The sequence below is a fragment of the Equus przewalskii genome, chromosome 5 (assembly GCF_037783145.1).
Source record: "Equus przewalskii isolate Varuska chromosome 5, EquPr2, whole genome shotgun sequence".
Classification (NCBI taxonomy): Eukaryota; Metazoa; Chordata; class Mammalia; order Perissodactyla; family Equidae; genus Equus; species Equus przewalskii.
This window is the reverse complement of record NC_091835.1, coordinates 66325721-66587903: the sequence shown is the minus strand read 5'-3', so window position 1 is coordinate 66587903 and position 262183 is coordinate 66325721. Positions and strand designations below refer to the sequence as shown.

Here is a 262183-nt window from a genome sequence, read left to right as displayed (position 1 = left end):
TTAATTTTAGAATCCCTTTGTCACCGTGGATCTCAGGTTTTCTCCAGGCAGCTCAGCACTAACCCAGATCTTTTGATTGACTCTGTGCAGACGTCACCCCTGCGTCACCCACTAGCTCAGCTGAGACAGACTCAGATTTGTCTGTAGCATCTCGGGGCTGAGGAAGTTCTCCCTGTCCCCTTTGACTTGCCTCAGGTCCTGTCTCCTCTCGTAGGGGTGAGGAGGGGAGTTGCCGGGATCAGTGGGTACACTGAGTTCCCGGAGAGCACCCAGGTGTCAGCCCCACTCAGAGCTCTGGAAGAAAGTAGCTCAGCAGTGGGTGTGTGAGTGGGTCCCTTCCTCCCCAGCACCGGCAGTTAAAGTAATTGGCTCGATTACTGATTACTGCCATGGCAAGTGAGGTGTGTAATTGTGCTAGGGTGGGTGTGTGCTGAGGGAGGCCACTCCTGAACCTAACAAAGAGTTTAGGAAGTTGAAAGCTGGCTTGTTGACGGGGAGGGCACTGCTGCACCTGGTTCCTCCAGGAGGAAGAATCTGCTCCAGCGGGCCTTGGGCCATGCAGTTGGAGGGTAGCAGGAGGATGGAGGTACTGGTGGTACCCAGAGGCCCCAGCTTTGGGTCACTTGCTTACAGTGGGTTTATCTTGCTTATAGTGAAGCTGATAAACTCTAAGTCATGTCTGGCCCTTAGTTCGCCTTTGGACATCAAACCAGGGAGGATCTGATGATGACTGCCATCTCTGCCCAGCCCGCATCACCACACTCAGCTTTCCAGCCTGCACTTCATGGGTACAAAGTCTGGCTGAGGGCTTCATGCCAAGCTCATGGGCTCCAGGAGTCCCTGGGGAGCCGTAGAAGGCCTGGACAGCAGGAACTCTGACGCCTCTGTGTGTGTCTCGCCTGTGGTCTCAGGCAGGCTGCAGATACCACAGGACAGCGTGGTCTTGGGCTCAGCTTCCACCCTCCCCAGAGGCCACACTGACCCGGGTCTCCCACCTCCACCTTGGCTTGGTCTCCCTATGTCTGGGGACACAAGAAAGAGGTCCTGACTGTGCAAGTGTGGGGACAGATCTCTGCTGTGGGGGCTTTCTCTGGGCTCAAGAGGGAATTTGGACCACGGGGTAGAGTAAATAGGCTGTGTTCCTGGGAAGAATTGCCCGGACCAGCCGCTTGAGGTTGAGGGAGAGGGCCCAGCGTCCAGACCCAGAGAATCTGTGTCTAGGCCACACAGAATCATCTGGAGTGAGGAGAGACTGCACTCAGCCAAAGGGTGAGTCTTCTCCTGTGCCTCACATTTGAGACTTCAGTCTGTCTTATCTTTGCCCAAAATCGCTGACCTGGTCCTTAAAGTCCCATAGGGCTGCAGAAACTGACAACAGTGAGGTCAGGGACTGGGCCGGCTGTGGGGTTAGGCCGGAGGTGAGAGATAACACTTAACCTTTCTGAGCCAAACATGGAGAGGGATCAGGGGGTTGCCCAAACTGGGCAAGGAAGCCTGGTGGTGCGTGTGGTAGGATTTGGGTGGTGCAAGGGCTCCATCTGTCCTAATAGTACTGACTTTGACTCTTCACCAGAATTAATTTTTAAGTCTCTGGTTGGTCAGAAACTTTCCTAGGACCGTTCTAAGCCTAAGGAGGGTATTTTGGGAAAGGAACGTCCTTATTTAAAGCTGAAAAAACCAGTGTAATTCTTGCTGTTCTAGTAAATTTATCAATCCCCTATAATTTTCTTGACCCAAAAGATAACAAACTGTGCTCTTAAAGAAGGACTTAACCACATCCTTCCTCTGTGCAATCTCTTTGCTGCCCCTCTCCCTTCAAAACACAGCCTTACAGCCTGGCAGAAATGGTCAGTCCATCCCACAACTCTAAGCATGGTTTCTCACCACTCTGAGTATATCAATCCTAAATAGTTCAGGCTCCCATCTCTGGGAAGCCCCTAATGTCCTTTTGCTAGAAGCTCCCACAATGACATATGATACCCCTGTGTTTTTCCCCCCAGACTCTCTCCTGCTCTGGGAGGTGATTGCCCTCATAGAAGGTCCCAGAACTGGAGGGCCAAGAGGTGAGCTTTGCTGTCATGTGGTCTTTCCCCCTTTCAGATTGTCCCTCCTCTGGGCCCCATCAGCAAGAGTATAGCCATAACAAGAGTCCCAGGGTTAAGAGCGGGTATGGTCGAGCCCATACATGGCCCAGGTCATGGCCCAAGTCAACATCATGGCAAGGCCAATGAGCCTCTTGGTTCCCTTATGTGCTGATCATTCTCTGTTCCTCACTCTACCTCTCCCCTAGACCCATTCTCCACCTTTCTCTGCTCTGTTCTGTGCTGACCCTTCTGGACTCCGTTTTCCTGCACTCCTGTGCCAACTGGCTTATGATTGAGTCCTACAAGGGGAGGCACTTTCAGGAGATCAGAGGGAGGAGAGAGAGGTTGGGTATTTCTCCCTGCTCCTCCTCGTTTCAAAGTAATTCTTTGGCAATAGTTTCACACCTCCATGACTACAGTTCCTGCCACGTGGCCCATTCTCCATGGTTCTAGCTCTCATGGAGATCTGCCTACTATTTCTTCCCTCATTTCTCAGGCCATCGAAGTCAAGGTGGTAATGATTTCCTGCCATTCCTACACTCCATTTTCATTCCCCTAACCTTGCAAACACATCTGCCAATTGACTTTTCTTCAAAATCACTTCATTTGAAGCCTCTGGGATAAATTGTGTTTCCTGATATGCCCCTGACTGATACATCTCACCTCCTCCATTTCCTAAATAGACAATGCTTATCTGACTAATAGGATACTTGGGTCAGTGCTCCACAGCCTTGTTCCCCACACTTCTTCCAAAACTGCCTAAATGAGACACAGGATCTGGTCTACTCTGTTCTTTGCATCTGGAGAAGCTGATTCTGCTCCCTCTCACCATCAGCCAGTCCCTTTGGAAGGGCCCAGTGGTGGACTTTGATGGACATTGTCAAGGCTACAGCCACACAGCTATTCTTCTTTTCGCATCCTCAGACAGAACTCCTGGGCATCCTCCTACCTGAAGGGGACAGTGCCAAGAGTGAAGAGCAGGAATGATGTAGGTGGATATTGAACAGAACAGAAAAGAAAAACAGAAGCATAAAAAACTGTACGGACATTCCAGACATTAGTCAAATAAGAGAAGTAGTTCCATGCTGGGCAGGAGATGACGTAGCTGCTGAGGGGAAGGGGAAGGGAAAACCTGGTCCTCGAGAATAAAGCCCAAACTCCTTGACATGCATGAAATTCGTGACTTTCCCAGGCTGGCTCAAACTCAACTTTGTAGACTTTCCATGCCACTCCTTCACCTTCATGCACCCCAAGTTTTCCAGTTATTTGCTTTCCCCTGAAGTCTCTGAGCACTCTAACATCGTTGTGCTCATGCTCTCCCCTCTGAATAGAAACCTCCTCTGCGTTATTTTTCTATTGCTGTGTCTTAAGTATCACATACATAATGGCTTAAAACAACACCATTTATGATCTCACTATTCTGTAGGTCAGAGTCCACATGGGCTCCACTGGGTTCTCTATTTAGGGTCTCAGGAGGCCAAAATCAATGTGTCCTTCAGGGTGGGCTCCTATCTGGAGGCTCTGGAGAAGAATCTGCTTCCAGGCTCATTCAGGCTGTTGGCAGAATTCATTTCCTTGTGGCTACAGGACTGAGGCCCCTGTTTCCTTGCTGGCTGTGCACGTCAGGTCTCTCTCAATCTCACCCACGTCCCTTCTCATGCGGTCCCTCCATATGCAAAGCTGCAGTGGCCCATTGGGCCCTTGTCATGCTTCAGATCTCTGACTTAGCCTTCTGCCATCAGCTAGATAAAAGCTTCCACTTTTAAAGGGCTTGTGTGATTAGATTAGGCCCACATAGATTATTTCCCTTTTGCCATATAATTATAAGAGTAACGGGGGGTGAGGGTGGGGGTGGAGGGTGAAGGTCATGGGGCTATCTTAAAATTCTGCTCACCACACCTTCTCTCCTTGGTTCAAATGTTACCACCACAGTAAAGCCTTCTTGATCGCTTCACTCAGCATTAACCACTCTCCTGGTACTTCACTAACATTCCATTCAACCTCTTATCACATTGTATTATTGACCAATTTGAGAATAGGAACCATGCCTTACTCATCTTTGTATCTTCTATTGCTCCAATGCCTACCCCTTAGGGGCTCCATAAACATTTGCTGAAAGGCAAGCAGACAGGAAGGAAGGAAGGGAGGGAGGGAGGGAGGGAGGGAGGGAGGATGAGGTAGAGGCTATAAGGACATAATGACAAGCACCTGAAAAGTCACGTGGTTTCTATGAAGATACTGAGGATACTAGGATCACTTCATTTTTTTTTTAAAGTTTCCTCTTCCTCTTTCTCCTTCTTCTCTTTCTTCTTCTTCCTTCTCCTCCTTCTCTTTCCAAACTTCGTTTGGAAAAGTTTCAGACTCAGCAATTACTTACTACCCGTGGGAGGCAAGAACTAATGTTTTATTCCTTTATTTCCTACCAAAGTCTATAATCTGTTCATCAAAAGAACAATTAAAGAAATTCATCCTAAATCGTATAAGCCCAGTGGTCATTCCCTCTCTCACAGGACAGGAACCAAGAGGACAGGCCACAGAGGAGAAAAATCTGGAAAGTGTGAGGATTTTTCCAGTTCAAACAGATTTGAATGAGGTGAGGTCTCTGGGTTTAGCACCAAGGTTTTGAGGCGAGTGAGAAAAATCCAATCCTTTCTATTTGGAGAATCATACATTTCAATAATACGGTATTAGATTTCTTGCTTGTATTCCACCAGTTGAGGTGTGGGGGCAACAATCCCATTAATGTGGTCCTTCTCTTTCTTTAATAAGAAGGCGTGGCCTGCCAGGTACTTCAGATAAGGCAAGTAGCACCAAACTCAAGGGTTTAGCCAAGCCCCAATTCCGCCTGCAGGAGTCCAAGTCGGCCCTTTCTGGCTCTTCCCACATGTTTCCAGTTTCTTCTTCTTGCTACCCCAGACCCAGGTACCAAAATGGAGAGAGGTGACCCAATTAAGGAAATGCATCCTTTTCATGCATTGACATGAAAAAAATAATAAATGTAATACATGTATATGGCAAAAACCCAAGCTAAACAAAAAGATTAGATGAAAAGTAAAAATCTCCCTCCACACATTGCTCACCCACCCCAAGTTCCTCTCTCCAAAGGCTGTCATTGTTGACAGCTTCTTATAACTCTTTCCAGAAAAAATTTTTATGAACCTGCATTTTAAGGTCGATCGTAATACTTCTGCAGCAAGTACACAGTTTAATTGGGGCCCGATTTCCGTAAAGATCATTTTCTCTCCTCTGAACTATTAAGCCAATTTACAAGCATTTAGCAAAACCATTTTTCAAGCAAATTAAAGTATTGAACCTGTTTGCAGTTCACATAAGATGAAGATGAGGTGTTATTTTTATTCCCCCAATGGCAGCTTCCTCTCTTCCTGCTCACCACCATGCCCTTCTCATTTCTCAGTTCATCTGTCTGCTACCCGGATGAAGGCGGTCAACAAGTTCAGAAAGACATTTTCAAAGACGTTTCAATATTTTCTCTCCAAAAGACAGAGAGTGGACAAAACCATCTCCCTGATGTTTTCCCTGTCTGCCCTGACTTCAGCTGTTGATGGATGCAGCAAGACGGCAATTACCGAGATATTCAAACAAGGAACAGCGATAATGTCGGAGAGGCAGGAATCCTCGCTAGTTACAAAACAACATCCTTGCTAGTTACAGTCTAATTTACCTGTTAGGATGTAATTTGGAGCATTTATTGAAGTTGTGTATGTTGTATGTTTCTAGCTGTTTGAACTGAAGGTGGCAACGTTTCTGTTTATAAATAAAGATTCAGCAGAAGCAAGTGAGTCCAACGCTAGGACTAGCTGAGCTGGGGTGAGCAAGACTTTAATTCAAAGAAATATCCTAAGAGAGATCTAAGGATCTAGATGTTGGGGTCAACCGGGGGCAAAGGTGTCCATCTGCTACTTCTGGGATCTTTTCCATACCCACTCCCATTATCTGTGTACCTTCACTCTGTTTATGGCTTCACAGATCGTCTTGACTCTCCAGCCCTCTAAACCAGCATTCAGACAGAATCTAAAATTCCTTTAGGTATAGAGTCATTTACAAAACCTAAAGCAGTATCTCCAAAAGGATGAACAATGAAAAAGTTTTCAGTAGATGCTCCAGGGAACACGCAGGTTTGGAAAACCCTGCATGCTGTGTCTCCTGCTTGAAGAGTTCCAACACAGACTCACACATGGAAGGCCCTGAGAAGTCCTATGTTGAACAAATCTGTTTGACGTTGGTTCATTCATTCATTCAAATATTTGTTGACTTTCTACCATGTTCCAGGCATTATTCTAGACACCAGAGCTATGGCAATGAGTAGGATAGATATGGTTTTTCATTTTAATTGGGGGAGCAGAAAACATACAAGCAAAAATGTTAAAGATTGTTATGAAGAGTGAGGTGGTGGGGGTGGCGGGGTATCTACATTAAATGGGAAGACCCTGTCAGGGGACGTGACATTTGAACTGAGACCTGAACAACCAGAAGATTTGATGTGAAGATCTGGGAAGAGCATCCTTGAGAGAGGGACTAACAAATGCAAAGATGCTCAGGCTGTGGTGAGTTTTGCATGTTTGGGATCAGAAAGATGGGAAGCAGGTGCACCTGGACTAAAGAGAACAGAGTGGTACAAGGTGTGATCTGAGAGGTGCGAAGGAACCAGATGGATCCGGATCTTGTCGTCTACAGCACGGGATTTAACTTACCCAGCATTTCCCAGCCTTATTTGATCAAAGAACTTTTTTTTTCCTGATATAAAACTATCTGTTAACATCACATAGAACTACGGTGCTGTGCATCACGGTTTGCAAAACCTAGCCTAAAGCATTATCCCTCTCAGAATGTTCGCATCCTCCTGGAGGAATTGTATTCTAACAGGGATTTATTGTAACAGAATAAAGCTCTAAAAGTGTTTTAGATTCCAGCAGCACACTCCCATTAGCAAATGGGATAGTATTTTCTCTTCTTTCCTCTTTCGATTTTATTTTAATGATAATACATCTCCTGTTATTTAAAAAGTTTATAAAAGGTTATTTACATAAATTATTGTTTTGGCAAGTTTTAAATATTTTAATACCAATGCTCCTTGAATGTTGGCTTTTTTATTACATCCTAAAAATGTTTTGAAATCAGTATGATTGAACAACAGAAAGGGGGCGGGGGGGACAAATAAGTTAAGATTCTTCTGTGTGGAAAAGAAAAGAGCAAGCAGGACGTAGAGTTTTCAGCTATTATCATAGAGTTCAAGATAGAGGTCAGTTATTCCTTATCCTCACTGAGGGGTGAACAAGCAGATGGATATGAGCCCAGTAAAAGGAATTGAAATCAGAAATGAGGAAGAGCCTCAAGAGCAGCAGCAGAACGTGGCACTGTGAGGAATTACTGAGAAAGAGCATAGAATGTTCTGGCCACTCAAGAGCCTGTCAGGGCCTGGACAGGCTCCCCATCTGCCTGGGGAGATTTTAGTTTAACTTCCTGGATTCTCATTTTGATGCCAAGACAGTGGAATTGACAGTAGGGGGGTAAGAAATTTGGAGAGAGGACTGTTTTAGGGTCTAATAAAGTTAACAAGAAATAGTTTCACCATGAGGAAGAACTCAGCTTTCAAAGCAAATCAATAATATTAAGACAAAAAGCAAAGGAATAATATCTGATATTTATTGAGCACGTGCTGCATTTCAGACAACCTGCTAAATGCTTTGTATGCATTATTGAATTTAATGTTCATGATACCTCTGTGAAGTAGGAAAAAAAATTATATAAACTAAGAAGCTAGGGCTTTGAACAGTTAAGTAACTAGCTCAGGGTCATGCAGTTCCTAAATGTCAGGTCTGAGATTCAGACTTAGCGTGAGTCTGGAATCATAATCCTTAATCCCTACTCTATACTGCTAAAACATAGAGGCAAAACATTGATCATTAACTTCTTGAATTTGAAGGTAAGTTGGGGAAAAGAAACCTTTTTATCCTAGGTTGGGATACAGACCTCTAAACTAAATTTCTTTTCTTGTCTTCAGAGGAAAAAAACCATGAACAGCAGAACAATTAGAAGAAAACTGGGATGCTGTGGGTGGGCAAGATTCCCACCAGAAGTTCACATGAAACATGGAGACCTTCAGCCTCAGGTAACAGGATGGATTTGGAAAGTAGAGCCTGAGGCCTGGGAATGAGGGTAGAGGTCCAGGCCTTAACAAACCCGGTCCCGATGGGAATGGAGTCAAGCAGATCTGACCATGCAGCCTCAGCAGGATGCATGTGCCCAGGAATGACAGGGAAGGTCAGAGAGTGCTGATGAAGGAGACATTCTGACAATTGCCTGGAATGACCAGATGGAAAATGAGAAGACTAAACACAAATTTAAAATGAGAAATTGAGTGGACTGGATAATGGAGTCAGCCTTAGTGAGGAGAAGCTGGAAAGGGATTCTATCCACTGAATGCTCCCAGCTCACTCCCACCACCAACAATATGACCACATAGCTTCTGCATCAGCACACCTTTCATTGAGTGAGTTAGTATTATTGGCTAATGTGAATACATATAATACACAAAGAGCATATTATGATTACACTCACAGGTAAATACTAATATTACAGTGAAGACCCATATACCTAGAGTAAGAAAGAGAACAATATCAGCTCATCAGAAGCCCCTGTATGCTCCTCCCCCTACAGATCACCATTATCCTAAACATTGTGTTAATCATTTGCTTGTCTTTCTTTATAGTTTTGCCACCTGTGTATGTATCCCTAACTATTAGATGATCTACTTTTGCTTGTTTGAGCATTAAATAAATGAAACGATTCTGTATATATTCTTCTGTCACTTTCCTCTTTTGCTCAATATCATATTTTTGAGATTCACCCACGTGGATGTGTTGTTGTAGTGACTTCATTTTTCACTGCTGTATGGTATTCCATTTTGGAACATACTACAAGTTACCTATTCATTATAGCATTGATATATATCTGTTTTCCTCCAAGATTTTTTTTTAACTTTAGCTACTATAAATAATTTTTAAGTGAAAATTTTTAACCTATCTCCTGGTGCACACAAACAGGAGTTTTTCTAGAGTACCTATCTAGGAGTGGATTTGTTGGGTTGTAAGTTCTGAGCATATTAAACGTCATTAGGTAGTGGTAAACTGTTCTCTATGGTGGTTCCAGTTTACCTTGCCTTCAGCAGTGGATGAGAGTTCTGATTGCCCCACATCTTTGCTAAAAGTTGAGTTGACTGACTTTTTAATCTAGGAGATGGGGAGTGATTTGGTTTTAATTTGCATTTCCCTGATTACTAATGAGGTTGGTCTTTTTCCCTCATATGTTTATGGACCGCTTGTGTTTCCTCTACTGTGAAATGCTTATTCAAGGCTTCTGTTTATCTTTTTACATGATATTTTTTGGGGTTTTTTACATTGACTCATGGCTGTTCTTTATGTATCCTTGATACTGATCGCTGGTTGGTTATCCGTGTAGCAAACATCTTGTTCTACTCTTCGGCTTGTCTTGTCTCTTTTGACAATGTCTTTTCAAAAATAGAAGTTCTCCATTCCAATGCAGTCAAATTGGTTAGTCTCTTCCTTTTAGTTTACCCTTTTTTTTTCTGATTTAAGAAATATCTCTTTCTAAACATTCAATAGACTTTTAATTTTAGAATAGTTTTAGATTTATAGAAAAGTTGCAAGAATATTACAGACAGTTCTCATATAACCCATACCCAGTTTCCTGTATCGTTAACATCTTGCATTACTATAGAACATTTGTCACAACTGATGAACCGATATTAATACTTCATTATTATCTGAAGTCCATATTTTATTCAGGTTTCCTTAGTTTTGCTGTTCCAGGATCCCATCAAGGATACCACATTACATTTAGTAATCATATCTCTTTAGGCTCCTCTAGACTATGACCGTTTCTTAGACTTCCCTTGTTTTTTATGATTTTGACAGTTTTGAAGAGTACTGGTCAAACATTTTGTAGAATGTCCTTCAATTTAGGTTTGTCTGATGTTTTCTCATGATTAGACAGGAGTGATGGTTTTTCAGGAAGAAGGCCACAGAAGTAAAGTGCTATTTTCATCATATTAAGCCAAGGGTATATGCTATTAACATGGCTTATCACTGACGGTGTTGACCTTGATCACCTGGCTGAGGTAGTGTTTGTCAGGTTTCTCCACCGTAAAGTTACTCCTTTCTGAACTGTACTGTTTAGAAGGAAGTGATAATGTGCACACCATGCTTAATGAGGAGGGAGTTATGCTCCACCTCCTAGAGAGGAGAGTATCTAGACATTATTTGGAATTCTTCTGCGTGGGAGAGTTGTCTATTCTCCATTATTTTCTTACTCAATCACTAATTAACATTTGTTTATTTATCATGGATATTCATTTATGAAATGTGGGGGGTGGAAGCCAAATTTCTCACTATTGGAGAGTGAGTTACAGATAAGCAAGGGACAAGGCTGGAATAAACCTTGTGGTTCTGGATTGAGATTTGGAGACATTAATATGAACTCATGTTTAGCTTAATATAGATCCTGATAGATATAGAAATAATTATAGATGTGGGTATGCACATGTGTAGTGTACACATAGATGTTTCCTAGCTCTGTCTGTTGAGAGGGTCTACATGGCCCAATAGCAATGAGCACACTCAGCACCCAGATCTTGATTTATAATACCATTCTCTAGAAAAAAACGAACCCGAGCTCTTTGGAGAAATGGTGGATTCTAGGACTGAGCAGGAAATATATAAAATGAGCATGGAGCATCTTATAGAGCCAGAAAGTAAGGAAGTGCTCAAAAACCCCATAATGATGAGAGTATGTCAAAAGGACACAGAAGCCTTCAGAGCTCCCTATGGCCAAAGCTGGAATAATTTGAGCACAAAATAAAAGACAAAGTATTCGATTATAACCCAAAGTATAAAAGAAATCCTTTTTTAATATCAATATTCTCCTATAATATCTGTTGAGAATTTTCTAGGTTTACATTTTCCCTATTTAAACCCCTAATCAACTTAGAAGGGGTTTGTGTGTATTGTTTGAGATAGAGATCCAATCTTATCTTTCTCCAAATGATGACCTACTGTTCCAGCCTCATAAATTGAGTAGACCATCCTTGCCCCACTAATATGCAATACCCACTCTGTTACAAATAAGTGTCCAAACATGGGTGAATCTGTGTTTCAATTCTGATTCACTAGTCTAGTTGTATTTCTCTTGCCCCATATCCCATGATATTAATTAACAAAGTTTTATACTATGACTTGGTATTGAGTAGAGTGAGCAAACCATCTTGTTCTTTTTTTAAATCAGGAGTGTTTTCTCTGCATTTGGCACTTGATTTTCCAAATACATTTTAGAACTAGTTTACCCAGTTCCAAGAATAACTCTGTTGGAGTTCTTATTGGAATTGCATTGAATTCATAATTCAATTTGTAAATAATTGACGTCTTTATTATATTAAGTTGCCTTGGCCAAGAACATGGTGTATCTCTCCATCTATTTGATCTTCCCTAATATATTTCTATAGAGTTTTATATTTTTCTCCTTGAAGAATTTGAACATCTTTTGTTAGATTTTATTCCTAAGAACTTTATATGTTTGTTATTATTGCAAATTGCTTCTTTTCACTCTTTTAATTTTTCCATCAGATAATTGATGGTACATAGAAATGTAATTGATTTTATATATTAATTTTGTATCCAGCAATCATACTAAACTGTTATTAATTCTAATATTTACTTGTAAATGATTTTCAGTTTTCTACACAGATAATCATGATCCCTACAAATAATGACAGTTCAGCTTCTTCCTTTCTAATCCTCATAGCTTTTCTTTCTATTTCTTGACGTACATAAACCGGCTAGTACTCCCAGTATAGTGTTCAATAGAACTGGTAATAACGGGCATTCTTATCTTGTTCTAGATCTTAGAAATATTTCAAAGCATCGTTGTTAAGTATTCTGTTTTCTATGTGTCATCAGGTAGTTCTCATCTATTCCAAGTTTGCAAATATTTTTTAAAAAATCAAGAATGAATGTTGCATTTTATTGAACTTTTTTTTGCATCTATTTAGATAATCATGTGGTTCTTTCCCCTTTAATCTGTTAGTATTTCACACATTGCTGGATTAGGTTTGCTAATATTTGTGTAGGATTTTTCCATCTGTGTTAATGGGTGAGATTAGCTTGTAATTTTCCTTTCTTAGACTGTTCTTGTCTGGTTTTAGTATCATGGTTATACTGGTCTCATAAAATAAATTGAGGAACAAATTTTCTTTATTGTCTGCGAGTGTTTGTATAAGATTGAAACGATAGGGTCCTTGAATGGTTGCTAGAACTTACTATATGCATCAACTTTTGTGCCCCACCTCACATCCTTCTGTCCCCCCGTTTACTCCAACTATTGCAGCGACAACCAGCTACGTGTAACCTGATGGCACTTGCCTCAGCTGCCCACCCTCATCTCTCACTTTCTGTCCTAGGGCTTCTCTACTACTGCTTTGAGGGGAGCCTGAAGAAACCCCTAGCACTCAAGAGTTTGCAAATCTGGAAGTTCAAGAGTGTTAACGCCCCATGGGGCAACCCATGACCAATGAAGGATGGAAACAGCAGATAAATGCTTTCCTCTTCCATCCCTCCAGCAAACAATTCTAAGGTATGTTCCACCTGGCAAGACTGAGCCCGCGCTGCCCATAGTGGGCAACTTTTGGGTTGGCTGTCCCTCTTTCCCTGTTTCATTTTTCTCACTCCGTACCCACTCCCAAAATAAAACACTTCCCTTCCCAAAATAAACTGTCTGCACCCAAACCCTTGACTCAGGCTCTGCTTTCTGGGGGAACCCAACCTGCAACACTCACATGTGACTAGGCAGTTTGGCCTGCTGTTTTCTTTGTAGGAACATTTTCAACTGCCAATTCAATTCTTTTTCTCTAATGCTTATACAAATATTCAGGTTTCTAGTTCTTCTTTAGTCAGTTTTGGTAAACTTTATTTTTCCAGGAATTTATCCACGTCTTTAAAACTTCAAATTTATTGGCATAAAGTTGTTTATACTAGTTTCTCAACTATTTAATTTCCACAGCATCTCTAGGTAGACCCCCTGGCCTCCCTTTTAATCCCTAATATTGTTTATTTGCACCTCCTTTCTTTTTGTCTCAATTTTAATCTTGCCATGGGTTTGTCTACGTTATTAGCTGTTTTGAAGAACCAACTTTTGACTTTGTTGATTTTCTCTATTATATATCTTTTTTTATTTAATTTCTACTCTGTTTATTTTTTTCTTTTCTTACACTTTTTTTGGGTCATTTTGCTTTTTTCTCCCTAACTTCTTAAACAAGACGCTTAGCACATTAATTTTGAGCCTTTAAAATTTTCTCTTGCAAGCATTTGCAACTGTAACACGTGGACTCTGGAGCCAGACTGGCTGAGTCCAATTCCTGGCTCTGCTCCTTGCTAGCTGGGTGGCTTCAGTTCACCTCCCCATGCTTCAGTTTCCTTATTTACACCTGCCTCAAGTGTTGTTATGAGAATTAAATGAATAAAGTATGTAGAGCACATTATACAATGCCTGCTATATAGTAAATACCAAGTAAAGGTTAGTAGTATATATTTCTCTCTAAGTGCTATTTTAGGTACATCCCTAAGTTTGGATACATAGTATTGTTATTATTAAGATTTTGGTATTTTTTCTTTTATAATTAATTTATTTTTCAGAAGTATCTTTTCAAATTTCCAGTTGTAAAGGTTTTTTTCCTGAACTTTTTGTTATTAACAACTGTGATGTTCATCATATTTCCAGTTCTCCTCCAGCCCCAGACCTGTAGGAGGATCACACTTCACCGACCCCTGATGTTAGTTACAGCCAAGCGACTTGTTTTGATCAATGAAATGAGAGTAGGAGCATCTGAGAAAGCAGCGTGCAATTCTCCATGCTCTTCCTTTTCCGCAAGGATTGGGGAGACACGTGTTGAGATGCAGGTGCCCCCAGATCAAAGCAGTCTGAAATACTGATCCACATAGCGTGGGCAGCTGCCCTGGAATGCTGTCTGCTTGTGTGAAGCTACTCGAGTTTTGATGTTGCTATCACACCATAATTTAGCCTATTCTATTTGATATTATTTCTATTTGAATTGAACGATGATTCAAGAATGCAATCTGTTTGAAACCAATCCTTTCAAGTTGTTGAAACTAGCTTTATGACCTCCCATGTGTCCAATTTCCATAAACATTCCATGTAGGGCTTAAAAAGAATATTTATTCTCTAATTGTTGTGTGCAGCGTTCCTTTGATAAATATTAGGTCAAGCTTGTTAACTGTCTTCTCAATCCTCACTGATTTTTTGTTTCCTTGATTTTTATCACTTCCTGAGAGAGATAAATTAAAACCTGGCATTGTGATAGTGGATTTATCATTTTCTGATCATCCTGTCACTTTGTTCCATATTTTTGAGGCTATGTTATTATTGCATACAAGTTTAGAATTATTTTAGCTTCTTGATTAATTGACTCTTCAAAAATGCGATCTATCTTCATCCTTTACTGGAACATTTATTTAATTACAATTTATTGTGGTTATTGATATATTTAGATTTACTGCTGTCCCCTTATTAAGTGCTTTGTCTTGATTTTTGTACTCGTTTCTTTAAATATACCTTTCTTGAGTTCTTTTATTCCCCTTTACTTGGTTTGAAGGTATCTATTTTTGATGGTTATCCTAGTTATTTCTTTTATTCATTCTTACCTTAGTAAAGTCTGCAGTTAATCAGTTCCTGCATCTTCCTCCTGAACCATACAAAGATCTTAGAACACATTAACTCTAATCATCCTTGCCCAACCCAGATGCTTCCATTACTCATTCTGTTAGGTCTAGCCTTCCCCCACCACTTCGAAATTAGACATTGTAATTACTATTTCAAATGGTTACTATTCATTAAGATTTACCTAGATATTCACCAATCTTTATATTCACCATTCCTTCTTGTATGTCAGATGGCCGATCTAAGACCATTTACCTTCTGCTTGAAATAACTCCTTGAGAATTTCCTTTAGTGAGGATTTGCTGGTTGTAAACGCTCTCAATTTTTATTGGAAAATATCTTTGTTTTCCCTCATTACTGAAAGACAGCTGCACTTGATACAGAATTCTAGGTCCACCGCCATTGTCTTTCAGCACCTTGAAGATACTGCTATGTCCCTTTTTTCAGCCCCATTTTTGCTGTTGAGAAGTCAGCCATATGTCTAATGACCATTCCTCAGTAGGTGATCTTTCTCCTTGGCAATTTTCACAGTCTTCTCCCTTTTTTGGGTGTTTAGTTTCCTATGACATTCCTAGACGTGAATTATTTTTTTACTCATCTTCTTGGCATCCATTGGGCTTCCAGAAGTTCTCCACAGTTCTGGAAACATCTCAGCCCTTGTCTCTTTGAATATTACCTCTTCCCTGCTCTTCTATTTTATTCTAGAACACAATTTGATTTTCTCTCTCCTTTATGTCCCTTAATCTCTCATGTTTTCCATGTCTCTGTCTTTTGGGTCTACAATCTAGATAGCTTTTTCAGCTCTAGCTTCCAGCTTACTAATTTTTTCCTTAACCATGTCTAATCAGCTATTTATCTGAGTTTTAAGATTTAACAGTTATTTTTTATTTCTAGAAATTCTTTTTGATTCTTTTCCAAGTCTAATTAGTTATTTATAGTCTCTTATTCCCTGCTCACTTTTTTTGAGCTTCTTTTTTGTTTCCTTAAACCTATTAAACTTAATTATCTTATATTCTGTGTCTAAAAATGTAAACATCTGAGACCTTTGTGGGTGTATTTCAGCTGATTCTCACTCAATGTGCTTTATGTCCACGTGTGTTTTGTGACTTTGACTATGAGCTGTAATTTTCCTTGAAATTTCACCTGTGGCAAGTCTTTGAGTACTGGGATGAGGCTGAGTTCCTGCCAAGAGGATTTCTATTTGATTCAGCCAAGTTACCTCAGCAGTTCCAACCTAGGATCACTTTAAATTTTCTGCTTGAGTTTTTTGGATCACACAGCCTATGAACTTGGACCACAAACCCAGATGAGCACTGGCTTGTGGTTGTGAATTATGAGGGGATATTTATTATTTTTCCTACCATCAGAATGACCCAGGCCAGTTTCCTTCCTTTCCACTTTTACGAGGAAGTTTATTTATCATTCTCCTTACACAGAGAGTTCTGGGGTGTACCCTTTGAGGTCCTGACTTTATACAGAATAATCCCTTGGCCATATCACCTGCCCCCAGGCCCTGTGAAGCCATCAAAGGGAAAGCTCATGGTTCCCAGAGTTCTAAAGATACTCTGCTTTGGTCCTTGCTTGTCAACCTGTGTTCCTACTTTCACTTCATTTTGAGTTCTGTCGATTTCTTTCTTTTGTGCCTGCTTGGTGAAACATTTAAGATTAAATGTTGTTTAAGTAAAATTGTTGTTAAAATTGTTATTTCTATTGAGAGTGTCATTCAGGGTATCCAAGCCGTTGTCCTATTAGAAATGAAACATCTTTTTCAAGGCTGGAGTTGAGATGAAGGTAATTCAAACTTGACACATAAAATTCTTTGTCAATTGTTCTGATTCCAACACCACTTGTCCTCAAATGCCCTCTACTTAAAAAGTGTTTTGCTGTTTGGCAGAAAGAAACATGGCAATAAATCCTTAATTACTGCAGATCAAATGTCAATGGATAGTCTAACACAGTAAGATAACAAGTGATCAGAGGGGAGACTTTTATTAATAACAAAGCAGGAATTGTGTCTCCTCATATTCAGACCTTTGATGAGGAAGTAAACCAGCTGTAGGTTCCAAATTAGCCTCTCTATTGGGCCAGATTGCATTATCACACTGACAGGTATAACATATCAGTCCAAAGTTTAAGACTCATGAAATGAGGGAAAGGATAGGGGAGGGGAAGGTGATGTAGAGATGGGTGTTTCTGTAGAGGTTCAGCTCCCAACATGGTGGAAGTGGTTGAAACACTTCAATCACCTCTAGAAAACAACAATGGAGATTTTGACATTTGCCTTTGAGATTTACTTCAAATCCCTGTCAAGATCAAGCATAACGTTCCTGGGAGGAGGGAAAGAGGACAGGGGATGTCAGCATGATGGTGGAGTGAGTTGTACCTTAGTCTATCCCCTCTAAGTTACAACTAAACAGACATTCATTAACCAAAGGAGGATTGCCTAAACAGCACAAGGAGATGCCTGAGAGATCCATGCACCCATACATCTTAAGGTGGGTGGACTGGATCCCCAGGAAGCAGCAGAACTGGGTAAGCTGACCTCACCACTACCCCTGGTGGCAGAAATCCAGGTCATGGGTCCTCATACAGTGGCCATTGTGACTGTAAGAGGAGGAGGGGCAGCCCAGACAGTGCGTAAATTTTTTCAGGACAGTGGTCCAGCCAGCAGGAATGCCCACCATGTAGCAGCAGACCTGCCCATGGGAATGCTCCCCACCAAGTGGTAGTGGGTCGGCCCTGGATGAGGAGCCCCAGCCACTGGTGCAACAGCTCAGCTGAGCCACCTGGGAGCACAGAGCTTGCCAACGAGCAAAATAAAGTGCCCATGCCCTCCCATAGTGCAGCAGTTTGGCCGGTCCCCTGCCCAGCAAAGTGGTCCAACCCACAGGAGAGTGAACCTCTGGGAGAGCACAGAGGCCCCACCTACACATGCATGCATGACCCACCAAGTGGCTGAGGCCAGCCCCCACAAACACTGAGCAGCCCTACCAGCAACTTCCAGCAGATAGGGTGGGATCAGAAAACACAGCTCCTGCCTCCACCTCCAGTGGTGGTAGGTGAAATCTGTGAGCTTATACCACCACAAATGCACTGGCAAAGGATAAATTCATCAAAGGCCATGAACCGTAACACTTCAGAGTAGATGGAAAATGACAAGTCTCCAGAACCCATCCTGAAGTCACAGAAGTTTACAATCTAAATGACAGAGAATTCAAAACAGTTGCCGTAAAGAAACTCAGTGAGTTACAAGAAAACTCAAAAACACAGTTCAATGAGCTCAGGAATAAAACTAATGAGCAAAAAGAATTCTTCACCAAAGAGATTGAAGCTAAAAAGAAAACCAAACAGAAATTCTGAATATAAAGAACACAACTAAAAATAAAAAATAAAAATAAAAAATTATGTTTTAAAATATAAAAGATAAAAGAAAGGAAAATATCAAAAATAACTATAAACACTTTAATTTAGTCATAAATTCACAATCCGAAAAGAATAATTTGTGATAACAATAACTCAGAAAGAGAAGAGGAAAGGGATGGAAACTGCTTAGACTAATTGAGATAAGAGGCTGTCAGAAAATGGACTATCTCATCTATGAGATCTTTCATAAAAACCTCATGGTAACCAATTTAAAAAGTCAGATCAGAGCCACAAATCATAAATAAAGAGAAAACTAAGAAAACCATCACAGAAAACCACCAAACTGAGAAGGCAGTCAGAAATACAAGCAAAAAGAAACAAGGGAAATATAGAACAACCAGAAAACAAGAGATAAAATAGCAGTATTAAGCCCTCATATATCAATAATCACTCTAAATGTAAATGGATTGGATTTTACAATCAAAAGACACAGACTGGCTGGATGGATAAAAAACAAGACCCGATAACATGCTACCTCCGGGAAACACTTCTCAGCCCTAAAGACAAACATAGGCTCAGAGTGACGGGATGGAATATGACACGTCAAGCAAATGGCAGTCAAAAGAAAGCAGGTGTTGCCATACTCATATAAGACAAAGCAGATTTCAAGATAAAAAAGACAATGAGAGTCAAAAGGGGCAGTATAGGGCCTGGCCCAATGGCCGAGTGGTTAACTTCATGTGCTCCACTTTGGCAGCCCAGGGTTTCACAGGTTTGGATCCTGGGCATGGACATGATACCACTTGTCAGGCCATGCTGAGGTGGCATCCCACATGCCACAACTAGAAGGACCCACAACTAAAAATATATACAACTATGTACTGGGGACTTTGGGGAGAAGAAGGAAAAATTTTTTTAAAAATCTTTAAAAAAAGAAAAAGGGGTCAGTATATAATGATAAAAGGGACATTCCACCAAAAAGACGTAACACTTATGAATATATATGCACCTAACACAGGATCACCAAAGTATATAAACAGACTACTAACAGGCTTAAAGATGTAACACTTATGAATATATATGCACCTAACACAGGAGCACCAAAGTATATAAAGTGACTACTAACAGACTTAAAGAGAAAAACTGACAACAGCACAATAATCGTAGGGGACCTCAACACCCCACCTACACCAATGGAGAGATCATCCAGACAGAAAGTCAACAAGGAAACAGTGGCATTAAATTAAATACTAGACAAGATGGACTTAATTGATATCTATAGAACATTCCATCCAAAACCAGCAGAATATACATTCTTCTTAAGTGCACTTGGAACATTCTCAAAGATAGACCCTATGTGGGGAAACAAGGCAAATTTAAGAAGACTGAAATCATATCAAATATCTTTTCTGACCACAATGCTATGAAACTAGAAATCAACTATGAGAAAAAAGCTGGGAAACGCACAAATAGGTGGAGATTAAACAAACTGCTGCTGAACAACCACTGGATCAATGAACGAATCAAAGGAGAAATTAAAAAATACATGGAGACAAATGAAAATGAGAACATAACATACCGACTATTATGGGATGCAGCAAAATCAATACTAAGAGGGAAATTTATAGCAATACAGTCCTCCCTCAACAAACAAGAAAAATCTCAAATAAGTAATCCTAAACTACACCTAACAGAACTAGAAAAAGAAGAACAAACAAAGCCCAAAGTCAGCAGAAGGAGGAAAATAACAATAAGAGGAGAAATAAATGAAATAAAGACTAAAAAGAAAAATAGAAAGGATCAATGAAAATAAGAGCAGCTTCTTTGAGAAGATAAACAAAATTGACAAACCCTTAGCAAGACTCACTACAAAAAAAGAGAGAAGGCACAAAAAAATAAAATTAAAGATGAAAGAGGATAAATCACAATGGATACCACAGAAATACAAAGGATTATAAAAGAATACTATGAAAAACCATATGCGAACAAAGTGGATAACCTAGAAGAAATGGATAAATTCCTAGACTCATACCACCTCCCAAAACCCAATCAAGAAGAAACAGAGACTCTGAATAGACCAATCACAAATAAAGAGATTGGAACAGCAATAAAAAACCTTGCAACAAAAGTCCAGGACCACATGGCTTCTCTGGAGAATTCTACCAAACACTCAAAGAAGAGTTAATACCCATACTTCTCAAACTATTCCAAAAAATTGTAGAAGATGGAATGCTTCTTAACTCATCCTATGAGGCCAACACTACCCTGATACCAAAACCAGACAAGGATAACACAAGGAAGAAAAATTACAGGCCGATATCGCTGATGAGCATAGTTGCAAAAATTCTCAACGAAATAATGGCAAATCAAAGACAGAAGCATATTAAAAGGATCTGACGCCATGATCAACTAGGATTTATACCAGGGACACAAGGATGGTTCAACATCTGCAAGTCAATCAATGTGATACACCATATCAATAAAATGAGGAACAAAAATCACACGATCATCTCAATAGATGCAGAGAAAGCATTTGACAAGATCCAACAGCCATTTATAATAAAAACTCTCAATAAAATGGGTATATAAGGAAAATACCTCAATATAATAAAGGCTGTATATGACAAACCCACAGCCAACATCATACTTAACAGTGAAAAACTGAAAGTCATCCCTCTGAGAACAGGAATATGACAAGGGTTCCCACTCTCACCGCTCCTGTTCAACACAGTACTGGAAGTTTTGGCCAGAGCAATTAGGCAAGAAAAAGAAATAAAAGGTATCTAAACTGTAAGGGAAGAAGTAAAACTCTTGCTGTTCAGAGAAGACATGATTCTCTATATAGAAAACCCTAAAGAATTCACCAGAAAACTATTAGAAAGAATCAACCACTACAGTAAAGTTTCAGGCTACAAAATCAACTTAGAAAAATCAGTTGCATTTCTATACACTAATAACAAACTAGCTGAAAGAGAACTCAAGAATACAATCCCATTTACAATCACAATGAAGAGAATAAAATATCTGGAAATAAGGGGCTGGCCCGCTGGCGCAGCAGTTAAGTTCCCACATTCTGCTTCAGTGGCCTGGGGTTCGCCAGTTCTGATCCCGGGTGCGGACATGGCACTGCTTGGCAAGCCATGCTGTGGTAGGCATCCCACACATAAATTGGAGGAAGATGGGCATGGATGTTAGCTCAGGGCCAGTCTTCCTCAACAAAAAGAGGAGGATTGGTGGCAGACGTTAGCTCAGGGCTAATCTTCCTCAAAAGAAAAACCCAAAATCTGGAAATAAATTTAACCAAGGAGATGAAGACCTATACACTGAAAACTGTAAGATATTATTGAAAGAAATCGAAGAAAACATAAATAAATGGAAAGATTTTCCATGCTCATGGATTGAAAGAATAAACATAGTTAAAATGTCCATATGGCCTAAAGCAATCTACAAAGTCAATGCAATCCTAGTCAGAATCCTAATGACATTCTTCATGGAAACAGAACAAAGAATCCTAAAATTTATATGGAACAACAAAGGACCCCAAATACCCAAAGCAACCCTGAGAAAAAAGAACAAAGATGGAGGCATCACAATCCATGACTTCAAAATATACTACAAAGTTATAGTCATCAAAACAGCATGGTCCTGGCACAAAAACAGACACACAGATCAATGGAACAGAAATGAGAGCCCAGAAATAAAACCACACATCTATGGATAGCTAATCATCCACAAAGGAGCCAAGAACGTACAATGGAGAAAGGAAAGTGTCTTCAATAAATGGTGCTGGGAAAACTGGACAGCCATATGCAAAAGAATGAAAGTAGACCATTACCTTATACCATGCACAAAAATCAACTCAAAATGGGTCAAAGACTTGAACGTAAGACCTGAAACCATAAAATTCCTAGAAGAAAATATAGGCAGTATACTCTTTGACATTGGTCTTAGTAGCATCTTTTCAAATACCATGTCTACTCAGGCAGGGGAAACAAAAGAAAAAATAAATAAATGAGACTACATGAGACTGAAAGTCTTCCGCAAGGCAAAGGAAACCATGAACAAAATGAAAACACAACGCACCAACTGGGAGAAAATATTTACAAATCATATACCAAATAAGGGGTTAATTTCCAAATATATAAAGAACTCATACAACTAAAAAAAACAAAAAACAGCCCAATCCAAAAATGGGCAGAGGATATGAACAGACATTTCTTCAAAGAAGATACACAGATGGCCAACAGGCACATGAAAACATGTTTAACATCTCTAATTATTAGGGAAATGCAAATCAAAACTACAATCAGATATCACCTTACACCTGTCAGTATGGTTATAATTAACAAGACAAAAAATAACAAATGTTGGTGAGGATGTCGAGAAAAGGAAGCCTTCATACACTGCTGGTAGGAATGCAAACTAGTGCAGCCACTGTGGAAAATAGTATAGAGATTTATTTCTCAACAAATTAAAATAGAAATATCATATGATCCAGCTATCCCACTACTGGGTATTTATCCAAAGAACATGAAATCAACAGTACAAAGAGATCTATGCACCCCTACGATCATAGCAGCATTATTTATAATAGCCAAGAGATGGAAACAACCCAAGTGCACATCAACTGATGAATGGATAAAGAAGATGTTGTGTATATATACAATGGAATACTACTCAGCCATAAAACTCTGAATAAAATGGGCATAGAAGGAAACTACCTCAACATAATAAAGGCCATATATGACAAACCCATAGCCAACATCATACTCAATGGGCAAAAACTGAACCCCATCCCCCTGAAAACAGGAACGAGACAAGGATGCCCTCTATCACCACTCTTATTTAACATAGTACTGGAGGTCCTGGCCAGAGAAATCAGGCAAGAAAAAGGAATAAAAGGAATCCAAATAGGGAGGGAAGAAGTGAAACTCTCGCTGTTTGCAGACGACATGATCTTATATATAGAAAACCCCAAAGAATCCATTGGAAAACTGTTAGAAGTAATCAACAACTACAGCAAAGTTGCAGGGTATAAAATCAATTTGCATAAATCAGTAGCATTTCTATACTCCAGTAATGAACCAACAGAAAAAGAACTTAAGAATACAATACCATTCACAATCGCAACAGAAAGAATAAAATACCTTGGGGTAAATTTAACTAAGGAAGTGAAGGACCTATATAATGAAAATTACAAGGCCTTCCTGAGAGAATTGGATGACGACATAAGGAGATGGAAAGACATTCCATGTACATGGATTGGAAGAATAAACATAGTTAAAATGTCCATTCTACCTAAAGCAATCTACAGATTCAACGCCATCCCAATCAGAATCCCAATGACATTCTTTACAGAATTAGAACAAAGAATCCTAAAATTCATATGGGGCAACAAAAGACCCCGAATTGCTAAAGCAATCCTGAGAAAAAAGAACAAAACGGGAGGCATCACAATCCCTGACTTCAAAACATACTACAAAGCTACAGTAATCAAAACAGCATGGTACTGGTACAAAAACAGGTGCACAGATCAATGGAACAGAATTGAAAGCCCAGAAATAAAACCACACATCTATGGACAGCTTATCTTTGACAAAGGAGCTGAGGGCATACAATGGAGAAAAGAAAGTCTTTTCAACAAATGGTGCTGGGAAAACTGGAAAGCCACATGTAAAAGAATGAAAATTGACCATTCTTTCTCACCATTCACCAAAATAAACTCAAAATGGATCAAAGACCTAAAGGTGAGACCTGAAACCATAAGGCTTCTGGAAGAAAACGTAGGCAGTACACTCTTTGACATGAGTATTAAAAGGATCTTTTCGGACACCATGCCTTCTCAGAGAAGGGAAACAATAGAAAGAATAAACAAATGGGACTTCATCAGATTAAAGAGCTTCTTCAAGGCAAATGAAAACAGGATTGAAACAAAAAAACAACCCACTAACTGGGAAAAAATATTTGCAAGTCATATATCGGACAAAGGCTTAATATCCTTAATATATAAAGAACTCTCACAACTCAATCACAAAACATCAAACAACCCAATCAAAAAATGGGCTGGAGACATGAACAGACATTTCTCCAAAGAAGATATACCGATGGCCAATAGGCACATGAAAAGATGCTCATCATCGCTGATCATCAGGGAAATGCAAATCAAAACTACACTAAGATATCACCTTACACCCGTTAGAATGACAAAAATATCTAAAACTAATAGCAACAAATGTTGGAGAGGTTGCGGAGAAAAAGGAACCCTCATACACTGCTGGTGGGAATGCAAACTGGTGCAGCCACTATGGAAAACAGTATGGAGATTCCTCAAAAAACTAAAAATAGAACTACCATACGATCCAGCCATCCCACTACTGGGTATTTATCCAAAGAGCCTGAAGTCAGCAATCCCAAAAGTCCTGTGCACCCCAATGTTTATTGCAGCACTGTTTACAATAGCCAAGACGTGGAAGCAACCTAAGTGCCCATCAACAGACAAATGGATAAAGAAGATGTGGTACATATATACAATGGAATACTACTCAGCTGCAAAACAGAACAAGATCATTCCATTTGCAATAACATGGATGGACCTTGAGAGAATTATGTTAAGTGAAATAAGCCAGGGAGAGAAAGATAATCTGTGTATGACTCCACTCATATGAGGAATTTAAAACTATGGACCAAGAACAGTTTAGTGGATACCAGGGGAAAGGTGGGGTGGGGGGTGGGCACAAAGGGTGAAGTGGTGCACCTACAATATGACTGACAAACATTAATGTACAATTGAAATTTCACAAGATTGTAACCTATCAATAACTCAATAAAAAAAAGAAAGAAATATCATATGATCCAGCTATCCCACTACTGGGTATTTATCCAAAGAACATGAAATCAACAGTACAAAGAGATCTATGCACCCCTACGATCATAGCAGCATTATTTATAATAGCCAAGAGATGGAAACAACCCAAGTGCACATCAACTGATGAATGGATAAAGAAGATGTGGTGTATATATACAATGGAATACTACTCAGCCATAAAAAAGGCAAAAGTCATTCCATTTGCAACAACATGGATCAACCTTGAGTATATTATGTTAAGTGAAATAAGCCAGACAGAGAAAGATAAACACTGTATGATTTCATTCATATGTGGAAGATAAACGAACACATGGATAAAGAGAACAAATTAGTGGTTGCCAGAAGGTGGGTGTTGGAGGGTGGGCGAAAGGGGTAAAGGGGCACATATGTATGGTGACTGATTAAAACTAGACTATTGGTGGTGAGCACAAAGCAGTCTATACAAAAACTGATATATAATAAAGTATAACTGAAATTATACACTGTTATAAACCAATATGACCTCAATAAAATAATTTCAAAAAAAAAAAAGAGGACAGGAAAGTGGGATATTGAGATTACTTCAAGGACAGCACCTTGCTCAACTCTCCATCCCAACGCTGCAAGGAGCCGACAGCTGGCGTTTTCATGACTGGGCATCTGAACTACTTGCTTAAATGTTCTCCCTAGTCCCATCCCCATCCATGTTTTGGGTTTCACCAGAGGGAAAAGCAGGCAGAATGCGGGGGAGTGTTGGCAGCTGGGATATTGTTCTCCTATCTGGGCATGTCCAAGTCGTAGACTCACTGGCCATCAGCTCTGGATGGCCCCTAAACTTCCCACAACTTGACAGATGAGGAGCCTGGTGATGAATAAGGTGCAGAGGTATGTGAGGTAAACCGGGGAGCAGAGGGAGGGCAGGAAAGAAAGTTCGAGCGGGTACTTGGCTTGTCCAGACAGAGTAGAGTTGGGAGAAGACTGAAAGGTTAAAACATTCCACTGAGGCAAGGCCTGTAAAAAGGGGTAAGGGCCTCTTCACCATACTCTTTCTGGGCTTGGCAGCTGCCTCTCAGAAGTCAGTCAAGCTGGACGCCCCTCTTTCCCAGGTTTCAGGAACCCCAACTGAGCGATAACTCTCCTCGAGAATGTGGGTTGAAGGAAAGTCCTTGGTGGTGGCCAAGCTAAGAATAACAGACTACTCTCTTACTCCTAATTACCCTCAAGTGGCCACCACCCCTTTTCCTGCTGGTAGCCACTGCTCAGAGAGCCTGTCCTGTTTGCCTCACTTGTTTAATCTGGTTGGGGGCCTGTGGCATCAGACTAATGGCAGCTGTGGTCTCAGACACAGACCGTAGTGAATTCTACCCGGATCTTGCCTCAGGCTCTGCTTAAATAAGCCAAGTGGGCCAAAGAATTTAGCTGTGCAACCTTCAAGAGATTTTCACCCACACATGATATGCTTCCATTTCTCCATGAAGCAGGGGGAAGAGGAGGTGCAGGGTGATGGAAAGAGTGAGACCTAGATGTCAAGGCAGTAGATATGGCTTCTAGTCCCTGCTTTGCAGCTCACCAATCATAAGTGTTGATGGGTCACCTAAACTTGCTGAACCCTCTGGGTCTAAATTCCACCAACGTCTGCAAGGGAGGATGCGTAACATGATCCACTGGGTACAGGAGAACAGTATCAATGGTTTCCTTTTTTCCTTTTTTTTTTAAGGAAGATTAGCCCTGAGCTAACATCCACCGCCAATCCTCCTCTTTGTGCTGAGGAAGACTGGCCCTGAGCTAACATCTGTGCCCATCTTCCTCCATTTTATATGTGGGAGGCCTGCCACAGCAGGACTTGATAAGTGGTGCATAGGTCCACACCTGGAATCTGAACCCGTGAACCCTGGGCTGCCGAGGCAGAGCATGCAAACTCAACTGCTACACCACTGGGCCAGCCCCTTGATTTGCTTTCTATCTTTAAGAAATTAAGCTTTTATATGTTAAATATACACATGGACACTGGCACCCTCACTTGGTCCTCTTAACAGAAAGTCACGGTCAGGTGTGCTGGATGAGGTCTCTGCGTGTGAAGAAGGAGTGTCAGGGAAGTCAGTAAAAAGTTTCAAAAGTATCAAGAACACCATCTGAAATATGAATTTACACTCATTAATGTTGAGGAGGAATCTCCCCTAACTGTGTAGTACGAATGGAGATATGAGCCAATGATAGAACTTTTAAAATCACATTCAATGTTTTTTTTGTCAATAGGGTTTTACAATCAAAAACATTTAGAGACCACCTCTTGGCCATAGGACATGAGAGGATACAAAGCAACACAACACCACTGTCATCTAGTCCTGAGTAAACCCTGTTGGAAGTGGAGGTGGACACCTGAAACAACAGTTTTGACAATGATGACATGTTTCACGATATAGGAAAATGGAGGCAAACACGACAGAGAGGGGCATCCATGCTTTGTAGTATGTTTGTCTCAGGTTCGAGGCCAAGGGCAAAGGAGGAGAGCTGTCAACAACCACATCTTTCTGGAGCTGGGCCCCAGGGGAGAGTTTAACGCATTCTTGGGCTGCTGACGGAATGTCCGTCCTGTTCTTCTGGAGAAAGACGCAGGCATGCCAGGATGAGGCTTGCGGGCCTTCTGCTCATTGGTATGAAGAAAGGAGATCATTGCCCAATCGTCTTCCCTGGAGACTTTCCTGTGGGGCAAGGGGGCTTCTTTAGACAACAGTCAGTTTTTCCCTACTGATCTCTTCAGCAGCGATGGGACATTAACTGCGCTGTCATCAGCGCCCAGGGTACCTACCCCCATGCCACAGAGCCTCTCCACTTACCTCCCTCCCTAGGCTCTCCCACAAGACACTCTTGCCCAGAAGAGCAAAATAACAATTCCCCAAGGGCTAGGGGCTAGGGGTCACTTCACCTCCTGCTCGAGTCATCATAGCTGTTGCAAAACTTACAGCCACAGGCAGTTGTAGATGGGAAAGGACCCCAAGCCTCTAGTTTATTCTGCTGGTCTCTGTGGTTGGGGTTGGGGCCTGAAGAGTCATCATCGTCTGCTGGGGTTTGGATGGGAGCCCAGCAAATACCTGGGAGCCGGGGAGAGCTCTGGAGCTGCCCCTGCTTGGAGGTGGAGGTGGGAGTCTACACCTTCCTTTGTCCGGCCCCTAGGCTCTGCTTTACCATGCCAGCAGACGCTGTGTGTGGGCCAGGAGGCTGGCAGCCTAAGGCTCGAGGATTTGGGAGCAGGTGGGAAAGACAAGTGCCAAAAGCCCCGAGGATGGAGACATGAGCTGGGCTCCTGGGAATGGAGGCCTGGAGCCAGGCGGGTTTGGACTGAATAACTGGCCGTGCCCTATTCTTTCCAGGGCAGGCTGAGTCTGTGGACACTCACTTCTCATGGCCTTGCACACAACTCTTCCAGAGCTGTCTCGTTCTGGAGAAGTCAGGATTTCTGAGATGCCAGGAAGCATCCTGAGGCCGAGAGAACTCCCCAGAGCTGATGAATGCAAGAGCATGGTAAGATAACAGCTGAGTTAAGGCCACATAGGCAAACACTGGGTGGACACATGCTGCCTCAGTGACCAACCCTGACCACGTGGCCTTGGAGGTAGAATTTTCAAAAGCCCTGGAGACCCCATAGAGCCAGTATGGGGTTCTGAGGGTGCTCTGTGCAAACAAGGCTGGTCTCTCAAAGGCCTTTCTGGGAATCTCATGTTGCAGGTTCTAAATGAGGGGATCCCATGCTAAGAGGGACTTTTTCAAACTTCGGGTCACAACACATTGTGAGTTGTGAAATCAACTTGGTGGATCCCCAAAAGAAAGAGGAAGGAAGGAAGGAAGGGAGGGAGGAAGGAAACAGAAGATAATAAAAACCATTGCAGGACATTTCTTGTTTCATAAAACTTATATATATGCATGGAATACTAGGTCATGATAACAACTTATTTCTTACTATGGGTTGCAGTTAAAAAGTTGAAAAACACTACCCTAGGAAGAGCCTTTCGTTTGAGTTTATTTCATTGCTTACAGTTTCTTCCACTTATTCATCCCATTTTCACCATCTGGAACATAATCAGAGAGAACAGTCCTAACATGAGTTAGCAAAGATAAATGAGTTCACCTTTCCGAACTTAATATTTTTTTAATCTCTAAAAGGGAACCGACTGAGAGGATGGCCTGGTGGTTTCCGCCTCTAGGAAGCCATGACTCTGTGTCTTCAGAATGTTCTTTGGGAGTTTGCTGAATTAGAGTCTTCGCTTTATTCTCCAAAGGCCCATAACCATAAAATATTCAAGGAGAAAAAAAGGGCCCTAAAAAAGGGAAAAGCAAACAGTTAGATGGGAGTGCTCCAGAGAGAGCTCAAAGGGCACATTTTTACCTGGAGAGCAGCCTCTGGGCAGCTTATAAACCTCTGTCCATGGGGACAGAGTCTCTGGGACCCTCACAGAACAAGGTGATCCACTGCAGCTCTGGCACCACGGCAAGAGGTTCTGAGAGTGCCAGCCAGCCTTGAGGACGGCAACTAGGCTGCAGGAAAGGGGAGCCCATCAGCTGAGGATAGGCTGCAGCCCCGTGGCTGGACTGCAGCCTGCTCAGGCTGCCCAGACCACCCGCAGGCACCACCCAGAGTCTGGCAGAGAGGCTGAGAAGCCAGACTCTGCCTTTCCCCAGATTTTGTGAAATGAAGTGCACAGGGGTGGCCTCAGCTCTGGCACCTCTGGAATCTCTCCTCCCAGGTAGCTCACACCCGGGAGGGCTCTTCATTTCTATTCCGACTGTTGAGTGTATGGCATGATATCTTGTACATCGCGAGTGCTTAGCAATTACTCCTTGGTGTAATTTTTCAGAGATGAATACGGACAAAAACACGATCCAAACATCTGATAAGGAGCGCCACCCCTCCCAGGGACAAGTGAGAATACAAGAAATGTTAACTTCAGGGAGAAGAAAGAGAAGATTAGTGCTTCCTGCAGCGGTTCTGCTACATGTGTCATATAGAAGTCAAGCTGGAGGAGTTGAAAGCTGTTAATTCTGTAGCACAGGAATGCGGCCTGTCATCAAAATCTTCGAGAGAAGAGAGTATGGATAGCAACCTCCCTTCCCAGTCCTTGGCTAGGGAGAAACGGGATCAGGAGACAGTGAGTAATAAGAACAAAACCAGGAGAAGTGAATCTCCTCTCTTCTTGCTTTTCTACTTTCACAAAACAACGTTCTTCCTAAGAATAAAGCTGAAGGGAGAAATCCATCTTTGTTCAATATAAATACAAGATCGTTCATTATCAGGTGATAAACCATGCAATATAGACAACATATGCCACAAAGACGAGAGATTTGACAGGTCATTTTGGCCTGGAGATGTAGTGAGAAGTTGATGTGATAGACAGGACCTGAAAGAGGACAGGGTCTGGAGAGACAGATGACAGCAACCAGTTCAGGGACAGGGGGAAAATGAAAACAACTCGGGTAAGGACAAAGGGATGGGGCTGACGAGAGCATTTGCTAGGGACTGTAATAACACCTATAATCCTGCAAATCTGCCAAACCCAGCACCTCTGAGTTCTCCAAAGCTGGCTTAGCTAGATTGTGGCCCAACAGGTGACAAGCCCAAGGAAATATTTTAATTTTTGGAGGCAGCATGGAACTGTGGAAAGTGGAGAGAGAAGTCTTGGGCTCAAGTGGCTCTGTCACTCCCCAGCTGTAAGAACTTTGACAACTCTGCACATCAGTTGTACAACGAGGAAAGTATTTTCTACTCTGCCTGACTCAAAAGCTCGTGATGGACAGCAAATGGAGAGCTGTGAAAAGACACTCACAGCCAATTACTATGGAATACTTAGTACTCATCTTCTACCACTTTTGATAAAGTTTATTTTCAAGATGCCAGGGTCACCTGTCTGGCCAATTAAGTACCACAAAAGTGGCTTCTGAGTGATCAACCTCTTCCAGAGGCTCATGGAACTTCCTGAGGCTGTCCCTAGGTGTTGATTATTAGAGATTCCCTCTTACACTTTTTTCCCCATGAGAATCACTGCTAGCTTTTCCACGATGCTTTAGGCAAGGGGATTTTTTTCTTTTACTTTCATTCCAAGCAGAGAATCCATCCATCAGATAGACAGGACCTCCAAAGGGGTACTTCCTTCCTTCTGTTTCTCAGAATAGATCTTCCATTCCCGAGTTCAAACAATCTGTGTCTCTCATTTTTTTTTAAACCTTTCCAGAGAGAAACTTCCCATGCTACTTTCTTAATGAACTGTTTCAGTGCTGAACAAACTTCACTGTTGGACGGTTCTTCCCTTTGTTTAGCCTCAGTCCATCCCTCTTGGTCCAGATACTGAGGGTTTGAGAGGGGGTGCTTGTCAGACAGTCTAGCATAACTGTTTCAGAGGCCATGGCATCAGCTGACATGCTGGGTTCTAGCACTGTCCTTCCGCGAATAGCTGTGTAACCTTGGGCAAATCACTTAACCTCTCTATGCATCAACTTCCCAGCTATTCAGCTTGCCCCTCTGAGCCATGGTTTCCTCTTCCATAAAAAGTAAATGGCAATATCTTCCCTGCCCAAAGGAGGTCATCAGTGCGGGAAGACCTTGTGGGCATTTCTATTATAGAACATTATGTTGCAGTTACTATTACTATTTACTTATACATTCTCTCACTGGAGAGTGAGGTGTAAGAAGGAGGAAACCACGTCTTTTTCACCTCTCCTGTAGCATCTAGAGCGATGCCTAGCACACGGCCAAGGAAGCAGAGGAATTTTTAGCCAAAATTTTCTACGGCGTTTTCCCCATCCACTAACAATTCCGGGTCTCAGGATGTACTCTTTACCCCCTCTCTTCTCTTCATATCATATCAATGTCGGGTGAGGGGATGGAGGGGGATGGGGACCAGGGCCCGGGGAAGCTGAGACTCTGTTTGCTTGGATGAGGTTCGCGACGCATTGGGAACGTGGTCAGCCGCGTTCGTGGCAGAAGGGACATCAGATGGGGACGATGACGCAACTTCAGACTCCGTTTTCCGTTTACTCTTTTATCCTAGCGTGTGGGGTCGGGCTGAGCTCCCTGGCGCTCTGCAGAATTAACGCGATGGCGAGCGGCGCCCAGAATTTCCCAGGAGCGCAGAAAGAACTGTTGGCGCCCGCGGCAAGCGCCCCTCCAGCGCCCAGGAGACGATGGAGAAGTCCTGGCCGGGTCAGCCCAGGTGGGAATGACGCACCTAGAAGAGGCGTCCGCACCAGGCTGGGTAAAACCACAGGCAGCCTGGTGGGGGGAGGGGGTGTGCATCCCAGATCATCGCAGGCAGAAGCGTGGATCTGGACACATAACCATGGAAAATTCTCATGCACGGAGGGCAGAAGCCTGCCGTGCGCTACGAACGGCAGCCGTGGAGGACCACACTGGGCACAGACTCCAGGCGACGGTGGGGTGGTTGATTCCAAGTCAAGGTGGTAGCAGCGCGGAGGGAGCTTCGGGCAAGCGAGGACTGGACCTGGGGGCGGGGCCCGGGGGCGGGTCGGGTCCAGGGGCGGGTCCTTGCGAGGGGCGGGGCCAGGTGCTGGGCTGTCTCTGCTTGTCAAAAGGCAGCAGCCGAGCCAGAGGCGCCGGGAGCGCGGAGCAGCGTGCCCACTTGCCGGACCAGGTGCGGACCCCGGAGCGGCGGGGAAGGGGGTCCCAGGCTCGGGATTAGGCCCGGGGTGGGGGCATCGGGGCTAGTGGGCCTGAGAGCCCGGTGCAAGCGCTAGCGTCTAAGTCGCAGGAGCGAACTTGGCGACTGAGATCCGGGCTGTCGCGCCATGGCACCGAGGGGACACTGAGGTCTGAGAAAAAGCTGAAGTTCGAGCCAGGCTAGCGAGGGGAGCAGCGACCTCCTCGATGCTCAGGCTGCCTAACGCAGAAGTGCTCCACTAGCACAGTTCTCAGCACTTGGGCAACAAGAAGCATTTATTTCCTTCCTCTGTCGGGTCGCCCTGGCATGGAGCGGAGGAAGAGAAAGGAAGGAATTGGCTGTCGATGGTGCTAAGATCTCCTTGGGGATGGAGTGTGTGTAGCCCTATTATTTCGTAGGACCCACAGGTGGTCACCCGAGATGGTGGAGTTGGATCTTTTAAGTAGAGTTTTTTTCTTTTCTTGACTTTTTTTTTTCTTAATCACCAGTGATTTTAGACCTAGTTGGCCCTAGTGCACTGGATTGATTTTTTTCAAGAGAGCCTGTCCCTAGATGTCCAGGGGAACTCGGGGACAAGCACCTGAGTGAGGAGGGGGCTCAGGGAGTAGTTTCTGTTTGGGGGATGAGGGGCCCTGCCTTTGTGGGTGGTGGGTGAGGAGGATTCAGTTGAAGTATCTAGGAGGGAACAGCGTGTGGTCTTGAGGGAGCAGTGGACACTGCCCCCCTCCCCCCATGGACCACTGAGGTTGAGACCCAGGCTGCCTGGCCAGGGACAGCCCTGGGTCTCTGAGCCCAGGCCCTTCCCGAATCTCCTCCTCCTCCTTCTCCTCCTCCTCTTCCTCCTCCTCCATGTGGTGAGTGAGTCAGCCTCCTGTCTGGGCTCAGTTGCAGCCAGAGGGGCCAGAGCCCAGGCAAGCACTTGGGCAGGCATTTTCTGAGCATTGCAGAAGCTCTCCTGGGCAGAGTTCAGCTCTGCTTCAGCTCCCTGCTGGAAGACTGTCTTCCTTGTGGCCAGTAGTGGCCACTCCTGAAGGGGATACCCAACACAGCAATGATTATGGGATGGCTGTGGTATGATTCCAGAAGGGGTTGAGTGTGAAGAGACCGTGGCTTTGTGGTAAATCCACATCTCTTATCCTTCCCCAGGATCAGGAGGTGTATCCCAGCGCTGCAGACTTTTCCAGCCCCTCGTTCCATTTCTGCCTAGTGATCTTGTTAGCCGCCCGTGTCTGTTAGTGAGGTAGGTGTGCACAAGAAATCGGGAGGGTCCTGGGACTAGGGAAGCCATGGTGTTGGCAAAGAAGGTTTTAACCCAGGCTAGGAAGTGGGGGTGGTTTGCTAAGGTGAAAATGGATTATCTGGACCCTGGATCCTCAACTCTGTGAACTGAGAGTGTTGTGTGATGTGTTGGGGGACCTTCCTCAACCAGTCCCTGTCCAAGTGCTGGAGGGGATTGTGGATCCTTCTGGAATGGTGTCAGGACTGAAATGCAGCCAGACCAGGGGGTAGTAAGACTGCAGATTTCTCTCTGGCCTTTGTTTTGGGGGCTTTAGATCCTTGAGCAGCAATGGGGGCCCTCGAGCTGATTGCCCTCCATTCAGTGGCCTCTCTAGACCCATTTGTGAAGAATCCACAACAGGCTGTGGGGCTGACTCAAATTGTAAAAAGCTGGGGAATTCTCAGTCTGTGCCCTGGCTGGGTCCCATGGCTTCGGTTTGGCTGGACCCTGATCAGCCACAACTTGGACCTTTTCCAGGGTAAAGGAAGAGCTGGAGAGTGGGATAAGGAAGTGGGAGTTAGGAAGCTTTCCCGACCCTCACGGCTCTTCAGCCAAGGCCATCACTCTTTATTTGTACAATATTGTGGAAAGTCTGGTGCTGTTTGGGGTGCCCTGGTGATTTGCGTTTATGGTTTCTCAATCTTCTCCCCCTACTCAACCTCAGAACTGATCCTCTTTTTGAAACTAAGGCCCAGAGGAAGCACCAAGAGGACTTCCTGGACCCCCACCCTCCACTCCCAGAACAAATAGCCAGTGTCCAAAGCCACTGTCCTCCATGTTTGGAGGAAGTCCTGGGGCCCAGTGGGCCAGACCAACTGGCTATCCAAGACAGGGGAGGAAGTCCCGGTTGTTCAGATTTACCCCACATCCTCTGGGGGCAGTGACCTCCTGGCCGAGCTCTGCCTCTGGAACCTCTGCTAGACACCTGCTGTTGCTTCGCTGGGTTCTAGTGGCCAGAAAGCCAGAGTCAGGAGCACCTGGAAGTCTCCCGGTTTGTTGCTGGACAGGATGATTCTAGGACTCTAGCTTTCCATTGACACTGCTTCAAGTCTGTTTTGGATGCAGGGAGAGGGAGGTCAGGAAACAACAGGATTCGATTAGGAGCCTCTTGTGTGCCCAGCTTGGTGCAAGGCCCTCTGAGGCTGACAGGAAGCAGAACCCACCAGACCATGCCTCTTCCCCGAGACGGTCTGAGCCCCAGAATGGGCAGCACTCTCGGGCTCTCTCTCCACTGCTGTCCAGTTCTGAGAGGATCCAGCTGGGCAGCAGCCGCTGGCTGTTGCTCTGAACCTCTGTGGCCTTGTTTCTAGTTATGCTTTCCTCTGGTTCCTTTGTGTCCCTCTCCTGTGTCACTGCCCTCCTGGATGGGCTAGAGAGTGACCATCTAATTTATTGTCCAAACTGGGATACTTTTAAGAGTGATAGGAGGTGCTATTTATAGTTATGTTAGGACGTTAGAAATAAACCAAAACTGTCCAGGGCAAGCTGGAACATTCAGTCATTCTACTGAACACCACTCCAAACCCAGGGGAAGTCACAGCGATGAGGGGAAGATGGGTGGGTGTGGGTTTAATGAGAAAAAGACGGGTAAGTGCTTAAGGATGAGGGGAAGATGGCGGTAGCTTAATTCTGAGGGCGGCCTCGATGCCCGAGCCTACTCCCTGGCCTTGTCAGCTAATTCCAGTCTTTTCCCTGAGGGCAGCACTGCTTCCAGCCACCTCTCCCAGAACCCAGCCTACTGTTCGGGTGACTTCCCTTCACCTTTGACTTGTGACTGGCCTCGCCTTTGGTTTTTCTGCCCCACCCCTACCTCCAACAGGGACAGGAAGGCCTGCCAGCTCCCCTTCAGCTGCCCCTGGGGGAATTGGGGTTCATATCCGAGCCAAGCTGTAGCCTTGTGCTTCCTCTTCCCTCTTCCCCATGTCTGCAGCCTCTTCATTTTGTCCATCCAGCTTCCCAGACGTCTGGAGGCCACCCCACCCCACAGGAAAGTCCAGCTCTAAAGCGGGTAAACAACCAGGAAGGGCAAGGTAGTCAAATCTTGCCATGTGGAAAAAGGGCACAGGTCACTTGTAATCAGGTTCCTGGAAAATGGTAAGCAAAGTGGAGATCAGAGCCAGAGAGAAGCTTCTTAGCAGCAGATGTGGTCAGTTCCCTTGGACACTGGAGTCTGACTCTCCAGTCTGGTCGGACTGTTGGGGAAATGGTCCAGGGTGGGGACAGACTGTTCTTGCTCAACTCAAGCTACAGGCATTGGTGGCAGCAACTGCATCCTGCCGTGGTGACATGTGGAAGAGAAACTACCCCCCCTGTTCTGAATCGTTGGTCCTCTTGGTCCAGATGCTCAGGGCCGGCTCCCTACAGCGTCCCCAGAGGTCTGGTGTGAGTGATGGGCATTGGGCGTGGGGCCTGGAGTCTCCTTAATGACTGCATAGTGACTCTGTCTGCTCTGGCAGGAAGGAAGTCATTCTCATCACCAACAAATGAAAAGGGCAGGTGAAGACCCCTTAGGAAGTCTCACCTTTTGAAGAGACTTGTGGTGAGGGGGAAGGGGAAAGACCCCCTGGGCTGGCAGAGGAAGGAGGGGCTGGCTGGTCGGTAAATGGCAGGAGCCATAGGCAGAAGCAGCAGGCGCTTGGAGTTGGAGTGTGTGTCATGCTTTTGCAAACCTGCCCTGCAGGTCCCGTGCCAAGGAATAGACCAAGCAGTGTTCCCAGAACCAGATGCCACACAAAGTCCCCATTCTGCGCAGGGGAGAGTCTGGTCCTGAGCAGGGCGTGGGCAGCTGCACCAGTGGGAAAGTGGAGTCTGGGCAGGACCCGGCAGCTGGTTCCTGGGAAGCTGCTGCCTCTGACTGGCCTTCTGATGACAGGTTGAAGCTTTGAGATGTTATGCAAGGTGTGACATTCCAGGCACTGTGGGGCACCCAGGAGGCCCAAGGCTTTGCTGGTGACACATCCTGTGTGTGCCACCTGCTGGCACTGGAGTTGTAGCTCCAGGAACAGCTACTCACTGAGTGCACAGCTCAGTTGTACCAGGTGCCATGCTAGGTACATGGCATGCACGGCCTCCCAGACCTGCCACAACCTTGTGAGACAGGAGCGACTGTTATGTTCCTTTTACACATGGGAAACTGAGGTTCAGTGAGGTTGAGCAATGTGCCAAGGTGACACAGCTGGTGAGTGGGAGAGTCAGGACTCACACTTGGGTCTGTCTTAACCTCTGTGGAACCCTACCACCTCTGCGTGTATGGGCAGCCACAGGGCATTCAGGGCCATGCCTGGCACATAATTTTTGTTGTCGTTGTTAGTGCTGTCTAGTTGATTCTGACTCCCAGAGCCCCTGAGTACAGCAGAGCGGAACCCTGCCCAGTCTTTTTGCACCATCCTCTCACCTTCCGGCGCTATATCAGACAATGCTCGGCTGCTATTCATAAGGTGTCCATGGCCAGTTTTTCCAGAAGTGCATGGCTAGGTCCTTCTTCCTAGTCTTTCTAGTCTGGAAGCTCTGCTGAAACCTGTCCACCATGGGTGAACCTGATGGTATTTGAAATACTGGTGACATAGCTTTCAGCATCACAGCAACACCCAGCTGCCACAGGATGACAACCGACAGGCAGGTGTTGTAGTTCCCTGACCAGGAAAGAAACCCAGGCCGCAGCAGTGAGAGCACGGAATCTTAACCACTAGACCATCAGTGCATATAATAGGACTGCAGTAAATGTTTGTGAGCTTTAGGGTTAGATGTACTAACTAGTTTGAACAAGTTGACCTGGGAGCAAGCTCAGTTTGCCACAGATTACTCTGGGCACAGTGGCATCTCAGAAGGAGGCTCCCTCTGCCACCACCCTCAGGCCTTGGTGCCTCTCCGGCAGTCTTGGGTACCTTACTTGGGTAAAAATAGACAAGAACCCGAGAGAGGTAGCTCTGTGCAGAGAGATGGCATGGCATCAAAGAAGGCTTGAATGGTCTGGAAGGCAAATAAGAAACACTCTTTCAGTTTCAAACAAGCCACTTTATTGATAACCTGCTATGTGCAAAGTGCACCAAGAAAGAAAAGGCCACGATCTCATTGGCCAGCTGGAGCTCTTCTCACCGTGCTTACATTTTCCCCTCCTGGCTACTCCTTATGGAACCCTCCTGAGCCCAGTCCACCTGGAAGAAGAAACAGACTCTAGCCTCTACTGGGAGCCTCTGCCAGGCGCTGTGCTCATCAATTGTCTTCATAATCTTCCCAGCCTCTCTTTGGAGTAAGTTACTGGGATTCTCTCCAGCATGTATAGAGGAAATCAAGGGTTAACGAGATGTAGTGACCTGCCCGTGGCAGTAAGGTCAGCCCGTGACCACTGCTCTACCCTGCTTGCTGGTGTTGGACTTGGCCATACAAGCCACTCCAAGTGCCAGAGCTCTGAGACAGAGGTAGGAGGAGGAGAAAATGCTCAGCCTGTCCCTCGGCTGACTTGTCCCTCAGCTGTGGTTTCCAGGGTTCCTTGGGATAGGACTTGAATCTTAGGTAGTGCCGTTGGAAGCTGTGCTAGCAGCCTGGTGGAATAGGAGAAACACAGGGTTTGAGTTAGACACAGTTGGGTTCAAATCGTGGCTTTGTCACTTTTTAGCTTGTGGCCTTGGGCAAGTTTCTTCATCTGTCTGAATCTCAGCTTCCCTATGTGTAAACTGGGGGCAATAATAACTCCCTTGCAGAGCTGTCTGAGGATTAGAGATGATGTAAGTCAAAGGCCTGGCACGAAGGAGGCCCTTGAAAAGCATATGCAGACAGTCGTTCAGTAGATCTAGGCTTCATTTCTAAAATGAGCAAGTTGTACCAGATGAGTTTCTAAAGTCACTTTCTGCTCTAACAACTGCACATCCTCCACGTAAGGACCTGGTTTCTGGCTTATGTGTGCACCTGTCTGATGTGTTCTGTATAGGTGGCCCCGCACACACCACAGCCTGACTCTGAGACTCTGTGCAGGGTCTCCTGGGGCAGTTGACGCCCTTCCTCACTGGATTTCCACCAGCAGTGGGTGAGGGAGCCCCTGGCAACACGTCTTCCCCCACCCGTGGCTTTCTGTTCAGTTCAGCCACAAGCCTGGTGTCAGCACTGAGCATGTTCTAGATGCTCAATCAATACCCACTGAATTGTATTTTTGCCCAGTGGATTGGAAGGGATGTATATTTTCCCTGGGTATTGATTTTGAGGAAAGGACTTGAAAGTCCCAGAACCATGTGTGTGCCAGCTAGTCAAAGCACATGGGGCCACGGCCAGTGATGGGATGTACGTCTGTCCAGGGCTTCTTGATTGTTTAAAGGCTCCAAGGGAGGTGAATCGAAGTTTAACAGTCTCCATTGACCAATCGTTCAGAGCCTGGCGTTGTTCTTTGACCCTCTGACTTGTCCAGTCTGAGAAGCAGGGGATGGCTGGAGGATTGGGGTGGAGAGAACAGAGGAGGCACCGTGTGGAAAGGAACAGGATGCCCACAGAGAATCCCTTTCCCTTCCGAGGGTTGAACACTCTGCCTGGGGCTGCTAGGGAAAAGAAGTGTTAGATATAGCCCATGTCCTGGCAGCCACATAAACAGCCAGCTGCCCACCCACCCAGCCACCCACAGGACAAAAGAATGTGGCTGGCTGAGCAGCTGCATGGGCCACCCCAGCCCGCAATCCTATAATTACCCATCTAGTCTGTGCCTCCTAGCTCCAGGGACAGGCGAGCGCCTCTGCCCTGGGCCTCATCTTGGTCACCATGACCATGCTGAGCTCCGTGGCAGGGCCCCACCTACCCCTCACACCCAACTCTGCCCCAATGTCTTTCTCTACACCAAACTTTGACCCTTGCCAGGCTAACGTATCATATAATAGCTGACAATCATAATAAACCAATGGTTATTATAACTTCTACATTCCAGGAGCTGAGTTAAATGTTTTCCATGCATTTTCTCATGTATGCCTCTCAATAATCTTATGAGGTAGGTAGTATCGTTATTTCCATCTTATTGAAGAGGAAACTGAGATTGAAAGAGGTTAAGAGGCTAAATTTCTTGCCCAAAGCCATCAAGTTCCTAAGCCAGAACCAGAACTTAAATCCAGGTCTTTCTAAGTCCAGAATATACGTTCCATCTTCACCTGCGCCCAGCTCAGGCTTCCTCCCCTCCCCTTCCTGTCTGAGGAGGGCTGGAAAAGAGGCAGCAGGTGGTGTCGGTGGAGGGTGAATGGGACAGTTCCAGGCTGGCCAGGACGATGCTGGAAAACACCTTCGGGGCAGAGTTCTTTGTTCCAAATGGCTCTGAATTTCCGGACTTCTGCCAGGGGCGGGAAGATACTTCTGCCCAGCCTATTTGGCAAGCACATTGACATCTTGGGTGCCATGCTGTTAAGAAGTGGGGGCATGGTCTGCCTCAGGTAAAATTCCATTATAATGGACTCCATTTGCGATCTGATGGGCTTTGTTGAAATGGAATTATGTTAACCTGTGTGCGGTGGAAGAATCAAGTATGCAGCCTGAGAAACTGGAGGTGAAAAGGAGCTAACTCACCAGTGGATGTCTCTTAGTAAAGCTCTAGAAAGGTTTGGAGCCTAGAAGAAGAGTCAGACAGACTCCTGGTTCCTCCTTGAATGCCAGGCTCCTGGATGGCTGGGATGGGCCCAGGAGGGGAGGTCTTCGTCCTTATCTCCAGCTGACAGTGTTGTGACTCTTCAGTTGTCCTTTCACCCACTGTATGGTGAGCCCCTGAGAACAGGTCTGAATCACTTCTGTGAAGTGTCACCACTCAACATGATACCTAACACATCACAGATGTGCTCAATAGATGTTATTGGATAGAAATATGTCTGTAGGCAGGCTGGGTCCCTGAGCTAGAAAGGAAAGTTGAAGGGTAATTTCCTTGTGTGGCTAAAACATCTCTTAAAAAGCTGAGCTGGGGGCTGGCCTGGTGGCATAGTGGTTAAGTTCACGTGCTCTGCTTTGGCGGCCGGGGGTTCACGGGTTCAGATCCTGGGTGTGGACCTATACGCCGCTCATCAAACCATGCTGTGGTGGTGTCCCTCATACAAAATAGAGGAAGATTGGCACAGATGTTAGCTCAGCAACAATCTTCCTCAAGCAAAAAGAGGAAGATTGGCAACAGATGTTAGCTCAGGGCCAATCTTCCTCACCAAAAAACAAAAAAAAGCTGAGCTGCAACTCAGATGAATTCTTCCCAGTTGTTGAACCAACGGTGCACAAAAACAAGCAGTAATGTTTCCTGAGCAGATGCCACAAGCCCAGCACCATGCTAAGCACTTCGTATGCATTATCTTATTTAATCCTCATGGGCCTTTAGGGTAGGTATTGTTATTTTTCTCATTTTACAGGCAAGGAAACAGAAGCATAGAGAGCTCAGGTCATTGGTTCTGGTCCCACAGCTGGCAGGGAGGGAAGCCAGGGTTGGCACCCAGGCAGGCTGCCTACAGAGCCCATTCTCTTAACCACGTCTCCCTGGCCACAGGGCTCTGCTGTCGCTGGGCTGCTTCCGGGAACCAGGGCTGGGTGGGTAATGAGTGAGGCTGGAGGGATGCAGACCCTGGTGGGATGGACCAGAGGGCACAGGCTTGGCATAGAGGGGCAGCCCTGCCTCAGACCGGCAGGGTTGCCACTGGCACTGCAGCCCACTGTGGTCAGATGATCCACTTCCTTTTTATAGGAAGCTGGACGTCCAGAGTTTTTTCAAAAGTGAAATCTCTATTTTTTTTTAAACATTGACAACTAATTAAAAAATTTATAATCACTGGGGAGGGTGGGATGGCAAACAGAACACATCTGTGGTTAGGTGGGGCCACAGGCTTCCAGTGTGTCTTCTGGCAGTTTCTTTCCTTTAACAGGTGACTGTTATGTTTATGTAGAATTCCTTACTAAAGGCAGGAAGGATCACTCTCCACGGGTACCCCTCCCAGCAAGTGATAATACTTTACCATGCAGGGTGTTTCTTTCTGGAGAGCTATAATGAAATCTTTCAGTCTAACCATATTCCATGAATATCATTATCCCCCTCTCTCCTCCTTCCGGCCCTCCCTTCCTCGCTCCCTCCTTCCTCCCTCACTCTGTCTTCCCCGTCAGATAATTTCCCATAGATATTAGTAAGTTCTGGGTAGAGAAATCAAAAGGAAGCTAACAGTCCAGGAAAGGGTCTCTAGGCAAAGAAAGAGTGGAATTTGGGGACTGGACTTAGTCAGTGATGAATGATGCTTATCACGCATGAAATGAAACCCGCCCGGTGCCCTGGGCTCTCCCGGGCTGTGAGGACCTCGTGCTGCCAGAGGGAGGACCACGCTGCACGTAATACTTCAAAACGCTTTCTCGCAGCCTTGTACTTGATGCCTGCGTTTAGTCCTCCTCCTCCTCTTAAATACCCAGGGAATAATAGTAAACTAATAACTAACACTTTGATGGACGGTGACAATTTTTATGACACACTTTATTTTATCTCAGCTGCTACAACAGTCTTGGGAGACAGGCAAACGTGTGTAGAACCCCCTCTTTGAGGCTTTATAAAGTAGCAGTGTTCTCTTCCTCTTCTTTCCTCCATTCCACAAGAGAGCAGTGGCCATGGAGCGTTGAAACCCAGGGTGCAGGGAGCCCCCAGCTCCCCCAGGCCTTCCCTTACGTGCTGCCCTCACTCTGCACCTGGCGGCTGCAGAGCCCCCGACTGAGGTGCCCACCTCCCTGAAAATCCTGCTCCTGGGGGATGCAGAGTGGGCATGGGAAAGGCCCTCAAGTGATGGGTGGACAGCCTCCTCCCCATGCCTACCCCCGCCGCCTGCCACCCTGAGCTATTGTTCCCAAAGCTGGGCAGAAAATAGCTCCCTAGAGGGAATTATTTCGTGTCTGTTAAACTTCAATCCTGGGCTCCTGAAGAGCCTGGCTGCAGAGCTGTTCTTCAGGTCATGGGGAGTTCTGGGAGAAGTTGGGATGGGGAGCAGCAGGGGGAGGGGCTGCCACCTCCCCCCAGGGGCAGTGATGGGCCACAGCCACCAGCCTCCTCCGCTAGAATGCTGCCCACTGGGCCACCTGACTGACTGGCAGCCACTCCAGCAGACAGAGGGGAGCCTGCCCAGCCAGCTGGAGCAGTTTCACTCACAGCTCATTTAACTGAGCACAGGCTCTGAGCTGGGCCATCAGATTCCTTCTCTGGGGATGTTTGCCTCTGCTGGGAAGAGTGTTGAGTGAAGGGAGGAGAAATTCTGTTGCCTGGTGCGCATGCCCAGGTGGGCAGCAGGCCTGGCTCACGGCAGCCCTGGGAAGAGCCTCAGCTGACTGCTGGGGAGGGAAAGAGGTGGTTCCTCTGGAGACTCTGGTGTGGCTCCTCCTGTGCTCTGAGGCAGCACTGAAAGCTGCTCTGTGCATCAAATCTGTTCCTCCTTTGCCCCTGGATACCAAGGAAAAACCAGGAGGAGGAAGGTGGCCAAAGGGTGGGGCTGAAGGAGGAGGCTTGGAGTTTGGAGAAGGCTCATGGGTTGGGACAAAGGCAGCTATTTCCTACCACTTTGTGGCCCTAAGGAAGAATCTTCCAGACGGATTAGGACGTTTTGGCCTGAAATGTTGAAACAAGAAGATTATCTTCAATTATAGCTCCAAGGGGAAGGCTGGGCTTGTGTTACGACAGCCAGCTGTGAGTGTGACGTCCATACTCAGGGTTTGGGCTGGCATGTGCCCACACGTGTAGGGGACTTCCCACACATGTCCACAGTGCAGGTTGTTTGTGACCATTGTTTCACAAACGACACGTTTGTGGTTGATACCCTTCCTTAGAGCGATTCCTGGCAACAAGGAAGTGACCTTGTTGACTGGGAAAGAGCAGAGAGCCGAGTGGACAGTGGAGGCAGGTCTAGGGATCTGTTGGCTGCGTGGTAACTCAGCTCTCCCCGTGCCCAGCAACCATATCTGGCTGCCCTGGAAAGACTGATACCCCAAACAGGTCTTTGAAATGAGTACGATCCTTTGGCTCATCTCTTCCTGGTGCCCCTCTCTCTCCAGCCATTGGGACTAGTTTCTCTGCCTCCGACATGCCCTTTCCCTTTTGCGTTGTAGCCTTTGCACACATGCTGTTATCTGCTTGGAATCCTCATCACCCTTCTTACCACTGTCATATTAAATTACCATCCTTCTTGTCTCAGTTGAAAGGGTGAGAAGTGCCCTCCTCTGAAGGGCCTGCTCTGGCTCACTGACACAGGCCGGTTGCCTGCCCTCCCATGCGCTCCCGTCACACCTGTGCTTACTTGCATCATAGCACAGATTGTACCCAGCTGTACATTCCTCTCTGTCTTCCCCAGTAGACTGTAAGCTTCAAGAGGGCAGGGTCTATGTCTTGCTCACCATTGTGTCTCTGACATCTAGTACAGGGCTTGCCATGTAGTAGAAAGTGCTTAAAACCAGGCAAGGATAACCATGAAAGATAAGGTATCAGAGGCCAGAACGAATGCCCACCACAGTGTGAGGCCAAGAAGAAATGCTGCAGCCTCCCGGGCACTCCAAGGGAGTCCCCGAGAAGAAATCTATACAGAAGGATGGCTGGAACCCTGACCAAACAGAATCTCTGGAAAAGCTCTTGGGGGGAAATCATTCTAATCAGGAACAGAGGTGCAGCCGGTGTCACCTTGGGGTGACTGCTCTGCCCTCCAAGGAGAATGGAACCTGCCCTCTTGGCCAGGCCCTGAGAACTTCATGAATATGTGAGAAGTGTCCACCTCCTCACTGATTACCCAGAAGATTGAGAGGATGTCTTTGCGTCAGTCAGCTCCTTTTGGGACTGGAACTGCCTGGTAGAGACTTATCCTAGCCCTGCCCATCTCAGAGGACCTGGGGATCCTTCACTGATTCTGACACAGGCCTCAGAGTCTATCCTAGGATAAGTGAATGGCCTTCCAAGGCCTCCAAGAGGTGGGAGCAACCAGAAATCCAGGCCCACTGAGTCAGAGCCAGCCCAGTATTGGGGTTAGGGGCCACAGCAGGCCACCCTCCTGCCAGGGCAGCCCTCACTGCTACTCCTAGCTCCAATCCCCAGGCCCCCCACCTCAGCCTTTCCCAGCTCTCTGCCTTCTGCTGCATGTGCTGGTGGGCGGGAGTGGGGTGAGGTTGCCCTGATAACGGACAGGGGGTATCACGGGGCTGCTGAGTTTCAGGTCCCGCTACGGGAAGAACAGATGCGTGACAGATGGGTGACAAGCACTAGATGACAGAGGAGGTAGGAGAGAGATGGTGCTAGGTTAGAGGGGAAAGGAAGGATGATGAGCAGAAGGGGTTAGTAATCAGTGTCTCCTTGGGAGCCGCGGCCCTTATCTTCCTTGCAGACGAAATGTCCAGATGTGTGACTCAGCTTCTTTGCTGTTGGGGAGAGATTCGACTGACCCATTCCTCCCCATCTGGAGCAGCTAGTTTTTGGAAGCCACAGCCAATGAGTGGGGTTGTCAGTTTTTCCCCAGTTCAGCAGAAATGTGGGTTTCTGGACAATGTTTGTTTGGGGTGGAGCATTTGGGACAGAAGGCAGGCTTCCTGCCCTCCACGGCTCCTCTCTGGGACCTGCCAGTCTTCTCGTCTACCAGGCCTCGAACTCTCCGAGAGTTGTACTAACAACAGTTACAACCCTTACAATGAGAGGTAACTTCTATAAAGCTACCGTGTGCAGGGCACCGAGCTGAGTGCTACGCAGAGATCTTGGTCCCCAAGCAGCCCTGTGACCCAGGCACCATCATGTTCCTCTTTGTAGATGAGGACGCAGGTGGGCTTTGGAGGAAGCTGGATGGTAGTTAGGTAGCCAAGGGTGTGAGTCTGGCCAAGGTGGTTGTGGAGGTCAGCAAGGGATCTGATGCCAATGATCCCCAATATCTTGGAGGTGGCAGGACCTGGGTGGGGTACGACCTTTCAGTACAGGAAGAGTCTGAGTGATTCAGAGATCATGTTGGTCCCAGAAGGAAAATAAGGTAAGGAAGGCTGGCCATGGTGGCCTGGGGTGAGGTGGGCCTCAAAGCCATGTGTCTGAGCAGAGATGGACTCGGGCCTCTGTGGACTTGGGCTGGGGGCTCAGCCCTAAGAAAGACGCTTAGCCTGAGAGAGGCCCCCAGGGGCAGTGAAAACTGGGCTTGGCAGACACTTGGGAGAAAGAAGGAGCTCTCTCCTGTCGTCCTGAGGCCATCGGGTTTTTTTGAAAATCCCACTTAGAAACTGGCTGCAACAGCAATAGCAGGAGCTCAGGTCTCCCCAGAGTTGGGCTATACCCGCTCTCTCTGTATTCTTGGTGCTGTCCCTTTGGGCTGCCTCAGTTTCTATTCCTTGGTCTCCAAGTCACTGGACAAGGAACCTCCATGTCCCATCAACTGTGGGCTGTAGCAGATACCCTAGGGAAGCACCCCTATCCTCGTATCCCAGGAAAGCCACCCAGAGGAGGGAGAGAGAGCAGGCCAGGCGTATCCCACTTCCCTCCAAAATACTCCCTGATGGTCTTGAGACCTTGTCCATCTCTTTAGGCCATGGAGTCTGGAGCCGGGAGCTGGAGTGGGTCAGGCAGGAGTGAGTCAGTAACCCTCACCCACCTCTTTGTTTCTCTGAATTGCTTGTAAGGATGAAGTCACTGTTGGGTGATCCCACTGTAATCTACATCAGAGCCTCCTGCGTGGCCTCGCCACAACTCCCCTCCTCTGAAGAAGGAAATTCCCCCCTCCTCCCATGGCCCGTTTTCTCTCCAGCTCTGTCCCCCTGGAAGCTGTGCAAGCTGGTGAGGAGAAGTCTTGGGACTGGGCCAGGGTGGCGGTGGAGAAGCGTTCTCCCTTGTTGTGTGCCCTTGGACGAGTCACTTCCTCTCTGATGGCCTCGATTTCTTCAGCTGTAAAACCAGAGAGATTGGGCTGCAGCTTGTGAATGGGCGGGTTCCCTCTGCTTCATCAGCCACTGTCGCTGCCCACGCTTTCTGGCAGTGACAGGGCATGGCCTGCCTGTTACCTGGAGAGCAGTAATCAACCCAGAAATCTTGTCGACAAAGCTGAGGGCAGAGTTTCCACTGGAAAAAAAAGCAGCTTGCAGGAATAATTGTTGTCGATAAGAAGTGGAAATATATCTAAGTAAGCTGTGTATCTCCTGCCCCACTGCCTGGGGCCTTGTGGGTTCCTGCCTCTGGGTTCTGCTCAGCTCCAAGAAGCTGCCCGTGCTCCCTAGAGTGACAGGACAGTCAACCAAGAAAGAATCTTGGTGAATGGCCCGTAGAGTGGGAGTTTGTAGCCTGGTTTCAATGGAGTGACCCACTAACTTTGACATTGTATGCGGTGTCAGTCCATGACCTTTATCAGGTTCTCAAAGGTGATGTCCAGTCACCGAAGGGTTAATTAAGAGGCACCTTCAGGGGTAAACTCCCTCCTGCAACTGTTGGGTCATCTGCTACTTAATTTCCCATGGTTCGGTCGGTAGTTAAATAGTTGGGTACACCTCACGGGTGTTCTTAGAGCTGCAGTGCTGGGGGCCAGCCTCCCCTGGAAACAACTGAACTGAACACGGAGGAGGCAGGCAGCCTTGGTGGAGCTCATACAGCCACCCAGTGCTCTTCCACAGAGCCCTTTTCAGGGGCTGGAAACTGCTCTTTCCAGGAGAAAGCCACAGAGGCAGATGCTGTCTGCACTCACCACCTGCCTTAGTGCCCTTGTGGGAATCATGACCATTCCTGGCAAGTTTACCAGGTCTAAATGAAAATCCAATGTCGCCCAGGCTGAGCTTCCTCTGCTTCTCCCCTGCAACCTCATTCACATCACAGACATCGTAGATTTTTATATTTTTAATGGCAATTTTCTGGCAGATAAGGAATGGGCCCTTTTTTCTCATTTATGTGTTGCCTCCATGCTGTGGCCTCACCAACCTCTCCTCCACAGACCTTATGGGAATGGCCTAGAAGATTTATCTTAGCTTTGTCTTAGATGGCTGCAAAGAGCTGGTCTAGGACCAGTGATTGAAAGCTACAGGGGCTATTTCATCTGTGCATAATGAAGAACTTTCTAAGCATAGATCCATCCAAAGAAAATGGATTGCCGTGAGAGAGAGCTCTCCAACAAGAAAAATATTCAAGGACAGGCTGGAAAACTGGCTAGAATCTTATTGTAGGGATTTAAGATGATTGGACTAGGTGGTGGTAAGTTTCCTTCCAATCCTGAGATATTCTGAGATCACTGGTATCTGTTGGTTTGACTTCGGACATTGTAGTCTGCAGGAGATCTTGTCCAACACTCTCACCCATATTTGAAATATGTGTGTGTGGAGGAGCTGAGGAGACGATGAGGGCAAGAACAAACTACTTGCCCTTACAAGTTCTATTTATACAGTGCACTTTCCTCTTCCCTTTCCCTCTTTTCCATTCTATTCGTCCTCAGCTTCTTCGGGGAGGTAGTGCTGAGACTGTTCTGGAAAAAGAATGTGGATATATGTTGGGGATGGCAGAGAAGGAAGAGAGGGCATCACCTTAGCTGCCCATGATATTGCTGTGCCGAAGTTACACTAGAATAAAGAGATGACAAATAAAAAGTAAGGTAGGTCATACAGTGTTTTAAAACTCTGGGCAGAGTTGAAAGGATGATGAAGTGAAAACAGCAAGAAAAAGAAGCTCGTATGCAAGCCGATGTGCAGTTGTGGCTGGCGTACACATGCGCCTATCTGCTCCACGGAGAGCCCCACATGTGGCTGACTCTGTGTGTGCCAATTTTAGGAAGAAGAATTTTCTCCTTCTCTGCTGGGAAATCACTTGGCTTTCTGTTTCTCTCTAGAAGGAGGAGGAGCTTTGAGCCAATGTCAACAGTTTGAAAGCCCAGTTTTGATCACTCTAGTCCCAACCTGGCTGAGTGAGGTCCCCTCTCCTGGGCTCCCATTCTCCGTGGGGCCCATTAGGGGCCGCAATCACTCATCCCCTTCCTGGTCCTTAGCATCTGGGGGTGAGTGGGCCTCACCTGCACCAGCCTTATGTTGGGGCTCATCCGGTTACTGAGGGGGTCAGGAAGAAAGCTCAGTGAGGGAATCTCACTTTCTGAATGGTCTTAAGGCCTCACCATGATGGGGATTCTGGCCTTGCAGTTGCACACTTTCAGAGTTAGAAAAGACCTTAGAGGTCAGACGTCTTGTCCACTGTGTGTCCTCCCATAGTCACTGCCTTACCACCCTCAGGACTCCGAGGAGGGTCCAGTGAATGTGACGGAGTTAAACTGAGGCCAGCAGCACTTTGATCCTTGTCTTGCCAGGGCTCTGCCCAGGACCTGCCACAGCCACCACCCCACCAGACTGTCTTAGCCGAGACTCTGCCTGAGGATGCTCATTTCGTGGAAGCCCCTGGAAGATGGCATGCTTGTTATGTGAGCTCACAGGCAGACGTGTAGGAGAAGCAGTGGTTGTGGCTTCAATGACTGGAAGGAAACACATTACATCCTCATTTCTTGCTGAGGCAAGGTCAGGACTGGGGTCAGGCTCAGCCAGGGGTTTTGATGTGGGCTGCAGACCCCAGAGAAATGGATGCCAGGGGCTTTCTGGAGAGTTGAGCTCCTCCTCTGCTTCTTCAAGGCTCAGTGCTGGGGGTTTGGGAATTTCTAAAGCCGGGGCAAGAGGGGGTTGCTCTGGGGACAGCCCCAGCAAAAGCAGTGGGATGTTCTATGTACTCAGAACATGAATTGGGGGTGGGGTGGAGGATTGTATGACGTGGCAAAGGAGGGTGATATTAATCTTTTTTTTCCACTTGTCCTTTTGTTGCTCTGTTATCTTTGCCCCACTTTTCATGCCCTTGGACCCAAAGGCTCGATGGAGGATGATCTCTCCTAAAAGGACCACCGCATAGCACAGTGACATGGGGAGGAGAGGCCTGCCTGTTGAATGGGATTCTCCCTGATAGGAGGGGCTGGCTGGCAGAAAGGGGATCCTGGCTGAGGCCTGCCCTCCCTTGATCTTGGGAGCCTTGAAAGGGGAAGTGCCATAACGTTCTTCCGTCATGAGCTGGGGATGGTTTTCTCCGTTGCTCCCTGACTTCGTGGAAGTGAAGGGTGTCCAGGGCTTAGGGTGGGGAAATGACTGAGGTAGTTCACTTAGGAAAGGCAGTGGAGCAGAGACTCTAAGCTCCCTTGGTTTAAATCCAGACCCCCAAAACAATCAACTTCTCTGTGCCTCAGTTTCCCCATGCCTAAATATGGATAATAACAGTACCCGCCTGTGAGGTTGTTGAGAGGATTAAGTGAGTGAGCGCACTGAAGAACTTGGAGCAGGGCCCAGCACAGAGCAATAGCATCTGCGTTGATGATTATCACCTGAAAGGGAGGAGTCAGGAGGCAAGGGAAGCACTTGGACATTGCAGTCAGCCTGTCCTCCTTTGGCCCCAGCACCATCATGGGACCCTGCGCAAGTCATTCAAAGTGCTCTGGACCTCGGTTTTGCCCTCTGTGAAGTGGGACTGCTCCTTGCCTCACAGGACTGTTGTGAGATGCTGTATGTGGAGCTCAGCAGGCTGCACACAGTCAGTGCTCCATACACCATTTTTGAAGCTCACAGGTGGTGGTCTACCTGGATCTCAAGTCTGACTTCCGAAGATCTTAGGGGTTGAGGACAGGAAAGCAGTGGTCCTTTCTGTACCCACTTGGCCCTCACCTTAGTCTTCCTGAGGAACAAGCAGGGAGTCTGGGAAATTGATAAGGCCATGGGGTAGAATCCAGAAGAGCATGGTCAGCTGGAGGCCCTGGGCAGTACAAGCAGAGTGAGCAAAGGCCAGCCTGGCTTGGGGGTAAGTGGCAACATGTCTGTCCCCTGCAGGTACACCTGCTCCAACCATGGTCCTGGGGAGTGGGCCAGCATAGCTCAGATTGTCTCAGCTCATCGTCCACCAGCATTTTCCTCAGCTGTTCCTCGCAGGCTGCCAGTGTCCAAGAGGGTGGCAAATGGGCTCACTGGGCTGGCAGTCCTAGGTCTGGGCCCAGGTCTTAGAAACCCATTGGTCTCTCCCCTTCCCTGCCTAGTCAAGCCACTGGGAGGCAGAGAAACAAAGGCTGGGGGTCAGGACCTTCCCCATCTGCAGTTTGGCTTAAAGGCGTTTGCCAGGGTTCAAGGTCAGACACCTGCATATCTATTATCTTCCCAGCCACCTCCTGTTGGCATCCGTGAAGGGAGGAAGGGTGTGTATGGGTGTCTGTCTGTCTGTCTCTATGGATAGACAAGAAGGGCTAGCTGTGGGTAGAAGTGAGGAGGGTGGAATTCTTGGTGATCCATCATGCCACTAAGACTCAGAGTCTGGGCACCAGAGTCAGCCCACCTTCAGCCTTCGCTGAGGCCAGGGGTGTTGAGCATGTCTGGGGAAGAGCTAAAAGTGGCAGAAAACATCCTGTTTGAAAGCTGTGCATTGCTGTATTTAACCCCTGCAGCACTTGCTCCGCCTACACTCAGTCTCCACCGACGGGAGATCCCAGACACCTTGTCTTTGAAGCCAGCCCAAGAGGCCAGGCCCTGGGCTGCCATCCCAGCCTGCGCCAGCCCCAGCTCCTCTGCAGTCCTGCTTGGGGCGCTGGTCTCCTTCCCCTCCTCAGCAGCATGCCAGGCTGCCTTCTGGGTCTGCTTCTCCGAGCATCCCTAAAATGTAGGGTGGGGGCCGTGGAAGCAGCAGAGCTCCCTCAGAAAGAAGCCCTTCCTCCCTCCTCACACCCTCCGCTGTGGAAGGAGAAGGGGAACCCACAGCAGGGAGGCTGTTTCCTTTTGCCATGTGCTGGTGGCTGCGCTCACCCCTTCCCATTGCTTCTTGCTACTCCCTGCCTTAAGGGTGGGCTGTTCCTGGCTGCAGCGAGGCTCCCGCCCCTCACCCCTGCCAGCGATGACATGGCACACCTGCCCCCAACAAGCCACTTCTGTCACGTTTTCAGTCCCTGATCTGAGGATTAAAGTCCCTAGAAGGAGCTGCTTGTACCTGCTTGTCGAGCTCATAGAGGACTGGCTATGGGGTTGGTGCTAATCTGTAGATAAAATGTTTTTCCCTTTCCATTTCAGAGTCTTTTGGGTTGGACGTGTCTGTGAGACCTCACCGAAGGGCACCCCTGGACTCGACTTACCTGCCCCCTGCTCCTTCAGGTGCCTGTTCCCTCATCACCACAACCTCCCCGGCTTTCTGTTTTCCTGGGGCAGGGGTGGGCCTAGGAAGGTGATCCTACCCGGGCTCTGCAAAGGCAGGTCCTGTGTCAGCAGAATCCGCAGCAGCCTGGCAGCCCGCAGCTGAGACCCAGAGCCCTGCTGGAGTTGGGGTGGGAGCTCCGAGAAGAGCTCCAAGGGGAGGGCCTTGCTGACTCCCAGCCTGGGACCCCAGGGCACTGTCCAGCATCTTGATGTTTCCCGTCCACCACTCACCTCCCCTTTCTCTCTCCTGTTCTCCACAGTCTCTGCCTGTCATTCCTGGGACAGCCAACTCTCAGGCCACAGATGCCTGGGCCTCTTCTCCACCTCTGGACTCTAGTCTTGGGCCCTAGCTCCTTGGGAGCAGCAGATAACCCCATGTAGGGCTGAGTTTTCTCTCAGTTCCCCTGAAATGGTCCTGTTCACTGTGGACCTCTGGCTGCCGGGTCCAGCCTTCTGTTTGGCCTAAGCCCGTGCTCGGGCCCCCACTCCCGACCCCAAGAGCCTTCCTGACATCAAGGCAGAACCTCACCCCATTGCAGGAAGGCGCTGTTGCCTCGCTATGGTGTCGTGTTTTTCCAACACCGTTGTCTCAAAACATCTCCAATGAGCCCATGTGATGCTGAACACCCACTGGACTGATTTGACTGACATTCCCCCCACCCCCACATCTGATTTCTCTTTTTTCCACCAAATCCACCAGATGTTTGGTCGCACAGATGATACAGACTCTGTGGCAACATCATGATGACTAGGAGTTGCAACATCCCAGCCGACCTGGGGTTAAGCCACAGCCTCCCAGACAGTTTCTCCTATGGCCCCACAATAGTATTGGGCCTCTGGGATCCCTGCCCGCGTCTTGGATGTGTGCACCGCTCTAGAAGCCTGGCAGTCAGATGGGACTTGAGATAGGCCACGGGGACAATGCTGGCAAACCCACAGGCACTTTTTCTTTTCTTTTTAACTGTTTGAAAATTATAAAACGTTTTATATATACAGACAGGCAGATAAAACATAAAATAGTGTTTTAATAATGATAATGAGACTCCATATATCTACCACTCAAAGAAATAGAATATGGCTCTATGTTATGCCTCTGCACACCCCTGCCAATCTCATTCCCTGGAAGGTTTCTGTTCATTGTTCCTTTGTTCTTTTTTTTTCCCCAGGTGTTTCTCTCTCTGTGCATATGTGTACATATAAACATTATAGTTTAGCAAGTATCAGTCTGGCTATGATTGGGATGGACCCTAGTGCCACTATTGTTACATTAAAGTTCCCAGGAAAAGAAAAGCTGAGAGAGAAAGTCTGTCTGTGAGCAGAGTCCCCTCTACCCCTTTGGGACTGACAATATCTGTCCTAATCTGTCCCACCTCCTTCCTTTGGCTTGAAGCTCTGTGTGGGATTTTTTTTTAATTATTTGTTTTGTGCATTTTGGGATCGTGGTTGCTAGAAGTACCTCAGTGTTTGGGCTTCTTTGGCCTGGTTTGTAAAGAGAGTGATGATAACAGGACTCACCTCATTGGGGTGATAGGAAGATGAACTGAGATGAGATTCTACTCTGCTTTGATATGCAAAACCCTGGCTTCGAGGTCTTGGGGCTACTCATTGAAGAGAAGCTCAGAACATCCCCAAATCTATCTCTCTTGCTATGGGGTGGGAGGACATGGTGCCCCGGGATGGGCAGGAGTGGGTGCTCGTCCCTCATAACTGGCTTTCTTCTTTTTCTTCTGACCTGACGGACCTTCCTGTCCTGGGGCCAAGGAGCCCCTTAAACTTGTAATGACCCTTGTGAGGACTCAGATAAAACTGCGAGGCAGCAAGTTCTGACACTATTTGAGCGGCCCTGAGGAACCCCAGAAGCAGCTCTGAGCCTGACGGCGGTCGGGATCAGCGGTGGCGACTGAGGGCCCGATGGGCCTGATGGGAGGGTAAAGTCAGCTGCTCCCTGAGAAGGACTTCCTGAAGCTGTTACATTTTGTTCTCTCTCTGCTTCCCTTTCCTTAAGCGTGAAATCTATCTCTAGGTGATGATTGTGCCCGTTGACAAAACCACCTCTGAAAACAAAATCAGTTAATTGTGTATGACTCACATTACTCAGAAGGATGTGCAGGACAATGTGTTAAATTTGTATTGCAAAAAAAGAAGAGGGAAAATATTTTGATGAGCTTGATACCATGACAGCAGGGCCCAAAGCCTGTCAGTCCTGAGCCACGTGGCTGCGAGGAGCCACAACTGCAATGACAGATCTCATTCGGGCCTGTGATCTGTTCTTTTCCCCTTGCCCTCAAGAAAAGAGGGGCTGAGGGTTTCACTCTGCATGTGAGGCTATTGGAGGGCTCCCCCTTTTCTCTTGGGGGTGTTGCTGGACAAGATAGGGGTGTCTGAGCTGCTGCAGATCTGCTCCTGAGTGGTGTGTGAATGGTCTTTCGTGTAATCCTTCCTCACACCCAAGAAAGTAAAACGCCGTTGGTTCTTCAGTGGGGTACAGAGAGGCTGAACCTCACCTGAAGGAGCCGGCTCGTCTGCGGCAGATGCAGCCTTTGAACCCAGGCAGTTTGATTCCAAGCCAGGCTAAGAGCAGCTTCACCATAGTGCGCCCCACAGAGTCCCTTCAGCTGTGGGTAAGGGAGCTCTGCTTCTGCTCAGGGCCAGTGGAGTGTCAGGAGGGTGAGCTGGGGTACAGAGAGCCATGAAGTGAGGGCACCAAAGAAATCCTGCTCGGGCCTGGGCCCTGGGGAGCTGCCCAGCTTCACTGAACTCCCGGGAGATGCGGGTGGAGATGTGCAAAGGATGCCAGATGGCCCTGGCACTGACTCCAGCTCTGGCCATGACCTGCCTGCTGTCCTTGCAGGGATGGAGGCGATGGCAGCCAGCACTTCCCTGCCTGACCCTGGTGACTTTGACCGGAATGTGCCCCGGATCTGTGGGGTGTGCGGAGACCGAGCCACAGGCTTTCATTTCAACGCTATGACCTGCGAAGGCTGCAAAGGCTTCTTCAGGTGAGTCCTCCCCAAGGGCGAGGGGAAGGAGAGGAAACAAGGTTTTCCATAAAGAGGAGCCCTGCATTTTCCATGTCTCCTTCTTCACCATGCCCATGGAACATGCCAGCATGCTCACAGCCACTGGGAGCGACAGCGTCTTGGTGAGGGGTATCTTCTTTCTCCTCTCCCCTCAGCTCCAGCTGTGTCCTCTGACCTTCTCAGAAATTGCTTTTCTGACCTTGCTAGGTAGGTCCCCATCTTTCCATTACCCGTTTACCCACCGCCCCCTGCACGAACCCATGTGTCTGCCCTTCCGGAATAAACCTCCTAACCGGTTGATGATCGCAGCTTCCTGATCTAAGAGACAAGCATGTCCTTGGAGAAGCCCAAGAATTTGGCCTCAGAGCTTGCCCTCCCCTCCAGATCAAACCATTCCTTGGAACAAGGAAACCTGCATCCCTGGTTGGGCCTCCATCCTTGATCTGTGTGCGTGTCCTCACGCAGATTAGAAAGCCGACCTCAGAATCCTCAGGTGTGTCAGTAATGCACCAGCTTTCTGGTTGGTCAGGGCCAGTTTCTCTACCAGCTGCCTCTTCTCTTCTCCTGTGAGCCCAGCATTGCAAGTGCAAAGAGTATGGGAAAGAACTGGAAAGGCCAAATGAAGGATGTTCCCATCCAGAGTCAGGGAGGGAGGATGGGAAAGTGATAGATTGCAGGTTGGGATGGGAACCATGAGAAATTAGCATTTGGCATATATTGAAGAGACAGAGAAAGAGAGAAAGAGAAGCCTAGAAGAAGGCAGCCAAAAGAGAGCTTCTGTGTAATAGTCTTGATTGGAGGTGAGGAAAGGGAAGGACAGAACGTTAGCCATTAGAGACGAGAGAGAGAATCAAGTCCAGAACAAGGACACAAAGATGGGCCTGGTTCCCTGAACTGAAGGGCTCACCAGCTTTGAGGACAGAGCGAATCAGAGGCCTCAGGACTACCTCCCAGCTCAGGAACTCCCGGGTTCTATAAGGCAGGCTCCTGACGCACCTGCCCTCTGCCCCTGATGAGCAGGCCGGGGAGTTTCATTGCCCTGAGCGATCACTGAGTAGCAGGGCATCTGTGGATGCTGAATGCACATTTGGCCAGGCCCCAACTGCTTGCTTGGCTTCCTGGCAGACTGCTCCCCAGCTTGGGGAACCAGACCAGCAGCATCGCTGACTCTAGGTCCTGTTGCCACATCTCTCATTCCTCTGGCCTGAAGCCCACAGTTCCTTCAGGGTGGGCCTTCCAGAGCCCAAGCCCACCTTGGCCCTCTTCTGCCAGGGTCTGGGAATGGAGGAGCTGCCTTCTGAGTGATCATGGAGAAGGAGTCTGAGTGCACACATCAGGGCCTGCTTCCTCTCATCAAACCAATCCGAAAGGTGTGGGCTGTAGTGCTGGCTGTGTCATTAATTAACTGTATGTCGTTGCTCAAATCTCTTGACTTCTCTATGTTTCAGTTACCTCAACTAACCACATGGGTGTATTAATATATGGCCCTTCTAGAGTAGAGAGCTAATGTGAAGATTAATGAGATGACATATATAAAAGTGCTTTGAAAAACATAAAGCACAATGTAAATACATATTTTTGAGCTGAGCCTAATGGGTCAATACTGATGTCCTTAGTGGAACCCTGCCCTAATAAAATAAAGTCTCTCCGACCATTAACCCTCCTTTTGTTTTTTCTTTCACACGCACTCCCTCACCTGATTTTAATGAGCATCAATGATCCAGGCATTGGGCTAGGAGCTGACAATATGGAGACTCTCACCAAAGGTCGAGTCTCACCAATCTGCAACCCAAAGGTCTCCAACAGCTCTTGGGACTGGTTGGCTAGTTGATGGACCCCCATCCCTACATTCCCTCTCTTCCCAGGCATCTACCCCTGGGTTCAGCTCTGGGAGATGGGACCCTTATGTGGCTGCTTGTTCGATTAGGACGTATTGGAGGTCAGTTCCACATGAGAATAGCCTCAACACCTATGCACCTGTGCCTGCTGCCCTCGGACAAACCACTCGGCTCTGAATCCTTGGGAAGGGCATGTTAGGTATCTGGGTGGCAGGAATGGCATAGTTGCCATCTCTCACACTAGGTTTCCTCATGCTGTTGCTGGCTGATGGCCACAACCCTGCCTGCAAGGCCTCCCATTATGGGCACAGGTGCTTTTGTCTTGTTACCTTGTCCTCAGCCTGCCTTATGTCTTTACTGTCCCTGTCTTGATGACTGGGCCAGGCTGCACTTTCTGAAGAGCCAACATCCCTGTTGTTTTGGGGCTAGAATTTTGTCTGACACACACACAGTCGATCCTCATTATTCATGGATTCCATATTTGCAAATTTGCCCACTTGCTAAAATTTACTGTAATCCCCAAATCAATACTTGCAGCACTTTCATGATCATTCGTGGACATATGCAGAGTGGTGAAAAGTTGAGTCTCCTGATGCTCAAGCTGAGATCCAACCAGGTGACGTTCTGCCTTCTGTTTTAGCTCTCGTGCTATAAACAAGTGTCCTTTTTGCAGTCTATTTATAGCCACATTTTTTGCACTTTTATACTTTTTGATGAAGATCTCACTAAGATATCCCCACTCATAGTGCTGAAGTGCTGTCAAGTGTTCTTACAGGCAAGAAAGCTGCAATGTGCCCTCAGAGATAATATGTGTGTTAGGTAAGCTTTGTTCAGACGTGATCTGCAGTGCTCTTGGCCATGAATTCAGTGCTAGTGAATCAACACTATATATTAAGTAAGCTGTCTTTAAACAGAAAGCACACATGAAATAAGGTTATGTATTGATCACTTGATGAAAATGTGCCCAGAGGTTCACAGGAACCTGTGTATTTCCGCTGGGAGCAGTGGTTCAGAATTCACTAACTCAGTGTTCACAGTGACTTTCCAGAACATAACTCCCACAGATAACAAGAATGGACTGTATATATGTAATTTCTTTTCTCCTTTTACCCCCTCACCCTACTTCTCCTCTTTTGCTTCATCCAAATCTATTTGCTGTTTTTCCATTTTAGTTTAGTTCAAATAGTTGTTTGAGAATCCTGTTGTCACTACTATCTGTCTGTGAAATTCTGATCCCAAGAAGGAGGGTCTATGTTAGTGGTGGGTACCTTCTCTGTGTCAGGCACTGCATCCTTGGGAATGCAAAGATAAATGCAGCCAAGTCCTTGTTCTCAAGGAGTTCACTCAGCCCTTTCAGGCAGTTCTCAAGGAAAGAGCACCACTGTAGTGTTGGGTCACTGGTAATTTTCTAAGCCCTAGGGGCCAGTAATCCCATTTGACCATTTAGTGTTTGGTTGACTTCTAAGATAGTCAAATTAAACTGCTCTGGGAGCTAGTTGTGGTCATTCCTGGGGGGTCCAAGCCTCATAACCAAACCAAAGTGTGATTATGAAGGTTGGGCAGTGACCACAGTTCCATTGGCCTATGGTCAGGAATCAGAGACCACTGCTGACCAGTTCCTCCTGTAAGCTGTTTCATGTTGTTTCTGCTTCCTGCTCCTCTGGAATACTGGACATCCTCAGAGAAAGATGGTATTTCCAGTGTGAGTCAAAGGTGTCACGGGCAGGATTATAGATGGTATATGTCTTGGTTGTATGTTAATAACCATAGTGTAAGTAAGGCCAGAGGGGGCAAAGACGTAGGTCCACTACAACGTGTATGTATATATATCCACTATATATATCTGTAGTGGATGATCTATGGATGGGATAGATCTGTGGTCATGGATGGCTTTGTCCAGGCTCTCATACAAAAGGAAAGAAGTAAAGGACAGAGAAGAAATTCAGAGGGACCCTTTTGATGAAGAGAATGAAGCTTGTGGTGAAGTTTAAGAGGAGGTCCTGGAAGGCAGGGTTGAGAAACAGACCATTGTTGGCCTCTCCATCTTGTCTTCTCCCTCCCTGTTGATACCTCTTTAGTCAGGACACTGTGAAGCTCTGTGCTGCAAACACCAAGCTAACAAAGACAGTGTGGAGAAATGCTCTCTTGTCTGCTAGCCCCGAGGTTCTCAGGGACCTTGTTAATTATGGGTCTGGTGGAGTGTAGCAGGCAAAAAGCAGGCTGGTGAGGATCCAGGAACCTGAGGAATATTCTGCCTTTCAGGAAGTTCACCCAGCTGATATTTGTAGGAGCCATGATGTGAAGGGAAGCAGAGAAATGGGGCAGATGTCCAGCCACTGAAAACTCAAAATGCTTAAAGGCAATGGAGTAAATAGAGAGGAGGGAGGGAAGAGAGAGCGGCCACATGGGGCATTCTATGGGCACAAGTGAATGACTCACCAAGAAGTCAGCGTTGCCTGAGAGAACTTTGTCCAGGTCAGCTTGGCAGCTGGCCTCCCTCCACAACTGCTCAAGGATGTGAATGGAAGAGAATGAGGGAAGTTATCTGTGGATAGGCCAAGAGTAATGTTCGGAAGCTTGAGTAACAGAGGCCAGACTATTTGGAGAAGGAAGGCCACTGGAGTTGTCAAGAAAGGCAGCTGCAAGGATATGAGATCTTACATTTCTTGTTGGTCAGAGCTTTATTTCTTTGGGAACTCAGCACTCCCACAGGGCTCATTGGCATGAATTTACCCCCAGAACATCTTGGGGATCCTCCCTGTGCTTAGGCAGCATAGGGCCAGCAGAGAGGACGGCCAGCTGTTAGCCCACACTTCCAAACCACCCGTCTCAGAGACTGCCTCCTGCCCAGTGGCTTCTTTGTCCTACAGGAGCCCTTCAAACAGCTTTTGCTTCACGCTCTTGGACTTTTGGGGGCGTATTTTTGACTACTGCTCTGGCTCGGATTGAGATACAGTAGGTTCATGATGAGAACCATATGATGTGAGAATAACAGAGGCTTTGGAATCGAGCAGATCGTGCTTCTGATCCCAGCTTTCACACTTACGAGCTGTGTGACATGAAGCAAGTTATTTAACCTTCCTGTGCCTTTTCACATCACCTATGAAATAGGGATAATACCTATCCTGGAAGGTCGTTGAGAGCCTTGGAGATAGTATGTGAAGTACTAGTGTCGAAGGCTGTCAGTAAGTGGTAGCTATTATCATCATCACTTTGTTCTGTCTTCATTTCTGAGAACAGACAACGCTTTCCTCTCCTCTGTTGTGGAACCTGGAATGTGTGTGACTGTGATATGCCAGCAGGGGTCTCTGAGAAAAGGCCCCTGAGCAGAATGAGTTCAATATCAGATGTGAGAAAGGACGGGCCACACCAGGGGCTCTAATTGACCTTCACGTGGGTCAAGGGCTCCATGGGAACTGGCTGGAACTGAGCAATGGTCCCTGTAACTTGCGCAGGGGCTGTGGGTCTAGACCTCAGGAGCAACAATATGTGAAATAACAATGTTTGAGTCTCTTCTGCCCGCAGAGCCCTGTGCTGGGCACACAGTGGGCGGTGTAAGATGTGGTGTCTGCACCAGGGTCTCAGACTCTCCCTGGGAAGGTTAAATACTGCCTTCTCCAGCCGCCCTTTCTTTGCTCCCGCCCACGGCCTCTCCCTGCTAGCCTCTCTCCCTTCCTTTTATTTAGTGCTTACTTTGCGTCAAGTGCTGCCTTCTTTTTTTTAATCCTTACAACAACCCCCCTCTGTAGGGTTGCTTCCATTTCACAGATGTGGAAACTGATGGCATAAGGAGATGAAGTAACTGGCCCAACGTTGTGCGCTAGGATTTAAACCCAAACAGATCAATCAAACTAACTAAAGCCTGTATTTCATTTTTAATTTTTAAATAGTGTATAGTGGGTGGTGGATTTTTTTGTAAGTAATGCCTGTGTATGGTTTTTAAAAAGATGCAAACAGTTCAAAAGGGCATAGAAGTGAAAAGTAAGTCCCCTGCTCAAACCAAATCTCGGGGCCCTACCCCCTCCCCAGAAGCTGCCCCTGTTGCCAGCTCATTGTGTTTGCTTCTGGATTCTTTGTGTAAATTGTGGACGAGCGTTTGTGTGTATGTGCGCATGTGTGTACGTATACTGTCCACTCTGTCCTGCCTCTTGCTTCTGTCAACTAAAGAACATTTCTTCAAGTTTGTTCCCAGTTCAGCATTCTTGCTCTGTCCTTCTCACAGTAGCAGCGTTTGTTTGGGGGTCCTTACTGTGAATTAGCCAATAGCCTTCTGTTGACGGGGTTTAGGCTCCATCCTCTGCTTCTCCAGACGGTGCTGCAGGCACCACCCTGGTGCATGTGTCTGGGGGCCCATGGACTGGTCTACCCACAGGATGACTTCCTGGAAGTGGATTTACTGTGTTGAAGGCTCTGTACATTTTACACATTGATAGGTATTGCCAAGTTGCCCTCCAATAAAGAGGCCTGGGCTCCTTACCAGTGTTAACCTACCTTCCTTTAAAGTTGTTTTTTTTTCACCCCACCTGCTGAGATCCCCTTGATGCTGCCACGTACAAATGTGCTGCGTAGGTCCCACCCATCAGACCACATTGGTCTTTCACATCAGGGGTTGTGTCAGGCTCCTGCATCCGGACCAGACTCCGGGATTGCTGTGACACTCAGTGCTGCAGTGGAGACAAAGCCCAGAGCCGGTGCTTGGCCCCAGGCTTGGGTTTTATCCCATGTGTCTCTGCTGAAAGGGGTCACCTACTTAGAAGGACCCTGCTGTCCCAGGCGCTTGATGCTTTGTGAGCTGCTTGTCTCTCATGTTTTGATGAATTGGTCTCTGGCACGAGAATTGGTCAGTGTCCTCTCTCACCCCTGGCTTTCTAGAAACTGCGTCTATATTTAGCCTGGTTGCACCACCCCTACCCCCCTTCCTGAGCTGGAGTATAATTGCCAGCCCTCAGGCAATTGCCGTCAGGCAATGACAGGGCCCAGGCTCAGAGAGCAGCTGAGGCAACGGGCTGCCATGGAAACCCAAGGCTCTGGTTTCTCAAAACCAAACCAGCTCACAGGCAGTTGGTGTTGGGAAGAAGGCAGGACAGGATGCAGATCTTCAAGACAGAGCACGGAGCCAGAGCTGGCTAGTCTGGCTGCCCTGACTCCTTGTGGGCAGAAGCTGGATGACAGCCACACGTGTGGAAGTCTTAGAAGGCAGGGGAATGGGGAAGAACTGGGGCTCAGAGCCCACGGGACCTGTGGCCCAGCAAACAACTGTGCTGGGCTGTTCACACCTGAAAGGCAGCTGGGTCCGTCTCTTGGAGCTGACGAGGGAGCTTTCCATCCCCCAAATGCTGACCCCACAATCCAGAGCGTGACGACGCTGTCTGTGATGTGTGGTCTCCATCTTCACAGCTACAATTCCAGTGCCTTTCCTCTCCTTCTGTATTTAGTGGAGCCAGGGAAGAGCTAGCTCTCATATACATATGTATATATTTTTTTGCTGAGGAAGATTCACCCTGAGCTAACACCTGTGCCAATCTTCCTCTATTTGTATGTGGGTTGTTATCACAGCATGGCTGCTGACAAACGGTGTAGGTCTCCATCTGGGAACCTAACCCTGGGCTGCCAAAGTGGAGCATGCAGAAATTAACCATTAGGCCATGGGGCTGGCCCCTAATATTTTTTAATAATAATAATGTATTTAAGTTTATAGGCTGCTTTCTGCTTTGCTCAAATAGTGTGCGGACACGCCACGAGGTTGGCGGGCTTCCTTCCTTCTTTCCCTCCCTGCCTCCTCTTCCTTCCTTCCCTCTTTCTCCTCCTCCTCCGCCTTCCTCTCCATCTCTCCCCGCTCCTTGTCATCGTCTTGATCCTCCCTCTGCTCCTCCTCCTTTTTTCTCAATGCTCTTGGCCTTCATTCTACAGTTATAAAGCTGGACGCACAGACCCTGCCTCTCCCCCGCCCCCCCGGTATTTTCATTAACTCGGCTCTGCGTTCTTCTGGATTCCCACCCCAGCCTCATTAGAGTCCACTCCTGTTGTCAGGCGAAGTTGGGCTGAGCGACTGTCTCCAACTCTGCTGTGTGGGGAAGCCTGGGATTGGGCTTCAGATTTACAAATGAGAAAAATAAAAGAAAGATGGTGAAGTTCCAAAATCTCTTTCCAAGTAAGCTTGCCATTGGGCGAGGAGCCCACTGGTGAGAGTCAGTGGCAGCCCCCCCAGAGCCTGAGGAAGGAGAGGCGGCCTCAGAAGGATGCGGGCTGCCTCCCTTTGGGGACTGGGGAAGCTGTCAGCCTCCAGCACACAGCTGGCAAGAGGCTTTGGCTCATTGGTCTTGGGGGCCCCCCATTTGTCCTCCTCTTGGTGCCCATGGCCCTGGAGAATAGGTAGGTAGAGCTCTGAGCCAGACAAGACAGTGGTGGGAGAATAGAGCAGCCCCTCAGCCCCTGGGCAAGATGCCTGGTTGTAAAAAGAAAAAAAAAAAACAAAAAACTGGGAAATGAGAGTTTGCTCTGAATTAGAAACTTCTGGTCCTTGAGTCGGTTTAGAGAATTGTGGGCATTCTGGGGCACGAGCATTGGTGGTAATAGGTGGCGCCTCACGACGCACAAAGTGGAAAGGAGTGAAGAGGGAAACGAATCTCATGTCCTGGAATAGATAGATATGTCCCTTGGTGATGCTGGTATCTCATTTCTGGGTGGCCCTCAAAGTTCCCAAGGTACTTCCATATTCTCCTGTCCCTCCAGAAAGCTGCAATAGAGGTATAGAGGCTCAAGGAGAAAGGCTTCCTCTTTCCATAAAGGAAGGCAACAGCCTGATGTACAGTCTCTCCCTGGGGAGTCACTGCAGGGATGGGATGCAGCCCTCGGTGGACTGGACTTGGGGCTAGACCACCCCCCATAGCCCAGCACTACTCCATCCCGCACATGACCCCAGTCTGCTGGTGGATGCCCTTGGATGATGAGGTTGTAACAGGAGGGTACCAGAGCCAAGGTCCAAAGCCAACAGCAGCTACTTCCTGGACCACTGGGTCATCCTCTGCCTTGAGCTGTGCTCAAGGGCCAGCTGCCTGAAGCTGTTTGCCTGTGGGCTCAGCTTCACTGAGCATCTTGAGTTTCTGAGGATGGAACAGTCTGTTCAATCCAGGAAGCTAAAAGCTGAGCCTCAGATCCTTAACGATCCCAACCTGGGAGCCTTTACTTCTTGCTAAATCAACTCACTGATAAGTCTCTTCACTCAGCAGTCCCCTCTATAAAATGGGGGGCTGGGGGGTACACTAACAGTCTCTTAGGTCCCCTAAGAATCTTAGAGTCTGATTATCTGTGACTGCCAGCAGAGCCATTCCTCTGGTCTCTTCTTCCCTGTTCCCTGGGTTAAGTTGGTTTGGTCCCCGTCTGTCCATGTTGACTGGTGGGTGTGATTGTCCTAAACCAGTGTATGTTCTAGTGAATGTGAACAGGGAGTCATTTTTCAAGAAACAGAACTAATGTGTGACCTCTGGAGATGATATTACCAGCTCATCTCCAGGAAAGGGAAAGGGCTGGACCTGGGCCTTTGCTTCGAAGGCTTGGGCATCTCCACAGCTCCTGGAAGATGCTGCTGCTCATGGAGGATGTGATTCCGCTACCATCTTTCCCTGCTAAGTCCTGTCACCCTGGGGCAAAAAAGTAGAGCCTGCCCCTGCTGGGGCTGGGAAGAGTCAGAGGAACCTTTAGAACACGGATGATGGGGAGACTGCAGGGAGGGGTCTTTTCTGCAGCCTCCCAAAAGTCCCATGTGGTCTGGATGAGGAGAGAGAGCTGAAATTAGGAAAATGAGCCCTCAAGCTTGCACACGCACGCATGGGCTCACATACACACTTTTTTTACACAGGATTCCAGGGAAGTCCTGGCTTCCAAGTCAAGAACCTTTGGTAGTTTTCTGTTCTTAGAGAACCCTTGCTTCCTCTGCCTTTCAGAAAACCAAGGCCAGACCTCAGAGCTCCCACTGCGCCTCTGGCCTTGTCTCTCTCTGGGCAGGTTATCTGAATGTCTGAAGCTACGGTTTGGGCCTTTTCTCCCTTCTCCATGCATCTGTGCACATGTCTGTCCCTGGATCGGTGATGCTCTCGTCATAGATCTCTGGACTCTAGAATCCCTAAAGCTGAGTCTCACATCCTCGCCTTTCATATCGGCTCACTAAAAGCAGTGAGGGCTACTCTGCAGATTTCAGTATTTTAAAAAATTTTTCCTAGGCAAACTCACTCATATATTTCCTGTTTGACAAAAAAAGGGGGGGAGCAGAGTGCTGTAAAAGGAAATAAAAACGATGGGAGCAAATAGGCAGTGAAGGAGAATGAGGGCGTGGCAGTGCACACAGCCACAGATGGGTGGGGGAGTGGTGGTCACTGAGAGTGGCCCGGGGGCTGGGACGGGCCCCAGTGCTCTGTGGGAGAAATGGAGATCTGGAAGCCCCGTGGGCAGGTCTCGGTGGTCACAGGCCCCAGGGCCTGTTCTCCTGCAGCCAGGGCTGAGAGGCTGGAAGATGGGTGACCCAGGGAAGGATGTGTGCTCTCTCGGCAGGCGAAGCATGAAGCGGAAGGCGCTGTTCACCTGTCCCTTCAACGGGGACTGCCGCATCACCAAGGACAACCGCCGCCACTGCCAGGCCTGCCGCCTCAAACGCTGTGTGGACATCGGCATGATGAAGGAGTGTGAGTGCTCAGGGCCAGGCCGGGGGGCTGGGGCTGGACTGGAGTCAAGGGAAAGTTCTGGCTCCTGCTTATGCAGATTTGGACAGAGGGGTCTGCCTGCCCTTCCTGTTTAGCTACTGGTATCCAGGGCCCCACGCTGGGGTGTGAGTAGGACCAGCAGCCTGGGGCTGGATGGCTGGACCTCCAGGGTCAAAGGAGGCACCGAGGGGTCCCCCTAGCCTCTCTGGGATCCACACATGTGTCTTGGAGGCCTGGGAAGGGCCCCTCCAGTGTGAGGACTGTGAGGAGGGAGGCAGCACGCTGCCTTTGTGAGTGCCCCAGGTCCGTCTTCCTCCAAGACCTCATCACTGTTCTCACAGCTCCCTATTCCTTGGACCTGTGGGGAAAGGATGAGGCTCTAGGACCCCAGGGTTCTTTGGACTTTGGGAGAGAGGGTTGCTGTGGGTAGCGAGGGGCAGGATTGACGGAGAATAAATATTCAGAGTCCAGCTGGTGTCGGGTTCCACCCTCCCCAGCCTTCCAGCCACTCTGGCCCCATGAACAGATCTGGGGGCTGACGCCCAAGGGAAACTAGGTGGAAAGATTTGGCGAAAGGGAGCACTGGACTCTAGGATGACCCTCTAGATCCAGATGGAGAAACAGGAGCGATCCGATAGGACTTCCAGGCCGGCTCTGGGGTTGGAGGAGAGGTCCAATGGGGCAGATGCACATGTTCTGACTCACGTTATAAACAACCCCTGGACTTTGCATCTGAGCTCTAGTACCAGTTACTTGGTAACCAGAGTAGCCATTGAATTCAGCAGATACCGGAGGGGCTGCCAGGCCCTCCTCAAGCTGGAGGCAAAGGCACTGGGCCGGCCTGGGCATGGGCGCTCTCTGCACATGCAGCCCCCACCCTGCCTCTCACTCACTCCTGCCTGCAGTCTGCACCCCAACCTCCTCCCCGGTGGTGGGCAGGGCCTACACCCTGCTGAGCTGTGGGCCTGGGGAGGCTCAGGAGGGGTGCTCAGATGCAGGCACCCTGGAACCCCTTCTGGCTATGGGGCTGTTTTCTGGGGTGGGGGGGCAGGTATAGGGAAAATGAGTCTGGGACAAGGGAAAAGTCACTGAACGGGGCTTAAGGGATGGGAAATGTCTTCCTTGATGGGAAAAAAAATTCTCTGAAGTTGGTAAACAGAGCAGAGTGGGGGCCTTCACCTGGGGTCTCCCCCTTGGGCCTTGACAGGCTCCCCTCTGGTGGGTCACAGCACCTTACTCCTGATTCCAGATCCTCAGCCAATGCTGGCAGCCCTGGAAGAAGTTTCCAGGCTGTCGTTCCTCCTCGCCCCCACAGGAGCATGCAGGCCTGGACACGCTGATGGCTCCTAGCCCAGTCCCCTGCCCCACCCCAACTCCTGTGTTTGTCCTGGAGCAGTAGAGGCTCAAGGCCTGGGTGCCTCATGGGGCTTCTCACTTGCCGGCTTAGTGGGGCCTGCTCTGTGCAAGGGGCTAGAGCAGACTAAGATGCAGCCCGCAGCCCCTGCCCCCGAGAAGGGCACAGGCTCCACTGGGCAGGGAACCTGGGTCTAAGGCTCCAGCCAACCGAGACTGGCACAGAGTCACACCACTGGGATTCAGTAAGGCTTGGCCACAGGAGTTCTGGTCAGGGCCACCCTCACTGATGTCCCAGAGGCCCCTCTCCTGTCTCAGGAGGAAGGAGATGTCCTATCAACTTAGAATAGGAAGAACACTTAGAAATCATCTGAGAGCCAGAAAGGTAAAAATAGGAAGATTTGAGTCAGAAAGCAAGTTGGGACTAGAGTCCAACTCCATGTCCCCTGCTAGATCCTTCCTGGTCCCCACAAAGAGCACTGTGTCTATGGTAAAGAGCAGGCCTTGAGTGTATCAGGGTGCCTCTGCCCCCTGTGGTGGGGGTGCAAACCAGAAGTAGATGCCCACCACTGCCTTTAATCAGCCTTATGCCTCAGCCACCTCAACCCCAGCCTCATTCCTCCCCTATGGAGCCCTGGGGCCCCCATCCTGCTATACACCCAGTGCATCCCTGTGCCCCCATCCTGCTATACACCCACTGCAGCCTGGTACCCCCATCCTGCTATACACCCAGTGCATCCCTGTGCACCCATCCTGCTATATGCCCAGTGCATCCCAGGACCCCCGTCCTGCCATACGCCCAGTGCAGCCTGGTGCCCCCATCCTGCTCTGCACACACTGCATCCCAGTACCCCGGTCCTGCTGTATGCCCAGTGCAGCCTGGTGCACCCATCCTGCTGTATGCCCAGTGCAGTCTGGTGCCCCGGTCCTGCTCTATGCCCAGTGCAGTCCAGTGCCTACCACTCTCGTGATGCCAGTGCAGGGAGCTATAATGAGTTAAGGATGGGCTGATGGAGCTGAGCTCTTGGGATCTGGAGCCCCAGAGCCCCAGTTAAAGTAGAAACCTTGGGCCAGGACTAGGCTCATTCCTTCCACTGACCTGCAGGGCAGGTCCTCCAAGGGGAGCTGTACTTCCCTGCCAAGTTAGCCCAGCTGTGGGACGCCTGTCAGTGCGTCTGGGCCTGGAGCTCCCGGCTCAGAACCCTGGGAGAGCTGCTCATTTGTCACCTGAGCTGGCTGTTGTCCCCAAGGCATAGCCTCCCAGAGACAATTGAGTGTCAACATGGGTAAAACCACAGCACACCCCAGGGCTCCCATGAAGGGAGCTTCCAACCAGGCTCCTTTCTGGCTGGGGAGCCAGGTGCCCTTCCCTAGAAGAGGCTTAAGAAGGGGGAGGGGAGGAGCCTGGGACAAGGGTTTCTTGACTACCTGCTAAGTGCCAGATACAGCATCAGACACAGGCACTTTCTTGTTTAACTCTCACCACAATCCCTAAATATGTAAATACTGCTGTTGTTGGTTTTAATAGATGAGGAGACTCAGAGGAATTAAAATGTCGCACCTCTAAGCTAATAAGAGGATGGTCTGTCTGCTTCCAAAGGCCAGTTGGCTCCATCCACCCCAGTGCAGCCTCAGGCACCTGCAGGGCCAGAACTCCTCTACCATGGGCTTCCAGGCACTGCCCGGGGCCCTCAGGGATGGACTGAGGGGAGCTTTGTCCCTCTGAAGTCTCCCTTTATCTCTCTTCAAGTCCTAGGGGACTTTAAATCCTTGAGCCCAAGAAATTGCATATTTGAGCTCTTGCTTCCTGTAGACTTGTCCTGTGCAGAACCCCAGTTCATGTTAGGTTGTGTCATGCTGTTCCAGATGTGCGTCTCTTCTGCCCAGCGTCAGCACAGCACCTGGCAGGTAGCAGGTGCTCAATAACTGTGTGCTGAGTGACCGAACAGTAGCTCCTCATCACGCCTCTCTGTATCTCTGCATCTCCCACGGGTCTAGAGATCAGGAACTTCTCCCAAACCTGACACTGTCTGTATCATTCACTTGGAGAAACTTGATGCCTGCTTCCCCAACACTGTCCTTAGGCCACCAGGGACAACTGGAAATGTGCTCTCAGATCTTGACTCTCTAACAGTTCTAGTCTTCATGGAGCAGGGAACGTCTTGCATGGGAATAAGCCATTTATGTGCTCAGCAGGGAGCTAGAAGGAAGACAGAAGAGCTGCTGGGCAGCCACACGGATTTCACAAAGTCATGGTCACAGCTCACGCTCTTCATTTGTGGGAGAGCCCAGCAAGTGTCCTTTCAGAACCTATAAGCTCTTATTCTAGCTCAATGGCTTTAACTTCAAAACAGGTGTCCTCCTGCATGACAGTCATGGGACTTTTTAATAACAATCCATTGAGGAAATGATAAAAATAATTTCTTATGAAATTAATAACTCCTTTAAAGAAATGATTTATTTCGTAATCACAACAGCATCTGCGTAGGCGAGACTTACGTCTTCTTTAGTCCCCAGACCATGTTGCCTGGTGGGAGGTCCATGGATTGGCGGCCCCTGTTTGAAACTAGCAGATCTCAGGATTTTTTCCTCTAGTGCTGCACACAGGATGGTGGTCGCTGTGGATACAAGCGATGGAGAGGAACAATGTCATCAGGTCAACCTTGAACTTTGTCCTTCTAAAGTAAATCATTTATAAACTTTGCTACTTTATTTATTTTTCCACACTCTCCAGGTGGACTGGAACACGTTGTGCGTTCCATGGCTGAGACCAGAGTCCTGCTGAGCAGTCATAGCCAATTATAATCAGAGGCGGTGTGGAGTAGTGGTTATGACCACGGACTCCAGAACCCAGGCCTGAATACCAGCTCCACCCCTGTTCCCTGTATGACTTTGAGCAACATATATAGCCCCTGGGTCTCCCATTTCCTCATCTGCAAAATAGGCATAATAGCACCTGCCTTAAGAGGTTGCTACGAGGACTAAATATATGTGAGTTAATATGAAAGAAACACTTGGAATAGTGCCTGGTACATAAAAAGCTCTCTATATTTTATCCATTCTTATTAACACTATTTTTTATTACATAAAACTTGGTCACCAGGATGTCCAGATCCTGACAGATTAGAAGTAACTCTCGAGGGGGATAAAGGCACACTTCTAGAGGTAGACATCAACAAGAAGAGGCGACATATAGCTTCACAGAGCGGGGAGACCGAAAGCTATGAAAAGTAGCACAGGAACTCAAAATCATAGCAGGCTGAGTCATCTAGTGCGGGGAAACAGCCCTAAACAATTCTGAGGTCATAACCTTGTTCCTGCAAGGTAGAGTAATTGTTCAGAATGATACCTCTGAATCATCAAGAAAAGGTTACATGATGTTACAGGTGTCCCGTTACAAGGTATTCCGTCTTGAAAATATTTAAATCACAAGTATTTAAATTAAAAATGTAAGCTTTGTTCAGTCAGCCAGTGGACTGGCCTATGCTGTTCCCGACATTGTAGGGTACATGCAGCATTAGTGTACTGTCCTTTCCTGAGCCAGGACAATGAGTAGCACACAGTAGGTACAATCAGTGTTGAGGTGTTAGGTATCTGATCTGTCAGACTACTGAGCAAGCACCATGGCCAGGAAGCCCTACTAGGGTAGCTTTTGTCGGGGAACACAGGAATTCTAAGATGTGGCCCTTGCCCTCAAGCAGCCTACAGGATAGCAAAGGAGATCTTGACCTTCTTAGGCTCTCTCTATACAGGCATTTGTTGGAATGGGTACTAACCATCAGTATTACAGAGTGGAAGACAGCTGGGCGCCAATGTGTGTAGGAAAAACTAGACATTCTGCAGAAATAAGAAATGAGAGCTCAGTGCAGATGAGGGCAATCATGAAAGGCTTCATGGTGGAAGAGGGCTATAGGCTGGGAGCTGAAGAGACAATAGAACTTGCACAGCTTTTGGGGAGAAAAGACACAGCTGGACAGGCATGTGGTACAAGTGGCAATGTGGTGACAAGAGTGAGCGTGTCGTGTTCACAGGTCAGCAAATTCAACAGGACTAGAGCAGAAGCAGCCGTGTCCGCAGGCACTGGGAAATGAGCTTGGAAATTAGGAAGGAGCAAAATCACGGAGAATCTTGACTTTAGTTTGGACCCGGTAAGCAGGAAGGATCCAGGAAAAGTTTCTGAGCAGGGGAGTGACACTGAGGAATCACAAGGGGTGGCTTAAGCCCGTGGACACCCATGGGGTGACTGGCAGAGCCAGCCCCTCTAGCTCTGGTCTCATCTCCTCCTCCGCCCACCCCTCAGGTGAGCAGGAAAGACCAGACACCTAACCTTGGCATCCTCAGGCTAGGGCCTCGCACCCTGCCTTGAATGGGGTGCTCCCTGTGCCTTCCCCTCCACCCGACTTGACCTCTTCAGGTCTGAGCAGACACCCTCTGTGGGAGGAGGGTTGGCAGGTCTTTGGACAGGTGAGTCAGTCCCCTGGGCATGGCCTCTTCCCAGTCCTCCTCCTGGTGTGTCCTACCTCAGCTGTGGAGGGCACGTGCCATCTTTTCCCGCAGGCTTCCCTTTCCTGCTGTGCCCGAGGTTCTGGTGGCCCACTCCAACCCCTGTTAGCCTGTCCCTCACCCCCCACCAATTTCTCTCATCCTCCCTCAACTGAGGAGCCTAGGCCAATGAGTCTGTCTCGAAGCCCGGAACCCACCCACTCTGGTGTTCTTGTTCCTTTGCCTGCTCTTGTGAAACTCCCCAGTTCTGTGGGCAGAGGCCCGGGCAGCACCAGCACAGAGCAAGTAGCTACAGGCCGAGGGCCCCAGTGCCCACTCCTGCCGTCAGAGCTCTACAAGCCCCAGCCAGGAGGTTCTGTTTGCCTGGCTGCTGTGCCAGGCATCCCTGCTCCCAGCCCCACCCTCCTGGGCAGCTGCCCCAGCACAGTGAGGCAGGCACCACCTCCAAAGCCCCTTCATGGCCTGAAAGTGGGGTAGGGTCTGACATCCTGACTAGCAGCTGGAGAGAACTTCCCAGATTAGAGCTGGTGGGGTGTTATCTTCAGGGACTTCTAGAGGTCTCAAAAACTTCCTTGGGAAGAAATTTCAAGACTGGACAGGCTGGAGGAGGCAGGAAACCAAAGAAGCAAAGTCTTTCTAAGTTGTTTGGAATAGATCAGATACCCGAGTTCCATGTCTGGAAACTTGGACGTGGGAATGGCCATGTCGAGGGGTCTTCTCCGCATCTCCTAGCTTCCAGCACTGTGGAGGCCACACAGTGCCTCTTTCACCGTCTCTGCACCCTCAGGTCTTCCTCAGGATCACAGACCATGGGGAAGGGGAGAAGAAACTAGAACTAAGGTTTAATGAGCATCTGTCCTACGTTAGGCATGCATTTAGTTCTCAAAACAGTCGATCCTTTGGGGTAGATGTTGTTGCTCTGCCACCCCACATACACGCACTTTATGACAGAAGGAACAAAAAAGGGACCTCAGAAGAAATTGTGTGGTCCAAACTTTTCATTTGATAAACAAGAGAACAAAAGTCCAGAGAGTTCAAACAGTTTGCCCAGAGTCATACAGCTTGTTCTCGAGAATCCAGACTCCCTCATGCCCAGACCATCCCACCTCTCAAATCCCCTTTCGTCTCCTTCCTCGTGCACCTGCTTTTTCAACATAGAAAAACCCATTTTCCATCCACTCTGTGGGCTTGGAATCCCCCATGGCAGGAAGGCCCCAGTGAGCGCCCAGTGTGAGGGGAGCAGCCCTCCCGCCTGGCTCGTGCCTTTGGTGCCTAGAGGAAGGCTCCTTGGAGGAGCTGCCGGCCCAGCCCGCCTGCCTCCCCCCTTCCTGCCCCACAGTCATCCTGACAGATGAGGAGGTGCAGCGGAAGCGGGAGATGATCTTGAAACGGAAGGAGGAGGAGGCCTTGAAGGACAGTCTGCGGCCCAAGCTGTCCGAGGAGCAGCAGAGCATCATCACTATCCTGCTGGACGCCCACCACAAGACCTACGACCCCACCTACGCTGACTTTGGCCAGTTCCGGGTATGTCCGCCTGCTGGGACGGAGAGAGTGGGGTGGAGGGCAAGGGGCATCCTGGCACAGAACCTGGGGAGGGACGGAGGCTGCTCTGTCCCTCTGGCCTTGGGGAGGCCTCCCCTTCCCATAGGCCTTCCTTGAAGCTGCTCCTATCAGAGATCAGGGACAAGGTTAGAAGGTTGCCTGGAAATGCGAGCTTCTGACACTCCATCTTTCCCTTCCAGCCTCCAGTTCGCAGGGGTGAGGGTGAAGGGAGCTGTTCCTGGGGGCTTTCCTCAAGACACATGCCCAGCGTCTCCGGAGACTCATCTTCATCCTGCTCAGATCCCTGCCTTGTCTCTCCAGGTAAGCAGGACTGCACCCCCAGGGGGCCGAGAGGTGAGGGTGAGGGGTGAGGATCCAGAGCTTCCCACCCCACCTGTCCCTTTTTTTTTTTTTTTTCAGAAGAGGTGTAACTAGCCCAAGGGCCCATGCTGGGGAAGCAGCCAAGCTAGGGTGTCTGTAGGGCAGGGTCTGCCCGCAGAGCATCTGCTCTTTCCTCTGAGCCAAGCTTCTGCTCCTGGCTTCCTCCCTGGGGGTGACCTGGTTCCTTTATATGGTATTTTGAGCCTGGACCCTTTGGGGTTTTGTTTTCTGTTTTTGTTTTTGTTTTTCCTCAGTTTTGTGGAGATATAGTTGACATAGAACACTGTATAAGTTTAAGGTGTACAGCATCATGACTTGATATATGTATCTATTGCAAAAAGATCACCGCAGTAGGCTAGTTAACATCCATCACCTCACATAGTCACAAAGATCTTTTCTTCACTAGTGATGAGAGTTTTAAGATCTACCCTCTTAGTAACTTTCAAATATACCAAACAGTATTGCTAACTATGGTCTTCAGAGCCTGGGCCTTGTGGAAGGTGAAATTCAGTCTGGAAGGAGAACATGTGGGTCCCACTGCAGCCCACCTTACTCCTGAGCCCTTGGGTACCACTAAGGCCCTAGAGGACCTGTGCCCTCAGCTCATTCTTGCTTTTCTTCTTATGGTCTTTTCTACCTTCTTCCTCATCTTCCTGTCTCATCCTCCTCTGCCCTCGTCCTTCATCCCTCTACCTCTCACCCAACCCTGCTGCCCTCTGCTTGAGGCCTGCAGGAGGGCAGGGATGGAAAAGCCCCCTCCACTCTGGTAACTGGAACCCTCCAGTATGGTTCTTCCAGACTCACGGATCTGGGCCCGATCCAGAATAGGTGGGAGGGGCCCCTGTGCCAACTGGACAGAGGCAGCAGTGGAGCTGGACACCGTGTCTACCCACCTGAGAGTGACATGAGGGAGGTGGTCAGGGGATTGACTGACCCACTGAGCCTCTTACCTTGGAGAGATCCCTCCCATGTGTTAATTTTCTCTACTCACCTCCCTGCTTTTTCCCTTGATGACATTTGTATCAACGAGGGTCAATCTGAATGTTATACATTGGTCTGTATTTTAGGAGTTTTGATAGCCTCTCAGAGGTTAATTGAGTTGAGGTGCTCACCCCAACTAATGGTATGTTCAGTATAGCAAATATTTATTTAAAAATTCAAACTGGTTAACATTCTAATTTTTAAAAAACTATTATACAGAAGTAATACATGTTCATTGTAGGCAGTCAGAAAATATAAACTAAATTATATGTGTGTGTGTGTGTGTAGATGTATATAATCTTTAATCTTACTATCCAAAGATAATCATTGCTAACACTGTGATGTGTCTCTTTTCCATCTTTTTTTTTAACATATATGTATATTCAGAAATGGAATTGTGCTATACACAGTCTGGTAATTTGCTTTTTTCTCTTAATAAAATGTCGTATCATATTTTCATCTCATTGATCTCATTTCAACTTATCTTATTTCATCTCATCTCATTTTTAAAGGCTGCATGGTATTCTCGGGTATGAATGTACAATAACGTATCTAAATTCCCTATTGTTGGGTATCTAGATTGTTTCCCAGCTTTTCATTAAGATAACAGTATGCTTGTGGCTGAATATTTGCCCTTATTCAGAATTTTTTCCTTATGGTGAATTCATGGAAGTTGGATCACTGGTCAAAGAGTATACCTAAGTGTAGGCTTCTGACCCCGTTGTCAAATGGTGTCAGCATTTAAACATATTTATTTCCAGTTCATAGGTGAAAAGTGTAGATGTTCTACTTTGCAGTTCTTTGATCACTAGTGAGGTTGAACATTGTTTTCCAAAAGTTTATTGGTTCCAAATGCATTTTTGATTTGAGATCATGAAGAACAACACATGGTCTGTGAACTCATGGCTTGAGGAGGTCTCGTTTCTCAGAGTGTCTCTGATCTTTGATTTTCCTGCCACACTCTGCTGAAGGAAGAGCAGGGGCATCCTAGAGGGAAGCCTGGGCTGAGGAGAGGGGGTCACCATGGGATTCCCAGCTGGCCCTGCTGCCAGGATACAGGAGGTCCTCCCAGGACCAAGCAGGAGGAGGCCTGGCTCTATATCCTTAAGTTGTTCCTTCTCTTTCCTCATCTTTCTCCAGATGTGGTGGAACCGACCGGCTTCTCCAACCTAGATCTGAATGAAGAAGACTCAGATGACCCTTCTGTGACCCTGGACCTGTCCCAGCTCTCCATGCTGCCCCACCTGGCTGACCTGGTCAGTTACAGCATCCAAAAGGTGGTCGGCTTTGCCAAGATGATCCCAGGGTTCAGGTAAGAAGCTTCTGGGTTACCTGGGGAACAGAGTCAGAATCCTGGACTGAGCCAGAAGAAGGCTTGGATATCACCAATCCACTGCTTCCCACAATAGTAAATCTGAAGTAATCTGCTTCCCAAAATAGTAAAACCTCATAAATCAGAGTCTCTGGGCTAGGTCCAGGAATCTATATTTTAGGAAGTGTGGCACATCCAGCATTACTTGGCAGGCCAGCACTGGAGAGCTATCCATCCCCTTTGGATGATGGAACAGAAGCCCAGAGAGGTTCAATGGCTAACACCAGGATTTCTAGCGTTGGAGCCATTGTGTCAGAGCCAGGTCTAGAGCTCTTAGTTCGCTGCTGTGTCCGCTCCAGCTGGCTTGGGTCTAATTTTTGTGTTATCCCTTTAAATTAAACCTACATTAATCCTCCACACCCAATTCTGAAACCAGGGTGAAGGAGAGGAGAAAGGATTGGGCATGAAGACTTGTGAAATAATTTCAGAATCCTAGAGGGAGACAGACTTATGGCCGTATGTGACCTAAGCATCCTTTACCCAACTTACCCTTCATCCAAGGCCATTTCCTAAACGTACTGAGACCTTTTTGCCCAAATCCATAAGCATAAGGAGTACCACTGCAATGGAGAGCCTCCATTATGGATTCACTTATACAAATTTCATTCATTCATCCAAATGTTTCATTGTTTTGGTAATAGTAGCATGTATAGTACGTACATTTATATAGTCGTGCAGTGTTAAATATTCTTAAAATGATAGAGTGTTGATGCTTTTAGTAGATATGTTGGGAGGTAGTTATATCTATATTTATGTGTATTTTTATCTTCATTCTTTTTAAAAGTTCATTTGGGACATGCCATAAAATACATATTCTATGTGATTGAGAGATAGCAAGAAAGAAATCAATATCAGGCAATATTATCATCATTTCAAGTAGTGCCAAGAGTTGCAGGTGTAGCAGAATGGGCAGAATGCTTCCTATATCTGAATGCTTAGATGCAGGCCTGGAATACTGGGAGCCAGAGAATGATTTGACATTGGCCAGCTCTGGATGGAAACTAATATGAGATGCCATTTATTGTTTCATGAATCTCTCTGCTGCTTAGGGAAGCCATCAGTTACTGTCTAAATTACCACATTGCCAGCTAGCTGATAGTAATTCGCAGAGCTAACCCCAGCACTTCCCAGTTTCTTTCTGCCCTAGACAGCTGGCTCTGTGTTATTTTATGCCTCTCACCAACCCAAATACCAAGAATTCTCCAATGCTCTTCTCCTGGAGTTAATGTGGAAATTGTAAAAAAAAGAGAAAAAGGTCAAATGACATCGAGACACTCTTACTGCATTGCACATCTTGGTTGCAGCAAAAGGAGTCAGGGCCAGTCCGGCAGGCAGGCAGGAGCCAGCTAGTGTCACCTGTGAGCCAGCATCGCGCTGAGCCTGGGATTCACCCTCCAGAGCCTTTCCTTGGAATTGACAACGCATTCTGCTTAGCTCAAGTTCCAGCTCCCTCCTCCACTCTTCACATTACTGTTGGCAAACTCCATGTGTTCCAAAGTCTTGTTTTGTGTAAACAGCTAGAGAAAAAGCACTTCAAGGTGCCGGTGGACACACTGCAGCACCTGAGCTGCCATCCTAATTCCAAGGAGCAGACCTCATCTATGCAGGGCTCGTCCTTCCTTGAAGAGTCGGGGGTTGGAGGAGAGGGCCCCTGAAGCCCCGTCCAGATGCTAAGGTTCTAAATGATTCTAAGTGGTGACAAATTGTACACATGGGAAAACTGTTTCCAGAAAGAAAGTTACTCACTTAACCAGATTACCCCAAAGCAGCCCCCTCTACTAAGTAACCTGAGCCCCTGTTTTTCACCCACGCCCTTGGCCCCATCCCTTACCCTCACCTCATAAACCTTGACACAAATTACCACCTGCCCCTCAATTTCTCTCCCCAGTGACAAGCTGAAGTCTACCCCCTTCCTTCCCTTTCAAGTCTCATTTTCCAGAGTTCCCTAGTCTAGTGTTCCTATCATGGCCAGAGTGAGGTGTATGGGAGCAGGTACTGGAGCTGCCCAGCTATTAATGCAAAATTGGTTAAATTGATCCTGAACATACTAGGGTTGGCTTCTCTCTCTTCAGCATGACTTGAGAAGTCCCAAAGTGGAATGTTCTCTAATAAAAATGAAGCAGACCTTAGCCAGAGCTCTTGGGGGGACACTGATGTGGATACTCTATGACCAGGCAGACATGATGCTGAGACTGGCCTGGGGCTAGAGCCCAGGTTCCAGTGGAACCCAGGCGGGGCCAGCACAACGGCTCTCTGGTTTTACCAGCTTCTGTACTTAGGGGTTCTGTTTTTCCAAGAAGTGAGAGAACAGTGGCTGAGTCCCTGGTGGCTTTGATCTTGCTGCCTGTAGGCAGGGGTGGAGGGTGTGGGGAAGGCAGGGTGAGTCTTCTGTGTGGGTGAGTGTGGGGGGGACAGGATGAGACTCCAGCGTAGGCATGGGACCAAAGTGGGGCGGGACTGGATGGGTTGCACTGGGTGTGAACTTTTGTACCACGGTGTGGCCCCGGCCCTGCTCCCACCTCCCACCTCCCCTCCCTCAGTCTCTCATTTCTGTGCCTCATAAATCTCCCTCCCTCAGCACTGCAAAAGAAGTACATGGAGGAAGTGATGTCAGGAGCAGGATCTAAATGGTCAGGAGCAATCTTGGATCTGAGAACCAAGGACCCCCGGGTTTCACTGCCAAGAGAGGTGTTCCAAGGCAGAGGCCAAATTGGCTGAAGCCCAGCCCAATGGGCTACATGCCTTCAATCTCACTGCCATTTCCATTCCCAGGAGCTCCTTCCTGAGTCTAAGGCCTGGGGTCCCAAGGCTTCCCTTGCCCTCTGCCCTTCCCTCTATAATCACTTGTTCATCCATCCAGCAAACAGCTTTCTTAGATAAACTGTGAGGGATCAAAGTTGACTAGGACGCAGTCCCTGGCCTCCAGGGGTTTAGTGTCTGATGGAAGAGATAGACATATAAACAGTTTCTGTGATGAGATAGAGGCGAAGAGAGACCTGCTAGAGGAACCGTGGGAATGCAGGTCGGGAGGGGTTGGTCTTTGCCTGAGGGGTGGGAAGATGAGACAGCAACACATTTCCAGAGCACATGGCAGGTGTCCAGAAGCAGTCACAGGTGTGAAAACTGATCAGGGTGTGATCACCCAGGTTTATTACCCTGGTTTAGAGAGGAGGCACAGAGCCTGAGCTGGCACCTATCGCAGCCGCAACGAGCTCTCTTACTGGTTTCTCCTTTATCTCCACCTCTCCCCCCACCCACCACCATCCCCTGTTCTGGCTGTAAGCTGCACTTAGAAAGTCCCTGTATTTCCAGGCTGAGGGTGGTGTTTGAGGTCATTCTAGGTTTGCTTATGGAAGTGGCATGTCTGGATCACAATAGACACAATAGGCAGTGGTCTCCCCCGAAATCTCTCTGGCTGGGCACCCTTGGGTGTTTGTTCTCTTCTGGCCAACCATTTTGAGTGGACCATTGAACAAAGGGTTATGTACATTATTCCTCACAGAATTACTTATAATAGCAAAAATTAGAAGAAACCAAAATGTCCAAAAATAGGTGAATGGGAGCCTGATTAAATAACTTACAGTATGTTAATATCGTGTAACATTATGCAGCCCACTGTGAACTGGGCTAAAGAAATTTTAGTCACATAGGAAGTGGGACACAGAATTAGTATGAACTCAAGTAGGTTTAAGAAAAAGAGAGATTTGCATAAAAAAAAAGATAGGAAGGAAATACACCAAAATGTTAATTGTGGTTATGAGTAATTTTTATTTGCTTTTATACTTTTTCTATATTTTCCAAAGATTTAATAATAGACATGTTTTACTTGTGTAATGAATTAAAACCCAAAATGAGGGTGGTGTTAGTTTTTATTTTTTAAAATGTGGCTTGAGCATCTAGAGAAAAGTGACAAGGATGGTGAGACATCTAGACACGATGCCATTAGGCTGTCTATCCTGGAAAAGACACAGAAGGGGCATGGTAGCTTTCTTTAAATGGCTGAAGGGTTGTCCCACAGCTAATGGAGAAGTCTGGTTCTGTGTTCCTCGAAAGGACAGAACTTCAAGTAGTAGGTGAGCTTGTCATCATGTAGGTTCTAGCTCAGTAGAAGAGACTTTTTTTTTTTTTAAAGATTTTATTTTTTCCTTTTTCTCCCCAAAGCCCCCCGGTACGTAGTTGTACATTCTTCATTGTGGGTCCTTCTAGTTGTGGCATGCGGGACACTGCCTCAGTGTGGTTTGATGAGCAGTGCCATGTCCGCGCCCAGGATTCGAACCAACGAAACACTGGGCCGCCTGCAGTGGAGCATGCGAACTTAACCACTTGGCCACGGGGCCAGCCCCAGTAGAAGAGACTTTTGACTTAAGAGCTAACAACCTCATGGCTGTATCCAGAGGCTGTGAGCTCCCTGGCACTGGGAGAATCCTGCATAGGCTGTGTGAGAGTCATCTGTCAGGAATGCTGAAGAAGGAATTGTCCACATAGCCTCTAAGAGAACCCTTCTAACTCTAGTATTTTGTGATTTTTTTTCAATGGAGACGCTTTGCTGGTCATCCTAATCACTCCAGCCTTTTCTTTCCCCATCATCTATCATGTGTTGACACAGAACTCTCATCAGTTGACATCCACTTCTCTTCTTTTTATGAATCAAAGTGCAGCCACAGAGAGGATGACAGCCTATTTACAGGATATCCAGGTGGAAATATACAGTCAGGGAGAGAAAGGGAAAACCAGCAGCAAGTTGATCTGTGGGGCCTGCTTTTTCCTGTTATTGTTCATGTAAGCCTGGCTCATGACTCAAAATAGTGGAACTAGTCATTGGCCTCTTGACTCATCAGCACATATTTATTGACCCCCATTGTGCTCATGGCTGGATGATCAACGTGTAAGCGACACTAAGGTAATTAAGAGGTGATGCTTGTCCTCAAGTAGCTTACAGTTAAGAGCCAAAGACAAACATATAGAGACCAGAGATGAAGGAGAAAGGGCAAAACAGGAGGCAATGTGCAGCGGGTCGTAAAGAAGTGGCTCTAATTCTGCTGAAGAGAATCAGGGGGTGGGATTGGGGCTCCAAGGGACACCTCACCGGATTCAGGATCAGAAAGATGAGATGGAACAGAAGAAGAAAGGCATTCTTATGCAGCAGTTGCATGCTCGAAGGCATGGCGGTGAGAGAACACACAGCATCTGACTGTGGAGTAGTCCAGTGTTGCCAGAATGAAGGGTTGGTGGCATTTGTGATGGGAAGCGGGCTGGAAAGGCAGGTTGGACCCAAGTTATGGAGTGCGGGCTTGATCCTAGGTGTCTGATAATCAGGAGGATTTCTGAGCAGAGGAGGGATACTTCCCTGTAGCAGCAGTCAGACAATGAATGAGACACCCGAGAGACTTGACTCCAAGATTCTAGAAGGAGACGAGTGAAAAAGGCAATGAAGCTCTGAACCACAGCAGTCCTGGTAGGAGCGGGAATGAAGTCAAGGGATCAGAGATGCCCTGGAGACAGAGTTGGCTGAACTTTTCTATTGGGGAAGGACTGGAGGAAAGGAGGAAGGAGAAGAAAAGAAAGAATGGGAGTTGTTGAAGATGACTCTAGCCATACCTTTTGTAGACCACCATATTCAATCCATAACCTGGGAGCTTCCTCGGGCTCTATCTTCCTGTCCCTAATAGCTCTGGCCACTTAGGCCTGGGAGATCCTGGCAAGTCACTGGATTTTCCTTGTCTTAGGACTTTCTTTCCTTGTCTTTGTCTTCTTTATATTTCCTTGGCACATAATCACAACCTTGGGTTGTTCTCCCTCAAGAAACAATCAGTCTTGGGGCTGACCCGGTGGCATAGTGGTTAAGTTCACATGCTTCACTTCTGCAGCCCAGGGTTTACTGGTTCAGATCCTGGGCGCGGATCTACACACTGCTCATCAAGCCACGCTATGGTGGCATCCCACTTACAAAATGGAGGAAGATTGGCAGAGACGTTAGCTCAGTGACAGTTTTCCTCAAGCAAAAAAAAAAAAAAATGAAAAGAAACAATCAGTCTTATCCTTACCATCCAGGCTGCAGGCTCCTCAGTGGAAGACCCAGGGCACATGCTGGTCACCCGGCAGATGTATACCTGTCAAAGCACTACACTGATTTGCATGACTTGAAGGTCTTGACTGGTAACCTGAATCCTACTCCTGCCCTCCCTGACAGAGACCTCACCTCTGAGGACCAGATCGTGCTGCTGAAGTCAAGCGCCATTGAGGTCATCATGTTGCGCTCCAACCAGTCATTCACCATGGACGACATGTCTTGGACCTGTGGCAGCCAGGACTACAAGTACAATGCCAGAGATGTGACCCAAGGTGAGTATGGGCTCCACCTCCATCCTTTCTAGCTCCCAGACTCTGGTTCCATCCTTCCTGGGATCATGGGCCCCAGTCAAGGACGTAAGAGGGGGTGAGGCTGCAACAAAGAGAGACAGATGAGGGTCAGGCCCAGTTGGCCTTGGAGTCAGGGTGAGGCAGGGTGCCTCCTCAGTTCTGCCCACAGCATCTGGCCATTCTCTCTTATAGCTGGACACAGCCTGGAGCTGATCGAGCCCCTCATCAAGTTCCAGGTGGGGCTGAAGAAGCTGAACTTGCATGAGGAGGAACATGTCCTCCTCATGGCCATCTGCATTGTCTCCCCAGGTACGTAGCCTAGGAGTAAGGAACTCAGGGATCTGGGACGTGGGGAGTGTGAAGGAGGAAGCTCTGCTGAGGGCCAGCAGCGTGGTCTGGAGGGAGGGATGAGCAAAAGGAGAAACATACAGTAAATACCCACTTCGCTTGGTTTGCACAGCCCATGTGATATGTATAGGGGGAGAGGCCTCTCAGTGCTCTTGGCCTTGCCCTGGAGAGACTGTAGGTGATTCATAGGTGGGATTCTGAGGAACCACACAGAGAGGGTTTCTCAGGCCACAGTCAGGGCTGGATGTTCCCATTACTCAGGCTCCGCTCACATGTGAACTGGACTAAACTTTCCTGAGGTCCCCTGGGGACAAGGTATAAAGCCCTGGGGCCTGATGGATGGTGCTGCCTAGACAATTTACCTGACTGAGTTTGGAAGCAGTGTGCTGTGATGTCTGAACTCTTCTACCTGTTTGGGGTGGGAAGAGAGAGGGAGGCTAAGAAGGACGTTATTGTGGTCCTGGGGGTGTTGTGTTGCTGATAAGGCCCAAAGAGGGCAGCCCTGCCTCAGCTTAGACTGTGTTCAAGAAACAAGCAAGTGGCCATGCTTTCCTGGGCTGGGAACCCAAGGAATGAACATGGGCTTCCCTCCCTTTGCCCAGCCAGCATTGACTTATTCATCCATTCATACACTCAGCAAGGATTTATTGAGCACCTACTGGATACCAGGCACAGTGTTAGGCGTAGGAGTTCGGAACACAGACTTCTCTCCCATGAAGTGTAGGAGGAAACAAATACTATTTAACAACTAATTCCTGATGTGACAAAAGTTTTAAAAGTAAAGAAGCATGTGATACTTCAGCAGGGTATAATAGAAGGAGGGAGGCTGATGTAGTCTCTGGCATGGAGGTAGGGTGTTGTCAGGAACGGCCTTTTGAGGAAAGTCCTTTAAGCTGTTACCCGAAGGGTCAGTAAGAGTCAGGCCAAGATAAAAGAGCTAAGTTCCAGGCAAAGGGAACACAAATGAGAAGCATGGAAACTAGAGAGCATGGTACCTCAGGATACTAATGGAAAGATGGAGCATAGAGATGGAGGGAGAAAGGTGAGGTGCAGACAGGGCCAGATGGGCCCACAAAAGGAGCTGGGACTTGATCCTAAATGCAATGGGAAGTGGTTGAGGGGCTCTAGGGAGGACTGTGGTGTTACAGGTCAGCAGCCATATAGGAGGATGCTGAGGTTGGGTGTCTCTGTGTGAGCCAAGGGTGGTGGGGAGATTGAACAGTAAGGGACCCAGCTCAGAGCTCCTGTGCCTCCTCCTCCCACCCCCCTGTGCCCACAGACCGTCCTGGGGTACAGGACCCCGCACTGATCGAGGCCATCCAGGACCGCCTGTCCAACACACTGCAGACCTACATCAGCTGCCGCCACCCACCCCCGGGCAGCCACCAGCTCTATGCCAAGATGATCCAGAAGCTGGCCGACCTGCGCAGCCTCAATGAGGAGCACTCTAAGCAGTACCGCTGCCTCTCCTTCCAGCCTGACAGCAGCATGAAGCTCACGCCCCTCGTGCTCGAGGTGTTTGGCAACGAGATCTCCTGACCAGGGCAGCCTGTGGTGGCACCGGGGTGGGGCTGCTCCCTTGGGGCCATGTGCCAGGGCCTGGGGCTGGGTGCTGCCCAGCAGGCCTTCCCACCCCTCCTGGAGTTCCGTCCCTCCTTTCCTACCTCCCTCCCCCCTCCGGCCCATCCTCTCTCCTGCCCAACGTAACACCAGGTCCCCATTTCCTGCAGGCCACAGGCTACCCCCAGTCCCTTGAGACCTCAGTCATGAGGAGTTGCTGTTTATTTGACCAAGAAACTCAAGTAGGGGCAGAGGGCAGAGGCTGAAGGCAGGGTCTCACCTGAGGATGCCCCCATCACTCCAGAAGTGGCTGCTGGCTGGACCGAGGGAACAGGCAGGCAGAAAAAGCACACCCATTCCTCAGGGACAGAGACACCCATACCTCCCCCTGCTCCAGGCCCACCTGTCCAGAGCCTGGTGGGGATCTCCCCCCAGCCCGGCCCACCCATGATAAACAACTGGCCACAACCCCACTCCAACCTCATCTCATCCTGCTACCACTCTGTGCTGTTCTGTCCCAGGGCAGTGTGCCAAGATGGGGTCTTTTCCCTCTGCCTTCTCATCCCAGGCTTGTCTAGGACAGTCACTGCCAAGAATAACCAGAAACAAGGTGACTAAGGTCACAACTTGCCCCTCATCCACCTCTGCTTGCCAAAAGGCGCTTGTATAACCCTTCAGTGTCCACTTCATCCCATCACCATAATAACATTCTGCCTGCAAGTAGCTATAGCAAGGTGGGCTTTCTCCCCTAGCCTGGGGCCACTGGCCCAGAACCCACCTGCTAAGAGGCCCAAGGAGGGAAGGAAGCAAGACCTAGGCAGTGGGGGACACACACGCCCAGCTTCACAGAAGAGTAGTAGATGGCGGCCATAGCTGTCCCTGTCACCAAGCCCAGGGCTCCTCTGCCTGGATCTGAGGGGTTGATTGAGGCGGGAGTTCTCCTTCCAACCACCCACTTGGCAGGACTGTGTTGCCTCCAGGACAGCCAAGGATGATCCAGAGATAGGCCCATTCTCCCAACTACCCCTGAGTCTGGAGAAGCGGTGCCTGCTCTGCTTACCAGCGGGGGCTGCATCTGTTCCACCTGGCAGTGTGGGAGGGAGGAGAAGAACTTCCAGACCCAACAGCAAAGTCGTGCTCCCCTTGCCCACCTAGGTGTGGTTCCAAGGCTTCTGGTCCCCCGGCAGAACCAGGAGCTAATGCTCCAGCACCTCAGGTGGGGGTGGAGGGAGGAAGTTGGCCTCTGGGGTCTAGTCGGAGAGAGCATGTGGGGCTGGTTCCTTTCTTAGTCTCACTCTACCACCCCAAAGTCAGAAGGGGCCTGTGGGGCAGCGTAGGGGTGGAGGGTCCATAACTTCAAACTCGACCAGCCCCAGAGGTGGGAACGCTCCTCTCTTTACTCCGGGTGGGGCTCTTTGGTGAGTGAGTTGTAGGTGTGCAGGACCAGCACAGAGGGGCTTCTTCCAGGAGTCATAGAGGGTCCTTCAGATTGTTGCTTGAGTTTGCGGAACACGTCTGCATTTGATGTGTCAACAGTGGGGAGTTAATGTCCATAGGATGTCCCCTCCCCCTGCATCTGCTGTTCCCTGGAAGCCCCGGGAGCAATCCAACCGAGCACGGCAGAGCCCACCTGGCCCACCGTTTCTTCAGGAGGAGAAACGCCTGACGGCCACGGTCCTGAGTGCAGAATACCATCCTTATGGCTGAATCTTACGTTTATTGGATTTGAGTTGTTTTCAGAATCAGACTCCATTTTGTACTACGTTCGAATATAGCGGGTAGTAGGCACCACTTATTAAGAGGTATTTATGGGGGGAAAGCTTACATGGTGAAAATTCTATACATTAATTATTATTGTTGTTGTTGTCATTTCACAAATTAGAGAGAGACCCTTGTTATTTGATTTTAGCTGCAGAACACATTGGTGCCGCTTGCTATTCAGTGGGAGAAAAGACTTGAAAAATCGCTAAACTAGTTCAACTCCCTTGTTAAAGAAAACTGACGCTGAGAGGAGGGCCTGACTCACCCAAGCTCATAGAACTAGTTGGAAGCTTCGCCGGGACTGGACCCAGACTTTGGACTTTGGACTTTGGTCCAGTGCAGGGTTCACTAGAACACACTTGAGCTCAGACCCCATGTCCCTTCCCCTGGGGGCTGACCTGGTCTTTTGGTGGAAGCTCTGGATTTTAAACAGAGCAAGTCTAGATCCGGGACCCCGGCCTCCCTTCCCTGGGTTCTCACCCCGCTGATGCATCAGGAAGAGGAGGAGGACACCTGAGCCTGCATCTCAATGTGAATCAGATCCCCCACCCCCAGTGTGGCCCTGGCTGGATGGATGGGGTCTCTGCCTCAGCCCTGTGTGATGCTGTTGCCTTATCAATAAAGTGCATTTGTCTTTGTAGTGTTTCCATTTTCTCAGCTCTCCCTCTAGCCTTGCCTCCTCAGGGGAACCCGACTGGACACACGGAGAGCACCAGTCACTCTGCCCTGGGCCCACAACAACCCAGCCCACTCCCGAAGGAAGTCTAGGAGCTGGGAGGAAAGAGAAGAGGCAAAGGGGGCTTCACGGGGCTGCCCTGGGAGAAAATGTTGTCGTCTGTTCTGCTTTAGAATGAGAGGATGTGAAGGTAGACATTTACAAATTTAAAACTCTTAAAGTATATTACTGGGAAACTAGGAAAATGTGCACCAAAATGTTGAGCAAACCAGGAGATAGGAAAATCCTGCTGGCTAACTGGAGAATCGGAGTGAGGCCAACAGAGAAGGTTGGAATGTGAGAGATTCGGTGAAAGCTGGGACTCAAGCAGCAGCAGAGGCCTTCACAGAGTGCCTCCTGAGTGATTGCCAGAGAGGGAAAAATTTGCCAGAACTTTGTCAAATAAATCAATGAAGAAAGCTTTGCTTGTGGCAATAAAAATGGCTTCTACTTGCATAGTGCTTACTTTGTGGCAAATCCTCCTGTAAATAAATGCGTTATGCAAATCAACTTCCTTTATCCTTATAAGGACCCCAGGGGGGATGGACTACTGCTACCCCGCCTTCGACAGGACGGATAGTTTGCCCAAAGCCACACTGGTGGGAAGTGACAGAAGTTGGGTTTGAACCCTTGGCAGCTGGCTCCAGAAGCCAATAATTAACTGCTGCACTATACGGCTTCCTACTGAGTTGAGGGGCCTGACACATGACAGATAGTCTTGCCAGCTCTGTGCTAATGAGGATGTAAGGGAGATTCCTGTTCCTAAAGGAGGGCCTGAGATGGGGAAATTGGAGGTGCTGGATCAAACAGTGCTTGACTCTCAGGGAGCATTCAGTCACGTGCATTGGGTCCAGTCAAGTGTGGCACCTACCTGAGAAGCTCGGGAATGAAACCCAGGCAACTGTTAAATGTGTCTTATATCCAAAATGCTGAGCCGTGACTTGAAGAATTGCAAATGACTCCTGTGCATAAACAGGACCCAGTGAACTCCCCTGCTTCATTTCCCAAGAAATGAGTTTATGATAAAAGGCAGCATTGCTAAACATAGCAGGCAAAATAACCAAAGACACAGCATCGTGATCTGTAAATGAGGAAATTATGCCCAACCGATGTATTTATTTAGGATAAGTGGGCCTGGGAACCTGTGGATGTAATTTACTTTAATTTTTGGAAGTATCTGAAAGATTTCAAACCAAAGGCTAGACTGTGTCAGTGTGGGATGGGATGGGGCTTGAGAGAATTTGATATAGGGCTTGAGGGCTATTTGTCATGGAAAATGAATGGACTTAGAGAAAAGAAACCAACAATATAAATGGGCATGCCTCTGGCTGGAGACGTGTGAAGATGAGTTCTTAAAAACTTTTAGGGGGCTGGCCCGGTGGCGCAGCAGTTAAGTTCACACATTCCACTTCGGCGGCCCGGGGTTCGTAGGTTCGGATCCCGGGTGTGAACATGGCACTGCTTGGCAAGCCATGCTGTGACAGGCGTCCCACATAGAAAGTAGAGGAAGGTGGGCACAGATGTTAGCTCAGGGCCAGTCTTCCTCAGCAAAAAGAGGAGGATTGGCAGCAGATGTTAGCTCAGGGCTAATCTTCCTCAAAAAAAAAAAAAAAAAACCACAAAAAAAAACCTGTTAGAACAATCTTATTTAGCATTTTATGGATGATCTAGAGGAACACAGAATTTCCAAGGCTGTGTGTTACAGCAAACTTTTTCCAGGTAAACCGAGAGGAATGCACCCCGGAAAGATTGAATAGTTAGGATAAAGTGATTTTAAGTTTTCACATTCCAAGCTTCGGTTCTACACCTGTGCTGTTCAATACAGTAGCCGCATGTGACTATTTAAATTAAAATTCACTAAAAGTAAATAAAAGTAAACATTTAGCTCTTCCATTGCGCTAGCCACATTTCCAGTGCACAGTGGCCCCAGGGCTACAGGAATGGACAGTGCAGATTCAAAACATTTCCATCATCGCAGAAAGAGCCATTGGACAGTGCTGGTCTACGCAGTGCATTCTTAGTTGGGACCAATTGTGGATGATATGCTTCTGTTGATCTGTTGGGCAGACAACCACTAAATTATTTGGCATTCCCCACTAGGAGACAGCCTCCTTTTATATCAAGCAATGCTGCACCCCACTGCAGTGAACAGGTCTGCTCCTCAAAAGGGACATGTAGGAAAAACATCTCACAGTGGGGTTGATAGGTTCAGAGCTTCATGTGGCAGAAACAGGTCAGGAGTATGTTGGGAAATACTGATTCCTTCAGCCCTGGGGGCAAGCAAATGGGGCCTGTCCAGAGTGGCCAGAGAGAGCCCTCAGGTCAGTATCTCTAGCTTCTGCCAGGGCTCCTTGGAGTCCTTGGAAGTATCTATGCAATGTGGCCCTCTGCCCCATGGCCCTGCAGGGGACAAGGGTGATGAGTGACGTCTGGCACTCCTAGCGTGGCTGCGGTGATGCTCATCATGCCAACATCTTGTCAGTGACTAGTCCTCATTGTGGGCAAGAAGGCTGTGAGGCTCCCAGACGAGTCTGTGCTCCAAGTGACCAAGAAGCACAGGGGAGTGTGGAGCAGTGGAGGCCAGGCAAGGGACTGGATTCCAGGGGGGAAGTCACTGCTCCAGATAGCTGCTCTGAATCTGTGTTCAGACATGTCTCATGATATACGAGATGATGTTGCAAGTCAGGTTCCGGGCAAGCCGACTCTGACATGTAGATTGAAGGGCAGGGAGTTTGCTGGGGAGCGGCCTCAGGATCACCAGCTTTGGCGGCAGGGAAGGAGATCGCATCAGGTAGACAGAGAAGTTGGGCTGCAGTGCAGTCTCTGATAACAGAGGTCTTGACCAACACTTACAGGGAGTTCTGAAACTGGGATGGCCCTTCAGATGGCTCCAAGCTGAAGTGAGGGAGCTAGCTTTTATATTCCTGCATCAGCTAGTCGTTGGATGTAGGCCATCCCCAGAAAGAGAGTGTAACCTTGACATGACCTTGAACTATGGGGTACTTTTCAGCCAAGGGCAAGTAGCCCTGGGGGCAGTTTCTTCCCCCTTTGTACTACCAGGTGGTTCTTTCAAAGTGGGCTGCTCTGCTTTGGGGAGAAGTTGGAAAGCTTCCAGGCCCTTCCCTTTGGCTCTAGGGATAGAGGAGGCCTGCATAGTCCCTGGAGCTCCCTCCAGAGGAGGATGTTTCCAGCCTCTTCCCAGCTCTGGACTATCTGGCATTGTTTTTCCTGAATCATCTTGAGCTTCACCACTAGGTGGTGCTACTGCCCTTCTGGGACAAGTTGGAGCTAGTAGTTGTTGGCCCCTCTCTCCCCATCTCCTTGCTCGGTCTACCTCTCTCCTGCTCTTTATATCTGCGAAGGCAAGTCAGATCCAGCAAGGAAGGCCCAGAGTACCTGCCACTGCGGGCACCTGATGGTGTTTTTCTCTCCTCGTGCCAGCCACCAAGCAGGATGAATAATGGACCTGCTCTCTGGCTTTCCGGGCCACCTCTAGAGTCACAGCCAAGCCAGGGGAGAATCTGACGCTCACTTTTAGCCAAGGGTCCCCCAGTGCCGAGCTCATGTGCCCAGGGCTGCTGAGCACCTTCTATGCTGGCCTCAGGTTTCCTCTGAGATCCAGCCTGGTGGTACAGGCCTTCCAGTGTTTCCAAGCACAGACACAGCCCTGATTTCAGTGCTGGGGACAGAGCCATGAACAAGACAGTCACCACCCCCAAGAAAGGAGACCTACAAACAGACCATCACCCACAGCCCAAGCAGAAGCCACCAAATAGAACAATTAATGGCGTAAGCTGCTGGGTCCTTGTCCTGGCTCTGCCACTTGCTATCTGTGTGACCTTGAGCAAGTTACTTTATGTTTTTGAACTTCAAATCTTCATCTAAACAACCGCAACAATAATAGTATGTACTTCTAGGTTTGTTGTTGTGATATAATCTGTGTGCTTATCACAGTACCTGGGTACAACTCATGACTCATAAATGCTGACTAGCATCATCATTAGGTTGCACAGTGCAGGGATGGTCGAATAAGTTTTCATTGGGATTTGACATTGTTCCCATCCTCTGACCACTGATCTCTGCTCGGCCCTCTAGACTGGCCCCAGACGGATCTCTTTGGCCCCTCCTCTGGATCTCAGCCTCTGGAACTATGGGCTCCAGCTCCATGGTTATCTGCTAGACCTGGGGGAAGGCATCATTGTGCCATCTGGCCACCAGGGGGCAGGCGTGCAACTTAATAAGTCAAATCGTCCCCAAGTGAAATAGCCCGCTAGAGGCACAAGTGTGGGAAAGAGATAGGAAGGAGGCACTGAAATCTGAAACACGTGGCACTCGGGTTAATACTGTCCCCAGCTTCTTTTATTTATGGTCTTTCTTTGCCAGCTTCTCTCCTCCAACGACCACCGCTACCTGACTTCACTGCACACATATTACCCACCCATAACGAATGTCAGTATTCTCTAGGAAGAAGGGCTCATGCCCAGAGGAAGGGGAATCCATATGAACTTCGAGAATCAGATTTGCTCTATGCATTTGTTGTGACATTGTTTCTCATTCACTAGCCCCAGCATTTACTGGACATTTACTCCTTTGGCGAGATACAAAGCCCACCGTGATCCAGCCTGTCTGCCTCTCCAGGGTCATGTGTCACTGTCCTGCTGTTGCAACTCAAGCCACTGCCACGTCCAAACACTTGCAGCTCTGTGCCTGTGCGCCAGTGGTTCTCAAACAATTGGTCTTACGACCCCTTTACACTATTAAAATTAAGGACCCCAAAGAGCTTTTGTTTATATGAATTATATCCATCAATATTTACCACGTTAGACATTTAAATTGAGAAATTTAAAAAATATCTATTAGATTTTTTAAAATAACAATTATGAATCTAAGTAAACGTAACACAATTTTTATTAAAAATAACCTTTTTCCAAAGCAAAACAAATTTAGTGACAAGAAGGTATTGTTTTATAGTTTTGCAAGTCTCTTTAGCATCTGGCTTAATAGAATGCAGTTAGATTCTCAGATCTGGCTCTGCATTCCACCTGTTAGGATACCACTCATCACGAAACCTCTGGAAAACTCCGTATACAAGTGAGAGAATGAGAGGGAAAAAGAGAAATAATGTCTTTGTATTATTATGAAAGTAGTTTTGACCATGCAGAGTCCCTAAATGGGGCTCAGGGACCCACAGGCATACCCAGACTGCACTCTGAGATCCACACTGCACACCTTTCCACATGTTGTTTCATTGGCCTGACACGCCCGCCCCTTGCTCTCTAACCTCCAGTTTTCTCAACTGGGCAAACTCCTTCTGCTCCTTCAGCTTCTAGCTCAGCTTCATGTCTTTCACAAATTCTACTGTGAACTTCACCATGCTGTGCCCCCACTTGCCTCATCTGGGTAGAACTGTGCACCCACTTTATTGTAGAATGAAGGGTACATTGTAGTGTGTTTTAAATTTCTGTTTCGCTTTTGGGGCTCCCTACCAAACTGGAACAAAGGAGAAATTCAATAAATACAGCCAAATAAATGAGGAATGAATGAATGTGAGACAATGTGCTCCCCACTCTGTTAGCATCTCAAAGAGCTAATCTTCACAATAGATGTCAGGTTAAAAAAAATTCTGCTCGGGTCCCTGCTAGAATATGAAATGCAAACAGACTTATGCAAATTTGAACACCTTCCCTTGAACTTTGGAAACCGAGAAGTTAAGTCCCTGTGGCTTCAGAACCCACATGCTAACTACCTCTCCCTAAGGCATCTGCCACATCGCCCGCATTCTGTATGTGGACAGTTTGTTGTTTGGGCCAAAATGTAGAACTTCGCACTTATGCCTATTCACATTTATCTGATTTGATTTCTCCCACATCTTGGCCTGCTCAGATCTTTTGAATCCTCATTTTGTCATCCAATATTCTGACCATGCCTTCCTGGCCTTGCATCTTCCAAAAATTTAAGTCTGCAGACCATGTACAGGGTTGGCTGAAGCAGAGCTAGGAGGATGCCCTCCTGCAGGTTGACGTTAGCGCGCTGACCAGGAACACTTGGGTTCAGTGGTTCCGGACCACACTGGGAGCCAGGGAAGGGGGTAGGTAATGAGAGACTGAGTCTCAGGAGAAGGGAGGAATTGGAAAGACCCAGGCATCTGCAGGAATTTGGGGAGCTTGTCAGTGCTTCCACAATCCTGCTCTTCTCAGGACCTGACAATCTCTCCCCAAGTCTGAACAGATTTTATAGAATTAGACCAGATCTGAGCCAAGGATCGGGGATCCAGGGATATCTGATACAGGGGATGCAGGGAGGGGTGGATCAAGTATCAAATTCCAAGCTGCATTGTTTTGCAAATTCTGTCTGAGCTGGCTCAGGGAAGAAAGGCACAGTCTCCTAGATACTGGCTGCTGAGAGGAGGAAGGCAGTGGGCAGTGGGCAGAACTCTCCTTTAGCATCTGTACCTTGGTGGGGAATGGAGAAGGCACATGTAGCTTAGACTGGCAGCCCTTATTTAGCTCCATGGAGCCTCTCCACTGCCCTCTTCACTTGCATCCAGAATTCTACAGGGCATCTGAAAAGGCCTGTGTCACCCTGACCCAACCCCATCTAATTAAACTGCATCCCACAGACACCTGTGAACATCCGTAGAGCCAGTGTGGGACTAGGGCAAGCCGAGGGCAGGGGCCCAACTGCGTCTGCGCCTGGCTCCTGTTTCTCCATTTGCCTCCCAGGATGGCTGGGTAGATCACGCAGCCCATCAGGAAAAGCTCGACCACCAGGCCAGCCCAGCCTGGGCACGGAGGACTGTGAGCACCAGGTTCCGAGGGCCAGGGAAACCCCTTCCTGGCATCCTCAGCCCTACCCCCAGTTCCACGGATTTAAATTTCTTCCTCTTTCCCACCCTGGAGCCCAGGGGAGAGGAGCGGCAGGGAGGGGATGGTGGAGCAGCCCTTGGTGATAAAGTGGGGATGGGGAGAGGTGATAAAGGGGATGGGAGAGAAGCCAGCCCCACTTCCTCTCCGATAGGGACGACACCCCCAAGGGGCTCCCTGCCTTCTGCTGTGTTTACAGGAAGGCCTTGAGGTGGTATAGGAGTGGATGGGAAGGGAGGGGACACTGTCGGTGGGCAGGATGTCAGTGGCCTTGGAAGATGACCGTTCGTCGTTGGTTCTCTCGGTTGTTAGTTCATTGTTTGAGCAAATACTTAACCACAGCTCTTCCTACCATGGGCCAGCCCAGTGCTAGGGTGTGAGGGCAGCAAAAGCAGATGCTCTCCCACCCTGTCTCCATGCCACTCCCCGGCTTGAGGGAAGCAGCCAAGGTAGTAAATAAGGGCGTGGACTTTACAAGTGGGTCGTCCTGAATCTTGATAGTGTCTCTTACAAGCTGTGTAACTTGGGGGAAATGACTTGAGCTCTCTGGGCCTCATTTCCTCATCGATGAATGGGGACATTGGGTCTTTGTGAAGATAACACAAAGGATGGCCTGTAGCACTGTGCCTGCCAGGGCCCCGTCTAGGGTGGCAGGTAACAAGAGCAGACACAGCATCGAGGGGGAGCAGGACTTGAACCAGCTGTGGGACTGCTGGCAATCTGCTCTTGTCCTGTCACTCTTCTTAAAGTGAAGATAACAATGGTTCTGACTTCATAAGTGTTGTGAGGACTCAATGAGTTAGTGCACGGTGTTTAGAATTGTTCCTGGCGCGTGGTGAGGACTTGACAACCATTAGCCTTTATTGTCATAGTTTTCATCACCATCTGGGGATCGTCTCCTCTAACCCGTATCCTCTTCCTTACAAGGAGGACCGTGCCCCCAACATACACACATCCCACATCAGGGTTGGAGGAGGTGGAAGGTAGCATGCACAGGTAGTTCCCTCCTGTGCGGCACCAAGCTGGCCCCTCAGTGGTGTTCACACCCCGGCTTCCTCTCCACCTCCATGTGCTGGCAGGGCAGCTTCTGTCTCCATTGGGGCCACCAAGGCAGGAGGAGCTGTTGGGGGAGAGCTGGTTGAGGGGCGTCTGGTAGGGCACCCTGTTCCAAGCCAGGGCTCTACTCGGCCCCATTATCTCCTCCTGCAGCCTCCTCCACCCACCAACTCCCGACCGAGATTATAGTCCCTCAACTGTCTCCAACTGCTCTGATTCAGGGATAAGGCTGGACCCTCAGCCCCACTCCACACATGCCCTGGCCACCCCCACCTCTGCCAGGACGGGTTGAGGGGAGGCTGCTCCTTCTCTGGGAGCTGGGGAGCTGGGGGGGCAGGTGTCCCAGGGGCTGGGGGCTGGGGACCAAGGATGGGGGGCGACCAGGAGGACACTGTCCCCTACCCCCAGGCTGCCTCCAGAGCATGAGGAGGAAAGCCAGTCTGATGGGGAGAGATCTCGAAATCTCCCCGGTCTTCCTTTTGGTTCCTTGCTGCTATGTCTCTCTGTGTCTGCCTCTCTGTGTCTCTGGGCCGCTTCTGCAGTGTCTGCCTCTCTCTCAGGCTGCTCTGCCCCCACCCCCAGAGCCCCAGGCTGCACACCTGGCTCCTCACATCAGATAACCAACCACAGCAGCTCCCCTCACCCCACCCGCTTTCAGCAGCCCCCTCCTCGCCCCCTGCCCTCTTCCTCTCCTGCCTCCCCCACCTTGTAGCTCCCTGACTCACCTAATTCCCTTGGGGAGGGCTGGAGAGGGGGCTCCCCCAAACCTTAAAGCCTTACTAGGGTAATGAGGGTGAGAAGACAACTCTTCCTACCCCTCAACATACACACACACACACACACACACACACACACACACACACACACGCTCACACATGGAAACTCTATACCCCTGTGCCCTGTAGAAAACAGAGTGAGGGGGTGGGACCCAGGGACCAGCCTTGAGGTATGAGGAAAATCCAGCCTGAGGAAGTGAGGGGGTGGGGGGCTCAGAGGCAGGTACTGGGGGTTCCACAGCTTCCCACTTCTAGGCAAAGAGAAGCTTCTTCCCTTTTCCAGGGCTTCCTGCTTGCGTGGGGTCTCCTTAGTCCTAAGACTAGAGGCCTTCCCAGCAGGGCCTTCCTCAGGCCCAGGTCTGGGCACAGGAAGTGGATGGATGCCATCTAGGACATTTGATCTAGGCCATTCGCAGCCTCCCACCCCCCAACAAAGGCCAAGTAGGGAGGAGCTAGGGGTGGGGGGCACTGGAGCAGAAAGAGGTGCTGAGACTGGGGGATGCCAGGGGTTCTGGAAGCAGAGATAGGGGTGAGAGCTGGGTGAGATAGTGAGAAGGGGGGTGGTGGACACAGGAGGGAGTGGGCAGGGACTGGTAGGTGCCTGGGAGCTGGGGCTGGAGGTTTTAATGCTTCTTGACAACAAATGAATCATAGGCAAATGATGTGGAAATGATGGCGTAAATAAAGATGTGTTATTTCAAGGCCCCAGTATGTCGTTGTAGGAAGAGAGCTGAGGGGGGAGGAGCAGGAGGCTACCCAGGCCGGATGGTGCCCGTAGGTGGGGGCCCAGGTAGAGTTCCTGTGGGGGGCGGTGGAGGTGATAGCCCACTCACATTTCATGTTACCTTCAGGGTAATGTGAAACACCAGGTGGCCGACCACAGCCCGCCAACCCCTCCCCCAGAGCAGAGCAGCCGCGCATCCCCTAGGTTCCTTGGCCATCCCCCCAACCCTCCCCTAATCTTGCTAGGGCCCGCTGCTACCCACACATACTGCTCCCTTTCCCCAGTGTCTGCTCTTGACTTGCCTTGGTCCTGTCCTCTGGGGTCTGTACCTCCAGGCCCAGGACAAGGTCTCGCCCTCAGCAATGACACAGGAACCAGTGGAGCCCAGTAGCTTCCAGTAGACAGAACACCCTGGAACCTAGACAGGGAATCTGGGCTTTTTCCATCAGGACAGGGCTGAGCTCATATCCACAGTGACAGTGCCTGGTGCATGGACAGAGCCCAGTAAATATATGTGCTAGATGAAGGAATTCATGACCTTCACAATGTTGTCAGGGCCTCCCTATAGCCCAATCTAGGCTTCTGGTCAACCCTCACCCCCCCCCCCACCCCTTCCCAATGTTGACAATTATTAAATGACTAGAAAAACGTGTGTACTCCTACCACCCTCCACAGTCACTACCTAGTGCCCACATTTCCTCTTGATCTTTTTCTCTAGGCTTATGTTGGTTTTTTTTCAAATACAGTTGCCATCACAAGGCATGCACAAATCTATATTCTCCTGTGATGCTGTGTCACATTCATAAACACCTTTTTAACAGCTTCATAATTTTCTATTGAGTGGAAATATAATTTGCCCACAATTTTCCAATTGTAGGTGTTTAAATTGTTTCTAATTTTCCATATTATAAAGAGTGTGGTGGTGAACATCATTATGCACATATTCCACTTCCCCCTACCCGAATTTTGGCTATAGAAATCTAGTTTAGGGCACATTGCGTGGGGTTATTGAGTCAAAGGGTAAAAATATTTTATACTTGTTACTATATATTGCCAAATTGATTTCAAAAGAGGTTATACCACCACCAACAGCATGTACATTTCACCGCACTCTCGCCAATGTTTGAAAATGGTGCCTACCTTTGTCTGGTTATAATTGGCATCACTTTGATGACAATCAGGTTGAACATTCTCCTGCCTCTGCTTACGAGCTGTGTTTCCTCTTTCCCTGAAGAGTCGTTCCTGTGCTTTGAACTTTAGCCTACCACTGTTTTAGTGTTTCTTATCAATTGGTGAGAGCTCTCTCTGTAAGAATGATTTTAAAGCGTTGTTGATTGTAATCGAATATAAATCTCTCCTTCATGACATTTTCTCCCACTTTAGTTTCTGACATGGCCCTTCCTCTGGCTTCAGTGAAATCTCTGTCCCCTGTCAGCCTCCTTCACCTGCAGCCGTTCCTCTGCTCCCCAAATCTTTGTTTTCTCCAGTTTCTCCAGTTTCTCTATGCAGCTGTCTTCCTGGTTCCCTCCCGTCTCTCCCCTCTTCTCCCTTGCTCATGTGGTCTCATCCACTCCCACCTACAACTCCAGCTCTCACTGATGATTCCGGATCTTTATGGTCCTTCCCTCCTCTTCTGAGCTCCAGATAGCCACAGACAACTCAGCATGCCCTCGATTGTCCCACCAGCACCTCAACTCCACATGTCCGTAGCTTGACTCTGTCTTCCCCTCCAAATCTGCATCTCTTCCCATATTCCGTAGCTCTGCTGCTTGAATACCTTTGGGTTTGGGGTCCTGTTTTGAAGGGGAAAAAGGAGGGTAGAGGCTAGCACACCTCAAGAGGGAATGAGATTCTACCAACCTTCAGCTTAAAGGAGGAGGGCTGGGAAGAGGAAGAGAAGGCCAACTATCGAGGAAGCTGCTGCTCTGTGAGTCACTTTCCCCGCCTGCCCATATAGGAGGACAGGTTCCAGCTCTAGAGGTAGATGCTTGAAAGCCCAAGTGGGAAGCCGTCCCCCTAGAGCAAATTAACCCTAAACATTGACCTCACTGACATCCTCCTCTGCTTCATGAGCCTCTTCCTCAGCAAGGCACTAGAAGGGCTGAAGAAAAGGTTAAGCTACAAAGTTGTCTAAACCTGTGCTGTTTGATGCAGTGGCCACTGACCACATGTGCTATTGAGCCCTTGAAACATGGCTAATCACAACTGACATGTGCTACAAGTTAGAACACACATGGGATTTCAAAGACTTAGTATGAAAAAAGGATGTAAAATATCTCCTTACAAATTTTTTGTTTTGATTACATGCTAAAATAATATTTTACGTATATTAGGTTAAATAAATATATTATTAAAATTAATGTCACCTATTATATTTATACTTTTTTTAGAAAATTTCAAGTTATATATATGGCTCACATTCTGTTTCTACCAGACAATGCTGGTCTAGACGCTCCCAGCAGGCAAAACATGGGGATCCAGGCTGAGAGGCAATGACGGGCCATGACAGATACAGATGCAGAACCCACTGGAGATGTGGGCCAGCCGAAGCTCGAGCCAGATGGCACCACCCAGTCAGAGGCTGAAGGACAGGTTCTCTGTGGCCGGTCTCCCAGAGGGAGCAAAGCAAAGCAAGGTTTCCTGGATAACTCTCTACCCCTGGACTTCAAGGAGCCCTCTGAGCTGGGGCTTGGCTCTCCTGAGCCTGTTCCTGTGGATGCCTTGTTATTCCAGGAAATCAGTCACCCAGGGCCACTCTAGAGCTTTCAATCTCCTCACCTCAACAGTTCTTGGGAAAGTTCTCCATCATTCCATTGGGGCTGGGCCCTGGACCCCTCTCCAGAAGCCCAAAGGCATCCTTCCTCCTGTCTGGAGGCCTCTCTCCCACCCACTTGAGCTGATGCTCAGCCCAACTGGAGGCTGAAGAAGATAGGAGAGGCCACCCTGGGCCTCTTGATATGCTGCCTGGGTCGCAGGCTTATTTTACGCTCTATTTCTAATGCCTATCCTTGCTGTCCCACTAATAGGGGAACAGAAAGAGAATAGGAGGGGGCCGGGGTGGCAGGCACAGCCCACTGGGTGCATTTCTCTGTCTCATTCTCCCCTGCCTGTGCCCCAGCGGAGCCACAGGAGGGCACCGGGAGCTGGGGTGGCAGTCTGCCCCTCCTCCGCCCGCCTGCCAAGATGACTCCACCTCTCCCAGGTCCTGGCTGGGATCCGAAGGCCCCAGGCAAGTGGGGGAAGGGGAGCCACTCCTACTTTCCCAGCAGCTGCTGCTGCCTCTTCCTGTTTTGCTAAAACTCTGGCTCTGGACCCAAGGAGGTGGGGGAAGTCGCCAGCCGCTCCCGCCCCCCAAAAGGTCAACCTCGTCCCCCTGGTCCTCTTAGCTAGTTATTTATAGCCCCCCAGGCCCTGGCTGAGGAGCTACATTGCTCTTCCTTCAAATGTCAGCAGCTGTGGCCATTGCCCCAGGGATGCAGCCAGATGCGCAGATCACTCCAGATGTGCAGTGCCAGATTTGGGAGAGTAGCGAGGCCCTTTCTGCAGTCAGTATGGGCATTCCCTGCAGCACGGTCCAGACTTCCCTCAACTCTGAGTCAACCCTTGAGTACCCCAGGAGGGCTGGAGAAGGTGCCTCATATTTCCACCACTGCCAGAGCCTGGCCCACTACCCTGCCCACCCCAGGAGACCTGTCTGGATTCCTTTGCATGAATTAGGTCAGTACTCATTTGAGACTGAATTTGTAGGAGAAAACTGAAGCTTAGAGGGACAGAAGAGACAGGACGCTGTCTTCTGTTCCTAACATCAGCCTCCAGCCCTATCCCTCACAGAGCCCAGCCTGGGTCAGGCTCTGCGCTAAGCACTTCACATCCCCATCTCATCAGTCCTCACAAGGACCCTAATATGGCGAGGCTTCACACCCCAGTTCACAGATGAGCTTCTGGGAGGTCAACTAATGCTTAGGATCACCCAGTGGGTAAGCAAACTCCAGCCCAAGCAGCCTGACTCCACATTCTTGCTTTTTGACCACAAAGCAACCCCGCCTCCCTTTAGCTATTGGTCTAGCCATTTTTAAATGGTTCCTTGAAGGCTCAGTGTAGAGACACCTGGAGCCCAGCCTCAGGGGCTGCCCAGGGGCAAGGGGGCGTTGTCTCTCTGCCTCCCATGCCCTTCTACCCCTAGCCACTCAGGCCAAGCTGGAGGGAGGGAGGTGATAGGGGCAGAGACTTCTAGAATCACTGTTCCAGGCACAGAGAGGGGCAGATCAGAGCAGGACCACTGCCTCAGCCAGCATAGACCCGATGATCTATCAGGGCCCTTCCAACGTGGAACTTCTGTGACTCTGTGAAGCCAGGATCTCCTTTGCAGCACAGGCCAGTGGACTGTCATTTGACAGTTCTCTCCGCTCCAGGCTCTCTTCTTCAGCTGTATCCTGCTCTCCAAGAGAAGATGAACTCCTCAAAGATAGGGGCTTCTCTTGCTTCTATGCCCAAGAACCTGGCACAGGGTAGATGCTCAATAAATAAGAAATTATACCAAATGCAAAAGAGTATAATGGTGGTCATATGTGGGTAGGGTACTGCAAGGACACACCCGCTCGCCCCCAGCACAGCCATCCTCACCCCATTTCACCCTCACCTCAGCTTGTCCCTCCTTTTGTGCCTCTACTGCCCTGACACATGGGGGTGTAGTCCACACCCACCCTAAAAGACACTCCTGGGGAGAGAGGTGAGTGTCCTTAGGCCAGGACTTCCTCAAGGTCTTCCCTGGAGATTCCAAGGCCAGAGGTAGATGCCTCCAAAGAGCAGCCATTCAGATTTGTAACAAGATGGGACCGTGCCTTCCAGCCGATTAGCCACTGGGGCTATATAGGGTCCTGCTGGGGGCATGTAGCCAGGCCGAACCCCCAAGCCTGCCAGGGGGTGGACCACAGCGTCCCTGCAGGGGCCCACTGGAGCGAGTAATTGTGAGCTGGCTGCAGAAAGGCATTTTGCAACTCAGACGAATTTCTTCTCGCTCATGATTAGAGCATGGCCCGGTGGCTGCCTCCCTGACCATAATCTCTGCTGGCACAGTCATCTCCGGGGCTGGGCAGCGCGGGCTGTGGAAGGAGCACTGACCTAGAAGCCAAGAGGCCTCCGTTCTCTGCCCCACCACTGATTAACCATGTCATCTCTGACAAGTTGTTTCCCCTTTGGGGCTCAGTTTCCTCATCTGTAGAAGGAGTGGTTTGGATCCATTCAGGGCATCCCAAACCTAACCACACCTTAGAATTACCTGGGGAGCTCCAGATTACTGACACTACCTGCTCACCTGCCCCGAGAGTCAGATGGGACCCAGGAATCTGTTTCACAGGTTCCTCTAAGTGATTTTGATATAATGTAAGGTTTCGGGATCCTATAGCCTAGATCCCTTTATAAATCATTTGTAGTAGGAACAAAATTCTAGTAAACCGAGCAGCCATAGCAAGAGGTTTTGGTGCTATGGGGTGTTATCAGAAGGAAGGGTAGTTTTTTTCATCATCATCATCATCACTATTATTATTACCATTTTGCCACTGGCATTATTGTTATGGAGTGATGTGCCCCGATCTGTTTGTTTCTGTCACTAACAAGGCTCTGGCTTCAGGGAGACCTCACCCACCTCAGGTTGGGAATGGGGCTGAGAGAGGAGGGGAGGGAGGAATGGGCCCTCCCTGGTGGGTGGGGCCTCTTGGCAAGGGAACCTCTCTTTCCCTCTCTCCTGGGTGGAGTTTGGCTGCATGGGCTTTGGCACGACCTCTGGGGCTGCGAGAGTGCCTCCCCACCCAAATTCCTCCCCTATTTTCGCGTCTCCGCCAGCCTCAGCCCTGCAGACTGCCCCCTATTCCTCCTCCTGTCCCGCCCCTTCCCCAGGCTCCCTCAATCCTCACCAACCTCATTCCAGAGCCTCCTAATCTGTTGGCCACCCCTCGGCTTCCTTGCCTTGCCCTTGCACATGCCATTCTCCCTACCTGGAATGTCACACCCCCTCGACTCCCCCCTACACTGATTTACATTTCTGGGTTCCTTCAAAACCCAGCTCAAGACTCCCCCTCACTCAGGCCAGGATCTGCTCAGGTCTTTCCTCCTTGCTCTGTACTTACTTACACGTGGAATAACAGAACCAGAAAACTGCTTTTGACTCAGAAAAATAAGAAGAGACGATGTAAACCAGCTCCTTCATTCGATAGATGAGGAAACTGAGGCCCAAGGAGGTTGTGACTTGGCCCAGGTCACACAGATAATGGCATTTTTTAAACGGTTGGCTTCGCAAGAGGCTTTCAAGTATTTATTGTGTTTGTTTTATTTCCTCAACACTTTGTGAGCAAGACGAGGGCAGAGACTGTGTCTTTGTTTTTGCCTTTAATGTTTTTATCCCCACGCGTGGTGTGTGTTGTGTCTCCAGGGGCTGGAGTAAGCAACTGTAATGTTTGTATCCTGTCAGGACAATCGTTGTAAAGCTCACAGGGGTACAAACTTTTGCATGTATTCTTCATAGGATCTCAGACCAGCCCTTGAGGTAGGTAGCCGAGATATTGCTTTTTTACTGAGCAGGAAACTGAGACCCAGAAAGGTGTGACCCAGGAAGTTAATGGCAGCACTGGGCCTAGAACTCAAGTTCACTGACTCCCAACCCCAGCCCAGGGCTGATACCCACAAGGCCTTTCTTCTAGCTCTTTCCTGACGTTCCTGGCTGGGGACATGGAGCAGTCAAGGGGGTGACCTCTGCCATCTTTTGCATTCATTGTGCCTTCTTCTTCTTGGGGTTGAGACCCTGTCTTTGGCTTCCTGCCCCTCCCCATCCTGTCCCACTGCTTTCTCCTTGTGTCCCCCCACGGCATTGTTGGCACATAGCACATACACATATACTCAGAACTGCAGGTGTCTAGGGCAACAGACCACAGGGGAAACCACATCACCTTTGTTGACACTGGAGGGAGGTAGGGGGACGGGGGCAGGGACTTGCTACATTCTCTACACCTGTCTCAGTCCCCACGGTCATCTCGCCTCCCAACCTGAGCCATCTGGACGGGAAGCCGTGCCCCAGCCTCTTCTTGATTTATCCATCCAATTCTGGCCCAGAAGGAGGTATCAACTCTTCTCTCCGATCCTGAAATCCTAGATGAGGGTCTGCCTAGCTGCACCCCAAAGCCACACCCCTCCTATCCTAGCTGGAATACTTCTATATAGCTCCTCTGATCCCACTTGTGCAACGCAACAAGAAAGTTAGGAACCAGGGATGAGATGACGTGGCTGGGGTCACTGTGGCAGGAACTTAGCATCTAGAATGTCACGCACAGATCAATCAGGACCTCAAGTAACCAGGCTACACTGGTAGCAGCTTCTCCATAGTTTTGACCTGCTAGAAGAAACTGCGCAGGCTCTGAATCAGACACACTCGGGATTAAGTCACTTACTGGCTCTGTGGCCTCGGGCAAATCATTTTGTCTTTTTGAGCTTCAGTTTGCTCACTAAAACAATGGGGCTAATAATGAGATATAAGTGAAAGGGCCTTGAACAGCACATGATACAAAGGAGACGCTCATTAAATCCTAATTATCTTCCTTCCCTCCCGCCCCCTGCCTTCCTTCCTTCCTTCTTTCCACTTGTCACATCTGGTCCCATCACCCACTAGTGGTTTAACTTTGGGCAGCCTTCTTAACCCTTACGGGCCATACTTTAATCATGAGCATAACAAGGAATATTGTTAAGAATAAACCATCCAATGTTTGCAAAGGGGATGGCATAGGACTGTGATACGGTAGATAGCCAGCAAAAGGTGGCTAAGAAAGGAAAGGAGAGGAGAAAGAGAAAGAGAAGTTCAAGTAGGCCCAGAACCCCCAAAGAGAGGCAGAAGAGAATATCCTCAGGCTTTGTACTGGCCAGAGACTCCAAGAAGACCGGAGGGAGCCAAGGCAGATCCTGTGGGATGAATCTCTTCAGCTAGGAGCTTAGCTGAGCGGCCAGTGAGAGGCCTGGACTCAAGAGCCTTAAAAAAAACAACTTCATATGGTAACCAGGGTAGAGGAGAGAGAGGTAGCCCACATTTTTCTGCCTCGTAACTCTTTGGGTTCCTGGAGGCTCTCTAACACACCCAGCAAGAGATCCGTGACTTAGAAACTGCCTTAAGACTGCCATGGGGGAGGGAGGGTGATCGAGGGTAAGTAAAGCCGGCAAGGGGCACAGGCCAGCTTCCCAGACGCAGGTCTCACGTGCTGTCTTTTGCTCTATCTGTACTTTGGGGACAGTGAGTCCTGGTGTGTGTAGAAAACCATGTGCTGGGTACCACGGGGCAGAGGTGGGGGAGATACCCTCTTTGCTCAGATCTCTCAGAACTCAGTGATTAGGTCAAAAAGAAAAAGGCTCACAAATACATGAATGATGCTCATGGTTGAAATGAGCAAACAGGGGCCTGATTTCAGTCCAGAAATAACTACAGGAGTCCTGGGAGGTATTGGGAGGGGGCATTGCGTGGCTAAAGGAAAGAGACAGCACAGGAGTCTGAAGTAACCAACCGATTTTTCCAGAGGCTGTGGGCATTGAGGAGGGATTTGGAAGGTGGGTGATCTGGTTTGGGAGCGTGGGCTGGGAAGAACATACTTGAGTGGGAGAACATGTGTCTTGCAGAGTCAGCATGGGGAGCCATGGGAAAAAAGGGTGTATTGGGGGTGTCCAGTCAGGCCATGAACGTCTGTTCCAATTCAACAAATGACCCATAGGGAGCTTGAATTCTGTGCAAGGCACTTAGCAAGACACTATAAGAAATGCACCCGTGACCAAGGCAGTAGTTGGGGTCAGGGGATGTCGACTCATGAACATTCTTGGGAAGAAGGAGGAGAGTTCAGACAAGTAGATTAGGTAGATGAAGGTCAATGTACAAAGACTGACAACGTGCTGGGGGGGGTCCTTTAAGGGAAGGAAAGAATCCCACTGGCTAGGGGAATCAGGGAAAAGCTCTTGGAGACAGTGGTACAGACCTTGAGAACTGGAAAGATTGCAGCAGGAGGAGAAAGGGCCTGGGAGGACTCTCCTTTTTGGAGGGAACATGACAAGCCAAGGTAAGGGAGTGCGGAAGCATGAGGACATGATGGGGAGCAGCCAGCAGCCCAGTTGGGCTGAAATAATAAGAGTAATAAGAGCAACTAACATTATTGAGCACCAAGTACCAGGAGGCACTGGGCAGAACAGCCAAAAAAGAGAGAGAGAGATGAGTGTGTAGCATGCTGCCATGTTGTAGGAGGGCTTGGATGCTAGGAAAGGAGTTTGTGAGGATAAGTTAACACATGCTGAGGGGTTGGATCTGCCTACCCAGTGAGCACTGGGACAAGGAAAGGGGCTAACTTAGGAAGTCAGCGGCTAAAAACCCCAGGTAGCAAGAGGTGGTGAGGCCGGAGCTGTGCTTGTGGGAACAAGGAGTCTGTGATTGGAAGTTGAACCTCGGCATGGCCAAGCCCTCCTAGGCCACTGTGGACTCTTGCTTCCAATCAGACGTGCGTGGCTCTGCCTCTGGCTCAGCCTCAGTTTCTCCTTAGAGTCCTGAGATTCTTGGGGTTCCTAGGATTGAGGGAGGTAGGATGAGGTGAGAGGGAAGCTGTGCCCTCCCTTCCAGTGGTGAGGCCTCCCACTACAGGGGAGCGTAGCATCTAGGGTGGTGGACCTCTCCCTTTCCCCAGATCCCCTGTGTTTCTGACCCAGAAATTGCCAGAGGCTACAGGGCTGATAGGAGGCTAGGCCGGGAAGCACAATGACCCCTGACCCTGAGGTCCTCAGCCCCTGACCCCTGAATCTGACCTTCTCCTCCTGCTAAAAGGGAGGGGGGCAGAGAGGGCTGCTGGGCAAAGTGGCCGGAGCTGAGTTTCCTAGCTGAGGGAGGGCTGGAGGCGGCTGCATTCCGACTCACAGACTGGAACATTTCTGTGATCCGCTGTAATGCACTGGGAGACACTGGGCACATTGCTGAAGTTTGACTCATAGGGACCGGGAGGGGGAAAGTAGGGGGGAGGGTTGTGGGGGGAGAGGAATGGGAGGAAGAGAGGAAGAGAGGAGGGAAGGAAATCCCTTGAGAAATTTCTTTAAAAAAAGAAAACTTTCAAAATCCGCACCACCCCCATCCCCTTTTTCTTTTAATAGGAACAGGCTGGACCCTTCTGTTCCCCTCAGCAGGCGTGGGGGGGGGGGGGTGGCAGAGGGGGAGGGCTGGGCAGTGATTCAAATCAGATCCTGGAACTTTCCTCAGGCAAGTCGTGCTTGGGGGGGTGGGGGCGGCGTCCGTCTGGGTTCCTTGCGCGGGGCTTGGGACTCCACGCGTGTCCCACTGTCCCTACGTGTGGCCGTTCGCTGGTGGGCTGTGCGTGCATGTACTTGTGAGCGCGGGGTCCTTCCCTGAAGCGTGTCTGTGTCAATGAGTGTGCCCTGTGTAAACATGGATGCACGCTCGTGTACGTTGTGTATGCAGGCTGCGTGCGCTCAGGTAGCCGGGTTTCCGGGAATTGTGCGCCGCTCGGGGCGCCGCGCCGCGGCTCTGGCTGGGCGGCAGAGCGGCAGCCGCGCGCGGGTCGGAGCCGCGTCCCGCGTTCCGGGTTCGGCGCTGCCTCGCGGCCGAGCGCCGCACCCCGCCGCGATCGGGCCGCGCAGGGGGCTGCCGGCCGCCCGGGCCCCGCGCGGGCCGAGGCTGCCGGGGTGCCGTGTCCCCGGGCCGCGCGCGCCTGCCCCCTCCCACCCCTCCCCCTTGGCCCGCTCTCAGACTCAGATAAAGCATTTCCTTCCATTGTCATCCTACCCGGCCGGCCGGGCTGCCAGGGCCCTCCCCCTCCCGGCCCCCTCCCTTCCTCTCGCCGTCTCACAGTCGCTCTGCAGCCTCCGGCGACTGGGGGGATGTGAGGCCGGCGCCCCAGCCCCCCGCCCCGCCATGAGCCCCCCGCTCTGAGGGCCCCGGCCCCTGGATGCACAGCCCCGGTGCGGGTGAGTACCGGGCGGCCGCCCCCCGCCCCGCCCGCCCCGCCCTGCGCGCGGCCCCCAGCGCCGCCCGCCCAGGCTCGGGCTCCGGCTCCGACTCCGGCTCGGGCTCCGGGCGGCCCCGCGGGCCCGGCGGGCCTGCGTCCCCCCGACCGCGCCCGCCCCGCCCGGCTCCGCGGGGCGCTGGCAGGCTCCCGGCCGGGGCTGGTTCCGGGGCCGGAGGGATCCGGCCTCCCGCGGGGCGCCCACATCCGCCCGCCCTGGGGCAGCGACAGGCCCGAGGGAGGCGGTTGGAGGCCCCGGGCCGCCGGCGCGCGGGCCCGGCGTCCCATCACTCCCATTCCCGGGGAGGACCGACTCGGGGACCCGGGGAGGCAGGAACGGCCGCCGCGGCCCCGGGAGGGGGCGGTCCTCCGGGGCGGAAGGTTTGGAAGCGCGAGGGCAAAGGGCAGGACCCAGAGTTGGGGCCGGGCTGTCGGCGCTGGACGTCAGCGCCCGCATCCCGCGGATCCCGGCAGGGCCGTACCCGGAGCCCTCCTCTGGGGACAGTGATCCCCGGGAGGCAGGGTCCCGGACAGTGAGGTTTCTCTGAACACCGCTGCCCACCCTTGCTCACCCATCAGGGTGAAGAGACTCCTGTGCCCAAGTGAGTTGTGGAGGTGCCAGCAGGGGCGCGGCAAGGTGGGGACCGCAGGCTGTGTACTGAGGGCAACAGGATGTGCGCCCCCCAGGCCCGGGGTCTGTTGGTGCTGGGGAGTGTGAGAGCAGGCGGCAAATCTGGCAGCTGAGCTGGGCGCTGACGCTACCCGGAGTTTCTAGGCCTGTGGGCTGAGAGAGAGCCTTCTGGGGCCTGCAGACCACCTAACTCCCCCGCCCACCCCACTCCCTTCCCTCTGGCTGGCCACTGGGACCTGAACTTGCCAGCCTCTGCTGCTCCTCCCACCGAGTCCAGGCCATTCCCTTGTCCTTGCTGGCCGTGCAGCATGCCCGGAGGCCTCCCCCTGCATCTGGACACTGGCTGGCTTGCTGCTACCCATCCCTCCCCACACACGGATTCAACATCGGCTTGAGGCCCAGCTCTGCCTGCCAGTTTCTAGGGTGAGAATGGGGCATTGGCTGTCCGTGGCCCTGTTTGGGACTCAGCATCTGAACTCATCATCCTGTTCCCAAGACTTGCACCTTGACTCATGGGGACCTTCCTCAAGACCCCTGCCTAACCTCGGGGCTGAAAGAAAGGAGACTGTGACTCAGTTCCCTACCCCCTAATGGGGCACCTTGGCAGCCCATTTCTCCCCAACAGGACCCCAAAGGCCAGGTCCCTGAAGTGGCTTAGGCTGCCACACACACCTCTCTCCTCACACCAACCCTCTTACACTTCCCAGCCTCCTTCTCTAGCTTCCACAAGCCACCTCATAGCTCCTCATTGCTCAGCACCTCTTTCTCCTTACTCTCTGCTCCCTCTACCCTCCGCAATTAATAAGTAATTTTCTTCTTCTCTGCAGTCACTTCTGAGGGAACTAAGGCACAGAACGGTCCTGCTGGGTTGTACCCAGTGAATCTAGACTGGAACCAGGTCCTGGACCTGCTGGGACTCCCCCTGCCTTTAGTTCCTTGACGTTCCTGCGCCCAGCAGGGCCAGGCTCAGAGGCAGGCTCAGAGCTGCCTCTTGGTATTCCATCTGGAATGGCCCCGGGCACTGTTCTCCTGAGGCCTCTGTGCTCCTTAGCTTGAGCCCATGGGTGAGTGTCTCTCTGGCCACCAGGTCTTAAGCTGGGATCCTGAGGCTGGGAAGGTGGCAGTCAGGTCTCGCACTGACCCTCCCAAGAATTCAAACCAGTGACTCTGCTTTGACACTGACGCTCAGTTTCCTCATCAATAAGATGGGGAGGAAATTTTAAGTGCCGTCCCAGAGCAGAGAGGAGGAGAGGTTGACCATAAAGGATGCCTCAGTGTCCCATGTGGGGCCATCATGTTCTTTGCTTCCTTTAGAGAGAACAGACCCCAGCTTTTGTCCTAGTGGCTTCTGGGCATGAGAGTTGGAACTTTCTCTTCCTCTCTCTCCTCCTCAATCCTGGTATAAAAACCTTGGGAGTGAGAAACTCATGGGCCATGGGGGTGGAAATGGGGACCTTCCTGTAGCTGTAGGCCTGCTTGCCCAAGGACCTGGAAGGCAGCATTGCGTGTCACCCCCACCTCCTCCATCTTCCTTCTCCTGGCCTTTCATTAAGAGCTGGTCATTTTAAAGTTGGCAGGGGCCTGAGAGAAGGTGAGTTGATGCAAGTCCCTGGGTCACCCAGCCAGGGAACAGCAGGCTGAGCCCGGCTGGAAGCAGGCCTTCTAACTCTGTCAGCGCCCATTCTCCTGGCCTTCTCCTCCCCTGGCCTGGCTCAGGTCCTGCGCATGCCTGCCCCACACACCTTGGCCCTGGCCTGTCCTCGGCCAGACTTGAGACCAGGGCCTCCAGTTGGGTGTGGGGTCTTGCTGGAAGCAGGGCGGGAGTCAGGCCTGGGAGCTGGGGGGAGGGCATCTGTCCCCTCGAGGCTCCAGGACTGCATTTGTGTGTGTTGGATTCGTTCACTAGATGGGGCACTTCCTCTGGGACAGGAAACTTTGATTTCCTGTGGTGGGGGCGTTGGTAGGATTAGGAGTGGGGGGCTCAGTTCTGGGCCATCCCTGATGTTGTTGTTTGGAACCACAGAGAGGCAGAGTTTCTGCCTAAGACTGCTCCCCCACCCCTGGGGAGGCAGGAAGGAGAGCATTGGTGAGGAGGTACAGGCTGAGGCTGGAAAAGGAGGCCGTGAGGGCAATGAGATGGGGGGGGGGGGGGCAACCCAGCAGGAAGCCTGGTCAGCAGGTGACCCTGCCGGGTATTGTGTTTCCCTGTGATATTTCCCGTTTCTGTGGTAACCTTCCCTGGGGGAGCCAGGCCTTCAGGCTGCAGGAAGGTGCCCCTAGACAGCCCTTTCCTTAGAGGCCTGTGTATTAGAAGAGTCTGTAGATTCGGCCACCTCTCTAACCCTTTTGCTCCCTAGGACCAGGACCTGGGAATCTAGACAAGTGGGCTGAAAAGGGAGCTGGGCGGAGGCCCTTTTGCATCTCTTGGAGGGGAAGGGAAGGAGGGGGGTCTTGTCCTTTGGGGAGGGCTTTGTGCCTCTCCTCATCCCCTCTCTCCACTGCCCTCCCCCAGCAGCCCTCTCTCCACAAGGGGGAGGTGGACAGCATGCTGCCTGGGGCAAGGGGTAGGGGTGGGGGTGGCAGAGGCCAGAGGGATGTTTTCATCAGCAGAGCCTAGCTCCTTTGGTCCTGGACCAGTTCCCAGAGGCAAAATAAATTCAGGATAGCATCTGTTTAGCGTGGGTCAGCATGTGACGGGTGTGTGTGTGCACTGGGTGTGTGGTGGGCGTCTGTGTGTGCCCCCGGGCTGTGTATTGTAGATGGGGTGGTTCCGTGGCAATTTGTGGTCCATGCGGTGGCTCTGTGTTGGATGTTTTGGGAGTATGCACACGTGTAGTACAGATGTGTGTCATCTGTACCATGTGCACCTTTGCAATTTATGGCTTTGTGTGGGGTATACAGACATATTTTGGGGGGGACTGTACACCTGTGCAGGAGTAGCTTTTTAATAAAAGTCCAGATGTCAGCTGGAAAGCACTATCTCATCCATGGTCCTCAAATGCCAGTTTCTGGACCATTTGCTTCAGAGTCAAAAATAAAGATCCTCAGGCCCTGTTCCAGACTGACTCAGAATCTGCACGGGTAGGGCCTGGGAATCTGGATTTTAACATGGGCTTCAGGTGATTCTGGTGCAAAGGTATGTTTGAGGACCACCGATCTGAGCCAAGCTGTCTGTTTTTTCTTTTGAGGAAACCGAGACCCATGGAAGGTATGTGGTTTGTCGAAGGACACAGGGCCATTACGAGAAAGAACCAAAACAAAACATCCCTTTCAAGACCTGTCCAGGGGTTACCCGTACATCCTATGTGTGTACAAATCTGTACTCGGTGTGATGAAGTGGACCAGCTAGGGTTGGTGCGGACGCTTACTGGGCCTTAACCTTTCCCCTGGGGTCCCGGCTTCCTGACCTTGCTTTTCCTGGTACATCCTGCTTCCTCCTCCCTGGGGAAATCCTGGAACTGTTGAGCATCAACTCTAAAGGTGATGCTGGCAGTTAGGAGGCCCCATTTACTGAGCCAGTCTCTCAGCAATTCCTCTATTCATCAGATACTTCCTGAGCCTTGCTGTGTGCTAGGCACCAGACACAGAAATGCAGTGAACACATAGGCAGAGGGTCTGACCTCAGGGAACTTCCACTCTAGTGGAGGAGATAGACAGTAAGAAGTAAAGAAATGAGTATAACTATCTAGTTACACCTTGTGATAACCCTAAGAAGGAAATGAACTGGGTGCAGCCATAGAGAATAACAAGGTGGGACTTCCTTAGATAGGGTGGCCAGGGGAGGCCTGCCTGAGAAGTTGACATTGATGCCTTCTCTCACCTCCCCAGACTAGAAGTGAGCCCTCAGAGGCCTCTGAGCCATGCTTGGGAATCTCCTGGGTCCAGATGAGGGAGCTGGGCTGAGTGGCGGCTGAAGATTGGAGCCAAATTGCCAGCCTCTTGCCTGGTATGGAAGACAGCTGGTCTCCCCTCCTCAGACAGCCCCCAGAGGTTGGCAGAGGGGGAGAGGAGGAGGGAGAGATGGAAAGGGCTGAAATCAAAGCTGCCCCATTGCTTGGGGGAGCAGCCTTTTCCCTTCGTGGGGCCAAGTCCGGGGCCCTGCAGACATGTTGCTTGTTGGGAAGGCCATGAGCTCTCGAGCACTGCCCCCTTCCTGACCCTCTTGCCTCAGCTTCCTCCCCGCTCATTCCCTTCCTCCCCAGCTCCCTACCTGGGAACTCCGGTGCCAAGTCCCTCCCCTCTGGGTCTAGCCTGGCTGCCTCTGTGGCCACTGGGATTTATTTACCTGGCTAAGGAATCACCGTGGAGAGAAGGGTCAAGGCTTAGAGAGGATCTTGGCCCTGGAAGAGAGAACAGACCAGAAAGAAGGGCTGGGCAGGGACCAGAGAAGACAAGGCAGGGCGAGGGCCGAGGCTGGCCCAGCAGGCAGGAGAGAAGGCAGGAGCAGGTCTCTGGCTGGGCGCCGTGGAGCCTCCCTGGGCTCTTGGAGTCTTCTCCCCAAACTGGTGAGACTCTAAGTCCAGAGGGGCAGACACTAGCTAGAAGGCAATGCCTCCCCACCCCCCACCTTGGTCCCCCTGCTGTGCTGCCCCTGCCCCCTCTCAGGAAGTTAACTGTCACATCAGCAGGCAGCCTGCAGACCCTCTCCCCTCCAACCTCTTCTCCTGGTAGGTTTTCCCTGGGGAACCTGGAGCTGCAGGCTGCAGGAAGGTGCGGCACTTTCCTTAGAGAGCTAAGTGTCAGAGGAGCCCTCATGTAAGAGCAGAGGCCTTGTCTGTCCCTGCCGCTGCCTCTGTCCCCGCCACTGCCTCGCCTGGCATTCCCCGCTTGGCCTCCTTTAAGCTGCTCAACCCCTTTAAGTGCACAACCCCCCTGGACTCATGTGCCTCCCAGGCCTTGCTGACTTCTCCTAATGAGGAGGGCCCTGGGCTAAACTCACTATCCCCACCCTGTCTCCACGCCACTTCCTTTTTGCCCATGTTGCCTGCAGGGATTGGAAACCCTGGTGGTCAGAGACCGGAGCCTCCTGCTCTGGAGAGAACCTGGGAGACCCCAGCCCCCTTCACGAGTGCAGCTCAGCTCCCTGCAGAGCCCATTCCAAGGAGCCCAGCTCTGGCTCCTGCAGTCACCCCCAGCCCTCAGAGTCCCATTCCTCCCTCCCTGGGGCTCCCCGGGTGGCAGGGAGAAGCGGGGCAGGCTGGGAGCCACAGGTTCGGAAAGAGTCCGGGTGGGGGAATTCGCGACTGGGCTGTAACCGGCTTGTTTTGCTTGCCCCACAAGCCTGCACGGGCATCCGCTGCGCCCTCCTGGGCGTTCAGGTTCTAGAACTGCTCTCAGAATGACAGGCTGGTGGCACCCGGTTGGGGCAGGGGTGAAGGGGGGAGCCCCAGGCAAGGGGGAGCTGGAGGGTTAAAAATAGCAGCAGCCGGGTTTCGGTTAGCAAATGTGGAGGCGGGGAGCTGGAGGCGGGGCAGGCGGCAGCAGTGTGTGCCCGCTGCTTAGGGCTGTTTCCCCTGGGTCCCAGGAGTGAGTCACGGTTGAAGAGCTCCAACCTGATGCGGTGCTGGCACAGCACCCGCACCCCCACCCCCACCGGGGTGAGGGGCTGAGCTCAGGCTTCATCCCTGGGCTTCTAGAGGATATGCATCTCCCTTGCAGGCCCTCAGGGCCACCTTGAGAGTTGGGCCAGGGGGATTGTGTGATATAAGGGAAGAAATGTGCCAATCTGAGGCCAAAGACCTGGGTTTGAACCCCAGCCGAATGGTTGTGGGACCTTGTACAAGGCTGCCAAGGGCTCTAAGTCTTGGTTTCCTAGTCTTTCAAGTGGAGATTTTCTCATAGGCATGTGTAAACACTTGGTGGATTCTAAAATGCCCTACAGATGTTAATTATCACCTTACACTCTGCTGTGCCCATTGCAAAGCCTGGCAAAAGGGCTTTCCTGTAAGGGCACAGAGGGAGGCATGGGATGACCTCAGCAGAGTCCCTATTTCTCCTGCAAACCTTGGGCACATGGCTCTCTGCCTGTTTCTCCATCTGTAATGGGAAGATAATAATAGTTTCAACCTCATGGAGTTGCTATAAAGATTGAAGTAAGTAACATTAACGCTGTTCCTGGTATGAAGTCAGTGCACACAGAATACTCATCATTATTATTAATGTTATTGTTCATATTTTTGAAGGTCAGGGATAGGGAATGTTAAAGACATGAAGAACAGAAACTGGGCCCAGCCCCAGTTCACAGAAAAAAAACAGACCAAATTCACTGTTCCAGATTCCTCCACCCATCAGGGCCTGGAACACCAGGAGTCTGTAGCCAGAAGTCAGAGGGTGGACCCTGTCTCTCTTTCACTTCACTGCCCCCAGCCTCCCCCAGTGAGGCAGGATGCCAGGGGACCCAAAGGCCTTGCAGCCAGCTGGCACTGGGGAAGGTCTGAGATGGGACCGCCCCTGATGGCCCCGATGTGGAGTACCTTGCCAGCATCTGCTGGGGTGACCTTTATTTTAGCCCCTCCCTGGCAGCTCTTAAGAGGAACATGAGGCAGGGGAGGGATGGGAAGGTCAGTGATGTCAGCCGTGAGTATTCCCAGCACAGAGGCCCTGGAAGAGGCAGGAGGCATTTCTTTCAGGAAATGATCATTATTCAGCCTACAGGCATTCGTTAAGTAAGTCCTGACTTGGTGCCCAGCCCCGTGCTAGGCCCTCTGCATGATTCAGGAGAGGCAGAGGACGCTGGCTTGTAGATAACGCAGAACCTGGGAGGATATGGGGTCTAAGCATACCATACGTGGAGTTGGTGAAAGCCCTGTTTCCTAGTTCTCACAGGAGCCAGAGGACGCAACTTCACTTTGCTACCCACTGGCTGTGCCATCTTTGTATTTGTGTGTGTGCACATATCCATATGTATCCTGTTTTATTATCACAGTGGCAGTTCATGTGCATTGTAGATAATCAGACAACACAGACAAGCAAACATTAAAAAATAAAAACCGTTACAATCCCAGCAATCTGAGATCACTGCCACCATACCTCGGCACCCACTTGCCCATTTCCTGGTACGCCTCTCTATGTTGTACTTTTTACCAAAATGAGATCACACTGTGTGTGCTGTGTTTTCGGTCAGTGATCTCCACCTTCCACGACAGTAAATTTGCATCTCATCAAATTCCCAGTTGGCTAGAAATTGTCCTTCGCAGCTGGTTTGTCCAAATCAGTACCCAGGACCATGCATCTGGTGGCTGAGTTCCCTGAAAGCTGTGTAAGCACCCTGGCTGGATTTGTGATCTGGAGAAACCCCAGCCCACCGAGTCTCAAGGGCAGCCCTGGCTGCAAAAAGGAGTCATGTCACCTGAAGAATCTGCCTGACAGACCTGTGCCATCTTCCAAAAATAACAGGCAAAGCAAGGCCGGTGGCAGGCCACATCTGGGATGGGGATCTCTGGGGTGTCTACTGTCATTAATATTAATGTGGCGTCCCTGTGAGTGCCAGCATTCATAGCTTGTTGCTATTCATGGACTCACATCCGTGATGCCCCCAGGCCGTGGAGCAGGCCTGAGCCTCTGTAGTGGCCTCTGCCTTCACCATCTCAGGCCCAAGGGTGCTGGGGGCTGTTTGGCTGTGTTCCTAGTCCCCAGGAGCCCCGCCTGAAGGTGGGTGCTCCCTCCTGCTCTGGTGAGTGCCTCCATCCCTTCCACCTGCCCACGGCCTTCCCTTGTGTGTGCGTGTGTGTGTGTCCTGAGAGAGAGACACACACACAAAGAGAGAGCATCTCCTCCCAAGGAAATTCACTCCTGAGTAGCCACTCGGCGGGTGACTTGCTCTGGTTATGCAACCTGCATTTTATACTGGGCTTGACGGTTTCCAGAGGGCCTGCAGGGGCGTTTGATCCTCCCCGCCAGCCCTGAGAGGTTTGCTTGTTTAGTTATGCCCTGCTGGAGGCAGCTTACAGGAAACAATAAAATGGTAACATGTACATATAAAAAGCAGGGAAAATATAAGATGAAAAGGGAAGTGAAGATGGGGTCAGGGAGTGCCTCCTGGAGACAGCACGGGAGGGACACCGGCAGAGGTGATTCTCTCTCTTTGTTTTTGTTGTTGTTGTTCTGGATGGAGAACCAGCACGCTGTGGGAACTTGCCGGCTGGGGGTCACGCCCTGACCTTCAGATGCTGGGACTGCACTGTGTCCACCTCACTGCCTAAGGGGAGGTGGGTGGAACTAGTTGTCCATGTCACTGTGGTGATCATCAGCTTAGGTTGTGGAGCCCCAGAAGCCCCACTTACCATCTGTGTGACCTCAACAAGTTTCTTAACTTCTCTGAGCCTCAGTTTCCTCCTTTGTAAAAGGAGGATCATAACCGTATCTCCCTTATAGGGTTGTTGTGAGATAGTACAAGTAAGATGCTTAGCACAGTAAGCATTCATTATATGGTGGTTGATCATTACTAATATTGTTAATTAATAATTATAATAAGATAATGATTAAAATAAATATTATTAATATTATAACTTAAACTTTTCCCTGGCAGTCTCTGGAGTGGGCTGAGCGGCCTCATGGGTGGCACAGGTGAGAGGAGCCGAGGAAGGCACATCTTCTGGCTCACGTGCACCTGGAACAGGCAGAGCAGGGGGCAGGCAGGAGTCATGGACACGGGGCGGGGGTGCTGTAGGGTGAGCAGGATCTGGCCGATGAGGGCCCAGAAGCTAAGGGAGCAACAAGGAGGGCTAGGGAATGAATATGCGAGCTGAGGGAGAAGGACCTGCTCTGAGAGGCAGCCCCGGGGCGGTGACCGTGCTTCCTGTTGGGGCAAGCGCTGGCCCTTGAGAAAGACTGGCTGGGGCTGGCTGCTAAGAGGGAGCAGCTGGTCTAAGTGGGGCACCGGGTGGTGGGGGAGGGGGAGAGAGAAAGGCAGAAGCTGACAGAACCTCAACTCTTCTCCCCAGGTTACAGATGGGGCCCTTGTCTTGACTGCTCAGGATGTTTTGCTTATGATAGGAAAGATGGTGGTTAGACATCATGGTGAACTTCCCATCTCAGGGATTGGAGTTACTGGAGCAGGGGAGTGAGGGTAAGTGGGAACTTGTGTCTTTGAGGACTTTCAGGACCTGAGAAACCCTAGGGCAGTGGGACCAGGGGGCCGAGACGAGGAATTCCCTAAGTGGTCAGGGCAGGCCTCACTGTAAGGAGAAGGCTGTGGGTGACAGGAAGTGGATGCAGGCTCTCGAGGCAGCCACCCTGAGCAAGTAGCTGTGCCCTCCCCTTCACATCTTCACAAAGGGCAGGCAGGGAAGACTGAGCGGTGGTCTGAGAGGCCCCCAGAGGCGGGCAGGGCTTGGAGGAACCCCTGTTTTTCTTTGCCAGAGGACGGGGAGACTCCAGAGAGCATCAGTCCCAGAAACCGGCAGCCGCACACGACTCAGAAGGCCAAGCTGCCCCAGCTCAGGGTCAGCGGGTCTCCATCCATGAGGAGCGCAATATGGGACCAGGGGCCGGGGGCAAGGAGCCAGGGAGGACGCTTTCCCACCCCCAGGGAGCTCGAGCTGCCGCTGCCATGGTTACGTCTGCTTCCTGTTTGATTCATCTCAAACAGCAGAAAGGGGGGGCACCGGCTCCAACTCGGGCCACCGCTGCGTGGGGCTGTTTACAACAGCCGCATGTGGGATTCCCAGAAAGATACTCCAAACCGGACATCCTGCGGCTGCAAAATACCCAGGTGTCAAGAGCTAAAAATAGCTGCCACAGGGCCCCAGGCGCGGGAAAGGGGCATGCTCGCTGCGGAGGCGGGCGGCTGGCCGAGGCCCTCACACCCAGCCTCCGGCTCGGTGCACAGCTGCTGAGCCGGCAGAGCCTCAGTCCCCTCACCCGGGACTGACAGGAGGCCTTTGTCTGGCCAGGCCCAGGTCCCAGGCTGCTCACCTGTGAGCCGAGCCGCTGCCCCATGGGCAGCTGGCCCCTCTGCCTGCGTGGTGGGGCTTGCTTTGCTCTTGTAGGAGACCCTCAAAGGGACTTGGGAGCTTCTAGAGAGAGGACGTGGCATGGCACCCGAAAGCAGGGGAAATGAAACCCATGCTCCTCTAGGACCTCAATCTGTCGTTCCCTCATGCAATCCAAAATCATTGCTTGGAATCTGCGAAGTCAACAGTTGCCATCTGTAGGTGGTTCTTCAGGACTGTCTTCACAGGGGCCCCAAGATGAAATAGGCAGTTCCGGCCCCCTAACCTGCAGCAGGGTTCTGTGAGGCTCTGTGATTTTACCACCCTACGCCCAGCTAGGCCCTGCATTTGCTCTCTACCCGCTGGCCTGTGGGGAGTGGAAGGGCTGGGGAGGAGCGGCAGAGGGTATTGGTTGAGAACATGGGTTCTGGAGCCCAATTGCCTGGCTCAAGTCCCAGCTCAGCTACTTCCATGTTATGTGACTCAGACAAGTTATTGAATACTGCTCGGCCTCAGTCTACTGATCTATATAATGAGGATGAAAACAGTACCCACGTCATAGGTTTGTCATGAGGGTTAGATGAATTAGCAAACGTAAGGCACTTAGAACAACTCCTGGCACATAGTAGAGCGTTGGTTTACAGAAGTTCAGATGGAAGAGAAAGGGAAGAGATTGTAGTTGGGCGAGGCAGGGGATGAGACAGGGCAGGAAATGCATCTGGGAGAAAATAGACTGTGGTAGAGGAGGGGAAGATGCAGTTGGGACCAGACACTGAAATGCTTATGTCAGAAGGGAGGCTGCAGAGAAGTTCTGAGGCAAACAGTATTAATCACAACCATTGAGGGAGCACCTCCCGTGGCCTTGGTGCTCCCCACACAGCATTGCTTATCTCCGATGACCTCTTCCAAGTGGGTATTGTTAGCCTCTTACAACAGATGGGGCACTCGAGGCTTGACCAGGTTACATCGTGTCCCCGGCTCTCTCTGCTGGTCACTGATGGAGTCAGAGTTTGAACCCAGGTCCATCTGACCTCAAAGCCAACGCCCTCTGTGCCGTAGACCCTCATTTTTATCACTTCATGTGGCAGGAGTTTCCAGCCAGCTTGCAGCCCCCTGGGTGCTGGATAAATCTGAGCAATAAGCAGCTTAGTGCCAAGATAATGAATGAGCAATAAAATTAGTAATGAACAAGAGAATTTCTGGAAGGAGGACACAAGAAACTGTTAAAAAGAGTTGTTTCTAGGGAAATTCTAGAGAGTTGGATGAGTAAGAAACTTTGTTTTATACTTTTTTGGGGCTCTTTGAATTTTTTTAGTATCTGTAAGTAGTATCCTTTTTAATTTTTTAAAAAATCGTGAATTTAAAAGTGAGAACCAGGTTTCGTGTATATTTCCATCCCTTCAACCACTGTACCAGTGACGTCGCGTGGTGGTATTTAGTACCTGCATTTGGGATTGACTTCTTGGCTTTCCCCTGCACTGGTCTGGTCCGGCCCGGCTGTACCACTGACCTGCTGGGTGACCACGACCTAGCCCCTTCCCCTCTCTCCTCCTCTGCAAAGTGAGAGTGTCAGCCAGAACAATCTCTAAAGCCCCATCAGCTCTTAACTTTCTCAGATCCTGTGACTGAAATGCCTTCAAGAAGAGCTTCCCCTCCGCGCTCAGCCCTTACTCTGTGTCGGAGGCCTGGCAACCAGGATGTTCTTTCTCGTGTTTATTTATTCTTGGATCTTCCTGAAGCCATTTCACCCCCAGCTTTCATCTTGCCTGCCAGCTCCCATGCGGAGTCTGGCTTTGTCCCGCCTGTGGCAGAGAAGTAGAACCCAAGCTGCAACTTGGGGTGCGGAGGGAGTCCGCCCTGAACCCAGGACCTGGCCTGCGGCTGCCTGCTTTCCTCTCGCCTGCAGGGGCCTACGTCTTCCTGCTGCTCCTTTTTAGCCAGGCGGGAGACCAGGCAGTTGGGAACAGCCTCAAAAAAGACACTGAAGGCGTTGGGAGGGGGCTTCGGGGTGGCAGTGCTCCTAGGGAGCCCTCTCCCTGACAAAGGGCCCGAAGCACCTGGGCGAGCAGGTGGTGAGGCAGGGCTCAGGTTTCTGCAGCCTTGCACAGGCCTCCGGCAGAGTTGCATCTGCTGGGCAGGTAAGAGCAGGAGCGGGAGACCAGCTTGTGCAGATGCTCAGGGGACAGAAGTTGGCGTTTGTGGCTGCTCCAAAGGTGGCTGAGGGCCAGGGTGTGCCCATGGGGCAGGATTTCTGGGGCTATTTGGTTCTCGGTGAGAGCAGGTGTTCTGGTTTGGGAAGGTGACTTGGTAGGCCCAGGTGCCTCAGTGCCCGACTGCCGTTGCTTCCAAAGGAGGTAGAAATGGGGGTAGCCAGGATTCCAAAAAGGAGAGCTCTCCCCTCTGGCCTGGACCCATGTGGAGAAGGATCCAGCCCTACACAGTGTTTTCGGTCCCTCGGGTCCGTTCACTCCTGATTTTATTTCAGTCTGACCCCAAATTAGTGGTAACCTCACTCTGAGAGGGGCCGATGAGAGGAGGGGTCCCCAAGTTCATCCCCAAGCCTGGGATGCAAAAAGTCCACTTCCTGGTTTCAGTTCAGCCACTGACTGGGTGCCTTTAGATAGCTTTCCTCTCTCTGGGACACAGGTGAGCTGTTCCCCGGGTCTTCTCTCTGGTTTTTCTGGGCTCTTCTGAACGCAGAGGCTCTCTGCACAGAGCCAGGGAGTTGAGGGAGAAGCAGAACTTCTTCCAGGAATTGCTTTTGGATTCAGCCCCTGTTGGCAACACACACACGTATGCATGCACGCATGCAGCTTTTCTGAACAGTTTATATCATAGATCATCATCATAAAACATCCCTTTTGGGCCCGGTAATGAACACTACAGAGTTCAGGGCTGTTAGTTTTTCTCCTATCCAGAGAGTGCATGGTGTCCGGAATCCGTAGTTATCAGGAACCGAGGCGCAGAGAACCTGGCTGTGCTCCGGAGCGTGAATGCTGCTGACCAGCCCTCGGGCAGGGACCAACGGGAGTAGAGATTTCCCAGCAGGTGGGGACCCGAGGCCCGAGACTCTAGACCTGACCGAGCTTCTGGGAACGCACCCAGGAGCCCAGTTCAGAAACCTCTCTTGGGGGACCAGGTCTTGCAGAAGAAAGAAGAGGTCTTAAGAGAGCCCGTGGTGGGGTTCCCACGTCCTAGGGAGGGGAGGTGCCTCCCACACCAGTGTTCCTTGGGGCTCACAAACCTTGAGAAATACTCAGGCCATGTCCTAGGCAGGGGGCCAGGAGAGAGTCACTGTGTTCCATTCACCAGTTCCTAACAGAGCCTGCCATGGGCCCAGCAAGGTGTTAGATGCAGATTGGCATGGCTTACAAATGATGCCATGGGGACCGTGATTAATGGATATTAAGGTAGTGGACACAGAGTGCGTATTATGGGAGCAAGGAGAGGAGAGGTCAGGGTGAACTTCATGAGGAGATGGGCATGGGCTGGACTTCAAAGGATGGGCAGAATTTGAATAGGTGGAGTGGCATTTCCCTGCCAAATGTCATCATCTGAAGCAGGGTCACCAGTGTTTTGAGGGCAGTTGGTGGGAGTCCCTCTGCACCTAGAGTTGCCCCCAGTGGTGCCTGCCTGCAGGGAGTGCTCCTTTTTTAGCTTCTGGAAGAGGAACTGTGGCTGTCCCTTAGACACAGACCTGAAAGAGCAGCACCTATTAGTTGTCCTTCAGAAAATATCCCTTCTTCCCTAAGTCCGGCCTGAGGAGGGCTTCTGTGTGGCCACCAAATGCCCTTCTCAGGCAGCCTCCCAGTCTCCTAGCCTTCTATCCCCTTGGCCCTGAGCTGGGGCAGCAGGAGGGGAAGGTGTCCATCTTGGACAGGTGGCCTCAGGACTCACCTCTGTCTTCGCCCACCCCAGCCAGCCTCTGAGCTCCTCAGGGCTTCTCTGCTGCTGACCAGCGCAGGCCCTACCGGAGGGTTTCCTGGGTTCTGAACGGGATGAGGGGGCTCTGGACCGGGCTTAGGAGCCTGGGAGAAGTGGCTATTTCCAGAAGGAAAGACTTCTGTTTCAGGTTTTCCAACAAAAAGGCTGAGCGGTTCTCTTCTCTTCAGGAACAGAAGCTGCAGGACACTGGATGGGGCAGTAGGAGAAAGTGGGTTCCTACTATGGGGTCCTCAGGTTCCAGACCTGCTGCTTCACAGCTCCTGCCAGATCTGACTTGACCTCCAGGCCATGACCCAGTCCCTCTGCCACTGTGGAAGCCTCTGAGCTGGCCCCACTCCCTCCTCCGGGCCTGCTCTTCCCGACCCCGTCTCCCTCCTGGTGTCTGTAGGGTGGTTTCACCAGCCTTGCTCTCCCACCTCCGGCCCCACCTCACCTCCCAGCCCTCTTCTTTCCCTTCAGGCTATGGGAGCCTGGTTTGGCTGCCCAGGGAGATTGTATCTGAGCACATCAGGCTGAGCTGAGGGCATTGCTGGATAAACTGGGGCCTCTTTAGGTTCTTGCTATGGACTGAGCTCGAGCAGGGCGAGATGTCCGACTCTCACGGTAGACTGGATGAGGAAGAGGGAGCTGGGATTGCTGTCCTCCAGCTTGGGAATTTGAGGAAAGGAATGGGTGGAGTGCTCTTTTGGGTTAGCTTCTGGTGGAGGTGCCAGGTTTTAGAGTGCTCAAGCTGGCGTGGGGCTTCCTAGAGCGGTAGGGAGCGTGCCTGGCTGGGTCCTCTCTCCTCCCCCTGCCCGGCCCCCTTCCTGCATCCCCTTCGCTCCATCTCTCTCCTCTCTACAGATGGGACCCAGGTGAGCCTGGGTGCCCACTGCCCCCGTCCCCCTGGCACAGGTAAGAGCCAGGCCCGAGGGAGACCGTGGTGGGAAGAGGCAGATGAGAATGGAAAGCTGAGGGGTGGTTCTGCAGGGGAGCTGGCTGATTGTCCAGAGTGTTGGGAGGTTAGGGTTCCAGGGGAGGAGTGAAGTTGGGGTTTCATGGGGAAAGGGTGAGGAGCGGGGATAAGAGGCTGCTCTGGATCCAGGCTGGCCCCCATGCCAGGAAGCACAGGAGGGAGAGGAAAGGCAGGGTGCTCTTCTTGTCCTTGCTGGGCACCATGGGACAGGAAGGCAAGTAGGAAGCTAATAGTCCTCCACAGACCCCCGCCTCCCATGGGCTCTGGGCGAGGCGGCATGTTCTTGTTTGCTGACTCTTCCAGTCCTCACACTGGCTCTGCAAGGCCGGCAGGGCAGCCCTTGCAGGATGGAAAGATGCTTCACGCTCTCGGGTGGGAGTGAAAGAACCCCTCTCCTTGCTTCTCTCACGGTTCTTTGCCTCCTCTGCTGTTAGGATGCACTGGGCAAGGAGCGGGTGGACTTCCTGCTGCTCTGGTTTAGGGCATCCCCGTGGGGCACGGGTGGGGCTGGACTGGATGAGGGCTGCCCCTTCCTTAACTTCAGCCAGTATCCACTGCGAGCCTACTGGGTGCAAACGACGTACCTGACCCCTAATAGTTGCATAGGGCAGGAGAAGTGAAGGCCGGGTATTCTCTTTGCTCCAGTCCAAAAGCTTACTGGCAGGCTGGGGAGACAGGACACATAAATAAAGAGAGAAATCATAGTAGAATGCAATATGTGACCAGTGCCAAATGAGGGGATGACTGAATAATGAGTTCATCCATTCATCGAAGAAGAATTAAACTCACTACCTGTTGTCATTTAGTCCTCCTAGATGTATAATTGTCTGAAAGACTAAATACAGAGATTGGAAAAAAGAAACATTAATGAACCCCATCCCTGTGCCAGGACGTCTTCCTGGAATTTTAGGGGGAATACAGAGATTTATTCATTTATTCAACCAGTATTTCCTGGGTCATGTGCTGTTCTAGGTGCTGGGACAGGGAACGATAAACAAACCAAGGCCCTGCCCTTGCAGCTGAGCTCAGCCGTGGTACCTGCCCGCCGTGCTTACGGGCACAGAGCCACCAACGGGGTGGAAATCCAGGGGAGGGAGGGACACGGGGTGCTGGGCTGCGTCCAGGGGAAGAGGGAAGACCAGCTGGTCTTGGAGGAAAGGGTAGGATCTGGAAAAGTAGAATGGAGGGGTCAGGACAGCACCAGCAGGGAGCTGTTGTGAGCAAAGCTTAGAGGACAAAAGGTACATGGGCTTGTGACAGGATAGGAGCTGATGGCTGAGGCAGAGGGTTCGTGTTCAGATGTAGGAGACAAAGTTGAAACAAGCCGGGTTAGCACCAGGTTGTAGAGACCCCCAGCTGCTAACTCACCCCGAGAGGTGTTCCCAAAGTTGCAGGCAGAGCCCCTCCCGCTTTCCCAGCAGCCTTCTGCTCAGGAGGCCCTGGCAGTGCTGGGAGTGAGGGCTGGGGCCACGCATACCCCGTGTGTGGCGGAAGCTGCAAGCTGCAAGTCCTAGTGGCCTGCCTTGGGTTCCCTGAGCTCCCTCTTGCATCATCAGGGGAATCACCCCAGGAAGCCAAGACACTGGACATGGGAGGACTGAGACCCTTCCTAGGGCAGGGATGTGTTGGCATCAGAGGCCCAGACTCAACCAGAATGAGGATCTGGAGTCCCCTCTGGTCTCCTGACGTGTAGAGGGTCGTGGCGGTCCCCTTCCTGCTCCGCTCCTCCCTTGTCTCCATCTCACCGTCTCATGGTCAGAGACTATTAGAGCAGATGCCCCTTAGGGACAGCCTGCTTCAGCCCCTCTTCCTTTGCCCCGTGAAACTCCCCCCCCTGAAGGGAGGTGCCTTCCTGGAAGTGGATGAGAAAAGGGAGCCAGAGCACTGGCCTGGGCCAGACCAGAACCCGTGCTCATTCTGCCCCGAACTGGGTGGCCTTGAGCAGGTCCCTTCGCCCAAGCCTCAGTTTCCTCATTTGGGATAACAGAATAGTAATAACTACGCGGGGGATGAGGTGAAGGTGTTCTGCGGGCGCCGTGCACGTGTGCTACGGATGTTAAGGTCATGATTAGTAGTGGTTGCCTTGGGCCTGGAGGCCGCGTTTCCTGGCTCCCTGGCTGGTGATTTGCCACATGCCTTCCAGTCCCCTCAGCCTCAAGCCCGGAGGACAGCCTGTGGCTGCCCCAATGGGGGATCCCCAGCATTGGTTGAGCTGAAGGAGGCCTCTTCAGAAAGGTTACCGGCTTGTGAGCTCTCTGAGGGCACCTGCTCCCACCCCCACCTGCCTCCCCTTCTCCAGGATAATCGCCCTGTGGCCGCACCACCTCTGAGCTCCTCGGAATGTCTCTGGCTGCTCGGCCCCGCCTGGCCCAGCTGGCTGTGCTGGCATAGAACCTGGTCTGGCAGCTAGTTATAAATAGCCCCTGCACCCACGGCCTTGGCACGGTGTTCCTGGCGTGGGTGCAGAGGACACTGGAGAAGAGGCAGCTGAGCCTGCCGTCCTCACTGTGCCAGGCCCAGAGCTGGCATGAAGGCACCTGGGCCCACGGGCTGTGCAGGCCCAGGGTGGCGGGCCAGGGCTGGCTGTGGGTTTGCGCACGGCTTCTTTCTCCTACAGCCCGGAACAGAGTAGGGAGGGTGGCGACTGAGGGGGAACCCTGTGAGGCCCTTTGGGTTGGAGGCCGAACAAAGGGGACTGATTGCCTGTCTGATGCCTGTCTTTGAGCACAGCTCATTTGGCTGGGCCAAATCCTCATTCCAGGGGACAAGAAGGGAAGGATTGGGCAGCGTCCAGAATGTACCACCACAGGACCTCTGCCCATCTCTAAATCCCACAGCCCCCAGTCTGGAGAGGCAACATATTTAGTGGGAAGGCACTATAGCTGGGCGCCAGAAAGCTCAATCCGAACACCACCAGTGATAGCCTAACCATACAGTTTATATAACCTCCTTTCTCCCAGATAAAATGGAATTGAAAATACCTAGCTTGCAGGACCGTGGGGAGGATGAAGTGAGGAAGAGGCCCCCGCAGGGTGTTCGCCACTGTCCAGTGAGCCAGAAGGAGGCCGATCAGGCGGTAACCATGACCCTGTACAGGACCTCTCCACTGACCCTGCCCTCTCTGTGTGTGTCCTCAGGCTGCCCCAGGCCCCGTGCAGACACGCCAGGCCCTCAGCCCCAGCCCATGGACCTGCGGGTGGGCCAGCGGCCCACGGTGGAGCCCCCACCGGAGCCCACGCTGCTGGCCCTGCAGCACCCCCCGCGTCTGCACCACCACCTCTTCCTGACAGGCCTGCAGCCGCAGCGCTCGGCGGAGCCCATGAGGGTAAAGTTAGAGCTCCCTGCACACGTGGCAGCCTTAAGCTCAGCGCCCCCAGCCCCGCCCCCCCAGCCTCCCCACACCTCCCCGACTCAGTCCTCCACTCCTTGCCCCTTCCTGGGCGGCTGGCCCTGCCCACAGCTCTCAATGGATGCGCCGATGCCCGAGTTGCAGGTGGGGCAGCAGGAGCAGGAGCTGCGGCAGCTTCTCCATAAGGACAAGAGCAAGCGAAGTAAGGATGGGGACCTCCCAGCTGGCGTGTTCCCCCCGCCCCCACCCTTGTGGCATGTGAGGGCTGGGGTGGGAGTGATGCCAGCCTGGTCTCCCTCTGCTTGCTGGGCTCTGCCTGTGAGTGTAGGTCGGGGGCAGGGGGGTGCTCAGGCTTCTTGCCTCTTGCCTGAGGAGTCCCTGGGATGCCTTGTACTGGGGTTGTGGACAGGGCAGTGGGCAGAGAATGTGCCAGGGAGGCCACCTCTCCACCACCTCCAACGCACTCACAGTTCTCTGCCCCTGCAGGTGCCGTGGCCAGCAGTGTGGTCAAGCAGAAGCTGGCGGAGGTGATTTTGAAGAAACAGCAGGCAGCCTTAGAGAGAACAGTCCATCCCAATAGCCCCAGCATCCCCTACAGGTGACGCCCTCTCCCGCCTGCTCCCTATATGTCAACCTGTGAGCACACACTCACCCCCTCTGCCTCCCCACTGTCCGTCACCTGATCCTGACCCCTTACTTGTAGTCATAATGCCTCCCAGACCCCCAGCACAGCTGACACCTGCCCTCTTCTCTCCTTTAACTCTCTCCCCACCCTACCTGAGGCCCTTCCTTCCTACACACGCACACATACACATCACACTGGCTTTCTTCTTCTGCATGTGAGTCCCTTCTCTCTTTGTCTTACTCTAAGCACAAAAGTATCCTGATTCCTAGATCAGGGTCCTCCCACAGGAGACAGAGTCCCCAGTGTCTCTGGGCCTCACCCAAGCCTGGGACCCTGGCTCCTATGCCCATATCAGAGGTCTGTATTGTGGGCTGCTGGTAGGATGAGTGACCCAATGCTGCCACCTGGAGATGGCCCCCTACTGCCAGGCCTGTGCACTGCCGACTCCCCTAGCAGGTCCCAGGGCCCCTGCTTGGGAAGGAGCCTGTGCGGAATGAGATGGCTGCCAGGTCTCTGGGCATCCCCACCCCACTGAAGCAGCCTTGGCACTCACTCCACAGAACTCTTGAGCCCTTGGAGACGGAAGGTGCCGCCCGCTCCATGCTCAGCAGCTTTCTGCCTCCCGTTCCCAGCCTGCCCAGTGACCCCCCAGAACACTTCCCTCTGCGTAAGACAGGTGAGTGGCACAGGCAGGTGGGGACCTCCCGGGGAGTTAAGGGGAAGGGCCTTGGCCGGGGTCAGGAGTGCGGAGGAGAGGGAGGGCCGGGCTAGGAGGGGGAAAGTCAGCACATGGGCAGTTTTCTGGTTTTCTCTCTGGCACTGCCTTCTCTTGCCTTAACTCAGTGATGACAGGGAAAGAGGGCTAATGGGCAGAAAGGAGGAAGGTGGCTGTGGGGCCCAGTAACACGGGTGCTCTCGTAGTCTCGGAGCCCAACCTGAAGCTGCGCTACAAGCCCAAGAAGTCACTGGAGCGGAGGAAGAATCCGCTGCTCAGAAAGGAGAGCGCCCCGCCCAGTCTCCGGCGCCGGCCTGCAGAGACCCTCGGTGGTGAGGGCCAGCGGGGTGGCGAGGGGTGGCTGGTGTGGCTGGTGTGGTCTCTTTGCGTCAGGTCCCACCCAGACAGGGGTCCCCTGCAGGGCTGCGTGTGTGGTTGCACAGGGTGTGTCCTCCGCACTCACCAGAGGGACAAATTGGAGCTGAAAGCCAGCCACTGCTCTGTTGGCTGAGCTGATGTCTGCGCAGAAGGGACACCTTAAAAAAAAGTGTCAGAAGGCACTGGAGTCTAGTGGTGGCCTGCCTTCTCCCTGCCTTTCTGGGAAGAAAGCAGGAAGCAGAGGCCACCCATGGGGAAGGGGTTTGTTCCTGGGTGTCTGGACAGGAGCCTGGGCTCTGACTGAGCTTCCCTCTCCCCACCCTCAGACTCCTCCCCGAGTAGCAGCAGCACGCCAGCCTCGGGGTGCAGCTCCCCCAATGACAGCGAGCATGGCCCCGGCCCCGGCCTGGGCACAGAGGTAAGGCCTGCCGGCTGGGCTCTCCAGGGCAGTGCTGAGGCTCAGCCTTCTTCTCAGCAAGCGGCCCTGAGCAGGCGGGGCCACAGGGTCTGAACCGCGCCCGCCTGAGCCTCCTGGGTGTTCCGGGGAAGGCATGCCCAGGGGAGAGGTCTGGGACCAGTGACCCTGCCCTGCTCCCCATGGCAGGCGCTCTTGGGCCAGCGGCTGCGGCTGCAGGAGACCTCTGTGGCCCCGTTCGCCTTGCCGACAGTGTCCTTGCTGCCCGCAATCACGCTGGGGCTGCCCGCCCCTGCCAGGGTGAGTGGCTGAGGCGCCCTCCCCCACTCCGAGCTCCCGGCTTCTTTTGCCCTCTTCTCCTACAGCCTCACCCCATCACCTTCATGTTCTCTCTGCCCGAATCTTCTCCCCTGTGACTTCTCCCCACCTCTCCCCCAGGCGGATGGTGACCACAGGACCCATCTAACTCTGGGCCCTCGGGGGCCAGTCCTGGGGAGCCCCCATGCTCCCCTCTTCCTGCCCCATGGCCTGGAGCCTGAGGCTGGGGGCCCCTTGCCCTCTCGCCTGCAGCCCATTCTCCTCCTGGATCCCTCAGCCCCTCACGCACCCCTGCTGACTGGTGAGTCCCACTGCTTCTCCAGGGGAGGAGTTGGACCCTGCCTCCTGCTGAGGGTCCAACTTGGGAAGGGTCCCGTGCTTCCTGCCCCCTCCCTCTGCAGCCCCCCATCCAGTGCATCTCCCTGCTGAGTCCCTGCCCCCCACCCCACGCCCCTGCTTCCTCTCATTCCTCCCTCTGGTTCCTTCCTTATGCCCCACCGACCATTCTTTCCAGTGCCCGGGCTTGGGCCCCTGCCCTTCCACTTTGCCCAGTCCTTCCTGACCACCGAACGGCTCTCCGGGTCAGGCCTCCACAGGCCGCTGAGCCGGACCCGCTCAGAGCCCCTGCCCCCAAGCGCCACCGCCCCCCCACCGCTGGGCCCCCTGCAGCCCCGCCTGGAGCGACTCAAACCTCACATCCAGCTGACCAAGGTGAGGAGAACGGGGGAAGGAGGTGGGGAGGAGCTGCGGAACTGGGGCCCTGGGGACCGAAAGAAGAAAGGAGGCTTAGGACGGGCAGGGACCTAGAGGGCTAGAGAGAGGGTGTGGCTCCTGGAGGCCAAGAGCTGCATGGCCACTGGAGTCCCACCAAGATGAGCGGCCACCCCGCCAAGCCCACATGTCCCAGCCCACAGCCTGCACACCAGCATGGCTTCTCAGCGGGCATCTCCCCTCCCCAGAGGCCAGCCAAGAGTGAGAAGCCCCGACTGCGGCAGATTCCCTCGGCTGAGGACCTAGAGACGGATGGTGGGGGAGTGGGGCCGGTGGGGGATGACGGCCTGGAACACAGGGAGTCGAGCCATGGGCACCATGAGGCCAGGGGCCCTGTTCCTCTCCAGCAGCACCAACAGGTATGGCAGTGCCCAGGTGTCTCTTGGAAGGCATGGTCAGGAGACTGTGGGGCCTGGCGCAAATGGAGAGGAGGGAGATAGGCTATCAGTACAGGGGACAGCTTTGAGACCCATGGTTGCCTTCTAGATCCACACGTAGGTGCATGCATACATGCACACGCACACACATACATGTGCATTCCAGCAGCCTGCCAGCCTCGGGGTGAAGCCACGTCCATTGTCCAGCAGTGAGGCTGGCCTTTCACAGGGCCACACACATGTCTGTCCTAGTACTTCTGCTCTGTGAGTGGCTGTGCTGTCTCCAGGCAGGTGGTGAGGGCAGGAAGTGGAGCAGAACCACGTTCCCTCGGAGCGCTCTCCGCGTGTGAGTCAGGCCATGGGAATTGATTCGTTAGGGCTGCTGTGACAAGCACCACAGACTAGGCGGCTGAAACGACAGAAACTTGTCTCACAGCTGTGGAGGCTAGAAGTCTGAAGTCTAGGTGTTGTCAGGGTTGGTTCCTTCTGAGGGCTGTGAGGGAAGGAGCTGTTCCAGGCTCTCTCCTTGGCTTGTAGATGGCCGCCTTCTCCGTGTGTCTTCACCTGTCTTCCTTTTGTCCACATCTGTGTTCACATTTCCCCTTTTTTATAAGGACAAGAGTTGTATTGCATTAAGGCTCACCCTCATGACCTCATTTTAACTTGGTTACCTCTATAAAGACCCTATCTTCAAATAGGGTCACATGCTGAGGTACTGGAGGTTAGGATTTCCTTCATCAATATGAAGTGGGAGGGGGACGCATTTCAGCCCATAACATGTGGTAGCAGATGACCCATGTGCAGTGGCTCCCCCAGGTCCCCATGTCCTTGGGCAGTCCAATAGTCCTTGGAGACGAGGAGACCCTGGTCAGAGCTGGGCTCGAGGCCCTTCACCTGGGTTCTGGCTTTGGAGTCCCGTGGGCCCAGGGAGCTCTGGTGGAATGGGGTGGTCAGTCTGGGGTGCAGACCTTGGGGGAGCTGGTGGGACAAGGGGCTCAGATAGTCAAAGGCCAGAGTCCTGCTGGGAGGCAAGGCTAGATGCATCCTGGAATCTCTCCAAAGAGGGGCCTGCCTAGAGGTTCCCAAGACCTTGGGCAGAAGCAGAGGGCAGAGGATCCTGAGCACCTGGGGACTGAGGGCCCCTGTGTCCCTCAGGTGTTCCTCTGGGACCATCAGCGACTGGCTGGGCGGCTCCCCCGGGGCAGCACTGGGGACTCTGTGCTGCTTCCCCTGGCCCAGGGCAGTCACCGGCCCCTGTCCAGGGCTCAGTCGTCCCCAGCTGCGCCTGCCTCACTGCCAACCCCAGAGCCTGCCAGCCAGGCCCGCGTCCTGCCCAGCTCAGAGACCCCCGCCAGGACCCTGCCCTTCACCACAGGTAAGAACCAGACAAGCATCGGGTGGGATGATGGGGCTGGGGGCACACGGAGGCTCGGGGCATGTGTCCAGGTCTGTGTCACGGTGTCAGGACATTTTTTCGAGCCACAGAGCACTCTCTTGGTCTTGTTAGATCCACACAGCGTCCCATGAAGCAGGTGATGATTCTCATTTCACAGGTGAGGAGACCCAGGCTCAGGAAATCTAAGGCGACAAGCTCCTGGTCACATAGCAAGCTGGCATGGGGCCAGGCAAAGAATTTGGCTCTCTTGACAGCTAGTTCAGCCTTTCAAAAATGATGTTTATTATTTTTGTTCTGTTGTCAAAAGAACTCAAAAGCATTTTAGAAGTTTTGAAAAATACGGAAAAGCATAAGAATATCATAAAAATCACCAACCAGTATCTCACCACCCAGAGGCAGCCGCTATCAAATGCTGCTCTCTTTCATCAGTCTTTGTTCTAGACATAGGTACACGTACGAATTCCCTAAACACGTGGACTACGTTTTGTCCCCTGCCTGATTCAGTGAACATATTATGAACACATGGTGATGTAATTAATCTTTAAAAATGAGATTTTTATAGTATTTCATCATGGTATTTTATTTTTACTTAAAGATTTCTTCTTGGTTGGGCAGTCAGATGATTGCTCGTTTTCCCTCATTTGGATTTTTATTGTACATAAATCTTCACTCATCACTGGGATTGCTTCCCAAGGGTCACTTAAGGAGTGGCCTCCCTGGGTCAAATGGTGTGAGGGTTTTGAAGATCCCCATATCCAAGACGCGCTGAAAGGGACCCTCCCTCCGGCAGAATGCAGGGCCCTCCTCTGGGCGTCCCGCTGGTCAGGCTGAAACAGTCACTTCCCCAAAACTGCGTGTGTCTTGTCGCATGGGGCCCAGTGTCACTGTGGACTTGCCAGCGCCCAGTTTGGGAGTTTCTGAGGGATTCTTTCTCCTCTCACTCCCCCTTGCTAGCCTAATTGGGTTGTTACATCCAGGGTGAGACCCTGACAGCAGGCCTCCCTTTGTTAGGCTCTGAGCTCTTGAGGTCATGGTAGACGTATTGGGCCTCGTGAGGAGGTCAATGTGTTGGGAAGGCAGTGGCCATGTGGCAGTCGTGTTGTCTGGGGCTGTGTTGGGGTGTGTGTGAGGTGCCTGAGGCTGCCTGGGTAAGTGGCTGGGGGTGTGCGTACGGGTGTGAAGGGGCACGATGGGGTATGCGGGACTGTGCGGGTGTAGGGGGGTTGCCGGGCCTGGCTCCATGTGGGCGCTGGCTGTGGGGTACTGGCATGTGCTCCGTCTGCAGCCCATGGCCCAGAGGGGAAGGGTGGAGGAGATCCATCTGCGATCTGGGCCCTGACCCCTGCTCCCGGCAGGGCTGGTCTATGACTCCGTAATGCTGAAGCACCAGTGTTCCTGCGGAGACAACAGCAGGCACCCAGAGCATGCTGGCCGCATCCAGAGCATCTGGTCCCGGCTGCAGGAGCGGGGGCTGCGGAGCCAGTGTGAGGTGAGGAGGCAGGGTGTGGGCTTCGAAATCGGGAATCGGAAGAGGGGAGAGTGAGGGCAGGGAGGGGGTGGGAGGCCCTGGAGCCAGCAGATGAGGGGCCAGGCGGGTGGCGGTCGTGCAGGCAAGGGGCTGAGCGGGGGCTGAGCTCTGTGGGCCTTCCCCAGTGTCTCCGGGGCCGGAAGGCCTCCCTGGAGGAGCTGCAGTCTGTGCATTCCGAGCGGCACGTGCTCCTCTATGGCACCAACCCGCTCAGCCGCCTCAAACTGGACAACGGGAAGCTGGCAGGTAGGGGCCCAATGGCGTCTGGGGCCCCCCACCATACCTCCCCAGGCTCACCCAGTCCGCCCACTCCCTGTGCGCTTGTGTCCCAGCTCTGCCCAGCCTGTCCCTCCAGCATTCCGGACATCCCCAATCCTCTCCTAGGCCCCTGCTGCCCAGCCCCACCCCGCCCTGCGTGCCCGCCCTGGCCCTCCCTGCAGGGCCTCCCTGCTCCCGCCAGGCAGGGGCCTGAGAGGGCTCAGCTCACACTCACTGGGCCTCTCCCCGCAGGGCTCCTGGCACAGCGGATGTTTGTGATGCTGCCCTGTGGTGGGGTTGGGGTAAGTGTGCCCGGGGGTCTCGAGCAGGCATTGCCATGGGCTCTCGGATCTCCTCCCTTCCGTTCTCCCAGGCCCAGCCCCTGCCAGCTTGTTCTTGTGCTTCTGCCAGAGCCTGCGGGCGAGGGACTGTCCCCTAATGCCCCTCTGCTGGCTAGAAGCTCCTTGTGGACAGGTGTGTCCTTGACCCATCAGTGTCTCCTGAATGAGGAGCCCTGTGTCTCGCACTTAGAAGGTGTTTGGTAAATGTTGAGTGAGGCTCAAGAGCAGGGCCAAGATGGGGGCTCAGGGTCATCTCCTGTCGTAAGATCCCGGTGGTCACATGGGCCATTCCACGCTGCCGCCTCCGGGCAGAGTCGGGGTGCCTGAGCCGGGTCAGTGGGGGTGCCTCCAGTGTCCTTGGTGACGCAGGCACTTCCCTCCCATTCCCCAGCTTTCCTCCCTCCCTCCTCACCCTGCTTGGGGGCTTCCTGCCTCCTCTGGCAGTGCTCTCCTCTCCTGGAAAGGCCCCCGCAGTGGTTTCCCAGCCAGGTGTGTGGAGGCAGGGCTGGAGGCCCAGTTCTGGAGGGAAATGGGAGCTGTAGCTGGGGGGCTGTTGGGAGCCAGTCAGCGCCCCATTCACGACTTCCCATTTCTTGCCACTTTCTGATTTTTCCAACTATTGTTGCTTCTGTTTTCTCCTCCCACCTCTCCCTCTCTGTCTCTCTCTCTCTCTCTTTCTCCAGCCTCTTGCGACTCTCTCTGCCTTCCTCGCCTCTCTTGGTCCGCCTCGCCCTCCCCATCTCCCCATCATGCCCCCCGGCCCCTCCCTAGCCTTGAGGCCCAGGGACTGGGTTTGGGGGGCCCCCCAGCCTGGGCTAGGGGCCCTGAGTGGAAGACAGTGGTGCAGACGGCCCCTCGAGCTCCGACCGTCCCGCAGGGCCTGAGCAGAGTCAGCTGGGGCTTAAAACCCCCTCCCGGCCCAAACCCCAAGTCCCGCCCAGGTAACGCCATGCCCCCTCCTCTGACCGGGGAGGCAGGCACGATGCTGCCTGCAGAGTGCTGGCCAGAAACAGGCCAGTGATGTGGACTGAAGCTGGGAAGGAGAAGTCATGCTGGGATTGGGGGACACAGGAGGCCTTGCCTTTGGGCGGTGGGGCACTGGGGAGGCAGCACTGTCTGCCCAGCTCCCTGCCCCTGGGGTCTTGGCCGTGGGATGGGCACCACCCCATGGGCCCTGGCTCCTGTGGGAAGCCTTGGATGATGCGGGCCCTGACTCTGGCCCCCACAGGTGGATACTGACACCATCTGGAATGAGCTGCACTCCTCCAATGCAGCCCGTTGGGCCGCCGGCAGCGTCACTGACCTTGCCTTCAAAGTGGCTTCCCGCGAACTAAAGGTAGGAGGTTTGGATTGAAGATGGGCAAGCCATGGAGGAGGCAGCAGGATGGGGCAGCAGGGAAGGCCGGACCCAGAACCCCAGGCATCTCATTCCTCTTGTATATCACCGCAAAGTTTTAGAAGGGAAACCGAGAGCTTTGGCGACAAGATGAGATTTGAACCCTTGGCTCATGTTACTCGGTGAGAGTCAAGCCACTGTGACCCTGGACTTTTGCTCTCTAAGACCCACAGGGTCGTGATCATCCAGGATCATTTAACACAGACCTGCTGTGTGACTGTAGGCAAGTCACAGGGTGTCTCTGGGCCTCCATGCATTGGCACATTGATTCTTTGCAGTGCTGAGGTTACATAGATTAGTTTGGTGCCCGTGTTCGTTTGCTCTGGCCTGGGCACCTGACGGGGCTTGTCCTGAGGTCCACATACCCATTGTTTAGGAGCTCATAGCCCAAGGCCGTTGCGGTGTCCTCCGTATTGTAGCTTCTCGGTGGGGCTTTGCAGTTAAGGGCAGAGCCCTGGGTTTAAAATCCTGGCCCCACCATTTTTACATTTACAACCAAGCAACTGCACAAGTTGCTTAATCCACCAAAGCTCCAGATTTCCCCTTGTCCGTAAACTAGAGCTAATGATACTGTTTATTTGATGGAGATATGAGGGTTGGATAACATTTACCTCCAAGACAGGTGGTGAGGAGGAAGTCCAGTGGTTATAAAGTGCTTAGCATAGTGCCAGGCTTGTAGTTTGGGCCAAACACACAGTAGCTGTTGTTATTACAAAGTGACAGCAGCCAGGACGCACCGCAGTGGGGGGTTTGTCTTCAAATCCAGTCTAAGAGCAGAGGATGCCCAGCCTGCGGGCCGAGCACCCAGGCACCTCAGATCCGGCCCAGCCGCAGTCCAACACAATGGCAGCTGTTCTCTGTGGCTCCTTCTCGAGGCAGGAGCCTGGGGCTGGGGGGAGGTTCATGGAGATGTGGGTCAGAGGGCTGGCCATTTGGTTGACAAGCATTCTTTCTGTTTCTAGAACGGTTTTGCTGTGGTTCGGCCTCCAGGACACCATGCAGACCATTCCACTGCCATGTAAGGCCTGGGTGGGGGGAGGGGCAGGCCCCTAGGGCCTTCCCATTAGAACATTCCCCCTCCTTGCCCTGAGCCTTCTGAGGCTGGGCCAGCCAGGGGCCAGGGGGGAGAAGAGGCTGGAGAGGTGGAGGCGCGGGGAGGGGACGGGCTGGCAGGACCTCTCTCCCCTCCTCCCAGGGGCTTCTGCTTCTTCAACTCAGTGGCCATCGCCTGCCGACAGCTGCAACAACAGGGCAAGGCCAGCAAGATCCTCATTGTGGACTGGGTAGGTCCCTCTTCCTAGCCCCTTCAGATCCACGAGCCCTGTGGGAAGAGCCCTGACACCGGCGTCAGAAGACGTGGCTTTATGGCCTAGTTCTGCTTAGTCTTCCCAGCCTCAGTTTCCCCTGTGTAAAATGCGGGTGATAGTAACACCCACATCACAAGGCTGTTGGGAGGCCCAGAGGAGGTGGTGCATGGGAAGGCCCTGGTCCATAACAACCTCCCACAGTGGGAGGAGCCACTTGAGTGTTGTTTTTTTGTCCTCTATTGGCATCTTTCTGCAGATCTCATCATTTCTGCATTTCCCCTACAGGTAGCGATAATACCAATAATAGCAGATAACATCAGCACACCACTAATCGCATGCAGACACTGATGGTTTTACATATGATGTATTTAATCCTGACAATAACCTAGTTTACAGCTGAGGAAAGTGAGCACAGAGAGGCTAAGTAACTTTCACACAGCCACACAGCTCGTAAGCCCTGAGACTAGGATTCGAACCCAGGCCGGTACATGCATCTAACAACTAAGCTGTACCACTCTGTGCTGACATCTGTGATTCCCACTCAGAAGCTGAGGAAGGTGGAGGCACTTTCCACTCTAGCGCCTGTACACAGTCTGGGGGTCACCAAGTGTAGGGCGATAGCTCTTCCCAGGAGGGGCGGCACTGGGGCTCACGTACCTGCCCCTCTGTAATGGAGCTTGGTCTCTGATGTCCTGCGTCACTCTGTGACCTTGGGCAAGACACAGAGGCGAGGGTTCCTGACACCTGTGAGCCAGGACTCTTCCCTCTCCTACCGAGAAGCCATCCTGCGTGCTTACTCTCTCCAGCTGGCTGTCCTGCCCATGGCACGCCTCCTCTCCTTCGGGGTCTCATATGATAGCCACTCCCATCCAGCATGTTATGTACATATCTATACGTATGTGGGGAGACTGAGGCTCAGAGTGGGCCAGTGGATTTCTTGGGGCCACTCAACAGTTTAGCTCTAGTTTCCTGACTCCAAGTCTAGGGTCCTCACCTTCACAATGGTCACCGACCTCAAACCCTTCCCACCAGTCCCGGTCTCCATCTCTCTGCTTTCAGACCTTCCCTGACCCACTGCCCATCTATCTCCCTGCACAGGATGTTCACCACGGCAACGGCACCCAGCAAACCTTCTACCAGGACCCCAGCGTGCTCTACATCTCCCTGCATCGCCATGACGACGGCAACTTCTTCCCAGGCAGTGGGGCTGTGGATGAGGTAACCCCATGTCCAGTCCATCCCTTCCAGCCCCATTGACTCTCCCTCGCTGCCCTTCCTCTGCCTCTGTCACAGCTAGCTGTGTGATCCTGGGCAGATCATTTAGCCTCTCTGATCCTCAGTTCTCCACCTGCAAGTGAAGAGGCTGGATGAGCTGGTCTTGCTGCACTGACATCCTGGGCTTCCTCTCCTGGGACTGCTCTCCTCATGTCTCTCCTGCTTCCTGTTTTCCAGGTGGGAGCTGGCAGCGGTGAGGGCTTCAATGTCAACGTGGCCTGGGCCGGAGGTCTGGACCCCCCAATGGGGGATCCTGAGTACCTGGCCGCCTTCAGGTAAGTGTTCTGGGGGCCAGAGAAGGCCTGGCCCAGCAAGGCCACTCTCTCCTGCCCCTTTCCCAGCAGCACCACGTTGGAGGTGATCAGCTGGCTTGTCAGCCTGTCATCCAACGACTAGACATTATAAGTGAGCCCCGGGCTTGGCCTTATGGACTGAGACAAACAAAAGGAAAGGCACTGTGACTGCCATCTGGGCCTGCAGTCCTGATGGGAAGTCAGGAAGCACAGAATGAAAAAGTCAAAGGATGCTTTATAAAGTCACGCATTACCAAGAGCCTCTGCTGAACTGAGCACTGGCAGATGGGCAGGGTGGACTGAGCAGAGCTGCCTCATTGAGTCAAACAAGGCTGCCTGGAGGAGGTGGGCTTTTCACAAGAGATGAGAAACTTAAAAAAGCTGTGGAGAAAGAGCGAGAGCAGGTGATGTCCATGGAGGGGGGGAGGGGTTGCTGAGGAAAAGTCATTCTAGAAGAGGGGCTTTGGGCTCTGGCAGGAGCCCTTACGGATTTCACTCTGGGGTCCCCGAACACCATTTGGGAAAAAAGAACCCTGGAAGTAGGTCTCCAAGTGCTTTTCTGGAGATATTCTCCGTGAGAGCTAATTCTGTAGGAGCCCTGGACTGGAGTTCCTGGTGTCTGCGTGCCCAGAGCTCAGGACTTGAAAGACACCAAAGTGGACCCCAGAGTTGGGCCAAGGATGGCGGGAGGCAGCTGTGGGGAGCTGGCAGGGGCAGAGGATGAGAGAATGGATCTGGGTGGCCCAGGACCTCAGAGGGTCTAGTCGCCCTGGTCAGCTCTCAGGAGAGTGGTGAGGGGTGGTGCACGTAGTCCGAAATGAGTGGCAGCTACATACAGAGCGTTTCCAGTCCCCAGGGCTTAGTGACCCGCCCCTCCTGTGGCCCTGCCTCCTGTGCCCCACAAACATACATGCACATTCACTCCTTTCATTGCCTCTGTTGCCCCATCCTTGGCTCCTTCCTGCCTCTCGCCAGTTAAGAGCCCTGGGCGGCTGAGTCCTTGGGCTGTGCAAGGACGTGGACAGCCAGCAAGGTCAAGGAAGTCGGAGGGATCCCCTAATCCTGCTGGGAGATGGGGTGCCTCACAGTAACATTGGCGGGGGAGGGCTGGCCCCTCCTCTGCCCCCGGCCCCCTGCAGGTGTGGTGAGCCCCCTCTCCCCGTACCCTCACAGGATCGTCGTGATGCCTGTTGCCCGAGAGTTCTCTCCAGACCTGGTCCTGGTGTCAGCTGGGTTTGATGCTGCCGAGGGTCACCCCGCCCCGCTGGGTGGCTACCATGTTTCCGCCAAATGTAAGGAGGGCCCAGCCCAGGGAGTGGTGTAGAGAATGAGGGCCAGTCTGGGCAGGGAGGATGGTCTGAGTCAAGGGCAGTGGCCGGCCCAGGCTGTGAGTGTGCGGACTGGGGTATGGCAGTGCTATGTTCTTGTCCAGTCCTGTGGCTGGAATCCCCTGGGCTCTCCTAGCCAGGCACAGCCCAGGGCCCTTTCTCTGACCAGGTGACCAGTCAGTTCACCATGGAAGGCTTAAGTCACACCCTGGGGACTTAAGTCCTATAGACAGGAAGCTCAGCCAGAGGACTTCCTCCCCGGATTGTGTCATTCTTGGCTGCTGGGCGGGCAGCTTCTTCTGAGGGAGATCAGGGAGGAGCAGTGTTCTCAGAGCAGGGAGCCCACTCAGTGGGCCGTGGGGCCTGGAGAACAGAAAGGTAAGACAGTGTAGCCCAGTGAAAAACACGCAGGCTGGAGTCGATGCCCTGGGTTCAAGGCCTAGCCCTGTCACTTATCAGCTGTGGGGCCTTGGGCAAGTTCCTCCACCGCTCTGAGCCTTGAGTGAGGCATACTAATAGTTTTTACATGGGGTTCCATGTGAACGCACCTGGAAAGCAGCAATTTATACATCTGAGTCATTATTTGTAAGGAGGAAGTGAGCAGGGAATTAACAGAGGTAGAGAGGTAGGGCAGGTCCACCTCTCCTCCACCCCGCCCCCCATGCCTCCCCACCCACCCGTCTAGGTTTTGGGTACATGACGCAGCAGCTGATGAGCTTGGCAGGAGGTGCCGTGGTGCTGGCCTTGGAGGGCGGCCATGACCTCACCGCCATCTGTGACGCCTCCGAGGCCTGTGTGGCTGCTCTTCTGGGCAACAAGGTGAGCTGCCTGCCCCCCATCCATGCCTCTGGGGAACAGGGAGCCCGGTTCTCCCAGGACTGCCCCAAAGAGCAGGCAGATGGGGCGTCTCCCTGAGGGCTCGAAAATAGGGTGGGGGTGGCCAGGCCTGGAAGGAGAGGGAGAGAATGGATGCCTTCCTCAGGTCAGCTCTTGGGCCAGCATCTCCTGGCCAAGGCGGAGCCAGGAATACATGCCTGTTTGTGCCCGGAAAGCCAGGGCCCTTGCGGTGGGAGAGAGCTGGGCCTGTGGGTCCCTGAAGACTGCTGGCTGAGGTACTGTTTTCTTCTGTAGGTGGATCCCCTCTCAGAAGAAGGCTGGAAACAGAAACCCAACCTCAACGCCATCCGTTCTCTGGAAGCTGTGATCCGGGTGCACAGTGAGTGTGGAGAGAGGACACCCCCTGACCCTAGACTGGGGAGACTCGGGGGTCTTGCCCCCAGTGTCCAGGGCCCTTGGGCTTCCAACGCCAGGCAGGCCAGAGGCTCTATTGCTGGTCTGGAGTTGGCTTCCTGTAAATCACCCCAGCAGTAATGGTGGGACAGCCCCCATGAGTGGATACCCTCGGAGCTCTCCAGATGGACCCCATGGGAATACCAGATGGTGGCCTCCTCAAGGCAGGACTGGCTTCCCATCTCCAGCCACAGCCCCAGGCCAGGGCCAGGCCAACAGCAATGCTCAGACCTTGTTGGCCAAAGGGACTGACTGGTTCCCACCTTGACCCGCAGTCCTGGCTGCGGGGTCTTGAGAGCTCTGCCTGCTTTACGGTCTGGGTCTTAGAATAACCCCACACTTGGAAAGCACTTTAAATTTTCAACTTCAACTCAGCATCTATGGAGCACTTTATGTAAAGACCGAGGAGCTATGCTAGGGATACAAACACGAATAAAATAGAGATTTCCCCACATCCAGGGCTCAGCAGGGGAAGCGTGCATGCCAGTCAACATGCTGCTGCATTTTGAATGGAACCCTCACATGGGCCGGGCTCTGGGCTGGGTGTGTGCCATGGATGTGTTTTCTCACCACAGTAGGCAGTATGGCCATGGCCATGGTCTAGGTCGGGCAGTGGAAGCCCAGGGTGGGTAAGTGGCCTGCTGACGGCCAAGCAGAGCAGCCGTGGTGACGGTAAGCTCTCCCGGCGCTGTGTCCTTCCCACCTCCCACACGCCCCTGTCCTGTGTGCGGGGCTGAGCAGTGCTGGGGGCTGCAGATGAGTGGGACCATGTGTTCCAGGAGGCCGGGGACCTGTGAGGTCACTCTGATACACACGCCATCCAGGGGAAAGTGGCCTTTCAGCCAAAGTGGTGGGAGAATGGCTTGGGCACCGGCTGGGCCCCCTGACAGCCACACTGCATCTGCTCTGCTCATTCTGTCAGGGCTTCCAGGGGGCCAAGTTGGGGAAGCTGTTGTGTTGAGGGGGGGAGGCAGGTGAGAGAGAGCTGATCTCAAACTGAGAACATGCCTGCTGCTCTCGGGCTCTTGGCCTGAGATGTGCAGCCTCAGTATCAGGCCAGGATGCGTGGTGGGGGCAGAGTGAAGCAGCTTGTTTTCCAACCCCTTCTGACTCGGCTTCTTGCCCCAGGTAAATACTGGGGCTGCATGCAGCGCCTGGCCTCCTGTCCCGACTCCTGGGTGCCCAGGCTGCCAGGAGCCGATGCAGAAGAAGTGGAGGCAGTGACCGCACTGGCATCCCTCTCTGTGGGCATCCTGGCTGAAGAGAGGTAAGGCCAGACGCCTGGCCGATGGCCTCCCCACCCCTCGGACCCTCCCAATTTGAGGACCCCAGATCCCGGCACAGGTACCCCAGCCTTCTCAGGCTTCCTAGGAAGCTGGGCGAAGGCCCTTCTTGCAGTCCCTGGCCCTCGCATCCTCCCCCTTGTCCCTCCTGGCAGGCCCTCAGAGCAGCTGGTGGAGGAGGAAGAACCTATGAATCTCTAAGGCCTCGGAACGGATCTGCCTGCCCACTCTGCCCTTTGGACCTGGTTCTCTGCTAACCTCTGGCAACAGTGCTCATTCCCAGGGTCTTCAGAGATCCTTCGGGCAGGTAGTTGGGGCCAGAGAACAGCCCCTTGGCAGTCACCCCAAGGAGCCTCTCCTGAGAAGGCCCTGGGTCTAGGATAGGGACCAAAGAGGACCCCGAGAGGAGGCAGGCCGGGCAGCCAGCCAGGCCCCAGTAGGGCTCGCCCAAGAACAGAGTCGAGCCATCTGGGGTCCAGGCTCCTGGCTGGGCCCCCATTCCTCAGGACTGCGCAGAGGAGGACTGGCCCAGTCGGGCCCACCCATAACCACTATTCTTGGCTCTGTAGACCCCAGTCTTTGCACACAGCCCCAGGCTCCACACAGAAATGTGAACATGGCCTCAGCCAGGGTGGCCCTTCTTAGGATCTGAGGGCTGCACTGGGTTGGGGGGAGTCCCTCCTCTCGCCCACTTCCTCAGATGACTCTGGAAGCTTCCCCCCACCACCACTGGGCAGTGAGACAAAGCTCCCTCCGAGAGCAGTCATGGGCAGCCAGGCCTCCTGTCTGGTCCCTGCTCCTGCCACAGGCCACCCTCCGTCGACCATCTCAGTGCCCTGGGGCAGCGAACAGGTGCTCTTGGAGCTCTGTGCTTCCTGATCCGATGGTGCCAAACCCTTCATCTCCCCTCAGAAGCACAGCACGACCCCAGGGATCCCTCGGTCACTGCCCCCGCCATGAGCCTTCTTTATTTTTGGGGTCCCCCCACCCACGCTCTGACTCTTGCCCCACATAGGACTAGCTTGGCTGAGAGCTAAGGGGGTGGGAGAGTGGTTGCAAGACATGGGGGAGGGGAGGCCGCCCTGACAGTCTTCAAGGCTTCTGGGGTCCAGGCCTGGGGCCAAGAAGGAAAGTATTTGTGTGTGAGAGAGAGAGAGAGTGTGTGTGCGAGCGTGCGCGTCTTCCCCGGACCACCATACCCTGTGTATGTATGCATGTTTTTGTAAAAAAGGAAAAAAACAGAAAAAAAATCTGAACAATAAATGTTTTATTTGCTTTAAAGGTGTGTGTGAAAGGGCCTCCTGGGGATGAGGGGTATGCAGTGGGCCCACAGCTGCACAGCACAGCGTGCGTCTGATTTGATGTGGAGGAGAAGGAACCAGGTTGGGCAGGGTCGGGGTGGGCAGGCCCCCTCCAGCTCCTGGCCCTTCTGTGGCAGCTGCCTGGCAGGAAGCATCCATTCTGAACACACCCTGGCTGTCCCCGCCTGCCTCACCTTGGGGTAACAGAGGTGGCAGCTTTGGGCTGAGTCCATAGACAGAGGGCCCGTTGAGGGGGTGGGGGATACAGATACTCAGACCTGGCTCACTAAGGCATCCCCAGTCATGAATCAGACCTACCCGGGTTCAGGTCCCTGCTGGGAGCTCAGGTAAGTCAGCTCACCTCCTGGGGGCCTCTGTTGATTGGTTAGAAACTCCAGAAATAGACACTGTTTATAGTCCCTTCCTGTTTTAATGCACCGTGACTTCTTAAGCACATATGGAGCCTAGAAGAGAGAATGGGCGAGGCAACAGGCCCAGACAAGCTCATCCAGTCTCAGCAGAGACGAAGGTGCCAGGGCTGCCGGTGCCTGTCTTTACGGTTCTGAGTCGGCCAGGCCGCTCCAGCCAGTGGGAGTAGCCGCCTTGTTACCTCAGACCTGGTCCCAAGCCCTCACAGCCTGGGACAATACGAAGGGGAGCAGGTTCATCCCCTTCCCCTCTGTCCTGGCCTCGTGAGTGACAGGCACTGAATCCCACAGGGGCTGCTGAGGCTGTGCTCATGGGCATCCTCACCCTGGCTGGGGGGGTGCTGAGAGAGCCCAAGGAGGAGAGCTGAGCTGGTGGGTTCCCCCACACCAAGAGGGACCAGAGGGAGACGGCCTCCAGCCCGAGACACTGACCTCCCCCTGCCCGCCAGGGCACACTGTGAGTGAAGGAAATGGCATAATGAGACAACCAGAGACCACCCACCACCCTTCCTGCCCACAGCCCACCCCTCCAAGGTCCCACCCCACAAGAAACGACCAGAGGCTCTCTGATACAAATGGCCGCTGTATTTCTGCTAAAGTGACAGTGACACAGATAAGGCAAAGAGCTGAGGGGCAGGACATGTCAGGTGGGAAAGGAGTAGACTGTGCAAAATGGCAACCTAACATGGGGACAGATGTCACAAGAGCCCCTTCCCTCCTGAGTCAGAAGAGCAGGCCAGGGGACAGGCAGGAAAGCAGATTTTGTTCCTTCAGAAGGGAGATTATAAAAGATAACAGCTCTAGTGCAGGGGCATGAATGGGGCGGGATTGGGGAAGGTGTCTCCTGGCCTGGGGGGATCTGGGAGCCACGAGGGGTGGGTGTGAGGAGGCGGAGTGGAAATGGAGAGCTGGGGGTGCACTGGCTCAGGCTGGAGGGGTCCTTCCAGCCTATGCCGTGCCGCCCAGTTCCCCAAAGCCCTTCTGGGGGCAGGAGCACCTTCCCCAAGACCCTTAGTCTGGCCTCCTCTGGGGAGCCCTGCTCTGGGGTGTGTGGTGCATGTGGGAGGGAGGATTTGGGGTGTGGTGAAGGAGGTGACAGTCTGGCACACTCACTGCAGACTGGCCCTGGGTGGAACGGGGTAGGAAGAGGGACACTGAGCTTTCTGCTCAAGTCTCCAGGCCTTGGGAAGAGCCAAACGTTGCCATCCTGGGACCAATGAGTTAAGCTACCTGACCCTCGGGGGACAACAGGATGGGGGTGCTGGGTGGGGGTTGAGAGGTCCCTACCGCTTACTTGATCTGACCTCCCCAGGTTCCCACCCCAGCCTGGGGGAGAGCACCTGGGGCAGCAGGGACCAAGCTGCCGCCCACTGCTCCCTGCCCCCAAGTATAGGTCAAGGCCCAAGCTTGCCCTGGCCCTACTGACAGATTCCTCACTGAGTGCTAAGAAAATAGATCCATTTGCAAAGGTCTAAAGCTGCCCTCCAGCCAGGCCAATGAGGAGCAACACGGCAGGACCCCTTTCCACTGCACCCGGGTCTCCCCCAAAGGGGACAGGACAGCTTCCGGGGAGGCTGTAGTCCTTCTGCTGTGTATTTTCTGCTGCAGTTCTGGGGTCCCTAAGGGGTGGGGCAGGCCCACCCGATGTCTCAGAGGCTGAGTCCAGGTCCTGAGGACCCCAAGGGTGCAGAGACCTCACCCCCTGCGTCAGAAATCGCTGAGGATGCTGATGTCGGCAAAGTCAGCCCGGTAGCGGTGGGCGTAGAGGCTGAGCAGGAAGGCCCACTTGAAGGAAATGAAGCTCCAGACGCAGGAGAGGTAGTAGCTGTTGGGGTCTGTGAGGCCTGCAGGGAGAGGAACCCAACAGCCACTTGACCCCAGCCACCATGCCACAAACCCAGGGCCACCCCACTCCATGACTTCCAAGAGAGGCTGAACCAATCCCATGGAGAGATGGACCATGGTAGAGCATTCAGGATGTGCAGGCAGGAGGCAGTGAGGAGCAGGAAAGGGCAGGGCTGAGCAATCACAGGTCTATATCATCTGCTCTGCTTTTGCGACTTTTACTCTCGGCCATTTCCAGCCTGCTTCAGTATCAGATTCCCCGGCAGGAAGGGCCTTTGGCTACTTGCTGGTTTCAGCCACCAGGGGGCGCTCCCACCCCAGAGCTGGGCGGAGAAACTAAACGGTGCTGCTAATAACCCACTCCCAGGGGCGGATCTGCAGCATCCACCATGCGCACCACCGCCCACGCATTAGCCCTTCCAACCCCAGGGCGTGGATACTCTCATTCTGCCCACTTTAACAACGAGAAAATCCCGGCACGGGGAAGTTAAGGGATCTGCCCAGTCCGTTGGACATAAGCTTTGGAAGCAGGACAGGAATCACGGGTCTGCTCCTGCGGCCCTCCCACGCCCTCGCTCCTGGCCCGGCCCTCACTCTGGTGTTGGGTGATGGCCAGCACAAGGAAGGTGCAGAAGGTGGCGACGGAGAGGGCCGAGAAGAGGATGCCCACGAAGAAGAAGCCACGCAGCCCCTTGAGCCAGGTCCTCCAGTAATCCTGCATGTACATCACGTGCGTCACCAGGACCCACAGCGCCAGCACACCTGCCGGGACAGACTCGGTCAGCCAACGATGCTGCAGCTCCCCCCTCCTCCTCACCCAGTGACCCCGGGACCCCCAGGCCCTTTAGGTCCGCTAGGCCAGACTTATTTGCATAATAATACTAAGATAATGTTGGCCTTTTCACCCTCCTTCTCTCATGACTGTGGAGTGTTTTCCAGAAGCTGCATGGCCTGGGGTATCACAAGGATTTGAACAGAAAAGCAGATAAGAGAATCTAGCTGCTTTCTATCAAGCAGATATTAAAGAGAATTGCAAAAATATAAAAGCAGGCCATTCTCCGTCATTTTTCGGTTTTGGAAAACATGAATATTTCTCACAAAAAAATGTTACTGATGTTAATGCAGTTATTTTTAATATTACTTTAAGACTTAAAAATACCTTAAGAGCTTAAAAATGTCCTCAGTTTTCATTTCTAGTACGGTACGTATCAATAGATATAACCCACATCAACAAAATTTCCTTGAAGTTTCACTACTTTTCAGGAGTGTAACCAGGTCCTGACATCAGAAAGTTGGAGAACCCTGCAGTCCAGCCTGCTTTGCGCTGGACCAGCCCTGAGGGCCACAGGCGTGGAAAGCGGCTCCCCTATCCTGTTCCTGCTCTACCAGGCCCTCAGAGGCCACAACCTCCTCATCTCAAGGCCCGTGGCTGAGCTCCTGGGCCGCGCGCGGGCTCTTCCCAGACTCCAGGCGTTGGTCTTGCGGGATGAGGAGGCCCAGCAGTGAGAACCCCTGGGCCACCCGGTACCCAAGTGGCCTTCTTCTTGCTCTTGCCCAGACTCCATGTCACTCCCTCCAGTTTGCTGAAAGGGCAGGCCAGACACCCCCAGCCTTCCCTAGGCCTGCCCTTTGGGCCTGGCTGGGCACGTCCCCCATGACGCCGCCTGCCACTCAACCAATACAATGAGTACCCTCTGTGCCAGGCTGTGCCTGCCGGCCCAGACAGAAGAATGGAACAACTATCAAGCCCACTGGCAAGGGTCTGGAGCAGGGCCCCAGGGTCTCTGCAAGGGAGGAATGAGGAAAGGGGCAGAGCCAGCTGCAAGCTCTCGGCCCGTGTGTGGGCCACACGGGCAGCTGGATCCTAGAGTCAGGAGACTTTTCGAAAAGGAAGGCGCATGCACTACAAGCAGAGTACCAAACGTGCACAGGAAAGATAGACATCTGCTCGGGAAGAATGGTTATCTTTGGCAAGCAGGAGAAGGCAGGCAGGCTGACAGGGAGAGGTGGGGTGAGGGCTCTGACCAAGGCTACGATGTTTTATGTCTTAGGCTGGGTGGTGAGTACAAGGAGTTCGTTAAGGTGTCTATCCTTTTTTACATGCCCAAACTATTTCATAATTTTTTTTAAGTCAGGCGGAAAAAACAAGGCAGAGCGGAGCCTCATCACAGGGCTATGCTCTGGTTACCAGCTCAGAAGCTGTCACAATTCATATGGCCTGGCAAGGGACAGAAACCCAGGGACTTCAAGCCAGGAAGCGTGGGGCCTGGCACTGCTGGGCCGCTCGTGACCTCTCAGAGCCCTGGTGCTTCCACGTCTGAAAACAGGTGAGCCCAAAGCTGCCGCCAGCCTGGAAACCTGGTGACCACAGGGTTCCACCCTTGTGAGGGCACAGGCCCGCCAGCCCCCGCAGCTTCCCTCCCACTGTCTGACCCACACTTTCCCAGCTCTGCCCCTGCCCACCCATGACTTTCTGCAAGGGGGTGGATCTCTCCCCCGCTGAGATCAGGGTGAGCCAGGACAAGCATCTCTCCATCACTGGAGCAGGCCAGAATGGACAGAATAACAATCCCACAGCTCCAGCTTCCTTCTTATGTGATGGGGATGTGTGCCAGCCACCTTTCCCAGAAGTCTTTCCCAATCCTCTCTCTTGCATCCTAAGTGTTCATTTGGGGAAGCTGTTTGGTTCCTTAACGGACCCCTTAAAGGGAAAGAGGCTCATTGGCACTGAGTGCATTCAACGAACAATCAGATGGCACCTGTCTGGGGCAGCTCCACTCGCCCTCTGTCCCCTCGATATGCCATGGGGGGGTTGGAGTAGATGAGCTCTGATACCCTTTACCACTCAAAGATTCTGGAAGCCAGCTCAGGAGGAAAATGAGGTCAAAGCAATTCCTCTGTGACTCAGCAATTTCTGGGTTAGGCAATGCTGAAATAGGGGCCTGTGGAGATGCCGTCCCTTAGTCCACTGGCCAGGCTCCAGTGGTTCCCCCAAAAAACCCACCTCTACATACCCCCACGCACCAAAAGGGGCTGAGCCGGAGGAAAGGGAAGATGGCCATCTTGGGTGTTCCAGGTCCTGGTTCTTTGTTAATAAGCTGACACAACCTTACCCACCGCTCACTTCCCCTGCACTCAGGCCTCGCCTCCAGATAAACACAAGCCAAGTCTAGAAGCAGGCCCATTCCTGCCCACCCTGGCTCCCACCACCGTCCTAGGAAGAGGGACCTCCTCCACCAACTCCACTCAAGGTGGTCAGCGAAGGGAGCCCCCTTCACTGGTCCCCCCACTGGTCCCCTCCCACACCTCAGACAGGAGGCAGCTGTCGCTCAGCCCTGCACGCTTCCCTAGGACACTCTGGGTCTCCAGGAAGCCTGGTCTGCACAATTCAGGGCAGAATGGACAGTTCCCAGGCCCACTCGCTGCACACCCATGCCAGCCCCCACCCATCACTCCACCCAAGGAGGGCAGGGCCCCCACTCCACCCCAGGCTCACAGCTGGCAGGCTAAGGGAAAGGAAAGCACATGGTTGGTCAGCGAGTGTACCTCCAGCAGCTGGGTTGGAGCTGAGGCAACAGGAGGAGCCCAGGGGAGCTGAGAGGGCAACACAGATGAGCGGGAGCCTGGGCCAGGGCCCCGCCGTGTCCCTGCACCCCTGCCCGGGGGAAAGAAAGCCCCAGCACCCCAGCACGCCTCCTGCCTACCCTCGGCTCATGAGGGAAGACCACGGAGCTATTTGCACGCAACTTTCCTGTTCTTTTTCTCTTTCCTTGGTCTTTCAGACCCAGAGCAAGAGCCTGTGGGTTTCCCCAGGGTTCCCACAGCAAAACCATTTCTTCTGCAACTGCCCTTCCTCTGAGCCACTTCTTCCCAGATGCCCACCAGAAGTTCACAGGTCTCCACCCATGAACACTCTTCCCACCTATCCCAGGGGCTGCACGGCTGCCCCTGCTCCAGAGACCAGCTCCCCCCTACCAGCCCCTGCCTGGTACAGAGAGAAGGAGCATGCTGGGGCTGCCCACTGGTGACTCAGCAGTTTCTGGGCTGGAAAATGCCAAGTCAGAAGTGGGATGCTCACAAGTCAGTAAATCCGCTGACCCTTCACCCCTAAAAGGGGAAGAAGGCTGACTGGGTACAGACTTCCTGGGAACCCATTCAGGGTGGAGGGGGTGAGTGGCCTTGGCCTGCAACTCCTCCCCCACCCGCCACACCACGGCCGCCACCGCCAGCGCCACCACCAAGCAGCTTTGGCTCTTCGATGGCCACCTCCTGGGTGTTGAAGGTCACTGTCAGGGAGGCACCAGCACCCTGCTCCAGCTGGTTGCTACCCTAGCGCCCCTCTCTGCAGGCAGCTCCACAGCTGGTCTGCCTCAGAGGCCGAGGGAGGCCCGCGAGGAGGGACAGAGGGCAGAGTGTGGGTCAGAGGGAAACCCTGGGACTCCCTGGAGCACAAGCCAGAGGGCCTTCTTCCACTCCAACAGGCAGCTGTGAGACGACAGGTTCAGAGAGGACAGACATGGCAACGTTTCAGACCTGGAGGGGGGTCTCAGGGGTCGTCTCTTTCAGCAGCATCTCCTCCCACTCCATACAGATGAGGAAACTGACACCCAGGAGGCCACACGGCTAGGTAGGGCTCACCTTCCCCAGGCCGCCCTCTGACACACCCAGTTCTGATCCCAGGGGTGGCCTCCCTCCTCACCCCCAACCAGCGCCCTCGTCTCAGGTCTCATCAGGGCAGCCACAGGGCCTTGCCTGAAGACACCACCTTCCCATGGGGAGAGCAGCAGGACTGACAGGAAACAGAAAGACTGCAAGGAGAAGATAACCAAGAGAATCATGGGAGGGGGTGGGGTTTAGAGGGGAAGGGCCAGGGTCTGGAGATCCCTGAGCAGAGGTGGGCTGGCTGACCCCAGGGAGGACAGGAACCCACAGGCACGAGAGCAGCTCAGCCAGGGTGCCCACCACCCTTCCTTGGTGCCCCCAGTGCTCTGCTGGGCCTTGTGTGGGCTGTGGTCACCTCTGCCCCTCTCATGAGGCAGAAACCGCCCCCTCCTTCCTTCTCTACCCAGGGGTGGCACTCAGTAAGCTCGGGGGCAACAAGTAAATTGAATTATTTTTTAGTTAGTCCATTTAGGGCTCTCTGGGCAGGAGGATTTTAGTAATGGAATAAGACCATCACATGTAAAAGTATTATCCTAACATGTATTTTTTCCAAAGTGCTTTTCCCACACATATTATTTCATGTAGCTGTGTAACTCTGTACAAGCTACTTATTTACTCTAAGCCTCAGTTTAAGCCTTATCTGTAAAATGGGCACAATAATAATGCCTACTTCATATAACTGATGTAAGAATTGAATGAGAGGATAGAAGCAGATTGTTGAACAGTGCCTGACACACAGAAAATAATAGAAAAAAAATGTTAGCAAGTAGAAATAATGTTTTGTCTTCAGACCAATTCTACAACATGAGAGGTTAATTGTGTTCCCAAAGGCGCACAGCAAGTGCCAAGAACTGGTGAGCATGGGGCCTCCACCAGCGCACTGACGTTCTCACAGGAGCACTTGCCTCCCCTTCCCTCGAGACACAGGAAGGGCGGCCAGTGGGGTTTAGCAGACCTTGGCAGGGGAGCCAAAGCAGAGGGGTGGCAAAGGGACACCAACGTGGTAGAAAGAAAATGTCCAGTTCCTGTGAGATCCCTAGGATGGTCCTCCAGATCTCCGCTGAGGCCTGTGCTGGGGTGGGGTCCACACTGGCAGGAGGCACATGGGCTTCCCCAGGAACCCCCCTCCCCCTTTCCACTTACTCCTTCTCTGCCCTCCCCCAGCCCCCAGGGAAGGGGCGCTGGAGGGGCAGGGATCCCCCAGAACAAGTGTGTGTGTGTTTGCGGGGTCTTCACACCCAGCAGTGTGAAGGGGGGCGGGACGAGAGAAGCGGGCGCGCAGGGAGGACGCTGTCCTGGGGCAACTGTCACCGGCGGAGGGGCCGCCGCGCTAACCAGGGCGGCGCGGCGGGCTGTGCCGACGGCAGAGGCGGGACGTCGGCGCCCCGGGAACGCGCCGGGGTTCGGGCAGCATCGGGTCCCGGAGGCACCCGGGGAATGCCCAGGAGCCCGGGCCCGCGCGGGGCCTGCGTGGCCAACGGATGTTTTTGGGTAAACACCCCCCTCCCCCGCTCCCTGGGAAAGCGCCGCCCGCGAGGAGGCTCCCGGAGCGGCTGCCAGCGCCTCCCCGCCGCCGCGCGCCCGGAGCCGGGCCCCAGCGCCCCCGCGCGCCCCGGGGTACCTGCGAGCCCCCCCATGGCCGCAGTCCCCGGCTGCCTGTAGACCACCGTCCAGACGAGGAAGATGGAGAAGCCGGCCACGGAGCTGAGGCCGGAGTAGACGGCGCGGAGGCCGAGCTGCATGCGGGACGGGGCCATGGGGCTGCGAGCGCCGGGCCGGAGGGCGAGAGCGGCTGGGAGTCACAGGTGCAGGGCCCGGAGCCGGGAGCCGGAGCCGCCGGCCGCCCCGCGCTCCGCCCCCGGCCCGCCCCCCGCGCCGCCGGCACAGCGCCCTCCCCGGCCGGAGGCCGCCCGCGCCCGGAGCCGGCCGCACGGTTTGGCCAAGCCTTTGCCCGGCGAGGTCCTTGGGCCGCCTCATCGTTTGGGGATGCCTGTAAAAAAGGCAGGTCCCGGCGCTCATCCTCACACCAATCGTATGAGGACACTTGGGCCTTGGCGGGGCTCGGAAATATACATGTATTTGTATACATGTATAAGCCAGCTGCGGTGATTACTTTTAAAATTTAATCTCTGAATGAGGCACATTCTAGTTTAAATTTTGATTCAAATATCTCATTACAAATAAAGATGTAAAAATTAAGAAATACGAAAGTAGACAGTGAATAAGATTCCTTCCACCCTGCGTCTCTCAACCAGGTTCCATCCCCAGACATCTTTATGCACATCTCAGAAGATTCTTCACGCTGAAGTTTGAGAACGCCTGCACCCAGCACCCTCTACCCCCAAACGCCTTACCCTCACTCACAGCTCCTCTTTCCTTTCATCTCCATAGGCCTCAGCCCCCCACCTCAAATACTTACCAAACATCACCCCTGCCCCCAGAATCAGACCATTCTAAAATAGAGACTGGAAGCTAGAGCAGGAGCATATGGAGCTTCCACGTGGGCCCAGCTTCCTGCTGGGAGCTGGGAGGGAAAACCAAACATAATCCAGAGCCGTCAAGTAGTTCTGATCTAGCTGGGGAGGCCCATGACATACTGTACAAAATATGGAGCCAATCTCCCTCCTATTGGTTTTCTTTTGCTGCTATAGCAAATTTCCACAAATTTAATGGCTTACAACAACACACATTATCTTATAGTTCTATAGGCCAGGAGTCCAAAAATGGGTCTCCCTGGGCTAAAATTAAGGGGATGGCAGGGCTGCCCTCCTTCGGCAGGCTTGAGTGGAAAATCCATTTCCTTGCCTCTTCCAGCTTCTAGAGCCAGCCACGAGCCTTGACTCATGGCCCTTTTTCTTCATCTTCAAAGCCAACAGTCACGTTATTCTGACCTCTGCTTCTGTTGCCACATCTCCTCCTCTCTCACTGACTCTGCTGCTTTCCTCTTTTCCCCTCTAAGGACCTTTGTGATTAAGAACCTGGATAGTCCAAAATAATTTCCCCCATCTCAAAATCCTTAACTTAATCCCATTAGCAAAATCTCTTTTGCCATGTAAAGTAACAGTTCCAAATTCTGGGGATTAGGACATAGACGTCTTGTGGCGGGGGGGGGGGGGGGGGGCATTATTCTGCCTACCACACCCCGCAGGATGTAAAGTCTGTGGGCAGGGACTGTACCATTTCATTCACGCCAACCCATAGGAGAGTGCCTGGCACATGATAGCCCTTAGTAAGCATTTCTGAATGGATGAATGTGAGTGGATGGAAGTAAGCCTTAAATAAAGATAAAGGTGGTCATACACAAGAAATCTAGGCAGGGCATGATTAGTTACCAAATGAGTGAGTGATATAAACCAGTGTAAACTACAATTGCCTCATTTCAGAATAGTCTGGGAGCTTCTTTAAAAAAAAAAAAGCCCCCCAGACTCCACCCCTGGCCTATTAAATTTGAATGTTGGGAGTATATTTCTTAATGAGAAATGATTTTAATGTGGTGAGCTCAGCACGCAGCCCTCCTTAGGGAGCCACTGATGGAGAGAGTTAGAGCTGGCCATTTAGAGGAGGGAGTGAGCCCACGGTCCAGAATGCACTGCTGTGGATGGCTTCAGCACCAGGCCAGCTGGGATAACACTGCAGGCGGTGGGAACAGCATGTGTACAGCCCAGAGGAAAGAAATAACATGGCAGGTTCAAGAAACTGTAAGTAGTTTGTGGTCTATGGGTGGGACTGGTGGGTTTTGAGGTTAGAAATGTTCTGAATGTAAAGGGCTTTGCATGCTCTGCTAGGAAAGCTAGCCCCCTCCCCATGGAGCCAGGGGAGGGAAGTAACCGTTCTGTGTTCTAGAAATGTGGAGGGGAACAGTGTGAGGGTGAACTGCTTACGGAAAGACTAGAAGCAGAGAGATCATTCGGACAAGTCCTTCACGTCTCTGTGCTTTAATTACACCGCTAGTAAAATGGGGACAGCAGTGATATCTACTTCAAGTGTTACGTTGAGGAGTCAGTGCTTAGAAGAGTGCCTAGCACACAGTAGGTACTCAATAAATGTCAGCAAGTATGATTAGCAGTAGGAACACGGCTGCCATGTCAGGAGATGAGGAGGGGAATCTGAACAGCGGTTCAGGAGGAGGCAGTGAGAACGGGAAAGAAGGCACTGATTCGAGGCTTAAGCTATTTGAACCTTAAAGGTCAGGTAGGAATTAATGAGCTGGGCAGACAGACGGGAGGAGAGCAAAAATATTATGAGTAGACATATCAGGGGTATTGGAGAGCAGTAAGCAAACTTGTTATGACAGAACCATGAGATTATGCGAGAAAATAATGAGAAGTAACTCTGTAACAGTAGTGTGGGCCCAGGTTGTACAAGAAGGTGAAGAGCAGGCTGAAACTTTCTCGTAATTGCAGAAGCAATATGGAGCTGTTGAAGGATTTTACACTCAGACAGGGTCACCACTTACTGTGTGACCCTGGATAGTTCCCCTAACTCCACAGAACTTTCTGCCAAGAAGAAAATATTCTATATCTGCACTCTCCAAAATGGTAGCTACTAGTCACATGTGGTTATAGAGTATTTGATACGTGGCTAGTGTGACTGAGGAACTGAAATTTTAATTGTATTTCATTTTAGTTTGAAGAGCCACACCTGGCTAGTGGCTACCCTATTGGACAGCACAGGAACCCCTCAGGACCCCTGTTGTGCCATCTATATAACGGGAATGATGATGACATCCCATAGGCTTGTTATAACGATTGAGATATATTGAGATACTGCAGTTGAAGCACTTGACACAGTAATTCAACAAATTATCATTGCTGTTGTTGAAACTGTCGTTATTGTTATTATTCAACAGGGGTAGCATGACGTAAGCCTTGTCTTAGGAAGATTATCTAGACTGTGATATCCAGGTTAGATTTGACAGGAAGAGAAAATTGTAGAAGAGAAAGCATTCACAAGGCTGTTTCAGTGGTAAGGTGTGGGATAAGTAAGACATTATCTGGAGACAGGTCATGAGAATGGGAAAGAATGGAAGGATTATGGACCTGCAAAGCACATGGGTGTGCACCACACGTTCTGTTCTTCCCACATCAGCTTCCTTTCCAAGGTAGTTTCAGAGAGCACGCTCCCATCCCAACGCAAGACAGACACCGCTGCCCCCTCCCCCCAAGACAAACAGCCACTCTGCCTGCCTGCAGCAGAGACCGCTAATGCTCACTATTAGCATCTCTTCTTCTGGCACAGGACCTACTAAATTTGAACTTTGAACCCTTTCCAGCTTCTTCGCAGTTAAATTGATGCCATGGGATCGAGTTCTGAGCAATGGAATCAAAACAGAAGCAATGTGTGCCATTTCCAGGCTGGACCCATAAACATCTCCCATGCATCCTCCATTACCTCCTCCCATTCTGTGATGGCTTTAGAGGCCACATGTTGAAGACGGCAGCGCCAAAGGATAGAGAAAGCCTGGGACCCTTGAATGAATGAATAGAGCAGAACACCCCCATCTACCCGCTAGACCCTCATTGGACTGCAATATGAGTGAAAAATACACCTTTGTTGTGCTAAGCCACTGAGATTTGGGGGTTGTTTGTTACAGCTAACATTATTTTGTAACGCCCCATCCCTCATTCCATTTTAGGTCGTGCAAGCATATCCTATATGGAAAACCCATCTAAACCATCCATCCCTCTGAAGTCACTTTTGAATTGGGCCCTACCAATATTAGCAGACTCCTAATTCCCACCCATTAGCAGACATCCTGCCTCCTAAGACATTTCTTCCTCACTCCTCCAGAACAGGCACATTCCAGACATATATCTCCTCCCACAATGCTATGACAAGGATACCCCCACCAAGCTATATTCTAGTTGTTTGATTTTACAGGACTTGTGAGGGCTTCCTCCTCTCTGCTCCTTCTTCCCCACACAGAGGGACCTCTGATGTCCTTTGGGGCATGTTCTTGTTTACTATGGCTCCAGCCCCAAACCTCTGCGTCATTTCTGAGTTCTCCCTTTCCTTCACTCCCTACATCCAATTCATTAGCAGCTACAGTTGGGTCTTCCCTGTCCCTTCTCTCCAACCCCTGCCACCATCCTGGTCCGGCCACCATCATCATCACCTGATTCCGTCCCCCCCCCCCGCCCCCGCCACTGCAGCAGCCTCCTAATTGGGCTTCCTCTGCTCCTTTTTCCCCACCAGTCCATTCTCCAGCCACAGCTGGCATGATCTTTTAATAGCAAACAGAACATAGTCTTCCCTCCAGTAGCTTCCCATAGCTCTTTGGGTAAACCAATCAGGGCTCGACAACTGCAGCAAGTCTCACCCTGCTCGTTTCACTGCAGGCACACTGGTCTTCTTGCTGTTTCTTGAACGTGCCAAGCTTGTTCCTGCCTCAGGCTCTTTGTACTTTGTATCTGGAACGCTCTTCTCTGAGCGCTCCTAAGATTGATCCCCGGTCATTCCAGGCTCAGCTCAAAGGTCGCCTCCTCTGAGAGGCAATGTGTCTTCCCTATCAAAAGTATGATCCTCACTCTATCTTATTTCCTTCACAGCACTTATCACTATGTGACATTGTCTTAAGTATTTGCTTCTCCTTTCCATGCCCATCCCTGCCACCCCATCAGAAAACAACCTCTGTGAGGGCAGGGGCTTATTTGTCAGGTGACACACTCCTCTCAGTTTGCCCCAGACTGTTGTGGTTTTACCACTAAAAGTCTTGAATCCCAGGGCGTCTAGGGCAAACCGTGATGGTTAGTCACCCTACCGCCTGTCTTGATCACTTCTGTATTCTCAGTACCTAGTCTAATGCCAGGTGCAGAGGGAGGAACTCCATAAACATTTGTGCAATAAAGAATGGCTAGCTGTCCACAAAGAATTCTTGGATCCTGGCTCTAGGGGGCAGCCTTCTCCAACCTTGTGCCTTGAGGCCCAGCTTTGCAAAGCTGGGCTAAAATCTCCTGTGCATGAATTTAGGTGGTGAGTTCCACAAGATTCTCCTCAGACCTTACACGATCCCGTTGCCCACCCCCAGCCCTTGTGGAGTTCAAGGCTGAGGACCCTGGTTAACGCACCCTGTGGCTGTGCCTGACACAGAGGTGGATCCACTGTCCCCATTCTACCGTGGCTCCCCATCCTGCAGCTTCATCTTCCTCCTGAGGTCAGGCCTGTAGACCACAGAGCAGAAAAGACTGTTCTAGAGAGGGGGAGCAGATGGCTCACTACAGAGAGGAGCTGGCCCCATCACAAGCGTCCCATCAGCCCAGGCTGCAGGAAGGAATCTGGGTTGAGGATTCATATCCAGGCAGTCACTGTGCCCCCCACTCCCAGTGCTGCTCCCCAGTGCTGTGGCTGCCTTCTGCCCCTCGAAAGAGACATCTTCACTTCTCAGGGTTAGAGAGAAACTGGCTTCTCACAGTCTGGCTTCTCAGTGAGATCCCACATCCTCTGCCTGTTCGCTGACAGCCTGGAGGTCCATGCAGAGGACAGGATGCTGAGTGAGAAGATGCTGAGCGGAAGCAACAGGTCTTTGAGCTCAAGAGCTAAAAGAGCATCACAGGCAGCGAGCTGGGGAGACGGGGAAGGTGTGTGTGCGACCTCCATCTACTGACCTGGACCCCCAGCCACAGGTACCTACTCTAACTCTCTTTCCCTTCCACTGTGGGCTTGTTGTTGTGGGGAGGGGAGAGGTAAAGCCTGCAGTTAACCTCTCCGTGGACTTGCACGTGGTGCTGTGGGGGGTGAGACGATATCAGCTGAGGGCAGGAGGGGAGGGCATTAACTCTTACTAAAGGACAGAGCCTGGCACAAGGATTAGTACATATCTGTCCTTTAGATTTGAATGTGGGCATTGGATTCACTGAATGAGAATGTCCCCAGGGGGCTTGATCAGTACACACAGATCCCCCTCTCATCCAGCTGCAAGGGGCCCAGCCACAGGGACTAGAAATAAGCCTGTCACCTTTGCCTAGTCCAGAGCATGGGGCCCAGGAACAGTATCCTAGGGAGGTTCGAGCAGCCACATCCGAGGGGGGGCTTCCTACAGGAGGAAGGGGACAGACTAGAGATGGACGGAGGCAATGTGAGGAAGGGAGAGTGGTCCAGAACCTGGGTGGAAAGGGACCAGGAAGAAAGATAGATCGGGGGAGCCGTGAGGGAGGTGAAAAGGGCCCACGGCAGGAGAGGGGTAAACTGGCCACCTATTTAATGCAGGGGCCTCTCTTGAGGGCCCCCGTGTCCAAGGCCCCGAATGTGCAAGGCATGTAGCCTTGAGCAACGCAGGGCCAGCTCCTGCTCTCCAGGGGCTTACATTCTCCTGGAGGAGGACTCACTAATAATTAGGCAATGATTGAATTTCGGTTGTGGTGAGTGCCAGGCGTGTGGCAGGGAAATGGGGCTCTGTGGGGGGGGGACCCTGACACAGGCTTGGGCTCTCTGGGGGAGAAGAACCAGGCTAGGGGGTGGCAGCAAGTGAGAAGCTGCTGCTTTGCTGGCATTCAGGACCCAGCAGGCATCCTCAGCTAAGGCCTGAGGAGAACCGAAGATTAGATCAGGATTCAGGCCGCCCACCCGAGGTCTCTGGAGAGTGAGAGAGGAAATGCTGAGTTGGGTGGGAAGTCTGAGGAGCTGGTGGCTGCCTCTCCATCCTGGAGGCCAAGAATGATACCAGGAGGGAGGGTGAGAGCTGCACTGTCTCTCAGGCAGACCTGCAGACTTCCTCTCTCTTTTCTGTCTCTCTCTCTGGACCCCATCTTTGCAGCCTCCCCTGGGCTTTCACTGAGTCTTGTCTGGAAGGAGGAAATGGGCAGTGGGGCTGGTGCCCGGAAGCCTTTGGACTGTTCAGCTTCCTCTCTGGCCCCAGCACTTCCTGAGTGGACTTTGGGGGCAGGATTGGGGTCTGCTCTGATGCTAGGGAGGGGCTTCTCTTCCTGGCCTGCTTGCCTGATTACCCATGTCCTTGCCCCCTCCTTAGCCAGTGCTCTGGACCCAGATAGAACCAGGCATCCCATGGACAGAGGCCAGGGCCCTACTCGGACCCCTCTGTCAGGCTCCTGCAGCAGCCCCTGCCAAGTCGCTAAAACAGGAGGGCAAAGTGGGTACAATTTGAGTCCTGAACAGAGACCATGAGCCCCGGATGGGTTGGAAGATGGGAGCACTTGAGACTAGCATTTTTTGGAAGGCTGGAGATGTTGGGAAGAGGGAAGGAGGAGGAGGGTGTGTGTGTGTGTGTGTGGGTGTGTAGTCAGCCCCAGGAGGGGGTGGGTGAGATGTAAGTTGGGATAAAGACAAGTGCAGCCTGGGAGCTCGGACAGGAGTACAGGAGTTGGGGCAAAGGAGAGATGCTCCAAACCTAAGGGCAAGTGGCCACAACTGGACTGGAGCCACCATTTCAGAACAATGATCACTCCAGGTCAGAGGCAGTGTCTTCTGGGTGTTTGGAACATGCACCACGCACACACTACCCCCTTGGGAAACAGAAGCTGGAGGGAGAAAGCAGCTACTAATTTATGTGCATTCATATAACACCAAATCTGCCTGGTAGGCAGGCCTGTTCCCTCCCTTTAGCACAGCTCCAGACCTGCCCCTGCCTTCTCTCCTGCTCTACCAGCCTCTCCTTACCCTCCGGCCACCACCGTCACCACCACAAGCCTGTTCAGTGATTATTTCCTTGCCCCTGTCACACGTGGGTAGCTTGAGCACCGGCCAGAAGAATGTGCCTCCAGGAAAGTGTGGGGTCCCTGCTCTTGCCTTGGTCGGCTCCCCTCTGGTCCACAGCCTTGTCCAGCCCATCTGAACCTCCCTCCAGCCTGTCCACCTCCCCTGCCTTGAGACGGCAGGAGCCCATCTCTGCTCTGCCTGCCCGCTCCACCACTGTCCTAAGCGGCTCATGAGGGACTGGCTGTGACCTGCTAGTCCTGGGAAGCTTTGGCTGGGTGCCCATCAGCGTTCCAGCTCCCTGCCTCTGCCCCCACCCCAGGAATGGGTAGGGAGGAGATGGGGGAACTGAACTGGAACCACCCTTGGGCGAAGGAGACCGGGCAGGCATCAGAGGACCTTCAATCTTCCAGAGCCAGGAGGTAGAGCCCACGTGAGGGCATCTGGGTTCTCTTCTCTCCCTCTCCATTGCTGGTCAACCATGGCCATGGTAGAATCTCAGGGGTGCTGAGGGAGGCTGCAGCAGGCCCAGGACCTGGGCACAGCCCAGGCATGTTCTGGTCTCCTTTTCTGGCCCTTTTCTGCAGTCCCACTGGAGGCCTGTTAGTTAAAACTTCCTCCAACTTCCCATTCTCCATCCTATCAACCAACCTCAAATGACACAGCTGAGACTTGTGAGCCATGTTTACAGCACAGGACAGAAGGAGAAAAGAGTAGGGGACAAGGAAGCAGTGAGGATGGAGGGAGATGGCACGAAATGCCCTGAAAATGAACTGGGAAACCAGCCCCTCTCCCTTCCACCCTGCCCTGGGTATAGGCCCTCCACAGGCACCAGCCGACTTCCCACAGTCTCCATTTCATTTCCATCCAAAATCATTAAGTACCTGCCTTCTTCCAGACTCTGTGCTGGTAGAGAGGCCTGACCAGATTAGTGTGTTAGGGAGAAAAAGGAAATTCCAGCAGACTCTGTGGTCCTAAAGCCCAGTATTTGCTTGGTTTTAGATCTCCAGTTTCCGGCAGAGTTCTGGCACTTAACAATAGATGTTGTTGAATGAATTAAAGATTCTGTGGCGTTGCATAGGAAGGACTGAGGAAGGCAAGGTTGATCAGGGAGGAAGTACAAAATAGTGGTTAAGGGGGTGGACTCTGCAGTCAGACCACCTGAGTCTGGTTTTATCAAACTCAGTCGTGTGACCTTGGGCAAGTTACTTCACCTCTCTGTGCCTCAGTGTCCTCACTTGCAAATAGGGATTGTTCTGAGGGTTAAAAGATGATGTCTATAAAATGACAAATACAGTATCCTGCACATAGTGAGTGATAGAAGGAACCATCCTTGGGCTGGAGGATGCAGTGGGGGTAGGGCATAGAGGATAGATGCACCAGATTACTCATTGGTTGAATCAACAAGACTTGGTGGCTGATTGGATGTGGGAGAAGGAGGCACCCAGGTACCAGGTTCCTGCTTAGGCAGTGGTGGGGCTCCTGGAGCAGGGAGCTGAGCGAGGCAGGGCAGGGGGAGGCGCAGGCTGGGGTGGGAAGGGAGTTTTGACTTGTCCAGTGAGAGGCACCTGTGAAGATCCAGGAAGCTGCGGGCTTGACAACTACAGAACTCAGCAAAAAGGACTGGGTGGGAGGAATCCAGCCCAGGTCAAAGCTGGGGGCTGGGAAGCTCTCTCTACCCATTCACCCTCCTCTACTATCGCTTGGGAGTCCCTGCAGTGCCTTGCCACCTGCCTGAAGGGCACGGGGCAGGGTTGGAGGAGGTTCGTGCCTGGCAGGGAGCTCCTTGGATGGGTGGTAGACAGCGTCAAGGGCTCCTGCTGTTCAGCTTCCATCATCTGCCTGTTCCTTCCCTACGTCTGGAGCCTGTGCACCCAGTGTGCGGGAGATGACTCTGGATGTGGGCTTTCCCCTCTTCCCGGGAATGGTCAATATATTTGAGAGGCAGGATTGCAGAGCGGTAAGGCACACAGACCCCTAACCACTTGGGTAGAATCCCTCACTGCTCCACATCTTCCCAGTTGTGGGACCTTGGACTGTGGGTCATTTAAGCTTTTCATGGCAGATTCCTCATCTGTAAAATGGGATAACAATAATCTCTCTCTTGGGATTGTTGTAATGATTAAATCAGTGAAGGTATATAAACTATCAAGAACAGGGCCTGTGCATGTTAACTACTGTTACTATTATTTGTCTGTCCCAACACACCTGCCAGGCATCTAATGACAATCAGGGGAGGGTGGAGGCTGCACCAGGGCTTGGCATGATTGTCCCCAAGATGACTCGCCGTCTGGCTTGAGATGTCTTCCTCAGACACTCGTCTTGTCCCCTGCTCGCTCCAGGCCTCAGGCTCGATCACATATGAGCCGTCCTTCCACTGGCCTTCCCCATCATCTGCCTTGGCAGGAGGCTGGGGTGGGGGGAGCGTCGAGGGCTTCTTCTGCCAGTGAGACAATGGAAGGTGCAATCCCGCTGGGCCCCACTGGCTACCAGTGGACAGGTGATCATGCCAGGTCATCTTCTCAGGCTCCCAGGAGAGCGGGAATGAGAAAGAGACAAGAAAGGCAAGGGAGCAGTAGTGTTGAGGGGGACAGAGATAGGGGAACGCGGGTTTGGGACACCTTCATTTTCACTGATTTGAACCACCTTCTTTGGATCCTTGTACTCCCTGCCCCTCCCCCCTCAATTTCCCTTTCTGCAGCTTCCTCTCTTAGGCATATCATCCAGATTAGAAGGATGAAGACGATGTTTACACGATGCAGTATAGCATGGGGTTAAGTGGAGCCAGGCAACCTGGGTTCAAGGCCCAGCTTCATCATTTACTAGTGGTGTGGTAAGCTACTTCAGACCTCGGAGCCCCCATTTCCCCAGCTGTAGAGTGGGAATAACTGTAGTCCTACTTCCTAGGGCAGTGGCGGAGAGTAAATCCATCTGAAGCCCTTGGAACAGTGCCAGGCACTCAGAGGCTACTGCGACCCATGGGGAGGTCTGTAGGTACCCAGACGTCCTACCTCACTCCCCTGCTCCTGTCCCACCTGCCCAAAGGAGGGGCAGTGTGAAAAGGAAATGGGAGACCCCTTTTGGACCCCACGGCCAGTCTCTGGAAGCTCCTCTGCAAGAACTTCTAGACCAGGCCACTGGCCCCAGCAACCTAAAACTTCAACTCCCTGCCCCACCCCCACTCCTCAAAGTTCTTCCCCAGGCACAGCTGTGCCCTCAGTGTTATCCTTTCCCACCAATATCCAAGCTCTTCTTCCTCCTTCCAAATTCTCAGAACTTGGGTGGGTGGGTTCGGGCCTGGGCCCAGATTCATTCTCAGGCTCCCCTTCTTCCCTGAAGGGGCATTTCAAACTCCAGCACCCTTTCTCAAAGGGTGGACGCAGCAGATAACCTGAGGGGGTGTCGTTCAAAACACAGATTTTCCATCTCATGCCAATAGGACTGAATCTGAAGGCGGGGGGATGGACTTTGCTTTATAAGCTCCTGAGATTTTTTACACACATGAAAATTGAGATTTTAATCAATTAAAATCCACTCCCCCAACTTCAAAAAAATAATCTTCCTTGGAAGATGAAGGCTCCGCGTCCCAGCGCAGGGGAGATGGATTGTCAGCGATGTGTCTTTCCCAATCCTGGCAGGCTCAGCAGCAAAGGGGAAGGGAAGGAGACCGGGCAAAAAGGGAGAGAGTCCTAGAAAGCTGGGGGCGGGGCGCGCGCCTCGTTCCACAATGCTCATCCACATCCTGGGCCATTCCGGGGCGCCGCGGGAGTCGCTGTCCTGGAGTGACTGTCTCTCCGCCTTCTCAGAAGCCGGCATGGGGCGAAGAGGGCGGCGCTGGGCTACCGGCGCGGCGGTGGCCACAGGCCCGGGGAGGCGACCGGCCTTGGGACAGAGCCCTCATAGGACGCTGGAATCCTAGAGCTCCCTCCACCCGCCTGGTCGCCGCGAAGCGCGCGGCGGGGGGCGTGGCTCTCTAAAACCCACTCCTCTCGAAGCTCAGCCCCACCTCCGACCCGGGTGCGTCCCGAGCGCGGTCTTTCCTCTCCAGCCTCCATTTCCCCATCCGCGCCCAGCGTGTGTGTAGGGCGGGGGGGCAGGGGGTTGAGGGGTGTGTAGGGAGCGCAATGGTGGGAGGCTCGGCGGCGGGATTCCCCGCGGGAAGGCAGCCCAGCCCTCCCCCCGGCAGTCGAGACCCTGAACCGAAACCGGAGGCAGGACGCCCCTGGCCGGGAAGTGGCCCCAGCCCGGATTTCCCTCCCGGGTGGGGCCACAATGACTCACCCCCTCCCCCTTCCCCCGGTTTCCTTGTTTGCATTTCTCCTCCCGGCCACGTGGCGGCCGGCGGAGCCCTGAGCGCCCCTACCCCGCCACCCCGGCCCTGCGGTCCCCGCGCACACTCCAGGGCCGCTCCTGCCCGCTGGGCTTCCCAGGGCTCCGGCTCGTGCCCGCTCCCCATATCCCCGAGCCCGGACTCCACCCCTGCCCGTGCCCGTCTCCTCCCCTACGCCCTCCCCTACCGGGAGGCCGGGCGCCTCCTCCCCGCCCCCTCAGCCCGTCCGGGGAGGGGAAGAGGGCGGGCAGCGCAGGGGGTGTGACAGCTCCCGCCCGGACCGGTGCCAGCTGCAGCTTCGCTTCAGCGCCCGGTGCCAGCTGGCTCTTTCGTCTGGGACGGAGGGGGAGGCTCAGGGCTCCTTGTCCCTGGGGGGGACTCCCCCCCACGCCCCTAGCCCTCCACCCACCGAAGAGGAGCCTCTCCACCCAGCCCTGCCTCTGGCTGACCTGGCAGCTGGTCCAGCTAGGAATTGGCCCTGATCACTGCGCCTGGGACTTAGAGCCCGCACCCCTCCAGGATCCCCCTATTAGAGCTGACTGGGGGCTCACTGGCGCCCCCACCCCCAGCTTTTTGCTAGAACCTACCCGGCTGTGCAAGCTTGAGAAGGAACATGAAGGTGGGTAAGGTGGGGTCACGGGGGAGGAGGAGCAGGAGGAAGCTGACAGGGTGGGGAGTTCGGGTGGGAGAGAGAGGGTTGGTCAGGGGTGAGGGAGGAGGGGAGAAGAAGGGTTTGAGCTGAAACTGCATTTCTAGGGGATCCAGTGAGTCTATAGCCTCATACTGGGAAGGTTGGAGATCCCTGCAGGGACATGGGCAGTGGGGTGGGGCAGAAGTCCAAAGAAGACTTGGAAGAAGGGCTCCATCTCCCGTGGGCCAGCTGGAGACCCCTAAGTGCGCCAGACCGGCAGGCCCTAGGAAAGGTCTTCCTGTCCCTCCCCCGGCTCCTGGCAGGCCTGCAGCACCTCCTCCTGACCAGTCCAGCGGACTCTAAGGAAGTGGTTCTGCCTGAGGCAGTCATGCCCTGGTCCAGCTGCCCCAGCCTCATGGCTGTCCATCTTCCTCCCCGCCTCACAGGTTGGCTGGCCAGGTGAGAGCCGCTGGCAGGTGGGCCTGGCTGTGGAGGACGGCCCAGCTCTGGGAGCACCGCCGGTGGGAGGCCTCCCGGACGTGGTGCCGGAGGGAACACTGCTCAACATGGTGCTGAGGAGGATGCACCGGCCCCGAAGCTGTTCCTACCAGCTGCTGCTCGAGCACCAGCGCCCCAGCCGCATCCAGGGGCTTCGCTGGGTGAGTGCCCATTGCCTGCTGGGCCAGGGCCAGGAACCAGGGCCGGAGTGGGGCCTGGATTAGGAGCACCGGCATCCTACTGGTAGCCCAGCTTGGTCTGGGGGCATAGAGGGTACTTCCCGGGTGGTCGGTGAGTTGGGCAGCTTGGCTGCAGTGTGCGTGGGCGGCTCACACAGCTGTACCCTTTGTGTCTGTGTGTGTGGTGCCCAGGTGCCCCCATTTGGGCATGGGGGGGAGAGGAAAGAGATTTGTCATTTATCTGTCACCTGTGTGCCTTGAGTTAGGTGCTTGTGTGTTCTGCAGGTGGAGGGAGGTGTGTGTGAAATACTGGGGGCTGGGTCAAGTGGGGGGTGAGGTAAGCTTGGTTATTGTTCTTGATACATCACCGTGGCAACATTCTCCTTTAGGGAGCCACGGAACTACACTGATTCTGCTTTTTGATTTTGGGGAGAGGTGGCTTTGGGGAGCTCAGGGAAGGATTCTGAGAACTTTGGAGAGTCTGAGGTGACCGGAGCTCCCGAGTGAAGAACATCTCTGGAGCTGCAAGAATGAAGGAGACAGCAGGAGGGGGGAAGAATGGGGTGGGGGCAGGATCTACATCAGCAGGGACCCTCCCCCCAATCGGCTACTCTTACTAGAGTGACTTCACCTGAGGTTCCGTGTGTCTTTTCTGTGTGCCCACCGGTGGGGGAAGGGGCGTGGTGCTGGGAGGGCACTTGGTAAAGAGTGGAGGGGAACGCAGGAGCAGGTGACAGACCAGGGAGAGCTCGGCTCTTGTCGGCAAGTCCCACTCAGTAGAATGACTACCACCTTTTGCCTCCCTCCTCTGCCGACCGCTGTTCATATTTACCAAAATATGAGGCCGAGTTGAAAAAACCAAGGCCCAGCAACAGGAGGGGCTCCTGCTCACAATCAGAATCGGGAGGACAATGTCAGTCCCCAGCCCTCCCCCCAGCCCTCCCTCCCTGGGTCTTCCTGATAAGGGGCCTCTTGGGCCTGGGTCCTGCTCAAGATGGGGCTCTGGAGGGGTAGGGAGCTGGTCCCTTCTGGGCTTAGCCGTCCCCCTGACCCGCTCTGGGTCACTGGCAGTAGCTACTGCTTGGAGCCAGTGGGCTGGAAACCTCCCTCCCACCTTCCCTCCCAGGCTATAATTACTTGTGCATTTCCTGTCCCCTTCCCAGCTTGTAGAGGCAAGGTGGGGCGTCAGGGGAAGGTCAGGTGTCAGGACAATGAGGTCACTGGAGGATCCCCTGGGATCCAAAGTCTGGGAGAGGGTGGAGGAGGCCTCCAGGCTGTCTCCTGACTCTCCCAACCCCCCAGAATTGGAGGGCTGGTGTGTGGTGGGGAGGCAGGAAGGGTGGGGGTGAGGGTTGCTGGAATGTAAATGGGGTCAAAGGCACAGAAACAAGGCCCCTCCCCTGCCAGATGGGGCAGCACATGAGGACGGGAGATTAGAGGCAACCCAGATTTTTAGGGCCAGGGGCAGGGGCCACACCCTCTCTGATGGCATCTCTGGGCAATAGGGACGGGTGGTTGCAGCCCATTGTGTCTGTGTTTGAGAAGCTCTGGGTACCTGTGAAGCGGCACCTCTCGTCTCTGGCTGATGCCTTTGGCCCATGAAGGGCTCACGTGAGGGAACTGGGCAGGAAGTGTGCACACACAGGGTGAAGGGTGGATGTCGTAAGGGAGTGGAGCCTAGAGTCCTGGGAGGACAGTGCTGGGAGTTATTCAGGCCATGCCTACCTCTTAGAAACCCATCAACCTCCTGAGGTCTGAGGAGAGTGCTTTCTGTTCCTACTAGACCAGGACAAGAGACAAGGAAAGCAGGTTAAAGCAGGAGGGCCTGAGGTTGGATACAGAAAGGACTTACCATCTGTGGCAAAGGGGACGTTGGAATGGGGTAGAAGAACATGTCCTTTGGAAAACATGGGAGGGAGAGGAGACTGTCTGATGCCAACAGAGGGGTTAATCTGTCTAGAGACAGGGGCAAGATGAGGATGGCCTTGGTGCATCCCACATGCTCAGAGAAGCCTGTGATGCTTCTCTTTGAGTGATTGTTTTGAGGGAGGTGGTTCTATTCTTGAACTCAGAAAACAGGCTTTCATCCGGTCTGTCCCAATAGAGCTAATAGTTATCCAGTACCTTTCCTAGGCACTCTTATAAGAGCTTTGCCTCTATCTTATCAAATAATCTCACAATAGTCCTGTGAGATGGGTACTGATGTCATCATCTCATTTTACACATGAAAAAACAGAGGCACCGAGAGGCCAAGTGACAGGTCCAGGGTTACACAGCTGCTAAAGCACAAAGCTGGGCTTTGGTCCTGGGCAGTCTGGCTGCAGAGTCCAAGTTCATGGTGTACTCTTTCCTGCTGCAGAAAGTAACCCCTACACCCCCAAAGCATCAGCCCACCCCACATGTCCTTTCCCTGTCCCACCACGCACAGCCTTGGCCTGAGACCCTAGCTGGGGCCCAGGGGAACTGGTCTGACGGGTCCCCACGCGGCTGTTTGGCTCTGTGCCTGTCCCTCAGTCCAGCTCTGACGTTCAGCGACAGGGAGGACAAGTGGGGCAGGCTGGTTCCAGGGAAGCTAGCTAGCACCTCTTCTTCCCCCCCACCCCCAGAGTCCCTCCTGTCCAGGCATGAGAGGAGGCAGTGGGCCAGGGCCTTCACCCCAACCCATACCAGCCAATTCCTTTCCTCTGAGAACCCCTAAGCTGACACTCAGGGTCATCGGATCAGGGACAGGGTCAGCCGAGGTCCATTTCTTGCACTGTGTCCACATGATAGGTGTCCATCATGAAAGAACAAAGTTTAATTCAATTACTTAACATTTACTAAGCAGTTACCAAAAGCCAAGCCCTGCTCCGAGGGCTTTATGTTATTAACTTGTTTGATTATTACCCTATGGGATATGTATTATTACCATCAACCTCATTTTACAGATGAGGAAACTGAAGCACAGAGAGGTTAATAAGCAGTGCAAGGTCACACAACCAGTTGGTAATGGAAGAACCAGGATTTGAACCCCTGGCTCCGGAGCCCACACACTTGACCCCTCCCCCATCCTGGGAAGTTCCCGGTGCCCAAACTTTGTTTAACCCAATGTTTTCCAAACTTACTTGCTCGTGAAACATTCCAGAAGGCAGAATACCTCTACTATCTCGGCTTCCATGGCACGCAGTTGGGGAAGCACGGGGTGGCTGCCCTGGGCGATGCAGGGCATGGTGGCTAAAAACATGGGCTTTGGAATCAGCACGGTGTCAGTCCTGGCGCCCCTGTTTGCTGGCTCTCAGGGCAGGTTATGTAACCTCTGAGCGTCCCCCTGTCAGCTGCGAAATAGGAGACAAACCCCTAGTTCCAGGGGCAGCGCTGGTGGCAGAGTCTTCAATAGAATCTTACATTTCCAAGCAGTCGTGTGACTAGGTAAGTTCCTTCATCGCTCTGGGCTCCTGCTTTCCTTGGCAGAATGGGAGGGTGCCTTCAGGTCCCTTCCTCAGCTCTGATGGGCCAGAGCCCTCGTCTTGTGAGCCTCGTGCTCATCCCCTGGGGCAGGACAGGAAGTGGTTTAAGCAAGGCCTGTAGATCTGGGATCTGGGATCCAGGATCCAGGTCGTGACCAGCCTGGCCGTGTGACCTGGCATCTCCCCTCCTGATGTGCCCTCCACGGTCAGAATAATACCAGGAAGGGAGTGTGTGCTGGAGCCTGGGTCGTGGGCACCAAAGGGAGTTGCGGCCACCTGGGCTTCTGGACATGAACAACAACAAGTTGTTAGCACTGGGCACTGTTTGTTCCGACACAGGGGGCTGGCTGGGTAGCATTCCTGCCCTTCCTCCTTCTCTGGCTCCTCCTCCTCTTCCTCATTTCCTGTCCCTGAGTCTCTAGGGCTCTGTGTCTGGCACCGGGCTGGGCCCCATGACCCGGGCAGGGATACCCTTGGGACACCTAGTGACTTCCGCACGGTGCTGGTCCAGGCGCCTACTCACGCGAGGCCTCTGGCCTCTGCCTGGCACAGTGGGAAGGTGCCAGGACTGGGGGAGGGAGCTCTGGGTTTCAGCCTGATTGCACGCCCCCCCACAAAAGCCAGGTCCTTCGCAGGGCCCTGAGAGTGGCTGGGAAAGCAGGAGAGAGCGCTGGTGAGGAGGAGGGGAAGGAAAGGAGACGGGCAGGTGTGGTGGGTGGAGTGAGACCAAGAATGTGAGCACTTGAGGATAGGAACTGAGTTTAACCCTGGCTGTCTGGCTCTCCCAAGTAGGTGTGACTGAGTTACACAGGGCACTTCACTCAAGACTTTTGTTCCTTCATGAGTCAAAGAGGACAGACAATACCTGCTCTGCCTACTTCATACCTGATCACCTTCTCTATGGGATCAGGGGAAATCATGGCGGTGGTCATGCTGTGTAAACTGTAAAATGCTCTGCCTTTGGGAGGGCGTGGGGAGGGGAGGGCATCCTGTCCAGAGATGTCCACAAACTCCTTTTCTCAGGTGGCAGGAAAAGAAGGGCTGTGAGGGGCTTTTGGGACCCACACCCCAGGACATAAGGGCCCAGGAGTCCCGATGGCTCCATTGATACCCAGGGTAGGGAAACGTTGTTAACCAGTTTCTACATAAACCCATCTTCTGGAGCCAGGCCTGTGTGCTGCCAAGTGTTACTCACTCTTATGGAGTTCTGAGCTAGCGGCAGCATCTCGAAGGAGCAGGGCCGCCCTTTGCCTCACCGATGAGCGCTGACAGCTAACATGTCCATACAACTCCATGCCAGGCAGTGCCTTAAACATTTGATGTGTATTGACTCACACAATCCTTCTAAAAGCCTGAATTGGCATTATGAGTGTTTCATAGGTTTTACAGATAAGGAGACTGAGGCAGGGAGAGGTTAAGTCCTATATTTGGGGTCCCACCGCTATGGAGGCACAGGGATTTGAATCCAGGAGTCTGGCTCTGGTTTGTGTTTTTAACTCCCTGGCAGCCCCAAGGCCCATGGTAGGCAGGAGACTTGCCCACAGCCGTGTGGTTGGGGACAGACCCTGGCTGGGGATCAGGAGCAAGTGTTCCAGGCCTCTCAAGCCTCTCACTGCCTGGCCTTTCTCCTTCACATCCTCATGCTCTCCCAGCTCCATCACGCACCACCGCCCCCCCCCCCCCCCGCCCCCGAGGTGCAGTTTACCTGGGAGCCTGGGTATACCTGGGGCCTGTGTAAGTGGAATGGGGATCTCATCTGTGGGCATGCCGTGCTTGGGTCTGGAAGGAAGACAGGGGTCTGGTGAGAGGGTGGCAGGGTGGGAGGAGGTGAGTGCCTGGCACACGGGGGTGCTCAGTGAATATTTGTTTAGTTGTTGAATGAGTACCTAAATGGATGCATTTGGAGTCGGGATGGGGCGAGGGTGGAGGTGATGGCGGAGGGTCGGGTCCAGGAGCTGGATTTGAAGCTGGGTCCTCATGTGCAGACGCTCCCCTCTGCCCTCAGACGCCACTCACCAACAGCGAGGAGTCCCTGGATTTCAGCGTGAGCCTGGAGCAGGTACGAGCCTGAAGGGTAGAGCTGGTAGAGGGCAGCATGACCTGGGGCTCAGGGCCTGAGCCAGCTGCGCCCCTACTCCCCTCCTCCAGGCATCCACAGAGCGGGTGCTGAGGGCTGGGAAGCAGCTGCATCGACATCTCTTGGCCAACTGCCCGAACCTCATCCGAGACCGAAAGTACCACCTTAGGCTCCATCGGTGAGTGGAGGCCTTGCCTCCTTGCCCACCCTTCTGTTTACTGTCCCTTCACGTCTCTTCCAGCATGGGTCCTAGTCCTCCTCCTAGCAGAACTGAGGCTGGGCCTAGGATAGCACCTTGCAGATGCAGAGTTCCTCCCTCTCCCCTCCACCCTCCTGCCGCTTGATTCTCTTTCCTCTTCCCTGTCCCCTTTACCTCCCATAGGCAATGCTGCTCCGGCCGGGAGCTGGTGGATGGGATCTTGGCCCTGGGGCTTGGGGTCCATTCCCGGAGCCAAGCTGTGGGGATCTGCCAGGTGCTGCTGGATGAAGGTGCCCTCTGCCATGGTGAGCCTGAGCCCAGGGTGGGTCACCGGGGCTGAGCAGTCCTGGGGAGCAGGCATCGGAGGTGAAGAGAGGATGGGCATTGCAGTGGGGGCCTCATACCCACACTGCCTCAATCTCCTCTCTTCTCCCATGCTTGGTCCTCTGCCCCCCAGTGAAACACGACTGGACCTTCCAGGACCGAGATACCCAGTTCTACCGTTTCCCGGGGCCAGAGCCAGAGCCTGCAGGAGTCCATGAGCTGGAAGAGGAGTTGGTTGAAGCTATGGCCCTGCTCTCCCAGCGGGGGCCTGATGCTGTGCTCACGGTGGCGCTTCGAAAGCCGTGAGTCGGGCACCCTGCAACCCCAGGTCCCACATGGTGCTCAGACTCTGTGGTTCCTTGGTTTTTATCTCTGAGGGGTTCCCTTACTCTTCCTGAGGGAAAGGACCCTGGCTGGACCAGAGACTGGAGCTGTGGTCTGCATTCTGCCAGGGACTCATTGTGTGGCCTTGAGTCCTCCCTTCCTCCTTCCCAACCTGTTTCTTCCTCTGTACCTGAGGGGGTGGGGTGGGGCAGACTCCGAAGACCCTGCTCCCTCTGATCTGCAGAGGTGGCTTTTGGCGTCTAGAGGCAGGTCTGGGTTCAAATTCCATTTCCACTGGCTACTAGCTGGATAACCTTGGGCGCCTCCAGGCCAGCTTCCTCTTCTGTCAAAGGAGGATAACAATACCCACGTCGTGGGGTTGTTGTGAGGTCAAAATAAAGCGTGTGCAGTGCTAGCCCGGGGTCTGGTATGTGGTATGCATTCTATAAAGGCTGGCCCATCATTGATTGCAGCCATTGTGGAGGCTGGGGCTCAGGGGGTGAAGTGGCCCCCGCCCGGCCTTGGTCCCACAATTCCTTGGTTACTTCCTGGCCCTCCTGTGCCCGCAGCCCGGGACAGCGCACGGACGAGGAGCTGGACCTCATCTTTGAGGAGCTGCTGCACATCAAGGCTGTGGCCCATCTCTCCAACTCGGTCAGTCCACGCCCCCCCCGTGACAGCCCGGAGCCTCCAGCTGCTGGGCCAGAAGACACTTCCCTCCCCGGCCACCTATGACTTGGACATTTCCCTCTACTTTCCTGCCCCAGTGTCCTAGTCTGACTATCCTTTGGCCTCTATGAACCCGTTTCCTCCCTTGCTTTGCCTCCTGCAAATTCCTGGTCACCTGGCCCAGCCACATATCTGTCCCCCGAGCACTCGCGTCTTTGGACCTGACCCCCTCACCCCTAACCTGGCCCCTCTTTCCTTGGACTCGCCCCTCTGACCCTCCTCTCCCTACCCCACAGGTGAAGCGGGAATTGGCGGCAGTTCTGCTCTTCGAACCACACAGCAAGGCAGGGACCGTGTGTAAGTCAGACGGGACGGGAGGCTGGAAATGGGCAGAGGCCCCCAGGAAGCGGTGGGTGCCTGGGAGCATGTCTGACCTGCACTTCTCTCAGTGTTCAGCCAGGGGGACAAGGGCACCTCGTGGTACATTATCTGGAAAGGATCTGTCAACGTGGTGACCCATGGCAAGGTAGGTGTTCCCTCCCTCCCTGCCCTGGATTATAACCGCTCCCTGGTCCATGTCCTCATAATGGTGCTTTTAATGGACCCAAGGCTGTCTGTCTCCTGGGTCTTCTCCTGCCTGGTGGGTCTCCCACCATGGGTCTGTCCTGGTGAGGGGTGGGGCGCTGAGCTGGGCTCTGATGGAGGCCTGGCTGCAGGGGCTGGTGACCACACTGCACGAGGGAGATGACTTTGGACAGCTGGCTCTGGTGAATGATGCACCCCGGGCAGCCACCATTATCCTGCGAGAAGACAACTGTCATTTTCTCCGCGTGGACAAGCAGGACTTCAACCGTATCATCAAGGTGCTGTGCCAGGGGGTTGGGAGGGCAGGGGACAGGGAGGGACGCTTCTCTGAAGAAGTGATGTGGGGCAAGGAGGAGGGAGCAGAGAAAGCCCGTAAGGAGCAGGGAGAGGGAGGAGATGGAGGAGCTCGGAGAGGATGGCTGGAGGTGGGAGCACAGCCCTGGGTGTGTGAGGAGGTCCAGTGAGCCCCGTGAACTCTGGCCTGGAGTGGGAGACAGGGGTTGGGGGGGTTATGGGGCAGGGGACTAGGGTGCATGGGAAGGCAGCGTAACGGAGAGTGGGCTCCGCAGAGGGAGGCCGCAGAGGGATGGGTGGAGGAGGGGCTCAGGCTGTGTGATGAGCAGGAGTGGGAGTGGGGAGCAGATCCAAAGCCGTGGGCATTAAATGGGGTGGGAGAAGGGCTGAGGGTCCTTGTGGGAGCCTTGTTGGGCTCAGGGTCTAGAATGGGGGAGGTGGGCGGAGAGACCCTAGAATGGTGGAAAGAAGTGGTGTGTGCTGAGTCCTGGGTGTGGCCTCTTCTCCAGGATGTGGAAGCAAAGACCATGAGGCTGGAAGAACATGGTAAAGTGGTGTTGGTTCTGGAGAGAACCTCTCAGGGAGCTGGCCCTTCTCGGCCCCCGACCCCAGGCAGGAACAGGTAACATACCCACCACGCTACCTCTCCACACCTTCCCTCTTGCCCACCTTCTCTCCTTTTGTTTCCCAGGCTTTACTCAGTTCCTCTGTGTCATACCCCTGTCCACTGGCCCCCTGGGCATGGAGAGTCATCCAGGCACTAAGTTGCATCCCCTGAGTCAGCCTCCCCTCCACCCCAAGGGGGGACCGTGCTGGCAAATAGGGAAGAGAGAGATGATGGGTTATTGATGTCTTCCGGGTTGTGGGATTGGGGATGGTGGCACAAGTTCTATCGGTTGGCCATTTCTGCCAGATACACAGTGATGTCTGGCACCCCGGAGAAGATCCTAGAACTGCTGTTGGAGGCCATGCGGCCCGATTCCAGTGCTCATGACCCAACAGGTAGGGACAAGAGACACCCTGCCTGCTCTCTGACTCACTGGGGGTCGGCGTGGTCTGGGGGAGGGCCAGGCACCCCGCACCTGACCTCATCAGGCGCTGGATTGGTCCATCTAGCCAGCTGGCAGGGAGTCCTCATTCGTGCGCTCTTGGCTTGGGTGAGGTACTATCGCAGGGGCTTGGCATCGCGGGTACCTTGCCCATGATGGACTTGGGGGAACAGACACTCCAGCTGTGCATGAGCTTGTGCTCAGTAGACTTGACCTCTGAAGCCTGTCCCCTTGTCCCTGCCCTACAGAGACTTTCCTCAGCGACTTCCTCCTGACCCACAGTGTCTTCATGTCCAGCGCCCAGCTCTGTGCTGCCCTCCTGCACCAATATCCTTCCAGCCCCAGGGTGATTAGGACGGCATGTGGAGCGGGGAGAAGGAATCCCTCATAGCATGGCTGTGCTGAGCCCTCCCACCTTATGCTGGGCCCAACTTGTCAGCGGGCCCTGGGCATCCTACTCCCCCTTTTGCCTGTGGTGAGCCCCCGTTGGATGCTGTGTTTCCCTTGACTGGTACCCACCTTCCACGCGGAGCCTGCGGGAGGCAGCGAGCAGGAGAGCAGCAGCTACATCTGCAACAAGAGGCAGCAGATCCTGCGGCTGGTCAGCCAGTGGGTGGCCCTGTACGGCCCCATGCTCCACAACGACCCCGTGGCCACCAGCTTTCTCCAGGTACCTGGGAGGGAGGCAGGGCTGGAGCGGGCCGCCGGGGTGGACACAGCTATAGCCGTCTCAGTGAATCTTGGCTCCTCCCAGAAACTCTCAGACCTGGTGAGCAGGGACGCCCGGCTCAGCAACCTGCTGCGGGAGCAGTGGCCGGAGAGGCGGCGACACCACAGGTGATGCTTTGACATACAGTTAACCTGTAATAGGCGTGACGGGCGGTGCATCGGGGCCTGAGAGTGCCAACTTTGGACTCAGATGCGGGGCTTTAAATCCAGGCGGCACCACTCACAGCTGGGCCGCCCTGGGCATGCTGTCCCCTCTCTGGGCTTTGCCTCATGATGAGGATGGAATGAGTTATGGTCCCTTAGAGCGCAGGGCACAGCCTTGCACACGGCGTACACTGCGTGAGGGTGGGCTGCGGTTACCCGTTTGTCTAGTCCTGCTTATTTCAGTTCCTTGTTCTTACCAGTCCCCTGGCTGTTCACCCTCACATCACGTGATCCTCCATTCTCCTACATCACACAGTCATTCAGTGTCATTCTCGCACGTCACACAGTCACTCAGTGTCATTCTCACATCCCCGGGTATGCCTGGATGTTTCTCACTTCCTCCATTTGGGACATATTTATTACCAGGCACTGTCAGTGCCAGTGCCGGCTCTGCCCGGCAAATTTTCTGGAGTTCACCCTGGCCTTCCCAATCGTGGGGCAGCTGAGGTTCGGGGAGCCCCCACCTGCTGCAGCGCCTGCTCCATCTGATGCCCACTCCATTTCCCCCTCGCACTCTTTTCCCTCCCCCGCTGGCCTGGGAGAATCACGGCATCCAGGGCCCGGCTTCAAGCCCCAGCCTTGCCTCTCTGTGGGCCGTATTCCCCAAGTCGTGCTAACCTCAGAGCTGCTGGTGAGGGAGGATGGAATCCAGAGCCCCGGGTGCCTCCCTGCTCCTGACCCTGTGCTGTGCTGCCTGCAGGAGCCCTGGCTCCAGTCTCACTTCCCTCTTCTCTTGCTCCACAGGTTGGAAAATGGCTGTGGGAATGCATCTCCTCAGATGAAGGTGCCTGCCCCCAGTTGGCTCCTGTCCTCTCTGTTGGGGCCTCAGCTTCTTCCCTCTGTTCCTCCGGGGACCTCACAGCTCCTCCTTCAGCCCCTGACTAAGGGGCTCTGCGTGGGAAGGTTCCCCATGTACAGACACACCCCTGAGTCTATGATAGGTGTTCACATGGCTGCTGTGGGAACACAGAGGTCTAAGGTCACCCCTCTACCCTCACCCCCAACCCCAGGGGCCTTTGTTCTGTTTGGGAGGTGAGTCCTGCTCCCAGTTAGGGTCAGTTAGCAATTCGTCCTGGGAGATAAGGGATGGGGCCTGAAGGCAGCCTCTGAAGCCCCCTGGTTCCTGGCCGCCAGTGCTGGGAGCAGGCCCCTCCCCAGGCATCAGCCGTGGCCGGTGCCATTCCTGGCAGGGGCCCAGGGGCAGCAGAGGGGGATGGGAAGATGTGACTGGAGCTGAGCTTTGGTGAGGAAGGGTGGGAGAAAGGACTGGAGAGATAGATTGGGGCTGGTTGTAAGGAGTGTTGCATTGCGAATAGAATCCTAATGCCCCACCTAGGCCTGCTGGGCCCCCTGTCCAGCTACCTCTCCCACCTCATTGCATCCCCTTGCTCCCTGCCGGAGGTTCTCACAGGCTCCTTTTCTTCTATAGGCGAATCTTGTTCCTACCTCAGGGCCTGGATCTTTCTTTCTCTGGCTCTTTGCCTGCCTCGATCTTTCTTATTGTTCTGATCTCAGCCAAAATGTTGGGTTCCCAGGGAGGCACCCCTCTCTCCCTATCCAGAGCATTGCCCCAGCGCTGCCCTGGCTGCTCCGCTCCAAGGTGTCCTCTCTGATTTCCTTCAAAGCATCATCACCGCATGAAATTGTTTTCTTTGTCTACTTGCTTATCGTCTGTTAGTAGCTGTCATGCCTCCCTAGGATGCCTAGAATGAGGGTCCTTGACCTCTTTTTCCCCTCGCTGATGCTCAGGAGCCAGTGCGGACTCGTCCTCACGTGCAGGGCATTGTGCTCGGTGTTGACAGGGCAGTAGTGGGCTGGGAGAGCCCCCTGGGCCTGCAGGGGCTTACAGTGCAGGGAGGGACAGAGCTGCTGAGCAATCTCATGCTGTATAAGGACAAGGACAGGGGTCTCTGACAGCAGGGAAGGGAAGGGCTGCCCCAGGGTCAGGGAGAGCATCCCCAGGAGGTGACCACTGGAGCTGACAGCTGCCGGGTGTGAGGTAGAGGGAGAAGGGGCCTGCAGGCAGGTGTGAGGGGGAGGGGTGCCCGCCCATCAGAAGCCCTGGAGGAGGGTGTGAGAGCTAGGGCCAGAGGACGCTGGGCAATGGGCGGAGGCCCGAGCACGCAGCGGAGGTGGGGGGCGGGGGGGTTGGTCTTTGTCCTCACAGCAATGAGAGCCATTGGAGGTGTTTGAGCAGAGGATGGATAAGATCAGATTTGTGTCTTGAATAGGTCAGCTCCTGAGCCTGTACTTTATCCAGTGGACAGTGGTGGCCTTGAAGCCTTTAGGAAGCCTAATCTGGCTCTGGTCAGGCAGATCGGAGGAGGAGGGAGCCAGGCCCCCGAGGGCTGAGGGTGGAAGAGAAGAGCTGGGCCATTGAAGTAGGTGAGGAGTGAGGTGACCTGGCCAGGTGGAACTTGGGGGTTGGCCCGGGCTGGTGAGGGCATGCAGGGAGACCCATTTCAAAGAAAAATCCCCAGAACAAGTGACAAGCTGTGGGGAAATGCGCAGGGGGCGGGGCCTCAGCCCAGAAGAATGGCTGGGAGGAGCGGTCTGGGAGGCAGGGTGAGGGGCCGAGGGAGGTGTGGGTTTGGGCTGAGGGAGCACAGACGTGGACGGATCCAGGAGGTGGTTAAGACCAGGGCTAGGAAGAGGAGTCCGCACTGCGGGTGAGGTTTTGAGAGTCTTCTCTGTGCAGGTGGCGCAGGAGGCTGTGGGGAACTCGGAGGAGAGCTCTGAGATTTGGAAATCTGGGGAAGAACCAGGGCCTGAGTTCTGAACCTGATCGCCACAATCAGAGCTGGGAGGAGGAAGGGAGTCAGGACCGGCATTGGCAGAACAGTCGGGATGGGTAGAGGAACCGGGGTAGGGAGGCCTTAGCCCGGCATGGATTGCTGCATTAGCCCACTGTGGTTGGGGTGCACCGAGAAAGGGTTGTGGGGTTTGACGAGGTGGTGACACAGTTGAGGGTTGGTGGATAAGAGCACAGTGGGAAAGAGGAGCAGGCTAGCATTCCAGCTGGGCCACTTAGCGGCTGTGTTGCCTTGGGAATGTTACTTAACCTTTCTGAGCCTCATTGATCTCATCTGTAAAATGGGAATAATAATATTTTTGTCAGAGGGCTATTATGAATATTTAGACACTTAGAATAAGCATGTACTTAATCTGGTATAAGGCAAATAGCAAACTGGCAAACAGCAGCCAAAAGAGGACGAGAGAGAGAAACCAGAACCACAGCTGAGGTGTGTTCACATCGGAACTCCTTTGGACCCGTTTGGCAGAGGGGCTGACATACCTGGAGAGGGGTTCTTAGCCCTGCTCCATCTTTTCTCCTGGAGCCTCGGCCCCCAGCGCCTTACCTGGCTCAGGTTCATGCAGCAAGCAGAGCCTGATGGTGTGCATGCTTTGTGGCTCCCATGCCACTGGTAACAAAGGCCCCTCCCAGCCCTGCACTCTCCCCTCTGTGTCATCGGGCCTTACTTTCTCTCCCTCTCAGGCCCGGAACATGCCTGTTTGGCTCCCCAGCCAGGACGAGCCCCTCCCCAGCAGCAACTGTGCCATCCAAGTTGGGGACAAAGGTTGGTGGTCCGAGCCAGCGAGGGCATAGTTGCATCCTGCTGTTGTCATCCTTGACCTCGGTGTGCCTGGTCAAGGGGGGCATGCTGTACTCCTCGGGTCTCTGTTCCAAGCTGTCAGGCAGAGTCGGCCTCCTGTGCCACCTCCTCGGCTCAGAGCCTCCCACCCGGTCTGCACAGTGTGCTGCTGCCCCCTGATCCCAGGCTTCTCCTTAGTGCCTTGCCTGCCTCCTTGGGACCCCTCCCACTGCTGCAGTTGCTGCCCTCTCCTTCCTGGGGTGGGGAGACCAAGCAGTGGCTCCCCCAGCCCAGCCCGGTCTTCCTCTCCAGTCCCCTATGACATCTGCCGGCCGGACCACTCGGTGCTGACGCTGCAGCTGCCTGTGACAGCCTCAGTGAGGGAGGTGATGGCCGCGCTGGCCCAGGAGGACAGCTGGACGAAGGGGCAGGTGCTGGTAAAGGTCAATTCTGCAGGCGGTGAGTTGAGTCTCTGAGTAGAGTGGCCCCAAGGGAGGGGGCCCCCTCAGGTCCATGCCCAGCTCCCCTGAATTAAGATCTTTATCATCTTTATCATCTTGATCAATGTTAATGATGGTTAACATTTATGGGAGGTTTCTTCCATCTCTTCAAAGTGCCTTACATGTGGTGCTTGAGAGCATGGACTCTGGAGCCGGCTGCATGCATTTGATCCTAGCTCTTTACGTCACTGGCTGTGTGTCCCTGGGCAGGACAGTTAATCTTTCTGTGCTGTTTCATCAGCTGTAAAATGAGGGTAATACGAGTACCTGCTTCATAGAGGAATTGTGAGGACTCAATGAGCCAGTCTGTTCAAGTGTTTAGAATGGTGTCTGGCACATAGTCAGCACTACGTGGGCGTCAGCTGCGACTATTACCATCCTCATGCTTATATATTCATTTAGTCCTAATCACCATCTTATGAGACAGGTACTTCTTATCCTATTTCCAGACAAAGAAACTGAAGCTCAAGGGGATTAAGCAATTTTCCCAAGCTCACATAGTCGGAGTGTAGCTGGCCTTTGACTTTAGGTAGCCTTCATTCATTTAGTCAATCAGCAAACATCATTGAGGGTCATTTATGGGCCAGCAATGTGTTAGGAGCTAGAGGTACAACGGCAAGTAAGGCTGAGTGGCTTGATGATTAAGAGCGTAGACTGTAGACTCCCAGACCTGCTGCTTACCAGCTGTGTGATCCTGGGCAAGTTGCTTAACCTCTCTGAGATGAGTTTCCTCATCTGTCAAATGAGCACTATAACTGTACCTATCACACAGGACCGCTGCAGCTACTGAAGGAGACGCTGTGTATAAAGCAGTTAGCGTGGGGCAGCGTGAGGATTATGAAGACCTGCCGTCAGGAAATGCAGGACGTTAAAAACCACTGTTGTCTGTGAAGGACACAGCCCGGGTCTGACAGCAGGAGCCCAGGGTGCACAGGAATTAGGGGCATCCAGAGAATAAGGGCAGGGAGTGGAGGGGAGAACAGCAAAGCCTTCCTCCTCCAGGAAGTGGGGAGAGAGGAATGAGGTCACCTGTGCCTGTGCCTGCTCTGGGAAGCACTGCCCTCTGCTGGCCACCTGGAGAGTTGCACTTGCCCAAAGGCGGTATTTATTGAGACCCTACTCCTGCGCCAGGCGCTGTTGAGAGCTGTGATCTCCACGTGGTTTTGACTGACGCCCATGCATAACCAATATTTCATTACAAACACTCTACTATGTGTATATTTGCTTATAAGTTATATACATATATTCCTACACTAATGTTATGTAATTATAAAAGCTATACACAAAATAGAAATGCAAAACAGATGAGAAAAACAAATATAAGTAGAAGAGCGAGTATTTTTTCCTGGACATATGGATGGCTGTGTGTACTTTACTCTGGAGTCCCCTGGTCTAGGGACTGGGAACTCAAACGTGACTCAAAACACAGTCCCCTTCCACAGGAGCTGGTGAAAATCAATGGTAAGTGTTCTGTAAGGCCTTCCCGATTTTCAAAGGGCTTTTCTACGTATCATGTACTTATAGTTACTATTTATATAAATTATTTCATTTGACTTGTGAGGAGTCAGGGCAAGTCTTATTGTCTCTGTTTGACAAAGGAGGAAACTGAGGGTCAGGGAGGTTCCCACCTTGCCCAAGTTCTGCCTGTCACACGAAAAATCCCCTTTCATCCTCCTGGGGCAGTGTGGCTGCGTGGGCAGGTGCACCTGTGCATTTAGAGCACCCGCCCAGGAATGCAACCTTCCCACTGGGAGAAGGGACCTCCCCAGGCTCGCAAACAGGGCCTCCACCCTGCCTCCAGTTGCTCCCTGTCCTCCCTCTCTGTCCCCACCCAGTGCAGCATCTTCTCTCTTTGCAGATGCCGTTGGCCTACAGCCAGATGCCCGTGGTGTGGCCACATCCCTGGGGCTCAACGAGCGGCTCTTTGTTGTCAACCCACAGGAAGTGCACGAGCTGGTAGGGACAGGCAGGGCGCCAGGGCCCAGGGAGGAGCTGTGTTTGGGGAGTGATAGGAGTGGGTGCGGGGGACAGTCACAGAGAGAAGGGAGAGGGACCTGGCTCTGGCTGCTGCTGGGCCTTAGAGGGGAAGAGGAAGGAGTGGGCCTCAGCTGATGGGGGGATTCCAAAGGTTGGCAGAGGGGGAGAGCTGCTTGGGAGTTCTCAAGGAGAAAGAGGAAGATCTACCCTCATTAGGGGTTCCCCAGGGGGCAGGAGCCCTACAAGGAGGGGTCCCAGCATTGGGGAGCTGGCAGGACAATGCTCCTTGGGAGGTCCCATCCTTTAGAGGCCCCTCCACTCGCCGCAGCACCCCTGCCTACCCTAACACTCCTCTGACCACAGGCATAGGATCTTTGCCCCAAACTCTCTCCTCCCACCCTATACCTTTCCCTGGATTCCTCAGGCTCCCCCCTGAGCACTCTCCCACCTGCAGACCCCACACCCCGAGCAGCTGGGGCCCACTGTGGGCTCTGCTGAGGGGCTGGACCTGGTGAGCGCCAAGGACCTGGCAGGCCAGCTGACGGACCACGACTGGAACCTCTTCAACAGTATCCACCAGGTGCAGGGGCAGACCTCGGGGAGGACCTCAGGCAGCGGGGGCGCCCCCCACCCCCAGCACACACTCATCTCTCATGTGCCCTCCGACCAGGTGGAGCTGATCCACTACGTGCTGGGCCCCCAGCACCTGCGGGACGTCACCACCGCCAACCTGGAGCGCTTCATGCGCCGCTTCAATGAGCTGCAGTACTGGGTGGCCACGGAGCTGTGTCTCTGCCCTGTGCCCGGCCCGCGGGCCCAGCTGCTCAGGAAGTTCATCAAGCTGGCGGCCCAGTGAGTGCCTGTGGGGTGCATGGGGTGGGGGGCAGAGTCCCGAGGCTGCCTTTTCTTTAGCCCCCCGTCCCTGGTCAGTATGTTGCCAACTCTGCCATCCCCTTGATTCCCGGGCCCCCTGGAGCCTCTGCCTCCCTACCCCATCCAGCCCCAGTCCCCGCAGAGGCAGTGCTGGCCTGGCCGGACCCCAGGCCCCAGGCCTGGCTGTGGTCTGGGTGTAGGGCTCTGTGGGTGTAGCTGCTTCCCTTGAGGGTCTCTGGGTCTTCCGCTCACAGCCTCAAGGAGCAAAAGAACCTCAATTCCTTCTTTGCCGTCATGTTTGGCCTCAGCAACTCAGCCATCAGCCGCCTGGCCCACACCTGGGAGGTAGGTGCCCTCTGGATGGGGAGCCCAGGCCCTCCCCACCCCCAGTCCTGAGGTCGGGCCCTGTGCCCATCCTGGGAGACCTGGCTGGGGAGGGGGCTCCCATCGCAGGGCATGACAGCTCCATCTGCCTCTCCTTCGCAGCGGCTGCCCCACAAAGTCCGGAAGCTGTACTCAGCCCTCGAGAGGCTGCTGGTGAGTGCTGGGCCTTGGCTGCTCCCTCCAGGAACCCTGATTCTTGGCTTCCCAGCAGCCCCTCTACCGGTCCTTGGCCACTTCCTGGGTTTCCAACCCTGGTCCAGGGCCTGGTTGCCTTTGGCCTGGGAGTTTGGGGAGCTGGCTGAGGAATGTGGTGTTCAGCATTATGGTGGGGGTGCACAGTGTCTTATATTGCTCAGTGTGTGCCAGGTGTGGGGGGCATTTGCTTTGGCTGTGAAGTCCTGTGTGAAGACCAGGACAGGCCTGGTTACTGGTCCTGGGGTCTGAGGTGCCAGGGGACCGTCAGGGGGACACTGACCCACCTCAGGACTCAGGAAGCAGGTCCTGGCACCAGTACCCATGGTGTGTCAGGGCCTGTGAGGGGCCCCTCAGGAGACTCAAGGAGCCTGTGGGCCAGACTAGGCCAAAAGATGAGGCAAGAGTTGGGGAGCTGAACCCTCCACCCCCAGGAAAGGTTTTGACAGCATTCAGGAGAGAACTGGCACAGAAGTGTTTTCATCAGTGTGATTCTGGGAGCTCTTGAGAAAAAAGTTCACCTCGTGGGGCTCAAGAGGTTCACAGGAGTTCACCCACCAGAGAGAGAGAGGCAGGGACAGAGAGAGAGACAGAAACGGAAAAGACAGAGATGGAAAGAGAGTTTTCCACAAAACCTCAGGGCCCCTGTGACTAAGGGCTGTGAAGTTTCCTTGGGGCTAATTGGAGGCTGGGCAGCCACATGCGCACAGACTGGCAGTCGTGCCTTCGGGTTTCCTCCGCCGAGCCTGCCTTGGTGAGATCTGGGCTGAGAGGGAGCTGAACTCCGAGGGGATGGGTGTACAGCCTCTCCTTGGCGGCGCGGGGAGTTTGGCTGTGCTGTGGTATGTGCTATGTGCTATGTGGTGGGTTATGGTGTGCGGGACCCTCCCTCTCTCACTGTGGCTCCCTCCCTCTCAGGACCCCTCATGGAACCACCGAGTATATCGACTGGCCCTCACCAAGCTCTCCCCTCCCGTCATCCCCTTCATGCCCCTTCTTCTCAAAGGTACGAGGACCAGTGCTTACCTTCCTGCCTCCGTCCCATCCTTTCCTGCACCTGTGTGTGTGTCCACCCAACCCTCTCTGAGTGATTCCACTGTGCTGATGCCTTGGGGAGCACAAGGATGAATTAGGAGGTCGCAGGCGAGAAGCAGAGTTAAGACGTACAGACAAATAGTGGTGACATTAGATGGCCTATGATGTGAGGCCTATGAGATAGAAGGAGATTGCTCCAGGAGGTCAGAAGGGAGCCAGAGGGAGAGGGCTGTGTGGGGGTGGGACAGGCCTAAGGCTCCCCATTATCAGTCCTTCACCTTTCCAGGGATGTAGGAAGGGGAAGGACTTTGGGGCGCTATGAACAAAACCCGTCTCTTTGCAGACATGACCTTCATCCACGAGGGCAACCACACGCTGGTGGAGAATCTCATTAACTTTGAGAAGATGGTGAGTCCCAGGGGAGTGGGCATCGGCACTAGAGTGGGTTGGGGGATGTCACTGTGGCCTTGGAAGGGAGCCGGGGTGGGAGATGTTCTAGAGTTGTTATTAATAATATAAATATGAATACTTCTGTTAAAATAGCCGCTGCCTAATTCAGAGACAGGAAGTAGGTTAGCGGTCACTTTGGGCTGGTGGGAGAGAATGGAGAATGACCACCAACGGATACAGGATTTTTTTTTGTGGTGATGAAAATGTTTTAAATTTAGATATGGTGATAGTTACACAACCCTGTGAATATACTAAAAGACCATTAAATTGTATACTTTGAATAGGTGGATTGCGTGGTATGCGAATTTTATCTTAATAAAATTGTTTAAAAAAAAAAAAAAAAGGGAGCCCCTGCCTTACTCCTTTGCATACCAGAGGGCCTGGTCTCTGTTAGGGGGTGCTGGGGTGACAGACTCAAATGCCTCCCTTCAACAAGAGTCCCCTCCAGGGTTCTTCCTCTCTGAGCCCTTCTTGACTTCTGTTCTTCCCACTGCCTGGTCCCCGCTGGGCCTCTGGGCGTGCTGGGGCAAAGCAGACACGCCCCCATCTCTTACAGACCCTAGTCCCTGGGAGCACCTCGCTCAAAGGGAGCTCAGGTTCCCAGCTGCCCCACAGGCCACACCAGGGTCCTGCTCCTCAGGCCCGGTCTCACATCCTTGCCTTGCCTGCAGAGAATGATGGCCAGAGCCGTGCGCATGCTGCATCACTGCCGCAGCCACAGCAGCGGTGAGTGGGCTGGTCCCCCTGGGTGGGAGCCCCCTGAGCAGTGTCCCCTTCACGGCTCCAGCTTGGCCCTGTCTCCCTGACGCCTACTTCTCCCCCGTCCCAGTGCCCCTCTCGCCCCTCAGAAGCCGCGTCTCCCACTTCCACGAGGACGGCCAGGCGGCGAGGATTTCCACGTGTAAGTGGGGGCGGGGGTGGGTGCTGACAAGTTTGTCAGGGCCGGCGTGCACATGTGAGGCTGATAACGCCTCCTTCACAGCACGGCTCTGCGGTAGGCAGAATGTCATCCCAGCTTCAGGACGTGCAAACAGGCTGGAGTGTTGAAGGGACTTGTAGAAAGCTGCGCAATTAGTTAGTGGTAGAGCTGGGACTCCTGCACTCTTACTCCAGGCCTGCATTATTTTAAGTGGCCTTCAGTTGCATGAAATGGGATTCATTATAATCCATGGTTCATGCCACACTGTCCTCATTGGCCCTGTATGTTATGTTATGTACGTGTATATTCTGATGACATAATGAGCACCACGGGACCTAAGCCAGGTATGAGCACTCTGACATTAACTTGCAACTCCCTGTGCAGTGTGTCCCTCTCCTGTCCCCTTGCCTCTCCCCACCCAAGGTAACCACTATCCTGAATTTTGAGTTACTCCTTTTCTTGTTTTTTAAAATAGCTTTATCATGTGTATTTACACCCACACATACACCCACACATATATATCTTTAAAATGCCTTGTATTATAATATGTATATTATGACAAGATATTCTTTCGTTTTAGTTGTTTTTGAACTTAGTAAAGGGGTATTATGCTGTATGTAATCTTGGAGACCTGCTTTTTTCAATCTGTGCTCTTCACCCCGGTGCTCTCTAACCCCAGTGCTCTCTGCCCCCCCCCGGGGCCGTGGGGGTGGGGCAGCAGTCTTCTGGACTGGCCAAAGGAAGTGTCGGGGTGGGTGGGGGTGGGTGTCGGAGGGCTGGAAGGCTGATGTGCTCCTTGGACGGGGGAGGGGTGGGCTCTACAAAGTGGCATCCGTGACCCGCTGCCCCCACCCCCCCCAACTCTCCCCCGGCCAGGCTCGGAGCAGTCGCTGAGCACCCGGAGTCCAGCCAGCAGCTGGGCCTATGTCCAGCAGCTGAAGGTCATCGACAACCAGCGGGAACTCTCTCGCCTCTCCCGGGAGCTGGAGCCGTGAGGAGGGAGCTGAGGCTGGAGCAGGCACTTCCCGTCGGGAAAGCCAGGGCGCGACTGGGCCCAAGAGGCCCACGGGCTGGCCACAGCTGGGCAGGGCTCTCCGTGGAGTGGACTCGAGGCCCTGGAGCGGGCAGTGTGGACGCAGCTGTCCCCTGTGATGACTGGCAGCCAAGGAGGACCTCAGGGTGGAATGAACCGGGGCCCAAGGCCAAGGAATGGGGGACAGAGAGGCCCTGGAGTGGGTGGGAGAGCAGAGCAAGCGCTGGGACTCTGTGTTCAATAGAGAGCTCTCCACACCAGGTTTCTTCCAGACCCTGTGCCTTGTGGCTTTGTTGTCTGGCCATCTCCAGGCCCCTGTGGTTTGTTTTCAGAGTGGACCAAGAGCGTCTGCATGTGTGTGGCATGTGTGTGGCAGGGGTGGGGCTGGTTGCCTGGGGAGGGTAGGGGTGGGATGGGTGGTGACAGTCCTGTTTTTCTTTCCATAGCATATGAGATAAACATTTGGGTGTGGTCAGGGCTGTTTGTAGGGGAATGGTGGTCCCTGAGGAGCCTTATTGTTACTATCACTTAGCAGAGATGCCTGTGTTCTGAGGCCAGCCTTGGGGGGTGTGGCAGAGAAGGGACAGGAGCTGAGGAGGAGGGATGCCTGCCTCCCGAGTAGATGCAGAGAGGCCGATGGCGCAGCCCCACTCCCGTGCACGGTCTCTGGGATCCAGGCAGGGCTTGGAGATGGCTGACTTCTGTCCACATCTTAATCCCTGGCCATGGACCTGCTGGAGCCTGGAGCCCCTCTCAGTGGCTGGCCAGGGTGACCCTGGGCTCTCCACAGTGGTCTGAGAGGACTCTTACAGCCCAGCTGCAGCTAGCTCCTTCTGCCGCCCCTTCCTGGCTCCGCTTCCGGTCCCTCTGCCTCCAGTGCATCTCAGCCTTTGGCTGGTGCTCATGCTGAGCTGAGGCCTCTGAGAGGTGGCCAGTGACAGAGAGGAAACCGAGGCAGAGGCTTCCGAGGGCAGCCCATGCCTTGCTCATGCCTCGCGGACTTCCCTGGAAGTCAGATTTCTTATCAGTGATGAGCATGGTCCCAGTAAGCTCTGTCAGCATTGAGTCCTCCTTCCCCTGCCCCTGCAGCATGTACCCTGGGAACCAGTGACTGCGGTGACCCCTCCTGCCAGGCCACTCACTTGAGGAAGCTCCAGGCGGGGCCTCCCTCCTCTCTATTCCCTTGCCAGGAAAGGGGAGGGGCATTGTCTGGCCCTGGAGGGACCTCTGGGCCCTAGGGATGACCCCAGAGTAGGTATTGAGCAGCAGGGCTCCAGGGCACGTGGAGGAGGTGGGCTCATAGCTGGAGGGAGGGGAGGGGCAGGCGTGGCCCTGCCCTTGCTCAGCAGGTGCATGTGTGGGGCTCAGGCTGGATGCACCCCCACCTCCCCTTGTCCCTACACTGCCAGACCTCTCGTCTCGGTGGTCATGGACACACGTGCAGACTGCCTCCAGAAAGGTGGGAGTCCTTGGCAAGAGGTGGCACAACCGGGCTCAGACCTCGGGTTTAAGTGAATCCGAGCAAGTCAACAAACAGTTCTCTGCCTCCATTTCTTCATCTGTAAGATGAGTGTGAGGATCTCAGTCCAGCTCTGAGTGACAAACAAGTCCAACTGTAGCTCTGGTTCCACAGCTGAGGTGACAGCTGTACCAGTCCTGTGTCCCCAGCCTGACAGAGGGGCAGTATCGCTCTGGGGAAGTCAGGCACAACGCACTCTCCCAGGATGATCCTGGGTTGGAGCGGATGGCAGGGGTGATCAAGCCAGTTCCTTTGCCCATGGACTGAGATGGAGGACTACAGGGCACGGAAGCTTCCAGAGCTGAGCAATCATGACATGAGGCCTACGCCTTGGTGAGTCAGGCCTCCCAGGAGCTTTCTTCTCTTCTAAACCCATTGTCTATCGGGTTTCGGCAAGACCCTCACCTGGCCGCGGCCCTCACCATCCTTTCAGACTCAAGGGCGAGACCAGCCCTGCAATAGCAGAAGCCAAGCATGGTGGGGAGGGTGTCTTCCATCAGCGTTTCTTCTTTTCTTCTCTGTGACACCTACGGCCCGACGGAACTTGGGCTACTTTTGAATCTCCCTTCAGCGCTGGACGGCCCTGCAACCTCCCAGCTGCCTGTCTCTTGGGCGGGACACCTTTTGGGCCTGTTGGAAGGGGTCTTGCTGGGAGAACAGTGCCCAGGGTGGCAGGAGGCCACCGACTGGGAGCTGGGGCCCCCGGTGACTAGGCTGGGTCACCACGGAGGGGGAAAGGCTCCAGGTTGTGGTGGCCTCATGCTCTGAGGGCTGTGTCACTTTCTGTTTCCCTGAATGCCCAGGTTGGGGGAGGGGGTGCCATCCTCTTGTGTCCTAGCAGCCCAGACTGTCTGCAGGGGGCTCCCAGTTTGTGTCCCAGCTTCAGGACAGCTATGATGGGAGGAGGAATTTGTGGGACTGCTGAGAGAAAGAAGTATGAGATCAGACCTTAAAAAATCTCTTTTACCTGGAAGGAGGTAAAGCAGAGAGGGAATGAGTGTGTCCTAAGGTGTGTGTCCTAAGAATGGAGGGGTAATTCCTCCTCTCAGATACATACACCCTACCCCTCCCTTAATCCCTTATCCTTAGCTTCCTTGGGAAGGCCTGGGGCAGATTAGGGGCCAGGCTGGGACTCTAGCTGTGGGATGCACACCAGGGAGGGTCAGGCCTCTCCAGCAGAGTGAGCACGATCTTGTGCAGGGGTAGGGCAGGCTGGGGAGCCCGACCTCTGGCCGCTCCAGCTTCTCTCCCTGGGAGCCAGTCCTTCCCTCTCCTCAAGCCGCATCCCACAGGACTGACACGGAGCTGGTGATCCGGCCCCCTCCACCCACACTGCATTCAGCAGAGAGTTCGAGCTCATGGGGGGAGTGGGACAGACCTGCTTCCCGACAGCCTGGGCCAACGGCTACTCTGCTTCCCAAGTGGCAAAGGTTCATCTTCTTACTATTGCTATTATTTACAGTATTTATTGTGCCGATAGAGTCAGATATGAATCGTGGTTTCATCCTTTCCAGCACATCTATTATCTTATTTTTACCCTGGTGATAGGGCAGCTCTTTTTAGCCCTGTTTTACGGTCAAAGAAACTGAGGCACAGGAAGATTTGCCTAAGGTCACATAAGTGGTTAATAACAGAGTGACTGCTGAAGGACCTGGGTGTGTGTCAGCTATGCCTGTGCCACGGGCCAGATGCAATCTCCCTGAACCCCAGCATTTTCTTCTCTTGTAGGAATAGACCCAGGCATATAAATCCCTCCCTCCCTCCTTCATTTGGGAATCCTTCCTATGGGCCTGGTGGAGGCTTTGTGAACGGGACAGGCTGTCCTGGCCTCCTGGAACAGACCACCCGGCCAGGCAGATGCACACAGAACAAGGCCATCAGATGGGACAACATGCCGCAGAGGACAAGTCCAGAGAGCAGTGGACGCCTCAGGCCACAGGGTCTCTCTGCTCAGCCCTAAGCATTAAGGCCCACAGCTGTTCCCACGTTGGAGTTCACAGCCCCAGCCATCCAGCTCCCTGGAGCCCTGCACACCGGCCTACATAGCTGTGCCCGCCAGGGTTGGGGGTGCTCTCAGCTCATCCCTGGTTCAAGCCACTCAAACATCCTGGGTATCAGGCACGTGTAGTGGCTGATGTTTGGGGCAAAATCTCTGACCTGTCAGTTGTTCTTGATCCCTCTCTCCCTTCCATGGACCTATAGGCCAGAACATAAATGCATTTCCAAAATGTATCCTCCCCCTTGGCCCCATACACGAAGTTCTGGGCTTCTCACCCACCTGCCAGGGCTGTGGGCTAGAACTGGGTAGGTGTCCTCTCAGGTCTGTCCAATTGCCCAGCCAATCCAAGCACCACTCTCTGGGCTTCTGGATGCTCCAAGACCCAAGCCTGTCTCTCCTGCAGCCCAGCCTGACAGGGCACCTGAGGGTGAAGGGGCCTGTGGCCCAGGTGATGGGCTGCTGTCATCCCTCCCAGTGGTGGTGAAACCAGATCCCTCTGAGAAGCAGCTAGGCTGGGAGAGCATCTTCTCTTCCAAGCCTGGGGCCTTCTTGGAGCAGGTGGCCTTGATGGGGCCAGAGGGGGCTGCTGCTGGTGGTGGTAGGTGGAACACTGAGGCAGGAGATGGGCCCACGGATCCCCAGAAGGAGGAATAAGGCTTTTTTTGTGTGGGAAGGTGTGGGATTCTGGTTTGTATGTGTTTAGACTCTGACCAGTGTGGACCCTGGGCCTGAGGGCTGGATACTTAGGGCCTTGCCTGACTCTACCTGCCATGCCCTTGGCCTTGGGGAGCGCTCAGGGCCTCAGTTTTCTCACTGGGGGTGAGTTGTGGGCAGCCAGAGCTGTTCCTGGGCTGCAGAGTGGAGGAGAGGGCGGGTGCTCCTGGCTCTCAGGGGACTCAAGACAGCAGAGGGGTAGAGAGAGGGTGACTTTTTGGCTGGGGCCATGACAGCAGGACATTTTAAGCTCACTCTCCCTTCCAGAAAAGAGCCCTGTAAACCAGAGCTTGGGGCAGCACAGACGGGGGTCAGGGTGTCCTCCCTTGGTGGGCAGTGTTTTGGGCACAAGCAGCCTTGGCCTCAGCAGCTATGTGGCCTTGGGCAAGTCCCTTCCTCTCCCTGGGCCTCAGTTTCATTGTTTATGAACAAGGATTTGGACTAGAAGGTTTGGGGATGTTTTCCCGCTCTAGTGTCTATGACTTAGGCATCTCAAGGCATCAAAGCGGGCGAAGGAGCACAGATCCCTTTTGGTCATGAGGCTGCAGACCTCTGCAAGCATCTTCCCAGCAGTGGCCTCCAGCCAGACTGCCTGCAATAGGGAGAGCCAGCTGCAAGCACAGTTCTATTAGAAGGTTCTCAGAGAGTTCCCTGCCCCTAATATTGCCTCCTGCAGCTGCCTGAGTGCATGGCGGCTCGTCTCTCCCCCTTAAGTTCGACTTGTCTCTACAAGGGTCCTGTCGTGTAGACACATAACCTGGGAAGAGTCTGATGGTCACTCTCAAGAGAAGATAAGGAAAGGAGGAGCCCAGAGGCAATGGTGTTAGGGGAGTTTTCACACCATGGCGTCAGGGGCATGGTCCAAAGTATTACCTAGGGGAGCGCAGGGCCCCCTGAGTGCAAGTCAGAGGGAGAGGTGGTGGCCAGCTGCCCCAGCTCAGCTTTGCTGGGGCCAGGCCCTGCAGGACAACCTGTGTGCTGGAGGGAGAGCCTGCAGGTTCAGGCTGGACCCTCTGGCAGCCCACGGAGGAGGTCAGCCTTTGCTGTCCCTCCTCCCTCTCGGTTCTTGGCTTCTGCAGCAGGCAGCTGTTGGCAATCTCATCAAATAGAGCACAAGGCTCGGGAGGCCAGAGCCGTGCATTTGTTCCGCACTGAGGTGCTCAGAGTCCCGCAGAGAAAACCCCGCTCCCCAGGCTGCAGCCGCACCCCCAGGAAATAGGTGGTCACTTTTGGCAATCAACCCAGATGAGCTAGACAGCGTGTCTCATTAAAGGGTCATCCCCAAGACTCGGAAATACTCAAACTGTACATTTTGACAATATAAATTTATTTTTGAAATTGTAAAAGAAATCACATTATGGAGAGTTTCAATTAGAAAGCCGCCACTTTCTCATGCTTCGTGTCTCTGTTTTAGATGTCGTTCTTTCAGGAAGGGCTTCCCTAAGCATCCTATTGAAATTAAGTCTTCTGCGGCCCTATTTTTTTTTAAACACACACTTATCTGGTCTTATTATTTACCAGGCACTGTTCTAAGAGCTTTGCAAGTATTAACTCATTCAATCTTCACGAGAGCCCTGTAAGGTACTCTTACCAGCTCTATTTTACAGTTACAGGGGACCCAAGGCACAGAGAGGTCAGGGAAACTGCCCAGGATTGCACAGCTGGTGAGTGGCAGAGCTGGGATTTGAACCCAGGCAATCTGGCCTTTGAACCAGTGGCCTCAGCATCGTGTTCTGTCCTCATCATAGCTTTAAATGCACTTCGTCCATCATCTCGCCCCCATTTCAGGTACTGAGCTTCTGACTTTGCATCCACTTTGCTTAGTACAGTCAAGTAAATGAACAAATGAATGAGGAAGGGGAAATTGTTATCATCCAATCACCATAGCTCAATAATTATGGTAATTTTGACAGATTGTAGATCTCTGGACCTTGGGTAGGAGTTGCTCCTGCCAGTCTGGTCCACTTCTTTGTGAAGGCAGAACAGCCAGCTGTGCCCACACACTTGGGGGGAGAGTTCCGCCAGATGCCTCTTGGCAGCGCCTGGCTCCTGGCTGGCCTCCGCCCGGCTCCGTCTTGACCTTGCCCTTGCTCACTCCGTGGCTGTCTCTCTGAGCCTCCTTATCGCTGTCTGCCGGTCTCATCGGCTCCTCTTTGTTCCCGTCTGTGCCTTCAGACCCTCTCCAAAGCCCCTGGCATTTGAGGATACGAAATAGAAATTTTATTTTGTAATCACTAGTAGGCAGTGTAAAACAAACATTAGCATAGGTGGCAAAAAATGGAGGCAGGTGATTCTTTGGGATCCTAAAAAGCAGGATAAAGTTGAGTTGTCTGTTACATTGTGGATTCAGAAGCTGCTGGAATCCCGGGTTCTGTCTGATCCCCGAGGTGGCTGCCCCTTGCAGTGGTGATGCCAAAGGGTGCTTTGGGGTTTAGGTCCGCCCCAGATTTCCATTAGTCCCAAATGAATGTACAATATAGCCAAAATAGTGTATTTGGTATGAAAACAGAACTACAAAATGAACCCCTACACCTACAGCCCTATACACACTTCCACCTGCTGCCCATGAGCCGCCCCCATCATGCACGAACTCTGGAACCTCCAGAGCTCAGGGAGGGATCCATTTGCTCTGCTCTGCTTGTCACCTTCCCCTGAGCCTTTGTAACAAGTGGGGCTGGAAGGCTCAGTTCTCCCATTCATTCATTCATTCATTCATTCATTGCTGGTCCTGGCACATGTTGACAGTTTTCTAACACACGTTGGGTGACAATACAAAGCAGTAGAGGGGACCCATGAGGCAGGGTCCCTGTCTCAGGAATTTTAGAGATGAGCTGAGGAAACAACCTGTATGGATGAGAAGTTAAATGGAAGTGCAGGGGTTAATCTACACTATGTTGGCAGCGACATCTATCAGAGGTGGCTGTGATGTGTCAGAGGCACACAGGACAAATATCAAGAACTGAATCCATAGGCAGGAGGGATCCTGTGGGTTGGGCGGGTGAAGTCAGGCTTTGTGGAAGATGGGGCTCCCCCCTGGAGCTGGAGGGTGAGTAGGAGAGGGACAGTCAGTGAGTGGGGGAAGGCGTTCCAGGCAGAGGACTGGCGTGGGGTTGGGCTAGCAGAACCAGAAACACAGCCTGGGACTCTAATGAATGGGCCAGGCAGCATCCCTGACTAATGCATCCAAGGCAGGTGTTGAGCATGATGCTGAATGTCGGGCTTCCCACAAACTTAATTACCTGGAAACACAAATTTGGTACCCAGCATACCAACCAGTGTGGGAGAAAATCTCACATGGAGCCATTCTAAGACACTTTCAATAAGAGGACACTACGGACTGAGGTGGTTCACGAGTGATGAGATGTGGGCGACCATCTTGGGCCTCTATCCTGGGGTACTCCCTGGCCACAGTGGGATGGCGGCTGGAGATCCAGCATATTCTGGTGCCAGGGTCCCCTTGGGAGGTGACTCCAGGCCACACCTGCACTGGGCCAGCTGCAGGGTCTTTCCAGTCTCTGGTCCTGTGCTAAAGTGACTCAGTTTCATAGAGGACAAGGGTGGTAGGACAGGCTGGCCTGGGCATATGCCCTCTTTAGTAGCCTCCTGCATCAGTCTCTCCCATAGCCTCTTGGTCCTGACATACCCCTGACCACCTTGGTAGTCTAGAGATGAGTGGAGTCTACTTTAAACAGCAGCCTAATGCTGGGGCTTCTCTGTCCTCTGTCCCACCAGAAACCAGTCGGTTCCAAGAACAGTTTTCCAGCCCAGCCTGAACACTGCCAGTTTGAGAACAGCATAGCACCAGGCATATGGTGAGCACTCTAAATATTTGCTGATGGAATTCCCATTCTCCACATCCCGGACTGCTGACTGCCTCCTGGATCCTTGCCCAGGTGGCTTCACCCCCTTCCCCACCCTCTGAGCCTCCACGGAGGCACAGCTGCACCCTCTCCTCACTTCCTCATGCTGAGGAGGCATCTCTGCTGGTGTTCTCATCATGAGTGTCCATCCACCATGCATCTTTCACAACCCTCTCCCCGCCCCAGGCCTCTGGGACCCAGCCTTCTGGGACTCCCAGCTTGCTGGCTGGCCACCATGGTGGCTGCTGGGGAGAGCTGTCATTAAAGAGTGGAAAGTCGATGTGAGGACCTAACTGTGGGAGGACTTGGAAAGAGGAACAGCAGTTTTCTATCTAGACCAGGCCCACTGGAAAGAGAAAGTGGTCTGAAATATAATTTAATGTGTCTATCTCTGTAGACATATGTGTGTGCATCTAAGCTTATGAGGCATCTCTGCGTAAATGTAGGGATGGAGGTTCATTTATTGGCTGAATGGAATTTTCCCTACCATCCTGTCTGCTTTTGTCCACGTCAGTACATCTTAGATTGTGAGGTCCTGGAGGTTGGGAATCGGCTCTGGGAAGGGGGATCCCTGAGCACCAGAGGCTGTCACGTGGAGGCAGGACAACCTCTTAGGATTGTTGAGGGCGTTGCAACATCATTTGAGAATTGGAACTAGGTGACACTGAGGTCCTTTTAATTCCAGTGAATCTCATTCCAGACCACTTTGCATAGTAACCCAGACAAAATTAAGTGGTCGTTGATGCTTTTTGGAGGTGAGATGTTTGTGGGGCCATGTAGCACCATTGCTCATCAGGATGGCCTCTGGTCAGAGGGATCTGGGTTTGAAGCCCTGCTGTATAACTTAATAATTGTGTGCTCCTGGGCATATCTCCCAACTTTTCTGTGCCTCAGTTTCCCCATCTGTAAAATGAGGATAACAATAGTACCTAGAGGGTTGTAGTGAGAATAAAGGAGATAGCACACAGGAAGCTCTTCATGTGCGACACGTGGTAAGTGCTCCATCAGGGTTGGTGGTTTGTGTCAAGGTTGACATTGTAGTTCTTGTTGGAAGACCCAGTCTGAAACTCTCGGGTCCTTAGATGACCTGTCTGGCTCTACGGGGTCTGTCTCAACTGTCTTCCCAGCTCCCAGCCTTGCTCCTGACCTAAAATTACCCTGATGGAGGGTAGAGCTCCCACCCTCCAAGCTCCATCCCACAGTCCATTCGGCTGGACATCAGGGCAACTCTGGCCAGACCCCATTCTCACTCTAATGGCTTCGGCCTCAGCCAGGGTCCACCCAGGTGGAAGGGACAGACCATCCAGTCCCAAATTCTGGGGCGTCAGTGCTTCCTGGCCCAGCCAATGATGCTCTCCTTTATTCCCTAAATCAACTGGAGTTGGAGATATGTTCAACGTGCTGCCAATCCAGGGAGGGTGGATTCTGGCAGGCAGTGGCTCGGCAGCCCGTCTTCAGGTTGTGCAAATGAAACTTGTGCAACAAAGCAGCCATTTCTGCCCCTCCTTCCTTTATCCAGGCTTCCTTCCTGGAGAACAGGGCCAGGCTCACTCCTCAGTTGTGTTTCCGGTGTGAGTCCCTTGCGAGGTGGCTTGCCTAGGCTGTCCTCCCCAGCCGTTACAGCCCATGTCTGGTCTCATCTCCACACAGCAAGGGTTTGTGGGATTCTCCTTAATCCACCGCAACTGCTCAACCTGGGGCCTGGACAGGAAGCCTCAAAAGTGAAGTCCGAGAACTTGGAAGGGATGGTCAGATCCAAACCCATCATTTCAAAGATGAGAAAACGGAAGACGAGAGAGAGGAAGAAACTTCCAATGTTCAAGTAGCCTGGTTGAGAAGGACATGCTCCCCCCACCACTTCTGGAAAAAAGTCCATTATAGAGTGGTCTCAATTGTTCATCAATTTTGCCTGTTTATATGAGACTTTTCTTCTTCTTTTCTTTTTTTGCTGGGAAAGATTCACCCTGAGCTAACATCTGTTGCCAATCTTCTTCTCTTTTTTTTCTCCCCAAAGCCCCAGTACATAGTTGTATATCCTAGCTGTAAGTCCTTCTAGTTCTTCTATGTGAGCTGCCACCACAGCATGGCTACTGACAGGTGAGGGGCGTAGTTCCATGCCTGGGAACTGAACCCGGGCCGCCTAAGTGGAGTGTGCCGAACTTTAACCCTTAGGCCATCAGGGCTGGCTCGAGACCTTTCTTTCTTGAGAGGGCTGAGAATCCCCATGCAGTGCTCTCTCTGGAAAAGACGTTTTGCTTAGCAGATATCACCTTTATTAGGAGGGGAAAACGTGGCAACCCCGAGTTGCGGCACCTCTGCTCTTGGACTTGGGAAGAAGGGAACCCTGAGAAGCCTCATCTCTGGGGAGGGGTCCTCAGGGGGGAGAAGCGTAAGTGGGGATGAAGGGAGGGGGGCCTTGGGCTCCCAGGAGAGGAAGGGTGGGCCCTTTGGCTGCCTTTGAGAGGCCTCTTGCCCTTCCCTGGCCTCATAAACCTGGAGCCTGTGAGAGCCTGAAACATATAAAACCTGGGATGCTGACTCAGTGAGTTAGAGGCCCATTTGCAAGATATTTCTAGGGTGGTTTAGCTGTGGTCAGCTTGATGGAAGTAAGAACAGCCCTCATTTCTGTCCTGTGCCTCCTAAATCTCTCCTTCCCATGACCCCAAACCAGCTTGAGCACTTACTGTTGGTCAAATGTGTCACGATCATCTTATTATGGTCCTCATGGTAAGCACCAGGAATTCAAAGATGAAGCCAGCCTGTAGCCCTTTGGAAAGTCAAGCCTGTGGCTTGCAGGTAAGTGGATATTTGGAGGGCCTCATCCAAAGATAAGCCCATGGGTGCCCCTAATTTGGACAGGGAACCCCCAAACTAGGACCATCTTGCTACCTGATGCATGACCTATTTTCTAGCTACCAGCAGCTAGCATGACCTGTTCTGAACATCTGGCGTTACCTGCCTGCTTAGTCACCTTCCCTCTGGCTTCAAACAGCTGTAGGGCCCCACCCTCTCTCCACCTCCTAACCACCTGGGATCCTTCCCTCCCCTTTTCCTTCCTGAAAGGATGTGGAGGTACCAGATCCACAAGCTCTGATGTCTTTAAAAGGATCAGCCTGGGAAATAAGGCTCATTTGAGAGCTGTGGCATTCACCTTGACTCTAGTGAAAGTCCAACAGCCAGTCTCCTTTTGGCCTCCAACTGGGCACCATGAGGGCCTGCGTCCCCCTGATAGTGGCCCTGCTCTGCGGCCTGGCCTGGGCTGGTAAGTTGCTATCTGGTGGGGATGAAAGGGTCCTGCATAAAGAAGCAGAGAGTCGGGGAACTGGGTAGAGGGTGGGGGTTGTGGGACAAGGGAAGGCCAGCTCTGTCCTAAAGGCATGGAGCACCTTAGACCTGTCCTCATCTGAGGTGCAAGGGTTGCCTCTGGAGGGGAGTGGACTGTGTGAGGGGAGTTGCAGGCTGATGGTCTGATGTCATGGAAGTCCCTTCTTGACATGTTGGAAGACTAGCTGCAAACCTCCCCTAGTGTAATCTGACTCTTGATCTCACACAGGTTTTGTTTTCTGGGGCCGCTGTATAGTGTAAAGCTGGGGCTGTGGCCTGCTGGGTTTGTGTGGCCTGGGTGCCCTTGGTCACTCCTTCTCCTGCCTGGGGATGGAGCTTGTTTGGGATGGGACCTTTCTGTAGGTAAAACCTTAGAAGATGGGCATGCTCAGGGGAAAAGCGGAAGAGCCCCTGACTGGGCCACGTGTTCTCTGGGGCTGAACGAATAGTCAGAGCAATTGGTCTTTGTCCCGGTGTTAGAGGAACTAAAGTACAGAGGAGGGTCCTGGCCCACAGTTATTAGCGGTGCAGAGGATGACACCGGCAGAAGAACTGGAACACTTTCCTGTTTAGTCGCTGTGCACAGTGCTGACGCTGATGTGTTAATTGGTGGTGAATGGGTGAGTAGGAACGAGTGCCAAGGGAGAGGGCTGGGCTGAGGGTTGTGGGGAGAATCCTCCTCTACTCAGAGGAGAAGGAATCGGAGCTTGATACTCATCCCTCCCAACCCAGGTTGTCTCTCATAGGACTGGTGTAAAGATTAATAAGATAATGTATAAGAAGCACCCTACATGGAGTGAGATCTCAATGAACCGGGGCTTTGATTATGATTATGATTGTAAATATTCCTGGGAGAAACCTACTCTTGGAGTCATTTCCAGTCAGGTTGTGGATAAAGTGACCCCTAATGGGATTCCTAAATGGAAAAAACTTTGGAGGGGAAAGCTGTTCCCAGGCCCCCCAACACTGGATGGGATTGTGCACCTGTATGCTGGCAGCCACTGCAGCGCCACTGGAATCAACTCTGTCTGGGCCCTGGGTGGTGGAGAGACAGTGGCACAGAGGGAGGGAGGGCATGTGTGAGAATGTCTAGCTTAGCGTGCAGGAGTAGCTGCTGGGTAATGACAACCTAGCCTCTGGAGGGGAGGGCAACTTGAGACATTCGGTCCCTGGAGGGACATCCCTGAGGGCAGAGGCAACAGTGCCTTCAGAAGTGCAGGTGGAATCCTGCCCCTGGGGCTGGTGATGGATGGAGGAGTGAGGGTCCAGTGGATGATGCCTCCTTCTTTCCTAAGGTGGGAGGAAAGAGGCTTGCTCTTGTCCATCCTATTCCAACATCTCAGAACTTAGAAGCAAGACTATGAATCATATGGAGGAGTCATTGGCAACCTCAGGTCCTTGATTGTTTCAAGTGAACTGAGGCAAGAGGCTGGTCCTGGAAATGAATCTTCTTGGTTGACTTAAGTCTCCATGGAAACAGCATCTGCGTCCCCCAGAGAGGCACAGCTGTAGGATGCCCCAACTATCAGAGGGGCTGAGTGCTGGCCTAATAGGGACATTGAGGCTTGGGACGAGGCTGTCTTGGTGGGCAGTATGGATAGGAAGTGGGCGTTCTGGTATATTCAAGTCTTGGAAGGTGCAGAGAAATTTAGCATTTCATGGGCGAAGGGAGGCCCTAAGCTCTTCATGGGGAATGGAGGGAGAATCTTAGTCTGAAAGAGGAAGACCATATGAAGAAAGGCAGCAAGAGAGAGAGAAATGAGGCAGAGGGACAAGGGGCAGATGGTTGCTGGAGCAGTGATTCAGGCACATGGCTGGTGCGAGGGGCAGACATAGAGTGTGTGAATTGGAGGTGCAGGGTTGGGGTACTGGAGTGAAGAGTCAGGGTGACTAGTTGTCTGAGGGTCCCCAGAACAGCACAGCCAGGTGCCTGCAAGGAAAAGTCCCTCCCACTCCTCCCTTCCACCCTCAAATCCCAAGGTCGTCTTGAAGCAGACCAAGTTTACATGGAAGCGTGAAGAACCCCTGGCCCAGGGTTCTTCCTGGGGACAAAGTTGTTGAACAGAGATGAAAAGTCCACTCAGTGAGGGCCAGTGGGGGGTGTTCTCCTGAGCTCCACAAGCTGACTATTCACTTGTAGCCCTTCTCAACTGGTGCCAGCTGCTGGAATGGGTTGAATTCTTTCCTTGGACTCTGCTGATCTGGCCCATTAAAAACGTTGCCCTGATTTGTCTGAATTCTCTCCCTTTGGATTCTGGGTGTACTGCCAGGCTGGCTGAGCAGGCAGCTGATGGCGCATTCCTCCTGGGCGGAGAATTTCTCCTGAAGATCTTTGCATTCGGGTTCCAAGGAAGCATCATTTAAGATTCAAGAGAAGTTCCCCTGGCCCGGAAGGGACAAATGGCCTTGAGTCTAGTCTTTTTTGGGGACAATCCACTGGATCAGAGGCCTGCCTTCCTGGCCACATTGGAGCCCTGTACACAGCGTGAGGTTGCCTCAGGACCTGGGTTAACCTTGGCCTGACACCTCTTTGATGTAAAAGAACACAGACCCACAGTGATGATGTCAGCTAGGAAACCAGCATAAATGTGCTGACACCCCAGCCCCAAGGATGGCCCAGCTGAAACCCAGGGAGGGAGTCAGCTAGATTAAGTATGTCGACAGCGAGGACTGCTCGAGGCAGTCTGAACACCTGTCACCTTGAAGACAGGCATGGAATATTGCCACTGCTCATTTACCTAATAAACACTTCTATAGAGCTACTATGTGTCATGCACTGTACAAAGTGCTTTTAAAATATCAACTCATTTAATTATTGTAAATATTCCAGGAGATAAGCTTCACTATCATACTTTTACAGATCAGGAAACTGAGGCACAGAAGGTCAAGTAACTTGCCCAAGATCACATAGCAAGAAAGCAGCAGAACCAGAATTCCAGCCCCAAGCAGTTTGGCGCCAGAGTCAAGTTCTGGATGTCTCTGCTGTGTCACCCTCATTCGCGTTGTATAAACCCTAATCCCAGAATCCACACCAATAATAAACCCATATCCCTAATATTCACCTCCACCCCACTCCAGGCTAAAGCGAGATACTATACTTGTGCGGCATCCCAGTCAGAACCGAATCCCGAATCGAATCCAAGGCACAAACCATCATTTCTCCTCTCCTAATCCTGACACATGCCTCGATACTAGTTTGCTGCTAAACCAACCCCCCATTCCTTAGCCAGACATCAATATGAAATTGTTACTTTATCAGTACTGTAACTCAAGCCCGAATCCTAACTGTAGCTCTTAATCTAAGCCTAAGTAACCCCAACCCCAGCCCAAATTAGGTGTCAGTTTCCTCATTCATACACACTCTGCTGCTAATGGTAACTCTGACTCTGATCTTGACATTCTCCGTAACCCACAGCCTGACCCCTAAACCCAGCACTCGCTCCATCCAAACCTCAGGAACCGCAAATGGAAACAAAGGCTCTGTTATCACCCTTCAAGCCCAGAGTGGAAGGAAAGGGCCCCAAAGCAGCCGTCATGCTGGCTTTCCCCTCCACTGTCTTGCCTGTGGTGGCCGTGGGGGGCTTGTTTTTCTAGGAGTGGTGGTGGGTTTGTACAGTTTCTTTCAAAAATTTTTTTTGTCTTAAAATTCCCCCTGTGGCCAAAAGCTTGCTTCTGCAAGCCCTTTGGCTGGAGTGAGGGATGTGGTCTGTGGTTACGGAACAGACGCTGTTCCAAAGCCCAGTTCTCACTCACACCCGCCTCATTCCCCACCCTGAGCATAAATGAACCCAAATGCATTCCAAAGACGACAAAGAAACAGAAAGATGTGACATGGGGGAAACAGGGTCCCGAGGAGACCAGATGACGGAGAAGGAAGAACAAAGAAGCAGAAGACATGAAAGGGATGGGATGAGAGGCAGGCCGTGGGTCCAGGGGGAGAGGGCAGGTGGGATCACTGAGCAGCAATGACTCACCTTCATCTGTGTGACAGGTGAATGGTGGCCTATGGGCCATGTCCAGCCCACAGACCTCTTTCTTTGTTCTGCCTGAATTTTCTAAAAGCTGGAAAATTTCACATAAAAATTAAGGCTTTTCTTGAAAAACTGGAGGCTCTGGCAACATCGAGCCTGCATCCCAACATGGCAGCAAATGGCTGGAGCTGAGGAGTGGCTGCCAATTTCAGGCAGGGCATGGCTCCCAAGTTTGTCACAGTCCCCACCTCTTCCTTCTGCCTCCCTAATTCTTTACTTGTTTGTGTTACAGGTCAATCCCCGGTGGGCATGTGAGTTTGTGATCCTCCTCTGTATTACGAGCTCTGCACTACTTGGTGGGCGGTGGGGACGAGGCTTATGTTACTCACTGGAGGCCGTGCATGATTTCTCCTTCGCAGATAGCAATGACCTTCCCTGCCAGGAGGGGCCCCCGCCCCTGTCTGTGAACCCTCCCGCAGGGGGTAGCTTGATGAAGACAATATGATCCCACTCGAGCTGACTTTGTGACCTTTACTGCCCATAGGAAAAATGGAGTCGTGTGTATCTCGCTGTAATGAGAAATTCACCCGGGGTGCTGCCTGCCAGTGTGACCGCCAGTGTGCCCGGCACGGGGACTGCTGTGAGGACTATGAGGAGCTGTGTACTGGTGAGGCTGCTTGTGGGTGAAGGGCCTGGGAGACACGGCAGGCCGGGCCATGTCTGCTGCAGCCTGCCCGAGGGGACCCTGGCTCGGGTGTCCAGCTGTCCAGAGCAGGGTTCAAGACAAGGATGCTGAGGGGCAGAGCAGGGCTCAGGGATGTGGCTGCCAATTGTCCCAGGTTTTCTAGGATGTCCCCAACTTAAAATACAGTAGATGTCATTTACCTGGATTACCTGATGTATCAGGATTAATAATATCTTGAAAGTTTAATTCCAAAAAAAGCAAAATGATAAAAATGATATTTTAGCATGTACTACGTTACCAATTGTTATTTAATACTTTAAATTACAAAAGTATAAAAGTGGCCGTGAACTTTCTCAACTTGCCTGCCATCAGGAAGTCTACATGGCATCACAGTGACAGTCACAATTCACACCACTCTTCCTATAGAGAATGCACCAAGTGGCCACAACTTCTCTAACCTGTCATTCCCAGTCCAGCAATTAAAATGAGACACATACTGCCCTCAAAAGCCAATTGTTGGGGCCGGCCAGGTGGCGCAGCGGTTAAGTTTGCACGTTCTGCTTCTCGGTGGCCTGGGGTTTGCTGATTCGGATCCCGGGTGCAGACATGGCACTGCTTGGCTAAGCCATGCTGTGGTAGGTATCCTACATAGAAAGCAGAGGAAGATGGGCACCAATGTTAGCTCAGGGCCAGTCTTCCTCAGCTAAAAGAGGAGGATTGGCAGCAGTTAGCTCAGGGCTAATCTTCCTCAAAAAAAAAAAAAAAAAGCTGATTGTTCCTCTGCTACTCCAATGACAGTTTTAAATGAATCATTTAAAAAAAAATAATTTTGAATGATCTCCTTGTTTGGATGTTTCCAATGTTTTAAACTCGCAGATGAATGATCTTCTGCTTCGTGACACAAAGCCTTGCTAGGTTCACTGTCAAACCATGTGCCCCAACTCCTAGTTTGGAAAACATGGTCACTGACGCCATGGTAGATAATGGCCAGAAAGACCACTACATATGGCTGTACAGGTTGTGCACTGCACAAGGGCACCTGGCTGAGAGGACAAGTTGGACGAAAATCTAACCTGCACTCTTCTCGCTAAGCCATGTGCCTTGGTGCAGAGCTGTGTCTGCCAAGAGAAAGGAGTGCCTTTTCCTTATTTGCCCAAAGATGGTATCTGCTGGCCCAGCCATGTGCCCACAGAGCTGCTTCCACCCAGAAGGAAGCTTCCTTCATTTACACAAAACTACCATATGTTCCAGCAGAGGACCTGATGTTCAGGCCCAGGTGGGGAGACCCAGGCTCTGAGCTCAGTGCCAGAAGCAGAGCCTAGCCGTTTCTGCTGCCCACGTGCCCCATTCAGCAGACACAGGAAGGCTTGTTCACCTTGGACCATCAGGTGGCATTTCAAGATAGAGACAATACCCAGCTTAGGAGCCATTTCCTCTGTAAGTCTCTGATTTCCAACTCAGAATCCTTTTCCCATACAAAGAAATATTATAAATGATGGTTAAGACTCCAGATCAGCTCACAAAAGTCTATTTAGCGTAAAATGTGGATGAATTAAGAACCCTGTGGATTGCCAGCACTTAGAACACAGCTTAGTACAAAGTAAGTTACCAGAAGATGTTTACTGATGGAATGAATAACCTGACTTGTGGTTCTGATGGTAATAACACAGTACCGTCCAGCAGCCTCACTAATAGATTCTGAATCACTTTGTACTAATGTTGTTTCTTTGGGGGGTATTATTCCACTGTGCGATGAACGAAGAGCTCAGAAATGTGCCTCCCTCCACCTCCTTCCCCACCGCCACCCCACCCTCCTCTGCCTGGAGCCCAGGCTGCAGTCACCCAGCTTGCAGGTCCAGGGAATGCGGCCTCAATAGGAATGTGCTTTTCTGAGCACGCCCTCGCAGACACAGTCTTTGTGACCGTTGCCAAGTGTTGCGAAGAAAGAAGGGAAGTTGGTATCTCAGGAAACAGTTCTGGTTCCTGGAGGCCCTGGGAGGGGTTCACCCTCGACCCTGACTGGACTTATTATAGGTAAAGGACGTCCCCAAGTGAGGGCCTTGTCATTTGGTCAGCCTATCCATCTATCAACTTTCATTAAAGAAAAGTCATAACCCAAATCAGAGTTTTCAGTCCAGAGGGGACCAACTCCTGCCTCCTCTCCCCATCTCAGGTGAGCAGACAGTAGCAGAGAGGTTAAGTGGTAAGAAGGGTTGTCACGGGGAGAAATCCTTATCACTTTTTATAGCCGTTTTCAATAACTGTCCCTTTCTGGCTCCCATTTCCAGTTTTTCTCCTCCCTGTCTTGGTACTTGTTCGTTGTACCCTAGCCTCAGTTTTGTATTTACTTCCCATGCACACGCTTGTCCCTGGGGAGCTGAGACTCAGAGATAAGTGGCAGGAACCCTCAGGATGCTTGGTGACTTTACTTCTCTGACCTACAGCTGAAGAGGACCCCAAAGAGCCAGAGCCATTCCTGGAGCTGGAGGGAGAGACGGAGGAGGTCCCGGCTACCAGTGAGTCGGCCTCTGGGGGTGGGGTGGGAGTCGGGGAGCTTCAGGATAAGGGAGGAGGGATGTGAGAGGGTGACAAGGAGGGGGCAGCCATATCAGCGACACAGGCCCAGGCCGAAGCCAGACGGACCCCAAAGGACCCCTTGGAGGTGGTGAGAGGGGCTGGCTGGACTCTTGGGGCCTGTGGGGGAAGACAGCTGAGGGCCCCAGCAGCCTGGGGGCAGGCAGGAAAGAGATTCTGAGGCCTGTGGAGAGGCCAGAGAGGGAAGTGGAAGAGATTTTATCTTTAGAGTGGGAAGATTATAAAAACAACAGGCCAGAAAGTAGAGTTCGGCATCAGAAAGGACTTCCGGACTGTGAAGGAAGCCTGTTTGTTTAAGCTTGTTTGTTTTCCTGACCTGGAGAATTTAATGGGAAGAGTGAGGGGAACAAGGCCCAAGGGGGGACTGGCCTTGATGTGATGGAGCGACCTCTAGAGGTCTGCCCTGGACATGCCTCCCCCTGTTCTCTCAGACTTGTACTCCGCACCCGACTCCTGTCGGGGCCGCTGCCTCGAAGCCTTCGACAAGCACCACCAGTGCCATTGCAATGCCCGCTGCCGGGACTTTGGGAACTGCTGCGAGGATTTCGAGAGCCTGTGTGACCACGGTCAGTCTCCTGCCCCCTTTAGCATCGCCTCAGAGACAAAGGAACTCTCTAGAGCATGAGTTCTCCGAGTGGGGTCCCTGGACCAGCGGCATCACTCTAGGGCTTCACCCCAGACCTACTGAACCAGAAACTCTGAGGGTGGGACCCACCCATCTGTCTTAACAAGCCCTCCAAGTGCTTCTGAGGCATGTCAAAGTTTGAGAACCTTTTCCTAGAGGAAAGGGACAGTGTGGACATTCTGTGGGCAAGGCCATGTGCTGATTTTAAGGATCCTTTAGGCCCTAGGCCCCTGCCCTCCAACCCCTAGGACGCCTAATTGCAGCCCCTCTCCCTCGAAGGTGCCCAGGAGGGGGTGCACATAGACAGCTGCCTCCCCCTGGCCTTCCCTCTGGCTCTGAGACCACCGCTCCCCCAATTCCTCCCAGAGGGCTTCTCCCACAGCAGTGACGCCATAACCAAGGAGGAGCTGCAGAGCATCTCTGAGAAGATCTACAGGGCGGACACCAACAAAGCCCGGAAGGAAGACATCATCATCAACAGCCAGAACTGCATCTCCCCGTCGGAGACCAGAGACCAGGTGGACCACTGCCCAGAGCCGTGAGTTCCCTTCCCTCCCCCTCCCCAAAGTCTCTCCCGAAGTTTTGCTCCTTTTCATGCCTCAGCTCTTTTCTCAAGGCAGGCAGGATCAAAGGGAGAGAAAAAAATAGGTCTCCAGAGACAAATAAAGCCATCTAGGGAACTGTGGGTATCCAGTGGGAGGGTTTCTGTGTGGGCCAGCCTGAGACTAGAACTAGCCTTCCAAGAGATGAAGTGGCAGAAAAGAGAGACCTCATGCATGGCCTTCAAGAGTATCTGAAGTCCCCCGTCTGCTCCTGAGCCCAGCCCTTGCCTGCCTGCCCCTGGCCCATCTGCCAGTTCCTGGAGGGGGTTCTGCTCCACGTTCAGGCCTCTCAGTGGGCCTCGCTCCACCTCCCCCAGGCTCTTCTCGTACGTCAACGAGGAGCTGTTCTCCAAGCCCACCTACGCAGCCTTCATCAACCTCCTCAACAACTACCAGCGGGCGACGGGCCGTGGGGAGCACTTCAGTGCCCAGCAGCTGGCTGAGCAGGATGCCTTCCTCAGAGAGGTCACGAAGACGGCAGTCATGAAGGAGCTCTACAGCTTTCTCCGTGACCAGAGTGAGTGAGCCCTGCCAGGCCCCATGAGGTGGTGCTGAGGACTCAGGTCTGCTTGCTGAGAGCCAGGCACCTCTGGGTGCTCCATGGTGGGGACTATGTGGAGGCCAGTGCACATCTGGGAGGGGGCAGGGAGGGGGCCAGAGAGGTGCCCAGAAGAGATCATGGGCCCAAGTGGGAGCTGAAGAATCCTGTCTGACTTGGAGATTACCCTACCTGTTGACTTGCTTTATCCCCCTACCCCACTGCTCTGGGTTCTCTGCAGGGCAAGCAGCCACCCTACTCCGCCCCAGGGTGCTTCAGCTGGTCCCAGAGTCAGCACCACTTTTCAGGCATGTCGAGTCCCTCAGTGTTCTCCCTCCTCCTGCACTAAGTCCAGGAAGGAGCTCGGCCCACCCCACATTTTTTGCTGGGGAAACGGCAACAGAAAATCAACAAAGGTTCAGAGAGGGAAGTTCTACCGGGAAGGGTTCTGGTTGGAGGGGTTCCAGAGAGAGAGAGACATTCCAAGCAGACCAAAAAAGGTTTAGGCCACAGGACTTCTTGGCACGGGGCTGTGTTTGTTAGTGTCCTCCAGATTCCTCTCCTGACCTCCAGGCCGCTGGGCTCTGTTTCAGGGGTGCTCTGTCCAGGTCTTTCTCCCATGGCTGTGGGATCGCTAATGCTCAGAGCTGCTGCATTCCATCCTCTGGCCTCCCTTTAAGAATTAGGAACATGCTGTTTTTAGGTAAAGCCAGTGGCACAAAAATAATCCGTGTGAAGAAGACCCAATCCTGCACCGCCCCCTGGTGTTCTCTTTGTAGTAAATAAATGAGAGAATCTTGGAGGTCCAGACGGAGGCCCCCAACATTTCAACTGAGAGAAATAGAGGCCCAGACAGGCTAGGTGACTTGTCTGAGGCCACAGGGGAAGTTGTAAGCAGAGGCAGGACTGGAGCCTAGGGTTCTGATCCCAAGGCCAGGCTGTTCCATTTCTCACCCTGTCTTCACCTCTCTCCTGTCCAGATCCCACATATTCTTAAAGTTCTAGCTTGCATCCCGCCACGCTGATGAAGCTGCTCCTGCCCCAGCTCACAGCTGGCCTTTGGGTCTCTTCAGAGGTGAAGGGTTTGGGGTGTGGCCCAAAATAGCCTTGGGCCAGAGAGACTTGGTTTGAGTCCGGCTCTGCTACTTGCCAGTGTTTCTACCCTGGGCAAATTACCTGCCCTGTGCTGAGCCTCATCTGTGAAATGGGGTCTTGGAGGTTAATGCATGTAGCTCACCCAGTGGAAAGCCTGGCACCTAGTCAGTGGGAGCCATTCAGATTGTGCAACCATTTTCTGTTATTTTGTGTAAATTTAGTCTTATTTTCCAACTGTGTTTTAAGTCCTGGAAAGGAGGAAAGATGTCTGGTATCTCTTTTGTCTCCTCTGCACACAGTTCTGGGCAGTAAACAGTCGATGTTTGATGGCTCCCTAATTTAGATCCCCAGCCGGGAACTTTCCCTGGGTTCCAACTGCCTTTTTGACATCTCTACTTGGCTGTCTCACTGGCGTCTGCTCAGAGCTCAGTGTAAAGAGAACTCATCATTGCTGCCTCCTTCTGTAGACTGTCCCTTCCTCAGTCTTCCTCGTCTCGAAAATGACACCACAATTCATCCAGCTGTTCAGGCCAAAAGCCCAGGAGTTATATTCAATTCTTCTCTTTACCATACTGCTCCCCACCCCATCTTCTCCATCCATCAGTAATGTCTGTCACTTCCACCTTCAGAATCTATCTCTGATCTGCCCGCTTCTCGCCCCTCCCGGACAGTTGCCACTGCAGTCTCAGCCGCCACCACTTCTGACCTGGACAAAGTGTTAGTCTCAAAACTGGGCTCTCTGCTTCTGCTCATCTGCCCCATTGATCTTTTTACATACACAACCAGAGTGAGCCTTTAAAAAACAAAGCTCCTAGGACGTAATTCCCCTGCTTAAAACCCTTCAGCGGCTTCCCCACCACCAGGAAGCTATAGAGTGGCTGGAGATCAGTTTCTGGAGCTAGATTGTACGGGCTCAAGTGCTGTCTCTACCTCTTATTAACTAGGTAGTCCTCGAGCAATGTAACCTTTGTCTGCCTCAGTTTCCTCATCTCTAAATTGGGGATAGTCAATACCAACTTGATAAGAAGATTCATTGTAAGGACTGAGGCACATAGAAGGTACTCAGTAAATCTAAAATATCTTTGTGATTTTTACCGTTTGCCTGAGACCCAGCCTTCTTGCCATGGCTTGCATGATCTCGCCCTGACTACCTCTCGGACCTCCTCTTCTTACACTGCCTCCTCCTGCTCACGATGCTCCAGCCACATTGATTTTCTTTGAACACCAAGTTCCAGTCGTCCTGGAGCACTTGCTGCTCCCTCTGAGTGGAAGAATCTTTCCCCAGATATTTGCATGGCCGACTCCCCATCCTTCAGGTCTCTGATTGGTGCTGCCTTCTCAGAGAGGCCTTTCTGAGCTTCCTTTCTGGAAGAGCCCACACCCACATCCCCACCATTGTCATCATGGATAATCTGCTTTATTTTCTTCTTAGCACTTGTCTGAAATCGTGTTGTTTGTTTATTGTTTATTTGTTTATTATTTGTCTCCACTAGAATGTAAACTATAAAGGCTTTGTCTCTGAGGTTCCCTGCTGAATCCTCAGCCTCTAGATCTGGGCCTGGCACAAAACAGGAGCCCCACAGATAACTGCTAAACGAACAATTGGATATCTTTGTCGGTTGAACCTACGTGTCTCTGGCTGGAGCAGGTGGCCCTTCCTTGCTTCCCAGGATCTGGCCCTGCCTTCCCCTCTCCTAAGTCCTCTGTGTTCCTCTCCCCAGACCGCTACAGCTCGGAACAAGAGTTCGTCAATGATTTGAAGAACATGTGGTTTGGGCTCTATTCAAGAGGCAATGACAAGGGGGATTCAAGTGGCTTTGAACACGTCTTCTCAGGTGGGGTCACTCGACTTGGAAAGAAAGAGTTGGGGGGATAAAGAGAGACAGCATTCCTAAGGAGCAGGGCAGCCTCAGGCTTTGATGAAACAGCAGCCAACCCAGCTAGCAGGGAGAGACATGTCTACTCCCAGGCCAAGAGGGAGGGTCTGAGGAGTCTCTTGTGGAGGCTCTAAGGGAGAAAGAAGACCAGATACTGAGGCTTCCAAGGGGCACATGCAGGAAGGGAGACGTGTTGGGGGGCATGTTGTCTACCTCTGAGGGTCCTCGGCTTCTAGAGCTTGGTCAGCTGCTTCCTAAGAGGGCTGTGTTCTTTCTCCCCACTGCCCCACTCCATAAAGCTCTGCTTAAGTCTGGTTTGCTCCTGGGGAAATGGCTCAGAGGAGTATCTCAGATTGGAACCAGGGTCAGCTGGGAGGAGGAATTCTCCTAAGGGCTTTAGTCGAAAGGTTGGGGGGGGGGGGGGCGGTGGGCGCTTCCTGAGGTGAGAGTTAGGGATGAGAGGTACTCTGGGAAGTTGGGGCAAGGAGCTGAGCTGGTGAACATTCTAGGAGTCAGAGACTGGAGAAGGGGGACAGCTTTGGCATGGGGAGGGGAAGGGAGTGGGATGGGAGGCCCAGGTCACCCACCTTGGACTCTTTGTTATAGGTGAAGTCAAAAAAGGCAAGGTCACTGGCTTCCATAACTGGATCCGCTTCTACATGCAGGAGAAGGAGGGCCTGGTTGACTATTACAGTCACATCTATGACGGTCCCGTGAGTACTGAGTGCTGACCCCATGGGCTGGAAAAGCCTTGTTAGTACCCGACTTCCTGCCCTCATTCAGTATTCCAAACAGTCAGACTTGTCTCTCACACCGACCCTCAACGGCAGCCTAATGGGGATTGTGAATATAGCTTCCCTATCTGCTGGAGAGCAGGTTCAGCCATCCAGGACTCTGGGACTCCCTTCCAGACAGTGAAGGCTCCAGAACTGCAGGAGACAGGAGGCAGAGGGCACCATCTCTGGATGGGAGGCAGGGACGGCGGAGGATTCTCAGAGGGGAGAACCAGAGACACGCAATTACCCACTGCCCAAATTTCCTTAGAATGCTGTGTCAGCTGGAAGTCTCAGCCTGGCTAGTTTGAGTTAAACTCCTTATATTTGATGAAAAAGAAACTTTGCTGCCCTGTGCCAGGCAATAATTTGGGGGCAGTAAACTGTCCTTCTCTTCCACATGTGAGGGCCACAGGGAACAGTTATGCCCGGCTCCCCAGGCATTGGTCATGTGGTGATGCTGACTCTGGCCTCCTTAGGAGATGCGCACTGGCAGCTCCAGACAGTGTCCAAGCAGGGCTTAGACACCTTAGCAGGGCAGACTGTTTCCTCGGTCCATTAAAGAAGCCAGCCTCCCCGGAATGCTCACAAGACCCCTAATGGGCCCTCAACAAATCCATTTGGCACCCCTCGGTCTGACTCCCCTCCATGTCATTCACCAGACCCCCTTTGCCACCCTTCTCTCGGCAGTGGGATTCTTACCCCGACGTGCTAGCCATGCAGTTCAATTGGGACGGCTACTATAAGGAAGTGGGCTCGGCGTTCATTGGCAGCAGCCCTGAGTTTGAGTTTGCACTCTACTCCCTGTGCTTCATCGCCAGACCGGGCAAAATGTAAGTACTGGGCCAGCCAGGCCTGGGGAGTAGGCCAGGGCTGTAGGCTGTCCTCATGCAGGATATTCAGGAGCCCCGGCTTAGAGGGCTTGGACAAAGTTTTTTTCACTTGGAAATGAAGCTGTTAGATTAGCTTGATGAGGGCCAAACTTCATCCTAGCAGCAGAACCACCTCCCTTCTTTCTCTCCAAGTGAAATCTTATGCAGGACCTTAACATATTGAACAGTTAGAAATGGAGTTGTCCTGGGGCTCCAAGCCTCTCGATTTGGCCCCCAAGGCTGCTTAGGGGAACCCTAGAGCCCCAGAGAGTACAGTTTGAAGCTACTGGGCCTCACATTCTCTAACAGTTGAGGACTCTGGGTCCTACTACTTCTGAAACCCTGCGTAGACATTTAATTTCTGGGGGTTTCGGCTCCAGAATCTGGGATTTTAGAATACTTCTCTGGGAAAGATGGGGAGCAGTGTTCTTTAAGGAGATAGAAAATAAGGCATAGATTTTGAAAGGGCTGCTTGCATGTGGGGAGCTGGAGGCGGTGGCTGAAGCAAGCTGTGGAGCCCTTCTGTATGGGTTTGGCTTGATCCTTCCAGCCTGGGAACAGACGTGGAGTGAAGCAGCCCCTATAGTTTCATGATCTTTCCTCACAGGTGCCAGTTAAGCCTGGGTGGATATCCTTTGGCCATCCAGACCTATACCTGGGACAAGTCCACCTATGGAAATGGCAAGAAGTACATCGCCACAGCCTATGTGGTGTCTTCCACTCAATAAAGCTTGGAGCCAGAAAGGGGCATGAGGGCAGTGAGAGCTCATGCAGGACTGAGGTGCTATCTGCTCCAGGCTGGAGAGGCGACGGAGGAGACTGGGAGGGATTCCCAAATCCAGAAGCACCCATATGGGAAAGAGAGAAAAGATACAAATTAGAAAAATGCAGAGAAACAGGCAAATCTTTGCCCTCCAGCATTTTGGAAAGAGTTCAGAGAAGGTGGGAGCCCTCTATAGCTCTTTGCCCTGATGGGAAGTGTAACCATGAACAAGTCATTGACCTCTCCAGGCCTCATGTTTCCTTTTAATGTAAAGGGAAGGGGTTTGCCCCCTTTCTTCTTTTGGGGGTTGGTAAGAGGGCAAACCTGATGATATTATTACTGTGAAGGTGTTTTCAATTGTTCTTAGGAAGAACGGCTGATAGAAATTCAAGATTACAATAATGGCTGTTATTGTACACAGCCCTGCAAACTGCAGTTCAGCCCTATGTTGGGGCCTCCAAAGAAATCAGGCCATGGGAATCAAGCAATGGGTATTTGGTCTTTTCTAGGGTTAGATCCTCTCAGAACAGGGTCTGGGAGAACTCTGATGCTGATGGAGAGGGTAATGGATTAGCACAGTGAGTGGGCTGGGAGGGAGTGGACTTCTCCAGGCCGAAGAGTTTTTGTAGCCAGCTCAATAACTGCATCTAGAAGCTTCCTGCTTATAGATATTTAGTGCAGTTACAGAGCCATATTTGATCCCAAATAGTTTGTGAAAGAGTTCCCTTCCTAGGAGGAAGATTTTGCATCAGAAGAAGAAAGGAACCCAGAGCTTGGTGTCATGAACATAATTATTTTATGTCTTATCCAGCAGCCATAATTTGCATAAACTTTAGAACAGAAGACCAGGGAGATGGGGGCTCCCTACTTCAACCTCAGTTATGCATTTCTTCCCTGACCCCATTAGGAACCAGATGCTGTCTCACAGAGCCAGGCTTGAACTATGGTTTAGAGGGTTTGAGTCTTCAATTAAAGTCATTTAAGAAAACTTGAAATGTGTCTCTTCTTTGTAGATGGCACCCCTCAACTGTCTGTCTCCCTGCCTTTTCCCTGGAACAGAGCTGGGAGTGATGCTTCTGGCTTTAGCGTCTCGTCCGGATGGATTGAATAATGTGGTACCTCGGTGAAGTCCCTGAGGACTCACCAAGTCTCTCTAGGCAAGAGGGAGAGGCTGGGGCTGGCCCAGTGGCGCAGTGGTTATGTTCGCACCTTCCGCTTCGGCGGCCCAAGGTTCGCTGGTTTGGATCCCGGGTGCAGACATGGCACCGCTTGGCAAGCCATGCTGTGGTAGGCGTCCCACATATAAAGTAAAGGAAGATGGGCATGGATGTTAGCTCAGGGCCACTCTTCCTCAGCAAAAAGAGGATTGGCAGCAGATGTTAGCTCAGGGCTAATCCTCCTTAAAAAAAAAAAGGGAGAGGAAATTCTTCCTGGTGGACTTGTAATATGAAGAGTGGAAGGAGTGTACTTCTGGCTTCTGGTTCCACATGTAAGGAGCTTGGAAGTCACTACTCCATCCCAACAACAAGTCAAAGACTGAGCAGACTGAAAAATCAACACCACTTCTTGGATCCGTAAGAGAGGGGAGGACACAGGCAACTACTGCCCTCAAGATTGAAGAGATAGGCAAATATAGATCGGAAATAAGAATATAGCTTGGAATAAGACTACAAAGACACGGCTTTCTGGAGCAGAGACTCTCAAGCAGGAAACACTGCAGAAACTAGTGGTGGGGTAGGAAAGCCTGAACCGTGATTGAGGAACTTCTGGAGGCTCAATGCAGACTACTCCAGTAGGTGTTTTTATCCTCACCATTTTAATTTTACCTAGACGACTGAGGCTTACATTAAGCCACATTCTCAGCAAGTAGGCAGCATCAGGAATGCAAAATTCTACCTTTGCCTCAGGCTACAGTGAGTCTGGATTTCTATCAGTATCCACTCATTTATTCATTCATTATTCTCTCAAAGAATACTTCTTCAGGCCTGTGATAGAGGTTACTGGTTGCCCCTCAATATCTGCTCTCCTCCTGTTCTTCCTTAATCATTGAATCCCCAGTTTTCAGATGAGCACATGACTACCAAGAGTAAAAACTCTCAGTTGAAACAGGTAATCATTGATGATTAGGTAGCTTGTAACTAAAGTTTTATTCTTTTTTGCAATTACTGATTATAGCTTTTAGTTGTTCACCTACCCATTGTTAACTGTGCTGTTCAGGCAATATGCTATCTGACTCCCACTACGTTCCCACAGGTAACATCTCCCTGGTGCCTGGGTCACTATGGTAATGGGTGTTTGAGCTGTTTTTCAGGAATTAGGACCCCTTGTCTAGTTCGGGCTGGTTGAGACTAACAACCCATCAACTGGGCCCATGAAGATGACTGATAACTGACCTTCAGATGTCAAGAGGCTAAAAAATTCCACTCTCAGATCATGCTAATGCCAACATTTTGTGAACATGTGTCCTACGAAGAGGCATGAAGTTTGATTACGCTTGTGCAGATTGTCAATTACCTCCCCTCCCCTCCAATCACCCACCTCCACATTTCAGACCACCTTGCCCCCATCCCATAAATATCCCTGAGGCCCCATTTTTGGGGAAGCAGATTTGAGACTCATTCTCTTACTTCCTCACTTGGCTGCCTTGTGATTAAAACACTCTCCGCTGCAATCTTGTCTCAGTGTCTGGCTTTCTGGGCAATGGGAAAAAACAAACCTGGTTTGGTAACACCATTTCCCTTGCAGCCAGGAGTGGACATATGTCTAAGTTCTGGCCAATGGCATGCAAGAGGGAGTGTTCCCTTGGTAAGGCCAAGGGGTGCCCTTATTTCCACTCTTGCTCCTTTCTGCTGACTGGATTTCAGACAAGATAGCTGGAGCTTGAGCAGCCATCTTGAACCCCCAGGGGAAGCCATGTGCTGAAGGTGGTGGAGCAGCAAGCAGAAGGAGCAGCAAGGTAGAAGGATACTGGGATTGTCATACCAACCCTGAATTGCTTATATTCAGTCTTCTTTTATACAAGGGAGAAATACTATTCTGTCACGTTTAAGCCACTCTTATTTTGGGCTTTCTTTCACATGCAACCAAATCTAATACAGTTTCTCCATAACAGGAAGCCCCAAGGTTCATTAATGTTCTTGCCAAGGTTACTTAACTAATATTCCCTTCCTTCAGATTCATATTAACCGTCAGAATCCTTCTTTAACTACTTGAAAGTTTGCAATAATGTTTTGGACATTAATACCATTCACAAAATCAACACTATTCACAATTATTAATTGCAGTATTTTACTTTTGTAATAACATTCATATATATTTCCACTGACCATTAGAATTCAACATATAGAACATATAAAGAGATTGTCTCTTTGAAAATGTCTATTCAGATATTAACAATAAGTCCAACTGCGATGTCTGGGGTTTATTCTTAGTAAAAATAAATAAATAAAAGAGACATAAAAGAAAGGTATACTTTACCAATCTTGTTGAAAACTATTTGAAGTGTCAACAGAAGTGGGGAGGAATGCATGGAATCTCGAAAAGAACTTAAGACGGCCCATGTCCGAGCTAACGGGAGAGAAGGCTGCCATTACAGGCACAGTTTTTTTGCAGGATAATGGAAGCCTCCGAATTAGGTGATGATGGCCATCAGGACCATTCGGCTAACTCCTCTCACTTTGATTCTGTACTCACCAAGCAACTGTGTGATTATTACGTGACTTGAGAGAGAGAAAGAGGAGAGAGGATTCACCCGAGGGTCTATGAGGTTTTACTAGAGAAGCCAGCTGACCTCCTTCTCTCTCATCTCAGTCCACTCTGCCAGAATTAACTTAAAAAATACATTGCTTTTCTTAAGAATACCTATAAATCAATATCTGTTTTTAAATTATTTAATTTTAAAACACAAAAACTCTTAAATGGCAGTTATCTTTCTCCCTAACACAAAAACCAAAAGAATCATTCCATTAGTAAATATTTTAATGATACACTTAATGATTTCACGGCTATGACTTTAAAATACAAATATACCAAATACAAATACAGTGGGAAAGATGTGCTAATGATATGACCTTCTAAGGGAGGACTGAAAAATGGTTATTCATGGACAATTACGTGGATTAGTGGTTCCCAGTCTTGACTGCAGAGCTGTATCCTGTGCTTTAAAAAGTCATGATGCCCAGGCTGCAATAATTAAATCAGAATCTCTGGGAATAGGATGTAGAATTCAGTATATATAACATTTCAAAGTTCAGCCGAGCTTGAGTGCCACTGATTCGGATTTTGGGGCTAACATTTGAGATCACAGAGCCATTTCAAAGTGAAAGCTCTGCTTATTTCTGTTTTTGTGGACTTTTAAAATTATTTTTGCTTTATAATTTTAGAGTTAATGAAAATGAAAGAAAGCTTACTCATCGAGGATGCAGAAATAAGAAGTGTTCATATTCATATTCTTTCCTCTCGCAAGCTAGTGCACTTCCAAAGACAGACCTTAACAGTGACACACGTCCAAGAATGGTAGAGATAGACACATGTATAGAAGAGTTTACTTGCCAAGTGCAAGGGAGTCAGACTGAAGAAGTGGTTTGCCAAACACAAGTACTTAAAGGAAAAAGAAAACCTGCAAAATCTCCAGGTTACGTTTACCTAGTCTGTTCGTGGTGGAGAAACAGTCACTTTCTTACATGACTATCATACTCATAAAGGTCGCGACGCACAGTTGCAAACCAGCAAGGCAAATATTAGGGATAAAACTGTTTGAGGAAATATTCAAGGCGTTACTATTTTGGGAATCAGAACAAGTCAGGATGACCCTGCGGTTTTTGGGTTATCTCCGGTGAAGTTTAGTCATCGTGGCAACAGGCCAGGCGCCAGGTTTTGCTTTTCTTTCAATTCTCTAACCTGCTTCCATCCGGAGGAGGAAGGCGCGGGGTTTCTGACCTTCTGCGCACGCTCCAGACCAGGCTCCAGGGGGCGGGGCGAGGGCACGCGGGGACTTGTGGGAAGGCGCAGGAGGGCGGGGCCGGCGTGAGTCGCCGCGGGCCTGGCAAGGCGGCGGTGCGGGCGGTAACGGGCTGGTGAGGTGAGCTGCTGTCGCCGTTACCGCCGGCAGCGGCAGCCGAGGAAGCTTCTGGGGTCTTCTGGCGGGAGGAGGGGCGCGGCCGTGGGTCCCGGGCCAGGCGGAGAGGGCGAGGGCGGGCGGCGTGGGGGCGGCGTCCAGGGCAGCGCGTTCCGGAAGGGGCTCGCCCCGCGCGGCCGGGCCTGGACGTGCCGCTTGGCTGACCATCTCTCCGCCCCGGCCGCCGGGGCAGTGGGCGGGCGGTGGGGTGGTCGGGACCCAGATCACCTTCCGAGAAGCGCGCGGTGGGGCGCGCCCCCTTTCGGCGTGGGTGTGCTGTGTTCTCCCGGGTATCGAGGATGGAAGTGGTCCCCTAAGCTCTGGAAGTTTCTTGTTGCTGCTCGGACCCCAGCCCTGTCGCAGGTTCCGTGGGAGCTCCTGGGCTTGCGGGAGCAGCAGAGGTGATGAATGACACGGAAAAAGGTTTCGACCTTCTGCAGCATCTCAGTGGCTTGCTGCGCTTTAATTCGTACTTTTGAGTCCCCAGCAAAGCATTGTACTAGTTTTGTTTTGTAATGAGATACACATAGGTGATCAGATATGCGCACTGCCCGAAAGAAGCTTAAACCATGTTTAGTTTCTGACGCTAGGTTAGGGGTCAGCAGACCTATCTGCATTTGCAACCATCTCTTCCTCCTCCGAACGAATCCTTTTTCTCCTCCCTTCTCTCTCTCTCCCACCCTGCTTCCTTCTCCCATCACCCCTTAAGCTTTGAATCCCCTCCCACTTTGTTGGGCACCTTGCCGCATTATTTATCCTGTTTCCTCTGTCTTCTTTTACCTTCTCTCTCCACGCCCCCCTCCACCAGACTGTACTCGTGAGCAATTCTACCGTAATTAAAGACACAATTACGCTAATCTCCATATAATCTCATTTATTCAGCTCATTTTATCTCCATCCTTTTTTTTAAATCCCACTAAAAACCTCAGTAATCTTTATATGACTAAATATAATGCACTTTCTTTTTCCCATGTGGCCTCTGCTTTTGGCACTGCTAACCTCTCCCATTTTCTTGAACTCTATTGAAAATTCTCCCCCATCACAGTACTCTCCAGGTTTTCCTCCCAGCTCTCTAGATGCTGCTGCCTAGGATTTTCTGTGTTAGCATCTCTTCCTCGTTTGTTCCCTAAATATTAGTGTTCTCCAGCCCGCCCCCCCCCCCACCCCCCGCACCCTGTAGTCACGGTGGTGAAACGTGTCCAAGTCCCATGATTGTAGCCTCCACCTTTATGCCAGTGACACCCAAATTTGTATCTCTAGCCATCTATGGTTGGGTATCTCCTCCTGATGTCACATAAGCACTCAAATTCAACATATTCCAAACTGAAATAATCTGTCTTTCCATTTCCCCTTCAGTCTTGAAATCTCTTTTCCTTTTTAAATTGTGATTCCTGGCAACACTAATCTTACCAGGGTCCCAAGCCAGAGCTCTGAGACACTGTTTGAGTCCTTCTCTGCTCCCCAGCTCCTCAGTCCAGCCAGTCATCAAGCCCCTTTTATTTTACCACCTTAATACTTAACACATAGCCTTCAGACTGTAGGTCCTCATGGCCTGGCATTTCAAGATCTGTCCCATGTCCACCTTTTAGCCTTCTCTTCTATCATTCTCCCTCATAGTCCCTCACTCTGCTGCCCTCTCCTCCATGTTCATCACTTTCCTGGCCCCTTTTGAAAGTAGGTTAGAGTTTTGGCACCTCTGGGACTCTTCCTGTGAACCCATCACCGTGCTGTCTGTCTGTGCCTGTCCTTTGTGGTCAGTCCATACCACCTGACCATAGCATGTGTATGTACCTCTAGCATGGTGGTTCTCAGCCAGGTGTTGTTTTGTCTCCCAGGGGACAGTTGGCAATGTTTGGAGACATTTTTATTGTCACAGTCCAGAGGGGAGGGACTAATACTGGTGCCTGATTGGTAGAGGCCAGGGATGTTGCCAACCATCCTACAATGCACAGGACAGACCCCATACAACAAAGAATTACCTGGCCCAAAATATCAATAGTCTCAAGGTTGAGAAACACTGCATAGGATAGTATTTTGTTACTCAGAACTTAGCCACTACATAAGGACCTTCTCTTACTTGTTTTTGCATACCTAAATCTTGATAACAGGGTATATCACATAGCAGAAGTCCAATAAGTCTTGAAAGAAAAAGAAGTAAAGGAGGTAATTAGGATATACTTAGAAACTCTAGAGATCAGCAGCTAATATGCTGCCATGGGCTGCTTGTTAATTTCTGTGATGTCCTCCCCATTGCCTTTCCTGCATATTGCATTGCAGGGTTGCCCGAACTTGTCTATTTTTCATTTGTTTATTCAGCAAACAGTTCATTTTAAAAATAATATACAGATATCTTCAGCATCACTTTAGGCTCTCTTCTATCCATGTAACTTGGCCATTTATAAAGTGGTAAAAAAATTGTTAGCTAGATTTCAAAAAAATAAACCAAATAATTCTATTTAATTCTTCTCAGAGGTTGGTTGGTTGGCACTCTGCAGGGCATAATGACTTCAACAAATAAAGCAATTGAGTTACAACTACAAGTAAAACAAAATGCAGAAGAATTACAAGACTTCATGAGAGATTTAGAAAACTGGGAAAAGGATATTAAACAAAAGGATATGGAACTAAGAAGACAGAGTGGTGTTCCTGAAGAGGTAAATTTCTTAATAAAATTCCTACTTTACCATCCAGCAAAACTATTTATTTTAAAAGAAAGCACAGCCTTTTAAAATGTTTTGTGAAAATACTGAAATTGAAGTGATGTGCTTCCTGTCTTTTAAAGTTTGTAATAATTGTATTAACTATATTAAGACATTTTAAGGCTTAGTGAATAGTTACTGAAAGGAAGACCATGTGATAATTCTTAAAAGTAAATGAATAGCATCATAAAATATGTAGGTGTGTACGTTTATTATATATCATATATAATTATATGTTTAATGATATCTTAAGATACAGCGTTGCCGTAAAAGTGTAGATAGTACCTAGGTTCAACCAAACGTTTTTCTTAAGACAGTGCACTTAAATGTGGATAGCTTTTTCATCCTGTGTGTAATGATAGGGAGGCAGTTCAGTTTGCCCTTGTACTACTGCTAATTCTTTGTGCTAAGGCTGAAGATAAGGAAGTTTTTGAAGTTTGAATTTAGGATTGCAAATTAAATGTGTAATTAAAATTTCTAGGTAATACTTTTCTTGTGACTGAATAATGTTCAACATTCTTCAGAGGATGAATTAAACTTTTCAAGTGTAAATCATCATTAGAAGTGAAGATGGTAAATTGGTATCTTAAGCACTTGAAAATTTAAGAATTACTTACTGGAAAATATGTGGTGAGAATTTTAAACATTGCTAGTTATACAAAAAAAGTAAGAGAGCAGTGCTCAAAACTTTGTTTTTTTTTTCTCCCTAGAATTTACCTCCTATTCGAAATGGGAATTTTAGGAAAAAGAAGAAAGGCAAAGCTAAAGAGACTTCTAAAAAAACCAAAGACGAAAACACAAAAAACAGGATAAAATCTTATGATTATGAGGCATGGGCAAAACTTGATGTGGTAAGTTAGTCTCATTATGTGCTTCTTAGTGTTTGAGTGAAATTTTCTTGGAGTTAGCTAAGAGTCATGGATTAAATGGAAAATAATGTAGAGTTCTTATGATCTCTGTCTTTCTCTTATAGACTGTTTTATGTAGATAAAAAATCTAATTACATAGCTCTTCAATTAACTAGGTTATCTTTTCTTCTGCAGTCCTCTTTCAGTGAATAGTGACTAAAACAGCCAGGATTCTTTTCTTTTTTTCTATTTTTTCTTTCTTACTTCTCTTTTTACAGAAGTAGTATGTAGAGGTCCCGTGTACTCTTCACCCTATTAGTTACATCTTACTTAGCTATAGTACAGTATCAAAACCAGGAAACTGACTTTGGTACAATGTGTGTACAGTTCTCTACCATTTTATCACATGTATAGATTAGGGTAGCCGTCATTGCAATTAAGATACAGACATACTGCATCACTCCCTTCTACCCACCACCCTCCTCCCTGCCATGTCTAACCTCTAAACAGCCAGACTTATAAGATGGTGGTACTCCCAGAAGATTGACTCTGCCAGTACTTTTTTTAATAGACTAACGGACCTATCGAATACTGCTAAAAGAGATTGCCTTTGTGTCTGGTCTTAGACCTGGGGATGTGTGACAATAAAAGTCGGCTTGTGTTGATCCCAGGAAGGTGGATTCACTCTTCTAGACCAGGTATAGCAAATGTGTGGCGTGTGGCTCCCGTCTCTCACATGTGGCACACAGCATAACTGGAGAATTAATTACCACCAGTATTCTGCCCCAGAACCCTCTACCCAGTGCTCCAAGCAGCCACTGTCAAGTCAGCCTGTGAAAGGGAACCTATTAACCAGCCTTATTCTAGACCCTGACCCACCATAAGGGTTGATTTGGTTAGATTGATTTGGAACATACATTCCCTTTTAGTCTTTTTAAAGTGCTTATTATGTAATATTTCATTTATGCAAAAGGATATGTGGAGATGTATGTTCTAAAGCATGATAATAAAATGAATACAAGAACCCACACCATCTAACTTAGAGAATTTTTCCAATTCCAATGAAGCTACCAGTGTGCTCCTTCCCTCTCCCGTCTTCTTTTCTCTCTCTACCCCTAGAAGTAACCACAATTCTGATTTTTATGTCTATTATTTTCTTTGCACTTTTCTGTTTAACGTTTTTATTGAGGCATAATATAGATACAATAAAGTCCAATAATCTTAAGTGTACAGCTTTCTGAATTTTTACTTACGTATATACCTGAGAAACTACCATCCAGATCAAGATACAGAACATTTCCAGCATCCCAGAAGCCTCCCTTTTCAGTTGATAACCTTCCAAAGGTAGCCACCTTTGTGATCTCTGATACTGTACGTCAGCCTTGCCAGTTTTGGGATTTCACCTAAATGCATCATACAGTATGCACTCTGTTGTGTTTGGCCTCTTTTGCTAACGTTGTCTTAGATCCACATTGTCAGTAGCAGTAGTTTGTTCTTTTTTATTGCAGATGAGAATTCCATTGTGTGAGTATATCACCGTTTGTGATGCAGTCTCCTGTTGACATACATTTAGGTTGTTTCCAGTTTTGGGCTATTATGAGTAAACCTGCTGTGAATGTTCTTTTTTTTTTTTAATGTACTTTTAATCTTTATTAATTTATTTTTTTTTGAGGAAGATTAGCCCTGAGCTAACTACTGCCAATCCTCCTCTTTTTGCTGAGGAATCCTGGCCCTGAGCTAACATCCGTGCCCATCTTCCTCTGCTTTATATGTGGGACACCTACCACAGCATGACGTGCCAATCGGTGCCATGTCCGCACCCGGGATCCGAACTGGCGAACCTTGGGCCACCGAGAAGCAGAATGTGCACACTTAACCGCTGTGCCACCAGGCGGCCCCTGTGAATGTTCTCGTACATGTCTTTTGATGGGTATAAGCACCCGAGAGGGGATTTGTGAGTCATAGTTTATATATACATTTGGCTTTAGAAGATACCGCAGAACAGTTTTCCCTATTAGTTGTATTTTTCTTAATGAAGCCAAGGCTAATAAACTCTAGAGAGAGCTGGCATTCTTATTAAAGTAGTTTGCCATCTGCTTCAGTCTTTTCCCAATGTAAGAGATGTATGATTTAGGTCTTGAATTTATTGTCATTGGAAATGATACCCTCTGGTGAGCATTGTATAATGTGCTTTCATTTTTTTGTGATTTTACCCCTTATTATATAGCCTTTTCCTTTTATAAGTTGATATCTTCTTATAACGCCCTTTCTTGAAGGGAAGGAATCATGTCATATGATTTCTTTAGAGGTACCTTCTACACAGTCGTTTACGCATTCAACAGATAGTGGTAGAGCTCCTGCTTGTGTGGCCATTGCCAGCATGATTGTGCTGTTTTGCTTGATATTGTTATTTTAGTGTGTCTGTACAAGATACACGTGTTTATTTACCATTCTGTTCTAGTTCGGATCTGAGCAGCTGTTTTAGTGTCCTGCTGCTGTTAGTTTTCTACACGTGTCAGCATAGCAGGTTGGACAATCTTGGCTTTAATATTGGTAGGCTCATGGTGTTTCTAAAATTTTCATGTTAAAAGATACAGCTAAATTAGGGGCCGGCCCATGGCTGAGTGGTTAAGTTCGTGCGCTCCGCTTCAGCGGTCCATGGTTTCGCCGGTTTGGATCCTGGGCGCAGACATAGCACTGCTCATCAAGCCACGCTGAGGCAGCATCCCACATGCCGGAAATAGAAGGACCCACAACTGAAAATACAGAACTATGTACCGGGGAGCTTTGGGGAGAAAAAGGAAAAATAAAATCTTTAAAACATATAGCTAAATTAAATTTTTGTTTAAATGAGCTTTAATGACCTCTTTAATGCTTACTTGCTTAAAATATCTTAATAAAAATCATTCTTTTATCATATATGATAAAAAAACTGTCATTTTAAAGAATCTTGATGGGGTCCATGAGATTATTTACTGTGAAAGAAATTTGTGAGTCACTAGATTGGGAATTACATGACTAGCATGTTGTGTATTTTCTTTGGTAGAGGCAGCTATGTTTTGAATACCTGGAGAGAAAGTATGACGTAGTAATTGAGAGTTCTCTGGAGAAGAACCCAGACTGCCTGGGTTCAAATCCTGACTCGGCCACTTACTAGCTGAGTGACCTTGAGTAAGTTAACTATTGTGTTTCAGTTCCCTCAAGTGAAAGACGTGGGTAATTACATGTGCCTCAGGTCTTGTGAGGGTCAGGAGTTAATTGTGCTCTACAAGCAGTTATTTTGTGTGTTAAAATAAGAAGGGAAAAAGGTTTTTAGAAAAAACCCTTTCTCTGCTATTGGTTGCTAATTACATTAGTTTGGGTTATTTGCAAACTTCTCTTGTGTCAAGACATAGTACCTTTGCTAATAGTTGGCTCTGTGGGGGTGATTTGTAGACTCTTGACTAAGCTTACTTTAGGAATTCAAAGCTAGACTCTTTAAGTGGTTTGGATCTTGGTTTTCTAAACAGGGACACCTTTTTCTCTGGATATAATCTTAATAATGAGAGTTTATTTGGGTTGCTTTTTTAAGCCTTTAGGTCCTTAGATCGTAACAATTGAAGTTCTGTTGAGTGTACTTTTTTCCCTTCTTAATGGTCATGTAATTATGAGCACTGCTCTCCTGCTTATGATTTCAGGACAGTATCCTTGATGAACTTGACAAAGAAGAGAGTACTCATGATTCTGTGTCTCAAGAATCAGAGTCGGAAGAAGATGGGATTCATGTAGATTCACAAAAGGCTCTGGCTTTAAAAGAAAAGGTACTCTTTAGTTCAGCTTTAGCTTCCTTCAGATAAGCAGGATATGTAAAAAGTCATGTGGATCCCAAGATTTCTTCAACATAGTTTAGAAGGTGTTCCAACTTTAGTTATTGGCGATATCCCTGTCAGGAGGCAGTATTGTATAGTGGTTAGGGGTATGTGCTCTGGAACCAGATTTGCCTGGGTTCAGATCCTCTGATAAGTTCTTTAAATTGCCTATACCTCAGTTTTCTCAGCTGTAAAATAAGATTACTATTCTTATGAGACCTCAGTGGGTTGTTGTGAATATTAAATGAATTGTTATATGTAAAGTGCTTGGGCCTTACAGAGAGTTGTTCCAGGGTTTTTAGTAGTAGTTTGAAATAGCTTAAAAGCAGCGTGTGATTCTTGAGATGAATATAGTATTCCACTCCTTTGTATCACAGGCGATCTTTAGTTACTTTTTGAAACATTCAGCATCTCCCTGAGGGATGCCTTATTATTATAATACTATATTGCTTTTCAAAAAGCTGGAATTCATTTCAGATTAAACTTCATCTTGACCTCTGTCTTTTGTTACATTTCTGTGAGATACTACTATCAATAAAAAGTATACAATGCTAGGTATTTTATTCAGTTTTCTGCCAGGGATTTTGCTCTCGGATTTTGCCCATACAATGACTATCTAGTAAATTTTAGTTCTTGTTGAAAGACCATTTTTCTTACTTCTCTTTTCTTTCCTGGTAGTCTTGATTACCCAGCTAATGAGTTAGAACGAGATGTGTAATATTGAGAGAAAATGGCTGTGGAATTCTCTGCTGGTATATATCTGACTCATGTGCTTTTTCAGGGCAATAAGTACTTCAAACAAGGAAAATATGATGAAGCAATTGAATGCTACACCAAAGGCATGGATGCTGATCCCTATAATCCTGTCTTGCCAACAAACAGAGCGTCAGCATACTTTAGAATGAAAAAGTGAGGGATTTCGATTGTGTGCATATTTATGTGTACTGTATATGGAGTGTGTGACTATTTCATGTGTGTACGGAGACTGATTTTTAAAAAAATCTTACATGATAAAGTGTGTGGGAAAGATTAAAAATGTATTATATGTCTTTTCAACTGTAAATTCTTAGAGCTCACTCCCTTTTATTGAGTTATTTTATTTAAGCCATTTTAAAATTCACATGCTCAAACTATGCTTTTCTGGCTCACTTTATGGAGGTGTGCCTCCTCTAAAAATTGAGTAATGATGTTCTTAACCTAATTCGCAAGAGAAAAAAAGAGTTACCTGGGTAAAAACTTTTAGAAATTAATTTCCCTCCATTACTTTGAAAAACTCTTTTTCCACTATTTAATGTAGAGAGTTTTAATTATGGTAAACTTAAAATATGTTCCAATGTTTGTTTATCTTTAAGTCATACTGACCGTATAAATACATAGTTAATGTTGAAGGATGTAATGTGTTATGGTCTTATCATAAGCAGGGAGCTGGCCTATCATAAGAAGTTTTAAAAAGACAAATACCATCAAGGAAGACATTCTTAACTGTTTTAATTATTATTTGGAAATACAAATTATATTGGTATCTGAGTTTTTACTATTTAAATAGCATATTTTTGGGTCTTTAAAACTTATGATATTAATATCCTGGCAAATTCGGAGAACATTTAGATTTTATAATATTTGATATCTACAATATATTTAAATTATGAATAGTAATTTTAAATAAATGGGTGTAAACCCACCACCCAACTTAAGAGCTAGAACGTTACTATTTTTGAAGCTTACCTCAATATTTCTTCCCATATCCCAATCCTTGCCTCACTCCTAGTTAACCACTCTCTTGAATTATGTTTATTTTGATTTTTAAAAAAGTTCATTATAGATGTATGTGTCCCTAAATAATATATTGTATAACTTTGTATAACTTTGAGCTTTAAAGGTATGCCATACTGAATGTAGTCTTCTGTGGCTTGCTTATTTTTCTGAATATTATATTTCTTAGATTCCTTCATGTTTTGCATATAGCTGTAGATCTCTCCTTTACACTGTTACGTAGAATTCCTTTCTAGGAATATACCGTGATGTCTCCATTCTTCTGTTGCTAGATTGTTGGTTGGTTCCTTTTTTCCTCTTTCCTTTCCTTCTCCCTTTCCCTCTCCCTTTTTCTACCTCCCACCCTCCTTCCTTATTTGAAACCCTGATACCGTGAACATTTCTGTGCTTTCCTGGTGCTGGATCATAGGGTGTGTCCATGTTCAGCTTTCCGTGGTGATGCCTGGCTGTTACAAAGGTGGTTGTACAAGTTTACATTCCCATTAGCAGTGTATAAGAATGCCTCTTCTGTGTCTTTACCAACACTGGTGTACTTGGGCTTCTCAATTGTGTTCAGTCTAGCTGGTGTAAAGTGGTAATTCATTGTGGTCTTAATTTTGCGTCTCCCCAATTTCTAGTGAGGTGGAGCGTCGTATTATTTGTTTATTCACCACTTGTATTTTTTTCCTGTGAAATGCCTGTTTTGCTTTTGGCCATGTTTCTGTTAGGCTGTTTTTCTGTTGATTTTTAAGAGCTCTTTATTCTGGGTACTAATGCTTTAGTGTTTATTTCTAATAGTTATCTTCTCCCAATTTGTAGCTTATCTTCTTTTCTTTACTTATGGAGTCTTAATGAACAGAAATTCTTAATTTTAATGTGTTTCAATTTATTGATTTTTAAAAAGTTTAGCACAAAAATATGACTTTAAAACCATAGTTTCCTTCCCTGAGCTCATAATAGTCTCTTATATTTTCTTCTAAGAGTTTTGGTTTTACTTTTCACATTTAAGTCTTCTTATATATACTGCAGGTAGGATTCCAGTTTCATCTCTTCCCATGTGAATATCCCAGTTGTTCTAGCCCTATTTATTGAAGACCTGTGCTTTCCCCATGGATCTGCAATTCCACCATTGTCATATGTCAAATTTGTGTGGATCTTTTTCTTATCACTCTTTTCTTTACATTGGTCTGTTGCCTACCCCTATACCAATTCCCCACACTATATTTGATTACTGTAGCACTCTATTTATAGTAAGTCTGGATATTTGGTGTAAGACATGGTCTCATTATTATTATTAGGAATCTCTTGGGTATTCTTGGATTTTGCTTATCAATATACATTGTAGAATCATCTTGTCACATTCCTTGAAAAATTCTCTTGGGATTTTGATTACAATTTCATTGGATTATAAATTACTTTGGAGAGAATAATGTTATGTTTGCGTGCCTTATTATAGATGAATATGAAATATCTCCACTTACGTCTTCCTTAATGTCTTTGAAGACAGTCTTCCATGTGGGTCTTATGTATCTTTTACTAGATTTGTTTGTTTTTTGATCTCTAGTAAAGCAACTACCTTGCTAAACTTGCATTATTTCTAACAATGTCTAGATTGTTTTGAGTTTTCTAGGTAGACCATCATGTCATCTGAGAAGTTTTTATTCATTCCTTTCCAGTCTTTTTAACTGTATTTCCTTCTTGTGGAACTGCATTGGCCAGGACCTCTACTACAATACTGATAAAAAGCAGTGAGAGTGGGCACTCTTGTTCCTTGCTTTAAAGGGAGTGCCTCTGACATCTCACTATCAGGACTGATTGCCTTCAGTAGGTTTTTTTTTTTTTATTTTTTTTATAGGAAGATTAGCCCTGAGCTAACTGCTGTCAATCCTCCTCTTTTTGCTGAGGAAGACTGGTCCTGAGCTAAGATCCGTGTCCATCTTCCTCTACTTTGTATGTGGGATGCCTACCACAGCATGGCTTGCCAAGCAGTGCCATGTCCGCACCTGGGATCCAAACCAATGAACCCCAGGCCACTGAAGTGGAATCTGCACACTTAACTGCTGTGCCACTGGGCTGGCCCCTCCTTCAGTAGGTTTAACTAAATAAAAGGAGGTGGGAAACGTACCTTCATTTGGGAAGTAAATCCCCCTTTCAGGGATTTCAGAAACAAATTTTGAAGTTTTGGTTTAATGAATGATTTTTATTAACTTCACTTTAACTTTTTTAAATTACAGATTTGCTGTTGCTGAGTCTGATTGTAACTTAGCAATTGCCTTGAATAGAAGTTATACAAAGGCTTATGCAAGACGAGGTGCTGCTCGATTTGCGTTGCAGAAATTAGAGGATGCCAAAAAAGGTATTAGTATTTTCCAGGTCATCATTATCTAAAAAACTCTTCAATAGTTTAACAGAACCTGTACAAAAAATACTAGGTAATCACAGTTACTACTTCAGAGAGCTTTCTATATTTGAATAAAGCTCATTTTTGTAATTTAAAGGTATCTTGATATCTTGGGAAAGAATGCATTATTTGCCACCGATCTGACTTTGGTTCAGATCTCACTGCACCGTGTATTAACTCTGTGACCAGGGGAAGGTTATGTATCTTCTCTCACTTTCAGTTTCTCATCTATAAAATAGGAATTAAGACATCTTGTTGGCTGTTGTGAGGCTAAAGGTAATACATGTAAAGCTTTTAACACATTTTATTTATTTATAACTTCTAAGCCTTTTATTATTCCATAAAATAGCTTTGTGTAATATAAATCACAAAATCTGAATAAAGCTGGTATCTGATAGGACTCTGCTGCTTCTTGGTTTTATGATGTACAACTTATGATACCAAGTGTCCTTTCTGTGGCTGCTGGAAGAAGGTGGTTTGCCACAGGAGTCTGTCAGGATTTTGTCTGTCCTGGGGGAGAGTGGAGAAAGTTGAGTAGCCTTATGGTAGTATTTCCTGGTTCCTCTTAATTTTGCTATAGGACAGTTGCTTATTAGTCACATGTATTGGATGATTGTTGTTTTATACAGATTTTTAATATCATATATTTTTCAAAAATTCTTTATCTTCTCTTTTACTCAGATTATGAAAAAGTATTAGAACTGGAACCAAATAACTTTGAAGCAACAAATGAACTCAGGAAAATTAATCAGGTAAATTGTAGTTATTTAAATTCAGTGCATTTATTTGATGAAATAAAGCTTTTTGCATAGACTTTGTACTATAGATTACTTACTATAGACATTTTTCTAATTCTTTGTACTATACAGTTTTACTCAACAAATTTGCGAGCTAAAGATAATATAATGGTGTTTAAAGATCCTTAATTAATCATCATCTTAAAAAGTTGTCTACGATCTTTGTAACTACTGCTGCCTTACTTTTTCCTGGTTGACTGAATTGTTTTTTCTTTATCCCACTGATTTTTCTTTCTTGGCTTGTGCTTTGATTTACGCACTAAACTTTTGTTTATTTCTTTGATGTTGTAATTTTTAAGTTCCTCCAACTTTATATCTTAGCAAAAACAGTACTAATGTTTTAACACTAAGAAAATAGTTATTACTTAGATATAAAATTTGCTGTCATGTGCTACTGAACAGTTACGTATTCCTTTCATTTTCCTGTTGAATCAGTTATATTTTGCCACCCATTGAAACTTTGAGGAAAAAGTGACAATGGTTAGAGAAAATCTGCTTTTAAATATTGCCATTACTTACTGATTATAATTGTGAACTGTATTGTATATTTTTATATTTTGTCTTAGGTCAGATAATGACTGTGAATGTGAAATTTGAGACGTTTGGTAATATGGTCTTAATTACCTGTTTGATCTTTGAAAATAGTTCCTAGAGTGGTGCTTGGCCTGTGTAGAAATTCAGTAAACATTTGTTGAATAAGTACATGAACAGCTACCTTTAGTGGATACTACTTATTTTAATTGGAATAAGATGCACATTAAATTTATTATCCTTTTTTTTTTGTTTTTTACTTTAATAAGTATAAAGAGTTTGAATTAGAGTAAAAACTATTTCAATGATTAATTTGAAATATGGCAGAAATTCTAATATATTTGAGTAATTTAATATTTTAAGTCAAATATGTATGCATCTGGCATTACTTGTTTTATTTTCGCTGAGTGGTTTATCTCCTAGGCTTTGACATCCAAAGAAAATTCATGTCCAAAGGAAGCTGATATAATGATTAAGTCAACTGAAGGAGAGAGAAAAACTGAAGAGCAACGGAATAAGCTGCAGGCCATTTCAGAGAAAGATCGGGTAATCCAGAGGGATTCCAACATATACATGTTTTGCTGAGAGTTTACTCTTAGTTTCTTGTGTATCAGTTAAGTTTCTGTCTTCTTTAATAATATATTAAAATTCTTCTTCAGTAGGAATTGGAAATTAAATATACTAAAACATCTGGAGCCTACTAATTCAGAATTTAAGTAATCAATGACTTAATTTTTTAAAAAACATATTTAACTTTAGGGAACAAATTACTTTTGAGTGTTTTAACATATGTTTACCTAAAGATAGTTATAAATTAACATAGAAATAAATTAGAATTCATTCTTACTTATAATTTATCTTTTTTGTTAATCCACACGACTATTTCTGATCAAAATTTATTTAGAAATCCTGAGTTGAGACTTAATTTAATATATTTATAGCCCTTCATGGACCCACAGAGTATTCCTAATAAACACTTATGGAATGATTATTGATTGTACTATATATGACTTTTGACTATCAATAAATGTTACAATGAAATCTAGTATACCCATTCCAATACAGTTTAATTTATACTATGTTTAGGTATATTACTGTTACTGAAGAATGAGCTGTACGATTCTGGTGCTCTATTCTTTTACAAAAATTATTTGAGTTAAATTCTTTTGTACAGCTTCTAATATAACTTAAAGACTTTGTATAATATTTGGGCCCATATTTATTAAAATGTATTTTTAAATTTAAACTTTATATAATATTTAATTCGAAGAATAATGGTTAATACTGCAAAGTAATATAGTAGTATACATTTTTTTATTTTTAGTGCTGAATGGAGAATAACACTATTAAAAAAAAAAAAGACCCCAAATGAACAGATTCTAAAACATGTATCGTGGACTAGATATTTAAGAATTAAAATAGATTTTACTGATATAAGGTTGATGTGTATCCTTGTAGTGTCCCTAAGGTTTGAATTCAACTAATTATTTTGCATAGTTTTTGATTTTTCTCCATCTTCTCTCCAAAATGATAGGGGAATGGATTTTTCAAAGAGGGCAAATATGAAAGAGCAATTGAATGCTATACTCGAGGGATAGCAGCAGATGGCGCTAATGCCCTTCTTCCTGCTAACAGGGCAATGGCCTATCTGAAGATTCAGAAGTAAGTGTTAGTTACATTTGTTGCTTCTCAGGATGAAAATGAAATTTGCTGTAGATTGGCTTATTAGCTAAACAGTAAATGAAAATTTAATGTATTTACCCTTGAGCATTAAAGTTAAATGAGAGAGACAGAGTGTGTGTGTGTGTGTGTGTGTGTGTGTCTGTCTGTCTTAGTATCGGGCACATGGTACCTATTCAGTAAATGTTAGCCTCTTGTTAATGTTTTCCCATTTTTAATAGTTTGACAGTACACAGTTTAATACTTCGTTAATTGCTGTATGCTTTTTATTCTGAATTAGTGACTTAAAAATTCTTTATAACCTCAGAACCCTTTGGGCAAAGTCTTATCTTGAAGTATTTTATATATACATATATAACAAAAAGGAATTGCTGTCATTGAAACGGCTGGTGATCACATGTAAAACTAAAACTTGACCCTATGATATTAACCAGCTGTTTCTAGGTGTGCTCAGGGGTTTAAGGTGGACAATCAGCAGGATAATATCTGATGGCTGAAACTGTCTTAGACTTTTTTGTATCTCTTGTAATAATACTTTATACACTAGTCACAGAGTTAAACAAAAAACACCATAAATATTATAAATAGGAATTCTAAACTTTTTTGGTGCCGTGATCCCCGTGGCTGCATGGTGAGCCTGTCTCGGAATAATAGTTTTGAAAGCATAATTATATCTTTAGGATTACAAAGGAAACCAATTTTATTGAAATACAGTTCTGAAAGTATTAAAACTTGTGATATAGTGGTTTATGTACTTTTTCTAATTAACACTACAAAATTAGAAACATTTAAAATACAGGCAAGGCAAAGTTAAAAATCTTTTTTAAGGCATGTTAATGTGAAGGTTTGAATAGGGACACTAGAATTTGGGATAATCTGTGGCATATCTTCCATGTATTGATCAACTAATGAGTGTGGATAGAGAATACCCGAAAGCAATATAGGTGATTCCGTTACCAATGTGATAACATGTGACTTCACTCTTTGGCTCTGAGTGACTAGTAGGAGCAGAGTTGCCCAGTAGTTGGAGGAGCATCTCCAGACAGGGATACTATGATTGCATGCAAACAGTAGGTTAAATTACTACTGTAATTCTGAAATAGTGGTGAGCATAAACAACATTGTGAGAGATTTGTAGGAATTACAATGTGATATGAAAATATCTGATTTTTATTGGTGACAAACTCATAGATACTGCTTTCACTACTGTGGTTTGTTGTCTACATTTATAATTGAAAGAAAAGCTGAAGTTCATTTAAAAGTTAGTGAAAGTAAGGATGTAATATTTTTCCCATCCAGGTTTTCATACCTCTCAAAGGATCTCAGGTTAGGAACCCCTGTCATAGAAGTAAATTTTGGTTGTATATTTAACCTCATTTAAACTGATAGACACGGCTAGAGATATATTATTTTGATTAGTCAGAGTAAAGATCATTGCATGTCTTGCCAGCTTATGAAAATTCTGCTTTTTGCTCTTCAAGAATTGTATATTGATTTAAAAATTGTAAGGCCTGGATTCTTAGGTTTGACTAATGCCAAGAATATTACCTTCTAATAGGTGAGAGATTATGTCTACATTTATGAGAGCTTTATTTTATTGTATTAGTTTTATTGCTTTCGTTGATAATTAGATTAGTATGTTACAGCAAGCTGGCAGAGTATCTTTTAAATGAAAAGAACCATGCTACTCTTATTTGTTTCTTTTTCTGCTGTATCTTTTAGATTCACACTTAGTATCAGAAGTGTTCTTTGGAAACTTGTCAGATATTACAAACTAGATGAGGAACATAAAAAGGAGCAGTTTTCAAACTTGAATAAATCTTAGTTTAGGTAACCAGCCTGTAGCCTGAGTTCCTACAAATTCTGTCAAATTAGAGCTGTAGAGATTAATTGGTTGTGTGAAAGGTGAGAACCAGTAGTTCAGTCTTATCTCCTAGCTTGTGGGGTAACAGTAGGGAGTAGGAAGGAATAAATTTGCCTAGTTAGGTGAAGCAGGGTCTCTAGAGAATGAACATCATTTCTGGAGATGATAGTCGATGTTAGTAGTCGGCATCAGGGGGATCAGCAAGAAATCCTTGAGTTATACTAATGGATTGTCTGTGGCTGGCAATTTTCAGAAGTGTATGTCGGTAGATGCTTAGCTTCAGAAGGTCCGAAGAGGTAGTAAGCTATCAGAGATGGGGCCAGAAGTTTGGGGCAGCACTCAGGTCCTTTTGGTCAATAACAAATCTGGGTCTCCTTCTTAGAGGGAGTGGAGCATAGATGTAGAGATAGGATAAGAAAAAAGGGATCTAATAGTAGTAAATATTAGATCTTGGAAACAACATTGAGAGTTGGTCACAAAAATAAGGTAGACTCTTGCTTGCTAGAACTGGAACCAGAGCAAGACGTGATTTGGCAGAGGGTTCACTCAGTGCGGATTAGGGATGGGACTGCCACTAGATGGAGTAGAGCTAGGGCAGGTGGACCTAACAAAGTCAGAAGAAGAGGTTCAGGGGCTATGGAGTTAGGCAAGGATTATACTGTTTTCTGCATTCATGATCTTTATTATTTCCATTTTTGATTAGTGTGTCTTTTTTTCCCACCATCTAAAAGGTGTTTATAGATTGGATTTTTCTAAATCCTATTTATACTTGGAGTGCACAAGGGACACTTAACAATTTTAAAGGACTTAACGTGAGCGCATTGTCAGAAAATAATCATCTTCTACCTTTGTGGGAACTTCAGATTTTTAGAAAAATTGTTGGATTTTTTTCAGATGTGCAATGGAACATACTTTTGAATATGCACTTAAACTGGCTTCTAAACATTATCTTCCAAATTTTCTTTGAATTGACATTTTTGGAAGTTTTCTAACTTATTCTGATTTATTTTTAATTTATTCAGCAAACATTTATTGAGCTAAAATGTGTCAGGTGTTCTGGTAGGCACAGTGGCAGGTATTAAGTGTACAAATATTAAGGATACAGTTTTTAAGAAAGTTGATGTTTGGAGGGAAAGACGGAAAGGGAGGTCAATAATTATTTAAAATACACTGCAATAATGCTATGAGGGCCATATGCATGGGAGTACGTATAGGGTGGGAAGAACACTGTGGCAGACTGAGTCCAGACTGAAGAATTCGTGGAAGGCAACTTGAAGGAGTTTGGACCGAACTGAAGTCTAAAGGTGTACTATGAGTGAGTGAGGTGAAAAAAACAGGCTGAGTGTCCCAGTGCAGGCCCAAAGGCCCAAGAGTGGGAAAGTTCATGGTGCCTTCTGGAAAGGGCAAGTGGTCCATAGTATGGTTGTTATGCAGGGGATAGTGGCAGAGAGGCTGGAGAGTCAGGCAAGTCCCTGACTTTGTGCTCTGCCCAGGAGCTTGACTTTATCCTGAAAAGTGTGGCGGCCATGCAATCATCTTGAATGGGAGAATGATATAATCAGCCAAGTAGAAAATAGATCAGTAGGGGCATAGACACACACGTGTTCACGTAGACATGTTTGTTCTCTCTTGATGAAAAAGAATTAGGGAACTCATATTTTTCATTAGAAATTCTGATTTTGTGCACATGCGGTCTTGTTTTGAGGGTGGGTAGCATTCATTTAGGCCTTGGGGAGAGTGTCATCACAGAAGATTCTTTTGTTAAATATTTTTATTATGAAACATTTCATGAAAGTAGTATAATAAACCCCATGTTCCCAGTCATTAATTTTAACAAGCTATACCTTTTTTGTCATATTTAATTCAGCATTTTTTGCCCTGAATTACTGTAAAGCAGATTGCACTCATTATGACATTTTATCCCTAAAGAAAATTTCATATGTAACTACAATACCATTACGACACCAAATAAGTTCATAATAATTTGTTAACATCATTTCAATATATAGGAGAGTCTCAAGTTTTTGTTGTTTTTTTAGTTCTTAGCTCTTTGTCGTTGTAGAGTAGTCAGACTGAAATGATTGCTGGTTGCATGGCTGAATAGAATTTATGAACCATTAGATGATATGCTATCACAAATATAACAGTCCTAACTTTTTTGTGGGTTGGTTTTCCGTAGATGATGTATGCTATGGGTAAATATTAATAATATTAATTAATATTAATGAAGTTTATTAGACAATTAATGTCAGTTATAATCGTTAACGTAGTACCTATGCGTATTGCGGGTTGGAAGGGAGGTTGGCTGCAGCAGTGGCATTCTTTTGTCTGCTCTGCTCATATTTTACTGTCATTAATTCCATCCTTCCAGCAGACTCTTGACTTTCCTTTAATCTGGTACCATCTCCTTACCAGATGACTCTACGATTTGGTGAGAATGAAAAATAAAAAAAGTCTTTTCCCTCAAACACAGATTTGGGAGTTGATAATTGAAATTAAATGCATGCTTTTTACGTTAGAAACTCAGTTTATATGAAATTTTTCTGTTAGTTTTCCATTTGGTACTTTTATCATGTTTAATAGATATGAAGAGGCTGAAAAAGACTGCACACAAGCTATTTTTTTGGATGGCTCATATTCTAAAGCTTTTGCCAGAAGGGGAACTGCAAGAACATTTTTGGGAAAGTTAAATGAGGCCAAACAAGGTACGACTATTTTTATAACAACTATCACTCATCCTGATGATCCTCCCAAGTTAAAGAGGCAGGGAGTTGTGTAGCCTTCCCATCGTGGTTCAAGGATACAGAGTTTAGAGAAGTACATTTTTTTCACAGTTTACATCATGAATAGGTTTGCAGATTTGAAGGAATGCAGCTTCCACAGAGAGCCTGATTATCTTTTTCCTTTAATAGCATACAGTACAATCTGGGTAAATGCTAATCAAAATTAATGAAAAATGGGTAAGAAGGAAAAAGGCAAGAATGAAAGGGAAGGGAATCAAGAGCTGCAGGTAGAGAATAATGTGAGATCTGTAGTGATTGCCCTTTTTATTCTGGATTCTGGTTATTTGTTCTTTTATTTTTCCACGCTCTGTCTTAAGTGTTCATCCTATTAGTCTTTTTGAAGAACCAGCTTGGTTCTATTGTGTTTGTTTTCTTTTTCATTTCTTTCTGCTCTGTTTCCTTCCTTCAGTTTTCTTTTTTAATTTGCTCTTTTTCTAACTTCCTGACATCAATACTTAAGTAATTGATTTTCAGCCTTTCTGCTTTTCTGATAGGTGCTTAAATCTGGCAGTTTCTTCTTAAGCCTCGCTTTAGCTGCAGCCCGTGCATTTTGTTTTTAATGTGGTAAAATATACGTAACTCCAGGACTTTTTCATCATCCCATTCTGAAAACTCTATTCATTAGCAGTAACTGTCCATTCCCTCCTCTCTTCAGCCCCTGGTGGCCACCACTCTACTTTCTGTCTCTATGAATTGAGGTACTATTCTAGGTCCCTCATATGAGTAGAATGATAGGATATTTGTCTTTTTTTTTTTTTTCAAAGATTTTATTTTTTTCCTTTTTCTCCCCAAAGCCCCCCAGTACATAGTTGTATATTCTTCATTGTGGGTCCTTCTAGTTGTGGCATGTGGGACGCTGCCTCAGCGTGGTTTGATGAGCAGTGCCATGTTCGCGCCCAGGATTCGAACCAACGAAACACTGGGCCGCCTGCAGCAGAGTGCGCGAGCTTAACCACTTGGCCACGGGGTCAGCTCCAGGATATTTGTCCTTTTGTGTCTTTGCTTATTTTACTTCATGCAATATCTTCAGGGTTCATCCTTGTTGTAGCATGTGTCAGAATTTGATTCCTTTTTAAGCTTGAATAATATTCCGTTATATAGACTTCTCTTAGATTCTTACATTTGGTGAGTTGCCCTGTCGTGTGTTAATAGTGTGAGCTTTGTTCAGTTACATGACTCTGGGCCTCAGTTGTATCATCTGTAAAGTGGGATCACAGTGAGGGTTATGTGAGAATTCATGTAAAGCAACTAGCACTAGCACTCGTAGTAAACACAAGTTCTTATTATTGCTCATCTGTTTCCTAGCATCCTGAGTAAAACTTCTTGAGATAATCATTGCTCATTAACTAGATGTATCGTGTCTTGAACTCCCTCCAATATTTTCACTAATATACTGTATTTTTAAAAATTCACTTTAGATTTTGAAACTGTTTTACTTCTGGAACCTGGAAATAAGCAAGCAGCAACTGAACTTGCCAAAATTAAAAAGGTAATGTATTCTTTTCACCAAAACGTGGCCTCATTTTCTGAAATAGAAACATATTTATTGCCTAGTTAACTTGAAAATATTTTGATAGTCATAGTTACAAATTTATTTTCAAGGAATTAATTGATAAAGGACACTGGGATGATGTCTTTCTTGATTCTACACAAAGGCAAAATGTGATAAAACCCATTGATAATCCACCTCATCTTGGATCAACTGTAAGTAAAGCACTTTTCTGTTCTTTGATTTTTTCCCTTGCTATTTAAATATCAGTGTTATATTAATAAGACTTGGAAAAAAACTATTGAATTAATAAACTCTTGAAAGAATTGTTGAAAGCTCTTCCTGGTGCCATTTTTAGAATTTTTAAAAAATATTTCTTAGGATGATTGATGTTTAAAATGGGGGAAAATTCAGCTATTTAGAGTTCTGGGGTAACTTTTTAAGTGACTATTTTAATTTAAAACTACGAATTTAAATATTGCTCCATATTTTCTGATATTAAAGGAATTTCAAGGAGTTTTACATTCGTAATAATTATTTTTTATTTCTATTGTTACCATTCTTATTTGAGATCGGAGTTCTATTACAATACCATCTAGTATGGAGTTAGAGCTACAATCAGCATGTAAGGCCAAAATCTAGTGTAGGCAAAATTATCCTTAAAAATAGACATCGCACATTGTTTTTGGTATGTCGTACTGTTTTTCATTAAGTCCAGCAAAGCCAGTTGTTTTCCTGCAATATTGGAACAGAAAGAGTAGCTGGCATGAGTTTAGCAATTTGTTTTGTGCTGAACCTTTAAAGTTGAATTCATTTAAAGCAAATATATATATATGATGTGACTGGCAATTTCTAACGTTTACACAGTATTATATATATAAATTATGCAATATAAAATATGTACAGAAAAGTACACAGGACAAATTAAGATGTTAAGAATATTTATAAAGTGCACACCCATGACACCACCACCAGGTCAGAAAATTGAAAGGCATCAGCCCCCAAAATCTCCATGTGTTCCTCCCTCTGATCATGATCCTGTCCCTGTCCCCTGGGTGTAACTGTTATGCATGGATGATGCTTTGAGAGAAGTATCCATTTTATAAGGAAGTCAGAGCAGATATTTTTATTCTCCTTTTACAAAGGGAAAGTGAGGCAAAGAAAGTTTGTTTTTCTAAGTTCATATTTCAGATTAGTAGCAGATAGAGGATTCTTTAGTTTAATGCTTTTCCAGTGTTCTTACTGTGACTTCATACTTGGACTTTCTGAAACAATACTAGTTTCAGGTGTTTCATGTGCCAGGCATAAATCTAGTTGCTTTTGCACATAATATTCATTTTCATACGTTATATTCACTTGTTATTATTCTGTTCTTTTCAATAAAGGTGATTAAATGTTTGTGTGATTTAAACTTTTAAATCTTTGTAAGACTTCACAGAAATTAATTCACTTCACGAGTTTAAAAAAGCCTTTGTCAGACTTTGCTGTCCATAATTATAAAGATATTGCCATATAGTAAATCAGATATCTGTATAATGTCCCATGGCCAGTACACCCTAAGCAGCTTTTATAAATTTGTTGGGTTCTTTTCTCCCTCACCTTAAAAATCAATTTGTGTTGACAGTTGTGAAAAAGCAACATGTCATTTCCCCATTCCCCTCAACCATCACTAGCTCTTAGTACCCGCTGGTCTACACTTAACAGAGACATCTATTAGGAAATTCATGAATTAGGATCATGTTTACAAATTTGTTGTCAGTGAAAGGATTTGGTTTTAAATGGGACTGCATTGATTTCATTCAATAATGATTGCCTGTCAGAAATGGTGGTCTATTTTTTAACACTAACACATGTTCATCCTTGGTATCTTGATAGAAAACTGTTGCTGATCATAGTTCTCAGCAAAACAAAGACCTTAGTTTAACATGATTTTCCTTTAAATTAAAGCTGCTAACAGGATTCTGTTAACAAATTTACTAATAGCTTTTTTATTTATTCATTCATCCAGTAACACTCAGTTGTTACTGCTAGGTTTTATCTTAGTTATATTAATAGATATCTGGTTTTAATGTTGAATTTAAGATATATGTTGAAGGTTTTCATATTTACAACTTTTTGACTTAAAATTCAACTGTTAGTTGGAATGAACACTTGAGTATATTGAAGAAAGTTTTTTATTAAACATAAGAGTACTATATCTAAACTTAAGAAGAAATTGAAAATGTTTGACACTTGTAATGATTCAAATAAACAGTGAATGCCATTTATTTTATTAGGTTAAAAACCATTATGGTTAAATCTTACCAACTTTGTGAATATTGTTTGGCAGATCTTTAATCCTAGGCTGGTTTATCCAGCTGCTACACACTTAGAGAATGTACTTAGGTTTTAATTTAGTCTGTTTCATACAGAAAGCTGGCTATTGCCTGGCTTTGCTCTGTTTGCCTTCTGTTAGCCCACAATACTGTTGTTGGTTTGGTCATATTTTTTCTTGGGTTTGTTGCCTCTTGGACTCCTTGACATGCCACAGAAGTCCCTTTGTAAGATGTCTTTAAGCAACCTTTCAGGCTTTGTCTCCAGCACTCCTCCCCTTGCACCAGCCCTCCTGGACTTCTCACCTTTCCGCTGACTGTGCTGTACCTTTCCGCATTGCTGTTCATCTTTTTACTCTTTGTTATCTCAGACAGGGTATGACTCCTAAGTCTGTCTGGCCATCAAATTGAATTTACTTATAACTGGGATATTGGCTATAAGAACACTGCAACTTTTAATTTGTGACCCTAAAATAAGAAACCTTTATATGTTGATTTAAAGAATTGATTTTAATTGTTTTAGAAACCACTCAAGAAGGTTACTATTGAAGAAACTGGTAATTTGATAGAGACTGTTGAAGTGCCGGAAAGCAGTACTGTTGCTGCTGCTCTGGAGAGTGATCCCACTAATCTAGCAGGTGTAATAGCAACCACAGGCGCTGCAGCTAAGAATTCGAGCCAAGATGACCTTTTGCCCACAAGTGATTTTCCAAAAGCAAAAGTATTGAAAATAGAAGAAATTAGTGATGCTTCAGGCCCACAGTGAGTAGAAATAGTCTTATTTGATGCTTATCCAGAATGCTAATAATTCCACTAGAAAGTTGATATTACTGATGAGACTTGTGGTTTATACTCAGATCACCATAAGTTTTTGAACTGCTTAACTTCATGTTCTAGTTTTTCTTTTTTTATTTGTACTTAACCGTAAGAGAGGTTTTGCTTAAGGAATGATCACCATTCCTTTACTGTAGTAGGGAATTTAGAGGTAAGAAAGTATTTTAAACAAGTTGATTTTGTACATTTTGTTTTCTAGAACTTCAGTGTCTATGTTTCACTTTTTCAATTCAGCAGAAATTTTTAATTTTCTAAAAGGAAGCTTCATAAAAAATGTAGACTATAGGCATTATCCTTATTCTAGCCATTAATATTTGAAATTATTTGTGGGCTTTTTAAATTTTGTTTGGAATTTTTAAAAATAGTCATGTGTTTCCTTAATGATGAGACTATAAAAGATGCAGACTAATTAGGTTTATTTGGGGGTACTGAAACTTTGTTTATATATTCTTGTGTTGCCACTCAACAATCCTGAGTTTTTTTTTTAACTTTGAATTTTAGTAGTAGTTCTATTTAAAGTGATAGTATGGATTATGGGAAAACATTAACTAGGTAGATTTTTTTGTATGTGTATGAGAAAGATTGGCCCTGAGCTAATATCTTTTGTCAATCTTCCTCTTTTTATTTGAGGAAGATTGTCACTGAGCTAACATATGTGCCAGTCTTCCTCTATTTTATTGGGATGCCACCACAGCGTGGCTTGATGAGCTGTGCTAGGTCCACACCTCAGATCTGAAACTTTGAATCCTGGGCTGCTGAAGTGGAGCATGTGCGCTTAACCAGTACCCAACTGGCATGGCCCAGGTTTTTTTTAAAGGAGGAAGCACTTCTTTCCTCTTGGAGTGTCTTTCTTGAAGCTGTGATGGTTGAGGTTTCTGAAAGCCTGAGTCAGTGTGGTGTAGTAACGCAGCGCGTGGAAATGGTGTGCTTCCTAAGGTGGCCGGGCTGATCGCAGCCCGACATGAGAGCAGTCCTTACAGAGCCAGCACGCGAGCGTTTGCAAGGGTGGGATCTGTCTTTCCAAAAATGTACGCAGATTATCAGCTGAAAGAACTCACTACTTGCAGAATATAAAGAGAAAATACAATATTAATAAAGTCAGAAATTTAAAAATCTTTATTTATGTTTCCCTGTATAAGCTTTGACTATTTGTGGTCCTTTTCTCATTTTTGACTGACGCCTCTAAAATATTTCAGACCTCGGATCAATTTGAAACAGGATGTGTGCCAGTCTTTCAGTGAGAAGATTTCTATCGAAGTAGACAAAACACCTGCTCAGTTTACCACAACTGTTCTTCCTCAAGTTCCTGCAAACTCATTTCAGCTTGAATCTGATTTCAGACAACTGAAAAATTCTCCAGAAATGTTGTATCAGTATTTGAAGGTAAGAAAGAGGAAGCTGGTAGTTCTGTTGTAAGTAAGAGGTCAAAGAACTTCTTTTGTCACTGTGTAATAATTGTGCTATATTTGGTTTTTGTACAATATGATTGTAGAAAATGCTCTTATCCTCTGCCTGATGTCACTTGGCCAGATCTTTTTAAGTATTTGCGACCAAAGAACTTTTGGAAATAGATTCTGTGTTAAATTCTGTTGTCTAAAATAAGTTAATCTGATTTCATATATTATAACAAGCTTAATTCTTCATCCTTCAACATGGGGAAAGGAGCTAAAATACGTTGAGTGCCTTCTGTGTTTGCCAAGAGTGCTTGCAATATTTAGGCAGTCATTCTCCTGAAAATGAGCTTTTATTTGCTCCAAGAAAAAGAATCAAAGCATATGAAATTTACCAAATAATGGATTTTAGCATTGTCTTTTTCAAGTGTAGTTACAGTAATCTCTTACAATTATGCAGTATACAATTACTTCCAAATACGTTATCTCATGTAATTCTATTTTTAAATTCTCTAGTTATTTTTATTGCTCCTTAAGAGCTTTCTCAATTATCCTCTCTTAGGTTGTGTACATCTCTCTGTTAGTAATATTTTTCTCTGACTTGAACAGAGTGATTATTTTTCAGTTCCTCTTTCATTCTTCTATCATAATTACATTTCATTGTAACCCCATTATTATTCATTAAGTACTAATGCATAGTAGTTATTCTTTCCTGTATTCACCTAAGCAGTTCTTATGTAAATTACTTGTGGTATGTAAATGTTGCCATAATTTAATTTTTTAACTCTATATTTTTCCCAAGCAAATTGAACCATCCTTGTATCCTACGTTGTTTCAGAAAAATCTAGATCCAGATGTATTCAACCAAATCATTAAAATTCTGCATGACTTTTACATTGAGTAAGTTAAATATTTTTAGTTATACTTTCATGTTATAGTGCTATGCTATTTCTAGTGATTTGGGGAATTTATTCTCTTTAATATCATATTATTACCTTCTATATAATAAAATTAGCTCTCTAGTAAATTTTACTGTTGTGGAAGTTGTAAAGATACAACAAGTACAAACAATAACAAGAGAAGTGATTAAGTAGGGGGAAAAGGACTTTAACGTGTTTTTAGAGAAAGGTAGAGTTTGTAAGTGACAAGTATTATAACAGATTAATAGCATCTCTGCTAAACCTCACATTTAAGAATATTATAATTTCTTGAATTAACTTGAATTCATAAATTTCTTCATTTGGGCAGTAAAATATAGACAGGATCTAGGGAAAAAAGGTAAATGAAGACCTTATTTGTATATAACTAGAAATATTTTATTAGTAAACAGAATTAAATGAGCTACTTTTATTTGATCATTTGTTTTATATTTGAATTTTAGGAAAGAAAAGCCATCACTCATCTTTGAAATCTTACAAAGACTTTCTGAACTAAAAAGATTTGATATGGCAGTGATGTTTATGTCAGAACCTGAGAGAAAAAGTAAGTTTTGTGAAGAAAGCTTTACCATATCTCTTTATTCGTGCATGTTCCTTTATTTATTCAACAAATAATAGCAAACATTTATTGAATGTTTACTATGTACAAGGTACATATACTTAAATTAATTACAATTAAGTTAGTTAAATTGAATTACCATCAATTAAAATTAGATTTTTTAATCCCGACAATAACATTATAAGGTAGGTATAATTATCATTACTCTTTTACAAAGGAGGAAACTGAGGCATATAGTGGTGAGGCCAGACCCAGGATTTAAACTTGGGCAGTCTGGCTGTACAGTCTGGGCTGTTCTACTTGAAAATGCAGTAATGATGTAATGGTTGGATCCCTGCCATCGTGGAACTGGTAAAGGGTTCTTGCCACAGCAGTATGTGAATGGGTGTGAGCCATGGGAGGTCTGTCTCCTTCTGTGAGAGCTGATGTCCTTGAGTTTGTTAGATTTGAGCTGAATCCTCGAAGGAGTACTGGAGTCAGTTAGATGAACTGGGTAGGGAAGGATTTTAGACCGCGGGAATGATGTGTGCAGAGGTTCTGAGGCAGGAAAGAGCAAACTGAGTTCGTAAAATTAAAAGAAGTGCAGTGTGGCTGGATTGTAGAGTTAAGGGTAGCAAGTGACAGTTGATTAGAAGAATTTAGATTCCTTATTTATTTCTACATCTCAGTCTTTGGCATAAAGTGTCATTTTTGGGAAACCTTAATTTAAGCAAAATCAAACTATGCAGAAACTTCACTTACTCAGAGTTTCAGGTTATACTTTAAGGAAAAAGAGAAAAATCATTAGAATATAAGATTACCAGTTTTTTAGTTTTAAAAATGGCAAAAACTCAGGGTACCATTTTCAGATACCTCCTGGACTAAACATACTTTGGCCTCCTTTTCTTATGTCTCATTATGTTTCTAATAGCAACATTGAATTAGTCTGAATTACTAAGAAAAATAGTATTTACATTTTACTTAGGGAAGTAGACATGTAGTTTAGAGACATTTTTAATAGAGTTTAAACCAAAAGAAGTTTCTGCTTTATCTTTAATCAAAAAACAGTCCCTACAATTCCTTGAAAAATATTGCTCTTTCTTCTTACTATTCTGATCTTACCTTCTGCCACCTTTTTCAATCACTCCGCCCGCCACACTGACTTTGCTTTTTTTAATACTCCAAACTGCCAAACTTCTTTTGGCCTCAGGGGCTTTGCATTTGGCTGCTCCCCCAGCTTAAAATATCGTCCTGCATGTCTTCACCTTGCCTGCTTCCTCACTTCATTCAGTTTCCAGCTGACAGTCACCACCTCAAAGACACCTTTCCTCACCAGACCTGCTCAGAGTAACTGCCTGCCTCTCATTCTCTCTTCTTACCCTGCTTTATTTTTCTTCATAATGCATAACTAGCTGACAGTATTTCAAGTATTTATTATTTCCCTCTCCCTAATAGAATGAAAGCTCCATGAGAGCAGTAACTACCTGCCTTGTTCCCTAGGCCTCAGGGTGTGGAACAGTGCTTAGTACATAATAACCTCTTGAACAAATGAATTTCTCGGCACTATAATGTGATAAGTTCAAGTGTATTCAAAGAATGTGAGTTGGTCTTCTAACTGGCCTACTAACCATACTGTCTTTGTTGGATCACCACTGTCAGCTCAGTCAAACATGGGAATTACCTAGAATGATTCCTGGCATGCAACTAAGCATTCACTAAATATTAGTTATCTTTTGTTATTGCCATTATCGTTAACAATTCTTAGCTGCTTTTAATGTTGAGAAACATATGAACTATAACAGTGTTTTCCATAGTGTTGAGTGTGGACCACTCAGTGGTATGAAAAATAAAGATTTACATGACTGACTCATAGGTAAATCTTTTTTTAACTTTTTTTTTTTGCTGAGGAAGATTAGCCCTGAACTAACATCTCTTGCCAGTCTTCCTCTTTTGTTTGCTTGAGAAAGATTGTCCCTGAGCTAATATCTGTGCCAGTATTCCTCCATTTTATATGTGGGTTGCCACCACAGCATGACTGACAAGTGCTGTGGGTCTGTGCCTGAACCTGTGAATCCAGGCTGCTGAAGTGGAGTGCACCAAACTTAACTACTATGCCACAGGGCCAGCCCCTTTTTTTAACTTTTAATAGTTATATGTTTTATTTTACTATATGTTATAAAAGTGTATAACTAGCTCATCAAAAATGATTTTGTAGGTGTTATTGCTAATTTTCAATTTATAGTAGCAATATAAAATTTTCTTTTAAAATAAAATGATTTAAATTTGAAAAACAGTTGAAATATTAATCAAGTAAAAGTACACTTGTTACACAGATAGGACAGAAATCTTTAAGGTAGTATATAATGAATTAAGCTTAATTAATTAAGCTTAAACTATTAATGTCAAGATTAATGTCATTGAGAATGTAGGGGAAATTTTCACTACTAAAGCAATGTAATTCTGGTAAGAAACATTGGGTTGCTGTATAATTTTGTACTCTCAGGTTGGCTTTTTAAATATCTGAGTTAGAATTTATAAATAATCCTAATAATTATTGCTTTAATATGTAAAATGTTTTTATTTGACAGGTCTGATCACTCCCTTTAAGATTTGTTTTACTTAGTTTTTAAGAAAATGGAGATTAAAATGAATTTTTTTTCTTTTTCAGTTGCACATGTATTATTCAATCACATAGACAAATCAGGATTGAACGATAATTCTGTTGAAGAACTCAAGAAAAGATATGGGGGTTAATTTCCATTTTTACTGAAATTATTCTTTGACTTTCATATGTAAATTTTTTTCTACTGAAAATAAAGTGTTTTGTTGTGCTTTTGAAGCAAACGAAATCTTACAGGAAAGGACGTCTGGACATGAGTTAACTAACTATAAAGTGAATTGTGATTTAACTAGTGAGAAGTTACTTAAGTGAACTATTTATGTCTTTCTGAAAATAAAAATATAAATAATGAGATATACTTGATTAAAGATCAGTATTTTGTTTTATAAGTCATTTAAAATGTTAGATTAGGTATATTCTTCAGTGGATCCTAGTGTTATATTATTTTTATATTTTCATGAGTTTTTGTAACCATGTGACAAGGTTGCTTCATTAGCATATGCATAAAGTTGTATGGTATATTGGGAGTTCACTAGATACCTAAATTGTTTCTTTGTAAAACTTTTTCATATCGTTGTGTCAGTTCACTAACGTAAGATTATTTAGTTGCAGGATATGTGTTTTTGGTATTTATGTTGAAAGGAGATTTTTAATTAAACTTTTTAAATAGGGTAATTCAAGTCACTGCATCGAGTCACTGCATCCTTAACTTTTAATGCTGCATTTTTTTTTCCCTCATGATATCCATGTTATGTGTCAACTAAAGGCAGATAATCTAAAGCAAGCTGTAAAAATTTTAAAAACTAATAATGCTTAAAGTAGTATTTAGTGTGTAGCGTATGTGGTGTGTGTGTGTGTGGTGTCTGTAAACTTTTGAAAGCTAGTATTTTGCTCATGCTTGTTCTGCATAGTACCTTACAGTCCTTTGAATGTCGTTAGGTGCTCAGTTGATATTTATAATATTTAATTGAATTTGACAAGAATCAATTTTAGTAAATGTTTAAAGTAGCAGCCTAGCAAATTTTGGGTATCCTGTAAATGTTGCTAAAACCAACTTAATTTTAGAGGCTATCAAGTTGTTAAAGTGTTAGATCACCATCCTATAGCTGCTATCAGCATCAATTAGACGGTCAAATTTAAGACTTATTTTATACTGTTGGTAATTTTTGTTGCACCATACATGTTATTATGCTTACAATTGCTTGAGGAATAATCATAATCTATTTACAAAGATAATTTCCCCAGTTCATGGTATAAATTATTGAAATGATCATACTTTGTATAGCCTTAGTGTTTTACAATACACTTAGGATAGTTTATTAATATTATACATTACTGAGTGTATTGTCTCATGGTATATGAACAATGAAATTTAGCCTTTTGTGTATAATTTATACATAAGCTCTATGTATTGAATTTTGAATGATTTGAATTTTCTCAAGTCATTCATAAGGAGGTGGTTTTGATGTGCAGACAGGCATTCTAAAGGCGAAAAAGTTGTTTCACATGTTTTCTTATGTGATTCTTAGAAGAAACTTACAAGATAGTCAGGGCAGGTAGTGTTATTGCTGTTTTTCACATAAGGAGACTCAAGAGAGTAAATGTTTCCATGATTATAGAGCTAAAAAATAGCAGAGCATGTTCAGAACGTGGTATCTTTTCTTAATGCACAGCTATTTGACTACTCAAAGCTGCAATATGTGTGTTGTGTTTCCCCTCTAGAGACTGTGTACTGAAAAAGTATAGATCCCAAGATTTACTTTAGAATGTGCGTGTAAATGTTTTTTTAATGTTAGCCTGTTTTCTCCCAGAGACAGTTTCATGCAATGGTTAAGACGAAGGCTCTGGGGTCAGACTTGTCATGTTTGAGTTCTGGCTCCATCCTTCCCTGGGGCCTTGGACCAGTCACATTTCTGTGCTTTGGTTTCCTGATGTGTAGAATGGGTGTACTAATGGTTTCTACCTCCCTGGATGATAGTGAGAATTAAAGGAGTGGACACATTCCAAAAAAAGGGAATGTGTCCTTTATTTGGAACAGGGCCAGATGTATAGTTAGCACATCCTAAGCTACTGTTGTTATTATTTTTACGATTATCTTCATTTCCTAAAAGTTGTTGGGATAAAGTACAGTCTTTAGGGAATGTCATATTGTTGCCTTACTGCAAAATAGCACGGTGGTAAATAGAGTCATTTTGAGTCAAATGACCCGAGTGTACATCCTGTTGCCCTTGACTACCTTGTGACTTTGGCTACATTGCTCAGTCTCTTTAAGCCTCAGTTTCCTCTTATATAAAATTAGAATAGTAAGTGCCTACTTGAGAAGTTCTTGGAAAGATTAAGTCTGCTAATACCTGTAAGCATTTAATACATTGTCACATAGTACTCAGTTATTTTTGTTAAAAATAATAGTAATATTAATTGATGTAAAGACACAAAAGCAGAACTTTCCCAGGTGATCGCTTTCTAAAAATCTAGTTATTCACTGTTAGTATGAATCTTCTTACTTGATAGCAACATTTAGATCATAACCATTTTTGCATTATTGACAAAAACACCATGCCTCCCATTTATTGGCTTCTTCCCAGTCTTTTATTTGCACTAAGTTAAGTAAATTGATAGAGTATACCCAAGTACAATTTCAATGCTTCATGCTAATACATTTGAGAAAGATTTTACTCCCAAGCTGCAGATCCATTATCTGTTAACAGAAGGCATTTTCGAACCCAGTACCAAGCCTCAGTTTACCTTTTTACAGTTTTTTTCTTGATGTTTGACCTTTATCAGAGTTCTATTTAAAATAACATTAAAAAATTTAATGTTAATGAAACTTTTGTTTGATTCATTCTTTTAGCAGCTTAAGTATTTATTGAGTCCACATATAATGCAGGCACTGTTAGGCACTGGAAGTACAAAATGAACAAAGTAAATATGGATTCTGTCCTCACAAAGCTTAAAGTGGAGTGGGGGATACAAGTCAACAAGGTGATAAATGCTGTGACAGGTAATCCAGGGGATCACGGGAAATAGCAGAAAGAGCAGATGCAGAATACAAGACATGTTTGAGAACTTCAGGTTTAGTTTGGAGCATGGAGTGGGAGCATACAGTGGTAGGAAATGAAGCTGGAGGAGAAAGTAAGGTAGAGATCGTAGAGAATTAGACTATTCACAACTTTTTCAGAGTAATCACTTGAAAAGCAGAAGAAAAATGAGGCTGTACATGGTATGGATGATCCCCAAATCAGTTTGATTATATTTTGTCAAATAATAATTTGGAGGGCAACACAAGAACTTGATTAGAAATCCTTTTTAACAGGGTTGTTTATTGAACTTATCTAGGTTTAACAATTCACTGATTACCCGTCAACATGAGGGTGGGTAGCCTCGCTTTAATTTAGCTCTAACAGCAGCCCGGCCGGCTCTAAGACTTGTGACAAGATTCATGACATCTTTTATACAGCAGTCCTTGTACCCTCCTAATTCTAACCTGGTAGTGGTGAGGAGTCAGAATTCCGTGTGTTCCCTCCTCTGATGATGGCTGCTCCTGAAGTAGGAGCAGCTTGAGTATCTGGAATCCTGCCTTAGCTGCTGCTTACTGAGGAGTTTGCAACTCAGCAAAAAGGGCTTCTGGGTAATTTTATTTAATAAATGTTTACTACATATGTTTCAGAATGTCCTTATTTATAGTAGAAAGACAAAACAAACACACCTCCACTAAGAAGAAAAACAAGGCCTGTGTGTGTGTGAAGCCCTGCCCTGGTTTCCCACTGGATGCAGCTCTGGAGGGGACTGCGTTAGCAGTGCCGAGGGCCTGCAGAGGGCTTGGGCTCTTTGTTCCCCTGGGCCTTCCCTATCCCAGGATCTGGGGCGATGGGCAGCATATCTAAGAAGATGCTCCTTCAGTTTGTGTGAGTTCTCTGATCCCAACCAGCCGAACACAGGCAAGGTATGAGGTGGTTGATTTCCTTGTGTCATCAGTCCTGGGCTTTTGAGGCATCGGGCGCTGTGTTGATAGCTGCAAAGCCAACATGACTGTGAGTGATGAAAGGCTTGATGGAGGGGTGTGACTGAGATTCTGGAACTGGAGATGTGGGGCATTGATAGGGAAGGTTGCATGGAGGAGGTGGGCCTGAGTGGGCCTAGAAGGGTGGGTTGGGTGGAGGAGCTGTGAGTTACAGATGGAGAGCAAAACGGCAGAATGGAAAGTGCTGTGACAGCAATTCTTGAGACGCAGTAAGACCCAGTCCTGTTCCCTCAGGAGAGATCTCGGGGGGAACAGTAGTAGAGTATCATTTGGTTTGTCTCCTGGAGAATCATATTTTATATGATGATAATGCAGCATTTAAACTTTGTGCTTTTGAGATCACAGGGAGCAGATAGTCACACAGTTGACGTAGACAAGACTAAATGTTTAGGCCTCAATAGAACCCTTCTTTTGGTTTATTATCTCTTCAGGGAATAGTGTAAATGAAGAAGATAGGCCTGACTTTCAGCAGGTCTATTTTAACCTACTACTTACTACTCACTTTATTGACTGACATTTAAAATCGCCAAAGCTGGTGAACACACTGATGATGACCCTGAGGCTGATGGTCGAGGAAAATGTAGTTTCATAAAACTAGGGGCATCCTTTGGGTGGTGTGGGGCAGGTGAAATCAGGACAAAATGAGCAGATTACTAAAGGCGAGGTATAGGCCATAAGAAATATTGAGAAGTATGTAAAAATGTTATCAATAATAAAAGATTCTCAGCTGTTAAGCAGCTACTGGAATGCATCAAACGTTCTGACCCCTGGTCTGGCTCGCGCTCAGTCATGAGTGTCTCGCGGCAGTTGCTTCCCGCCTCAGGATAGAGACGGATCTGAGCAGAGTGGGCACTTGATGAACGTTCACTGAATGAGGGGTGAGTCCAGCTCGAGACAGTCAGCGCTGTGTATTGTCCACGAACACCAGGCAAAGTGATTCTGAATTAATTTACTCTTTCAAGAGGAGACTTTAAAAATAGCCGCTCTGTAGCCAGAGTAGTGGAAACACACGAGGGTAGATGACTCAGTCATCCCACTGGTCATGTATCAGAATGGAATTTGCAGTACTGTTCAGAATACGTCTGGAACTTGGTCCCAAGAATCGGAGCTGTAGTAGAAGATAGAGTTTTATTTGTAATGTGCTCTGTGCTTTATAGTTTTCTTGATAATTGATCTTATTTGACCCTTGAAACTTTCCAGTGAGATATCTCAGGCAACTGTTAGGAAAACAGAGATCTGGGTAAATTACTTGCACAAAGTCATGCGAATAGTGACATTACTCAGAACTCTGTGTTGGTTCCAGAAGCCTTTACCAGGTCCCCTCTCATGGAATCCAGTAATGATGCAGACTTCACTGAGTCAACTCTTAGCACCACAAACCATTGAGTGTGGGTTCAACAGGAACTGAAATTAGTCTGCGTATCAGTAGCATTACAAACATGAAATGTGTTTTCAAGAGATGACTTCCAAAGCATATTACTTGGCACATAAGATGAAGTTGTTAAGTATTTGCTGAATGATGAATGAATGAATGAATTCAAGCACTATAGAATGAGATGAAGTATCCAGATGAAGAAGAGCCTTTTCAGTTTGGCTCCAGGAACTTGCCTAAATGTTTAGAGTCTTTTCATCATCAGTGGGGATTATTTTAATTCTTTTTTTACAGGCTTGTGTTCAGAGTGCTCTTCCCTGCCCCAGATGGTTTTTGAATACTAAATGAGTGTGGAAAGGGAATAGGAATTTTCTGTTTCTCATGCGGAACTCATAACAGTTCCAGCAGCCTTAGTGATCATATTAGCTAACATTTATCTGCACTCTGTTGTGCTAGGCACTGTGCCAGGGGCTTTGTGAATATCATCTCACTTAATCCTGGACACAGCCCAGAGAGACAGGTTGTCCTGTGAAGCTGGGAGACAAGCAGAGATTAGTCTGTTAGACACTCTTCCTTCTCTGCTACAGTCACTGCTGAACAATCCGCATGATAACAAAAGCAGGATAGCTGGCGAAGCAGGCTGGCAGCTGGCATTTCTTTGGTTTTACTGCAACCCACTGGATCTTCAGAAAATAGCATGTACATGGGCAGGAAGCATGCTGATAGGAATCAAAATGAAAGTGAATTTTAATTTCTTAGCAAGATTTTGGCTTTTCAGTATCTGTAGAAGTCTCCTTCCAGCACGTACAACAAAAGCAAAAGTGTAATCTTTGATCGTGTTTTCCAGTGTTGAAACCTGGGGGAGGAGACAGTGAAAGGAGGGAGCGTGGCCAACACAATTTGTTATGGCAGGTCTTGCATGAATTCTTTAGTTTGTTCAATCAACCACAGGCATGTCCTGGAGGCCTCCTCTGCGCCTGTCACCGTGGTGGTTGGCTTGGTTAGTTGGCACACAGGAAAGGACGTTAGTGTTTATTTGGGCCCTCCTGTGTATGAGCCATTGGATTCACTCTGTTCTGGCTATAGTTGCCTGACATCCCTGGCCATGGTCACACAGGAAGGCCGTGAGGTCCAGACAGGGAGCACACCTCAAAGTCGGTGCCCAGCCATGGCTGCGTCAGAAGTTCCATCTTCCTATACCAAGCACAGCCCCCTGTACTAGTGTGTCACAAGGTCTATCTAAGGGCTCGGAGGGTATCTGTTGGGGGCATTCTTCCCCCTTTTCAGTATTTTAGTGCATGGGATCTGGATCTAAAATAAGTATCAGACTGGACTTTGAAGAGGGAGAGATTTCACAAAAATGCAGTGAGAAAGAAGTGTGCAGAAATATCTGTACGTCCTTGGTATGGAGAGGGGGGAGGGGTGTGTGTGTGTGTGTGTGTGTGTGTGTGTGTGTGTGTGTGTGTCTGTGTGGTCAGAAATGGCTAAGAGTCTGTATATGACCTTCAGGTCTGTTTTAACTACTGGCATACAGAGAGACCCATTTCTCTTATTTGCCTGCCTCCCAGTTTCCGTCATCAATAAATTGTTTTGATGTTTACTTTATGGAGTCCATTTAAGTAATAAAATATGGTGATTTTGGTATTTATTCTCACTGGGATAATTGAATATGTATGTTCTGTAACATCAGAGCAAAAGCTATAACAACTATGAAGTCAAGGCAGATCCTGAATTATGGTAAAGTAGTGTATTTGTAATGGCAAAAAACCAATTGAGACCAAGTTGTCATAGTTTTGTGGTCGTTGATTTGATAGTCCAAAGATTATACCATGTTCAGTCCTCTCTTTTCCACTCTTTGTACCAAGCCTTTTGTGAGTACCAAACATCCTTGAGTTCTTTGTTATGAGTTACTGCTCACTGGGCATGTGTTAGCTTTTTAGGATGGCGAGAGGACCAAAGCAAAGGACTCACCTATTTATTACCTGGCAATAAATAGAGATGATTGATGAGCCAGTCTGTTTCTCCAGCTAAAGTTGCCGCTGACCTGATTTTAGCTCTAAGAGCCTACAGTTCAAGACCCAGGGCAGTATTATCCCTAGAGTCTGGTGATGGTGGAAGCTATGTTGGTTGTAGACTTGATGTGTCCTTAGCTCTGGCCCTGGATTAGAGAGCCACGAGAATTTCCAGGGGGCCCCGTTGCCAAATACATCTCCCCACTGGCTTGCTGCAATGTGTGCAAAACCTATCCTCTTGCAGACACAAACATTTTTACCCCTGCCCAGGCATTATTATAATTTGAAAGGGGTAATATATGAGCTAACTGGTCCATTAGCAGAGATGATTTTATCTAATAAAACCCATACCACCCTCGTTATTTGAAGAGGAGGATTCTGAAGGAGTCTAAAGGCAGGCCTTGGGAGGCCAAAGCCAATGTGGGGTTTAGAGTAATCCAGAAGTGAGAAGGGTGATCTGACTGGGGAGATGGATGGAGCCCCGCCTCCTCCCACTGGCGCAGAGCTTTGCCTGAGTGGGACCTGGAGACACTGAGGTCCCAGTCTCACAGCTTGACGTAAATATCTGTGGGTCTCCAGGGTGGGCATTCTCCTGAGGTGGTTCAGTGCTGGGCCCTCATAAGTTACAGCTCTGGTTACTGTTATCTCAGTAATAACTAGATTGAGGTTTGTGGAGGGTGAGGTTCAGTAGGATGCTGTGAGGCGGCCCCCATCTGCCTCAGCCCTACTGCAAACCAAATAGCAAGGCCATCTGAAGCCCCCAGTATGCAGAATCCAGAGAGATTAGCAGATTCTAATTGACTTATCTACCTGTCACCGGTATATCCTCATGGGCTCCAGCTCTAGGGTGTCATTCATCCTTTTGATACCTCAAAACATAGCCTGAGTCTCCTTGTGTCACTGGAGATATCAGTCTTTTATTGGGTCCAAGAAATGCCCACCCTCCCCTCTCCCCCCCGGGGAGTGTTGCATGAGCACAAATCCATCCTGAGTCTTCCTTGTCAGTGTTTTTGGGACGGCTGCCGCAGGCTTTCCTGCTGTGCCCGTTTCATAGCTTCTCCAGGCTTCTGCTCCTCCCCAGGCCTGCTTAACCCCAAGTGTGGGTACAGGCCCCCTGCTAACCTCCCAAGCACAGGTGGTACTAGAAGGCAGAGTTTAACAAAACGTTACCCAGTACTTGAGGATGCCATCAGAGCATTAGAGGACAGAAAAGAGAAGAGGCGTCCCTGCTCCTGGAGCCCACGGCTTTTTTGCATGGTGCCCCTCAGGTCCAGAATTCTCCTCTACCACTTGGCCTAAGCCGATGAAGCAAAAACCAGGTACGCTCCTCTCACAATCTCTGCAGCAGTTCACTGCTCTCCATGAAGACGGATGCTACCTTCGAAGGCTCAGAATCTCAGTCTGCAGCCTCCCTACAGGCACTTGGTTACCGCTGCTCTTGGGACTTCTCCGAAAGAGCAGGTAGGCATTTACCTTAGATCTGCTGGACCAAAACACAAATCATGTTTCCTAGAACAACGGGAGAATCTTCCCAAAGGAAAAAGAAAATCCGGTAAACATACAGGAATGCAGAAAATGCTTGTGATTCCCCAAATCTTGGCTTTAATCTTTTTTTTTTTTTGGTCTTGTGTTGTACTTAGGATTTGATTTGCCCTTTTTGCTCACCTTATCACCTTCTTTTCCATCCAAGAAAGCCCCATTTGGGTAATCAGTCAGAATGTTCAGACTGGGTGTGTAGTGTGTAAGTAACATTTAGCCCTTGTGTCTGAAACATTACACAGTCAGGCTGCCCTGCGTTTGTCATCTCCTTTTTCGTCACACTTGGTGTGTCGTTGCATTTGAGAGAGCAGAGCGGAGCAAAGAACTCTTCACTAACCAAACACAGGACAACATTCGCCACCAGAGAATTTTGAATCCAGGCCTGGTAGAAATTCAGAAAACGAGAAAATCGTATAAGGGAATGAGGCTCTTTCGGTGAGCTTGCAAGATCCTGTTAACAGGTCAAATCAACTAGCTGTAAATGACTGGAATTCAGGACTAAGATTTTAATTACTATAGTGATCAATACTGATTTTAGTTACATTATCCTTAACACGTGTTAGAAGGAAAGCAAAGAGTCTCATTTTCATGTGTAATTACTTTGCATAGACCTGCTTTGACTTGGAGCTGTTATTACTGTCATTTTTTAAGGGGCTGCATTATTAACTTTGATCCAGGAGATGGCAGTGTGCTTTTCATTTTGGGACTCTGACCTGGAATCTTAACAACATCCTACTCCCGTAGCTGTCGTGTATAACAGGGTGATGCGTTGTGAAATCCATGACGTAATGTGTTCATTCATCTACTACATTAAAACATTAATTAAAAAAATTGAACCTGAATTATAGGAATGAGGTCATATTGTAAATTCATAAAATTAATCTGCTTATTTTTGTCAAATATTGAACACAATACTGTACTAGATATTCAGTGGATAAAATAGAAATATAAAATGCCATCATTGCCCTAAGAAGCTTCAAACGTAGATGTAGACTCATGGGCTAATGAAAATGAAACAGAAGACAGTCATGTTAAATGAATTAGAAGTTAAGAGAAAGGAGAGACTACTGTGGTGTGACATCAGCAAGAGGACTTCTCAGAGGGAGGTGGTAATCAAAGCGATGGGTAGGGATTTCTGGATAAACATGGTGGATTAAGCACATTCATTTTTCTTCCCTTCTCTCCTCAGATCCCACTAAAATAATAGTAAAGGATTACAAATGAATAAATCATAAACAGCAAAAAGCAAGGCAACAGGGCATTAGGAAATGAGATAATTCATTTTAGAAAGATGAAGGTGGAGGGAGCTACAGAGAGGATTTCCATGAAGGAGCATAAAGAAGGTGTTACAGGCTGACTTGTGCTCCTCCAAAATTCATAGGTTGAAGTGCTAACGCCTAATGTCTCAGAATGTGACTGTATTTGGAGATAGGGTCTTTAAAGAGATAACAAAGTTAAAGTGAAGTCATTAGGGTGAGCCTAATCTAATATGATTGTTGTCCTCATAAGGAAGAGATTAGGACACGCACAGAGGGAAGACCATGTGAAGACACGGGGAAGAGATGGCTATCTGCAAGCCAAGGAGAGACTCCTGCAGAAGGAACAAGCCCTGCTGACACCTTGATCCCAGACTTCTAGCCTCCAGAATTGTGAGAAAATTAATTTCTGTTGCTTAAGCTGCATAGTCTGTGGCACTATGTTGTGGCAGCCCTGGCAAACGAGTACAGAAGATGCTCTACATTCCAGCACCCTGAGAAGCTCTGGGCTAGGGGACAACAGCTACAGTAAAGGGTGGTGTCTATCATTAATTTTGGGAAATTCTCAGTCACTATTGCTTCAAGTATTTCTTCTGTTCCTTTCTTCTCCTTCTGGTCTTCCTATTACATGTATGTCACACCTTTTGTAATTGTCCTACAGTTCTTGAATATTGTGTTCTGTCTTTTTCATTCTCTTTTCTCTTTGCATTTCGGTTGTGGAAGCTTCGTGTGCTAGATTTAGGTCTCTGATCGATTTTGAGTTAATTTTTGTGAAAATTCCACTGGCCAGATCTCCCAGAATTATGCTGAAGAAGAGTGATGAAAGTGAACGCCCTTGCCTTGTTCCTGATCTCAGGGGCAAGCATTCTGTCTTTCACCATTAAGCAGAATGCTAGTTGTTGTAGTTTTGTTTGTAAATACTCTTTATCAAGTTGAGAAAAGCCCCTGTTTCTATTTTTATGAGAATTGTTTTTTTTGTCAAGAATGGATGTTAAATTTTTTCAACGGCTTTTTCTGCACTGATTGATAAGATCGTGTGATTTTTTTCCACTAGCCTTTTTATATGGTGGATTACATTGATTGATTTTCAAATACTGAACTAGCCTTGCATCCCTGGAGTAAACCCCACTGGGTCATGGTAGGAATTCTTTTTGTATAATGCTGAATTCTATTTGCTAAGAATTTGTTAAGGATCTTTTACATTTATATTCATGAGGGATATTGGTCTGTGGTTTTCTTCTCTCTCTCTCTTTTTTTTTTGGTACTGTCTTTGTGTGGGTTTGGTACCAGGGTAGTAATAGCTTCATAAAATGAGTTGGGAAATGTTCTCTCCTCTTCTGTTTTCTGGAAGAGATTGTGTAGAATTGGTGCTAATTCTTCAACCATTAGATCAAACTCTCCAGTGAAACAGTCTGGGCCTGGAGATTTATTTTTGAGGAATTTTTGAGTTACAAATTAAATTTTCTTAATATTATAGGGCTATTCTGATAATCTATTTCATATCGAGTGACTTGTGCTTTTAGAGGGATTGATCCGTTTCTTCTAAATTGTCAAATTTGTGGACATAGAGTTGTTTGTAGTATTCCCTTATTGTCTTTGAAATAATAATTTCAATTATTTAAAATTTGTTGAGGTTTGTTTTATGGCCCAGGATATGGTGTATAATTTGTGGGCACTGGAAAAATTATGGATTTTGCTGTTTTTAGGTGGAGCATTTCATAAATGCCAACCTGTTGGTTGATGGTGTTGAGTTCTTCTGTATCTTTGCTGATTTTCTATCTAGTTGTTTTATCAATTTTTGAGGGGAGTTTGGAGTCTCCAACTATAATTGTGGATTTGTCTCTTTCTCATTTCAGTTCTATTAGTTTTTGCTTCACATATTTTGCAGCTCTGGTTTTTGGTGCCCAACACATTTAGGATTGCTGTGTCTTCTTAGTGGATTGGCCCCTTTGTCATTATGTAATGTCCCTTCTTGTTTCTAGTAATTTTCTTTGTTCTGAAGTCTACTTTGCTTGCTGTTGATATAGCCTCTCCTGCTTTCCTTTCATTAATGTTTGCATGATATACCTTTTCTCGTCCTTTTACTTTCAGCCTTCTTATATCATTATATTTGAAGTATGTTTCTCATAGACAGCATATAGTTAGGTCATGTTTTGTAATCCAATCTGCTAATCTCTGTCTTTTAATTTGTATATTTAGATCATTTATATTTAATGTAATTATTGATATGTTAGGACATGTCTGCCTTTTTATTTTTTATTTTCTTTTTGTTCTTACTGTTTTTCATTTCTGTTTTCTTTTTCTTGCCTTCTGTGTGTTACTGGGTTATATTTTAAAATTCCTTTTTGATTTATCTTTTTTAAAAAAAGTCTATGTTTTAATATAGCTTTTTTTATTAGTTGCTCTAAGTATTACATTGTATATGCATAACTTACTACTGGTGTTGTCATTTTGCCAGTTCAAGTGAAATATAGAACCCTTACCTCTCTTTATATCTCATTTACCCTCTGTTTATAATATAACAGTCTTAAATATTTCCTCTACCTACATTTAGAATCATATCGGACAATGTTATAAATTATGCTGCAACTTTCAAACATAATTTAGAAAACTCAAAAGGAGAAGGAAAGGGGCTGGTCCAGTGGTGTAGTGGTTAAGTTCGCACCCTCTGCTTTGGTGGCCTGGGGTTCACAGGTTTGGATCCTGGGTGCGGGCCTAGCACTGTTGTCAAGACATGCTGTGGTGGCATCCCACATGAAATAGAGGAAGATTGTTAGCTCAGCAACAATCTTCCTCAAGCAAAAAGAGGAAGATTAACAATAGATGTCAACTCAGGGCCAATCTTCCTCACCAAAAAAAAAAAGGAGAAGGAAAGCATAGTGTATTTGCTTAGTTTCCTAATATTCTAAGGGTCCTCCCCTAATCATTTTCTTTCTGATTAGAGAACTTCTTTTTACCATTCTTTTTGGATATATTTCCTGGTGAGGCCTTAGTTTTCCTTCATCTGAGAATTTTTTGATATCCATGTCATTCCTGAAAGATATTTTCACTGGATATAGAACTCTTGATTGACAGTTCTTTTCCTTGATCACTGAAAAATATAGAGAAATGTGAGGTCATTGTTATTTCCCTGTGGGTTAGTTGTCATTTTTCTCTGGCTGCTTTCAAGATTTTTTCTTTGTTTTTAGTTTTTAGAAGTTCAGTTATGACGTGTCTTGGCATGCATTTCTTTGAGTTTATCTTGTTTGAGGTTTACTCAGCTTCTTGAATCTGTAGGTTTTATTCTCCTGCCAAATTTGGGAAGTTTTCAGTCATTATTTCTCTGAGTACTTTTTCAACCCTGCCATCTTTCTCCTTTCCTGCTGAGACTCAAATTACATGAATGTTAGATCTTTTTTATAATCCCACAGATCCTTGAGACTATTTATTTATTTATTTATTGTCTCTCTTCTCTGTGTTTTTCAGATTGGGTGATTTCTAATGTTCTATCTTTCAGTTCCCTGTTTTTCTCCTATGTTTCCTCCTTCTGCTGTTGAGCCCATCCACTGAGATTTTTATTTCAGTTATTGTATTGTTCAGTTCTGAAATTTCTATTTGCTTTTTCTTTATATCTTCTATTTCCTATTTTTTTATTTGTTTCAAGCATATCTGTAATTGCTTGTTGAAGTATTTTTATCACAGCTGCTTTAAAATCTTTGTCAAATCATTCTAATGTCTGTCATCTTGGAGTTAGCACCTATTAATTGTCTTTTTCATTCAGTTTGAGTACTTTCTATTTCTTTGTAAAATGAATGATTTTTTAAATTGAAACCTGGACATTTTCATATTATGTATGAGATTCTGGATCTTATTTAATCCTTATTTTTAAAACTGATTTAATCTGATGCTTCTCTGCCAGGGGAGAGGGGGCACCACCACTATGTTAGTGTCAGGTGGAGGTAGAAATCTGAATTCCCCGCTCAGCTTCTCTTGACACTCAGGGGCGAGGTGGGGTGTCTGCACCACTACTGGGTGGAGAAGGGAGTGTTGTTTCCCCATGTGGTCTCTACTGACACTGTGGTAAGGGCAGTCTCCTTATTGCTGAATGGTGGTGAAAGTCCTGGCTCTCCATCAGGCCTCCTTTGACATGACCCCATCTGGGAGGGGGATGGGTACCTCATTATTGCTGGGTGCGGGTAGAAGTCCAGTTGCTCCATGTGGTCTCCACTGATACCGTGAGGGGCTGATGTGCTTGTTACTGGCCAGTGGGGATAAAATTCCTGGCTATCTGCTTGGCCCTCTCTTACACCAGCCTCCTTGGGTGTTGGAACTCCTCATCAGAGCCTTGTAAGGGTGGAAGGCTAGGCTCCCTACTTGGCTTTTGCTGGTGTGGATGAGAGTGGAGCCACAGGTTTTTCTGTGATGTTTTTCTGGAGTAGAACAATTATTGTCTAAAAGTTTCTGTCTCGCTTGGCTGTGCCTTTCCTGGTGTTTTGGTGAGAGAGAGCAGACTTTTGGGGGGTTTTTGTTGGCCTGTGCCCATTGGTGTTTCTAGGTTGCTGGCCTCTTAGTTCCACGTTTGGGATATACAAGGTAAAAAGAAAGCCCGGGGTATTCACCACTGCTTTCTTTGGATCCCAACGTCCCTAGTCGATCTGCCTTCTTCTTTCTACTTTGCAGAGTTTTCTTATATTTAATTTATAAATAATGTCTAGGGCTTTTAATTGCACTTAGCAGGAGAAGTAAGAAAAGTACATCTACCACTAATTGTTTTAAAATATTTTCTGTACTTTCAAACTTAGTCTCACCCAGAAGCTTAAGTCAAAATCTCTGCATCATGCTTGGTTCCTCGCTTTCCCTCATTTTCCATCTGTATGTCCTCTGGCTCCATCTCTGAAGCATATCCAGTCCTCTCCTCTCCATCTTCACTTCCTGCAGCCTCAGTCATGTCTGCATCTCCTTCCTAGATTGCTACAGTTAGGAATTACTGGTCTCCCTGCTTCCATTCTTGTTCCCACAGCCTCTGCACTACATAATTGTTAAACTTTTAAAACCATAAATCAGTTCATGAATGTCACTACCTTGATTAAGAACCTCTAAATGGTTTTTCATTGCACTTTGAATAAAATATGAATTCCTTGTCCTAGCCTATTAAGTCCCCAAGTGGTCTACCCCCTGCTTACCTCTCCAACCACATCTCATCCATGCTTTCCTTAAGTTAAAATGCTCCCATTATACTTACCTCATTTTCTCTCTTCAGTCTTGTGCCCACCTCAGGGCCTCTGCACTTGCTATTGCAGAGCCCAGAATGCTCTTCTCCAAGATCTTCACAGGGTTCCTTTTGGTCATGTGGATTCTGGCTTAAACATCACCTCCTCTGAGAAGCCTTCCCTACCACCTCCCTTACCCAAATAACTTTCTGTATCAACAGCCTGTTTAATTTTTTTCAAAGCATGTATCACTAATATTTTATGGTATATTTATTTGTTTACTAACCATCAGCTGTCTTCTCCCTCTGAGATATAAACTCCATGAGATCAGGGTCATTGACTATCTTGTTTACCGAGATGCACTGGAGACACAGTATCTAAACAATTTTTACTGAATGGATGAATTTAATCAACTTCTAGAGAACTAATTATGTACAGGGTCTATGTTGGGTGCAAGACAGTATTTAATGTCTGACATATCACTGAATCTGAGCACTGACCTTGTTGCAGATATCTTTGTTACCTTTTATAAAGGAGGAAACTGAAGCTTGGGGAGGTTCAGTACTCCCCCCAAAATTAAGGAGTTCAATTCCGCCAGCCTTTACTGAGGGCATGCTATGTGCATGATACCAGGAATACACATGTGAATAAGGCAGGACTCTTGCCCTCTGATTGCTCACAGTCTGGTGTGGGAGACAGAGCACAAACCACTAACTACCCTACAGTGTGATGTGTGAATGAACTGAGGTAAGCCTTATTCCAAAGGTAGGAACAAAACACTAAGAGAGAAAGAACTGTGTGACTAATTTTGCCGAATGGTTGGGTGAAGATTTTGAAAAGCTTTACAGAGAAGATGGCATTTAAGCTGGGCCTTCAAACGTGAATAGAATTTTGCCAGGTGCAGAAGAGGCGATAAGAGCTTTCCAGACAGAGAGGAGAGATGTGAAAGCAGCGGCTGGAAGGAGCACACATCCTGGCCGTTTGAGAGCAGGCTGGACTCTGACAGCATCTACTGAAGTCGGTATTAAGTGAATCTGGCTGAAGAACTGCACGAAT

General features: G+C 49.5%; 6 protein-coding genes and 3 long non-coding RNA genes across 65 annotated transcripts; 5 read left to right on the top strand and 4 right to left on the bottom strand.

Annotated features, from left to right (window-relative positions):
- The first annotated feature begins 32607 nt into the window (after positions 1 to 32607).
- Positions 32608 to 86491, top strand: VDR (vitamin D receptor). Of its 5 annotated transcripts, XM_008513612.2 has the most exons (11): positions 32608 to 32696; positions 33870 to 33963; positions 52009 to 52089; positions 54983 to 55130; positions 65537 to 65667; positions 72881 to 73065; positions 73284 to 73404; positions 75586 to 75757; positions 82008 to 82159; positions 82370 to 82486; positions 83805 to 86491. In XM_008513612.2, exons 4-11 carry the CDS (start codon positions 54985 to 54987, stop codon positions 84062 to 84064), a joined length of 1284 nt encoding a protein of 427 aa, XP_008511834.1. In that variant the 5' UTR covers positions 32608 to 32696; positions 33870 to 33963; positions 52009 to 52089; positions 54983 to 54984; the 3' UTR covers positions 84065 to 86491. The 5 variants fall into 5 exon arrangements, with proteins under 5 accessions (XP_008511834.1, XP_008511835.1, XP_008511837.1 ...); XM_008513613.2 differs by lacking the exon at positions 52009 to 52089; XM_008513615.2 differs by lacking the exon at positions 33870 to 33963 and having other exon boundaries at positions 32621 to 32696.
- A 7773-nt stretch (positions 86492 to 94264) lies between these two features.
- On the bottom strand, positions 94265 to 105996 carry LOC139083382 (uncharacterized). Of its 4 annotated transcripts, none has more exons than XR_011540063.1 (5): positions 100620 to 105996; positions 97558 to 100478; positions 97121 to 97285; positions 96283 to 96463; positions 94265 to 94544 (listed from the first exon to the last, which is right to left on the bottom strand). It is a non-coding gene; the product is annotated as an uncharacterized lncRNA (long non-coding RNA). The 4 variants fall into 4 exon arrangements; XR_011540064.1 differs by having other exon boundaries at positions 97121 to 97773; positions 98399 to 100478; XR_011540062.1 differs by having other exon boundaries at positions 97121 to 100478.
- A 753-nt stretch (positions 105997 to 106749) lies between these two features.
- Positions 106750 to 142388, top strand: HDAC7 (histone deacetylase 7). Of its 31 annotated transcripts, XM_070619486.1 has the most exons (27): positions 106846 to 106963; positions 107882 to 108055; positions 108460 to 108696; positions 125602 to 125789; positions 125925 to 126015; positions 126300 to 126411; positions 126999 to 127114; positions 127360 to 127485; positions 127858 to 127949; positions 128136 to 128246; positions 128385 to 128565; positions 128779 to 128975; positions 129224 to 129394; positions 130568 to 130787; positions 132164 to 132297; positions 132462 to 132582; positions 132847 to 132896; positions 134164 to 134271; positions 135294 to 135349; positions 135527 to 135614; positions 136737 to 136856; positions 137091 to 137188; positions 138380 to 138498; positions 139220 to 139353; positions 139666 to 139750; positions 140953 to 141091; positions 141263 to 142388. In XM_070619486.1, the coding sequence occupies exons 3-27, from the start codon at positions 108693 to 108695 to the stop codon at positions 141306 to 141308; spliced, it is 2907 nt and encodes a 968-aa protein (XP_070475587.1). In that variant the 5' UTR covers positions 106846 to 106963; positions 107882 to 108055; positions 108460 to 108692; the 3' UTR covers positions 141309 to 142388. The 31 variants fall into 31 exon arrangements, with proteins under 31 accessions (XP_070475595.1, XP_070475585.1, XP_070475608.1 ...); XM_070619499.1 differs by lacking the exon at positions 128136 to 128246 and having other exon boundaries at positions 106788 to 106963; XM_070619485.1 differs by lacking the exons at positions 107882 to 108055; positions 108460 to 108696 and adding an exon at positions 116575 to 116699 and having other exon boundaries at positions 106895 to 106963; positions 125958 to 126015.
- LOC139083381 (uncharacterized) lies at positions 120205 to 124844 on the bottom strand. Its single transcript, XR_011540061.1, has 3 exons — positions 124789 to 124844; positions 123049 to 123129; positions 120205 to 120338 (listed from the first exon to the last, which is right to left on the bottom strand). It is a non-coding gene; the product is annotated as an uncharacterized lncRNA (long non-coding RNA).
- A 1013-nt stretch (positions 142389 to 143401) lies between the features above and the next one.
- Positions 143402 to 151210, bottom strand: SLC48A1 (solute carrier family 48 member 1). Its single transcript, XM_070619516.1, has 3 exons — positions 150965 to 151210; positions 145276 to 145443; positions 143402 to 144680 (listed from the first exon to the last, which is right to left on the bottom strand). The coding sequence occupies exons 1-3, from the start codon at positions 151098 to 151100 to the stop codon at positions 144544 to 144546; spliced, it is 441 nt and encodes a 146-aa protein (XP_070475617.1). The 5' UTR covers positions 151101 to 151210; the 3' UTR covers positions 143402 to 144543.
- Positions 151211 to 156834: 5624 nt separating this feature from the next.
- Positions 156835 to 185955, top strand: RAPGEF3 (Rap guanine nucleotide exchange factor 3). 13 transcript variants are annotated; one of them, XM_070619478.1, is made up of 30 exons: positions 156835 to 156965; positions 161693 to 161824; positions 162798 to 163008; positions 164399 to 164611; positions 170081 to 170134; positions 170224 to 170330; positions 170535 to 170656; positions 170809 to 170977; positions 171569 to 171653; positions 171965 to 172025; positions 172118 to 172194; positions 172385 to 172531; positions 173057 to 173169; positions 173461 to 173549; positions 173845 to 173923; positions 174116 to 174266; positions 174351 to 174433; positions 175274 to 175313; positions 178026 to 178107; positions 178435 to 178581; positions 180481 to 180578; positions 181054 to 181179; positions 181270 to 181451; positions 181727 to 181817; positions 181959 to 182009; positions 182967 to 183054; positions 183427 to 183491; positions 184205 to 184259; positions 184363 to 184434; positions 185329 to 185756. In XM_070619478.1, the coding sequence occupies exons 4-30, from the start codon at positions 164519 to 164521 to the stop codon at positions 185445 to 185447; spliced, it is 2646 nt and encodes an 881-aa protein (XP_070475579.1). In that variant the 5' UTR covers positions 156835 to 156965; positions 161693 to 161824; positions 162798 to 163008; positions 164399 to 164518; the 3' UTR covers positions 185448 to 185756. The 13 variants fall into 13 exon arrangements, with proteins under 13 accessions (XP_070475579.1, XP_008511844.2, XP_070475574.1 ...); XM_070619475.1 differs by lacking the exons at positions 156835 to 156965; positions 161693 to 161824; positions 162798 to 163008 and adding exons at positions 163634 to 163940; positions 167976 to 168037 and having other exon boundaries at positions 184090 to 184259; positions 185329 to 185955; XM_008513622.2 differs by lacking the exons at positions 161693 to 161824; positions 162798 to 163008 and having other exon boundaries at positions 156865 to 156965.
- A 417-nt stretch (positions 185956 to 186372) lies between these two features.
- ENDOU (endonuclease, poly(U) specific) lies at positions 186373 to 212292 on the top strand. Of its 5 annotated transcripts, none has more exons than XM_070619482.1 (11): positions 186373 to 187337; positions 193450 to 193529; positions 201417 to 201539; positions 204002 to 204073; positions 204584 to 204718; positions 205144 to 205315; positions 205697 to 205896; positions 208734 to 208847; positions 209496 to 209602; positions 210353 to 210495; positions 211142 to 212292. In XM_070619482.1, exons 3-11 carry the CDS (start codon positions 201422 to 201424, stop codon positions 211260 to 211262), a joined length of 1182 nt encoding a protein of 393 aa, XP_070475583.1. In that variant the 5' UTR covers positions 186373 to 187337; positions 193450 to 193529; positions 201417 to 201421; the 3' UTR covers positions 211263 to 212292. The 5 variants fall into 5 exon arrangements, with proteins under 5 accessions (XP_070475583.1, XP_008511846.1, XP_070475582.1 ...); XM_008513624.2 differs by lacking the exon at positions 186373 to 187337 and adding an exon at positions 191365 to 191505; XM_070619480.1 differs by lacking the exons at positions 186373 to 187337; positions 193450 to 193529 and adding exons at positions 196257 to 196373; positions 196641 to 196839.
- LOC139083380 (uncharacterized) lies at positions 191024 to 201072 on the bottom strand. Its single transcript, XR_011540059.1, has 2 exons — positions 200876 to 201072; positions 191024 to 191908 (listed from the first exon to the last, which is right to left on the bottom strand). It is a non-coding gene; the product is annotated as an uncharacterized lncRNA (long non-coding RNA).
- A 3989-nt stretch (positions 212293 to 216281) lies between the features above and the next one.
- Positions 216282 to 246422, top strand: RPAP3 (RNA polymerase II associated protein 3). 4 transcript variants are annotated; one of them, XM_008513627.2, is made up of 17 exons: positions 216282 to 216377; positions 218884 to 219067; positions 219823 to 219963; positions 223638 to 223760; positions 224590 to 224717; positions 227795 to 227916; positions 228643 to 228713; positions 229713 to 229835; positions 230824 to 230951; positions 235417 to 235538; positions 237035 to 237105; positions 237219 to 237320; positions 239941 to 240179; positions 241448 to 241634; positions 242481 to 242542; positions 243024 to 243124; positions 245787 to 246422. In XM_008513627.2, exons 2-17 carry the CDS (start codon positions 218915 to 218917, stop codon positions 245870 to 245872), a joined length of 1959 nt encoding a protein of 652 aa, XP_008511849.2. In that variant the 5' UTR covers positions 216282 to 216377; positions 218884 to 218914; the 3' UTR covers positions 245873 to 246422. The 4 variants fall into 4 exon arrangements, with proteins under 4 accessions (XP_008511849.2, XP_008511847.2, XP_070475569.1 ...); XM_008513625.2 differs by having other exon boundaries at positions 242445 to 242542; XM_070619468.1 differs by having other exon boundaries at positions 216286 to 216377; positions 218909 to 219067.
- The last annotated feature ends 15761 nt before the right edge of the window (positions 246423 to 262183 follow it).

Coding starts and splice junctions, on each gene's coding strand:
- HDAC7 (XM_070619483.1), top strand. CDS start 116,648: ATGGTGAACTTCCCATCTCAGGGATTGGAGTTACTGGAGCAGGGGAGT. Junction 127,486..127,857: donor GCCTGCAGAGACCCTCGGTG/GTGAGGGCCAGC, acceptor CCCCACCCTCAG/ACTCCTCCCCGAGTAGCAGC. Junction 128,566..128,778: donor TCACGCACCCCTGCTGACTG/GTGAGTCCCACT, acceptor CATTCTTTCCAG/TGCCCGGGCTTGGGCCCCTG.
- ENDOU (XM_070619480.1), top strand. CDS start 196,785: ATGAGGGCCTGCGTCCCCCTGATAGTGGCCCTGCTCTGCGGCCTGGCC. Junction 196,840..201,416: donor CTGCGGCCTGGCCTGGGCTG/GTAAGTTGCTAT, acceptor TACTGCCCATAG/GAAAAATGGAGTCGTGTGTA. Junction 205,316..205,696: donor GTGGACCACTGCCCAGAGCC/GTGAGTTCCCTT, acceptor CACCTCCCCCAG/GCTCTTCTCGTACGTCAACG.
- RPAP3 (XM_008513625.2), top strand. CDS start 218,915: ATGACTTCAACAAATAAAGCAATTGAGTTACAACTACAAGTAAAACAA. Junction 230,952..235,416: donor GCCTATCTGAAGATTCAGAA/GTAAGTGTTAGT, acceptor CATGTTTAATAG/ATATGAAGAGGCTGAAAAAG. Junction 242,543..243,023: donor CTGCATGACTTTTACATTGA/GTAAGTTAAATA, acceptor TTTGAATTTTAG/GAAAGAAAAGCCATCACTCA.
- VDR (XM_008513613.2), top strand. CDS start 54,985: ATGGAGGCGATGGCAGCCAGCACTTCCCTGCCTGACCCTGGTGACTTT. Junction 65,668..72,880: donor CATCGGCATGATGAAGGAGT/GTGAGTGCTCAG, acceptor CCTGCCCCACAG/TCATCCTGACAGATGAGGAG. Junction 75,758..82,007: donor AAGATGATCCCAGGGTTCAG/GTAAGAAGCTTC, acceptor CCTCCCTGACAG/AGACCTCACCTCTGAGGACC.
- SLC48A1 (XM_070619516.1), bottom strand. CDS start 151,100: ATGGCCCCGTCCCGCATGCAGCTCGGCCTCCGCGCCGTCTACTCCGGC. Junction 145,444..150,964: donor GGCCATGGGGGGGCTCGCAG/GTACCCCGGGGC, acceptor CTGTCCCGGCAG/GTGTGCTGGCGCTGTGGGTC. Junction 144,681..145,275: donor GGCCATCACCCAACACCAGA/GTGAGGGCCGGG, acceptor CTCTCCCTGCAG/GCCTCACAGACCCCAACAGC.
- RAPGEF3 (XM_070619469.1), top strand. CDS start 164,134: ATGGGCAGTGGGGTGGGGCAGAAGTCCAAAGAAGACTTGGAAGAAGGG. Junction 170,135..170,223: donor TCAGCGTGAGCCTGGAGCAG/GTACGAGCCTGA, acceptor CCCCTCCTCCAG/GCATCCACAGAGCGGGTGCT. Junction 174,434..175,273: donor GAGAGGCGGCGACACCACAG/GTGATGCTTTGA, acceptor CTTGCTCCACAG/GTTGGAAAATGGCTGTGGGA.